This window comes from Diabrotica undecimpunctata, chromosome 1 (genome assembly GCF_040954645.1).
Source record: "Diabrotica undecimpunctata isolate CICGRU chromosome 1, icDiaUnde3, whole genome shotgun sequence".
NCBI classification, from domain to species: Eukaryota; Metazoa; Arthropoda; class Insecta; order Coleoptera; family Chrysomelidae; genus Diabrotica; species Diabrotica undecimpunctata.
The window spans coordinates 122,429,991-122,703,091 of NC_092803.1; the positions used below are offsets into that span (position 1 = coordinate 122,429,991).

General features: G+C 32.8%; 6 protein-coding genes and 2 long non-coding RNA genes across 9 annotated transcripts in view; 5 read left to right on the forward strand and 3 right to left on the reverse strand.

Annotated features, from left to right (window-relative positions):
* The window catches only part of Ssrp (structure specific recognition protein), a 3,344-nt gene extending 1,179 nt beyond the window's left edge, over nt 1–2,165 (reverse strand). Inside the window, exons 1-3 of the mRNA XM_072519311.1 lie at nt 2,117–2,165; nt 1,057–2,065; nt 1–64 (exon numbers count right to left, since the gene is read on the reverse strand). The exon at nt 1–64 is cut by the window's left edge and continues 1,179 nt beyond it. Of these exons, the coding sequence (XP_072375412.1) occupies nt 1–64; nt 1,057–2,050 (1,058 nt within the window). The 5' untranslated portion in view covers nt 2,051–2,065; nt 2,117–2,165. The remainder of the gene's footprint in view (nt 65–1,056; nt 2,066–2,116) is intronic.
* A 2,870-nt stretch (nt 2,166–5,035) lies between these two features.
* On the forward strand, nt 5,036–7,792 carry LOC140431367 (uncharacterized). Its single transcript, XR_011949661.1, has 3 exons — nt 5,036–5,386; nt 5,487–5,731; nt 5,791–7,792. It is a non-coding gene; the product is annotated as an uncharacterized lncRNA (long non-coding RNA).
* A 2,973-nt stretch (nt 7,793–10,765) lies between these two features.
* LOC140431382 (uncharacterized) lies at nt 10,766–38,707 on the forward strand. Its single transcript, XM_072519322.1, has 2 exons — nt 10,766–11,589; nt 34,768–38,707. Exons 1-2 carry the CDS (start codon nt 11,358–11,360, stop codon nt 35,658–35,660), a joined length of 1,125 nt encoding a protein of 374 aa, XP_072375423.1. The 5' UTR covers nt 10,766–11,357; the 3' UTR covers nt 35,661–38,707.
* An 18,068-nt stretch (nt 38,708–56,775) lies between these two features.
* On the reverse strand, nt 56,776–57,950 carry LOC140434838 (piwi-like protein 1). Its single transcript, XM_072523409.1, has 2 exons — nt 57,899–57,950; nt 56,776–57,107 (listed from the first exon to the last, which is right to left on the reverse strand). Exons 1-2 carry the CDS (start codon nt 57,948–57,950, stop codon nt 56,776–56,778), a joined length of 384 nt encoding a protein of 127 aa, XP_072379510.1.
* Nucleotides 57,951–58,103: 153 nt separating this feature from the next.
* LOC140431393 (uncharacterized) lies at nt 58,104–60,416 on the forward strand. The gene is made up of 2 exons (XR_011949662.1): nt 58,104–58,765; nt 60,258–60,416. It is a non-coding gene; the product is annotated as an uncharacterized lncRNA (long non-coding RNA).
* A 4,575-nt stretch (nt 60,417–64,991) lies between these two features.
* On the forward strand, nt 64,992–120,328 carry Sap130 (Sin3A-associated protein 130). Its single transcript, XM_072519339.1, has 13 exons — nt 64,992–65,505; nt 66,896–67,125; nt 73,490–73,723; nt 77,267–77,455; nt 83,962–84,328; nt 84,429–84,497; nt 84,563–84,733; nt 85,160–85,378; nt 98,063–98,416; nt 108,172–108,322; nt 114,186–114,528; nt 118,664–118,780; nt 119,791–120,328. The coding sequence occupies exons 1-13, from the start codon at nt 65,274–65,276 to the stop codon at nt 119,938–119,940; spliced, it is 2,826 nt and encodes a 941-aa protein (XP_072375440.1). The 5' UTR covers nt 64,992–65,273; the 3' UTR covers nt 119,941–120,328.
* An 11,396-nt stretch (nt 120,329–131,724) lies between these two features.
* Nucleotides 131,725–235,494, reverse strand: Wdr33 (WD repeat domain 33). Of its 2 annotated transcripts, XR_011949672.1 has the most exons (13): nt 235,125–235,494; nt 234,881–235,044; nt 202,921–203,190; nt 201,328–201,479; nt 170,345–170,442; nt 147,822–147,948; nt 146,422–146,655; nt 141,984–142,198; nt 140,915–141,112; nt 139,084–139,212; nt 136,928–137,398; nt 133,858–136,504; nt 131,725–133,676 (listed from the first exon to the last, which is right to left on the reverse strand). XR_011949672.1 is itself a non-coding variant. In XM_072519342.1 (12 exons), exons 1-12 carry the CDS (start codon nt 235,204–235,206, stop codon nt 136,062–136,064), a joined length of 2,583 nt encoding a protein of 860 aa, XP_072375443.1. In that variant the 5' UTR covers nt 235,207–235,494; the 3' UTR covers nt 131,725–136,061. The 2 variants fall into 2 exon arrangements, 1 of the variants encoding a protein (XP_072375443.1); XM_072519342.1 differs by having other exon boundaries at nt 131,725–136,504.
* An 8,721-nt stretch (nt 235,495–244,215) lies between these two features.
* CCT5 (chaperonin containing TCP1 subunit 5) lies at nt 244,216–265,323 on the forward strand. The gene is made up of 9 exons (XM_072519354.1): nt 244,216–244,443; nt 244,564–244,654; nt 244,712–244,822; nt 246,964–247,298; nt 248,083–248,304; nt 253,509–253,616; nt 261,817–262,086; nt 264,325–264,516; nt 265,010–265,323. Exons 1-9 carry the CDS (start codon nt 244,336–244,338, stop codon nt 265,193–265,195), a joined length of 1,623 nt encoding a protein of 540 aa, XP_072375455.1. The 5' UTR covers nt 244,216–244,335; the 3' UTR covers nt 265,196–265,323.
* The last annotated feature ends 7,778 nt before the right edge of the window (nt 265,324–273,101 follow it).

The following is a 273,101-nucleotide window of genomic DNA, read 5'->3' on the forward strand; positions in this document are numbered from 1 at the left end:
AATGGATATAACAAACCAGCTGCAGCTTTGTAGGAACAACTGATTGCTGGCGTACCAGAATGACCTACAAATATAAACAATAAATAAGAGTCAGACATATTAAAGATATACTAAAAAGTATATTGAACATTAACTTCATACAAAAAATATCAAAAATAAATAAAATAAAATACAAAAACTTAAGAGGATACACATAAATATTGTAGAAACAACATAATTACCAAGCATATATCAAATGTATATCAAACATTACAACATATAAAAATCATAACAAAATAATAATATGTACTAAAAATTTTAAAGCATTAAGATTAAAATAAAGAACTTAATGTTTTGTGATGAGTGAAGATCATCATTCAGGAACAATTACTGATTAAGTATTTGGCAGACTGGTTCAGCATGCCTAGATAATCAATACTTAAGATCGGTTTATGGTTTTTATTTGTGAATACTGTCTTTTTGTTACAAACAGTGGTGACTCACCAATAAAATAAGTGACATTATAAAGACTGGAGATAAAATTGATGAATATGAAAAGGTGTAAAGGTATATTTTTTTCTAGTTTAAATTAAAATCAGAAGATTCACCAGCAATAAAAATCAACTATCATGTAATGACATACATCACTCCAAAAAGTTTAAACTTTCATTTAAAATTTAAATATGTACACCCATAAATCAAAGATAATTTCCTACCATACATTCAGGCACTAAAGAGGCCAGACAACTGGTGATTTTAAAGCACTTTTATATTGGGTTACTACAAATTTATATTTACAAATATTATATTAGTTGTTTGCTTGATTAATTCAATTTTGATTTTAACTCTTGTTTTGTAGTAGGTATTTATTTTTTGGTTCATGTTGTTTTTAGATTTAGTTTTTGTTAAAACAAAGACCTATATACTGTGGCTTGATAATGAGGTATATATTGTAAGCCTCAAAACCGGTAGCTAAGAAATTCTACAACAATGAAAAACTTACTTAAGGTTGTGAGGATTGATTTATCTCCTATACAATAGTAATATATTACAGTACAATAAAAAATGAATGATTACCTATAAAATCAGCTGGTCCTGTAAGTTTTCTGTTGATAATATTTTTCATAATGTTACTCATAACTTCAAATGTGGGTCCACTAAGTTCCTTTTGTAACCTTCCTTCAAATTTTTCCTTTAGTTCTTCTTCAGTAAATGGAAGCTCAATAGATGTTTCATCTTGATTAAAGAGAAACACTAAAAAGTGATAACGAGTTTGGCCCTGTTTAATTGGAGGATCTAAACTAACTACAAAGAACATCTGTCTGCTATCTTTATGTGGTAACAGGAACAATCTGAGCACTGTAGTTATTGGAATTTTGTAATCAAATGTTTTACCATGAAGTTGGAAGAATGAATTAAATATTTTAATATCATAGCGCCCTCTTGGAGTAAGACAATGGATTTCTCTGAATATAGCAATAGCATCTCCAGATATATTGATAACACTGGCTTTATCCATTACCTGTTGTTGGAATGCTTCAACTGGATCTACATCACCAGCTAATTCATTCGCTGGAATGAAAAACCTCATTTCCATGAGACTCACTGGTGCATCATCATTTTGGTGAAATTCCATAGTAATCTCATTTTTTCCTCCTGTACATTGTGATACATGATTAAGAGGTATTTCAAATGAACTATTAGAACCTACATCAAAACTTAAAACTGATCCATTAAATTTAGCTGTACCCCAATTCCAACCTTTTGTACTTAGTTCTTTCTCCAACATTTCTATTTTGTAGGCATTACTAAAAAACTTTGCAATTTTATCTTTTTCGGAATCTTTGAAACCTACAAATCGATGTAAAGTACCATTTTTGAGAAATAAACGGATACCCCAAGTACCAGCAAAGTTTTGAAAATTTACTACATCAAAGTCTGAAGATGGTATTTGTTGTACTTTACCGCTTTTACTGTTTTTGAAGATAATATTTTGTTCTGTTAGTTTCAATTTTCCTGGCGTCAAAGATCCTTTGATCTCAGCGGAAACATCTGAATATTCCAGTTCCATTTTCCTTAAAAAAAACTAATTCACTTTGCACATAAATCTTTCTTATTAATTCAAAGCTTAACTCACGTTAACCTCTTTGCTCTTCTCTTACCGCCATTTGCATCACAAAATGTCTATATGTCATATGTCATATATCTATATACTGTGCTTAGGTTACCAGTGGTTACACTTACACCAGAGAATAACCGAACACAGAGAAGCGACAGTCCTTCCTTTCAAGTTACGTGGCCAAGCCGCCAATGACAGCTAACAACCATTAAATTAATAGTCAGTGGGCATATCACACAATATGTCACCATGTTACCAATCCAACGGTAACTTTAACATCTTAACTGTAAATTAGACATAATGTAAATCAAATCTTATTTAATGATTTTTAAAGGGTTTTTACCCACATATTTAGTGGCTACATCCATGTATTAACTTGTAAGTATTAACCACACTTTTACATTAACCTTAGTCAAAACTTAAATCTTTTCATGTTCTTTTTAATTAAGTGGTTAAATACTATTTTAGGACACTGATGATGGAATATTTATTCCGAAAACGTTTTGTCAATGCAACATAGCCCAACTGGGTTTTTCATATACGTTTTTATAAAGGATTTTATTCAAAATTTTTTACAATATAAATTCTTAAGAGCGTAGGCGCAAAATTTCGGCCCAATGTTTTTTAAATGCATTCATTTTTTTCGAATCCTGAAAAAACTAATAAGTATTTTTGAAAAATTTAAACGCAGAATGAAAGACTACATTATTACTGAGGGCCGAAAGTCCCTGAAAACTTCTATAATGTTTATTTTAATAAGTTACAGGGGTGAAAAAAAAAAAAAGAGAAAATTTAGTGTGATTTTTAATTTCAAAAATCTCATTCAAAAAAACTTTTTGTTTATTCTAAGGGACTTTCGATCCTCGGTAATAAGGTAATATTTCATTCTGTGTTTAAATTTTTCAAAAATATTTGTTAGTTTTCTCAGGATTCGAAAAAAATGATTGTATTTAAAAAGCATTGGCCCGAAATTTTGCGCCTACGCCCTTAAGCGAAACAAAGAAATTACTAAAAATCTTAAAATTACAACAGAACAAAACTTCAAAATTGCAAAAACATGGTTGCAAATAAACAAACTTACATTAAATTATAAAAAAACTAAATTGGTACTCATCTACTTTTTACTATATACAAAAGTTGTCTGCCAATTTTTAATTCGTTAAATATAAATAACAAAGATCATTGAAGGTACTGCGTCATGCGCCAATGTTTTTCTTCTATTTTCTTTTACAATAACATTATCTTCAAAATGCAGTTCACAAATCCTATAATTATTATAAAGTGAATCCATTTGAATAACAAATCTTCTCGTCAGCAAGCTTCTATCCACACTTTGGCACTACAAATTTTTAACAGAACAAATTTTAAACAAAGAACTTTTTCTGTATTTATAAATAATACTTTATTACTTACAACTATAAGAGTATTAGTATATTCTAAGTATATTGTAAGTAATGAACTATTTAACTTTTGTCAATATCTAATCTTAATAAATTTAGTTTTCTCCTGACTAAGTCACAAAAATGTCACTAAATATTGAGATATGTAACAAAAATAAAGTTTTAATATTTTTTATTTGTAATTCCCATTTAAAACTTCTAAATATTTTATGTACTTCGATCCATATATTTGATCTTTTTTATTTATAATATTTAACGAATTAAAAATTGGCAGACAACTTTTGTATTATATCAAAAAGTAGATGAGTACCTATTTAGTTTTTTCATAATTTAATGTAAGTTTGTTTATTTGCAACCATGTTTTTGCAATTTTGAAGTCTTGTTCTGTTGTAATTTTAAGATTTTCCCAATTATCGGTCTAATTATGTTTCCAACAATTTTTAGTTTGAGCATTTTAGTAATTTCTTTGTTTCGTTTAAGAGCGTAGGCGCAAAATTTCGGGCCAATGCTTTTTAACATTTTTTTGGAATTCCGAGAAAACTAACAAATATTTTTGAAAAATTTAAACACAGAATAAAAGATTACATTATTACCGAGGGCCTAAAAAACAAAAAGTTTTTTTGAATGAGATATTTGAAATTAAAAAGCACACTAAATTTTCTCTTTTTTTTTTCACCCCTGTAACTTATTAAAATAAACATTATAAAAGTTTTCGGGGACTTTTGGCCCTTAGTAATAATGTGGTCTTTCATTCTGCGTTTAAATTTTTCAAAAATACCTATTAGTTTTTTCAGGATTCGCCCGAAATTTTGCGCCTACGCTCTTAAATAAAATATTCTCGTGTATAAAACCCTCTATATATTTTTATTTCCTAAAAATACTATATCCGTATTGTTGTCTTCGAGCGCGCTGACACCCGGCCACCATCTGTTGATTTTTTGACCTGAGCCTTCGGAGACGTGCGTCTTTCAATAAAAGAAATAGCACTGACACCAAATTTAATGTTTTCATTTTGAACTATCCCTTGACAGACCAAAGTTTATTTTTTATAGCTCGAACAGACACGTCGACGTCGGCTTACTGTTCGAAAGTCAAACCAATACTATTATGTAATAACTAATAATAATTACAAAGCAATAGTAATTACCTGTTATTATTCTTAGGAAATCTAAATAAACTTATTCCTTTTCCTGTCACAGATGAACATCCGCGAATCGCACAAATATATCCAGACATTTTAAATATAAATTAAACTTTTAACTATAACTATAACCTTTTAACTATAAATAAATTATATAAATGGTTAAATGCACTTCTTGTGTCGAGTATTTACCATAGACGCCTACGGACTATCGAAAACAACCAGAAAAAAAGAATAAGCACGTGTTTTTGACAGTTAAACAACCAGAATCGGGCATGCGTATACAAAAATGGTACACGCTTTTGGACCGTTGTGTCGCTTCTATGTATGTTCAGTTATTCTATGCTTACACTCCTATCATAGATAAAATTACCGGTGGTGGTGGTAGCACAGTATAGACAACAACCAGTATTCCCACTCCGCTTTGGCGCGAAAGTTCGCGCATTTTACTCGCGCAGACAGCGACGCCATTTTCTCTGGACTCCGAAAAATTTGACGGCTCTCATTGGTCATTGGCCATTGTCATTTGTCATAGATAAATAATATAGAGGCCATTGTATTTGTTTACTTTTTGTGTATTTATAGATACAAATAAACTTTATACATTTTTTATTTCGCAATTACGTTGTATAAGTACGTCGATATGTACAAAAATAAAAACAAAAAGCCTTGCCACACTTGTGCAGCTACAAAGTGTTGTAATAATTCTAGGAAAAGTATTGTTTTCTTTCCAAAAGATGTTAATAGGTGAGTGTTAAATTAGGATTAAAATTGTGTATTACAGATGTTAAGATGTTATATTATTTATTAACGTTTCATCGTGTATTAAAAAAATGTTTGTATTTAGGCAAAAATTTGGTTAATGGCATGTGGACGAGAAGATTTATTGAATAAGGCAGAACGTTTACATAGAAGTCATCGTCTTTATGGTACTCATTTCGACAATAAGATGTTTCTGAATGATATGAGAAATCGATTACAACCTTCTGCAGTTCTCAAAAACTTTCCTTTAACAGAGGGCTCATCAACTTTTGATCATACTTATTCTGCAGTAGTCCAAAACATGTCTTCCAAGATGTCCTATTAATGAAGGTAAATAAAATAAATAATTAAGATGTAACACATATGTAAGCTTTCTCTTTTTCTTTTAGAAGTAGTGAAAAGTTCAGCTATGGATATAGAGAAAAATGTTAGTATTAAACATAAACCATCCACTATAACTGTACTTCAGGATATTACTATTACTCCTGGTAAAAACAACATATTCCATGGAGAACCTGAACATGTAACTACACTTCCAGTAACACCAAGTTCAACTCAAGTGTCACAACAATTATCAATAAATACTCCCCGAAAAAATGTATTATGAAGTACAGTTATACAATTAAGGAAGAAAAACCATTATTTAAAAAATAAACTTCAGAAGTTACAGTCTACAGAAAAGAAGTATATTGACAATTGAAAAATTGAAATTTTATAACCTATTTGTGTGGATATTTAATAAAAAAATGTTTAAGAATTCCATAGTTGTGAAATATGTGGCATATACTCAAAAAGTGTAACCAATTTGTGAGATACTATTGTATATTCATATTTAACGGATATGAAAATAGAACTGGTGAGACATATGGTAATCTAAAAATGCCTACTGGTGATTTTATTAACTTTATTAGTATACTTGACTGTCTCTTTCACAAGAATTTTGACATATTAGCTGTACAGCCGAATATTATTAAAACATATGTTTCTCTATTTAGTACAATAAATTTTAGCCACCCTTGTGAACAATTTCCACTAAAATATTGTAGAACTTTATTTAGCTGTGTACGTTTGTACTATTCATTAAAATTCATGAAGAGAAATTTGAAACTGAAAAACATGAAAATATAACCAAAAGAAAAAATAATAAATTGATTATTTGGAAACATCAATAAAGCATTATTTACTTATTTATAACAATATAAAAAGTCAAAATACTCTTTTTTTATTACAGTGATCAGATAATATCGATTAATAATTAATATACCTATTTAGGGGTTTTCTTCACATTATCTTATGTTTTTAGTGAGATGTAACTAAAATATCTGATCATATTCCATAAAAATGTATTGAGTATTACTTCTAATTAATTATATTGACATTAATCAAGATCAAGTAAACAACAATGTAAAATATCATTCAAAATCACATTTGAACAAAAGCAATTGTTTATAGAATAATCCATACTCCTAAATTCCTTTAGCTAATTTCTTTTCATATTCCTTTGGCATATTAATTGCAAAGCCGAATATTATTAAAATAAAATATTGTATAACTTTATTTAGCTGTGTATGTTTATAATATTCATTACAATTCATGAAGAGAAATTTCAAGACTGAAAAACATGAAAATATAACCAAAAGAAAAAATAATAAATTGATTATTTGGAAACATCAATAAAACATTATTTACTTGTTTATAACAATATAATAAGTCAAAATACTCTTTTTTATTACAATAAACAGATAATATCAATCAATAATTAATATACCCATTTAGGGGTTTTCTTCACATTATCTTATGTTTTTAGTGAGATATAACTAAAATATCTGATCATATTCCATAAAAATGTATTAGAGTGTTTCTTCTAATTAATTAATAATTAATTATATTGACATTAATCAAGATCAAGTAAACAAAAATGTAAAATATCATTCAAAATCACATTTGAACAAAAGCAATTAATTATAGAATAATCCATACTCCTAAATTGCTTTAGCTAATTTCTTTTCATATTCCTTCCCGTTCACTTCTTCAGAATTTACATTTCCATATATCTCATCGCAGAACTAATTATGGTTCAAATATAGGTATGATCTGACTTCTCATACATGCAAACCAGTGCTCATGAGATATAATTTGTTTAACTTCTGAAATTTTAAACTACAAAATGATACTTTGTAAACTTAATGTGTACTTGTTTTATACATGTATATTTGATTTTTATCTGTAATTGTATTTATCTACAATGTATTTTTGTCTAATTTTGACAGTGGGTCTGTCACCTTTGTTATTATTAAATAAACAAATAAATGTAATATCTAATGCAACATGTAATAATAAATGAAGTTCATTTAAAAATTTATTTTTTATTTCCACAAATACATTCTTACCATTAACAGGATGACGCTACTTTTAGCACTTTGTATGATTCCGTTAGACGTCTAATGTACATCAACAAGGATTGTAAGAAAAAATTCAAAGAAAAATTGTGCTATGAAGTACAGTTATAAAATTATGGAAGGAAAACCATTATTTAAATAAAAAATTCAGAAAACATTCTGTACATTCTACAGAAAAGAAATGTGTCGATAATGTGACAATTGAAGACTACATGGCACTTACATCTAAATTTTGTCCTTCGTTAAATTTAGCTAATTTCATAAATGTTCAAATTTTACAGTCTAGAAAAAAGGCAAGAGGTAGAAGATTCAGTAATCAGTTTAAACAGGATGTCTCTTAATGTACTTCAAGGGGCCAAAAGTTTTACAAAAATGTTTTGTGTAGCAAATTTTGTTTACTCAGCCCTAATATATTATTTAAAAATAATATACCAGACAGCTACTCAAAAAGTGTAACTAATTTGTCGGCTAAAACTGTATATCAATATGTTAATGTATATAAAAATAGAACCGGTGACACATTTGGTAATCTAAAAATCCCTACTGGTGATTCTGCTGACTTTATAAGTAGGTATACTTGACATTCTCTTTCAAAAGAATTTTGACATATTAGCTGTAAAGCCGAATATTATTAAAACATGTTTCTCGACTTAGTACCATAACTTTTAGTCACCTTTTAAACAAAGTCCACTCAAATATTGTACAACTTTATTTAGCCGTGTACGTTTGTACTATTTATTAAAATTCAATAACAGAAATTTCCCTACTCAAAAATATGAAAACAAAACTAAAAGAAAAAATAATAAAATGATTATTTGGAAACATCAATAACACATTATTTAATCGTTTATATCGAAATAACAAGTCAAAATAGTCTATTACAATGAACAGGTAAGATCAATCACTAATCAATATACATATTTAGGAGTTTTGTTCACATCCTCTTGTGTTTTTAGTGAGATATAATTAAAATATATTAACTGATTTCAAACTCTGTATTTGAATTTTGAAATGAAACTTTGCATTTTATTCTACTTTATAACCATACAGCTTTAAAACTAGCATATTTATTAAAAACTGTTGCATAACTCTCCTTTTGATTTTTTTTTGATAGTGTATAAGACAGTTCTGTAACAAATAGTTGTGAAACTTTAGAAAACAAAATCATAAATACAACGCAAAACAATTTTAGTTTTTTTTTTTTTTAATTTCTCGAAGAATGAAAGAGTAGCAAGAAGAGTTTTGAAATTGGTTGAAATTAAAATCAATTTTGTTAAATAAATCAAAGTCGGCTCTGTCGCGTCCATATGTGCAGGGCCAGTCCACGGTTTTCGTCCAGAAAATATGGCGTCAAGGTCACCGAATTTTGTCTAAAAAGATCAAAGGTACCGCGGTAGAGTGAGAATACTGGTTGTTATCTATACTGTGGTGGTAGTGTGCTATCAAAGAATATAGACGCTTATAGAAGAGCAGTTCAAATGGGCGATTTGGTTACGGTTTAAGAGGGTGGCTGCATAAACTCACAGCGTGGTGCCGTGGCCGTCGGCTTAAAACTATCATGAAAATTTCATAATGAAATATGTAGTTAGGGGGAAGTGGGAAAGGAGTACGAACGGGTAACTTTGCATCCACGCCTAAACAAATTTCGATGCCATTGATTTGCAAACTGTCTTTTTTTTTTGTTTTTTCACAATAAAATCTTTATTTTCAATATATTAAATTGTTAAATTTTTAATTTTAAAACTTAAAAAAAATGTATGATATTTACAATATTCAAAGTATTTATTTTTTTAATTGTATAACTTTGAATTAAAAATTGGTTTGTTCCAACACAACGAAAAACCGTCACATAACTTTTTATTAGGGAGTTTTTGTAACTACCTAACGTAACGTATTTCCCTATACGTAAAGAACTAACGTATCGAAGAAGATGAACATTAAATTAGGGAGTTTTTGTAACTACCTAACGTAACGTATCTCCCTATACGTAAAGAACTAACGTATCGAAGAAGATGAACGTTAAATTGAGAGTTTTTGTTCTGCACGTAACGTAACGATAGTGTCGCCCTCACCGAATTAGTGATTAACTAATAAATTGTCAGTGCCAGTCTTGTCCTTGTCATTTAACCCTATTTTTGTTATTCAAAATAAATAACAAATATTTTTTTGGAACAACTTTTAATTTTTGAGATAGACGCGATATTAAATGTAGGTGCCTTTATTGATGATGAAGAAGACGAAGACATAGAAGATGCCCTTCTTCTCCACATCTTGCACGACTATGTGGCCGCTTTAATTTGATACCATTAAAAATATTTTCGCTTTTGAATTAAATTCCACCTTTCTGGATGGTGTTAAGGGTTCTTGCATACGACTTCCTTCAACAAGAACAAATCATCTTCATTGCTGAAGTGAAGTCGTTTTCTACTGCTTTCCATTATTTATAAAAATCAAAACAAATATAAGTAACCACAAATGTAAAAATACACGTACCAAGTGGGCTTTTGAAATGTGGATGTTGAAATTTTGGTAATCGGGTAAGATTTCCTTGCGCATTCGGTTACCTTCGGCTCGATAGGGATGCGTATGAACGTAACGTACCAGCCCGTTACGTTAGGTAATACGTATCTAGATACGTTAGTTCAACCGTTAATGCGCATGCTTATATGTCAAAAAGATACGTTACGTATACGTATTTGCTTGCACAAAAACTCTGTATTATACTGTTTTTCTGCCCAGAAATTAACGAAACATTTTTAAAAAATTTCAATTTAAAAAAAAAGTATTCAATGAAACTTTTTACTAAATTATGAAATTTTCCATTTCGCCAAAACTTCCAAACTTTCATTTCATCCATAATTTTTCAATAACAACAAAAAGCATTCCTGATTTATTTTTGAAATAACAAAATAAACTTTAACAGTACATTTTAATGAATAGTACCTATATGTGAAAGTTTTTATGCTGTATGGGTACTATTTAATCTTGTTTTAAAATAACAACTAGTAGTATCTAAAACATAATTTTCGCAATGAATGAATATTGGTGAAATTATTACAATATAGTCTTAAACTGATTTATACTTAAGATTTGTACATATTTCAATTAAAAATTTGAATCATAATAATTTTTCTAAAAAGATTAATTTATTAAAAGTTAAAATAATATTATTTTCTTTAAAAAAAATTATAAAACGCAAAAATTTAATCCTCTTCTACGACCACGCGGCATCTACATATAAAAATATCTAAAGTTGCATTTATTGCCCCACTCTTTCATATTTTAGAAGCAAACCGCTCCTTAGTGGTACCACGTGCAACACGTGCGTTCCACTCGACCCATTTTTCTTTATCTATGGCCCACTTTTTGCTACCATTCAAAAATAACAGTGAACAATTCTTCTATAAGTGTCTATATTCTTTGGTGCTATACCTCCGCCTCCTCCTATTGTCATTGATTGATTTACATGTGTTTCATGAATTGTTCATTTCATTTTTTTGATGTAAAATTATTATTGAAAGTTATTGAAATACATAAAATCAAGTGTACATAATCAAATGGAAGTAAAACAAGAAGTTAGCGGGGAAACGTGTAAGGTAGAAATAGAATATAATGACCCGGATGGTGCTCTTTTGGAAGGCTTTAAATGTGAAATTAAGGAGGAATCCAACAGGCAAAGTGCAAATGACACATATGAGTGTTTAGACTTAAAGGAACATCCTATAAATGCTAAAATAGAACATGGGAATAAACTTAACCAATTTGAAGGAATCCAAAAAAACGAAAAAGGTTAGTAACAAGTCATCTCAAATTTAGAAGTAGTAAAAATAGGAATAACTTTTTTTATCGGTATTAGTATAGTAAGACGGTACGATGTCTACGGAGATGAAATTTAAATCAATGAATTCTGCTTCACGTACTGACGATTGTACAATGGATTTTATTCTCTGGAAAACGTTTTTTTATGTAATTTCCATTTAAAATATGTCTTAGCCATCGCCATTGTTTACCATGAAACAACAAGAAATGACAACTGAACCGAAAGGTCGTGGCATATTATATCGTGCACGTTCTTTTTTGCAGCACATAGCGTTTAGTTTCCGAAAAATATAATTTAAATGGTTTTAAATATGCTCACTGTCCGGGACATAGGTCGTAACCGGTTGGTAAGGATAATGTGCATTAGATGTCCGTCGTTCTCCCCTTGTTGTTTATTTAGGAACTTGTTTGATTTTGATATAGAGTATTTAAAAAAATAATTTTCGAGGCTATTTTGTCATTTATGCATGTGTTTTTATTGCTTTGTGACAATTATTCACGGAAGTGATAAACAAGTAGGACTTTTTAACCTATTAATTATTATTAAATTCCTATTAAAAACAGCCTCGAAAATTATTTTTTTTAAATACTCTGTATCAAAATCAAACAAAGACCTAAATAAACAACAAGGGGAAAACGACGGGTATCTAATTAACATTATCCTTACAAACCGGTTACGACTCGTAACGCAGCCGTCGGCATCAGTAAAATATTGTGTTCGAATATACTGAACAAGTGTCTGAAACGCAATGTTCCGGACAGTGTGCGTTGTTCATATTTAAAACCATTTAAATTATATTTTTCGGAAACGATATGTGCTGGAAACGCAACGTGCACGATAATAGGCCACGACCTTTACGGTCAAGAAGGGTAATCGTAACCAGTGTTGCCATAGTTATACAAAACATGTTTTCTTATGAAAAATAAAAATTTTAATTTTTAATTATATAACATTTTATTCATACTTACTTTTAACAGAAAATTTCTGTTTTTTTTATCAGGGTTAAGTTAGATTAAAATTTTGGTATTTGTTTACATTAGTGGGGGTCCCTAAAAATGCGAATTTTTGTTGGACTTAGCCTGAAAAATAGAAAAAAGGCAAAATTTTCATGTTTACGTCTACGGAAACATACAAAAAGTGAAAAAATGTAACAAAAATTGAAAAAAAAATCATAAAAAGTATAGGAAATCAAAAAATAACAAGAGAAAAATGTTATCAAAAGACGAAACAGCCTTAGTAGTTACATAAAATTTATAAATCAATTGTAAATACCAATTATTTTCCCCGTTAAATTATCCAAAAATATAAAATATTGTAAAATGGCCAAAATTCATTTATTTGGAAAAATAAGTCAAGCGCGTTTGCGCACAATATACAATATTCTGCGAAGGTTCAATGTTGCCACATATATATTTGTTTTTTCGGAGTAAATATATTGAATTTAAATTTTAGTAAGAGACTCCATATGACTTAATATTGTTTTTTTTTGCAGAGTAAATATATTGAATTTAAGTTTTAATAAGAGTATACTACATATGAGTTAATATTGTTTTTTTGCGGAGTAAATATATTAAATTTTTAAGTTCTAATAAAAGTGTACCACATATGACTTAATATTGCTTTTTGTGGAGTAAATATATTGAAATTAAGTTTTAAACACTGTTGTCAGGTTGCAGAATTAGTGTTTTTGTAAAAATCATTATTGACTATTAAATAACAAAATAAAACCTAATCTAAACTAATCCAATCACATCTAAAACTTTAAATTAAAAAAGAAGTTAATAACTAATGCATCCAACAAAATACAACATAAAATGAAATACTCATCAGTTTAATGGCAACGGCATGGGAAAACGGAAATTGGACTCATTAGTATTTTTGCAAACTCGTTATCAGTATAGTATATTAAGTAAGTATAAGATTAAAAGATTGGGACAATTAAGATTTCCAAATATTTGAATAAAGCTTTTGAAATATTTGTTACTAATATTTTATTCCTATATTATTTGTTTGACATTACAAGTTATGTACTCCTGTCAGGTCAGCTAAATATTTAAAACTGTTGATGTTGCCAGGGTAACTTTAAAACACGCGTTTTTGAAAGTTGAATTTAAACACGCTACGGCGTACTTTAAATAAGCAAAATGGGGTACCAATAAAAAAAAATTAAAACCTAATCTTAATTAATATAATCACATCTAACTATGTAAATTAATAAAGAAGTTAATAACTAATGCATCCAACTAAATACAACATAAAACGAAATAAACTATAATCTATATGTAATAACATAAGTGAATAACAAATGAAATACAGTTATACGAATCCCTTAGAAACAGAAAACGGAAATGATACTCATTATCATTATTCCTTTATTATTGTACTTGAGACGCTTGAGAAATAATATTTTCACAATAAACAAAATATTTAAAAAGTGTGGCAACATTGGATCAAGAAATATGTACTACGCACACGCACATCATTGACAGCAGCTGTAATGGCGGCGGCATCTTGAAATCTATGTCAAAATATCAGTTTTTTAAATGCGAAATACAGAAAAACTATAGCTCAGTGTAAAAAAATGTATAGATTGAAAAGTGAATAAAAAATAAAACATAATCCACTGTCCAAATTTCAGACTAATCCGACTATCCTCAATAATGTAAGTAATTACCAAAATTTTTCAAATAATAAAAATTGTGAGCTTCCCAGTCTGATTTTAAGTTAGGTTGGGTTAAATTGTTTTCCATTTTTTAAATATAATGTAACCTCGGAAACCTTTTTGGATGGTGCTAGAAAGGTCACCAATGGAGACACTGCGGACGACAGCCAGATGGTTGGTGGAGAGCGAGTCGTGGGTTCGAAACTAGCTTTTGGAACCGTGAATGGGTCAAACGGACGAAATAAGTAAAGATAGGACAGGATAAGATAATATATTAGAAAAGATACAGAAATAAACAAAAAGATAGATGGGTAAAATTACCAAAGATAAGATAGAAAAAGATGATAAAAAAGATTCTAACAGCGCAACCCGTGGGAATGAGAAGATGGGGTAGACCAAAGCTGAGGTGGATGGACGTGGTAACACAAGATGCCGAGAAGATCGGAGTCGTCAACTGGAAAATGCAAGCGAGGGACAGAATAGAATGGCGTAGAAAGCTTGAGAAGGTCGAGGCCCTCTAAGGGCTGTAGCACCAAGATGATGATGATGATGATGAAGATAGAAAAAGGGCGCCACTTAACTTTTTGGGGTTAAAGGGGAAAATTAAGAAACCTTAGGAACGAAAAAGAGATAAGGAAAGATATTTAGGGTCTGAGACCAAATCCAATGAAAGATATCAATAGTTAATTATTAAATAAATTTGGTCAACACACTACATAAACAAATAATAAATATATTAGGTGGACTCCGTTCACCTACTTACCTACGGAACTTAATCAGCCTGATCTTTCTTCTGGTCGAAGGTATAATAATTATTTAATATAATAAACAAACATTTAGAGGTATTGTTATATCAGGAAACTTATTAGGAGTCGAGAAATAAAATTCATTGATAAAACAACACCACTATGATATAGGCAGCTGAATGTATACACATGCACCAAAAAAAAAGCACCATCAATTATTAAATGGTGGAATACATATAACAATACACAGTATTATAATTAGGAAATACCTTTACAAATACAATAATATAATAAAATCATGCAAAGTTTAAATTATTAGCGAAGAGAGCCTGATAGTATTTAAAAGTATTCAACTAAAGCTGATATAAATCTCTCTTTGCTGTTTATGGGCTTATCTCGAGATAACTGGTTAAACATGTATAACATTTATAGCAAATAACAAAATGATTAAATTTAAATTCTTAAGAGTACAAAAAGGTTTCAAGAATTCTGTATTATAAAAATTAAACCAACCCGCACTTGTTTTCAAGATTATTATCTGTATCGCACTGTTGTTTAATGATTAACTGAGAATTGAATGTTCCTAATTTAGAAGTTCTTAATAGCTGATTGAACGTTCGTATTAAAATATGGTTGAGTTTACCGAAAGTACAAGCTGAATATAGCCGCAAATGTCAAAAATATTTCGGTTTGGCAGTGTTGGCATGTTTTTATAGTGCATATGTTGTATGTTTCAAATATAAAGAGATAAAGCTTTTAAAAAGTACATTTTGATTATACTCTTTTATGAATTCTGCTATTTTTAATTTATATGAAGCAATAACGAGTAAATATTTGTCTCTTTCGAGATTAGTTGTAAACATCTGTTGTAACCTGGCAACTGCTGATTTGACGATTGCCAAATCTATCCCATAATCTATCAAAGGGTAATTGCTAAAAAAATGTCTAATAATTAACTGCAATTAATCTACAAAGAAACAAATATTTACTCATTGTTGTTTTATATAAATCAAAAATTACAGAATTCATAACATAATATAAACAAAATGTACTTTTCGAAAGCTTTATCTTTTTATATTTGAAGCATACAGCATCTATATTATAAAAACATGCCAATACTGCTATACCAAAATTTGTTGTTCCATGTTTGACATTTGCGGCTATAATCAGCTTGTACTTTCGGTAAACTCAACCTAAAAAATTAATTGTTCCTTGATTGAATGCTAACTCAGTAGTTAACCTTAACTACAGGAGAAGAAATAGTAGACGGAGATTCGCCCAGATAGTTGAAGATAATATGATTATGGTAACTTCCGATAAACCTTGATGACTGCTGCACTCTTCACTGAAGCTAATTACTTTACTTGTATTAAACACTGAAGTTAATTAATTTAAAGGTAGTTTATACTAATCTTTAATCTAATATGGTATTAGATTAAGAAACTGAAACAGTTAAGTGTATACACACTTAAAGAAAATATTCACAGAGACGGTAAGATAACACAGAGCCGGTAATATAAGCAAGCGTCTTTACTCAAAGATCACCCTGCCAGAAGTAATCTTCTTCCTCTCCAAATTTACCAAACTACCCAAAAAAAGGTGGCATATCCCCCACTTAAAAATGACAGGCCAGCCTGTACCTATTTCTAAGAAGATAAAAGGTCAGAACGAATATCGAAAATAACGGTAACTTTCTAGTTAGGACGTGATGAAAGATAAATCCTTTTGGATTAAGTTCTCTCAGAAAAATACTATAACGTGCCTTCAACGATATTTACCAAATTTATCAAAAAGAACCCGCCTGACCGGAAAGAATTAACCGTGGATTAACCAACCCGGCGTCTTTTGATAAGTACGACCTATCGGTACGTGAGTATCGGTACGGTTAATATATATTGTGGGATTGTCAGAGTAATTTATGTATGTATTATACGTATAGTATTTCAATAAATCAATACTATGGGATTTCCAGACATACTTAACCGTTAGGTTAAGAATCTAGGTATTCTCTTGAAATCAATACAACATACTCGACATTAATCATTTCCTTAATGAAATTTCTTTATGGCTGCGTTTCCATGTACACGATAAAAGATAATTTCATATGAAAATATTTTGCATTAAAGTGTACTATAGATTTGCAATATTTTTGAAAAAATCTAAATTTGGTAATTGTGTTTGAGATATTGGTGGAAAATAGCGTTTAAGACCTACCTATTTCTTATTTGTTCGTCACCAACGGAAGCTATACTTAGAATGTGGTGGGTGTATACTAGTGTTGTGTCAATCGTTCATTTTACAAGGACAGAATCAATCAGTGACCGACTCTGAAAACGATCGAATCATTTCAATCGTTCGTTTATTTCAATACTTTTCCTTGCTGTTTAAAACAAATAACAAGTAACCGATTGATTGAGCTGAATCTACTGAAAACCGGTAGTATTGCTTAGCGTATTTCATGTTATGTGTATTCACCTTCATTGTCCTTCATATGTTTATGTTAGTGCGAGTAGGGCTTAGATTCTTAAGAAATATTCGAGAAACTAAATTTATTATGTTTTTGTTTTTAGGTTCTTAGTGTAACTCAGAAATAATTATAAATCTGTATGGAAATATGTGCTGAATCCAAATATAAATATTTATTATCATTGTGTAAATTTTAATTTTGCGATATTTTTTGATTTTATCTACCTAATATCTATTAACAACACAAGCGGAAGCAATCGCTTGGGCCCTATAGAATATTTTTCAACTCCAATACTCCCGGTCTGTAGCTAAGTCGCTGCCTTGCACGCAATTCTTAATTCAATAGGTAGTATTTTAATTTTTCAATCATTCAAACGAATGAAATCGTTCAGCCGCATGGCATATATCGTTCTTCGTCGCAAATGAGGAAAGACCGAAGACCGTAAGTAATGAGATTATTGGCTGTGCGATTTTGTTTTGGTTCGATCTCGATCGGCGGTCTATCAATAGATTTTTGTCACCGCACGATCGGATCGTTATGAACTAGCGGGATTCGGTCGTTCAATACTTTGAAGTGATTGAATCAAAACGAACGAATCAATCGCGATTGATACAATACAATGTATACTAAGATTTACTGAAAGTTTTGCGTTGTGCTTAAATAAAGGTAGTGCAGAAGAATTTATTATTAAACATGATGTGATAAAAAGACGAAATGGTGTGTCGATGCGCCAACGAGTTGCGAATTAACGCCGAAAGTAGGTTTAGGTGTAATAAACTTGGACTAAGAAGACACAAAAATATACCCAAAAGCTGTGGATTTACTCTATCGGCAAAGAAACGCTTACCTTTTTGAAAGCGTGTAAACTACCGGTAAAGAAAATATTTATGTTGGTGGCAACTTTATTATATTTAAAGTCACCTAGGCAAGAATTCGTAAATGATGAGTTCGGGATTTCTTCTAAGTCGATGGTTGACTGGTACTCGTTTGGCAGAGAAGTTTTTCAGGATTATATGAGACACTGTCAAAATTGGGGGCCCTGGTTATTAACATTGCATTCACCTGTTTATTAAGGTAAGTAATTTCAATTAAATTTTTAGATTTTTTAAAGGTTAAAAGTGGCAACAATGTCGAATGTACAATATATTTAATTTCTTGCGCATGTCCGCCATATTGTTTTGAAATTTTAAGAGTCTTGATTATTTTAAACAATATTACGTATTTTCCACAATTTAATAGTAAAATTCAGTGATATTTATTATGTTTTAATTACTTAGTTACTTTTTTTTATTAAGACATAAATATACTTTTCTTTGATTTTTACGTAATTTTTTTTTGGTTAGTAATAATTTTTTCTGTATTTTTTGGGCACTTTTACTAGTTTCCAGTAAAGAAACTATTATATGGAGCTGAGACTTGGACATTAAAAAAATGCAATTTAAAAAGAATCGAGGCTTTCGAACTCTGGTTATACCGCAGAGTATTAAAAATATCATGGACTGATAGAATTACAAATAAAGAAGTACTGGAGAGAGTTGGTAAAGAAACAGAACTAATCACCACTATACAAACCAGAAAACTGGAATACCTAGGCCACGTGAGGGGACCAAAATATGAAATTTTGAGACTCATCATACAGGGAAAGATTCAAGGAAGATCTGTTGGCAGAAGGCAGAACTCATGGTTGAAGAATCTACGTGATTGGTATCAATGCAGATTGATTGATTTGTTTAGAGCAGCAAGTTCAAAAACAAAAATAGCCATTATGATTGCCAACCACTCTAAGAAGAAGTAAAGAAAACATTAAAATTTGAGATTTTTTCACTTTTTCGCTTAAGTCCAAAAAATTGGGCATTTTTGAGGCGTACCGTCTTCTTCTTCTTCTTCTTGATGTGCCTATCCGTTACGAATGTTGGCGATCATCATGACAATCTTTATCTTATCTGCAGCAGTGCGGGAAAGCTGCACATATGTTGTATTGACCCAGATTCTGAGGTTCTTTAACCAAGATGTTCTTCTTCCTGGACCTCGTTTTCCAAATATTTTTCCTTGCAGGATGGCTTGAAGGAGAGCATATCTGGATTCATTTCGCATAATATGCCCGAAGAACTGTAAATTTCGAGATTTGATGGTGGTCAGTACCTCTCGGTTCTTATTCATTCTTCTGAGGACCTCCTCATTTGTGACTCAGTCAGTCTACGGGATCGTAATCATTCTCCGATATAGCCACATCTCAAATGCTTTCAGTTTTCTGCACATATCTTCGTTTAAAGTCCACGATTCAACACCATAAAAAAGAACAGAGAAGATGTAGCATCGCAGCATTCTTACTTTTGTATCAAGAGAGAGGTTGTGACTCTTGAAGAAGGCCCCCATCCGATTGAAGGTGGATCTAGCTTTTCCGATGCGTGCTCTAATCTCCTGGTTGTTGGTCCATTCTTCATTTATTATGGTGCCGAGGTAGTTGTAGTGTGTTACTCTTTCTACAGGGGATTGGTTGACGTTCTGTTATCCTTTTCTTGCTTATTATTATCAGCTTTGTCTTCTTAACGTTTATATTCAGTCCATATTGTTGACTGTAATATGTGATTTTTTTCATAAGAACTTGTAGGTCCTCTAAGTTTTCCGCAAATGTTATGGTGTCATCTGCATATCTGATGTTGTTTAGCCGGTAACCATTTAGTAGAATACCTTTTTCAGTTTCGTACCATCTTACTAAATAATTATCTTTTTATTTATTAGCTTATATATATATATATATATATATATATATATATATATATTATATATATATATATATATATATATATATATATATATATATATATATTGTGATGATTGGTGTTTAAAGAAAATAATTTATAAATTATATACTAGATAATATTAGATATAAAAAAGTATTTGGTTATTTTAAGAAGTTATATACTAGAGAATTTAATAAAAATTATTTATGTGAGGGCATTTTTAAGAAATTAGCAGATAATAATTGTAAAAAGTTGTATTTTAGTAATTATAATGTGGTAGATATATTTAAGTGAGCCATGTGACTAGGCAACCAACTATACATATGTGAGTGACAGACAGATATACTTACTCTCCAAGTGACATTTTAAATAATTAGGAATATAAAGTGGGGTTATAATAATAATGTTAGTTTAAAATGTTTAATTTATATATATTTACTGATTTAAGTGTTTATTCTGATCTGAAAAGCCTAAATGTCAACAAAATTATCAATAGAAAATTAACGAATTCTCCAGAATGCAGAATTTGACCTTTGTTTACGGTCGAACATTCTCGAAAGAATGGGTATGTCTGTGGATCGAACATATACTTTTTTCGAGAACATCCATATAGAAGAAATAGAACAAATCGAACATGATTTCTTACCAGATGGTTCTGGAACATCCAAAAAGATATAAATACCCGGTGATTTGGATTCAGGAGTCAGTCAGTCAGGCAGTTTAGTAAGAAATATGAAAGTTAGTTGGAGTCAGTCAATCAGTTACAAATAGTCCAATTGTTTAATATAGTGAGTTAAATGAAGATTAAAAATTATGCATATATTTTAATGCACATTTATAATTATACACAAATAATTATTGAAGATTAAAAAAGTATATTAGAAGAATATTGGATGGATATTGGAAGAAATTAAAATTATATTATGATTGGAGATTAGTATAAATCAACTTAATAATAATTGGATATTGGTATATTGAAAAGAAGAATAAATATAAATGCTGTTTGCTGGTTTGCTTGGTGGTTTATAAATGCTGGTGAAGAAAAATATATCTTAAATTGGTAGAAGCTGATAATTGGAAAAAGTAATTTCACAAAAACAAGGATAACCGAAGCACGAAGACATTCAGTGGTGATTAGAATCTATATAGTGGAAAACAGTTCATTTAGGCATTCAGTGAAAGAAAGGTACAAAATTTTGTTAATATAATTTAGTTAGTGTCATAACAATTTCAATTTTAAAGATAGTTTGTTTAAATTTTACATTGGCTAGGTTAGATATGTATGTGTGTTTCATAGTAGTTATAATAAAGATAATTTAAAAAAGTACTTACAAACTAATTCTTTGAGAACCGCGATAAAAACCCTATATATTATATTATTAAAAATACTTATTGCTCATCATTCACAAACAACACATCATAACAATATATATATATATATATATATATATATATATATATATATATATATATATATATATATATATATATATACTTCATCTAATTTACTTACCGTTGCACGTCATCCGCGTCATAGTCCGTGAGGTCACACGATACCAACACGAAATATTTAGACGGTAGGTGTGTTCCTTTTTCGAATCACTACGAATTCGTAGAATACGTACGAATACGTATAATTCAAAATAGGATTTATGAACATTCCATTTCTGTTCGCAATTCCGATTCAATTTCAGCTTTCGGTCAACACCATCTTCATACAGGTCAAAAAATTGATTTTGAAAACTCCAGAACCATAGCCCCCATCCGCTTTTATAAACCAAGAATTATCCGAGAAGCCATAGAAATAGAAAAAAGACCAAATTGCTTTAATAAAAGAGATGACGCCATACGGTTACCTTCTACATGGAGACCTCTCATAAACAAAATATCGCCCCCTCCATCCTCGAATCAAAATCCGACTGTCGGAAATGTTCGCGCCAACTCTCGCGCCAATCCCCACCCTAACCCCCACCTAGGCCACGTCACCATCGACGGTATAAATGAACCGTCCCCTGGCCCCAGTCGTAGTAGTGAACTAGTGAGTGAACTAGAAGTGACTAGTGAGTGTAGTAGTGTCTGAAGTCTCGGGAGACTGAGACCTCGGAAGGCCTGAAGAAGACATCAGAGAGGATGTCGAAAGCTCGGCAAAATGGATATCGACGCGGTTCAACCCGGAAGACCGGTGAGTTTAATATTAATTTTGATAATAGTATTAATCTTAGCTCTAAGATATATATATATATATATATATATATATATATATATATATATATATATATATATATATATATATATATATATATATATATATATATATATATATAATATATATATATATAATATATATATATATATATATATATATATATATATATATACAAGGGTAGCGGGTAGGAACTCCCTTGGACAGTCCTACCAGGGAAAGTAAATCAGTCCCTGCCCTCCGCAGATTCCATGAGTTTCCTGATCCGGGAAACTAGTACCTGCTTAGGGTCCCTTGTCCAGGGTCACGGATGAAGACCACAACGATATCCACGGCGGAGAAGAACATCTTGGGTACGGTGTGTTTGGCGGAAGTGGCACCCCCGATTTTAGGGTTAGTATAAAATTAAATGTAGCGTCTGATCCAGAGTGGACGGCTACAAACAGCGTCTGACCTAGAATGGCCGGCTGATAACTAACTCATCAACCCGCCTGGCAAGCGTGGTGTTTTAACTGTCATTGCCCCCCTCCCCCCACTTTTATCATGACGAATAATAAAACCAAAGAAAATGGTCCCCAGGTGGGTAAGAAAATTTCTGAATCCCACGTCTCAAAGGTCTGCTTCACGGTATCTGGGGGAGGCAATAATTCGCTTTTGATAGATAAAAACAAAAACCCACTAACACGAGCACAACATAAATCAAAAAAATCCGTCAACCTGTCAAGAGGGACATACAATATTAGATCAATGTCCACGGATGAAAAAGTACATGAACTGGAAGAAGAATTAACAAACATAAAATGGGATATCATAGGCCTATCAGAAACTCGACGAAAAGAAGAAAACCGAATACAGCTAAAATCCGGTAATCTACTGTATTATAAAGGAAATGAAAAGAATATTAAATTTGGAGTAGGATTTATAATAAATAAAGCTATAAGTAAGCATGTCCAAATTATCAAAGGTATATCAGATTGTGTCGCCTATGTCATACTTAAAATAAGAAGAACATCAATTAAAATTATCCAAGTATATGCCCCCACGACAGCTTATGATGACGAAGATATCGAACTATTTTATGAAGATATATCAAAGGCTATGGAAGAACATAAAAATCGTCTTACACTAGTAATTGGAGATTTCAATGCCAAACTGGAAACAAATGCCAACGAAAATGGATATGAATCAGCCCTAATGGATCCACAAAAAATGAGATTGACTACATACTGTCCACGGAACGATATATAATTAAAGATGTAACAGTTCCTAACAGATTCACAACAGGTAGCGATCACAGGATGGTCAGAGCAAAAATTAGTATTGACGGTAACTATGAAATGAAAAGAAAAATAATTAGAAACTGGGATCTAGTAGATAGAAACAAACTAGGACAATATTAAGAGATATGCAAAGACCTATTAAAAGAACAACTTACCCAAAAATTAGACAGTGATGATAAAGATATAGACGAAATAGACAACATATTTACAGCAACGATGATTACATCAGGAAAAGAAATAGCAAAAAAGGATCTAAAAAAGAACAACTATATATCAACAGAAACAAAGAAGCTTATAAATAGATAGATAGATATAAATAGATAAAAGAAGGAAGCTGAACGAAGAAGGCAAAAGGAAATCTATAGAATATGTAGAAATCAAGAAAACAATAACCAACTTAAGGCTAAAATAAAAAATGTCAACTCAGAGCTACAGCCAGAAATAAGCAAATCAGAAATAAAGAAGGCATTGAAAGAAATGAAGAACAACAAATCGCCTGGAAAAGATGGAATAACTGCAGAGATGCTGAAATATGGTGGAAAAGTGGTAATTAAATAAAGTAACGATGATTGAGGTAGTTTTAGTTGATAAGATATAATCGTGCTGTCAACTTATAAATAAATATATTTACATAAATTCGAACCGCTCGTTTTATTTAATCTCGTTACAATATTAAAAGAAAAAAGCATCCCAAACAACTGAAAGGAATCCGTATATATTAGAATTATCCGTATATAGAAATACCGTCCTATAACACTCCTCAATGTATATATAAACTAACAAAAATTTTCAAATTCGACAAAATTCGACGGATACCTACCAGTCGAAAGAACAAGCTGGTTTTAGAAAGAGATTCAGCACAAGTGACCATTTACTAAGTATGAAAATGCTTATAGAACGAGTAAATGAATACCACATTCCTCTATATATAGCGTTCATAGATTTCGAAACGGCTTTCGACTGTGTCGAACATTGGGCAGTGAATAGTTCTTTGATTAACAGCAGAATTGACCACAGATATACGGAACTAATAGCCAATATATATATATATATATATATATATATATATATATATATATATATATATATATATATATATATATATATATATATATATATATATAAGGAAGCCAAAACAACAATTAAAGTATATGAAAGAACAAAATCGGTACAAATAAATAGAGGCGTGAGACAGGGTGACACAATATCACCGAAACTTTTCAATCAGGCTCTGGAAGAAATTTTTAAAAGATTAGAATGGGAAGAAAAAGGTATAAAAATTTGCGGACACCGCTTGAACCATCTAAGGTACGCTGATGACATCGCATTGATAATCGATAAAAAAGAAGAATTATTTGAAATGATGAAAGAACTGGACGTAGAAGCTGGAAAGATAAGCCTTAATATGAACTACAGCAAGACCAAAATCTTAACAAATACAGATGAAGATATCTCAATGAGGATCGGACATGATGAAATAGAACAAATTCAGGATTATATATATCTGGGTCAAACTATAAAACTTAACAAAGAAAACCAAACAGCAGACATAAAAAGACGAGTTAGACTAGTGTTGCCAGGTGACATGAACCGTTTTGCGGTAGAGCGAACATGAAAAATACGGTAGAAAACGGTAGAAATACCATAAAGATCACAAGTTTGTTGTTTTTTTTTATATTATCTAATGCCAATGGTCTATTTAAATGCCTTTTTATAACAGTACGTTCATGTGTAAATAATTTTCACCAGAAAATACATACAAAATTTTTAAAAACATAATTTTTATTAAAAAATTAACCTTGTTGCGTTCTGCACATACGATGACCTCAATATAACAATTTTGGTCATCCTAAAGGGGGAGAGAAGATATTTTGTTCAATCTAGAACACGCTGGTTTCCCCCTTTTTAGATTGGGTATGTATATTAAAATAAAAGAAAAGAAATGAAACCAGTGGACTGTATAAAACTCTATTTTAAAAAGAGGTGAAATAAACCATAAATATACATAACCCAATATACCTACAATTATAAATAAAGAAGAATATAAACTTAAAAGAAGAAGAATATATGTAGTACAAACTTACACACAAAAAGAGAACCATAAACAAAACAAAACTGTCGATTGTATATATACCACGTTATAGATAGAAATAATATACAAAAAATAAAAAATATGAATATATATCGTCGGTCCAATGCCAAAGTCACGAATGTGCATATTTGATGTTTTGAGAAAAAGCCGTTTTAAACATTGGGGACATTGTTAAAAATAGAAATTTCAATTTACGAAACTAACGACTATTGAAAAATTACTTTTATACAGCATTAAATAATAACGGCTGAAAATTTTCTACATTTTTATTGTTTTTCCAAAAAATAATGCATATTCGTTGTTTTGGCCTTTCAAAATTTAAGACATACTGTGTTTCGTTAAAACAAATAAAACCATATTATTGATAAAATGAACTAGTTTTATTGAGAATATAAGTCAATATTATAAAAGTTTAGTTTTTGTTATCATCGGACTGAACAAAATAAAAAACAAACGTCAAAGTTTTCTAAGAAAAACAAAAATTCTTTCTCTATAGAAGAAAATTAAAATAAATGATAGTCGTATACTCTTTTTAAAAACTTAATAAAACAATAACATTTAATCTTCGTCACTATCGGATTCTTCACCAATATCGGGTTCCGGTAGATTGTCCCTCACCGTTTGATTTTTTTTAGAGAGCCGTAAAAATCATGGTAACCTCTTGGTATTGTCAAATCCTTTGAAAAACCCCAAAAACCCAAATTTTATCTGTCCTTCCATTTTGCCTCGCTGATGGGTAAGTAATTTTGATAGGCCTTTTGTAACTCTGCTCGTTTTGGGCGGCCTCGTGTTTTTTTGTAGTCCACTTCAATAAAATCATCGGCAAAGTTTACTTTGTAAAGAACTTTTATGACATTATTTTCTTTAATATATTGAAGACAGCAAAGCTTTCTCCAAGGAATTTCACCTAATTTGAAGAAATTATTATTTAAAAACCCTTTAAAATCTAAAAAGACATCAAACGTCAAAGACTTTACAACAGAGGGAGATGGTGTGATACGTGCATCTCTTATAAGTTGCGCCCAACCCTCGGGGGTATAAACGGGTACATATTTTGCTTTCTTCTCTATTTTTGAATGAATGGAATCACATTCCATTTCAGTGTGTCCCGTTTCAAGAAACTTATGATCGGAGAATATTAGGGAGAGAATTATTAAGTTATATTCGGAGAATATCTGGCGATATTTTTTAAATGATACAGTTTTGTCTTTGTTAGTGCTGCACAACTCCTTATACATCCTGTAAATTATTGATATATTAAGAGATGAGTCAAGGTATTTCTTGTACTCGATTTACGACAATAATGCGATTCTACCGCTGGAAAGGATAGAATGTGGTTTCGTATAAATTGTTCGACATCCTGGGGTAACTTGTTTGATGGTTGGTGTTTCCCGCGCTTATCTTTTTCTAAAACTCCATTGCGCTTGTTTATTGCACTTCGCATAAAGGCGTCTGTCACGTTTAATGTGGCCATGACAAATTCCCTACATACGGTAAGTTAATACCATCAACTGTAAGACTATAAACGTAGGTGTAATTTTTTCTTGAATTTTCGATTCCTCTTGTCGTGCGTTTCTTGTCTTTTTGTTCAATGTGATTAGACACAAATTGACGTTGATCGTTATTACAGGTGAAAATACGAAAATCATTATAAATTTTAATTCGGTTTTGCTCGGAAATTAAAGTTGCACATTTATGTTTTTGCTTATTTAGACAAGGTGCTGGCAAAAGAGGCCATGAAGGTACTTCGATTCCCCTTTAGCCAACGTTAGACTCTCCTTTAAGCCTTTTTATTTTCTTAACATTGTTCTTCCACAACTTCTCGTTTCTTTTTCTCTTCATAGATTCTTTTTTCGCCAGATTTTTAGGTGTTATGTCTGTTAGTATAGTTCTCTTATGGTCAGCAACACCTTCAATATCACTTTCCAATGAACTGTGTATGTCTGACGCAGGTGAAGGTTCATAGACATCTGAAGATGAATCAGACACAATCAAATCTTCTTGTAGTGTTTGTGGCGAAGCTGGGAGTAGATTGTTCGGATGGTTAACCAGAAGAGGTGTTGACATGTGCTGGTCAGATATATCGCCTGAAATAAAAATGAACTTTTGAATGCGTGTTTCTTCACATTCCCATTTTCATTTAAAAACGTTTTAATGTCCGTAAATTATGCAGACATGATTTTTAGACCAATTTATTCAGAATCAACATCGAAAATTGCTGACAAGTGCATACAGCTAAACAAAAGCCAGCCATAGCATAGCTTTTAGGTTTTTTATTTTTTTGCCGGCAATGACTGAAAAAACTTGTATAGGAGTAATAAGATTTTAATGTTTTCTTACCTGTGTATGTTTGTACATTTTGCATTACATGGTACTGAGGTACATCTGGATGCTCGATGGTGATTCTTAAAGGAACTTCGTTAAAATAGATTATCTGAAAACAGAAAAAAGAAAAATCATAACACAGGTATTTATATAAAAAATGTGTATGAACAAAGTTATGACAACTTAAAATATTAAAACTTACTAATCTACGAGCCACAAAAGAAGTTTGTATAAGTTGCATAGGTCCGGTCTTTTCACCTGCGTATAACTAGTTATCGGGGAGTTTTTTTGACAGATTACAGACACGCCGATCTGTCAGATAAACTTCCCAATATCTAGTTATCCGGAGGTAAAAGACTGGGCCTTATAAGAGTTACTATTACATATTTACTTACCTTGATCTTTTAATTCTCGGCACTTTTTCATTATTCTTGCTATCCTTGAGGTCATTTTTCAACAAGATCACTAAATTCACGAATACCTTGAAACTTAAATTATTCACACTGCCAATACAACGAATGTGGCACATTCGTTAATTTGGATCTTAAATAGTAAAATAACTTGCAACGTCAAAAGCACGAACGTGGTACATTCGTCTATTCGGTATGGCAGTAAATCTCCAACTGACGCTTTCGTGGAATGCGTTCCAGTTGAGGGGGGCAGAGGGGATAGATCAACTCTTTCGTGCTTCTGTCACCGTATACTATGAATATAATTACAGACGCTGATAACATAAAGCGGAAATGGGCAATTTGGCACATTCGCGGTTTTGGAATTGGACCGACGATATGTCATATAAAAACAAATTATTAAACTCAATGCAAAAGTATACTCATAATACACATTATGAGTTAATATTAGGTAATAAAATACACAACACTGTGATATATATACAAAAGAATAGTGAAATTATTATAATATGAAAAATATACAAATCTACATAAAGGTAATGAAATGTTCTCGATCAAGTTCAATCGCGATCGCGGCACAACTGATAAAAAGTTCGAAGCAAATATGACATCTATATATCAAGTAAACGTACTTGATATATGCAGCAACATAGATTAATGGTGTATTGTTCCTTACCCAATGAGAAGATGGCACTCCGGCCACCGCAAAAAAATATGTCTTCACCGACGAATAACAGGAACCACAAAATTTCTAATTTCAACTTTTCTGCATCAAACCGACTTCCTCGGTCAAAGGACCGCTGGCAAGTGTCGTAAGGTACTCTTAACCCAAACGCACACACATGTGTGTGGTTTGAGAGATAAAATTCGACTCTGATTGTGTAGATGCATCGCTTATCTCCAATACACATCTGTTTCATTTTGCAGATTGCCTGTCTCGTAGCATGTAGTTTTTAACCCAGATGCACCCTTATACATGAAATCTTGATATACGGGGAGAATCAAAACTACCATAAAGTCTTAATATTTAATAAATGTTTATTAACAGTTGCGAAACTGCAACAAACCTAAATAAACTTCAAAAACATTAACTAAAATCAAAACTAAACCTAAAAAATATGGTAAAACAAAACACAACACTGAATTATAAAAAAATCAACCATTACATCTCGTCAATATCCGAGTTCTGCTCGTAAATGTTTTTATTAAGAAGTTTTCGCATATCATTTTCTACCTTAAAATATAGCAACTTCCGTCGGAGTCAACTATTCTCTTGCTATTAATGCTATGTAGTAGTGCCTCAAAGTATTTGTGTTTAATTTATTTCTTTGCTTATTTTTTAATCTATTTACAACCGAAAATTTTTTTTCTACATTTGCACTCGAATGCGGTAACATTAAAAATAAGTAAGGATAAATTGCGGAACGTATTTAGTCCACTACCATAATTCATTTCACTTACTTGACTCCAAAATGCTAATATATCATTAGATTCAGGCAACTCAGTGTTTCGTAAAAGTCTCCACTCATTATCTAATGATTGAAGATCGCCCTGATTTATCAATTATCCCAATATTGCCCAATTTTGGTGAAATATGTGCAATTGAATTATTTTTTCTACTTTGCACCAAATTAGGATTTATGAACTGCAAATCTTCCAAGATGTTATTGAAGTTATACTTCTATACGCGCGCTCCACGTTGGAAATTTGTATGGGAGTGAATCTGTGAGATCATTACATATGTAAGATAATGAGTAAGAGAGAGACAGAAGAAGAATTTTCTCTCTCTTCCTCTCTCGAATATACAAATGTTCCTTTTGTATATATAATTTAATATTATATATACATATTATATAAAGATATATATATATATATATATATATATATATATATATATATATATACATATTATAATATACATATAATAAAATATTTATTAATATTATTATTTATGTGATATGTTTTGTATTATTTATTAAATGTTCATAATTATGTTAGTCTTTTGTATTTCAAAATAATAATCTCAATAAATCACTGTATGATCCAGAACTGTCAATTTTGAAATCCGTATCTGTCATGTCCTCGGTAGTATAGTAGTCAGTATCCCCGCCTGTCACGCGGGAGACCGGGGTTCGATTCCCAGTCGGGTAGGACTTTTTATTAATATTATTGCGTTATTGTCATTTTTAAATACTTATGGATATTGCATTTTAATTTGTATTGTATTATTATATGGAATTATGTTGCACTGTATTGTAGTGTATTTTTTTATGTATATTATTGTCATTTTTAAATACTTATGAATATTGAAGTTTAATTTGTATTGTATTAATAACAAAATAAACAATGAATTTTACTGCAAAGTATGTGTAAAAAAATTTTTGCATTCAACTCCTTTCATACATATATGAAAAGAAAAATATACATTTTCATCAAAATATTGATTTAATCCTTCATTGTTAGTAAGTTGTTATTAATTCTGTTTCTCTTTCTGCTATGTCTTACCCATAGAATTACATATGTAATGATTGTGCATATTGACTCCCAAATAAATTTGCAACGGCGAATGCGTATATAGAAGTGTAACTTCCACCGGCAGTCCCACTGGACTTGGACTGCCACACCCGTTTTTTTTTATGGGAAACCTTTTTAATACTTGGTCCAGACCCTGTATATAAAATTCTAAGCACTTTACCTTTACAAATTCTAAATCATTTTTATTTACACTAGACGTAGAAATGTCAGAACCAAAATACATCTTCTGAATGGGTAACATATTTCTGGGATTTTTATAATCTATATCCAATACTGCGGTTTTGTCAATGATGTCTCTTTTTATAAAACAGTCCAAAAGAGTTTTTATGAGAGATTTGACATTTGCATATAGGTAATTAATTTGAGGTGACTCAGGACTTTTACTTTTTCCAAGTCAGCTTTTAAATTTACTTTCATCTTCCCATGAGATTTTATATACCTGGGAATATTTTCTTTTTTTCACAACTTTGGCACTAGTATACTGCTATCACTGTCAGACATTATTAAGTATTAAATATATCTACACTTAATATAATTTACCCACGCCACAGAGCACTTGAATATGTGCAATAAGTAACTTTATAATATAATACTGAATTATCGTCGTCTCGTTACAAGTCAGGCACCACGTAGGATTCAGGGATTTAACGTTCCAACGTCTCATATTCTTTAAAAAAATATTAAAATTAGAAACAAAAAATCTCAAAAAGATAATCACCAATTAAATTATGTTTTGTCAAATGCTTTAAATTAAAAAATGCGGTAGAATAAGGTGTTAAAACGGTAGAGCGGTAGATCGAGGTGGAAAACGGTAGATCTACCGTAAAAACGGTAGACCTGGCAGCACTGGCCGCATGGGCGGCATTTGGCAAACTAAGCTACATTCTTAAAAACAAAAGATATCCACAGCATCTTAAAACCAAAGTATACAATCAATGCGTACTCCCTGTTCTAACTTATGGTTCCCAAACGTGGACATTTACAAAAGCAAACATGGACAAAATCATAAAAACCCAAAAAACAATGGAAAGACAAATGTTGTACATAAGACTAATGGATAAAAAGAGAAACGAGTGGATAAGAGAGAAAAAAAGTGAAGGATGTTATACAAGAAGTTGCAAAATTGAAATGCAGATTTTCCGGACACAATATAAGACAAAAAGAAGACCGATGGAACAAAATTCTTATAAGTTGGAGACCGTGGTAATATAAACGAAGCAGAAGAAGGCCCCACATGAGATGGGCAGATGATATCAAGAAGCACGTGGGCTCTAGGTGGATGACTGTAGCGACAGACAGAGAAGAATGGAAAATAATTGGGGAGGCCTATGTCCAAAGATGGACCGAAGAAGGCTAATTAGATATATATATATATATATATATATATATATATATATATATATATATATATATATATATATATATATATATATATATATATATATATATACAGTGATGAGTGCCTTAAGAACCGGCAAAATAACGCAAAAGATAGAAAACATAACACGTTGTGAAATAAAAAGAGATGAAAGTAGTAGAGGTGGGAAATTATCGATAGAAACCTCTAATTTACATTAAATTACATTAGGACCATCGATAGTTTCCCACCTTTAGATGTTAGCTTATGAGCTATTTAGTTGACTCAGTCATAATATTACAAGTATGACGTCGAATATTTACATTTTTTAAATTTCGCATAAAGTAAAAACTGATTGAAGGCAATAAAGTAAATGTAAGTAAACAGTTTAATTAGTAGTAATTTGATAATTAATTCTGTGTTGACGAATACAGAATAACAAGCTATGATAATTCTGTATTGAGAAGAGTGTATGCGACGTCTCAAATCATAGTTTATTATTGATCAATACTTTAATGTTGGATAAAAATACTCCTACTTAAACTGTTTTTACTTACATTACGTGGTACGTATAACCATAGTATAAAAAAGAAACTGTTTTGTAGTTAAACTGTGGTATAACTATGACTGAAGTCAACCAGCTCATAAGCTAACGTCTAAAGGTGGGAAATTTTCGATAATTCTAATGTAATGTAAAGTAAATTATAGGTTAATATCGATAATTTCTCACCTCTACTACTTTCATCTCTTTTTATTTCACAACGTATTATGTTTTCTATCTTTTGCGTTATTTTGAGGGTCTTAAGGCACTCATCCCTGTATATATTCGGAAACTTTCGTTTTTGCTTTAAGTTTAACTCACTTATTTTTTTATAATATCGTTAATTTGAGTTTCCCCAGTCCCGTATTTTTCTGACAACTTTTCGCGAACTTAAACGATACTTTTCAATTTCTGCGAATATATTTATTTTGCCCTTTAGCGACAAACGTTTCCTGTTTTAGGAAACAAATATCTTAAACAAAAAATATCTGATACAATGATTATCAAAATTTTGTTCTACGTACGTGAACCTTCAAAAATTAAAGTTATATACTATATAATTTAAAATTTCAAATCAAAATTGTTGTTCTATATCTCCTGATAAATATTTCTATCTTTTCTGAAGCAATTAAAAAAAAACTTTGTTGATAAAGGAAAAACTGACGAATGGTAAAAAAAACTCTCTGATGATGAGTTGTCCAAATCCTTGTTCCTTGTAGCCTACACTATCTATTCTTAGCAGTTCCCTAGGTAATCAGCAATCTTACAACAAATTATTGCGAGCCTCTCGTCTTCAATGATCTCCTTCAGATGCACGTATCGTTCAAAAGATGCTAGCCTCTTCTCCTCTCGATAAACTGAATCTCTCGTTTCGGCCTGAACAGTGACTCTTGGAGTATATAAGTAGAAAAGTATGACTTACAATATTTTACTGGATCAGCTTCCGTCAGGATACACTTAGTCCACGAAAACTCACAAACATTCACTTCTAATGCTTACCATCACTTGGGAACCGCCAAAGAACAACGACTGTTCGCTTTGCACCCTTGGAAAACAACTGATTCTATTTTCTCCCTCAAAAATCCAGCTAAACTCTAATTCCTACATAGCCATCTACCTCTTTTTCAATATCCTTCAATCAGAGTTCCTCATACTTCCCACCATCTCTCATTTAGATGACAAACAACAATTTTTCCTACAATTATAAATTTTCTACAAACTATTAACATGCTAATCGGTTTCTACAAATTCTTAAGAACTAACGGAGAAATATAATTTCTAAATTCTACCCTATTGTCTTTATTCACTGTACAAGTCCATTTGGAAAACCCGGTCGTATTGTTCAATTCACTACGTTCACTCAAATATATTTTACAAAGAAAATAATTTATGCATATCTTAAATTTTGTTTACTACAGGTAATCTAAAGATAATGGACTTTCGTTTCTTTGAAATATCTTTTTAATATTATTTTTAATTTTTACATAGCATAACAACTCTCCAGGATATCTTGAAAATCTATTTAGATGGTCTATTTAGTAATTTTAATTTTATCTTTGGCGGATAAAATGAATCATAACAATATATATATATATATATATATATATATATATATATATATATATATATATATATATATATATATATATATATATTCTATTCTTGAGTACACTTCATATGTCTCGCAATTTATTAATCTTTAATTTGATTATCACATTTCTGTTTTTATACACATTTTCCGTTGTACTCAATTATGTAGTATATTATAATCAGTTTTATTTTTAGATTATCTCCAAGAGAACAAAATGGAAATTATGGAGGTACTAACTGAACATTCATCTCACCCAGGAAATTACATGAATCCACAAGCTGAAGGACAAACATTAACTAAAAATATGAAAGTGGTAACTGGAAAAAGAACTTACAAGTGTGAAATTTGTTTTAAGCAGTTTTCTCGAATGAATATTTTGAAAGATCATTTAAGGGTGCACACTGGAGAAAAACCTTACAAGTGTGAAATTTGTTTTAAGCAGTTTTCTCGAATGAGTATTTTGAAAGATCATTTAAGGGTGCACACTGGAGAAAAACCTTACAAGTGTGAAATTTGTTTTAAGCAGTTTTCTCGAATGAATATGTTGAAAGTTCATTTTAGGGCGCACACTGGAGAAAAACCTTACGAGTGTGAAATTTGTTTGAAGCAGTTTTCTCGAATGAATATTTTGAAAAATCATTCAAAGGTGCACACTGGAGAAAAACCTTACAAGTGTGAAATTTGTTTTAAGCAGTATGCTCGGAAAAGTCATTTAAATGAACACATAAATGTCCATACTAACAAAAAAGCTTACAAGTGTGAAATTTGTTTTAAGCAATTTATTCAACCTAGTAATTTAAAAGCACATTTGAGAGTGCACACTGGAGAAAAACCTCACAAGTGTGAAATTTGTTTTAAGCGGTTTACTACAGCAAGCCACTTAAAATTACATTTGAGAGTGCACACTGGAGAACTGTACAAGTGTGAAATTTGTTCCAAACATTTTTCTCAAAAATCTTCTATAAAAATCCATTTAAGATCACACACTGGAGAAACACCTTACAAATGTGATATTTGTTTTAAACAGTTTGCTCGAACAGGTTTATTAAAAAAACATTTGAGAATGCACGCTGGAGAAAAACTTTAAGAATGTAGAATTTGTTTGAAACAGTTGGTATTTAATTGTCAAGTTTATTTTAAGCAGTTTACTACAGCCGACTACTTGAAAAACCATATGAAATTGCACACTGAAGCTTAAAAGTATGAAATTTCGCAAATCTTATTTGAAAACACATATTAGAATCGCATACTGTAAAAAATCTGAATGTAAGAAATTTGCTTTTATAGGGATTTTCCTTCAGTGAAATGTATCTAATTATCTCATGTGCGCCTAATAATTCTTTCCATTCGGGTTGCGCAGCGTATACCATAAGAGGTATAGAAAAAATACGGCGACTATTATGCAAGGTCTGGTGTAACGGTAAACTTTTACTCTATTAAATTTAAAAAAATGTTTTTTTGTATAAATTATGTAAAAATGTGTATAACCAAAGATTTGTTTATTTGGTTATCATAACCAAGAATTCCATCAAGCACCATTAATCATCCAAAATTATTTTTCTTTGAGGAGACGTAGAAAAGAACGAGCACAAACCAGATAAATTAGAAAAAATATCCTAGTCAGCTTATTGCTAGAACATTGTTTAAATAGGACTAGTTAGACAATCCTTATGGAACAAAAGTTTGACTTTCAATCTGCCGTCATCTGGCGGCCTCTAGTCAAAAATTTTAAAAACTATTAACAGAAATTTAATTTTCTGCAGTATTCTACTCGAGTATATTTTTAGCTGTCTGTTAACTTATGCAAACCTGTACATGGATGCCAGATCGTGAAGAAAATATAAGACTTAAATAAAATGCTTATTGTTATTATCGTTGTATGCGTCTTGTGAAAGATAATTTAACTATTTCGAGCGAATATTTCAAATTGTTTTTATACTTTGAGACTTGCTAAATCTAAATCGGTCAGTAACCTATTTAAACGAAGTAGGTAAATGCTGCCTTTTTTTAAATTTTTATTAGTTTACTGGAATTTAATTTGGTTATATGATTTGTTAGAAAAGGATTAAATATTTAATTGAAATAGACTCGATTGCTATCGTCTTAGAACACTCATGCGGAGTCTAGAAGTCTAGACTTAAGTTTTATCATTGTTTAAAAAAGAAAATCTTTTTAAACAATGATTTTATGTATGTTTTGAGGAAATTAAATTTTCAATCTTTTAATCTTTAAAATGACGTTTGAAAATATACTAAATTTATGGATATGATTTTTTGATAATGGTTTTGAAACAAATAAACAGATCGATATGCAACAAGAGGCAACACATATTTAGGGACAAATTAATCTATGTGTTAGGATAAAAGGAATAATAATTAAGAAAACTTTAATAAATAGTACCCTTTATTTTATTTATTTATTTATTTTTTAATATAAAGACTATTTTTGTATTTCTGTTTACATAAATGAGAATGTTTTTTTCAATTAACTCGCCCGATCTGAACTATTTATTAATAAAATAATTTAAAATTACAAAGTAATATATATATTGCAAAAATTAAATTCGCATTATTTTAATAGTTATATAATACTTATCAAAATTGTAATATCTACACATAGACAATATTAACAAAATAATAATTCAAGGTAAAAAAACAAAACAAAATTGTTTACATTAATAGTTATAGAAATTAATTGTAACATTGTTTTCATTAACTAAAATAAGCAATGTATGAGTTGGATATATGTATGAACCAACAATACTAGTTTAAAAATATTAGATCGATATTTAACTACAATGGTATCAAGTCCAATAAACGTTATGCTAGCAAAGTGTTCAAGAAAAACTGCAGCAGAAAACTGAGTTTGTGGCTTTGGTGCAGTTTGTACAGATTTTGTCCTAATCTTAACCAGTCTCTTTGTTAGTGCTGTTATGCGAGTTTTCAGAAGATTAATCCGTATTCGAGATGCATGTAATCTCCTTTGAAGTGTGTGACAATTATGAAATCTTTTTTTCTTGATCAATGGTAATAACGGCATATCTATAAGCTTATCAACAAAATCGTCAACTTCAGAATTATCACTGTGCGAAGCAGTATTGGCACTGAAATGAAATCGTAGGCTTCCACGGCCAGAGTCAGAATTATAGTTTATTCGTCTTCCGGGTTTGGACCGTGTCATTTGTGAGTGACCCAAAAGTGGGTTCATCTCGACGTTTCGCTACAATTGTATGTAGCTTCTTCAGGAGAACAAAAAAGAGAAAGAAAACAAAAGACAGGAAGATGGGTAGTTAGCAACGGTAACTCAGTTACTCAACGCAACCAGAGGCGAATACTAACTACCAAGATGGGCATTTGGTCACAGTAACTCAACTACTTAACGCAGCCAGAGGTGAAAACCAAATGCCAGGACAGGGATTCACGTCCAACAGCTCAGAACACTAACGCGTCGAGAGGCGGGGAGTGAATCCGACGATTACTCCGCTACCGCTCTATTTATAGTCGCGGTGACCTGTCGTATCGGCACACTCCGTGGCGCGAACGTCAAGAAGCGCGCGCTGGCCAATCATGTGGCTGCATCGTGGTAGCGGGACCGGACGGCGGCTCTAGACTGAGATCTTTGGAATCTCAGTTTAGATATATACATATATATATATATATATATATATATATATATATATATATATATATATATATATATAGATCAATAATAATGCAATAAATGATAAAAAAGATGTCAAAAATTTGAACAAAATATAATTTAACTTAATTTAAAAACACATAAAAAGACAATCTCAGAACGCCTATGATGTTAAAATAACTGATTGTTTAAACGATAAACTAACATCAATAAACAACACATTAGATTTAAAATACATTTTACATGCAGTGACTTAGTGGGTATGTCCTATATTTTTAATATTATTTTAATTGTGACGTCTACTTGTTAGTACCGAATTTTTACATGCTTGGCAAGTCAAAAGTTTAACTTTTAAACCGTATTATGTCTGTCATAAAATGTTTTTTTAGTCAATATTACTTCTTGAAAAAGTCATGTTCCTGCCGAAACGTCGAAAAAATATATGAAAATGTCTTAGTATCAAATCAAAATTTTTTTTATGAACCTAAGCCCAAGAAAATCCACTAAAAAAATATATATTAAGGTTCAAGAACTAAACTCAAACTATATATATATATATATATATATATATATATATATATATATATATATATATATATTATTGACAATAAAAGTAAACAACTTTTTTTCAAAAACGCCATTTAAACAATATTTACTAGCATCTTATTGTAACGAGTCCGTTACTTTAATAATCCGTAAACATTTTTAAATACAATTTTACAATCCCAACCCTCTTAATGCTTTTCTGAATTTTGAATTTCTAAGTTGGCTTAAACAGCGACACCTACAATGATGTAGGGCAACATGATCTTCCGGCTAGCAAGTAGCGCTCATTCTGGTTTTAACCTTTTGGTAGACAACATCGTTTAACAAAAAAAAGGGTAGGCGACAGAAGAAGGCTAAATTTGTTTTAAAGAATATTAATTTCGTTGGGAAGGAAGAATATATACAGTTTTTAGTTGTTTCGTAGTGTATACCCGTTGATTTATAAGCCACTTCTAGTCGCCTACCCCAAGAAGTTAAATCCAGGATCGAGGATTTTTTTTTTCATTAATTTTTTTTGGGGATTTTTTTTTTACAAGGAGGAAAAGAATTTACGTTTTTGAATTTGCCCATTTGCCCGTCTGTTCCATCAGAGGTCCAGAGCTCTCTCAGACTACTCTCGGACCACTTCAGGATACCAGCCCGAAAGACCTCCCTTATTTAGAGTGTGGAACATTGTTCATTTTTTATATATTTTTTTTATTTATTAATTGTTAATAATTTTGTTTATAATATTTTTTTTTCCAATCTTAAATCATACTATTTCATTTAATAAGTTTTTCTAAATAATTATAAAATACATAAGCATTAAAATTGTCACGTCGAGGTCGAGGTTTTAAATCCTCCCATTTAACTCAGTTTGTACGATTTTATGTGTACACATCTAATCAGAGAGTTATTTATTAAGATTTTATTATTATTATATTTTCCAACCTTTGGACATTTATCCCTTCAGGATATTGTCCTCATTACTTTATTACAACCTTCAATTGAAAGCCAAAGTACAGAGTTGCATCTCTGAGGCAAGTAAATTACCTTTTTAGGTGAATCATTACAATTTTTCCTATATCTTATTATTGGTAAATTTAGATCATCAAGGATCAGTTGCGTATAACCAGGGCATTTATTTTTTTTTGTATATAATTAACTAAGTTGACTGTACACAATTGGTGGTGGGTATTTTAGGGTTAATTTAGATTATATATATTGGATAGGGATTAAATTTTTGGTGAAAACTAAATATTTCAATTCATACCTGTATCCTTTTTTTTGTATTTCAGCAAATAGCTTTACAAGATACCTTGGAAAGTTTATGTTAATACTTTCCTGGCGCCCACTCACATTTTGGAGCAACTTCTATAATCACTTTTATTTACCTTAGTTATATACCTATAGATTGTTTATTACCTTGCCATTCATTTTCTTATTCTATGGTCTCTGTAGGGCATGCAAAGTGACTGAATCCTCCTTTGAGTGTCAAGTAGTCACTCTCCGGCACCTTCTGCTAGCCAGCTTTAAAGTATACGTTATTTTATACATTACCCCAAATACTTGTGTTTCATTACACACTTTTATTACATTGGCGACCTAAACCTGAAAGTCCAAATTTTTTTTTTGTTACATTATATTGCTCCGAATGGCTTCGCTATAGCAAGTTAATGTTTTAGAAAACTACATATTCATATATATTCACAGTACTATTGTTGTCTGATATAACTAGATCGGCTTATAACGAGGTAATTAGTTTGCCATTTCAGTTCTCGTTATAGAGGGAGTCTACTGTATATATCATGTCAAATATGTCTGAGAGCCCTATCGCACGATAGTTCATTTACTGACTCAATTTCTAAATCTGGAAATCCTGTCTCAGATTCTACGTCCATATAAAAATATTCCTTCAGATTTGCCTTCAGTCCTAGAAGGTGTTCGTTGAAAGCCACTGAAATCTAATCCGGCAATGAATTCACGTTATACTCTTTTTGTACTTCTGTTAGCTTTGTAATTGCCTGCTTCCGCTAGTTATTGTACAATGACCGCTAGTCATTGATCAATCTGAATTCAATAAGAAGTTACCACTTATCAGCACCGAACATTATGGAACCTTGCAACATCAATTTGTGACGTAATAGAACATCATATTCAGTAAGTGTATTTATTATAAATAAAGCATTGTAAAACCACGTTTTTTCAGTCTGATATATTTTTATTTGTAGTCTGAATATTTTATTTTAAATTGTAACTAAAATCTTTGCTGGTGTAAATAAAAGTTTAGTTTGAGTGTTTGTGCATTAAAAAAAGTGTTTTCCAAAAGAACATTCATAATTCGCGCGGCGTGTCCTCAAATTAAGTTTTTCGTTGCAGCTTTCACCTTCTCTTGTACTTTAAATACAGTTAAATTACTACCGTGTAATGTTATATATTTACATTGTTTAAGAAGTCAAAAATATCACAAGATTTGAGGCCATCTTGATTAACCAATTGACATCATGAAAACTGTCTTTAAATTGAAATATTGCATCCCCAGCCGTTGGTGGATGTTGTTCTAAGAATATTGAAATTTCTTCCTTCAATTTAATAAGTCTTTTTAAAACATTCAAAACAGTAAAATATGTTCATATTCACTTCCCATTTCTTTGCACAAAGCAGAGAATACTCTTCGAGTTCATTGGGCGAGATTTTATGAAGTATATAAATTTTACATACTCTTGCATAGATTCGGTTAAAAGCAGTAGCATTTTTTTGACAGCTAATGCCTCTCTGTGAATGCTACAATGCACCCCAAACACATTCTGGTGCTACTGCTTTGATCCTCGAAAAAGTCAAGTACGAACGCCTGCCATTGCCTGTGCTCCATCGCTACTTAGTCCTACACATTTATTCCATTCAATTCAATTGTCATTAATGTTGCTATTAATCAGATTAAATATTTCTTCAGCCGTTGTTCTCGTTGACAGAGATTTACAAAATAGAAATTCTTCATGAATAGTACATATTTTCAAAATCGTATCTTACAAAACATGTGATATGTCTGTACTTTCATCAACTTGTAAGGAAAAATAATTACATTCCTTTAAGTGACCTATAATAGTTTCTTTAATATAATCTGCATTCTCCACAATCCTACGCTTCACTGTGTTATTTGATAGAGCCAGCGAATTCACTTGCTATTCCTGCTTTTTATCACATATCCGAGACGCTATTTTCATTGCTGGGACTATTAATTTCTCGCCAACTGTGAGAGGATAACCGGTTTCAGTAATTAATTTTGATATTTCGTAAGAAGCCAGTACAACGTTTTTAGATTAAGCGTTTTGAGAAAAATTCAAAGACTTTTGGTAGCTATTAATTCTCTTTCTATTTATAAAAAAAACTATTGGCTTACCACTGTATTCCTGGTGCATCAATTTTGAAGGTTTCATGGACTCATTTGAAAGGGCAGCATAACTAATAACACATAATGGTTTGTCATTAGTACCCTTTATAAAACCGAACTGTAAGTAATCTTAAGAATATTGTCGGGTCCAGGACTCCTTTTTTGCGAACAGTTGTCTTAGAACTTCTACTTTGTTTTATAACAAATGTATCCATGGTCAAATACAACGTAATCAATATGCACGATAAATACGCGGTCTGTGGCTTGACACTAAGCTTAAACTGAGAGGAATAAAAGAAGCAGCGGACGGAAATTTGTTAACTGTGGATGTGGTAGTGGGAGATTAAAATAAAATCGGTGGAGTCTGTCAGATCGCAGCCTTAAAAAGCAAGATGTGAAACGGCGAGGCGAGGCAACCCGGCATTTTGCTTTCGTGACCCGGTACCGGGTCGTGACCCACCATTTGGGAAACTCTGCTCTAGACTATAGCGGAAGGCCATATAATTTGGACCAAAGCCAATTGCCAAGTACGCCATTTGCGTACTTGGCAAGTAGAGCAAAACGCTAGAATTAACCCGATCAAATCGACCGGTTGATCACTGCTTTGCAGTTGTCCCGAGCATCAATCCAACCATTTCAAGCAACTACACACTACACAACCATGCATTACTTGCGGTCAGTGCCACTTGTGAAAAACCCTAAAAATCCATGAGAAAAAGTAAATTCAGCTATAATACACTAAATTAATAAAATTAAATTAAATCGAATCGAATAAAATAAATAAACAGAACGCCACATCCCATTTTTTACATTATATATATATATATATATATATATATATATATATATATATATATATATATATATATATATATATATATATGTATATATATATATATATATATATATATATATATATATATATATATATATATATATATATATATATAATGATTAAGGTATTACCATCATATCGGAGGTTGTAGATTTCCCGTTCCCCTATTGTTACTCCACCTTGCCATTCTTCAAAAACTAGGCACATAATGTGTTGACTTACTCTATATGTTAAATAAAAAGGTAAAGATAAACACATCCTTGCCAAACTTTGGATTTTAAGTGGTTCGAATGTAGGTTGTTAACTTTTACAGTTACTGTTATAGTTCTTTTCACACAAAAATACGATGTTCTGGAGTTCCCGTTACTCTAAGTATAAGCCAAATTTTATTCCATTTTACATCATTAAAGCCCTTTGGCCCTTTCCATTAAATAGTTTTTGAGCTGTAGCGATTCTAATCTTTTACTCGACATATATAAATCTAAGGATATTATCAGGTAAATAATTTAAAAATTCCATATGCAAAACGTTTTTATTCAAAATAGAAAAAGATTTTTATACTTTCATTCATACAAAAATATTTTATTTCTATAACAATCAATGAAGACTGCACATCAATTATGGGTCAAGTGCCAAAAAGTTGATTTTTAATAATTAATCGGTATAATATTAATAGGCCCAAACTTTTCTCAACTCAGTTTATTCTCAACTCGTAGTATTACAAAGATATTCAAATATCTGGCGGGATGGTAAGTATCGTAGAACCAATTTCCTCTGAGGCAATAGGAGGCTACCAATGTTCGCCATTTATGCCTAGGAATTTTCATGTACTTGTTCGTTTTTAAAATCGTTGTAAAATAGACTATTTCCTAACAAGAAAAGATGATATACTTGAATGTAAGGACTGCAAGTTAATAGTTAGTGAAACTTACTTGTGATGATGCCATGAAATAACTACCGATACAAAAATGAGACTAGTAAGAAGTCTAGTTTTTCCAGTTTTTACTTATGCATCGGAATGCTGGATCCTTACTGAGAAAGACAAAAAGAACATAGATGTATTTGAGATGTACTGCTGGAGACGAATGCTGAGAATACCATGGGTGGCCCGAAGAACAAATGAATCCATACTGGACCAGCTAAACATAAAGAAAGAACTAAGAACACAAATATCAGAACAAATAATAAGCTATTTTGGACATGTGCTTCGAAGAAATGGCCTTGAAAAACTTACCATCCAGGGAAAAGTAGAAGGCGAAAGAAATAAAGGTAGATCTCCCACACGATACACGGACCATATTGTTGCTACCATTGGTGCTCCATTGTCAGAATGTGCTAGAATGGCAGAAGATAGAAAAACGTGGAGGAACATTGGGAAATTTAGCTAATAGCTTCATGATATCACGATACCTGCATCAGGTTAACGACTAAGAAGAAGAGACTTGTGATGGACATTGAAGTAGGAAGAGATATGAAACCAAATTATCAGAGAGGATAACACAATATCAAATGATGGATATTAAAAGATGAAAAAGAAGATCTATTCAGGGCAAATACAGCAGAAAAAAAATCAGCGGGAACGTAGAGGAAGCAGTAGCAAAGCTAAAGCAGAAGCATTAAAAGATGTATAGGATAAACTTGATTACAGGGAGGCTGGAACAGATTAGTTGCATAACGAAAATAATAAAGTACTAGTTGACGAAAAAAAATGTCAAACACGATGGAAAAAATACTTTCACAGTTGGCTAACAGGTTTGTTTAATAGAATTACTAATTATAAGCAGTCTTTTATAAACTGGTAGTAGTGCAGTCAACTGACTACCATCCATTTATTCTTAATGCTCATTCCAGAATTTTGGTACCCTGTACCAGCTTATACTGCTCTAGTGGATGGATATTTTTGGGTAGACGATGCCTACGATCAAGTGCCCTGCAGCTGTCCCTTCACTGGCATATGTCCAGTAAAGAAACCTAACATAATTCTCAGTTGATTCCTGCTCATACAACTAATCTTATTATGAAAATATGTGAGAAAGTAATTGATAGACGAATACGGAAAGAAACAGAAATATCCGGAAATTAATTAGTTCTCGGTAAGTATAATAAAATTCTGAGGGAAATGTATCAGGGAGTAACAACTTGTGTTATAGTGATAGGTGTGGGGGAGACTGATACATATTATGTGAAAGTAGGATAGGATTACATCAGGGCTCAGTGTTTAGTCATTATTTGACTTTGTTAGTTTTGGATCAGATAAACGAGAAACTACAGGAGTAACATTCCCTAGTGCTTAATGTCTGCTATACTGTTTGTAATGATTATGAAAAGTAATAATTGTAACTACCTAGGATCAGTATTTAAAGTACCTCGTATAGAGATAAAGGTATTTATGATCTTCCATCAACATTATATCTGTTTAAAAAGTTATAGTTTAGAAGTTGCATGAGTAAAGTTTACTATTACTTTAGTTTTAGCGCATTTGGTATTAAAGAAAGACATAGCGGTAGAGAATGGAACAGGAAGAAATCCCTAAATTTTCCTGAGTAGTTCGAAAGTGATGTTATGCGTTCTTTTCAAAGAATCTTACTTTTCTGTCTATGATGGAGCGAATAAATGCAGAAGTAAGATCCGATTAGACGGAGGATTTAGATGCCGATGGGTAATCTTTTGGTTGGTAAACTTAAAGAGTAATCTATATAAAAAACTTTTAAAAATATGGGATTTGAGTTTGTTGGTTTCAGTAATAGAAATAGATCAATGTATGAAATAATTATTGATAAATTTCTTTTGTTCTGGATGTCTTGTAATAAAGTGTGTAAGAAAATAGCGATGAAGATGTATATTTTTAAATTTTATTTAAATAGTTTAATAGTCATAGAACTGTGCCTGTGTTAGTTGTGGAGTGAACTGAGTAGCTCTACAGCTGATGCAGCCGTTCCCAAGCCCGGAAAAAACGAGGGATAGAGGCGTAACACCTCTATAAAAAAGAAGAGTTTATTTAGCTGGCCCGGCGCTTTGTAGGGGCCCTTGTGTAGGGTTACAAATGAATACCACAACGGCGATAAAAGCGTATAAGAACATTCAAAACGGCGAATTCGACGGGAGTGGCAGCCCAGCTTTTATATTTTAGCATCGTCAATAATTTCATCTCACTTAGAAAAATAGTCAATTACTTAATAAAGAGATTGAAAAGAGAAACCAGAGGATTTTCTACGTCTTCACCGCATCACTATGATCGTTTAATAGTAGCACCACTTTTTTAGAAATAAGTTTATCCAGCTAACACTGAGCCAACACATACTTCTAAAACTATCTTTTATTCTTGGTATTATTTTGACACTTCGCCGGCTTAAAGCTTGTTGCCAATAGATTTAGTTTACATTTTTTTGTACTTAGCTCGTAACTGATGTCCAGTCCTTACATATATATGAGCTATTCAACTAATACATTTTCAGTTCAAGAATACTAATAGATCGATAAAAGAATGTTTATGGCCTGAAAAATCAATTATTGACATCGACTTTTTACTGCTCTAATAAGTACCTATGCAATGTTACTACGAAAAAGAGATTCTTTGCTTAAAATAACTTATTTATATAATAACATTATATATAAATGAAATTAATAATATATGTTTGCAAAACTAAACGGGTGTATTATGAAATTTTAGGTTTATTAATTAACACAAACATTTTAAGTAATATAAGACATATTCATCTTTTCCAGATAGTACTGAATATTATACATATACCTATTATTTTTACCCGTATTTTGTAATAATCGATATCAAACTTAACAGTACCTTTCTCACAGTTTTTTATACAATTTTTTTAACTAATCCATGTTATTTAAGAATGTAAACAAAATATATAATTTAAAAAGAGCTGGTTTTTGTCCTAACTTCTAAATACATTCTACCGGGTTATTTGTATTATTCGACATTGAAGATTATGGCAAAACTCTGTGATTCCGATATAATGTCTAACTTATTCAGGGTAACCAAAAGCTGTCACCAAATTCTTGCAAGTTTTAAATTGTAATAGCGTGTTTAGTTTAAATTGAACATCATTTATTTTCTGAAGCGACTTTATAATGAAAAACTAGTTTTTGTTAAACTTTATAATGCAATATAAAGTATCACTGGAGTGATTCCCATAGACTGGCTCAAGTCTACCTTTATCGTAATATCTAAAAAAGACAATGCTGGGAAATGCCCAGAATATCGATTAATTAGCCTAATAAGCCACACTCTTAAAATTTTCGTAAGAATATTTCACAACAGAATTAGGCGCAAATGAGAAGATCTCGAAGAAACCCAATTTGGTCTTAGATATGCTATGGGAACTAGGAAGGCACTAAATATTCTATAAAAAATGCCGTAATTAAAGAAAATATGACTTACGTGCTTTGTGGATTTCGAAAAGGTATTTGATAAAATACAGCATGTAAAATTAATGAATATGCTAAAAAATACAGGAAGAGATAATAAAGATATTCTGTCACTAAGAATCTGTATTACAAATATTACAACTAATATTAGAACTCGATTTTCATAAAGCCTTTGACACAGGTGAGCTAAGCAAAATACTACAGGCGCTTAAAGAATGCAGGCTAGACTATAGGTATATAACATTATAATAAAATATATACCTAAAGGCAACAACCCCTGTGAGTTACATATTAATAGTAATCGCAAAAAAATAGAGCATGGCTTAGACAAGGACAAAGACAATGTCACCTAAATTTTTTAATATTGTGCTTTAACATGCTTTTAAGAATTTGGATTGGCTGAAAAAGAGAATAAAAATAGATGTAGAATATCTAAACAACTTACGGTTCGCCGATGTTATAGTCATAATAGCTGAAGATCTAGGAATGGTAAGAGAGGTGGTACAGGAACTGGTGGCTACAAAAAATCTAGGTTTAAATATAAACACCTCGAAAACAAAAATAATGACAACTGTGGTACCCAACCAGAACATCAGTATTGGTGGGCAAGTAGAAATCGTAGATAAATATAAATATCAAGGACATGAAATTATGATTGGCAGGGATAATCAGATCCACGAACTGAAGAGAAGAATTAGTCTTGGATGGGCAGCATATGGAAAGCTAAAAGAAACTTTTAAAAGTAAGCTGCCCACATGCCTAAAGAGAAAAGTATTTGATCAATAAGTCCTTAGTAGAAACACTACGAAGAGGCCAGGAGAAGAACCAAGGTGACTGACGTCATCGAAATACTAAAATGGAGATGAACAGGCACATAGCTAGAATGGCGGAAGGACGATGGACAAAGATTATTGAAATGGACACCAAGGAAAGACAAGAGAAGTGCCAGTTGACCACCTACACAATGGGCTGACGATGTAAGAAGACAAAATAAAAACTGGATGAGAGTTTCGTAAGATAGATGGAGTTGGAAACACGAGGAAAAGGCCTATGTTCAGCAGTGAACTTTTGAGGCTGGATGATGAAGAATCTGTACTGGAATTAAACTGCCTCCTAAAATTTGGAGATAGTTACATAGACGAAATTTTCATACGCATAGTGTTAGACAAGGTGGCATTCTGTACTTAACATTTGGAATAGCCATAGCAGGCAGCCATATGGAATAAAAATCAATAGGGAATTACTTAATAAAATTAGATATGCGGACGATACAGTAATTCTCTAAGAAAACATAGAAGGTCTACACATTCTGCTTGATTGTATTCACGAAGTAGAAGAGGAAATGGGCATTAAAATAAACTCAAACAAAACCAAATTTTTAGTCTTTAGCTGTACCACCCCACATCCAGATGCAGAGCTTCAATGAAATAGAATCCAAGTTGAAAAAGTTCCCATTCTTCTTGGCTAAAAAACATTCGTGAGTCGACTCAGATACCAAATCCAGGACAATTATTCCATCTGGCAAAAGACCTAGAAGCCAACGCAATGGTGATCGCCAACTTTGAAAAATTCTGATATGGAACGTGAAGAAGATTGAACGCTATTACGATCTTCTATAGCCTACTTAACAGGTTTAAATTCCAAATACACATCTTTATAGTTAAAACTGATAAAAACAAATAATATAATATAGGTATAAAATAGCGGCGCCGATTCGCATACCAGAATTGTCATTGTTGTCACATAGTTTTTTATGAACTATAACATAGAAAATAATGTAATTGAATGGGGGGTCATTTGTTCTGTTCCCACGTGGGATAACACAAAATTTACGAAAACAATACAAGCCAAGTAAGCTGAAGTCTGAGTCTATTTCGCATCAATTTAGAAACATTAATAATCATTATAGATAACCAGTAAATTTCTAGTGAAATAATTGGTCGGTATGTAATTGGTTTTTTTTTTGAAGAACATTTGCACGAAATTGTTTTTAGTCTTTTGCCTAGAATCAACAGCCCATTTTGCTTAAAAATATTTCCTTACACACAAGATCAACAATATAGCTGCAATTAGGTGAGACTTCTGCAAATTTCCATCGTGATACCTGGATGTATTTGCAAAATCAATGGATTGAATTAGTACATGCTGGAGCGGATATAACGGCAACAAAACGCCATGACGTTTAGCGATCAACTACTGTTACTGAGGAATACTTTGATGATGCCGAAAATATAGTCAGTGCATCTACGAGACATACGCAACAAAAACAAAAAGAAACCATAAATTTACCTAAATCAGTCCAACATATTCAGTTCACAATATTTATTCATAGTTAATCTCATTATTAAACAAAATGGGTAATTGCAACTAAAACTTTTTCTGTTATTGTTTTAACTATTAAGATTTGTAATTAAAGTACTTTCTTTGTACTTGTATTATTGATTATTATAGTCGCAGATAAAGTATAGTATTTAATGGGTGCAGTTCAATACAGTTGTTCAGAGCTGCAGCCAACAAAGTAAAGATTGCTGTGATGGTAGCCAACCTCCGATAGGAGACGGTACTGCAAGAAGAAGACACCCCAAATATTATTTAAAAATCACAATCTTCCGTTTTGAATAATGTAAATAACTCTATAAATAAATTATAATTATAAAAACAGAGCAATCGAGAAATAAAAAAACCGATTTAATTCTAAAAATTAATTACTTTTTCTTGGAACCTTAAAACTTTTCTAAAGAATGACATTTCAGTTAAGAGAAAAAAGTTGAAGTATAATATTTTACCGCAGAAATTATTAATGAATGTTCCTGTCAAATTTTTCAAAACTTTTACTAAGAAAAATAAAAATTCTTCCTTCTTCAGAACAGAATTCTTTCTTGTCATAGTAGGAGATACGGGTTCAAATCCCAATTTAGTTTGGACTTTGAAGCCAAAATATAAAAACCATTAAAAAATGTATTTAATAAAGCAAAAATAAAACTATTAACTGCTAATTGATACTTCCCCCTATGTCCGAAAATATGATATTTATTAATTTAAAAATTTGGGATTAAAGAAAATAACTATTAGTTAAATATTCTAGTTAATATTACCACTATATAGACGGCGCTGCAATAAAATAATACCCGTGTTTGACGGTATCTGGGTTCCTGGCATATTTTATGCAGTTCGAAATTGTATCGTTTCCTTTATATACCATTGTCACTAACCGATCACTTTCTTCTCAAAACATTTAAATATTTTCATTACTTTGTTATGAGTCGTATGTTAAACTGAAATTCTCCCAAATGTTATCATAAATTTGTAAATTTATATCATATTTTCGGAAAAGGAAAAAAAATTCAAATTTATACCATATTTTCGGTGAGGATTGAAAGAGTCGAAGAAAGTGTTTACACACGAATGGCGAAAGAGATCTTACGAACAAAATGCAAAAAGGCAAGGATCATCTGGAGGACCAAGGAGATAACCAAACGACCTGAAAAAATATTTAATCCTGCCTGGTGTCGGCAACTTGAGATGTATTAGAAAGCGAAACGAGTGGAAGGATATTATTGATTAGAACGAGGTTTTACAAGGACCATACACCAGTCGTTTTAATTCCATAACCTATGATCCATAATTTGTCGACTGCTCGGTGTCTTTTGGCAGTATGTTAGCATAAAGTTGTCTATGATTAGACAGTATAAACATAGTATTTCGATAACATAAAGTTTTCTTTTAATATTAATATAGTCTTTTGCATAAAATTTTTGAAAGAATTTCTTAAAAGTAAAAAAGGTTTTAATTAATAAACATGATACAGTTTTGTCAATGTGCTTGTGCTTTTAAAATAAACAAACTATTCTATTGTATTGAAAAAAAAACATTCTCATTTACCTAAACTATTTCCAATATATTGACAGGTGGGATATTGTTCTACACATTTTAAATAACACAGTAAAAGTAAAAGAACTAACTGACCCAATTGAACCTAGCAACGGGATAAAATAGGGAAATTTTCCGAGTCCTCTACTGTTCAAACCGATCATGCATGAAATAATAAAAAATTAAGAACTCTAAAAGGGATACCAAATGGGAGAAAAGGTGTAAATTGGAGTTAGAAGGTCAAATAATAAAGCAACTGATGGAGTTTAAATATTTAGGCATCACACTATCTAACTATGTAAAGCTCGAAATAAAAGTGGAAGATCAAGTGAATAACCACAGGTTACCATAATGAAACATATGGAAAAATTGATGGTAAGATACTATGGGACAGAGCTAGAAGTACTTACAGATATACTACAGAGATGCAAGTGGAGAACATCGAGGACTGGGTAAGAAATAGAAGAATAGAATGAAATGATCATACAAGTTAAATGACAACAAATAGAGTAGTAAAGACAGCGAGTGACAGTTGCCTAATAGGAAGAGCACGAAAACGATGGAACGACAAGTTACTGGAGGCACATTAAAAAACAGACAAAGTCATATCTACATAAGAAGAAGAAATTTTGAACGTGACTAAGTAATTTTAAGGTGAAAGACATTAAAAATGCTTTGTCGTCACCTTAAAATCGTTTGCGAAACCACTTTATTTAGTAATAATGCATTTGATTACATAAAATCAAATTTAATCCACGAGTATTGAACACGTAACGATGTGATTTACATGAAATTTTTTGTAAATTATTATTAACAATGTCAACAAAAAATTAAAGAGGAATAGTGGGTTTTTATTAATACTTCAATTTTTTTGTCGATTTTTTTTGTTAAAAAAATATTTTTAAACCAACTTGAAATTAATTTTAATATATATTAATATTCAATGAAATAAAAATGACAGATAATTTTATGGGTAATAAAATTTGGTCAAACGTTTTCAAAATAGCATTTTGTTAATCTCTAAAAAATATATTTGTGGTAGGTTGAGATTTGGATAGAAAAATTAAAAAAGACACACACATTTTCAAAACGATAGGTTATGTTAGTGGGACTTTATACCATAGACATATAATACAGGACAGACTGATCGTTGCAGTACTAGCCCGTTCTCCCAGTGCAACAATGAAAAATGACGCAAAGCAGTCCCTGCATCACTTTCTAGTTTGCCAGGTTTAACGACCACGTGACCTAACTGACCAATGAGAAAGTCACCTGGTCAATAAACCCGGCCCAATAGACAGAAATGCAGGGACTACTTTGCGTCAGTTCTCTCTGTCGCACTGGGGGAACGCGACTGTATTGCAGCAGTCAGTCTATCTTGTATTATATGTCTATGCTTTATACGTATCGTGTAGCAGGTACAATAACACTATAGTAGGTAGAAGTATGATAGGAATATCGCCGTCATCTTGAGTTAAAGCCTACTGCGATATTAATAGCTTTCGCAAAACCACGTGGCGTATGGCAAGAGTACAACTTGGAAACCTTCTCTTTCATTCACCATCGTTATGATAAGGTAATACAACTTAAAAATACAGTAACCTATGCTTTTGGCGAATCACTAACACCTCATGTCTCTTCTGTAATATTTTTTCAAAAAAATTTTATTCAAATAATTTTTTTATATTATTATATTAATCAATAATCCCAATTGCACTCATTTTCGCAACACGTTGTTAAATTTAATTATTTCCAATATAACGCAACATGTTTTTGCGGTCTTTTTTCCATTATTCCGCACAGGGATATTTCATTAATTTTATAAACCAAAATATTCTAATCATTTTAATGAAACTGAATCTAAATGACGTTAAAGTGACGTCATCATTAAAATAGACAAGCGATTGCAATTTTGTAAGAGTTTTAAAGTGTAGTAGAAGTCAAGATATAGTATTCTGATAACAGACTTTTAATTCTTCAATGCTAGTCGCAAGAATATAAGAACAATCAATAATCGTTAAATACCTAGGGATTTTACTTATAAGCTTCTGCTATAATACCCCACTTGAAAGTTCAATTTAACTACTTTTAAACAGCACCAACATAATTAAGTTTCGACCAAAAATCCTCGAAATATTAATTTCGAGTTTTATCAGTATTGCCGCAAGACATTTTTTGAATAATAAAACTTGAGTAATAAACTTTACGTAACTGAACTAAGGTAGCTGACTCATTTTTAAAACAACTTAAAATGGATCATATGACAAGTAATAAATAAGATCCCTTTACATTGGAATAATTTGATTACAGGGTACAAAGAAAGAGCCTCCACGAAGATTGCAGTATCAATGAGACCAAAGCAATCGGGCGTATCCTGGGTAACGATTAATTAATTAATCGGTTGATCCTTCAATCACCAGTTCAACATGGTTTTATCAAATCGACCCTTTTCAATACCAACTATTCTAACGAAGTCAATAAATATTGAGATTTGGAAATTTTACTATCAGACATATGTGCTAAACACAAATGTGACGTGCTTCTACTATAGGAAAGACATAGAGGGCTGAATTCCCCCAAACCTAGGATAAATATGGAAGTGCTATCTTTGCCCGACCTGGGTTGATAAAATCATCTGCTCTCAGTGAACTCAACAACATAGAAATTAATACTGAACACCAAGCTTCTTCGTGACTTTTGTATACAAGCCCCCTGGGGAAGATTTCATTTTCAGTGCATGAGGATGCAGAGAGACTGATGGCAATCGTAGACGATTGGAGCTGTGGGCGGATCATGGCCAACTACAACTGATGCACGATGCTAAACTTCTCTCCTCTTTAACAGTGCTAGGTGGGAGAGAGGATACAATCCGGATAAAAATTTTGTATCCGGAGAAATAACGGCTCAGTGTAAAAATAATATCGGAAATGCAATTCCTCGCACGTAACACAAACCACTCGTTTGTACAATGAGCGCTTTAATACTACAGAAAAAGATACGTTACGAAAATTCGCCCAAATGGTGCAATCCATGGAAAATATGAACATGTCATAGCGAGACAGGGTAATCAACGAAGAAATTTGCAAAGTTGTGCAGAATGCATTATAGAATACTTAGTTGGACCCAAACTGACGTTGACACGATATATAGTCAGAATGAAAGATAATAGGCGGACCAGAACAATTTTAGAATCCAAGGGCAATTAATAGAATTTATACCAATTAGATTACAACATACAGAATACATCGGAATTGAAGTTTCTTGAGGAAATCTATACTATAACATTTTGGATAACAGAACTTTATAGTTAGGTAAGTTATAGCAATCAAAATAGTCTGTCAACTTTGGGTTAAAACTGAAACAGTTTATTTATCAGAAAACTGAAACATTTTAATCATTAAAAAGGACTAAGAACTTTTTAAATTGTCATATAATCTCGTTTAAAATATTACAAAATCTTCCGCCATTTTTAACGCCTATCTCAAATGTCATCAAACCGATTAACAGTTCAATTCACCAAAAATTATTAATGTAAATTTTAATTGTATCGGTCAGAAACTGAATTGAATAGAATAAAAATTGTTGCGAAATGCATGTTTTGAAATTTTTCTGGCTGCATTTGATAATTGTATAGATAAAGTTGAAAACGACTTCAAATGGACTTTCAAACGTGGTAATGCTTGCCATATGATCCCCTTTAAAATTATGTTACAAAATGGCGCCCGCTCGCCATTTTAAAACACTGAAACTTCATAACAATCAGTTATGTCAAATCAGTATAAACTTATCCTTACAATTAACTTTTTGTAAGACTTATGAAACAAAGAAATATAGGCAAGTGACAATACTGAAATATATGCAACTCCAATAAAATTATATGTAATATGAGTAGCATTACAAAATTAAATCAAGTTACGGCTTTAAAAAAAAAATTAAGTTGTGAAATAATTTTACGCAACTGCATACATAAAAATTAATTTTAAATTTGTACTTACATAATACATAAAACGTCATAATAGTTTGTATAGGTTATCAAGTTGATTACACCGTTATCTATGCAACGACAGAAGCAATTTTCATTATAAGATTGTAAATGACAATCTAGGAATAAAAAAACAAATGTTTATTTGGTATCCAGTTGTCATTGGAAAGTATATGATAAAGTATCATAGAAATACTGTCCTAATGTAGACCTAAGACCAGTGCTAACATATGGAGCAGAAACGTGGTCACTTAAATAAAATGGCCTAGAACTGCTTAAACGTTTCAAGCGAAACACCTCAAGAATAATATATGGAGAAATAAAAGAGTAAGGTTTGTGGCGCAGTTAGAAAAGTTTTTTAAAATAGGGTCAATGGGACAACGAGCCAGAGGAAGACCGACACTTAGGTATGAAGATAACCTAGAGGATGATTTAAAATCTATTGTGAGTTGGAGCATGGAAAAGAGTTGAAAGAGACAGGAGCCAATGAGGATTGTTCTAAAGAATGCTTTAGCTCATAACGAGTTGTGATGCCACAGATGATAAATGTATTCAAAGATCTTGTAGACATCCGTTTTTTTCAATGGACAACAGATTCCTTATAAACAGAGTATCGGATGTGTATGTCGAAGATAGTAACCGGTGCATGTAAACAACTTCATTATAAGATAAGCTAAACAGTTTGTGATGTGAACGGAACATAAGTGATAATAGGTTTGGTTTTGGCATGGAGGTTGGGACCCTAGTGGCATTATTTGATCTTCAAGTAGCGCTACAAAAATGTCGTGACTAACGAAATAATGTATTTCTATGATATTCAGAATACAAAATACAAGAAAACAACATTCAGGCGAAGGATGGCCGACAGGTCTATCAGGTAGGAGATCAAATATCGCTTAAATTTTTTATCTATAGATAATTTTAAATGAAAATAAACTCATGCGTAGCTTGGGTAAATACTATAAATAAAAAATATTGTTGCTTTCTTTATATAGACCAGGATTTTGAGAATAAATTATTTTAATAATAATTGACAAACTATCACTACAGCTTATAATAATGCTTCCTAGATTATACGTTGCTACAAGAAGGTAACTAATCAAGTAATCACTCAATATCTCAAAACTTAGGAAATGTCTTTTAATTTCTTCCATTTATCTCTTTAGTTATATCCATATGTGGCTTTTTGTCATATTAATACGTGGCAATGTATCTTCTAAATATAATAAAAAAGCCATATTATATGAGCTAATAAAGTTTATGCAAGACTATAGATATTAGGATAGTTTGCAAGGCTCTATGTAATTTCGGAGGCGAAATTTTAGTTCACAACTCCACATATATTTCAGACGCACACAAAACCAATGTACATTTTTAGTATACAAACACAATTTACAACAACCGATAGCACAATTAATCATCCAACGCAGAACATAGCCATACAGAGAGCCAGTACTCTCATCGTACCAGTCAAGTTGTAAAATGGAAGAGTTTCTAACACAACATTTGAACGTAATTACTCTCTTGGTGGTAGGTACCATAGAGTACATAATTTATAACAAACGATATGTCTACAGATAGAACAATTTATCAGCCAACGCAGCGCTGGGTAGTTTTTTCAAGTGCTGTCCCACTAATGAAGCTAATTTATGGGCGTACATGTACGGAGCTGGTACTCGAATCGCACCAGGCCAGTTGTAATACAAATGGCAGAGTTTATAACACAGTCTTTGTATGTGATCAGGTTTTAGCTGACATGTATCGTGAAGAACAATATAATGCGTAGGATTTACGGTACCCTGTCTAACACTTTGTGGCACTAGGAAAAAGTCTGGTAATTGTCGCCTTGTTATTGAATGGTTCAGTATTGTACCACAGGGAGGATTCTCTGCACCGTCGTGGCCTAAAAATGAATGCGGTTAATAGTTATTATACACTCAAGGATAAAAATATGGAATATTTTGAAATTATCGTAAATATGTTCAATATGATGGGTTCATAGTACCAAAACACTTTAAAAAAAAAAAAAAACTTTATTTAACACGATTTAAGTAAATATAATATTTTAAAAAAACATTGAACTTTTGGAATGAACAAAAAGCTTGAAACAAGTATTACTGAAGACGTCATATTTGAATGTTTTGTTTAGATAAAAAATAAAATTAATAACGAGTAGTCTCTCCTCAAGCGTTGAGTACTTCTTGTAACCCTCTTGGAATGCCACGAATTAAATTTTGGACATATGCCTTCTTATTATGCAATCATTAGCTCTCTGAATGTCATAGTAACAGGATTCTACCGAGACGAGGACGTGCGTTATCGTGCATTAGCACGAACGAATCTGTAATATCCAATATGGCCGGCAAATGGCAAAACATAATTTTCTAAATTGTTTTTAATATTCATGTCAGCTGTCATTGGACATTGGACAGGACAGAATGAGTGTCGAAATGAATACAGGCAATACCAACGTGAAAATCATATGTGCTTGCGCCGCACAGGTAGGGTGAGAAGAACAGGAAAAGGAAGAATTTTGGAGGGCCCTTGATTGCGAGATGCTTGAGATTCCTGTAGACGAAAAGTGTTTTATTGGAGGTAATTTAAATGGACACATTGCTACAGCCAGAGCGGGAATAGAAAGAGTTCATGAAGACGGATGACCAGTATGTTACCTATTCGTTCTGTGCAGCTCACGGGAGGTGATATACGTCACATTTAAAGCGCTCATATTGACCAAATTTGTCATTATGCTAATTTTAGTAGTGATTTTAGTACTAAAAATATTAGTTATAAGTCGATTTAGTATGAAAAATGTGGGTTTGTGTTTCCAACTATCTTAATTTTAATTAGCATATAGGCATATGCTACTATCTCTCTATATAGATATCTCTCTATCGCAACGTCAAACGTTAATACCGTATTGAGACGTAAATAACGGATAACGGTCTGTTGAAACACAGGTATCAAGAGAGTTATCGCAAATTGTTCTGGGGGGTACGATAAGACTTAACGTTATTATGACAACCGACGTTTGGCATTAACTGTAACCTAGAAATTAATGTTAGTCATAGCCATACTCGAATATAACTACTTGTACTTAACTGTTTTTTTTTATTGAATAATGGATTTGGAAATTGATGCAGCAATAATAGCTGGTGCTGATGATAACGAAATTGAAGACTTAATTCTTGTTAATTTGCTACAAGGAGAAGATATTGAGCAGGTAGACGTGCACTTTAATTTTAATGATTTAACCAATAGTCAATGTCAATGTATAAAACTTGTCTAAACAAAATAAGAACACACGTGTTTCTCAAAACAAACCAAACAACATAGATAAGGTTAGATAGCCAAACAAGATCATCCACTTGATCCACAGTCACAGTTTTTAGTTTCTAAATTCATAGTACATAAAAAGAAATAGTAGTGCAAGAGAGATAGGGCAGCGGGAAAGTTTGTTTGGACGATTCCAGTCGTACGTAATGGCGGCGGCGCTACAGTCACTCTAGGTGGGGGTATGAGACGCATGTGCCGTGGAAGAATTGAAGTTGAAGAATGAAGGTTGGTTTGGTGATGTTGGTGACTTTGGTGTTGTGTTGGTCTGTTGGTATTGTATTATTTGTATTGTACGCCATTGAAATATTGCAAGTTGAATTTTGTTTTGTTTTGTCTTTGTTGTAATCATCTTATTGATTGTTGATGATTGTTGATCGTTAAAATGGAACAAAATAAAAGAAAAGAAAAAGCCAACCATGTTGTGTTCCTGGTTGTAAGGACCACACAAGCAGTAGATTTCGTTTTCCAAATCCGAAAAATGAAATGGACACGTTGGAATGGTTGAAAGTAATTAAGAGAGGAGTATTAAACAATTATACACCTCTTACTGTTTACAATAAATTTCGTGTTTGCTCTAGACATTTTACAGACGAAGATAAAGTGGATTTTTACCAGCAATAGGTAAGCACTGTACCTCATAGCAAATGTTTGTTAGCAAACTTAAATTAAATAATATTTTGTATGTTTAAACTGTTATTGTTTAAATTAATGTTAATCCTATCATATGAATCTTACTTATATATTTTAAAATCATCAAAACTTGTAAATCTAATTGTACTTAATTGTATTCCGCAAATATGACTTTGATTTTTAATATAAGTATTATGAATATTAATTGTAGTTAATTATTATAAATTTTGTATTCATCTGTATCTACCTTGTCTTATAGAACAAGGGTGAACAGTTTGGGAGAAATGCTATGTCCTTGTCTCGCTCCCCATTGTAGTACATAGTTACATATTTTACTTTAATTATACATAATCACATATTTTCCTTTTATTATACATAGTTACATATTTTACTTTAATTATACTTAGTTACAAATTCATGAAATTCAAAGAAATTGCATATAATTTGTGAACACTGTGTATTTAAAAATTCTCCTTTGATGTAAGTTCTGGAAAAAATGTTACTTACTCTTTGTTTAAAAAGGTTTTCAAAACATTTTAATTGTAAATGAATGAGATATTTCACTCGCCATTGTAGTACATAGGTACATATTTTACTTTAATTATACATGGGCACATATTTTACTCATAAACATAGTTTATTTTTTATTTATATATGTTTGTGTGTAAAATACATTAGATACATAATAAATCTCTAACATATACACACACACACACACACACATATATATATATATATATATATATATATATATATATATATATATATATATATATATATATATATATATACACAAACATACAAATAGCATAGCAAGACTAAAGAGCCTCATGCTGCTCTGCACTATTCAGTAAATATATAGATGAAACTAGCCTCCCATAGCACATCAGCGTGGTATGGGGGGGAGGGTGAGGAAAGCCTGGGGAGCATTGGGGCTCGAAGGAGTGGTCCCTAATTTACTAGGACCAATCTTTCTCACCTCAATGAATTGTATGCCTGAATGTCCATATGGATATGCAAGTCTCCGCAGGTAGGGCTTACTTATTTCGGTTGCTGCTTGTCTGTAATTCCATATATCATTTTGCAGGTTGCAGTGAATAGATGGTTAAGTTCAGAATGGAGCCTAGTTTCGTGGATACAGGTGAAGACCACCACAATGGCAGTGATGACGATCTTTATAATTTATTATATCTCTGTGATTCCTCAAATTTTATAAATTACAGAAATAAATAAATTTTTAAGAATATCTGTTTTTTATGTTGATGTTTTAATGTAATGGAAAACAGATATAGTCACAAAATAATAAATAAAAACTTTTCCTGTGCCAAAACATATGTCGCTATCTGATATGTTATACATTTATGGTATACAAAATTGCATAAGTGTATACTACATTTTTGGACAGAGAATATATTTTGGCATAGAATAAGTTTTTATTTATTATTTTATGACTATATTTGTTTTCTATATAATATTCGGAACATTTTGAATTTCCCGCCTAAAATTCAGAAATTTATTTTTTGAATTTCCCGCCTAAAATTCAGTATATCCTTTTTGAATTTCCCGCCTTAAATTCAGAACCTACATTTTGAATTTGCCGCTAAATTTTTAGTTCCCGATTCCGAATTTATTTGGCGCTAGAAACTCTCTCCCCACTTTTTCTCCGGCACTTACCTTACTAGGGGGGGTATATACTATGTTCTAAATTTGTATTCTATCAAATATTTTTATGTTTTATGCGAAATGTCAAATTATCGTTTAACGTAATTACCACCCCTTATTTCGATCCAAATAGCGGAAGCCCTTATTCGTTATTAACGTAACATTCACTATGCGCTTGCGTACATGTCAAAATAGCGTATTCCGCTATTAGCGTGCGATAAAAATGCACTTGCGATATCTCTCTATTAGCGTGCGATAAAAATGCACTTGCGATATCTCTCTGTTGTCTCTCGGTAAGGGAATGTCGCTGAATTGGCATAAGAAAGGCGCGATATTTAAATATGTTGGTGTTATCGGTATAATGGACCGTGGAAGTGATGACGTAGATTTTATTGACATCTGTCAGTTTCACCAAAGAATATAGACGCTTTATATTCTTTAGTTTCACTTTCCAAACAAACCTTGTTTAGTGTGGATAATTTGTATTTTTCGTTATTTTTTCATTTTTTTTACAGAATCTTTCCGCTTTTTGCAATATCTAACTATTCTAATTGGCTGTGAGTTTCGCCGGTAGCGCTCTCTCGCGGTTTGAAACTTGTACTTTTCTTGTAAAACCGGTGTAAGTGAAATATGACAAAACGAGAAAAATAGATATTTATCTCAAAATACACAGATTATGAACTGAAATATTATTGTAAACTGATTACTGAACGAATACACAGAATGAATAATAAAAGTAATTACGCTTTTTTATTTTATTCATTATAATTATAATATGTAAGATATAAGTTCCTGCGACTGGATGACTACTTACGCAAGAGGCCATTGAGAAAAAGACGAAGTTTATGTGAAAATATTTAAAGGTTAAAGGTTACCTTACCTTACTTACTTTTGTGGAGTGTTTATGTTTACTATTTGAAATATATTTAAAATGGAACAAAGACCTAATTATTATATAAATGCAATACATAAAGTGTTGCTTTTGGGTCTTCTACACTATGTGAGGCAAAAACGACGAGAACGTAGCTCAATATAATATATATTATATTATCAAACAAAACAGCTAACATTTATTGACAATTAATTGAAATAATAAATATTAATCCATCCAATAATCTGACACATGATACATATATTATGACATATATTATGTCAAAAAATGTCGGATACGACAACCAAATATATTCGTACAAAAAAATTTCGTATTTCGTGTCATCCGATATCGGATCTGTCAAAATCCAGTTTACACCTCTTGTTTTCATTTTTCATTCTGTTTACTGTTTTTGCTCAGCGTTATTTTTTGTGTGCGTAGGCCTTAGTACTTAGATATCAATTTGTTTGAATTTTATCAAAATGGATATTAAACATTACACTGGATTTAAGTCTATATCACATGATATCCCATATCAACCAGTTACACCAAAAAAGGGGAAAGATTTAGTTGATGCTGGGCATGTACGCAATGTTTCGAAATATAATAGCTGCATCCAGGCCTCAGGTACATAACTAGGGCTCATTTCTGCATCAGATTTTCTTCCTCCAAGAAAATGATCACTGCAAATTAAATGATGACTTTTTGGAGTCCATAATGATCCATCTTCGCTACAAAATCAATTATTTTTTTATTTTACACCATAGAAATATTATGTTGTTTGTATTATAGGTTATTTAGGTACTTACTTTTTCGTATTGATAGCAATTTTCCACTTTTCTCTTTGAACTGTTTTATGCTTGGCAACAGGAAATGAATAAAATTTACAATCACTGTTATACCCAGTATTTTTACATGTATCAATACAACAGCTGCTATATCTTTTTTTTTTTGAAAAATCCGTATTCGCCATTAATTGAAAATTTACAAGTTAAATGCAGAAAACTGCCACTAACAGCGCTGGTGAAAACTGTCATATCCCCTCTACTCATCGGCTCACAGCGAATAGTTACTACAATAATTTTACAAGGTTGTGTAAATAATAAAGCATGTTGTTTTATAAAAATAAGAATAAAATTCATGTATCAATAAAGTAAGGTTAGAATGTCTTTAATTTAAACTTTTAAACTATATTTCATATAAATAGAACATTAAATTATGATGGTATTATTGTAAAAAAACACTATACTTAAAAAAAAGCAGCAGAGGAAGCAAAATGTTAACTTTATAGAAATTAAAAAGTCTTGAGATTGGACATTTCAACTTTTGTTTGGAAAGTAATTGACAGTTGTGACGTCACACTTCCACGGTCCATTATCGAATATCATATGATTTTATCATGCAGACTAGGTACCGTCCTATTCTCCTGTGACAAGCTATGACGAGCCGCATGACAGTGCTTATGACAAAATCATATGAGAAATCACATGATAAATCATGTAGTGTAAAGTCGACTTTAGATCCAGAAGACAATAACTTCTGAACGCATTTGTCTCGACATTTCATGTTTGACGTTTCGATTCAATATTTTCATAAATACCACAGACCGAGGTATGTGATAAATACTTGTATAAATAAATTCTCGTTCAGTACCAAATTGTAGTTTTATTATTCCATTGTAAATCTATTTTTTAGATCAATAATTTTAATACTCTTAAAATTAAAACTTATTATTACCACGCTGCCCAAATAATAGCTGAGTTCATACAGCCGCTTAGTAAATTTAACAGCGGCTGACTTCCAGCGGCTTGCGCTGGTGGCGTCTGGACGCTACCGCTTAATTAGCTGTCCAGTCACTGAGGTCGGTTTTCCATTCAAAAATATGAGAAGTACGAAGGACTGTAAGGTGTTCAATTAAAATGAACTATAGCCGCCGTAACAATAAAGACGGCCATGAGTCAACTAATTAGATCATTCATTTGATAACAGGTATACTAAAAATACACTAAATAATAATTGATACAGAAGATGATATACATTAACGGAAATAACAGGCAAAGAACACCTGAAAACGACCTCGACGCCCTACAAGTTATAGCTGGGGTCATACTAATACACCTGCAAGTAAAGAGAGAGCTAAAACATATGACAAGAATAATCAAGAAAAGACAGAAGAAATAATAGAAACTATCCCAAAAAAAAAAACAGGAAGAGTGGGTAAACGAGCGAAGGGCTATGTGGGTGAAGTGCAAATATAAAACTACTTCTTCATGCAATTCCTTAGAGAATAACAGGAGTAAAGAGTAGTTTTAGACATTTTAGTTAGTAGGCAGGGTACTATGAATAAATCAAAGGGTAATTGCGTTTGGATGTACTCTGAATCCAATTCACGTAAGCTATGATTCACCTGGTACAGTCTTTAGAATATTTCCACTCACAAAAAAATTAACATAAAACAAATACGTAATTAAACAAAAATACATTTTTATACGCGTTCAATGGGCAACAGTTAAATTACAAAAAATTTTAATAAAACGTAAATATTTTAGATGATTATAAAAGATTAGGTACTTTTTTTGTTAAGGTATACTCCATTTGCTTAGCTCGGGCATATTTTGACAGATTCATTGTCGGAAACCTACAACACAACAATTCCTACTTCTCAGTATTTATAGCTCAAGTATCCTACTATTGCAGACTTTTTTCTTTAAAAAAAGAAGAATTATTCTAAATAGTGGAAGTGTATACTAAACCCATCAAATTTTGGGTAGTATATATTTAAAAAATATATTTTAGTTGTTATAATTTAACATAACTATTTATTATATGGTGCAGATAAATAAATATTAATTGTCGGTAATTCGCAAAGTTCTATTTTATTTAATATTTAGTTTGTTTACTATTAATATTGGCTACGAGTACGTGTGCTTGGTTGTATAGTAATTTCCAGCCACTTTTAGTCTGTCAAAAAGTAACTAACTTCGCAAAAAAATAATCACTAAATTCACTAGACAGTTAGGACTGGGAATAGCGAACTGAGTTTAAGTATAATTAATTATGTGGAATACTACAAATAATAAAATTTAAATGTATAAATGCCCTTTTCATAATTTTATTACATTTTTTTATTTATTCTTGAATTATTGTAACCGATACTGTTTTTTAAATATGGATTAATAAAAATAAGTTGTTGTTTACAGCCACATACGTTCTATGATACGTACACTAATGTGTGGAACATACCCTTCAGTGACAAAAGACCTTCTGCGCACAATGTTGTCAAATTGAAATAACCTTCAGATCCCATCCGCCATTACTAGTAATTTTAAAGTTCTATTGAATACAGTGAAAAAAAATCCGTAATTAATACAATATGGCATATTTATCGATGAATGGGAAAAGTAGCTCGGTTTTAAAAGACTATAAAGCGTCTAGGACAGTGTAAATAAACCTGTGCATAGACAATTTAAAGCCAAACTTAATTTTCGTAAAAAAACAGATGCTAATATCAAAATTACACATAAATATTAATTGTTATAAGTGTGGTTTAAATATAATTTGAACGTAAAAATGAGTACAAACCCTGAAGATGACAAGGATTCTCCAAAAGCAGTTCCTTTGGATTTAGCCCGAAATATTGCCAATGTTAGGACTTTAGAAGGAAAAACTCCTATTGTAATGACTAACCAGTCTCTGAGGGGCATGAGAGTTTTAACTCAAGGTGTTCCTAGCTGTAATCCTTCTCTTGGTGGTCCTACTATTATTACAACAAATTTAATGTCCCAGGCAGTTCTAAAGCAAGGTAAAAGTAAATTGCTGTATAAGGTGACCTAGCCCCTTTTATTATAATTAGCAATTATATATATAGCACTAAAGAGTTATAATTTTAAAACAATGTTGAAGTGTCTAAATTCCCAGTTAATTTCATGTATTAATAATCCTTAATTGGCTAATTTTGTTTACATGCTTAGAGCCTATAAGTAAACATTTTATAAATACTATACACTATTCCTTAAATATCCTTTTATGAGTACCTAGTACTTCAATTGGCAACTATAAGTTTTATTAATTATTTTCAATATTACTTTATTTTTTATTATCACTTTATTAATGTCAGCTTCTGTTGTTTAATTCCCTTTTTAATAATGTATATTATAATAAATTTAAATAATATGTATGTACTTATGTATTTATTTACAATAGTATAAACATTTGAAATTTGCTAGATTTTATCTTTAATATGTATATTATTATGCATTTTTATTAAAAAAAAATATAAAGGCAAAGCTATTACATTTTATTAGAAATTGTGGCTGTTCAAATACTATCACAAGTAATTAAATTTTACTTTATAATATGGATTATCTACTTATATAGATTATGTAGATTATTCCCTTTATTATGTTTCACACATATTGATACATTTTAGATGGTTATATTTGTCCATTAGTTTTGAATTTATTATACTATTATTGCTTTTAAAATAATAGTAAGATTTTGATAAACATTTTAAATTATTTATCATAAAGGACTCTCTTTGTATAACTACTTGCACATATAAGAATATGACCACATTAATTCAGTAGTAATGTTTCTAGAAAATCTAACCTCCCTCCCAATGATCACTTTTCACTTCATTAACTAGATGTTATATATTTTGGATTATTGAAGTGCCCTAAGAAGGTCATAATTAGCACTTCAATAGTGTAGTGCACCAAATAACTTTATTTATCACTATAATAAAAATGAGGCAATAAAAGATTGTAATGTCTAAAGGGGAAATCATCTTACTAATATTTTAAAATACCTTTAGTCAGTGAACTAGTTAGTAAATTTTTAATATATATATATATATATATATATATATATATATATATATATATATATATACATTAAAATACTGTGACCATGTAGTATATCAATGGGAATTGCCTGTATAAGTTTTTATCTAACCTAAACTAATATCTTGGGGTAAAGTAAGGGCAAGTCAATATTTTGTTTAATTTTCACTTTTACGCATTTTTTCTGATATCCATCCTATATCCTGGAATATTTGATAATCTGTCATGCTTTAGGTCTGAAATGTACCAGATTAAGTTTTTGGTATTGGTATTTTGTGTGTTATTGATCTAATATCACTGTCTACAGTTCTACAAATTTTTTATACTTATATTCTAAACAATTTTTTTTAGACCCTAGCAGACCACAAATTGCAAATCTAATATCAACAAATACTTCACAATCCCAAGTATCAAGCAATTTGGCAAGGCCAACACAGATTACACTTTCCACTGCTCCCCAAACAATAGGAACTTCTTACCATGTTCCCAGAGGACCTGCTGTTGTAGCAAATCTTGCTGCTCCTAGAAGTAATGTGACTACAGTTAGAACTCCAATGGTGGTTACTGCTCAAGGAAGTCAGGTAAGCTTATATAAAATTTTTATTTTTTTGTATATGATAGCACCCAAAAAAGAATGATAGCACATTAATAATAGTATGAGATCCTACTGCAAGATAACTATGTTCATAATGTAGTTATTCCATCTCACATTTTTACATACAGGGTTACGCAATTGAACTGTTACCAACTTCACATCGGTATATCTGGCAAATCGATAATGACAGCTACGTCAAAATTGGTCTGATAACACTTCAGTATGTTTATAAGCCATCAAAAGCATTTGCATTTAAGTTTTATACATACAACAAAAGTTATTCATAATGGAATTTAAACGTAATAGTGTGATTGCGTTATATTTGGCTGGAAAATCACAACCAGCTATTGTTCCTTAGCTCAAACACCTCAAAGTGAATAAAATGTTTGTGTATCGCACCATAACTCGTTATAATGATACTGGTAGCATTGCCAAACGCTATGGTGGTGGACGAAAAAAAAAACAGCAACATCACCTGAAATGGTTCAGAAAGTGAAGACTCGATTTGAGCGAAATCCACGTCGTAGTGGTAATCAAATAAGCAAAGAACTGAAAATATCCCAGTGAACCATGCAACGAATATTGAAAAAGAAGCTCAAGGTCAAGCCTTACAAGTTCCAAAAAGCACACAATCTTACATCAAAGCAAAAAAGATTTGGATTGAAAGAGCAAAGGAGTTGTTACGCCTGCGCGAACGTGGCGAATTTCCGAACATAGTGTTCGCTGATGAGAAAAATTTCCCTATTGAGCAGTTCATAAACTCTCAAAATAATAGTGTTTACTTGACCGAACGCACCTACGAAAGTTTGTGCTTACGAACGGCCAACCGAAGTAATTTCCCATCTCAAGTAATGGTATGGGCAGCTGTAACCGCCGATGGCTGCTTTCCAATCGTTTTTATTGAATCTGGTGTCAAAGTAAATGCAACTTTTTATCGGGAAAATGTTTTAGAAGCTGCTTTAGAGCAGTGGGCACGTCAACATTTCGGTTGTAGACCATGGATGTTCCAACAGAACTCACCACCGTCTCATAAAGCTAGTGTGAACCAAGAATGGTTAAAAAAACCATGTTCCACACTTCATTTCATCCACACGATGGCTTTCTAATTCGCTAGACGCAAATCCGATGGACTATTCCATCTGGTCCATTTTGGAGAGTAAGGTGAGGACTAAAAGATATGCCAGTATGGATGCGCTGAAGAAAGCGTGAATGGGCCAAAATACCGGAAGATCACATTCGTGCAGCATGCAACTCGTTTTTTGATCGTTTGAAGGCCATAGTCAAGGCTAAAGTGAGTGATTTCTGAAATTTTGATTATTTTCACACATTTTTGTCATTTGAATCAATAAAAAATAATTTCACACAAAGAAATTATGGTCATTTGAATAGGTAACAGTTCAATTGCGTAGCCCTGTACATTTAAGAATAGGAGAATACATTAATAACAGGTTGCCAGTCAAATAGTAGCTGCAAATAGTTTTAATTCAAGTAATGGTAAATAATTTTTGATAAAAAATTTGGTTAATTTATTTTCTAAATAAAATACGCTGCTCATGACATATATGCATGTTTTCATATCTTATTAAACCTATTTTTTAAATATGCTGATATAAGGTTGCCTGAGAAACAATGGTTTGGTCATGAACTAGGGTTGCAAGCTGTTAAAATGAGAGTTATCAAAGATAAAGTAAAAGAGAGCTAGCATGCAATGCCACTGGTTTGATATGGCTAGTGTCAGTTGTGTGAGTTTTTAAAGCATTCATCAATAGATAGTGTTAATATACATATTATCACTTGTCCAACCAGTCTCACATGTCCACTCTATTTTACTTTATCTTTGATACCTCTTGTTTTTAACAGCTGACAACCCTAATTTGTGACCATTTTTTCTCATCAATATGATACTAAAAAAAATTAGCTATAATTTGATATAAAAAAAAACATGCATATGCATCATGAGCAGTGTATTTCATTTAAAAAATAAAAACCTGTTATCAATGTTTTATCCTATTCTTAAATGTATGTAAAAATGTGAGTTTGATTAACTCTGTTATAAACGAAGGGATATTATAGTGGGATCTCAGACTATAAATGATAGCACCATGGACAGATTCGAATGTAGATATAAGGATCGAATCATTTGTAATGCCCCTTTGTCCATTTCTTCTCGATTGACAATGGTAAATACAATAAAACTTTGAAGTTGTGGAGTAAAAATTATGGTTTTATTGGCGGCTACTAATAATTACACTAAATATGATGGTTAGGTAACTTTCTACAATAGACTGCGCTCAAATCCCCAATTTATAATGTCACAAATAATGTATACCTCAGCACAGAGGTTATTGCTTCTATCATACTAACAAACTTTGAACTATGAGCTTACCATACAATTTTATCTAGGCCGTAATTGTAACACTTAGGAAGTTCAATTGGAAAAATATATTATTCAGCAATTTATTAAGTTGTAGGTAAACGTTACACGTTAATTTAAAACATTACACGATATGTTTTCACAATGTTTCAATTATACACTGTGAAACTAGAAAATATTCAGAAGTTAAGAATAATGTGAGATTACAAATTAAGGGATTAATTTGTGATTGAACAACCAAAAATAATGATCATAAGCAATCATCAAAATTTTTTACATTGATTGATCTGGTATTATAGAATCTCTTTGTTTTATAAGCTTCAATATATATCCAAACAGTTTTCCTGATTGAATCTAAATTTTTGGAGTTATTTGTGAAAAACCATTAAAGACATGCTTTTTTGACTTGTAATTTGTGGACTTTCAGTCCCAAATAATTCCAAAAATACTGACTTTTCAAAAAAACTAAAGAACATTTTAGTCTTAACTTGATCACATATAAAATGAGAAATGGTAACCATAATATATATTATATGGTTACCATATATAAAACCAGAAATGCAATGTCAAAAAAATGTCTTTAATGGTTTTTCACAAGTAACTCCAAAAATGATTTTTGGCAAAAATTTGAGATGCTATGTTTTCTCTGTGTTGTTGTATGGGGCGGAGGCGTGGATGCTTACAGACACCACTATTAAAAAACTTGAAGCATTTGAGATGTGGCTTTATAGAAGAATGCTGAGAATATCATGGACAGCAAGGATCACGAACAAGGAAGTTCTAGAAAAAATGAAGAAGGAACCAGAGATTGTGTTTACGATCAAACGCATAAAATTGCAATATCTGGGACACGTTATGAGAAATCAGCACCGTTACTCCCTGCTGCAGTCTATATTGCAAGGTAAAGTCAAAGGTAAGCGAGGACCCGGTAGGAGGAGAATATCATGGCTGCGGAATTTAAGAACATGGTTTAAGAAAACCTCAACGGAGCTGTTTCGAGCCGCAGCGAGCAAGGTCATGATTGCCAATATGATTTCCAACATCCGAAACGGATAGGAACCAGAAGAAGAAGAAGAACTCCAAAAATGTAGATTTAATCGGGAAAACTGTTTGGATATAAAATGAAGCTTATAAAACAAAGAGATTCTTTTTTTATTTATACCGTAAACTTAATATTAACAAAGTTATGGCTGTTTGAAATTTGACTTTTTTTCATCGAATACAAAAATCCAAACCTATGATGTTGAATAAGCAGAAAACATAAAAATGTAAAAAATAAGTTCACAAATTACCTGTCAAAAAAGCATGTTTTTGAACCATTTTTAGCGAATAATTCCAAAAATTTAGATTTTATCGGAAAAAACTGTTTGAATATAAAATGAAGCTTGTAAAACAAATATTCGTTTTTTATTATTACCGTAAAATTAATAGTAACAAAATTATGACTCTTTGAAAGTAGACTTTTATACATCTAATACAAAAATACAATACTTTGGTAAGTTTTTCATGGAAAACTTATAGAAACTTCTTTAAAGATCTTAAAAAAACCTTTAAAACAGTAAAACGACCACTGGTAAAAGTGATTTTCATGAAAAGTTAGATAAGTTTTAATTAAATTAAGTCCACTTATTTTCTTTGTGATGAAGGAAGTAACAATTCACCCCACCAAAACCAACCTGGTTGAAACTATTCGTTGTTCATTTACAATTTACCTCATTTATATCTAAACATTACATTATGACATTATGGAAGTTTAACTGGTTTAGAAGGTTTAATTTTGAAAATATTTGAGTTCGAAAAAAGTGAAGACACTATTTTCCTAATTTCTCAAAAGATCCCCTTTTTTTCAAAATAACTTAACAACCAAAAAAGATATAGAAAAAATATTTGAATACAAAACAACAGTTTTTTTACTGAAGATCCTGACTGTTTTTTTATTTCTATAAATTCAAAATTAAATGAGATATGATTATTTAAAGGTTGTATTTACATCTTCAAGCCCACCCTTTTCAAAATGAAGGATGAAGAAAATTTAATATACACCACGTTGTAGCTTTTAAAATAACTTATAAAGTGTTGTATATTATTTTTTTTCAAGCTCTTCATTTTAAAAAGGGGTGCACTGAAAGGGCTTGAAGATGGTACTAAATGCATGCAAATAAACTTTTAAACAATCATAATATGTCGTTTAATTTTTAGTTTATAGAAATAAAAAAAAGTGAGGATCTTCAGTAAAAAAGCTGTTCATTTGTATTCCAACACTTTTTCTATGACTGTTTTAGTTTTTGACTTATTTTGAAAGAAAGGGGATTTTTTGAGAAATTCCAATAATAGTGTCTTACTTTAAACTCAAATTTTTTTTCAAAATTAAACCTTCTAAACCAGTGTGGTTTTGGCAAGGATGAGTTTGTTACTTTCTGCATCATAAAAAACATAAGCAGACTTTATGTTACTTATAACTTACCTTAATTTTATCAGTGGTTATTTTAAAGGGTTTTTTAAGATCTATAAAAAGTTTCGACAAGTTTTCCATGAAAAACTTACCTTTTTATGGATATTCGTTTTCATATGTTTGGATTTTTGTATTCGATGAATAAAAGTCTACTTTCGAGCAACCATAACTTTGTTACTATTAAGTTTACGATAATAATAAAAAATGAATATCTTTGTTTTGTAAGCTTTATTTTATATCCAAACAGTTTTTTCCGATAAAATCTAAATTTTTGGAATTATTCGCTAAAAATCGTTTAAAAACATGTTTTTTTTGACAGGTAATTTATGAACTTTCAGTCACAAATAACTCCAAAAATATTGACTTTTCGAAAAAACTGTAAAGGTCATTTTTGTCTTAAAATTCATCATTTTAACGATTACCATGTTTTTTTGATAAACTTTTTCCACCCCCCTAGTTAGGATGGTAACCACACCCAGAGAAAAAGCACATATTGGCATAGGGTAGATTTTAATCTTCGAAGTATTTTCTACTTGCAGTCAAAATTTCAAGCAAATCCATGCATATAAAAAGAATTCTGACCAAAAAACTGTCATATCCTGGACTAATTATGTTTTAGCATGTCGTGACCAAGAAAACTGAAGTAGTGAAAATATTTTTCTTAGATTTTTCTAGATGTTTAGAGGAGGTCTCTAACCTCCCCCTCACTTTTTTGTAGTGTAATATTGGATTAAAAGCGGGACGTCAATAGAATGAAATACCTAATTTAGAACTGTTTTGTTGTTGATAAAATCATTAATTTAGAAGGTACAGCCATTTTTTTAAATGTCAAGCTAAAATAATACAGTATTAATTATCACAAATATCAAGTTTATTATTCGAGTAGGCAAATACTTGTTGTGTTATCTATTGACAGTGGTTTGACATTTATTGTGAACAAAAGTTTTTTTTTTTAATTAATTGGATTAATTTAATTAATTTGATTGAAAATTGACATTTACAATTTTTCTGAAATGTCATGTTTCCATGCCATTTGAGAAAGAAAAAAGTTTCCATGATTCTCCTTTACTTTAAAATGGGTTTCTTGGTATATGCTACCGTTCTTTTGTAATTTATATAATTCTGAGAATTTGATTGGTTTTTAAAAATTGTTAGTGTATTTTTTTTATATGTAACTGTTTCTTTACAAGTTTGATTCCACCATGTTAAATTTAGGATTAGCTTCTGCTTTTCTGATTAGTCTTATTAAGTGTGGATAGCTTCTATTAGACATTTATAGCTAGCCTTATGCATCATTAGGTTAGGTGGTTCATATGAGGTCAAACACACCTTAAAAGAGATAGAAAGTGTTTGAAAAGAAATCAAATAATTGTATACATTATTTACAAACGTTAGGTTATGGCAGGCATGTTCCAGGGCCTGTCTAAGTTACGATTTTTTCCATGGCTCTATGGTATTTGTATTTAAAACTACTAATGTATCATTTTGAATTATACGAGTTTTTAATAATCTGTTTTTGATTAGTCTCACAGTTTTGTAAGACCTCCCAGAACTCCTAGTCCTGCTTCCGGAACTGCATGGTTGACAAACAGTTCTACAGGATCACAAATCAAGGGTGCTCCTACAGTATTAAGTTCACCTGTTCGTGGTGCTACTGTTACAGGAAAACCGGCTGTTATTAGCAGAACCCAGCCACAGACTACAATACGTCCAGGAACTATTTTACAAAATGCTATTTCAATTGGACAAACTGGCCAGGTAATATATTTCATTTATATAATGTATTCATATTTCTCATTTGTTTATTAACTTGAATAACAGTGAACATCATCAAAATATCTAATACACTAAACAGTGTTTTACTAGATTTGTTAAAATTACTAGGAAAGTTAACATAAAAATACAGCGAATTTAATTACATTATTTCAAATGGAAAAAAAGATCAGATTTTGTCTGCAATACTTACACGGATGTCAAAAAGGAGCAGACACAATCAGAGGCTTCTTATCACTTCTGTCGAATTTTACTCACTTCTTCTTAGAGTGCCGTCTCTCTACGGAGGTTGGCAATCATAATGGCTATTTTTATTTTTGAACTTGCTGCTCTAAACAAATCAATCGATCTGCATTGATACCAATCACGTAGATTCTTCAAGCATGAGTTCTGCCTTCGGCCAACAGATCTTCTTCCTTGAATCTTTCCCTGTATTATGAGTCAAAATTTCATATTTTAGTCCCCTCATCACGTGGCCTAGGTATTCCAGTTTTCTGGTTTGTATAGTGGTGATTAGTTCTGCTTCTTTACCAACCCTCTCCAGTACTTCTTTATTTGTAATTCTATCAGTCCATGATATTTTTAATACTCTGCATTATAACCAGAGTTCGAAAGCCTTGATTCTTTTTAAATTGCATTTTTTTAATGTCCAAATCTCAGCTCCATATAATAATATTGAAAATATATAACAGCGAATGCTATGTAGTCTGATCTCCAAATTTAGATTTTTACATGTTAGGAGTGGCTTCATTCGTATAAATGCTGATCTGGCAATCTCTATTCGCCTGTTTATTACTGCAGTATGATCATTGGTTTCATTGATCAAAGTTCCCAAGTACTGATATTTTTCTACTTGTTCTATCACGTTACCATTGATTGTCAATAGGTAATGTATATTTTGTGGTCTTTTTGTAATTAGCATGTACTTCGTTTTTTTTAGCGTGTATAGTAATTCCCATCTCAGCACTATTCATACTTAAGCTTTCGATAAACTTAAGCTTTCGATGTTGTAGATCTTCTATACTCGTTGCTATGATCACAGTGTCGTCTGCATATCGTAAGTTGTTAATTAATTTTCCTTTAACGCCAATTCCCGCTTTGATATTATTGAGCATGTTTTGGAAAACTTCTTCAGAATATAAGTTAAACAAAAGTGGCGATAAAACACATCCCTGTCTAACTCCTCTACAGATCTTCATTTCTTCTGAGTGTTGCCCATCAATTTGAACTATGGCACTTTGGTTCCAATATAATGTTTGCACTATATTTATAATTTTACTGTCAATGCGCTTGTTCATAAGTATTGATTTTAGTTTTTCATGTCTTACTTTATCATCGAAAGCTTTTTCGTAGTCAACAAAGCACAAGTGTAGATCAACGTTTACATCCCGACATCGCTGAATCAATATGTTGATGTCAAATAGTCCTTCTCGAGTACCCATTCCATTTCGGAACCCGAACTGTGTCTCGCTAATATCTGCTTTTACCCACTAGTTGAAGTTAACATTCTCTAGTAAAAGTAGATTTATACATTGCGAAAATATTTTATTGCCAAAAAGACATTCCTCTTTCTATTGATAGGTAATTGAGGGTAATAAGTAATTTTATGTTTTTCTTTGAACATTGACTCATTCTCAGACTTAAAAAAATAGTCGAATACTATCACATTTTGAAAAATTTGTGGTAACACTTATTCCGTACATGTTGCTTAGGTAATAAAATTGACAAGGCTGTACTTAAGAACATTTAGAACTGATGCTGCTATTTATGGTACTTTTGAAACTACTCTCTATTAGTCAAATAATGGAGAAATCAGAAATTACTTAAAGAGAGGTTTCAAATGTCTTAAATATCACGAATATTTATCTTATTGGACACTATTGTCCATCATACCCAACATAATGAATAATGCAATTTTACCTAAATGTAATAAATCCATACTTCAGATATTGTTGGTTACATAGGGCCCGCATTTTACAATTGTCTACCAGAGAATTTAAAACAAATTAAAAATTATAAAAAACATAGATATAAATATGAAATTAAACAACGGATTGGAAATAAAACAACACAATTCTATGAAGAACTGATTAATGGACAATAGTAATAAATAGTAAATATCTAAATAGACTTTGATTACCAACTAGAGCAATTTTTGAATTTACTGCAGTTTATATCATGTACTCACATTTGTGTCACATACTAGAATAAAATTAAAATCAATGTATTTTTAAGTGAGTATATGTAACTATTTATATTTATACATTTGTTAAATATTTCTTTGTTTGAATATTCACGCACAAGGAGTACTACTTTTATGGTAGCTCTACTTCAGTGACTTTTTATGCTTTTTGTTTCTTGTAATCTATATTATAAGCTTTCTAAATAAACATTATTATTATAATCGACCAAATAACCAAGAATGATGTGTTTTGTTTTTTTTAACACATGAAGAGGATATTTGAAGAATTTGAATATTTAGAGATTCAAGAAAAATCTTTTTTGGTATTAATCCTTAACATAATGCAAATAACATGGGTTATTGGAGGGATGGGCTAGCTTGTGAGAGAGGTTCTATATTATCAAAATTAGATACTATAGGATTATAATTAGTTAGATACACTTATTATCGTTCCATTTTACAACGAGTATTTCTCCATTTACATCAATCCGAAAAACATATGAAACACGAGCTTCTTTACCAAGAGTTTTTGTATCTTCTATATAACACTTCGATAATCCCGGAAGGTTCCTGTTATAAATAAATCTCTGCTGGTAAATAATTTATCAAAAAATACCCAATGATTTGCAGGTTCAGAAATGCAATCTAACATATCAAGTACTACTCAATCATTTACTTCGGCTATTCCTAGTAAATCATCATTGACTTCACCTTCATCTGTTAAAGAATAAGGGATATGATTAAAAACAAAACTTTTTATGCAAGTCGCAATAAACAAATCTGAAATTTAAAAAATTCCAACTATTTCTGCACAGATTCACATAGAACCCAGTGACCTATTTATAGGACAGTAAAATAAATTTTATACTGACGATTCAACAATTTATCTTTCCTCGATTTATTTATGAAAAATACAACAATAATAATCCATTAAAAGATCAAAAAGGGCCGATATGAAACTTTTAATATTTAATGTGTAAATCTAGGCAAACTCACCAAAGTTGACCAATGTTTATAATTTTTTTTATTGAATGGATATTGTTAATTAAATCAAACAAACATTATAATTCGGTTTACTACAGCCTTAACTATATATGGTAAAATTTTCTTTAAATTTAAACAAATTTTAATGATTGAAAAAAAAAGTAAAATTTTCTGTGATCTATAAATACGACGCCGATCATTAAATGATACAAATAAATGTTTTTTTAATTTATTTAATGTTTTGTACGATTTTCTTCTATTTTTCAATAATATTGATTGCGATTTTGATAATTTTTTAAAAATTGTCAATTTTCTTAGTACCTCTATAAAAATAAATTACATTTCTTTTTTATATATTTCAGATTCATTCTTTCAAAGCTGGTGCTGCAGGTATCCAGACTTTGGGCAATGCTGTAACTATAGCACAAGTGATTCCTGCTCGTACTCAAGCTGTTGTTTACAGTGCTAGTTCGACTCCTCAATTTACCCCCGCAAGAATAACTGTTGCTACTACAGCTTCCACACCGAGACCCACTCAACCCAGATCTGTGGTAAGTAATAATATATATTAATTTTTACCAATACTTAACATATTTGTAACATGCAAACCACGTTATCTATTGCAGTAGCTCAACTCTCAGACGGAACTTGTGCCTTGTAATGTAAAAAACAAGTTTAAGTTAGATTATTAAAATACTGAACAAGGTAACGATTTGCATGTTACGTTGTTACATTTTTTTACAAAATAGAAGAAATTGTTGGTTACAATAAAAAAATCTGAAGACCCAAAGTTGCTTTAGGAAAGTAAAAAGATGTAAATATAATCTGTTTCATTATTTTAACTAAAAGTTGAAATTCCATCTATCTGGAAGGACATTTCGCTAGTGAAATTCCTGTTCTGCGTGAAAAAACTTAGAACTACCATTGGATTTGTTGCTAATTCACTTAGTATTTTTCTTGATTGGACTTAGGAGATAAGATTTAAGTCATTTTGGATTCTTTCATAGCAGTCAATATTTAATAATGTTATGCTCTTTTTCAGATATAATAATATTGTGCTTTAATTCAGTGACTATATATCAAATTAAAGGAAAAGTAGCAAATATACAAGTGACTGCATTTGAAATGATTTCCAGAATTAACCTGGCAAAGGCAAGGAGTACCCGTATAAAAAATAATGTTGCAGTCGTAGGACTGCCGATATAAAAGATAAATTTTATAGACCGATCTGGAAAACATATTATTGTATTGAGAAAAATATTGAATTTCATTGAATTTTTCAAAATGCACTTACGAGATTTCTTATTTTAATTTTTTTTTATTCAATTTCCATTTTTATTTATTTGTTTCAGTTTATTAAAAATAAGCATAACTTATAAATTTAATTATTTTTTTCAAATCATTAATAATTTAATCATTTAAAGTTTACGTTGCTAAATTGCTAATACCAAAGGTAAAAAAAGTCAAGTGGTGGATGTTAAAAGATGGGAAAAAAGGTCCATTCAGGGCAGAAATAGTAGCAAAAATGTGTTAGAACATGAAAGGATACAATATCCTTTCCTAATACAATTTGGAAGAAGATGGCCATTATCATTGGAGGTACTTCTATTGAAATACTTGGAATGAGGTTTGAGAATAAAGAGACCTGGTGCTGTTCAAGAAAAAATAACAGAGAAGAGAAAATTATATAAACAGTGGCAAGAAAATAGGTGGGACGCATATATTCAAAACTATACGGTTGCCTTTAATAACACGATACAAATAGACACAGAAAAGCTAAAAGTCGATAAAGAAAAATATGCTAGCAAATTAAAAACCGCCCAAGCACTGAATCTAGAACAACTCAGCGTTAATAAAATTAACTCAGTTATAACAAAAGAACTATTGAATGCTAGCTCAGAAGTAGCAACCCGCCATAACAACAAAAAATCCAAAATAAGTGCAGAATCGAAGAATATGCTGAAACAACAAAAAGAGCTCCTGTCACTAAACAAAAGAAATACCACAGAATACAAAGAACTTAATCGAGCCATACGAAAACAGATAAAAGACGATATTAAAAAACATCAACAAGAACATGTAGAAAGAGTGATAGAGAAAAATCAAAGTCTGAAATATACCAAACCGAAATAGGAAAGAAAAATATTATAACTATGAAAAATCAACAAGGCCAACTAGAAACAAGCAAAGCTCAGATATCAAACATAGTTGAAAACTTCTATACTGAGTTATACCGCTCAAGAAACGATCCCCCCGACTCTTCAAAGCAAAATCTGAAAAGACAAATAACAAACGTAAATTCTGAAGTAATGCCCGAAATAAGCGAAGTAGAAATAGAAAATGCAATTAAAGAATTGAAAAGAAATAAAGCACCGGGTAGTGATGGAATTCTGGCAGAAATGTTGAAAGAAGGAGGAGAAGAAGTCATCAGGTACCTAAAAATACTTTTTAATAAATGCCTATTTGAAGGAAACATACCAAGGGAATGGAATACTGCTAACACAATATTAATACACAAAAAAGGGGACAATACAGATCTGAAAAATTATCGTCCAATATCACTACTATCACAACTTTATAAAACATTCACAAAAATAATTACAAAATAGATTGACAACAAAGTTCGATGTATATCAACCAGTAGAGTAAGCCGGATTTAGAAAAGGGTTTAGTACATGTGACCATCTTCACACACTAAAGGTCCTAATAGAAAAAGTTAACGAATACAATTTACCAATCTGTTTAGCATTTATAGACTACGAGAAAGCTTTTGACAGCATAGAATTATGGGCTATTGAGGAAGCACTGGTCAACAGCAGAATAGATTCTAGATATAGGATATTAATACATAATATATACCAACACGCTGAAATGGTAGTCACGATGGATAACGGAATGAAAACGAGGCCAATAAAAATCAACCGAGGAGTAAGACAGGGAGACACCATATCTCCAAAACTATTTACTGCCGCACTTGAAGATATCTTTAAATCACTAAATTGGGAAACGAAGGGACTGTCGATAAACGGAAAGTATTTAAACCATCTAAGATATGCAGATAACGTAGTACTAATAGCCGACAACTGGAAAGAACTGAAGACGATGATCGATGAGCTTCATACGGAATCCATAAAAAAAGGACTGAAAATGAATCTGAGTAAAACTAAGCTAATGTCGAATAAAGATGATCAACCGACGATAACCATCCAAGGAACAAAAGTGGAACATGTAGAAGAATACATATATCTGGGTCAGAATATCAAGGCAAACAAAGAAAACCAAACTACCGAAATAAGCAGACGAGTAAGAATGGGATGGGCCGCATTTGGAAAACTCTCATACATACTGAAAGACAAAAAGATACCCCAAAACCTTCGAACCAAAGTGTTCGATTCTTGTATCCTTCCCGTTCTCACTTACGGAGCTCAAACCTGGACATTCACAAAAAAGAACATGGACAAGATTCGAAAAACTCAGCGAGCCATGGAACGACAGATGCTTGGTATCTCACTAATAGATCGGCAAACGAACGAAGCAATCCGGAACAAAACAAAAATAAAGGACGCCGCGAAACAAGCAGCTAAATTAAAATGGAAATGGGCTGGACACAACGAACGTCTCGAAGATGGTAGATGGAACAAAGAAGTCGGAAACTGGCGACCGTACGATGCGAAGAGACCAAGAGGAAGACCTCAAATGCTCTGGAGCGACGATATCAAAAGAGTCGCAGGACCAATGTGGAAACGCCTAGCACACAACAGGGATGAATGGCGAGAAATGGGAGAGGCCTTTATTCGACAATTCGGATAGAAAAAAGGGCTAAAAAAAAAAAAAAAAAAAAAAAAAATACGGTTGCCAAAGTAAACGAAAGTAGCAGTAGGAAAAGCTAAAGCAGAATCTTATTTAAATCTATATGATCAACTTGAGTTCCGTCTGATAAGCCTTATGAGTCATGCAGTAAAAGTCCTACTAAAAATCGTACATAATCGTATCTATAGAAAGTGCGAAACAATCATCGGAGACGATCAGTTTGGATTCAGAGCCGGCATGGGAACGAGAGAAGCCCTGTTCAGTTTACTAGTTCTCGCCCAAAAATGCTACGACCAACAGAAAGATATATTTATATGCTTTATAGACTTCGAAAAAGCATTTGATAGAGTAAGACACGACCTACTATTAGAACGTTTGCAAGAAGTCGGTTTAGATGGAAAAGACATCAAATTCTTAAAAAACTTGTACTGGAACCAAAACGCCAGAGTTAGGATCGAAGGTTCCACATCCGCAGAAGTAGAAATTAGGAGGGGAGTTAGACAGGGATGTGTTCTGTCGCCTCTGCTGTTTAATCTTTACTCCGAGTTTCTATTTAAAGAAGCATTGGAAGATTCCAAGGATGGAGTCAATGTGAATGGCGTAAATAGCAACAGTATCAGATACGCCGATGATACAGTGTTAATTGCGGATTCCGACTTAGGTCTACAACGACTCATCGACAAGACCAACTCGACCTGTGAGCAATTTGGTATGAAAATAAACATTAAAAAAACCAAAGTGATGTCAATCCGAAAAAACCAAAACGTACCTCAACCTTGCACAATAAATGGGCACATTTTAGAACAGGTCAATAGATTTAAGTACCTGGGATGTTGGATCGATAGCAGCCTAAATCCTGATCTAGAAATAAGATCGAGAATAGAACAGGCCAGAAAATCTTTCGAAAAAATAAAAAAACTGCTTTGTGATTCTCGAATAAAACTCGAAATTCGACTACGTTTATCAAAATGCTACGTCTGGTCGACTCTTCTATATGCAGTTGAAACGTGGACCCTTAAAACATCAACCGTAAATAAATTGGAGGCCTTTGAAATGTGGATCTACCGGAGAATACTCAAAATTTCATGGACATCGCATACCTCAAACGAAGAAGTGCTGCATAGAATAGGCAAGGAAAGAGAACTTTTTAACACAGTAAAAGTTAGAAAAACATCATACCTAGGCCACATACTGAGAAATAATAAGTACCAATATGCCCAACTTATAGTGAAAGGAAAAATCGAGGGAAAGAGAGGCCTAGGAAGGAAAAGACTATCGTGGCTCAGAAACATCCGACAATGGACAGGGCTAAATTTTGAATAGCTAATAAGAACAGCTAAAGATAGAGAAGAGTTTAAAATTGTAGTTGCCAACCTCCATTGAGGAGAGGGCACTTTAAGAAGAAGAAGAAAATCAACTTGATACCAGGGAAGGAGAAACAAAGATGTATAAAATAACCAAGCCTTGAGCGAAGAAAGTAAAATATTTTAATCAGATTATATGCATTTAAGATGAAAATAATAAAATACTAGTTCAACGAAAAGGATGTCAAAAAGAGATTTAAGAAGTACTTTGACAGTTTATTTAATAAAGAATTTGACAGAAAAACAGTTCAGCTAATGGAGACAGTAGTAGCAATTGTTTCCCTGGTATTAATGACTTAGGATACGACCAATTAGCCAGACTGTTGGATTTGAGAAATGAATATCCTCACTATAAAAAACTTACAATGAAGTAAAAACTTCTTTTGTAAAATGGTATAAATTTTTTATTAAAATTTTAAAACTATCCAAAAAAGGTTTATAAATTTTCAGAACGTTTTCGTTCCTATCAGATCATCATCAGTGAAAAACCTACAAATAAATATAACCACTTAACAATAGGGTAACATTTTGACTGTTAAATTGAAAATGTTGTTAATACTTACGTCTATAAAGTAATTGGAATTAGCCACATAATGAGGTCAAATGGCCCTTAAATTACATAATTAGAGTAACAAAAATTATAATTATTAAGACACTAGGTCGATGATAGAAAATTACATTTTTTATTGGAAATGTGTAGGAGGGAATGATAATTTGTGTATAGTTGTGTCGGTATGGGTAGGTTTATCGAATACGGAGAACTCATCAACGGGTAGGGGACCCGTCATTTAACATACTAAAATTACAGTGTTCGATTGCTTACAAAAGAGCTTTATCATATACATAGTCATGTTCTAAATTCCAAACTAAATTATGAGCATCAAAATCGAACCAAGGTTTGGGAATTTGTTCCAAAAAATTTATCCTCTTCCACTATTACTCTCACTCTTGCAATGATATTCGAGATCTTGGTTTAACATAATATATTATCTTAAAAAGGGATAATTTCCGGGCATTGGTTGTATACCATATAGTTAAAAAACTCGAACATCGAAGTAAAATACTTTTTTTGTAAGTGGTCTATTTAATTAAAATCAAATTTTAAAAATCCAAAAGGATTAAATTTAAAACGTTTTCGGACTAATCACTCCATCTCCAGTGAACTTTGTAGTACATACTTGCAAAATAACCTCAAAACCAAACAGTGGCTGGGTTTACATCGATTAAACCATACTTGAAAATATTAAATGATATGTCAGTATGCCGATGAAATTAGATTGCCAACCGGGAATATAAGTCCCTATTCGAACAATTTTTCTACATCCGAACTGTAGAAATGTTAAATGCCTACCATAATAGATTAAAACGAAGTATAGTTTTTTATTGATTTGTGAGATGTTAACTGAAATACAAACATAATGAAAATTTATTAGAGTGGAAATTGAAAATACTTGATAAATTATATGCGAGCTGAATGGCTGCACCGCCATATCCGTCATCACGGTCACAGCGTATATTGTAATTATAATATTTTTCTGGTTTAAACAGGTCTCCGATATCAATGCAATGGTGTATTTGCTTTAATCTAATAAGTGTTTTAAGTTAATTTTATTAGAAAGAGCCGGACGGCCAGTTTCATTGCAAAATTTTTATTTCATCATTTTGGTTTACGAATGTGACGATATATTTACATCTAAAGATGATTGAACTAAACTTTACAGCTCTTCTTTATTTACTTTAATATTTTTTGTTACCAAAACTTTTTAGAGAACCCTGTATATCCAAATGTTAAAATTAACATTTATGGGATTGTCTGTATGCGGATATGTCAGATAAGGAGATTTTAAGGATCAGATAACTGATTAGTATTAATAAAATTTCAGAATCAAGTAACGACAGCTCGCTTGACTGTACCCGTAAATGTATCCCAGTCTGGTACTCGATTAGTTAGTCCTCAAGCCACTGTACTCAGTTCTGGTGCCAGAATATCCGCCGTTAGCTCGTCTCAGCCAACATCGACGCTTGGAACCACAACTAGAATAGTGACAACTCAACCAAATTTATCAATCGGACGACTGTCATTAGCTACGGCAACTCCCAGTGCCGTTTCTACTGGTAACTTTTTGGGTCAGACGAAGATATCCACGTTGAATATACATTCTTTGGTAGCTGTGGCTAATGCTAACAGTACTCAAGGAAGAGCGAACATACCTAATCAAGGGCCTAAAGTTATTACCCAACCAGCTCAAGGTAATGATCGTCATATCCAATATTTATAGTACATTATAGTTTTCGTTTATATCTATAACTCCAGTTGCTTTTTATGGTATAACGTCTTTATATATTTCAGTTCAGTTGACACCATTATCAACACAAATAAAAACAACGCCCAGTATTGTTACAACTGGTACAAGAACAAGTGAGTAATTAGGATCCCTATTATATGTATAAACTGTACAAATTCATATTATAATTCGGTTTTAGTTAGCGTACCAGCAGCTATAGTCACCCAGCAGAGGCAAGCAACTCTGGTACCCTCTCAAGCCATATCGATAGCCAAAGTGTTTCCTCAGTCTGAGAATCCTGTGTCAGTGAGTGCGCCAACGAATGTGTTCATTCACACACCTGTACAGTCAACAAGACATTCTTCCCCAAGTAAGTTTAAAAAGCCTAGGATATGGTATTATATAAGCACAAATAAAGGGTTGCAATACTGTATTATGAATACTATATATTTTTAATATGTTTGTAATCTTTAGGAGAGACAATTGATTTAGTCTACTTACTATGAAATCTTATCTGTACTTCTAATTGTTGTTATTTGAATTTTTTTGGATGGCCAGCAACAAAAACAAAATTTGTTTAATTTATTAAATTTTTGTATTTTGAGAAGATTTCCGAAGTGGAAATCGAAACGTCACATAAACTTAATTTTTAAGTAAAATTGTGGCTTATTCGCAACACATATAGTAAATTTCATTAAGATGCCACAATGAAATAGCTTCAGAACAAAATTCTATGTTATTGTAGCTTTTAATTTAATACAGGTAGTACAATTTATTTGATTAAATTATCGTTTAGGTCCAAACCCAAGTTCTTGCATTACACAAACTAGCAGTGCCATACCGACCACGACGGTTGCTACCTATTCTTTGGCTAGTGGAGCATATTTCTATGACAATGGACCAAATGCTTATCCAGTGCAGAATAGAAGTTTTGGTCAACAGCAAGCTTCCTTTTCATCATTGAATCCAACTACTCAACCGCATATTAGACCAGCAGTGAATACACAAGTTCATGGTAAGTATAACAATCGAAAATGCTTAAACTATTTGAACTTTGACTCTATGAAGTACAGCATACGTTAATTATTGTTCACTTTTATATACATTTAAGATTACATACATTCAAGATTAGGAGACGTTGATATCAGGTTGCTAGTCAACAAGTGCCTGCAAATAGCTTTAATTAAAAAAAATCGTTGATTTATTTTTTAAATAAAATACGCCGCTCATGACATATGCATGTTTTTATATCAAATTGCAGCTAATTTTAATTAATATAATGATATAAGATGACCTGAGAAAAAAAGGTCGCAAATTAGGGTTGCCGACTGTTAAAAACGCGAAGTATTAAAGACAAAGTAAAAGAGAGCTAGCGCGCAACGTCATTGGTTTGACTTGGCGAGTGTCAGTTGTGTGAGTTTTTAAGTGGATAGATAGATACCTAGTGTTAATAATATACAAAATTATGTTGCCATAACCTCACTGTGTATGATGTAGTCACTAAAACACGCTATGTTTTTGGTTTAGCGAAGTTGACGCTTAAAAGCATTGATATTTGCTACAATATTAATTAGTTACCTGTAAAACGAAATTTTAATTTACTCTAATGGCTGCACGAATCAAAATAGACATTATATAATGGGAAATGTCGTGTTAGATTTTGCGATAAATAAAAAACATTATTCAGAAATATCTCGAAGTTGGGCACACACATATGGAGTAAGATTCTGTTCATGCGAATATTGAAAGGATAAGTTAAAAACAAGTGAATTTTTCTACCGAGCTTTTACTTGACAGCTACCGAAACTGCAAGATCTAATACGGGCTTTATATCAACAATAAATTCACGAAGAAATTCATGAAGTCGCTTTAAAGTCAAATTTGACGTCTGTAAAGCACAATTTGACATCCAATTTTGCCGTGAATAAATTCGTGAAGAAATTGACGAAATAGAACATGTTCTATTTTTCTCATTTATTTGACGTGAATTCAGTGTCACCAACCTGTGTAGATTTGGCGCGAAGTAGGGATAATAATTATTTTGTTTTTGATTATTGAAGCAAATTGAACTTTGCATTTTTAATTCGTGTGTCAAGTAATAGTTATGGAAAAGAGATAAGTTTATTATTGTAGTATTTTTTATTAAGCTAATTTATTGTCTTTATTTATTATAAAAGGTTCTACATTTATAACACTTACAAGTTTATTAAAGTCTTTATTACAATATTCACTAATTTATTTCACAATATTTATTTATATGTATTACAGTTTTACACTCATCACTAAGAACTAGAACACAACTACTTTAATTTATATCATTTATTTACAATATTTATTTCGGGCTAAAAACTCGACTTCATATTCAAAACTAACTGTAACTTAAATAAAAGTTTCCTCTATATTTATACTAAACAACCGTTAGACTAGAATTCCGGCGATTCCCTTCGAACAGACGAGAATGTCACCCGGACTGGTTTTTTCATTCGACCTTCTTCTGGAAACTTCGAATCGTAGGAGACCCGTCAGATATTACCTGGGGTTTCTGCCGGCTGGTGTATGATCTAGAAAAGACTCGAATGGATTAGAAATATAAAGTTTACAGTTAAATATGAATCATATATTTATCGTAACATTGCCCCCCTCTTAAAAGATGGTTCCTCCTGGAACCTTGTCGGGACTGGAACTGGAACGGTATGCTGGTATCGGCAACTTGACCCTCTTTTACAACTTCCAATTGTATAAAAATGGCAAGGGGCGGTTTTCTCTCCGCACCAGTAACTATGCGGATTGCAACAGACTAACACCTGGACTTCGGTGTCTTTAAAGATCTCCACCATACTTCGGATAACCCTCCAATCTAATTGGCGGCACTCTAACTTTGGCATGGCTAACTTTTGCACGTCGGACTCTAGTACGTGCTCTCTCAATTGAAGTAAGGCTTCCCATACATCTTGGTAGGTAGGTTGGTCACGGACAGTGTCTTTTGTTACCAGGTAGAAAAGGTAACGTGATGCATCTTGGAGTTTCAAGGCTTTCCCGGGAGCTGGCACTTGGCATTGAAGTTCTGCAACTCGACCGAACTTCCTTCGAAAGACGGGTGCCAACCCTGGTGCGTCTTTGATACTGGCCGGGATGGTAAGGGCCAGCGAGTAGTCATCGGGAAGCGCGAGTTGATCTTGCTTTTCTTCAGTGCTAACATCATGTCTTGCTTTACCGGTACCTCCATAGGCCCCCATGAATTCCTCAAACGTGAAGTCAGACACATCTTGGACTTGGTTTACTTCCACTTCTTCATCTACTTCGTGGTCACCTTCGAAAGACGCCAGCTGGTTATGGTGTACTATCATCGGCTTTTCCTCGAAATCTTGCTTATTCGTTAGATGACATCGTTGATCTTCTCCATAATGAGGTATGGACCTTCCCAAAACTGCTGCAATTTGGGAGAATAACCTTTTCGCTTTTTGGGATTATAGAGCCAGACTTTGTCGTTCTTCTTAAAGCACCCCTTTTCGGCTTGCTTATCGTACCGTTTCTTCATTCGGTCTCTAGCGATCTGAAGATGGGAACGGACCAACTCGTGTACATCGTCCATTCTTCTTCGTAATTCAATCACATAATCTTCACCTGCTACATCTTCTCCAGGTCGACACCCAAACTCTAAATCACAAGGTAGTCGCATCTCGCGTCCGAATAGGACCCTGGCTGGTGTCTGACCTGTTGATTCGTTAACAGCAGATCTGTAGGCCATTGTGAAGAACGGAAGATATTGGTCCCAGTCTCGCTGATGATCGGACACCATCTTTGTCAAATACTTGCCAACTGTCCTATTCATCCGTTCTACAATACCATCCGATTGCGGATGATACGCTGTAGTTCTTGTTTTCTTCATGCCTAGTCTATCACATATTCCTTGAAATAGATCGGTTTCGAAGTTCCTTCCTTGGTCACTATGGATCTCCAAAGGCACTCCAAATCGGCTGATATATTCTTGGATCAACTTATCTGCAACGGTGGCGGCCTTCTGGTCTGGAAGTGCGTAAATCTTGACCCACTTAGTGAAATAATCCATTACTACCAACATGTACTTGCCTCCATTTTCACTTTCTGGAAATGGCCCAGCGATGTCCAAACCTATTCTTTCAACGGGCTTCCAACATTATATTGTCTCATAGGAGCTCTCCTTTTTCGGTGAGGCTCGTTACTCGTAGCACAAATGGTACATTTCTTACACCAATCCTTCACGTCGTCGGAACTGTTCATCCAATAAAACCGTTCCCGAATTCGCTGAATGGTTTTCTTTACACCGAAATGCCCTCCTGATGGACTGTCGTGTAACTGACAAAGTACTTCGGCTATTCTGCTCTTTGGGATCACCAACTGTCCTCTGAACCGTCATCATTTTCCAGTACTCGTTTGAGCAAACTATCTTCCATGGTAAATGAGTCCCACTGAGCCCAATACGTCCTAACTACTGAGCATACGTTTGATATTTCTTGCCAAGGTGGTCGACGGTTTTCCTCTTTCCATTTTCGAATTTTTTGTATAACTTTATCTTTCTCTTGTTCTTCCCTTATCTTAGTAGCTGTGTTGCAGTGGGAACACTCTGCTGGGCATGGCCTTCTGGAAAGAGAATCGGCGTTTCTGTGGCTAACTTCGGCCCAGTGCTCAATTTTGAAATCCTATTCTTGGTGTCGTTCGATCCATCTGGCTATCTGACCCTCTGGGTTCTTAAACTGCATCAACCACTTAAGGGCGGCATGGTCGCTGCGGATTAAAAACTTCCTTCCATAGAAGTGCTCTACTGATTTCACTACTGCTAGAAGTTCTCTTCTCGTGACGCAATAATTCCGCTCAGGTTTTGAGAGAACTTCTCCAATTCCCACATTACTTGCATCTGTATCTAAGAAAAACTCTACTTCTGGCAGTGGATACCCTAAAATTGGTGCTGTGATTAAATGCTTTTTCAAGGTCTCAAAGGCATTTTGGCAGTCTGTACCCAGCGGTAGTCTCTTGCTTCCTCTGTAAGTCGCGTTAATGGCTTAGTGATATCTGCAAACTTCTTAATAAACTTCCGGTAGTAAGTACATAGTCCAAGAAAACTTCTCACTTGATGTTTGTCCGTTGGTACTGGCCATTCCTTAATGGAATCGATTTTTCCCTTATCCACGGCCACTCCTTCTTTACTGACTATATGACCCAGATAATTGACTTTACCTTGAAATAGCTGGCACTTCTTGGGGTTTAACATCAATTGGGCAGCTTTAAGTTGATTTTTCTAAATTCTTCAGATGATCTTCAAATGTCTCCCCCACGACGATTATGTCATCTAGATAAACCAGGCATGTTTTCCTAGATAACCCTCTCAAATGGCATAACGTTGAATTGCCACAATCCAGATCCTGTGGTGAAGGCTGTCTTCTCTTTATCTACTGCCAGTATTCAGACAAATCCAAAGTAGAAAACAATTTATTTCCAACCAATGTGTCCAATGTGTCGTCGATCCGAGGCAGAGAATAACTATCTTTCTTGGTAACGTTGTTCAGCAAACGGTAATCCAGAGAGAACCTCGTCGTTCCGTCTTTCTTCTTAACCAGGACCACCGGGGAGACCCATGGGCTCTTAGAAGGTTCTATCACCCTGTCTTTCTTCATTTCCAGAACAATCGTTTCAGCTTCCTCTCTTTTCGCCTGTGGTAATCGTTGAACTGTTTGACGAATTGGCTTAGCATTACCAGTATCAATTTTATGCTTAACAACGGTAGTTCTTCCCGTCTTTCCTCCTTTCGGTACGAAAATATCACGATACTGCCGAAGAAATTCCCTTAATTTCCTTTTCTCCATCCGGTTTAGAGACTGTCCCGCAACTGTAACCATTTGTCGTTGGAATTATCAGATGTTGTCGCCTGACGGATTATGGATGTCACAGGTACACAAGTTCCTACTTTTGTCTCTTTCTTGATGGTCACTGGGTAGTCATTGACATTGATAAGTCTCACAGGAATTTCTTTAGCCGAAGTCACCAATTCCTTTCCAATTATGATTCCACGGCCAACCTCGTCGCCATGGTTCCAAGGCTCCATCATAACAGGTGTCCCTTCGTCCACAATTCCCTGTAGCCGCGCTACTATGATCTTTTCGCTTTTCGCAGGTACGACTGTATCTTCTTTAATGGCTGCTTGCACAGTGTTGTCATCATGTGGATGAAGGAATTCCTCCTCGTTGCCAACTTTGATTACCTTATTCTTAAAATCCAATTGTCAGCAACTATAACAGTATGGACGAACTTTTCTGCTCCAATTCCCAATTGTACCTGGATTTCTCCATGAATATTGGCATTTTCACCTGTAGAGGTCCGAAGTCGCAACCTCGAAAATAATATGTATTTTTTTTTTAGGAAAAACATACAATTTCGAGACAGAAAACTCTAGTTTTATTAAAAAATTGTTGCTTTTCCCTTTCTTACATCTTTTTTTCAAATATTATTTGTTTAATGTTTTGAGAATATATAGTAAATATTTGTTAATAAAAGATTATATTGTAACCTCGGAAACCTTTTTTGGATGGTGCTAGAAAGGTCACCAATGGAGACACTGCGGACGGCAGCCAGATGGTTGGTGGAGAGCCAGTCGTGGGTTCGAAACTAGCTTTTGGAACCGGGAATGGGTCCAACGGACGAAATAAGTAAGGATAGGACAGTATAAGATATATTAGAAAATATACAGAAATAAAAAAAAAAGATAGATGGATAAAATTATCAAAGATAAGATAAGATAGAAAAAGGGCGCCACTCAATTTTTTGGGGTTTAAGCGGAAAATTAAGAAACCCTAGAAACGAAAAGTGATAAGGAAAGATATTTAGGTTCTGAGACCAAATCCAAGGAAAGATATCAACAGTAAATTATTAAATAAATTTGGTCAACACACTACATAAACAAATAATAAATATATTAGGTGGACTTCGTTTCTTCGTTTACTATTCTTTCTTTGACAGAATCAACAATGCAAATACTATCATTTAAAGATAATTTTTGACTCTCTAGTTTTGTAATAGCGTTTACAAGTATGTCAAAATTTGCTTTTATATAGGACGGTTCATTCTGAACAGAATTCTCACTAAAAATATTTTAACATTTCTGAACAGCAATACAACAAGAAGGGTCAAAATTTGATATAACATTTTTGATATCAATATAATTATTTGCAAGAAATATGCCACTATTCAACCACGTCCCCCATCTAGTCAACACTGGTTCCGGTGGCAAAGGGATATCGGGAAGCATCTCCCTATATACTTCTACTCGCAATGGTGCTTTTAAAAATACTTTCTTTACATTGTTGATTAAAGTGTTTACATTTGGAAACTCGAGTCTAACTTTTTCTGCCACCATGTTTAAACCATGCGCTAAGCATGTACAATGGATCAAATTTGGAAAAAAAATAAGACTAGTAACAGCTTTAACCATGTAGGAAGCGGCGTCGCTAACTAGTAGCAAACTTTTTTCAGAATGTACTTGATTCGGTAAAAAGAAATTTGTCAAAGATTCATTAACAAATCGAGCAATTGTTGCATAGTTACGACTTGTTACGACATAAATACGACTTGTTGGAGTCATCAGCTGAACTGTTTAAAACTCCAATAATTAAATTCGCGATTTGCCGACCCTTGGCGTCAGTAGTCTCGTCGACAGATATCCACAGATATTCATCTCTTACCCAGCTTTTAATACCTTCAATAACGTCTTTATACAGTCAATTTATACAGTGGGATATTGCAACTTACAAAAAAATTGCATACATCTTTTGCAAACATTTCTTGCCCCGTCGATGTGTGATGATTTTGAACAATGTTGTTCTGCAGAAGCTGCTGGCGTGGTTTGTTGAAGTCCTTAGATAGTTTATATTGGTGGAGAGCCGTTTTCAGGTGTTGGGAAATTTGGAATTTTTTTTCACATGGAATCTGTAATAAAACGGTTTAGTAAATAGGAGTCTAATGCAATAATATGGACTTCAAATTAAGATAACTTATATTTTTTTTCTCGAAACTAAAACTACCGCCTAAAAAACCGTACTAAAAAAACAAATATGAAGAAGAAATAAATAAAATTCTACAACAATGTGACCAAAATTAACAGATAGATCAAGCCTGGGAACAAATTAAATCTGCCGTAGGAGAAGCTAGCGAGAAAATAATTAAGTGCGACTCTAAAAGAAGTTGGTTTGAAGTGTATTATCACTTGTCAAACCGGTGTCGTTTCGCGTTAACGCTATTTTACTTTATCTTTGATACCTCGCGTTTTCAACAGCTGGCAACCCTATTTATGACCACTTTTCACAGATAACCTTATATCATCATATTAAGAAAAAAAATTAGCTTTAAATTTATATAAAAACAGGCATATACGTCATGAGCAGCGTATTTTATTTTTTAAATAAATGAATGAAATAAATTTTTTGTTCAAAAATGAATTATTATTAATTGAATTAAAAATATCTGCGGCCACTTTTTGACTGGCAACCTATTATCAACGTATTTTCCTAATTTTAAATGTATGTAAAAATGTAAGTTTGAATAACTACGTTAGAGTGATCCTGGAGTCTGATCTTTTGTACTATTAGATTATAGGCTTTTAAAATTTAAGGATTTACCCAATTTAAGTTTAATTTTAATGCAATAAGGATAATAGTCACTTTTATCGATTTACAACAAACAGAAAAACATGTAAAGTAGATACCGAAATCATACTATTACCTATAAGAAACAAATACATATTTGAAATGTCCATTTTATATACCCCGTTAATAATAATATAGGCACCCACACCTGAAACTGCCTGCTTCTACAATTTTATTACTCTGTGGCGATTACGAAAACACTATAACGTCAAACTACTGTCATATTAATATGTTTTGTAAATCGGAAGATGTTATAATGTTTATGGACAATAATTAAAATAGTTTTAATTAATGTGGAATTTTCGTAAAGGTAAAAAATGATTTAAGTAATTACTATTGAATTATTTCGCAGTATATTATCATGAATTTTTTATTTAATTTTTCACATTAATAGGTTTTATGATAAAATAATGCTGTGGTAATATTTGCCAATAGTTTTAGGTACTTAAAATATAAATCATTTTGTCATATTTATCTATTGAATTTTCTAATCGACTATGTAAATTTGATAAAATGAAATGTTTATTGAGTATAATCTAATAGAATTCTATTTTGAAAAAGCTCAAATTTGAATTTTTTCTTATGAAGCAAACTATAAAAGTTTTAAAAACGGTACTATTCTCTGTTTGGAAGATTCTCCAAAAATGAAAAATTAAATGTCAATACCTTTAGATCTCAGTTTTGTAGAAAAAATTATAAAAATAATATTAATACTCCGAAAAACTTGGGATACAATTTAACATAAAATGCAAATGCGATGTGCCATGACACTATTTGGAGATGCCGAATACCGCAGTTTTTTTTTTGGCAGAAGATTACAACGATCTTTATACTTCTTCACGTGCCATCTCCGTTTGGATGTTTGGATATCATCATTACTATTTTAATCTTAGATACAGCTGCACGGAACAGTTAATTGTAGTTACAACCAATCCTCTTTGTTAAATTTCGCAGCGAATACGTCATTCTCATCCATATACTTCTTGTTCCTACAATTTTCCCCTGAATTATGTTTCGTAGAAGTTCATATTTATCTCCCCGCATAACATTTCCAAAGTATTGGAAGTTTTCGTTTTTTGATGGTCAACAGTGATTCTTTTTTTCATTCTTCTAAGTACCTCTGCATTTGTTATTTTATTAGTCCATGGTATTTTCAATATTCTTCTATAAATCCATAGTTCTTCATAGGTCTCTTTTGTTGCAGCAGTACTTATTCATGGTCTACATCTCCACACCATATAGAATGATATGAATATAACATTTTATAGTATTATTTTTAGTTATACAGCATTGCTAAAACAAGGGACAAATCATCAAACGACTTGACCAACGAGCGACAGATTAAAGTGCGGATGAAAGAGTGTTAATGACCGATGTTGAAATAAAGTAAAGATAGTATGAGTACTTGGAAAGTTGCTAAATGAAGAGCACCAAAGGAGAGACAGGGGATGCGAAATTTTAATTGAAAATGTAATACCGGTTATAGCGAGAGATGAGGTTGTCGAGTCATTAAGTAGGATGAAGAATGGTAAGGCAGTAGAACCTGATGAAATACCTGTGGAAGTTTGGAAGGCTCTAGGATTGATATTTTGTGGCAAATGATGAGTAGGATATATGAGGAAGAAAGGATGCCCAATGCATGGAGAGAGAGAGAGAGTGTGATTGTATCATTGTATTAAGTTAATGGGACATTCAGGACTGTAAGGACTATATAGGGATACAGTTAATGTCGCACACAATGAAAATTTGGGAAAGAACCGCAGAGCGAAGGTTAAGGAAGTTATGCCAGGGAGGATGACAACGGATGCCTTGTCCAGTGACGGTTCGTTTGTATCAAGGCTCTTCACTGCAGTTGGAGGGTTGGGGAAGGACTTCTGAAGAGGGAGGACTTAAGATTAGTAGGTCGAAAATGGAGTATATGTGGTTAGGAGGTAGAGGAATGGTTGGGGACATCGAATTGCTTGGAGAAAAACTAGGAAGAGTAGGAGAATATAAATACTTTGGCTCCTACATAACGGAAAATGGAACACTATATCGAGAAATTGCCCACAGGATACAGGCTGCTGGGTTTAACTTAAAGCGAATGAGCGGGTTACTTTGATTGAAAATTGCAAGGTATTCCCCGGTGAGCTGAAACCATATCAGAGTGACACTGTTGTGTCTCGCTAGTCTGTTTGTGCATATATTGATTCGCTTTAGTTCGAAAGCTCTCATGGTAATGCCTCTTACGTATATTTTGATGATTGCTAACCTTCGAAACGAAGACAGTATTTAAAGAAGATCCCTGGAACTAAACATTTCCGGCGAAAAATAATTTACTAACTCCCTTTATTTGAAATCTCTTAAAAATAGTTGGGGGTTCAAGGGATTTTTTGTGATAAGATTCAGTAATAACGCCTTAGTGTAAATGTGTCAGATAATTTTGAATAGGACCAGAAATTTTTAATAGTGTAGGTGTCATTAAACCTTCAAAAACAAATAATTCTATCCCACGGTCTATAAACCCGGATATATCATTTTAATACTATTTAAGCAAAAAATGAAAGGTAGAAGCAACTATCGCAACTAATAATCGAATGTAAACGTGAAGGCGATAAAAGAAAAATATCTTTGATAAACATTTTACATCAAAGATATGGATTATGTATTAGTAGATAAACTTAAGATCCTACAATTAATTGTTAAAGCTTTACAAGGAAAGACACTTAAAGAAGCAGAATAAAGTTAGAAGGGAAATTGTCGATTAATATAGTAGTAAGATAAAATTCTCAATCAAATTACCAACGACCAACTATATTTTCTAAATTAAAAGTAACCAATCGTAATCCAATTATAAATATATATAAAAATTGTCGATGTTCCCCAGAAATAGTATCATAATAGAAGTCAAAAGTTTCTAAAACTGACTGATCTAACGACAATATTAGAGAACATATTATTAGAGAACATATAGAGAACACAATAAACAATAAACAAAGAAATCCGAAAAGACATACGGCAACATAACATGAGAGAGGTGGCAAGGGTGATAGAGAAAAATAGAAGTCTGAAAGTTCTAAGACACAACATGTCCACAGGAAAAAAGAACATACATAAGTTAAGAAATAAACAAGACGACATTGTGACTGATAAGGAAGAAATAGTGAAAACAGTGGAAGACTTCTACAGACAACTCTATGAAACAAGTGAATCCGATGAAAGACCAAAGATTACCATTACATTACCAAAGATAGATAATCAAGGCTCAGAATTAATGCCGAACATAACTGTTGACGAAATTAAAAATGCACTTCGGGTGATGAAGAACAATAAATCCCCAGGTGAAGACAGGGTAATGACCGAAAGCCTAAAACTAGGAGGAAATAAGCTCTTACTGACACTTGAGGAACTGTTCAATAAATGTCTGTGCGAAGCGATAACACCAACGCAGTGGAACAACGCAGAAATCATCTTACTTCATAAGAAGGGAGATATCAGCGACCTTAGAAACTACCGCCCCATTAGCTTGTTGTCACAAGTATATAAGCTATTTACAAGAGTTATTACCAACAGGCTAGGAAGTAAGTTGGATTTCTATCAGCCAAGAGAGCAAGCAGGTTTTAGAGCAGGATATGGCACGAATGATCATTTACAAGTAATTAAGAACTTAATAGAAAAGAGTGTTGAATATAACAAGCCATTAGTCATGATATTTGTTGACTACGAAAAAGCTTTCGACACAATAAGTCATCAAAAGATGTTAAAAGCCTTAACAGAGTGCCGTATAGATCATCGCTATATAAACATGATAAAATACATCTATCAAAATGGGACAGCAAGTGTGAAACTGGCAGATAAAAAGACCAACGTATTTAAAATAAAACGGGGAGTGCGACAGGGAGACACAATTTCGCCAAAATTGTTTACAACATTATTAGAGCATATGTTTAAGAACGCAAATCTGAGTGAAAAAGGAATTAATGTCAATGGAGAAATGCTTAGTCATTTGAGGTTTGCTGACGATATTGTCCTTTTTGCTGACAGAATCGATGATGCAGTATCGCAACTGGAGAAACTATACCTAGCCTCCCTACAAGTAGGATTAAAAATCAACCACACAAAAACACAAATCATGACAAATCTTGTGTTAAGTGAAAAGATTTCAGTAAATATATTGAAGAAACCACCTCATATAAGTACTTAGGACATGAGATACGCATAGGAAGAGATAATCAAACGTGCGAACTAAGCCGCCGCATAGGACTCACTTGGGTGGCATTCAGCAAGCTAAGCTATGTTCTTAAATCAGAACTGCCTATGTGTCTTAAAAGAAAAGTCTTTAATCAGTGCGTGTTGCCAGTACTTACATATGGTGCAGAGACATTAACACTAACCAAGAAAGTAAGAAATAAAATTTGTGTTACCCAAAGAGCCATGGAACGATCGATGTTAGGCATTTCTCGTAGGGATCGGATCACGAACAAGGAAATAAGACGGAGAACAGGAGTGACAGATGCCATAGAAAGAATTATGACCCTTAAGTGGAACTGGGTGGGGCACATAGCTAGAATGTCGGATAACAGATGGACACAGCGAATAATACAGTGGAGACCGAGACAAGAAGCACATCGAAGTAGAGGTCGTCCACCAACAAGATGGTCTGATGACATAAAACGGATCGACAAAAATTGGATGCAAATAGCACAAAACAGAAATACATGGAAAAGACTGAGGGAGACCTATATCCAGCAGTGGATAGATCCGGGTTAAATGATGATGATGAATACCGCTATTTAGTTTGAACTGAAATCCTTGAAAAACGAGCTCACATGACGGCTACTAGAAATGTGAATAAAGAAAAGACTTCCGTATTGACCGGTGAAATTAGGAGCAATTGTCATGAGTGCTAAATTAAATAACTTAGGTCTTCGTTTAAAATTCTAATTTGCGCGTATCTGACAGAGATTTAACTTTAAATGTGCATCGAGTATGATTTCACTCATCGGACAAAATCCGTGAAAGGAACTATATAATTATTTTTTTTTCAGGCATAGTATCGAATCAACACATGCGTTTAAATTCAGTCATGGTAGTGGATCAGAGTCGTGGCAGTTCACAAATCCATTCCCAAGTCACAGAGCAACAGCAGTCGCAACAGATCACCGAACAAATTCAGCAACAACTGCATCCAGTGGCAACTACGAAAATTTCGTCTTCGCCTAGACCCAGTATTTTGAGAAAACGAGACCATGAAGGATCGCCACTTAAAGCAGCTAAAAATCTGGTGCCCATTCTAGCCAGTTTACCTTCGCAACAACCTCAAGTCGGTTCTCAAGCGCATAATATGCCGCCCGCCTCGCCACCATCACGACCTGATTCTCGAGGCAATGGACATAGTTCAGGTAATGTTTTTTTATATTTTATAATAGTCAATTCAATGCACCAGTTTTTTGAGGAAGGTGTATTTTTATAGATACATAGTACTAAACTTATCAATGAAACTACTAAAATCTTAAGTCTTTATTTTGTCAAATTATTTTAAGTAGAATTGTATTACAAGTAATACCTCTGGATCCGGCAGCAATCATTATATGTATTATTTTCCACTTTGATGTATTCTTTATTGTTATCAACCTATAAGAAACAACCTATAAAAAAACACCAACAATGGAGTAGGATTTATAATAAATTAAAAAAGTAGTTAAACCCATACAATCTACCAAGGGCATATCAGATATAGTAGCATACACGACGCTTAAATTAAAAAGAACGTCCTTAAAATCATACAGGTGTACGCTCCAACAAGTACCTACAGCGATGAAGATATTGAACATTTCTACGAAGACATAACAACAGCTATGGAAGAAAAGAAATCAAAATTAACGCTAATAATCGGGGACTTCAATGCCAAAATAGGAGAACAACTATATAAAGAAGAAGACAGAGTATGACACCATGAATACGGCAAAAGAAATGATAGAGGACACACATTGACGAATTACTTGGAGGAGAAACAACTATATGCAATGAATACATTCTTTAAGAAAAAACCCCAAAGAAAATGGACATGGATTAGTCCCAATGGTGAAACTAAAAACGAAATTGATTATATTCTTTCAACGCAAAAATCCATGGTTAAAGACGTGACAGCCCTAAATCGCTTCCCAACTGGTAGCGACCATAGACTAGTCCGAACCAAGCTGATCATTGATAGTTAATTTGAAACAAGAAAGAAAATGGAAAATAATCAGAAATTAGACATGGAAAAACTAAGACAAGAAAAATAGACGCACGAAGAGAGAATAAAGGAAATATTTCCGACCAAGGAAGATATAGAACACAAACATATCGATGAAATAAACATGATATTTGCTGAAACTCTAATGAAAGTGGGTAAAGAAGTAGCACAGGCAACAACAAAAAAAGAAAGTTTCATATCCCAGGAAACAAAGATTCCTATGAACACAAGAAGAACATTACTAGAACAAGGGGACAGAAATAAAATGGAATACAAAGAAATAAACAAAACTATTAGAAAAAATATCAAGGAGTGTAAATGGAGAGTACAGGAAGAAAAGAGAGAGAAAACAATTGAAAAAAATAGAAACATGAAGTGCTTAAAGCAAAACCTGGGAAACATACAAATTAATAGCATAAAGACAAAGGAGTGGAGACCAACAATATAAAAGAAATTTTACAGATAACGCACGAATATTATACAAATCTCTATAAAACAGAACAAAAACCAACCTAAGAAATCCGTAATCAATTACAACTGAGAATAAAGAACGTTAACTCTGACCTACAACTAGAAATCAGTAAAAATGAAATAAAAAAGGCACTCAAAGAAATGAAGAATAACAAATCTCCTGGGACAACTAGTTAAATTAAATAAAGAAAATCAGACCAGAGAAATAAAGAGAAGCATACGGTTGGCTTGGGTATCCTTCGGAAAACTTTCTCCTATGTACTAAAAAAATAGAAAATACCCCCAATATTTAAAAACAAGAGTCTTCAACCAATGTATACTTCCTGTTCTCACCTACGGTTCTCAAACTTGGATGTTTACAAAGGAAAACATGGAAAAAATAGCAAAGACCCAAAGAGCCATGGAAAGGCAAATGCTGAACATCAGGCTATCAGACAAGCAAAGGAAAAACTTGAATCCGCAACAAAACAAAAGTGACTGATGTATCAACGCAGATAGCAAAACTTAAGTGGAAGTTCGCTGGACATACCATAAGACAGAATGACGACAGATGGAATAAGATGATTATACATTGGAGACCATATAGTTACAAACGAAAAAGAGGAAGGCCACAAATGAGATGGTCAAATGACTTGAAGAAACACGCAGGCCCAAAGTGGATACACACTGCCTACAATAGAGAGACGTGGAAGAAGGAAGAGGAGGCCTATGTCCAAAATTGGACAGCAAGGGCTGTATAGATAGATAGATATCAACCTCTATGTTTAATATTGTATCCCTCGTACTAGCAATCTGTCTATTAGTGTACCTTAATTCTTCAGTCGTGGTCTGATTTTTTTTCTTATGCTATTTCAGATTTCACAGAACTCTCTAATTTTTGTCTATCCGTAATAGTTGGACCATAATATGGTTTCCTTCGATATGCGTGTTTGTCCGCCCTCCTTATAGGCAAGCGGCGCACCCTCAAAAAGATGTGTAAAAAACCAAATAACCTAATAAAAGACTACTGATCCAAACCAAGTGTAATCTATTCTTTATATCATTTGAAACAAAAAACCTAAATATTTTTTTTGTACTAATTGCAGGTAATTTGTGATTATATAAGTTAAAATAGGTATTGAAAATACTTTTTTAGGTAAATTTGGCAAAAATAATCCTCTAACTATGCCTCTGAGTTAGGAGCGATTTAAGGGCGAAATCAGGCCAGAAGTTGGCAATTTCAAAAAATCATATTTTAGCTTCTACTAAAACAATCGTAACGTACAGCGTCACAAAATATTTGTTAAGGCATATACTTTCACCTTTTTTTTTATATAACCGACTTTTCATTTATCCCGTGAATTTTTACATAAGTTAAAAAACACCGTTTTCGCTGTTTCTCGCATAGGAGGTAAAAGGTGAGTATAAACTGATTTTTTTTTAATTTTTTTATTGATATACAATAACAATTCTTTTTAATACTGTTAATATGCACGAAAATAATAAATTAGTTTAGTTTAAGTCATCATCGATTACTTCATCAAGTATTTCAGTATCATCAGATATTATTTCTGGCTCAATTTCAGGGTTTTTCCATTTAGATATCCTATGCCATTCATCCGCATTTTACCCTCTAGGCGAGAAACAGCAAAAACGGTGTCTTTTCGATGTAAAAATTCACGGGCTAAATAAAAAGTTGGCTAAATAAAATTCTTATTAAAGTATATGTCTTTACAAACATTTTACGAGGCCTTACGTTACGATTGCTTTAGTAGAAGCTAAAATATGATTTGGTAGCAAAAAGTATTTCTTTTTGCCACACTTAAACAAATTATCTGTCATTCGTACCAAAAAAAAATTCGGGGGTTTCAAAAAGTTAAAAAAAAGCGTGGGTCCTAGCCTCCTCGATAATTTCTCTCCAGTCGTCTCTATCCATCGCCTTTCTCCGCCAAGCACGTATTCCCATATTTCTCTTCATCGATGTTATCAAGGAACCTTGTTCTGGGTCTTCCTCTTCTTCTCTGACCAAGTGATCTATCAAAGAGCGTTTTTCTAGCTGGGTCATTTTATTCCATCCGCAGTACATGTCCTATCCACCTCAGACGTCCTATCTTAATATGTTTTACGATATCAGGTTCCTGGTATATTCTATAAAGTTCGAAGTTGTATCTTCTTCTCCACACTCCATTGTTATTCACTGCTCCATAGATTCGCCTTAGTACTTTTCTTTCGAAATATCTTAACATGTTTTCATTATTTTTTGTTAGAGTCTAGGTCTCTGAACCATATGTTAGGACTGGGATTATTATTGTTTTGTAGAGTTTTATTTTTGTATTTCTCGATATAATTGTGTATTTAAGGAGGAGATTCAGCACAAAATAGCATATGTTGGCCGTGCAAATTCTGCGATATATCTCTGCGGTAGTATTATTTTTAGTGTTAAGGAGCGCTCCAAGGTGTACAAATTCGTTCACTGCTTCGATGACGTCGTTTTCTATAACAAGTGGTCGTAAAATTTGTGGTTGCGTGCTTGTTTTCATATACTTCGTTTTGTTGATGTTATTAATAAACCAATTTTTGTAGCTGATTCTTTTAATGCTACATACGCCTCTCGTACAGCGTTTTCTGTTCTCTTAACAATATTGATATCATCAGATATCATATTGATGCGTATCAATGCCATATTCCAGTGTTTTTTCCAAAATTTGTTTCAGGGTTGCAATCTGATGAATTGTAGATTTACCACCTCTGAAACCAGCCTGGTATTTTCCTACTACCCGTTCTGCATATGGTGCCATACGGTGACATAGTACTGTGGAAAATATTTTATACGCTGCATTTAGAAGCGTAATTCCTCTGTGGTTAGAGCATTCAAAGATATCTCCTTTTTTAGTGTGGTGCAAAGTATTCCAATATTCCAATCATTGGGAAGGGATTTCTGTGTCCATATTTCTTTTATAAGCTGCCGTAATGCCATAATGGTATCATGGTCACCTTCTTTATATAGTTCAGGTGGGAGATTATCTATTTCAAGTGATTTGTTTCTGGCTAGTTTTTTAACTGCATCTTAAACTTCAAGATCGTTGGTGGTTCCTCTTCCCTCTCGTCTGCTCCCCTTACCACAGCTATTTTGTTTTCCAGGTTTTCTTTTTCTTCCTCCATATTAAGTGCCTGGTTAAAGTATTCCACCCATCTATTCTATACATCTTTCCTTGTTCTGACTTCTGCATTGGCTTGTGGTTGCCTTGAATTCTTTACTGTTGATGTTAACTTTCTTATAGAATGTTCTGAATTCTTTCTCTCTGTTAAGGTTTTCTATATATTTAATTTCCTTATTTAAATAAAGCCTACAATCCATTTAAGACGACAAAAGGACTTCTACAAGGCTGTGCTACGTCCCCTACTCTGTTTAAAATATTCTTGGAAAAGACACTCAAACCATGGAGGAGAAAGTGCGAAGGAATGGGCATACCAGTAAGAGACGAATACCTATACACTTTAAGTTTTGCCGACGATCAAGTAGTCATCGCACCAGATGAAGAAGATCTCAGCTTTATGCTCAGAAAACTAGAAGAAGAATTTAAAAACAACGGAATGGAAATAAACTAAGAGAAAACCGAATACCTAACAACAGAAAACAAGGATATGAGAAACCTAGAGATAGACGAGGGAAGACAAATAAATGGAACAGATAAATTCAAGTATTTAGGAACCATAATATCGAACCAGGGAACAACAGAAGAAGATATAAACAACAGACTGAGACAAACAAGAAACTGTATAAGACAACTAAACTCAGTGTTGTGGGATAAGAACATTACGATAAAGACAAAAAAGAGAATATATAATACCCTGACAAGAAGTATCCTGACATATGGGTCCGAAAACTGGACAATAAACAAGAGAAATAGAGGTAGAATAAGAGCAGTAGAAATGGAGTTCCTGAGGAGAAGCTGTAGACTTACAAAAAGAGACAGAATTGAAAACGCAGAGATTAAGCGGAGAATGGGAGTGCAATCAGACATAATCGACTATATAGAGGAGAAGAGACTATCCTGGTACGGCCACGTCAGAAGAGCGGACAGAGGACGCTGGATAAATAAAATCACAGAATGGAGCCCGATTGGAAGAAGAAAGAGAGGAAGACCCCGAAGGTCATTCAGAGATGAAATCGACGAGGCTATGGAGAAAAGAACCCTGCGAGATGGAGACTGGAATGACAGGGAAAATTGGAGAAAACGGTTGAGTGAAGGAAGACAGTGAAAACTGTGGAAATCCTTAGTAGTAATAGTATTTAAGTGATTTCGTTTTTTTCTTGTGTGTATCTTCTTTTCTTCCCTTCTCTTTGTCTAGTAATTTTCTACAGTTGTTCTAGTTCTTCGGGTAAGCATCTTTCTGTAGGCTTCATTTTTTTCTTTTGTTGCATTCTTGCATTCATCGTCAAACCAATGATTTTTACGGGCACAAATTTCTGTTCCTATTTCATCTTTCGCTGCTGCTTCAATGTATTCCTTTATTCTGGCCCAGTAGGAGTCTATATCTGTCTGGCCTTCTTCATATACATTTTGATTCCTTAGCCTGTTGGTGATGTTTTCCGAGTACCGTTCTGCAATTGTCGCATCTCTCAGCTTTTGCACATTCCATTTTTTTGTATCCATGTTATTTTCTTTACTGGTGTTTGAAATTCTAGCCCTCAATGTTGAGATCACTAGGCACGAGACTTGGTTTGGATCAGTAGTCTTTTATTGGTAGGTTATTTGGTTTTTTTACACATAAGTGGCTGGAAATTACTATACAACCAAGCACACGTACTCATAGCCAATATGAATAGTAAACAAACTAAATAGTAAATAAAATAGAACTTTACGAATTACCGACAATCAATATTTATTTATTTGCACCGTATAATAAATAGTTATGTTAAATTGTAACAACTGAAATATATTTTTTAAATATATACTACCCAAAATTTTATGGGTTTAGTATACACTTCCACTATTTATAATAATTCTTCTTTTTTCAATGAAAGAAGTCTGTAATAATCTATTGTATTTTCAATCTCGAAATAACTGAATATTTCTAGATTATTCTAAAAGTTTTATATTTTAACGAGTACGTTTAGTGTCATTTTTTGCATTTGATTTTTTCAAAGAAGTACCCGAGTCTGTGGTAGCCCTGCGATTGTTACGAACATTGGATTAGAGATGTGTTTGGCTCCTATACAGACGTACATTCATTGGGTTAGAGATGTGTTTATCTCCTACACAGACTATTTGTAATCTATTTGTTTTGCCCTTCCCCGGTTGGCGAGATTCGTGCCACTTTATTACTTAGGAAAATATGTATTTCTCACTACCATATTTTTATAAGTTGGAGGTATATCGCTTTGTTTCCTTTGTCGTTAGTGATATCGTGTGCTGTATATTTTCCGATAAACCATCTACATAAATTCCATCCATCCTTCGTATGACTCTACAGCCCAAATCAAGCCCTGGCCTCTCTCAGCAAACATCTCCATTCGTTACGGTCTGTAAAATTCTCCTCCACGATCGACTGCCAAAGATATTTTTGGCGTCCTCATCCACATCATCCTCCCATCGCTTACTCGGTCTTCCAATAGGTCTCTTCCCCTGCATTATTGCATTCAACAGTTTTTTGGAAGCCTGTTTTCTTCCATCCTAAATACATGATCTGGCCGTTGAAGACGCTGTAAGCGTACATACTGAGATAAAGGTAGGTCTTTATCTTTAGATATATTTCATAATTATATCTGATTCGCCACCTGTTGTCATTTATAGGGTCTAGTATTCGTTTCAGTACCTTTCTTTCAAAGATGTCTATGCGGTTTAGAGATTTTTTATTTAACACCCAAGTTTCACATCCATAGCTCACTATTAGTCGAATTATGGCCTTGTAGATTCGTATCTTAGTTCTTTGAGGTGTTGACTCCTAAATAGAAAGCTATCTACTTTTTGAATGCAGTAATTCAGAACTATTGGGAGCGGCAGTCAACAGGGTCCGTATAGTCATGATGATTTCCAACCTTCAATAGAAGATGGAACTTAAAGAAGAAGATCTACTTTTTCTAAGTTGTCAACAGACAGGTAGGGTCGTTTTTGTTCGATCGAATTTGTTCTAGGATGTTAGTCTTTTTTGTGTTTATTGACAGACCCTATTTGTTTAGCGTGTATTTCTGCTCATGATATTTATGTCATCTGCATATGCTGCCAGTTGGACTGATTTATTGATAAGTTTGTTCTGTACGTAGTTCAGTGCTTAATTAAACAATGTTGATGCTAACCCATCACCCTGTTTTAATACTTGTGTTATTTGAAATGGGTTTGTCATCTCATGCCTTATCTATATCTGTGCCACTGTGTCCGTCATTGCCATTCGGATGAGCCTAACTAGTTTGGACGGTGTTTTACATTCACTTGATATTTTTATAAGCGTGCCCATATGATTGAGACGAAAATATTATAGACATCTATGTCAAATTTTAGTCATAGTTGTAGTAGAATAGTTGGTTAATGGTTGATTTTCGGCTAAATCCTGCCTGATATTCTCCTATGATCTTCTCTGCGAGGGGTTGTATTCTATGGTTAAGGATACTGGTAAATATTTTATATCCGCAACACAGCAAGGAGATTCCCCTATAGTTTCTACTGAGGAGTTTATCGCCTTTTTTATGGATTGGGCAGATGATACTCTTATTCCACTCATTTGACATTTTTTCTTGTCTCCATATTCTGTGTATAACCTCTCATATATCTTTTCGTTATTTCTTTTCCTCCCAACTTCAAAAATTCTGCGTTTATTCCATCACATCCAAGAGCCTTCTTAGTTCTCTGCAATTTGATTGCCCTTTCAACCTTATCTATCGGGGAAAAATACCCTCCCCCAACTGCGACTGCGGTGCTAAAAGACAAACTATTGAACACCTGATATGATCTACATAAGTTAGTCAGGATTACCTGGTTTCAAAATCTATTGACGCAAAAAACATTTACGAACGGAAATGGAGAGTTTCGATTTGCTACTTAACATTTCAGAGACCGACAATATGCCATTATTGTGTGGAATACATTAAGTTATATCTTTGAATACTCTAACCACAGAGGAATTACGCTTCTAAATGCAGAGTATAAAATATTCTCCACTATACTTTGCCATCGTATGGCACCATATGCAGAACAAATAATAAGAAAATACCAGGCTCGTTTCAGCGGTTGCAAATCGACAATTCATTAGATTGCAACCCAGAGACGAATTTCAGAAAAAAAATGGAATATGGGATAGATACTCATCACATTAATAGACTACAAGGCAGCCTACGATTTTGTAAATAGATGAGAAATATTCAGAGCAATGAAAGAGCTAAGAGTACTAAATCAGTGTTGGTAAATTTAACAAACTAACTCTTAAAAAAGTTTAATGTATAGTACGAATCCAGGGGGAACTGTCTGAACCTTTTAAATCAAATAACGAGCTGCCTTAGGGAAATCCTCTCTTCTGTATACTGTTCAATCTGGCCCTGGAAAAAGTACTACGTATGTCACAAATCACAACCAGCGGTTCAATATATAACAAATCAGTACAAATCCTTGCCTATGCTGATAATATAGGCGTAGGTAGCACTAACAGAATCGGCTACAAAAGTGGGTTTAATAATAAACACCAATAAAACGAAGTACATGAAAATAGGCACGCAACCACAAATCGTACGACCACTTGTTATAGAAAGCGACCTCATAGAAGCAGTTAACAAATTTGTATACCTGGGAGCGCTCGTCAATACTGAAAATAACAGTACCGCAGACATAAACTGCAGAATTTGCACGGCCAACAGATTCTATTTTGGGCTCAATCTCCGTAAATCCTCAATTATATCGAGAAATACAAAGGTAAAACTCTACAAAACAATAATACGCCCAATCCTAATATATGGTTCAGATACCTGGACTTTAACAAAAAATAATGAAAACGTGTTGGATGTTTCGAAGGCGGTGGGGCGGTGAATGACAATGTAGTGTGGAGAAGACGATATAACTTCAAACTTTATAGAATATACCAGGAACTAGATATCGTAAAATATATTATGAAAGCACGTCTGAGGTGGGTAGGGCATGTAATGGGATGGAACAAAATGGCCCAGCTAGAAAAACGCCCCTTGATAGACTCATTGGTCAGAGAAGAAGAAGAAAACCCAGAACAAGATTCCTTTTAACATCGATGAAGACATGGTAATATGGTAACACGTGCTTGGCGGAGGAAGGCGATGGATAGGGACGTCTCGAGAAAAATTCGTGAGGAAGCTAGGACTAACAACGGATTGTAAAGCCAATATAATTATGATGATACATTAAGTTAGATTGTTATCCAAAAAATTAACACTTAAGTTTTAGGAGAGATTATAAACAAAAGTGCAGCTTACTTTTTATGTTTTAATACATTTTTATTCATTCCCAGGTGGTAGTACTACAATATCTGCAACATCGAGTCCTGGTTTAGCAGAAGTTAACGAAGACAGTAATCATGCAATAATCAATAGTAAAGAGGAAGAAGAAACTAAACCTCCCATGGAAATGAGCCCTAGAAAAAAGCCAAGAAAACAACAACTGTAAGTGAACTGCTTGTATTTATTGTGTGTTATCATTACCTTTATTGCCATCACCATACTTACAAAATTTGTTTATATTATTCTTATATAATTTCTTATACCTATACTAAGCAACTGCGTAGCACTGTTCTGCAAACGACTACAATCAACTTCATTAGAAGTATTGGCATCATAGAGTTCAACTAGATTAAGGTATGCACAAAAGATCTCTATATGTCGAAGTACGATGAGGCTGCATGGCCTTAACGAAATCACATAATCTAATCTATATAATTTCTTTATGATATGGTTTGGAATCTATTTTCTTGTGTCATATTTTACATTGTCGATGCCTTTTTTTTTAATACACCACACATTTAAAACAAGCAATTTCACAGTATAAAAAATAAAAAGACACCATAAACAAGATGCTAAAACGTTTATTTATAAGAAATTATTCAAGAAAAATATTAATACCGTACGTAAAGGTTATCAACAATACTTAAAAGAATAGGAAATAAGTAAAACATTACAAGAACATTTAAAGCAACCCAGACATTGAGATATTTAAATGAAAGAAAACTGGGATAATTCCCAGTGAAGTAAACAAGTGCTTCTACTTTAAAAACTTAATCAGAAAACAAAAATATTAATATATATACCAAGCTCTTATTTTATCAGTGTTGATATACGTATCCAAAACACGGACCATCTCCAAATCAGATGAAAACTTGCTTGTGTTTGAACGACGGATTCTGAGGCGATACGAATGTTAGTGATCAGGCATCGTGTGGAAATTCAGCTACTATAATCAGATAATTAATTAATGTCGGTACATGAAACGTACAAGGACTAATGATAATCCCAGGTATGATGTCAATTATTGAAAGAGAGTTGGCAAGATATAACATTGAAATCTCTGGACTACCTAAAACGTATTGGTTAGGAGAGGACCATTCTAGAACAAATAATTACAATTACGTTTACTTCTCTGGCGGCGAGACCCAGAACTATACAGATGTTGCCATTCTGATCTCACCAAGATTATAAAAATCTGTCCTCGAATTCAAAGAAAGTAGGATGACCTTCTCCAAGAAGTGCAAAAAAATAAACCCTCTATTGGTAAAGGTACATCACAATAAATATGGAGATTATTAAACATTGTGTAACAACATCAACTAATCGGCCAAAACTAGATAATCCTGTGGAACAGAAACACTGGATGATAGATGAAACCCTTAAACTAATTGAGAATAGAAGAATTTTTTGTCAAAGTGGTGTACAAAGTGAAAGGGAAAAAACTAGTTTAAGAAACCTCGACAAAGAAATAAAACGAAGTTACAAAACTGATAAACAACAATACTATCACAATATATGTAAAAAATAGAGTCACTATCAAAACAATCAGCCAAGAGATCTGTTTAGAAAAATAAGCTACATAACAAGAGACTTTAAAGCCAGAACTTGGGCCGTTGAAGACCACATAGGAACCTTGAGAGCCAACAGAGTAGATACAGCAGAGACATGGATATTATATTGCCGGGATCTATATAAAGATGATCAACGTCAGGAACTTGTTCACCAAACCCCTGAAGAAATCAAAGAAGAAACTAATTTACTCGAGAATGAAATAAGACTGTAAGTAAATTTAATTATAGCAAAGCAGCAGGTCCAGCTGTCATAACAGCAGAAATGATCAAAGCCACAGAAGAAACCGGAATAAAATTGCTTCTCTTACTCTGTAACAAAATATGGCATTCCAAGCAAGGGCCTGACGACGATAATATCTAAAAAAAGGCAGCTTCCATAAATGCGTCAACTATAGAACCATCTTCCTTATCTCACGTGCCAGTAAAATAATGCTACACATAATCGATGAGACTGAAAACTTTTGTACAAAGAGAAATACCCTAAGAGCAAACTGGATTTACCAAAAGTGGAGGTACTCGAGAACACCTTCTGAACATAAGAAAAATAATAGAAAAATCTAGCAAATTCAATATCCCACTATACATTTGTTTTATAGATTATTGAAATGCGTTCGACAGATGCAGAGAAAATGGACGTGGCACATCCCAGAAGGCAAAGTAAAAAATTAAATAGACTTTATACTCTCTAACTTCAAAAACATTGCTAAAGATGTTACTGTATTAAATTCTGTCGACACTGGTAGTGATCATCGATTAGTTAGGGTGCGAATAGAAATAAATACGAAATTCGATAGAAGAAAATTATTAACGCAAGATAAATTACCAAACATAGAAGCACTCGAAATGAATCAAGAGGAATATCAAAGTTAACTAAAAGAGAAACTACGACCTCTACCAGTATTCAACACGAAAGATATAAATGAAATAACACAAAAATTAACGAATGACATAATATCAACTGCAAAAAAGATCTGTGGTAAAAATAAAAATCCGAGAAAACGAAAATAAAACAAACAACACTGGATTTAATGTAAGAAAGAAGAAGAACATCGAAAGAATCACCAGAGTATAAGGCTATCAACAATAAAGTTAAAAAGAGCATAAGGTCAGACTTGCGAGCCTATCAAACAAAACAAATATTGCAAATCATCGAAAACAAAAGAAACGTGAGAGTATTGAAATCAAATTTAACTAAAGGAAAATCAAAGATAACTAAAATCAAAAACCAACAGGGGAATACGGTGACGGAAAAAACTCAAATAATCAAGGAAATTACGAACGTTCTATGAGAATCTGTATACAACTACTATACAGAACCCGGAACAGACCATAGAACAATTCTAAACGTCGGCTCGGAAACTCTCCCCAAAATAACTTCTTCGAAAATTAGACATGCCTTACAGCAAATGAAAAATAAAAAAGCTCCCGGTGAGGGTCGTATAACGTCTGAAATGTTAAAAATGGGCGGCAACATCGTGGTAGAAGTTGTGGAAGTGTCTAACAGAATAAAGAATAGCCACTCTGTGGGAAAACACCGAAATAATACTTTGACACAAGAAAGGAGTCACTACTAATATTGCAAACTACAGACCTATAAGTTTGTTGTCACACTTATACAAATTGCTAACAAGAATAATAACCAACCGCATAACACAAAAACTTGATTTATATCAACCGGTTGAACAGGCGGGATTTAGAAAAAGGTCTGGTACTAACGATCATTTACAAACCATCAGAACGCTTGTAGAAAAAAACCACAGAATATAATATACCTCTACATATGGCATTTATTGACTTTCACAAGGCTTTCGATAGTATTGAAACTTGGTCCTTTTTGTCAGCCCTGAGGGATGCTCGAAAAGACTCACGGTACACTACACTTATTAAAAACATTTATGAACAGGCCACATTCCACATCAAAATCAATGAAGACGAAAAAACTAAAAAAATGCGTCTTGGTAAAGATATTAGACAAGGTGACACTATTTGACCAAACCTTAGCATTGGAAAATGTATTCAAACAGCTCGATTGGGAGCAAAAAGGTCTAAACATTGATGGTGTACGTTTGAGTAATTTGAGGTTTTCGGACGACATAGTATTATTTAGTACGGATATAAAGGAACTGGAGCAAATGCTCAAGGAATTAAATCAGCAGTCAAATAAACTAGGTCTTAAAATGAACTTTCAGAAAACAAAAATAATGAGTAATTTACAAACTACTATTGTTATCGGCAAAGAAAACCAAATAGCCGAAATAAAAAGACGCATACAATTGTGTTATTAGGTAGCTTTTGGCAAGTTAAGCTTTATCTTGAATAATAAAGATATACCAATGTCTGTAAAACGTAGACTTTATGACAAATGTATCTTGCCTGTAACTACATATGGATAATATATATATATATATATATATATATATATATATATATATATATATATATATATATATATATATATATATATAGGTGGAAAAGACGTGATAACTCTTATAAAAATACTAAGACTGAGATGGGAAAGACATCTTGTATCATCACAACAAAACAACCCTCACAAACAAGCCTTTATGTCGCATCCCAGAGGAAGCAGACCTATAGATAGGCCAAAATCTTGAATGGATTAAGTTGATGAGGATGCAAGAAAAATTGGTGTGACAAATTGGCAACGGATATTAACGGTGAACAAGACTTAAGAGGTCAATATTCTACTGTAGTGCTGTAACACCATAACACCAGTGGTGATGATTACGTTACCCAACAATCAACGGGAAAGAACAAAGGGTTGTGTTTATAAAATACTTAGAAAACTTTTATTTGGGTGACTCTTCAAGATTACTAAATGATAAATTAACATTATTATTACAATAAAAATTGAAAATTTAATTTGAGACAACAAATATATAATCCAATGAAAGGAGTCATCAATAGCCTTGTAAGAAACATATGGTAAAAAAGGAAAAACCAAAGAAGCCGCTCTTATCTTATTAAATGAAACAAGTGAATACCACTGACATTACAATTTAAATTTCATTGAATCATAGTAATAACATATTATCCTGCCAACGTTCGTCAATACTTTGGAGGTTATATTTCCTTTGATCTAAGAAAATAACAATATAAAACAAACGTTTAATGACATTATAAGTGGATAAATACTATATGTATGATTCACTGCAGTGAATTTACAACTTTCTTTGTAATCAAATATCGGATAAACAGAAAACAATTTTGGAGTTATATTAAAATCAATCTTTAAGAGCAATAGACAAATTGTTATATTGTTTGAAGAATTAATCTTTTAATATTAACAGAATATTTTAACGAACTTTAGACCTGGGTGTATAGTGAGGAAGATGAGGATACCCTGAAGTTGGGTATAACTTTGGGTACCATAAAAGTTTACCCAAGGGGACGTTTAGTCTTGGAATTAAAAGAGAAATGAAGAATTCCATGACGTTTGAAGGACACAACGGCGAGCTTTGAGACGTGGGTCCATGGCTCTAGCATAAGGGATATTTAGGTCAAAAAAGTTGAAAATTGAAACATACCAACTAAAATGGAAGTAAACAGAATTTGGTACTAAATAAAAGGGAAACATAAAGGGTGCTACCTTATTTTTTGAGGGACAAGAAAAACTCGACCCTTGACATATAAGAAGATTGGCTTAAGAAAGATACTAAAAAATGATGAAATATTCTAAACCTCTCTTTAAAATGCGTACATAGTTACAAAGAACTAGAAACAAGCACACTTATTATTACACGCTGTAACATAAATTTAACTGGACAATATAGGTTATATCTTACAAACAAATGTCCATTACAAATTGATACGTGTTTATATATTTAATATTACATATTAATTTCTCTCAATGACCTGGTAAAACTAGTAGAGTAAAACCTGTATTAAGGATAATTAGAATGACTATAATCTACATACAAGTTTTATATTGTAAATAAAAAACAAAGGTTATTCAGAAACAGTAAAAAAAATTGGGACATACCCCATAAAAAAAACGAAGCACTGCACTGTTCTGAATACATATGAAAAAAAAATAGAAATAAAACCAAGTATATATCCGCCATTCAACACTACTTTAGCCACTTACCAACGATCCAGTCGGCACTACTTTAAGCACTTAATTCCATTTTGATACTTTTTAGCTGCTAATTACATATCTTTAAATGAGACTATTAAACTGCATACTTAAATGACTGTTATGTTCGGAACTTTGATCATTTTGTTCGTATCTTGTACCGGCAAAGTACAAATTTATGCCAATATCTACGAACCTTTCCCTCGGTTTGGACTCCAGGCTAGAAGTGAAGCGATGTAAAAATTCATTCTCCAATGTCCGAGTCCAGTCCATTTCGTCTGAGAACTCAGCAGAAAATTTATTGTGATATGTTTTATCCAGGTGTAATATCCAGGTGTAAGTACGCATATTTATGTTTCAGAACGGGCAATGATTTAGACGAAAACAAAGACGATATGCAGTTTATTTCCGATCATCCTATCAAAAAAGAGGACGACTCTGATGTGAACCAATCAGACGAACCCAAAGATGGAGCTCCAGAAGCGGGTCAGGTGACGACTGTCAGGAAACCAGCTTCAGCAAGTCTTCTCAATAGTTATAAGCAAAATTGGAAGGCGACACACAATCACTATTTGAGGCATTCTGATGTAAAACCTAAAGATGAAAGAAGGCCCACCATCATGGATTTGGCGAATCAACATCGAGTACAGGATAAAGTGAATGGTTGGAAAATCCATCATCTTTCGACACAAATGGAAGATTTGGTAGGTATTTGATCTCAAACATTTGATCATTAGTTAAAGAAGATAAAGCTGTTTTTCACATACTTTTGATAATTTTATTGTAAACAAACTATACCAAACGCCAATGAAGGAGTATTATATTTTTTATGATTTTTTTTTAAATAAGCAGTGTTATGGTTTAAAATGTAATCAGTTCATTTTAATTCTAGCGAAATGAGACAGACAGTTAAATTAAAACAATCTCAAAAAAATTAGGTACAAGATGAACGCAATAAATCAAATTAAATAAATGAAACAAAGAATGTAAGAAAACTATGTATAATAATGAGTAAATGATATGATATAGTGTACAGAATCAGCTATAGTTTAACGTCCCTATTCCATTTAATAATATGAAACAATAACAATGTCTTATAACAGAAAACAATATACTGCGCGGCATAAGTTAGGGATATTGTCAATAAACTATAAACAACTTATAAATTTAACTATTATTATTTTTTAAATTAAACATATTTTACAGTTATTTACAAAACATATTATTCCCCAAAAAATATATATATATATAAAAAAGAATAATTATCCATAAAAAATAAAAATTAAACTTTGCAATAATAGACATTGTGCCGTAATAAGTCGTATATCCACCATTGGCATCAATTATTGCTTGACTTCTACGTGGCATACTATCTATTAAATTATCAAGAGATTTTTGAGCAATTTCTCCCAATAACCGTAGTAACAGTTTTCGAATTTGCTGAAGAGTCTGAGGGGGTATGTGATCTGCAAGCCTTCTTTGTTGTATGTCCCAAGCATGTCAATGGTATTGAGGTCTGGAGAGCGCGGGGGTAATGCCGAATGGGGAATTCCATGCAAATCTCTACTTCGAGTAAAAAACCTGATGCCAATAGTTTCACGAAAATTAACAATAATATGCTCAATAGTGTCGTGTCCCTACATCTCACTATTAATAGTGCCCTTGCAATGGTAGATATCTGTTTTTCCATCGAAATAGATTTCACACCAAACCATAACACCACCACCTCCAAATGGATGAATTATCTGACACTGTCTTTGATTATTGGTGCGCTTGGTCTTGTCCATACACGTACTCGATGGCTATCTGAAAATCTGCAAAACCTGGACTCGTCAATAGCCTAATCTAATCTTTGACACCGATATCGTAAGTTCCATGGTACACGTCTCAAAAGACGCCTAGATACCAAAGCCAATGTTTTTAAAGCTCTTCGAATAATTCGAGTAGAAACAAGAGTAACAGTGGCTGGCATCTTGACAGTGTGACAGTGTTCGTGCAGTAAATAAAGGCTCCATTCGCGAAGTTAGTGTAACATATCGGAAATTTCGAGCCGTGATAATTCTACGCTGACCTGTTCTTTGTCGTTCAGCAACATTTTCGGTGTTCCGAAATCTAGACGCAAGTCTAGAAATACTACTTTGCGAAATATTGAAAATATTGGCAACTTCGACTTGTAGTAGGGTACCATTTTGAAGCATCCTCACATTTCTGTAGGCTTCATCTTAATTTAATTGACGACGAGGCATATTGTTACTACTAACTAAATCAATTGGAGCTTCGTTTATTGCAATAAAATTAAAACATGGACTAGCCAATTCGTTGATATTTTATTTTAATTATTTATTTCTTTGAATAAAAAAACATAAAACAAAAAACTAGTGTTAATTGTTGATGTAGATAAGTGACATGATTTATACTGTAAGGCACAATTGTATTGTATTATATATTTAATTTTTAGCTATATCCCTAACTTATGTCTCACAGTTTATATACATATTTCGCCTTTCCTTCTACCCCGCCCATATAGCAACCCAGTGCAAGTATTTCGGTTATTTTACTTGGTATGTTTTTGTTTACAAATATTACAAATTCTTAACTATTATACCGACTGTTTATAAATTGTTCTTCTTTAGGTAGGTACTGTCTCCTTTAAGGAGGTTGGCAATCATCATGGCTACCGTCTTCTTTTAATACTTCTCTTTCTTTATATTTGCTTTGTATTATCGTCTCCAATAAACAGTACTTTTTTATTGTATTCTAAATTCCTTATCTTTTTTTCTTTTTTCATTCTTCTCAACACCTGAGCATCTGTTACTCTGTCCACCCAACTTATTTTTAATATTCTTTTGTGGGTCCACTTTTCAAATGATTCTAGACCTTCACTAATTTCCATGTTTAACTTCAATTCCACAGAGATAACACTGAAATTACATATGAGCGCAATATTCTTACTTTCAGTTGTATGTTAAGGTCATTACTGTATAGCAATTTTCTCATTTTATTAAATACTGCTCTAGATTTTCCAATTCTCATTCTTATTTCTTCTGTAAAATCCTTATTTTCATTAACAATCGTACCCAGATATTTGTATTTCTTTACTTTTTCTACCGGCACTAGTTTTGCATAAAATATTTCTTGTGACATTCATGGCTTCCATGAATACTTTGGAAAACTACTGACAGAGGAAAGGACAGAATATCTACAAACATCACAAACACATTCTTATGTACAAGTAAATACAATAGCATCCCCACTTAGGATTGACAATAGAGAAGTAAAACAAGTATGTAAAATGTTGAAACAATAACAATGACAAACTATACAGGCAGCTAACCAGCATGCATGAAAAATGTATAAATGGAGAGAATATACCGGAAGAGTGGAGAACTTAGATTATATCAACTAAACATAAAAAGGGAGCTAAAGACATATGTGACAACTACCCAGAAATAGCAGTGCTAGGCACTATCTCGAGTGTTTGCGGAAAACTAATAAAAAAGAGAATACAGTAATATGAAGGCCAAAGAGCAGGCTAGTTTCAGAGCAGATAGATCGACTAAAAAAACGGCACGAAACCAAGCAATACACCCCCTATACTTAGATCTTCGAAAATTATACATCAGAGAGCCACAACCAAAACTATGGGAAGCTTTAGAAAAAATAAACATCAATGTAACTTTAATCAAGACCATGCAAGAACTCTATAAAAATAACACGAGTAAAATAACGATAGGCCAAGGGTTTGTGATAGATAAAGGACTCAAACAAGGATGCAAGGATGGGTAAATGAAGGTTACACCAAAGATAAAGTGTGGGTAGATACTGACATAAAAAAAACATAATGAAGTACTTTTACTTTTTGGGGGAAGAAAGACAGAAGATTAACATAAAGAAAATTAGAAAAATTCGGACAGCATAAAAAAAGAAAGATATGCAAGAATGGTTACAAATAAAAAAAATTTTATTTGGAGATGGTTAGTTCAGAACTTTTACATCTGGTACGTTTAAATAAAGATAAGTGCATATATGTATGTAACTGATGAGATGGCTAAAACAAAACATTCAAAAACACAACATTTAAACTGCAAGAAATAAAAAAAACTTCTGTTACAAGCTCCCGAGAATGTAACTCCAACACATTGGCAAATTTGTTTTAATCACTTCCTCAAAGTAGAAGAAGAAATGTTTAAAACTAGCTAGCATCATGGATGTATGTACTACTCAATAGAGTAGTAATTTTACGATTATGATTTATTTGAATTTGATTTTATGAAAATTAAAAAAATAATTAAATGTCTTAATTAACGGATTCAATTCTGCATGGATTTGTACATGAAACAAATAAATGAAATTTTCACATAAGTCAATAAAGTGAAACAAAATGGAAAATGTAGTAAATACTGACTTTGTAAAAGATTTTACATTAAACTTTTTTCAAACACCTTTTTTTGTAAAGATACACTTCTGTATGTTTCAATTAAGTGCCATTAATTTTTTATCTGTAAAGTCCGAAACTGATTACTGGATTACCGTCGAAGGCCAAGACGGTCAACGAAGAAAGGAGATGAATCTGGTGATTTTTCTAGTGGCATTATTGGGTGTGAATCTGTCTTTTGAGTTTACTTCTTTGAGTTTAAAAACAGAGTATGGTGAAATAGAAATGTTTACATTTTTTTTTGTTCTTGGCTTCACTGCTGTAAATTCCTACATCCGACCCATTTATGACCAAGTGTAATCAGAATACCGAACAGAGCGTAATATGTTTATTTTTGTGTAAAATTAAACTTAATTAGAGTTAAGAGTTTAGTTAGTTAATAGTTTATATTTTATATTTTTAAGGCTGATCAAGAACAAACTGTTTACAATCAATTGACTGAACTACTGAAATGTACTGAATCTGAGGAAGGTTGTAAACAATTCGACAAGGAGATTAATCGAATAAATGAACTGATAAAGGTTTGTAGAAATTTGATACATAAAATATTTTTATATTGGTTGGATAAATTTTTCAAATCTCTATGTGATTTTACTTGTATAACTGTGTTTCCGCCCTTCAGTCTTTTTTTTTTTTTTTATTTTGATCGCAACAAAAATTAAAATAAGATTAACTTCTTTCGATAGATTATATCAGTTTATTTGATTTACAGTGTCAGATTAACTTTGTCTATTATGATGTCATATGTTGTTTTTTGAGAATTGTAAATTTATTCCTTTTTCCTGAATTTCTTTCTTTCTTTCTGAATATTTTCCCTTATTCCTTAATGTAATATTGTAAGTTACACTATGTATGTCATCTCCCTTACATAGATTTCATCCAAGTTTCTTTCTCCACGAATCTGTTATGTACTTTGCGTATACAGTGTTCTCCTGCTCAGTTCTGATATCATCAACCCATCTTTTAATTACCTCTTTATCATTTAACTTCAGATTGCCTTATCACATGCCCAGTCAGATGTCATGTCATTTTTGTCCCTTCTATTACATCTGCGATTTTGGTTCCTTTTCTTATCTTTTCATTCTGATTTTGCCCATGCTGGTCTGAACTGTGAGTCTGAGTTGCGTAGTCAACCCAGGATAGACTGTATTCGTTTCTGACTTATCTTAGTGAGTTTACTAAGTTATCCTAATTTCGTTACTAATATATTTTTTTATAAAATTTTACTCACATTTATCTGAAGGCACTTTGAATTCAGTATTTTTTTTTCATAAACAATTCTATAATAAAAAATTACCAGTTTCGACTACGAGAAAGTGTTATAGTGTGTCCTGAAAGTTGTTATAAATATAAATCATGTCTAGATTCACGGGACGAATTCACATGTCAGAGGACGAGTCAGTCATTTATTTGATTACAACAGAGACTGATATGTAAATCTTACATTAAGTCAACTATGATCCATGGTGGTCAATCCTGAACCTGAAATTTACTTAGTTGTTATTCATATTAATATCTTAACTGTTTTCAGGGTAATCTGCAAAGAATCAAAATTATAAACGACGGTATGACAGAAGCGAAAACGTCGATCATGAGAATATTTGAGCATAAGGTCCATGTAACGGACATCATCAACCGATGTGCCAGTAAACGTAATTTTAAGAAAAGAGAGAAATCTTGAAAGATGTGATTTTAGTTGATTTCAAAATGTGTAATATTTTTAGATCATAAGTTTCAATGTAACTTTTTATATTGTCGACAATTACTGTTTTTATAATGATTTATAAAATATGATGATTGAATTTATTTATTTATTAAGTGTAAAGAATCTGCAAAAGAAGTGTGTTTAATTAAACGTTTGAAAATTTTGCAGGATTGAGAGAGATTTTGGAAAATCAAAAGGGTGCTAGTAATATAATAAAATTGTAAAAATGTATTTCTACACTTTTTCAAAAATATTTGACTTTCAGAGATCTCGATAATAAATGTAATAACAAAACTTTTGGCAAAAGCTACATGACACTTATTATTTGATGGAAATTATTTTATAAATAAAACAATGAATACTACTGTTTTGTAATTTCAACGTGTGTCACTCTGTGAGTTCAATATGTAAGTACATTCTTTAAGAATTGTAAGTTTTAGCTAACTTGGTTTTGAAAGATATTAGTTACAGTTATTTCTTTCTCATTTTCACATTTCCATTCTAAAGTATACATTTTTGAAACCTCCCTTCGTAGATTTATAGCCTGTGTTGTACGACGCTTATATCTTTTGGTGTGATTAATTTTTTGCAAATCTTTTAAATATTCAAATTTTATTTACTATAGATATATTCCTTTAAATATTGATCTTAGAATTTTTTATTAAATAGTCACATTGGAAGGGAAATTTTAAATAATAATTTTGTGTAGTATGTGTCTTGGGTAAATACCTAAGTTCTATTTAAACTTTGCTTGTACAAAGAGTCTCATATTATACCAACGTCTGGCGCATTTCGGGCGGATACCGATCCAATAAACATTAAAATTTTAGAAGTTTTATTAATTTTTATATTTTATAAATTTTATAAAAAAAACACCCGGACGGATTTTATCTCGTTAAGTTACCGCTCTATCCACTGCGCTACGAGGTTGTTGAAAACTCAGCTCTACAACTATTTTTTGAACAATTAAAGTTATTAATAAGTGCATTATGTTTTTGTTTTAATGCCATAATCATTTAAAATAACGAATAGGCGCCATTTTGTAAAATTATTTTAAACGGGATCATATGCAAATAGTAAATTAATTAAAAACTCTTATGTCATTCAATGTGCTCCTAGATTTATATGCTATTCTGTTGGTTTCAAAATGGCGACCGTTCACTGTTCATTGACAGCATTATGAAAAAAATATAGACTATCCATAATAACTAGTTCTTAAAAAATCTGCAACTTTTAGTATTATAATTAGAAATATGCTATTGTCACTGAAAATTGTACAATTTTATGGACAAAGCTTACAAAAAGTCAGAAAATAACAATTACAATTTACTAAAATTACATAACTCTTCAATATCACAAAATAAAAGATAATAAACAATCCATTACAAAATTTAAGTAAATTGCATAATAAAACCTTACGAACTACTAAGTTGAAGTTGCTGCATATGATACCCAAATATAGATAAAAATACTTTAAAGTGATGTATGGTTGAATGCTCGAATAAATTAACTTTAATCAAATAAAAGGCAGATATCGATCGATCGCACAGTTTTTTTATTAAATCTTGCCCAAGTACTTTCGCTTCCTAGACCATCTTCAGAGACATTTCGTCAAAATTGTAGGCTATCAAAAAAAATAGTTTAGTTAATAATTGTACATAAAGGTACTGTAATTTCTTAGTTATTCATTAAAAAACTCTTCTACTGAATAATACGGTCTTTCATATAGATAGGCTTTTGTCATTTTACGGAACTTGGAAAGCTGTTGCAGATTTAAGTTGTAAAGGGAGATGGTTGTATAATTTTTTTTGCAGAATATAATATAGATGTCTTTACTAACTCAAATAAATAAACATCAAAGTTTGAATTTCTGGTGGAGTAGTTATGATTAATTATTGTTTTTGCTGGAAAAACATGTGTCGAATTAATCAAATGTTCGATGAGACTCGAACAAAGAAAAATATGCTATTTTGGAAGATGTTAAATTGATTTTCTTCGAAACAGATCTTATTTCATAGCAGGCTGAGGCTACTTTTTTACTTATCAAATAGATATGAAGGGACCATTTAAGGTTACTGTCTATAAAAATACCAAGAAATTTTATAGAATCAACGATACTGATATGGCTGTTATTAAGAAGCAAGGGTTGAAGAGCTTTATAGAATAATGCTACTGTCTTATCCACGTTAAAAGAGAGTAAATTGTAGTCGGACCACGTTTATATTGTAAGTAGATCAGAAGTTATAGTTGCATGAAGAGTTGCTCCAGGTGATACTGGTATCATCAGCAAAAAGAAAAAGTAGAGGACTGAATACTGAACCTTATGGTACTCCACATAAAATGCTTTTGTGACTAGAGTCAGTATCATTTGCTCTAGCCAGTTGTTTCCTATTCCCCAAGTAATATTGGAACCAATTTAAAGAAATACCTCGAATTCCGTAGAAATTTAGTTTTTTTATCAAAATGTGATTTACACAATCAAAAGCTTTGGCATAGCATAGTCACAAAAAGTACTTGTTAAACCTCATGTAGCACAGAAAACAGCATCACTGGTACATTTATTAGATAAAAAGCCCAACTAATTTTGTGATAAAATGTTGTTTTCAACGAGAACGGACATAAGTCGGGCATATATATGTCTCTCAATAATTTGGATAGTACCGGCAGTAAGGCAATAGGTCTATAGTTGCAGGCATTAGATTTTTCACCACCCTTATGAAGGGAAAAATGATGGCTGTCTTTAGATACTCTGGAAATGTACCTTTTTCAAAGGAATAATTAATTAGTTAGATCAGAACTTCCAACACATTTTTTGGGCGATTTGAGAAAACTTTTATGGATATTCCATCAGTACTACAGGAAGATTTCCTTTTGTTTGATACTATTGATTGTTTCGATCAGTTCAGATTTATCAACTGGTGTTATAAAGAATGAATTCGAACCTTTTTTTTTGAATTGGGGAGATAGGAAATGGGATCTGGCTGTGGCAAAATAGTTGATGTTATATTGTTACTCATATTAACGAAGTATTAATTTAGATTTTCAGGGTTTGGAAGGGAAAATGTTTGAACTGTGTTAGTTTTATTTATTATTATTTTCTAAGATCGATTATTATGGACCGAGTTTCTTTTGCAACACTTTTAGAGCTTCCCAGACGATTTTGGTAGTACCCTTTTTAGCTGTTCTGATAAGTTTTAGATAGGTTACCCTCTACTTGGTGATATATTCAGTGAGAAAGAAGTTGTACTAAATTTCTTGATGCATACAAGTGAACGCAATTCTTGGTTGATATGCGGATGCCTTTGGTAGTCTAGGGTGTGTGATGTTTTGCCTTAATTGTAATTAAGGAAATGCCTTACTGAAAATACAGACAAGCGTATCTAAAAAATCACCGAAATTATAGACCATGTTCACAGAAGGAAAGTGCCACCCAGAAGTCAAGTATAAATTTTGGAATTTACGAAAGTTCTGATCGGAAAAAATTCTACCTAAACGTTGGGTTTTCGAGGATTGTTTGTTAAGAGTGTTAAACTTGGTATATACTACTGTATGATCAGATATTTCCGCATTAATAATTATAGAGTGGACATCAAGGGCTGTGAAATCAAAGGGTAGGAGATTCAACGTGCATTGTATGCATAACGTACATTTTACGGGAAACACTCAAATATGTCAATTTTTAATTGACATTTGAAAGCGCATGTAATAAACATGTACAGTACATCCAAAACTGCAACATATGACGGAAACGGAATCATTATTAAAAGTAATTTGAGAGAGAATTATGAAACCGAAAGTTTTTTTTTTATGAATATTGTTCTGAAGCTATTTTCTTGTGGCATTTTAAAGTAGATACTATTTTATTGGGAATAAGCCACAATTGAGTGTTAAAATAAGTTTATTGACGTTTCAATTTCCACTTCGGAAATCGTTCTCAAAATACAAACATTAATAAATTGATGTTTAATAATAATTGAGTGACTCATATTATTAATATAGACCTTTGAGGGTTTGATAGGAAAGGAAATCGACAAGTCTTTTTTAACCAATCGACGAGTTTTTTTTCAGTAAGTCCATCCGTAATCTCAGTTTTTCTCTATTTACTGGTTGGTAACAGTTCTAGGCCGGCATTGATATGGAGTGTTATCCATAACAATAATAGATCTGGGTTCGATTTTTAACAGAATATCTGAAAACCATTTTTCATAATGATCTGCATGCATTTCGTCATGGTAATCTCTAGTGTTTTTAGAAACAAATACATTTAAACCTCCTTCAACAAATCCTGAGTCGCTACCAATATGGCTAATAATAACGCCTTTTCTCTTTCTAGGTGGGGCTTTTAAACCTGTCGAATAACCATCTAGGAAAGCTTGTCGTTTGTTTTTCGCATTTACTTAAATCCTGCCAAATTTTTGTCACAGTATATCCTTCATTTAACCATGTTTCATCTGTATAACATGTTTTTTATCTTCGAAATTCTGCTATTTGTTTCAGATACTTTCTGCGCCATAAAAGGATTTCTTGTTTGTCAATAAGGGTACTATTCCTCCTTCTCTTGGATACCTAAAGTTCATTTTACGTAAAGTACGTAAAAAAACACGTCTCTGGAATATTTTCATTAGATTGAAGAGAAGAAACAATTTTTTTTATAGTTGGTAATTTTTTTGGAATAAAATTTATGTACTGCACGACAAATGTCCTGTTTATTTGTATCATCCGATGTTATTTGTTTCCTTCCTCTTGCCTCAACCTTCAAAGTATTATTATCGTTTGTTTCATCTTCTGTTTTAATTACTCTGTACACACTAACTTTGTTCTCTGGCTCGAAATCCTCCAAACACATTTCCCATAATAGTTTTTTCTTCGGTTGTTAAATTGTGACGTTTGTTTTTAATATAGGGTTGGTGCACTATTTCTACTGTCAGTCATTTAACCTAAATTACTCGCAATTCACAAAAAGTAAACGTAAAAGCGTCTTCCACTAATAATACTACAAACAATTATGTTCTCTACTTTATGAAAACCTTGTCAGTGCGCTTATGAAACCGACTTAACAGATAACGGACAATAAAAGAGCTATCCGAACAATGGCGTTGTTGCAAATTATACAATTCATTAATTTACGACATCATTGATTTCAGACATTATCTACCGTTAGAGAAAGATATAAAGTACAGCACTGCAGATAACTTCAAGTTGAATCATACTACTTGTAACGTTACATTTCACCTATATATATATATATATATATATATATATATATATATATATATATATATATATATATATATATATACAAGGATTTCCACAGTTTTCACTGTATTCCTTCACTCAACCGTTTTCTCCAATTTTTCCTGTTTAGCCAGGCTAAACATTTCACCTACAAACCAAATATTTTCCAAAACATTTGAACAGTTTAAAAATAGACCAGTCAAATTATTGAAATGTATTTCATATAAAATGATATCTCTTTTATCTAAACGTATATTCTTTGAATAGTCAGAAAAGGGTTTTTTTTTTTTTAATTTTTAAGGGATTAAACAGATTCTGCAATAATCCACTAATTTGTTTATTAAATAATAATTAAATTTTTCCCTTTTGTCGGTATTCCAACAAAAATATTTTGTCTAACGGAAAAACGTCAAATTTTACTGCCCTATAAAACACCATTAAATCATTAGTCACTCGCTACAATTGTGGTATTTTAGTGTATATCGGGTGAGGATCTGTTGTTTGAAAATCCTATTTGTGTGTTCCATATATTAACCTACCTAGTGAATAAAATTAGCAATAATTTACATCTAATCTTTAAACAATTTGATAAATATTTTGACAATATGAACTGACACGTCGAAAGAAAATGAAATTTACTTTTTTCCTAGTCAGCTATATACAGTATACACATAAAGGTCCATAATTGACAGGTATACTTACTTGATATTCACATATTATTACTTCCTTTATTTTAGTTTTGAACGAGGTTTTATGTCCCACATCCTAGCAATAATATATACTGCCTTAACCGAATTTCTATTGAGACTCAGTAGTGGGGCTACATTGGCAGTCAATCGATTACTCATCTTTTATCATTAAGGGTAGAAAAATTCAGATACTTCAGAAAAGTTGTAAAGTGCGCAGTCGAAAGTCTCTCCCAAAACTATTTTGTGAATTATAAAAGTTCAATAATAAATTTTCGTTCAACCTGCTCTGAAATTTTATGTTGTAGTGGGGTAATCATTAAAAGTAGCGGATGTGCGCTGGCTTACAGCAAGTAATGTCATTTTTAATATCTTTCTGAAAAACATTTGGACTACCCCTTACAATTTGGTAAACTTCTGCTTTTTAAATTTCTTGTGTCAGTCAGTATGTTTCGAGTTTGTATGCGATTGTGTCGCGCCGTTTCCAAATGGCAATTGTTGAATTTGTGAAAATTATATTAAATTAACCGCTATTTAAGGGATAACTCTTGTTTCTACGAATGTACTGTGTAACACATGAAGTTTCAAATGTGGTATTACATGCAATATATTGTAATTTAAGAAAAATGTCTATGAGTTAATACATTTTATGTCACTAAACACACAAATCAATTCTATCAGTAGTATGTGAAAAACAGCAAAAATAATTTACCTGCTTGAATGTATTCCATAAAAGGTAAAGACCATCAAATTATTAGGGGTTATTCATACTGTTATTGAACGGTCGCCATTTTGAAACGGTGCTACAGAATCATATAAAGTGACAGAAGAGCTTTCAAATATGATTTATCATAAGATTCCGTTTAAAATTTCGTTAAAAAATGGCACCAGTGCGTCATTTTGAATCTGACTACTGAACCGTTATAAAAACTATGTACAAGTTCGTTAGTTGAGTTATTTAAAAACTTAATTAAGGTGTATGGTTAATTAATTTAAGTTGTATGGTTCAGAAAATATTGGAGAAGGTGGCCTACAAATGCGCTTTGTATAATATAGTTATATTATAGTAGAATGTCAAAGTGTTCCATCGCATTTATAATTTCTTTGCATTTTTAATTAATCTAATCGAAAACATTTTTGCCAACAGTTTTGATATATTGATCATGCAAAATTTAAAAAATATGTATTCTCAGAATATTTGTAAAAAATATTTTATTTTAAGCGTAGTTTAATAAACTGCTGAATTAAAAAAACCCGTATATTGATTTTTTGTGATTATTTGCAATTTTTAAGGTGTTGAACTTTTGTAGAAAATATTCCAAAAACACATATTCTCGTTTTAAGGTATTTTGAATATATTTTGGTTTTCATTCCGTTCCGTTTCATTCCAAGCCGCTCTGATCGATTTTTTCATTTTTTGCCTGTAAAACTGCAATAACTAAGTAGTTTTTATACTTCAGAGGATGTGATGTATGTCCCATTGTTGATAATTAAATGTAAATAGTTTAAATCTAACTCAGGAATATTATCATTTCATTTCAATCGGCTATATATAGATACATAAAAAATTTATGGTTAATATTACAAAATTAACGAAGGATATTAACAGATAATAGACAGAGAACAAAATCATATTTCTTCCTAGTCTCCAGATTGAAACCTGAATGTTTACGATCGAATGTAACACTGTTTAAAATATCATCGTGCGTTGCCAGGTGTACGATAATTATCGTTCTATAAGATAATTTTAACGTTGTCCGCAACGTGCGACAGTACGTATACCACAGACATAACAGTAAAATATGATAATTTCAGTTGATGCTATGACCATCCGTTTTAAGTTTTTATCTCGAGTATCTAATGTAACAAAAGCAAACGTTAAAATGAAAACAAGCATTTCTCAGGCGTTAAAGTTTAACATCTTACCGCAACGTAAGCAAAATAAAATTAAAATTAGTGTATGAATTAGAATGAGAACTTTTTTAGCTAGTTTTCGAAGGAGTTTTAACAAAATTTGTGGAATTAAATAAATTTTTCCAAAGCGATAAAGTAGTTATCACAAATTTGTACAGTGAACTCATCACAATGTATAACGATCTATTGCTTACTTACGTGGACCCACAATATGTGAAAAGTTGAAACAATTGATCATCAAGATATTACAAAATTTGTCAACATTAACAACATGTATCTAGGAATTGGGGTGACGCAAAATATTAATGATTTAGTGATGAATTGAAACAGGATTTTTACGAAAGATGTAGGCAGGTTGTATGGAAGTAAAAAAAGAAATGATTTTGCAGAGTCAGTCAAGGGTAAGATACACCTTCTAAATAAGTGTACTTCAACAGTTGCCAAAGTATTTTACCGCTTATATCAAAATTGCCCGAATTGTTAACGTTACCTCACTCTAATGCAAGGTGTGCAAGACAATTTTCAAAAGTAAATTTAATAAAGAAGTGCAGGAACCGCTTGGTAACAGACACTTTATATGGCATTATTCATTCGTTCCAATAAATTTATCTTCGAAACGGTTATGTCAATTTTACACCGTCAGAAGTATTGGTTACAACTATGAATACAACCAATTTATACAATTAAAAAGCTGACGATAAACTGCAAGAAGTTGAGTTCACATTAACTAAATAGCGAATTTTTTTTTTTCATTAATTTGTTTGTTTATTATATTCGTTTGTTTATTTGTCTTCATTTGTTTCTGTTACAAAAAATTAAATATATTATTTTTTCAATATAATAATAAGTTTAATGAAATATTAGTAAGTACGATAATTTGTACTATAAAATACGACAATTTGAACAACGGCATAGAATTTTCTGACTTCGATGACCTGGCAATGCTGCAAATGGCTTACAGAAACAGCTACGAAATGAATCTGTTTACTTTACCTCATTCAAATGCCAGTTGTGAAAGACAATTTTCAAAAGTAAAATTAATAAAGAAGTGCATGAACCGCTTAGTAACAGACACTTTATATGGCATTATCATTCGCCCCAATAAGTTTATTTCCAAAAGGGTTGTGTCGATTTTTCACCCTCAGAAATATTGGTTACAACTATGAATACAACCCATTTGTACAATTAAGAAGCTGACAATGAACTGCAAGAAGTTGAGTTCACATTAACTGAATAGTGACTATTTTTTTCTTTTAATTAATTTTTTTAGTATATTTCTTTGTTTATTTGTCTTCATTTGTTTCTTATATAAAAAATTAAATAATACAGAATTTTTCATATAGTATTTTTCATATAAAAATGCGTGCACGTCACAATTTATATAAATTGACGTCACTTATATTTAAAATTTTCAGAACGTCAACCTTAGAGTTCAAATTTTCCTAACACAGTTAATAATACGAAACCCATACGGAACTGCTCGATATTTCATAGGCGTCAACAAGGTATAATAATCAGAAAAATGTAATCATCATTATATTGGGAATTTTAGAATTACATTGATTAAATAACCAAAAACTTTTGTTATTATTAATAATATAAATTTTATGAAATAACTCTTTAAGTCTAATATTCCACAAAATAATAATTTTAATTAAATATATTAGACAATTGTACGCAACTGATACGGGAATACTTCAAATTTTTGACAGTTCAGCGTGTGGCAAAATTGTTTAAAGAGTTGCCGCTTTTTTAGAGTAAGAATTTTGTTTATGTTTTGATTTCTTACACAATTTGATCATAATATATTATATATTAATAAATTGTATTTATAAATACTAAATTTAGATTAATAGCTTTAAAAACTAATTATTGTTGTGTATTGTGAATGTGCTATGCCAAAACAACTAAATAGTCTGTAGAAAGCTAATAAGCTTTCATATAAGATAGATTATTTTGAACAAGAAGTAATGGCGGGACGTTTTTACTATTAATGCTCTAAAATAGGTAAGTTTAAAATTTAGAATATATAATTTTGTATTAAAATGTTTTCTTATGCATTTTAGTGTGTTGCAGTAGTGTTAAAACTAAGTTATTTACTGTTTTATAATAGTTTGACAAATAGTTGACATTTTAAAAATTCCTCACTTACTAACTATTCTAATGTTTTGGCAACTCTGTGGGGTTCTGACGTCGCAAATCTTGAATGACGTGCACGCATTTTTATAGTATTTTTCATATAAAAATACTATAATTATAAAGGATTTTTAATAAAATTTTTTGTTATATATGGTATACAGCCAACTACAGGAACTTAGATTCCTTGCGGATTACAATTAATATCATTCTAGAACTGTCAGGGTTTCAAAAACTTGCATGAAATCTGAAACGAAATTCAGGATCTACGTATTTTATGTATTACAGAAACTTGGTTCACTCATCCTCTTGAAGAGCAATTGGTGGACTTATGATACTTATTAGTAACAAATTTAACTCATATTTAATTGAAAAGTCGCCATGGTGGATTTTCTATCTTGTTAGTCTTTTAACACACAAATTTATAATCTGCAATGTCTATTTTAAGTCTAGTTTGGATTTAAGCACTTCTTCTTCTCATTGCGCCGTCTCCTTTCGAAGGTTGGCGATCCAAATGGCAATTGTAGTTTTGGAAACTGCTGCGCGAAAGATCTCTGCGGATGAGCGGTCGAACCATCTCCTCAGGTATTTCAGCCACGAGTTCTGGCGTCTTCCTACTGATATTTTGCCCTGTACTTTTCCTTCCAGTATAACTTGAAGTAATTCATATCTTTCGCCTCTCAGCACATGACCCAAGTATTGCATTTTACTCTCTTTGATTATTCTTAGTAATTCTTTTTGTTTACACATGCGACGAAGTACCTTAACATTAGTAACTCTTTGTACCCATGGAATCCTCAACATTCGTCTGTATATATACATCTCAAAGGCATCTATTCTTTTTTCTATTTCGGAGTCCATTGTCCAACTTTCACAGCCATACAGTAAGACAGAAAAAACGTAACATCTGATCATTCGGATTCTAAGCTGTAGACTAAGGTCTGATCTTGTAAAAAATGTTTTAATGCTCATGAATGTTTTCCTTGCTTGTTCGATTCTTGATAGGATTTCTTTTTTTGGATTACACTGACTATTGATATTTGTTCCCAAATATTTTATGGAATTTACCTGTTCTATTATTTGACCCTTGGCATACACCTGTACGTTTATTGGTGTCTTTGAAAATACTAAAATTTTAGTTTTGGAAATGTTTAGATGTAAACCGAACATTTCGCTGCGGTGAACTACCGCATTTATTATATTTTGTAGTTCTTGTGCGTTGCTTGCTATTAAGACGGTATCATCAGCATATCTGATGTTGTCTATGCTGATTCCGTTAATCTTAATTCCGCCTTGGACCTCGTCTAATGCAGGAACAACACAGGAAGATCAGGAGGCACATCTATCCTAGTAAGAAAACTATTATCGGTTAACCCAGGATGTTTATAGTCGTTACTAATTGAAGTCAACCATTTACTGCTAAACAAACTTTACTTCATTCTGTATTGTAAATCTTGTTATCGTATAGTTTTTTTTGTATCTGATTTTATAGGTGGATTTCTTAACAAAACCTTCAAATTATTATCTAACCTTCTGTGTATTGCTGAGCCATCCTCCCTTTCCCCATTAGCAAAAAAGACTCATGAAGCAACGGTACCAATTATTCAAGAAAAGAAAATTTTGCAATACGTCCATCAAGAACACGATTGGTTTTACAATGAGCTTGCCCAATGGGCTACTGTTGAAAGTAAAAAATGAGCAAAAATATACAAAATGGCAATTAATTTTCGCTAATTGTATTGTCTTAAATAATCGGGAAAAATGTAAGTGTAATAAAAAACTTTATTTATTTAAATTATATTTATGAAAACAAAATACAATCAGAACTAAAAAAATTTTTAGTTTATAAGTAATATTTCAGTTGATAATGACTAAAAAGAAAAATGAATTGAACTTATAAGTGGAAATGTTAATAAACTTTATCACAATATAGGCGAAATTTTAGTTTCTGATGTAACTGACTCAAACATTTAATGAGTTATATAAAGCAATTATATCTCCGTTGGACAAACTCTACCTGGCGTATTATGTAAAATATGTCTCCACGTATGTAAAATTATAAAATTTCAGAAACACTTGTACTGAATCCACAATAAAATCAAATTTACGCTAGAATTATGGTATCTCCCTTCCTATAAATTATGGTACACAAGTATGCAAGGTAGATCACTCCTAACAAATACAAGAAGTTACCAAAACTCTTACTATAAGATCCTTATACTAAGAAATACGGCATACAACAAAAACTGACAAAAATAAAGCTATTTTATGAAAAACAGTTACGAGAACAATGCTATAAAGAAGTCAGTCAAATGACAATAAATATTTTCGGATGTGTTTTTAAATTTTGATAAACATTCGTTGATAGTAGTGTAATAAACAACTGTAGTGTTGTCTTGTGTTACGGTGTATTCTGTAGAACACCAAATCGCACTAAATTTTATTAGAAGAACCACATGTACTTTGTACAACATTACACTACTATCTACGGGTGTTTAGAGAGTAAATAGAATTTTAAAAACATCCGATTAATTTTAATCTTAAAGAGGGGTCTTCACCTAAACAGGATGTGATTTTCAACACCGCGAAATACAGAACCTCTCCGTAAACGCGCAAAAAATTCTAATATAGATTGAACCAACCGACAAATTTCGAAGGTACCTGACCGACGGCTACAAATAGATACTCGAGAAAGCTCATTAACCAGGCGGCATAAGAACCAACCAAAATATTTTGGACAAACTGATAAATATTTACAGGAACAACACAGGAAGATCAGGAGGCACATCTATCCTAGTAAGAAAAGGGATAATCCATACTAGAATCCTAACCTCGCAACTAACTACTATGGAAATAACAACAATCACAGTGCAAATGAGGCAAGGAGAAATCAGGATTACCTCAGCTTATGTAAGACCACAAGATCCACTGATAGATGACGACCTCAACGCGTTCCTAAGTATAGCCGAACCATCAATGCAAGACTTAAATGCAAGATCCCCAACAAATTGGAATCATAGAGCTACGAACAGAAACAGAAGACTACTAAACAGTTACATTGATAACGACGACATCATGGCAATGGGACCCATCGAACCTCCCAGGAAATGTACTTCCCATCCATATCGATATAATAGTTGCTAGCAACCTAGGACTACAAAAAGAAATTCAAACATTAAATGAGGAACAGCAGACCACAACCCCATTCTACTGGAGTTAGGAACATGGGAGGAAAGTACCACTGAAAAAGGGACAAGAAAGAAAACAAAGTGGACCAACTACAAAAGACTTGTGAGCACTGGAATACACAATGTTCCGGTGATAAACAACCCACAAGAAATAGAGGAAAGAGACCTAGAGTTGGAAAACATCATACAGGAAGCACTCAGAAACAGCACTACAGGAAATACATATGGGAAGGTTTAAGGACATAAACCAGAACATAAAGGACAAGATAAGGGAAAAGAACAGAGCCAAACAAAGGGCCAGAAGGACAAGGAACCAGGTGGACAAAAACAGAGCAAGCCGACTAAATAGAGAAGTCAAAACGGTACTACAAGAACACCGTAGCCGAAACTGGGACAACCATGTCCAAGATATGGAGGAAGAAGGCCCAAATATGCAAAATATTTGGAAGCTACAAAAAATATTAAGAAATGACAGAAAACTAATCCCCCAATACACGGAGAGAATGGAATTATCTACTCCATTGAGGAAAAAGCCGAGGTGATGAGGATAACCCTCTAGAGAGAGTGCACATTAAATTATCACCCGGACAAAGACATAGACTTTATAGAAGAGTGGAAGAACAACAAAAAAGGCCCGAGGAACCAAACGAGATCATCCCTCAAACATCACCGGAGGAGATACAACTAATTAAAAACAGTTCGCCAAGGAAAGCACCTGGACCAGATCAAATAACAAATAGGTGAAATACCTGAAATACTTACCGGCGAGTAAGTAAGCGAGTATTTCTAACTAACATAGTAAATGCGATTATAAGATATAGGACTCTTCCCAAATCGATGGAAGGAAGCCCATGTCATCATGATTCCAAAACTAAGAAAGGACAGCAAATTCCCGCAGAACTACAGGCCGATAAGCTTACTTCCAGCAATCAGTAAGATTGTGGAAAGAGCCATCCTCCAAGCAGAAACAGACAGGCTAGGGATAATTCCAGAAGCACAGTTTGGATTCCGATCAGAACATTTCAGCTAGTTAGAAGAACTCAGACTAACGGAGTACATAGCAGCCTTATTCAATGACAAAGAACATACAGGGGCGGCCTTTCTAAACGTAAACAAAGCTTTCGATAGAGTCTGGCATAAAGGGCTAATTTACAAAATCTAGATAAAGCAGTAAAAACCTGCAAACAGTTTTAGAAAACATCGAAGAATAGAATGCTCTTCGAAAAGAGACATTAACAGCCAGAGGAACAATTGATAGTGCAATAGAATCCTTCAAACAACACGTAGACGCCACAATACAAAAAGCTAACATGACAAAAGCGCCAATAAGAGGATTCGCAGGTAGAAGAAGCAAATTAAGAACGAAAACAAAGATGAGATGAGACGTCTGTAAAACAACTAAGAAAAAGATCCAAGCGACTAACAACAGCAGCCTAAGGGAAGCAGTCAACGTACCGAGATACGTCGCTGAAAATTTTCTATTTACAGAACTGCAACAAGTCAAGGTGGCCGATATGATGACAGAAAAGGCAAGAATAAAATTTGCAGAGTAAAGGCAAGAATAAAATTTGCAGAGCTGGAGTTAAACCAGTCCCGTGGAAAGTCCCATACTACGAGAATGAGATATGATGCATTCCATCGATGGAAGTAAAAGCATCCGAAGCAACAAATACTTGATTAAAATAAATACATAACCCAGAGAGAAGGAAAAATCAGAGGATAGTACATAGCTCTATCAATGTAGACAATCACAACCACTGTGTAGGGCCAAGATTTTTTTTCAGGATGTACTACAAAAAAAAAAACATCAAAACGGCTTCAGCCACAAAAAATATATAAAAATAAAACAAAAACTGTCGCAAGTCAACAAAAAAAATAACAAAAACCGAAAAACCCGGGTATGTAAGACACAAACCCTCGAGCACCAAGTCTCCGAACTGGGCGTAGCCCAGAGCGGAGACTTGTGTCCCGAGAAAGCAATTTCAGATGTGCGGATAAGTTACAAGAGAATAGCAGGAATAAAGCGTCAAAGGCTAGCTTGAATTTAATTAGGTTAGGGAAATATGTTGGAGTTCTATTACCCCGGACTCCCACATGAAGAGCATTTGGTTGATAGTTGTGCCCCTATCGCGTATCAGAGTGCTATAGGGGAAAAAGGGAAGTCTGTAGCATTGGAGCGCGGTGGAGTGATTCCTGTTTAAACTCGAATTAAAACACCTCGCTCCAATGAATTGATACACACGAACGTCATTTCAAGGAGCGAACAAGTCCTTCAGGCTGGGTTTAATTAAACTGCTTGCTTGAAGTTCATTAATGAGTAACGGGAACGACAGGAGCTATGTCTACCGCTTCCACTTCGCCTTTGATAGTATACGCCGCAGTTGCAGATGAAATGACAAAAATAAACAAGATTCAAATCACGGCTTAAAAGCTCAAATACATACCTACTATTACAAAACACAGGTCGCAAAAACCTACATTTCTTAAAAATCAGAGTAGAGACCAAATTGGAAATAAATGGAAATACATGCAGTAAATGATGATCTTAATCGGGGGAGGAATGTAGAGATGTGCTACCGAAAAATATCTATGAAACTGAAAGGTCAATAATCGAGCTATAAATTATTTCCACAGTGCATTTTTAATATATCGAAATACATGCTCTACTTGTTTAATAAAATGCAGTTCCACTATGAAGATTATCAATTGCTACCTATGAAACTAAGTTTTATCCTTTTCATATGAATCTCATAAATGTTTAAGTACTCTACAGCAATGTTTTTAAAAGTAAATGAAATAAAAATCATTAAATAACCCTCAAACTTGACGTAATTATATCAAGTTTTTAAAAATTGTTCAAATTTCATTTAAAAACAAGAAAATTCAAGGCGAAAGGTAAGATATATACATTCAGTTGTACGAACACTAATCTAATTTACTAAGAATATCTTCCCCGGTTTCCACCTCTTCTTCCACCTCTGCTGCCTCTTCGTCCTCCGCGATCACCTCTTCCCCTGCTGAAACCACCTCTACTTCGCCCACCTCGTGCTCTTCCTCCTCTACCTCTTCCTCTGTCATCCCTACGACCTCTGCCTCTGCTAAATCTGGGACTATCCAACCAAGTATCTTCATCGTCAATTAAGTCTTCGATATCCAAATCATCGTCATCGAGATCCCAATCTTCGTTCCAGTCATCATCGCTGCGATTATCCCATTTTTCCTGGCTTCTGTCGTCGAAAGGGTCTGTATCGTTCCAATCTGGGTTATCTGTGGGCCCAAACTTTCGAAAATCTTTTCCACTAAAGCTAGAATTATAAGGAGGTTTGTCGGATCTATTACCTCTGAAACTGTTTCCAAATTTACCGTTTCGTGACCAGTTGCCTAAAATTTAAAAAGGTTAAGTTATTAAAGAAATAACAATTGAAAATAATTGATGTATATATTCGATGATTACAATAAATCTTTTCAGGCACAGATTTTAGAAATAGTGTTGATTACGGGTAAATGTGATTCAATAAAATCACTTAATCTGATTAACCTGTAATACCAGTTAAGCTTATTTTCATCTTTCCTACCGTCTCTTCGTGGTACTTTTCAGATTTTTGTATTTCTGTCAATTTTGCCGTCCTTGCTAGACTTATTTTATCGACACGTTCTGCTCAATTGTGACATCATTCTGGCATTCACCACGTTACATCTTTAACTTCATATTATGTTAACATGTCTACATTTCTTATTATGTCTCTAAATGACACTTGTTTGAGAAAGATCTGAAGTTATCAATATGCATAATTGTATACTAACCTGATTTTCCTGGACTATCTTCAAAGTAATCATCATCGCGCCTATAATCGTCTTTACGTCTATGGTCTTCCTCGCGCCTATAGTCATTCCGTCTGTAATTGTCGTCACGTCTGTAATCACCATCACGTCTATATTTGTCCTCATGCATGGACCCTTTTCGAAAATCATCATCCTCCTTTCGAAACCTAAAGTCTTCGTCGCGGTCTTTAAACCTTAAATCTTCATCGCCGAGTGACCGTCTCGTATCGAAATCGTTGGAATCAGAAGCTCGACTACCTTTGAAACTTTTATCGTTTCTGAAATCTATGTCTTTTTTATCGCGCATGTCGCTATCGGCTTTGTTTAGATCTTCCCCGTCTTCATCGTCGTTAATAGGCATTACATCATATAACTCCTCTACTTCTCCTGACGCTATAAGTTTATTGAGAGCATCTAGACCACTGGCTAGCGCTTTTTGTAATTTTGAACCAGCTGAAATAAGAAATAATATAGTAATTCAATAAAATGCATATACTCATATGCATATAATTTAATATACTGATTGAGACTAATATATTAAAAACTTCATTACAAAAGAAATATCGAAATAAGAAATTAGAGGACAAAATAGGTTTGTCAAGCTTTGTTTATAAATATAAAATCTTCACTGTAATGACAATTAAAATAAGCAAATTTTGACATTTGGTTTTTGTACATAAATTGGATACATTTTGTCGCTTTGGAAACTGAAATGGTATCGAAATATGTACAATGAAGGTTTTAACAATAAATAGGTCGGAAGATGACATAGATAAGAAAGTCTAATTTCCGGTATTCAAAGAAATTATGACTCCAGTGGATCATGGACAAATTTAATCATTGAATATCTTAATTAACTGACAATGTTAAACAAATTATCGTACTTAAAATAGGTGCTTCACTGTGATCAATAACCAATTACTTCAATCCATAATCATAGAAAATTCAAATATCGAGGAGTGCTTGAAAATAATAATTTTTGCCTGGAAGACATGTCTGGCCATCTACAAGGATCAGAGGTACAAACTAGTTGGAGAAGCAGCGATGGATTTTAATTAGTTACATTTACACATTTATAATGTGAACACATGGAGAAGAAAAACTCAACACGTTCCTGCAACATATCAACAACATCCATCCCAAAATACAGGTTACCATGGAACGGGAGAATCATCAACCACTTCCATTCTTAGATGTGTTGGCGATAAAGAAGGAATACTAAAGCATAGGATATACAGTATACCCAAAATCAATCCATATTGACATATTTATACGCAGATTCTCACCACCATCCTGCATAATTAAATTCGGTAATCAAAAAATTAATCACAAGATCTGAAAAACTGACAGATGAGGTAATGAGGATCCACGGAGGAAGCTACAGAGCTACCCGAGGAATGGATTGCCAAACGTTTAAAACGTTCTAAACAACAAGAAAAGGTTAATGCGAGTTATCTTGTATACATATCTAGTTTTCTTGTATATACTTTATATATATATATATATATATATATATATATATATATATATATATATATATATATAAAATATACTTTACACCAGTAATGCTTTGATTAGTGATCAGTATAGTAGTGTCTGGGGACTCGGGAGACTGAGATCTCGGAAACCTTGAAAAAGACATCGAAGAGGATGTCGAAAGCTCGGCGCAATGATAATCGACGCGGTTCAACTCGGAAGACTGGTGAGTTTAATGTTAATTCCTGTAATAGTATTACTTAGAGACGACTACAACTCGGGGTAAAAACTCGGTACATGTAAACGCAAAACAAATTCAACGAAACCAAAGAATGGTCGGTCTATGACGTATTCCTTCGATTCACGAAAATATTTTTCAGAAAAAGCACATAGTTTGGTTCCATGGAAGGATTGTTCCCTGTAATGATATTTTCTGAAAAAGATTTGAAACTTAGGGTTTTTTGAAATAGAAACATGGGGTCTGTTAGATGTTGTATCGATTTAATCTAATTAGGAAATAGTACTACTAAAATTGTGAATTTTGCTACGTGAAGTAATATTTAAACAAATTATTCGTATTTGAATTGTAATAATTTTATTTAAATCATTTTGCTACGTATTCTATACCATGCTTACTAGAAATTTTTCTACCAAGTACTTACGTTCTACTGGTATTACTTTATCATAAATATAAAGAGCATTTGGTGCAATATTGTTCAATGGAACCGCTCCTGGGGTATTTTCAACCACAAGTTGTGTGATTACTTCATTAAGAGCTCCAGTAGTGTCATCTAAAATAAAAGAAGCATTAAAAATAATATATTACAGTATCTTACTTATCAAAAGTTAATAAGTAAATAAATAATCTGATATTTAACACTGCACACACCCGAAATGCGATCAAATTGTATTCTCTCGTTATCATTGTAAATTGAAGATTACACAGCTATGAAATATGATCCAATGGTATCCTCTAGTTATCACTATAAATTGTAAATTTCAAAGGATCGTTTGGTATCCTAGAGTACCTACACAGTACGTTTGGTATCCTAGAGTAGGTATCTGAAATATCGTTTGTGTATATTCTACCTTACGATTAACACCATTAAATGAGAAAGATCCAATACTTTGGTCATATTATAAGGAGGCCTTAATATCGCTTCCTGCGGCCACTCATTCAGGGAAAAATAGAAGGAAAGCGCTGGGTCGGATGAAAACAATTGTCCTGGCTGCGTAACATTAGACCTTGAACAGATCGAACAGTCGAGGAATTATTTCATGTAGCTATCGACCGAGAAGCCTTTCAGCAACTTGTTGACACGATGCTAGCCAACGCTTGAAAACAAGAATAGTATGCAAAGAACATATTCTAGATGTAGACTTTAGTCGAAAATATTTAGACTTGAAAAGATTGTCACTGGCTTTGCTCCATTCGTGCAGACTACGTTATTCCTTTACATGTATCTATATGAAATTAGTATGGACTTGCTATCAGGGCTTCCAGTGCAGCCTGTTCAATCCTTCCTCGAAATAATGCATCGTACCTTGAGTTACTTAGGCAAGTGGTTGATCGTATTAGAAAAATAGTAGAAAATAATAATAACCTTTTCGAAGATTTGGTTGTATTTCAACATAATGAAGCTCTTCCACACTTTGCTCTACCTGTGCGAAAATTTTTAAACGAAACTTTTCCTGCTCGTTGGATAGGTAGAAGAGGACGGGTGATGGATTGGCCACCCAGGTCACCGGATTTAACAACCCTAGACTTCTTCTTATGGGGGTATTTAAAAACAAAAATTTATGCTAGTCAACTAGAATCTCTGGATGATTTACAACAAAGAATAGAGGATGAATGTCGACCATTAAATGCAGATGTGGTAAGCAATGTCAGAGAAGAATTTTAAAATAGATTGTACTATTGTATGAAAGTGAATGGCAGTCATTTTGAACAATTATTGTAAACCTTTTTGGTAGTGAAATGTTCAATCTAAATATTTATAATAAAATTGTTAAAAAAATAATTTTTTTTTAATCCAGTTTTCTTGATTTTGTATTTATTTTTTTCAAAAACTAATCACTTTAAGCATCGTGTGTTATACATTTTTGAAATCAGTCCAAAGAGGAGAATCCAAATATCAAATAAAAAAAGGTGGAAGTAATTAAAAAAAATTAAGTGATGATATGGGGGTGAAAGGGTGCCTTTCCCAGCAAGCTTAAATATGACATAATGTCTCCCCTTTCAAATAGTAATTGACGTGTTTTTGAGCTTTTTCTAAAAATTAGAAGTTCACAAGTTATTTAAGGTGGATAGTTTTATCTGAAAAGCACTGTATAACGCACCAATTCGTTACATATAAAAATGCTCACCATTATATTTTTTATTTTATAGTACCTACTTTGTTTAGGTATATGAATACTTGTGAATATCCCGATGGAATATGTAACGAATATTTGTTTTGTAGTAACATAATAATATAAATATATTTCTCTTACCACTTGTTTCATTCCATTGAGCTTGGAAATTACGAGGTATGGGCTTACTGAAAGGCACTTTTTTGGGTTTAGCTTTCTCTTCGTTGACTACTCCGTCCAAGTCCAAACCAGGAATGGCTTGATTTTCGTCCGTTAGAATTGATGTTATTTCAACTTTATCTTCCGGACCCATTCCAGGAATTATTGAAATTGGTTCTTCTAAAATAAAATTATGAAAAATGTATTAGATTTTGTTTTTTTTTTATATTTTTTAAGAAGTATAAAATCAATACCGTGAAATATTTTTCGTCTCTTTAATGAGAGGAATTCCATTTATGGAATAATTAAAAATTTGCATCACTCTTTCGTTTTAACACAGCAGTTGGGTACCTATAAACTTTGAGCCCACGTCCTTTTTTTATCCCTGTCCAATAGCGTACAATCAGTAATATCTTAATGGATCGTTTTCCCGAATATTAAATGCCTGCTTGATGTGGCATTTTAAAAAATGTTAACATCTGGAAACACAAAGCTTTGAATTAAATTTAGACCAAGAAATCCTAATCAAGCTTGAGATTCAGATTTTTTAAGGTATAAATAATTTTATCAGAATAGAAACCAAAATATAAAATTTAATTTAAAATTTCTTGAAGATGATATTTGCCATCAACTGCTATAACTATATAATAGCGTAGGACGTGAACAGTAAAAGAATACCCTAGAATCGAAAATTTAAACCTTTGAACTTTTTAATCTAGACCTATTTAAAAAATATTAACGAAAGCTTACTAAAGTGGAAGCCTTTAAAAACATCTGTGTATATTGCGTCACTAAAAATATGATCTACAAATCATCAAGAATCCTTATTAAAAAAAAAACAATGGGGATTGGAGGAATATAGATGGAAATATATCAAAAAATTATTTTCTAACTTTAGCTTCAAAAAAATGCATAAGAAAAAGCAAAAGGACATGTGTTGGTTCCTAAAATGGCATGAGCAAAACCTGGCCAAGTACCCCCTTTTGTAACTCATTAACTCGTTTAAGATATTATTTTAATTGTTATACACTTGATGTTAATGAATCCTTACCTCCCATATCAATGTCTTCTAAGCCTGCAATTCCAGCTGGTAGTGTATTCAAGTTATACTTATCTCTCATTTGATCTCCCGGTCGATTTCTTGTCCAAAATTTACTGGTATGATCGTTGGAGCCCGAGCATAAAATATGACCTAAAGGATGCCACGCTAAGGTCCACACGATACTGTCATGTGCCTGTTCTATAGCTCCCACTTCTTTATCAGCTCTGAAAAATATTTTGTATAAGTATTTTTGTAGATCTTTGCATTATAACAAGTACATTGTATGCAGTAGTCTTGTTAACTACAAAATAAGAGATTAGGAGAAATATAATTACAGTTATGAGTTTATAGGAGGAGCTAGCCCCAAATTCCTATAATGGCAATGATAGATTTTTTTTTATAGCCCTTTTTCTATCCGAATTGTCGAATAAAGGCCTCTCCCATTTCTCGCCATTCATCCCTGTTGTGTGCTAGGCGTTTCCACATTGGTCCTGCGACTCTTTTGATATCGTCGCTCCAGCGCATTTGAGGTCTTCCTCTTGGTCTCTTCGCATCGTACGGTCGCCAGTTTCCGACTTCTTTGTTCCATCTACCATCTTCGAGACGTTCGTTGTGTCCAGCCCATTTCCATTTTAATTTAGCTGCTTGTTTCGCGGCGTCCTTTATTTTTGTTCTGTTCCGGATTGCTTCGTTCGTTTGCCGATCTATTAGTCAGATACCAAGCATCTGTCGTTCCATGGCTCGCTGAGTTTTTCGAATCTTGTCCATGTTCTTTTTTGTGAATGTCCAGGTTTGAGCTCCGTAAGTGAGAACCGGAAGGATACAAGAATCGAACACTTTTGTTCTAAGGTTTTGGGGTATGTTTTTGTCTTTCAGTATGTATGAGAGTTTTCCAAATACGGCCCATCCCATTCTTACTCGTCTGCTTATTTCGGTAGTTTGGTTTTCTTTGTTTACCTTGATATTCTGACCCAGATATATGTATTCTTCTACATGTTCCACTTTTGTTCCTTGGATGGTTATCGTCGGTTGATCATCTTTATTCGACATTAGCTTAGTTTTACTCAGATTCATTTTCAGTCCTTTTTTTATGGATTCCGTATGAAGCTCATCGATCATCGTCTTCAGTTCTTTCCAGCTGTCGGCTATTAGTACTACGTCATCTGCATATCTTAGATGTTTTAAATACTTTCCGTTTATCGATAGTCCCTTCGTTTCCCAATTTAGTGATTTAAAGATGTCTTCAAGTGCGGCAGTAAATAGTTTTGGAGATATGGTGTCTCCCTGTCTTACTCCTCGGTTGATTTTTATTGGCCTCGTTTTCATTCCGTTATCCATCGTGACTACCATTTCAGCGTGTTGATATATATTATGTATTAATATCTTATATCTAGAATCTATTCTGCTGTTGACCAGTGCTTCCTCAATAGCCCATAATTCTATGCTGTCAAAAGCTTTCTCGTAGTCTATAAATGATAAACAGATTGGTAAATTGTATTCGTTAACTTTTTCTATTAGGACCTTTAGTGTGTGAAGATGGTCACATGTACTGAACCCTTTTCTAAATCCGGCTTGCTCTACTGGTTGATATACATCGAACTTTGTTGTCAATCTATTTGTAATTATTTTTGTGAATGTTTTATAAAGTTGTGATAGTAGTGATATTGGACGATAATTATTCAGATCTGTATTGTCCCCTTTTTTGTGTATTAATATTGTGTTAGCAGTATTCCATTCCTTTGGTATGTTTCCTTCAAATAGGCATTTATTAAAAAGTATTTTTAGGTACCTGATGACTACTTCTCCGCCTTCTTTCAGCATTTCTGCCAGAATTCCATCACTACCCGGTGCTTTATTTCTTTTCAATTCTTTAATTGCATTTTCTATTTTTACTTCGCTTATTTCGGGCATTACTTCAGAATTTACGTTTGTTATTTGTCTTTTCAGATTTTGCTTTGAAAAGTCGGGGGGATCGTTTCTTGAGCGGTATAACTCAGTATAGAAGTTTTCAACTATGTTTGATATCTGAGCTTTGCTTGTTTCTAGTTGGCCTTGTTGATTTTTCATAGTTATAATATTTTTCTTTCCTAATTTCGGTTTGGTATATTTCAGACTTCGATTTTTCTCTATCACTCTTTCTACATGTTCTTGTTGATGTTTTTTAATATCGTCTTTTATCTGTTTTCGTATGGCTCGATTAAGTTCTTTGTATTCTGTGGTATTTCTTTTGTTTACTGACAGGAGCTCTTTTCGTTGTTTCAGCATATTCTTCGATTCTGCACTTATTTTGGATTTTTTGTTGTTATGGCGGGTTGCTACTTCTGAGCTAGCATTCAATAGTTCTTTTGTTATAAGTGAGTTAATTTTATTAACGCTGAGTTGTTCTAGATTCAGTGCTTGGGCGGTTTTTAATTTGCTAGCATATTTTTCTTTATCGACTTTTAGCTTTTCTGTGTCTATTTGTATCGTGTTATTAAAGTTAATTCTACGTTTGCTATACTTAATCCTTAGTTTAGCTCTAACCATGATACTATGACTAACAAGATAGGATCTTCCCGTAGCACAAAATCGGTCGTGTTCGCGCATGCCGTCATTGGAGATCAGATTTGAATTCTTGTTAAAGTTAAATGGGATTTTTATGCATTCTGTGATGAAATTATTTAATTAGCAAAATAATAATATTAAATAAAGGTTTAATAATTACAATAATCGTACACTAAAAGATATCTCCAAACTATTTAATAAAGATTATTTATTGACACATACAAAAAACTGACATTACGAACGTGCAAGCCTCCAATTACGTCACGACTTATGCGCAATATCTTATCTTCTTAATCATAGTATCATGGCTCTAACCATTCTGTGATCACTACCCAGAGAGACATTATTTATTACTGTTATATCTTCTACGATATCTTTCTTGTTACACATGATGTAATCGATTTCGTTCCTTGTTTTTCCGTCTGGTGATAACCACGTCCACTTTCTTTGCGGTTTTTTCTTATAAAATGTGTTCATTACGAAATATTTGTTGCTATGTAGGAAGTTAACCAGGGTTTCTCCTCTCTCATTTCTAACACCATAGCCGAATTCACCAATATAGTTTTCGCTTTCTTCTAGTCGTTGTCCAATCTTAGCGTTGAAATCTCCTATTATAAGTGTGTAAGTGCTGTGATAGTTCGTGTTGGTTTCTATTATTTTCTCGTAGAACTCATCTATCTCTTCATCGGGGTGTGTTGAAGTTGGGGCGTACACTTGAATGATTTTTAGGGTGATTTTTTCGTTTATATTTATCACAATCATTGCAATTCTTTCTGAGATTCCCACATATTGTTCTATTTTATTAGCATGTTTCTTAGAAACCAGAAATCCTACGCCATTTAGACTTTGTTCTTTGTGCCCTTTAAGATGTTACCTGATTGCAATGTTATGCGCTCCTCACCTTTCCTTTTTACCTCTGCGAGACCAATTATGTCCCACTTTAGGTCCTTTATTTCTTCTTCTAGCTCATAGATTTTTTCATCTCTGTTTAAGGACCTTACATTGAGTGTTGCTATATTCAAGTTTGTTGGTTTTAGCGATTTCTTGCTTCCCCCAGATTCCATGAAGCTGTCCTTTTTTATAAAGGAGTGGGACTTGCCAATACTGTATGATCTACCCACCTGGGGACTTACTCCTATCGTTTTAGAATTCGCCATCATTTTGGGGAGGTTATTAGCCTTAAAACACCGCGCTGGCCAGACGTGTTGGTGAGTGTGTATTCAGCCGTCCATTCTGGATCAGACACTGTTCGTAGCCGTCCACTCTGGATCAGACGCTACAGTTTGTGATCTTATACTATCCCTAAAATCAAGGGTTGCCAGCTCCGCCATCTTCGCTGTATCGAAAGTATTCTTCGTCGCCTTGGATGCCGTTCTGGACTTCATCCGTGACCCTGGACAAGGGACCCTTAGCAGGTGCTAGCTTCCCGGGTCAAGAAGCTCCTGGAATCTGCGGAGGGCAGGGGTTGATTCACTTTCCCTGATTGGACTATCCAATAGAATCCAACCCGCTACCCCCTATGATGTAATAAAGATCTATCCGGTAAGTTGTATCATCCAGAGACTAATATAATACATCCCAGCTAAAGCTAAAAATCGTTGCGTGTTACGTTAATGAAAGAAATACGTCAGTAAGGTGGTCAAATACAATTAAACATGGTCGGAAACGGTTAGACTGTATATATATATATATATATATATATATATATATATATATATATATATATATATATATATATATATATATAATCGGTCGAGTATTTCGCAAAATAAACATCCGATCAAAAAACTAAAAAATAGGTGTTTATTTTTTAAAAATCTGGAGTTTCTGGATAATTGTTTTAGATTTACAACTTTTTGAAAAAAAAAAAATTGAACAAGTAGATTAAAAAAAAGTTACTCACCCCACATGCCAGAACATAATAGCACCATCAGAACCACCACTACAAAATAGACCCTCGTGGATCGGATGCCAAGCAACACTCGATGCTTCTTTCTTGTGTCCTCTGAACGTTTGTACTTCTTGGCTCAAATTTCGCAAGTCAAACAATTTAAGTAGATGATCTCTGGATGCGGTTATCAACCAGTTGCCGTTCTCGTTCCATTTCAGATCCATCACAGTTGATTTATGGGCATGCCTGAAAAAACTTTGGTTAATCGAAATATAAAACAACAATTTGAATAAAAACTGAATAGAAACATCCTTCTCCCGTTTCTATCCCCATATATCCTGTGCCGCTCTCATCCAGTTTTTATTTATTTTCTTTAATTGCCGTCGTCAGTCCATCGTGCTGGTGGTCGCCCGACAGTTCGTTTGTCCTCACGTTGTCTCCATTCCAACAGCCTTTTTGTCGATCGACCATCTAATTGTCCTCGTTATCTTTCCTGCTTATCTCAATTTTAGTCTGGCTATTCGTTCAATGATGTCAGTCACCTTAGTTCTTTTTCTTATATCCTCGTTTTTTAATTGTGTCTTGTAGAGTTATTTCCTACATGGACCCTTCCATTTTGAACTGTGTCAATCTCAGTTGAATAACAAGCTTTTCTTAGGATGGGTGTTTCTGCTTCGTTAGTTAGTGCTGGTAAAATGAAATGAAAATACACTTTTTTTTACAGACATACGGGTAGATCGCTTTTAAATGTTTCTCGTAATTTTCCATAATGCTGCCCATCCAAGACATATGTTTGGTTATCTCTGCAAACTCTTATTTCAAGTCCCAGATATTTATATGTATCCACCACTTCTATTTCTTTTCGGTTGATGTTAATATATTGGTTGGGTACTAATTTGGATGATAAATGTAGTATCCTTAATACAACCTTACTTAGATAGTGATCTATTTTAACCAAAAGTTTTATGAAGTCATACTGAAACCTTTGAGATCTATTTTACCTCATTCTTTTCCTACTTGTCTAACGACTCAAGTAATATTCACTGAATCTAGTAATTTTTCTTCTTTTCCTCAGATTAAGCATAGCTTTTTCTAACATATACTTAATATTGTTAAAAAAAATTCTTAAGACACATTGAGTTGATTTCGACACATAAATAGAATGAAACCTGGTTTGTTAATAAAAGCTAGAGCTCGGTAAAATGTGCAAAAAACAGAGTAGGAAATACAAGTAATTTTTTAGCTTAAATTGAGAAAAAAGCAAAAAGTAATAAAGGAATTCGCTACTAACGAAAGAAAGGAAACCATTGATAAAAGAAAGGTGAATTTCAATATGATACATGAAAAGGCTTACAGAATTGAAAAAAAAGAAGAATTTTTTAAACAATTACTTCAGATGCATTATTACTTACAAAGTAGCCAACGATTGTCCGCTTTTTGGGTCCCATAATTTTAATGGCTGCTGATTGTCTTTGCTTCCAGATATAATAAGACTTTTCTGAGGATGCCAATGAACGCATTTCACGTCAGCACCATGTCCTAAAAAGTAAATTTTACATTAATAAATAACCAATTTTAGTCATTCGTACGAACTATTTTACTTTTTAGTAACTACTATTAATATATCAAAAAACTATTAAAAGGAATTTTTTAAGATGTTCGAATGAACCCTACCTTCTACGTCCACGAAGACATAAGTAGGTTAATCCCTGGGAATATATGGCGTACTATGGGAGTACGTTATATAACAAGAAGGGAGTGACAGGCGGGCTTAACACCGGAACACACCAGCTAACCCTTACCAACCAGCACTGAGGCAGCGTGGTAAGGTACGTCTCACCACCCCTAACATGAAAGATAAAAGACACGCTCAAAATATGGCCCTCATTCTCCGTAGGCCCAAATGGCCCTGAACTGGATAGCTTTTGGGATCAAGCCAGAAGGTCAGAGGGTGCCAAGAATCTGCGGAGTCTAAACAGCTACCCAAATAAAACAACAACGCTTTATATAACGACATAACTTCCGGTCGCTATCAAACTAATCCAGTCTTGTAAAACTGGAAAAAGAATCTGAAAATATAAAATGGGACGTCATAGGAATCAGCGAAATAAGACTGAAAGATGAAGAGATATTGTAATTAGCGCCAAGGAACACATTTTACTATCATCGAAGAACATTAACGGGAAAAAAAGATACATTGGATTGCTAATCACCAAGAAATGGAAACGAAGAGTAGTCGAAACAACTAGTAGTATCTCATACAGAGGTACATACAGTCTCATACAGTTGTAACGTTGAGTGTATCTCAACGTTACAACTAAACTAAATAACAATAAAGTCATTTCAAGCATCTAATTGGTGACTTTATTGCCAAAGTGGGAAAGAGAAACGGCAGGGAACAAGTCATGGGAAAGTATAAAGTAGGTGGGAGAAATAAAAGGCGAGAAAGAAAGGTTCGGTTTGCACAATACCAAAACATATATATTAAAAAAAAAACGGGTGTGGCAGTCCAGTGGGACTGCCGGTAGAAGTTATACTTCTATACACGCGTTCGCCGTTAAAAATTTATATAGGAGTCAATCTGCACACTCATTACATATGTAATGCTGTAGGTAAGAGAGAGCAGAAAGAGAAAAATAATTAGTTATATAGGTATATGGTGGATCGTTTACTGTATATAAACATTTGACCTGTAATAGGAGTATAGTAAATGAAGGATTGTATCAATATTTTAATGAAAATATATATTTTTATTTTTATATATGTATAAAAGGAGTTGAATGCAAAAAAAAAATTACACATACTCTGCGGTAAAATTCATTGTTTATTTTGTTATTATTATAAAAATTACAATACAATAAATACACTGCAACATAATTCAATATAATAATACAATATAAATGAAAATATAATATTCATAAGTATTTAAAACTGCCAATATACATAACTTACTTTAGGAAGATAAAAATAAAAAACCAATGTTGTAAATTTTCATTTTATTTTAAAATTTATGTTTTTTGCGTATATTACATATATTTAATAAGATTAACGTGAGGTTTTTAAATATTTCAAAAATAAAAAAGGAAATTCATAATTGGGATTCGAACTCACAACCACCAGCGTATGAACCAAACACGTAAAGGATTTGCCAATTAGACATGACACTAACGGATTTCAAAATTGACAGTTCTAGGTAAAACATTATTTTTTTATACTTTATTTTGAAATACAAAAGCCTAAAATAATTATAAACGTTTAATTTTAAATAATACAAAACATATCACATAAATAATAATAATACATATTATATTATATATAATATTATATAATATATATACAATATTATATATATAATATTAAATATATATACAAAAGGAACATTTTTATTCTCGAGAGAGGAAGAGAGAGAAAATATATCTTCTGTCTCTCTCTTACTCATTATCTTACATATGTAATGGTTTCACAGATTCACTCTCATGCAAATTTCCAACGCCGACCGTGCGTATAAAAGTATAACTTCAATAAATTCTTGACTTCATTCCAACCAACAAGATTGCTACAATAAAATATGTCAGTGTAATCAATATATTCCAAACAAAGAGCAACCATAGACTAATCAGAGCAACCTGTATAAACATCAACACCCTAAAAGAAAACTCAGATCACTACCAAAGGACAATCGATGAAAGATTACATGACCAAATCGACAGTTATCAATTAATGAAAATCATCCTTGACATTGCTAAATAAATCGGAGGCCCGCAACAACAAAATGAACATAGGAAACTGTCTGATGAAACCAGAATAATGCTAAAACCAAGAAGGAAAATGAAAGAAAATAGCAACATAAAGAGTACTTAATAAGACAATAAGTAAAATATTAAGGCGGGCATAATAAAATACAATGAAAGACTGGTAGAAAATGCAATGGAAAATAGAAAAAGCTATACGAAAATAAGAAGGGCATTAATAATTGGTAAAAAGCAAATCGTTGCTCTAACAAACGAAAACACCAAAAATTCCCGACAGAAATTAAATAATACAGCTCGTGACTAAATTCCACAACGAACTATACAAAGTCCCTGAAACACTCTAAGAAGCAATCAGTAACCAAGAAGATGTACCAGAAGTCCTTCCGGAATAAGTAGAATTGACAATCACAAACATGAAAAGCGGTAAAGTAGCTGGAATAGATGGCATAACAGTGGAACTGCTTAAATATACTGGCAAAAAAACAACTGGAAAATCTTATGCAGATATAATCAAGGTGCATACCACTGGAACACAGAAAACATAATTCTCATTCCTAAGAAAGGTAGCGATGAGGATATCAAAAACTACAGACCCGTAAGTCCACTATCAATCATATACAAGATATTCACAAAGATCATCAACAACAGATTAACAAACGCATCAGATGCTGCACAGTCAAGACACCAAGCTGGCATCAGAAGTGGATTCAGTACCCTGGATCATATCCATACGCTTCTAGAACTAATGAGTAGAGTCAAAATATATGAAATATCGAAAGCGTTAACCTTCATGGATTCAAGAAGGCTTTAGATTCTATATAACCCAATGCAGAATTAGAAGTTTTGACCACCCAAGGCATTGACAAACCGTACGTAGAGACTCTAGTAAATAAATATAGAAAAGCAAACGCAAAAGTAAAAATTTATGAAATCACTCTAGAATTTCTCACTATCAGATTCGTCCGACAAGGAGACGCAATATCCCCAATGCTCTTCACCGCAACCCTAGAAAATATATTCAGCAAAATGAACTGGTAGAACGAAGACCTACATTGATGCAGAATACCTTAGTCATCTAAGATTTGCAGACGACATAGTTCTGATTGCTAATAATCCTGCACACCTACAAGAGCTTATAAGCGACCTAAATGCAGCCATCAATTAAGTTGGTCTAAAAATGAACTTGGCAAAAACAAAAACCATGTACTACATCCACTAGTGGATGTCCAAGATGTAATAATAAAACACTGCACTTAGACAGTACACGAATATTTATACCTAGGACCTAAATCGACAGAAGAATGGAACTGGTTGGGCATCTTTTGGTAAAAATGTAATACATTTATTATGGCATGCGGCTGCGAAACTTGGGCACTAAAGGAAGAAATAATAACGAAACTCAAAGTTACTCAACGGTCGATAGAGCGATGCATGTTAGGCATAACAAAGGGAGATCGTAAAAGAATAGAATGGATCAGACAGAAAACCCAGGTCACTGATGTAATCCACAGAATACAATCTTTAAAATGGCAGTGGGTGGGACATTTAGCGACATGAACTGACAATATTTGGTCCACTAGAATTACATTATAGTATCCAAAAAGCATCAAGAGACGAAGACGATGTCCAAACTTAATGGGGCTATGACATAAAGAAACAAGAGAAAAAATAATTAATTTAATTATTAAAGAAATTTAGAATTAGAAATTTTAAATAATATTGACTTAATTTGTGCCAAGAAGGTACAACAGAGAAACGAATACCAGACAATCGTAGGCAGAAATGAAGAACGATTATCCAAGTGAGGCTGCACCATAATCGGTAGAGTACGCTGAGAATTGTGATGATATTTGTATCCACTAAAAAGATTTTTATTAATATCATTGGATAACAAAAAAATTGTTCTGTTATAGTGGGTCTTGGCGTGTTCTAGGATCAGCTTCTATTTCTTCCTATCCTCCGCCTTGGTTTCCAATTTCGTACTCTTAATTTCGGTTTCGTTGAAATGAAATGTGATCATATTTGCTTTGTTGCTTTTAATACCAGTATCTCCAGACACCCAGAGTAAACTTACTTTGTTACTTTTTCCGATCCTAATCATATTCTGAAGACAGTTCCAAACTAACTTGGACTCAATTCGATTCGATTCCAGTGTCTTTAATAACGCTTGACTATGCGATATTATTTTTATAGATCTGTCCCTGCAATTTCTCTTTGATTAGTTTTTGCAGGAACTATAGCATAAATTTTCACTTGGAAGGTAGTAGAGTGATAACTTAGGCTTTCACTAAGGCTTAGCCTTGTTTTCCGTTCGTAAACTCCAGCTCCAACTCCTTGTTTGTGTTAGTATTATATTGGTATTGTTAGTATATTTTTGTTGATTTATTAGAAAATGTGTGATTGAAAAAGTGGAAAAGATTTTTTGACAAAACTTTTATAATACATCAAATCTGAAGATAAGTATTTTTCGTTTTTCAGAAGATGGAGATGCGTAATATTTCTGTGAGTTATTACTAAAAAATACAGACAAAAAAAACATGCGAAAGGAAGATTGGTGTAAAAATCGTGAAAATCAGACAATAAGCTGTTTTAAAATTTGAAGGTGTTCATATTTTTCCTTTTTAATTTTTTGTCTTTTTGGATATAGATTCGGTAAGCTATCCATCGTACGGGTGTAGATATTTTAGCTCTTTGGTTAATTAATTCCCAAGATCAGAGTGACTCAACTTAAAAAAGATTTTAACCTGTGTTCTCGTATTTAAGGGCTGGAATGATTGTAACTGCAGCTGTGTCAGGTCTAATTGATTTGAAATAATTAAGGTTATCAAATTTTAAAAAAATCGTGCATTGATATTTTACCTCATATTTTCCTCGTTTTTCGAGAATGTACATAATCTGCTGGGACATTTATTTTACGATTTCGAATTTTCTTTTCGATACAAGAATGAATGGCATCTACTCCCATCTGTGTATTCCCCTTTTCAAAGTACTTTTGAATAACTGTTATCTCATGAAGCATACACATATTGACAATAGCGTTGGCAAGAATAAGAGTTCCGATTCTGTGCTGTGCATCTGTCACTGTATAATATAATATCCTTATCGTTATTTGATAAATTTAAAATTACCTTATTTTCTTAAAAACTGCAAAATATAGATGAGAACTCATTCGCAGTCAAACCACCTTCAGCTTCGTGTCAGAGGAAGCAGAAGTCGTCTTGTGTTTTTAAATTAAATAAGGTGCAATTATGTACTACTAATTTCGTTCTATAGTACATTGACCTTATAGTTAATTTAGGACACAGCAATACGGTATGTAAGTCCATAGTAAAAACTGCAGCAACTGAAGTAGAATCCTTGTCTCTGTTTTTCTCTTTCCAAGCTTGTTTCTTTATTTCCTGGTGTAGGACTCTTCTTGTCCAATATTTTTTGTATCGTAAGCTACACCTTACAGTTTCTTAGGGGGGTTACACAAGTCTTTTTTTTTTAACATAAAGGGAAAGGTTTTCCTTATTAAACTCTTGAAAAAATACAGTCTTAGATACAGGTGCAATATTATTTTCAGGTCAATAATTACGTTTGTAAAATTTAAATAACTTTGTTGTTGAACTCCACATTGGTTCTAAGTAGACTTTACTGCTGGATGATCGGCAATAATGCGACTCAACTTTCGGCAGCGGGTTTAAAAATGATTTTAATCCTAAATTTTTGTTTTCATACATTTTATTCTGACTGCTTTTCTTTTGTCCTTAGATTTGTTGAATTTCTCCCAATTTAGAACTGTAGTCTCTACCGTAACCTACAATTTTGATATTTTAAAGAAAAATTTCTTCTGCTTTATTCTTTGGTTCCGCGTCTTCTCTGTAGGTTTTCTATTTTAACCAAACATCGAATATAGACTCTTCTTTCTGACCACATCATATTATTCTAAAACATAAAATACTTTCCCGGTTTTCTTGAGCGACTTTATTACATTCAATTTTCTTTGACCTAGTTTTAATTTTACAAGTACATGGATTTTCTTATATCTTTTTATTTCTAGGTATGCAATAGTTCCATTTGCCATCGGATTTTCTCTTACCTGTGTAGTCTAATGCTTGTTCTCGATTTAATTTATTTTTATTTCTCGACCATGTAAAATTATCAACTTCGTATTTTTTCGACCCCTTTGTTAAATTTAAAATATCAGCATACCTGTTATTTAAATGTCGCTGATTTTTCTCATCTTTCCCCATTTCCTCGTCTAATTTATTTTCATCTTCGTTTTCTGGACTGTCGTTTGGGTATAGTTTCTTGCACATTATTTTCCAACAGAAACTTATGTATATAGTCTGTGTTTTCTTGTTCCAAAGCCTATGTTTTCTGCGCCAAACATATTTTTTCCTCAGCCTTAAAACCCCCATAAATTCCTGATGGAGCTGGTACGTCAATAAATGATATGACGATGTCTTGTTAAATTGTCTTACATGGTATTTCCGCTAAATTAACAGCATGCGATGGATCAGTCACGTCTTTGTGAGACCATCAAGAATATTTTTTACAGCCAAATTTTTGTCTATGACATCCGATTTATTAATCACATTTATTAAGTTTTGTGCAGCATCAATTTCTGTATGCAAATTGTTTATTGCAAAAAAGGAATTAACTATGTTCAAAATAGCATCATCCTCAAGTTTTTCTAATTCATGTTGTTAACAGTTTCCAGGGCTATAATTTTTTTTTTCTAGATGTCATAATAATAGAGATGTTGTGTTGTGTTCATAAGAGGCTTGTACGCCTTGTACGCTCTCAAAATAAAACATAACTCTCAATTATTCAAGTCTTTTCTATAATAATAATCGCAATAACGAATGTATTGTTGATTATTAGATAAAGTCCGTATCTTCTTGATGTAACATTACCACCAAAAATCGTATAACAGAAAATCGCGTATCTCCAATTTGTACTTCAAATCGATAAAAGTCACCCATCATTTTTACATACGCTTTGCACACTTTGAATGCTCTATAGCCCCATGGATTTTTGTAGCTCCCACTCGAGAAGTAGGAAATAGTAGAACAATTCGCTGGCTTTCCATGTAGGAGTATTTATCTACTCGACTGCGACTGACTGAAGACAGAAATAACGTTATAACAGTCTATTGATATCAATTCTTACACAGAAGGTTTGATGAATTCTGCTCATTTCGACGTTTATTTATATATTCGGCGTTTCAATTTATATACATATATATATATATATATATATATATATATATATATATATATATATATATATATATATATATATATCTACGGCATAAAGTGGACTCCGCCCATGTTAAAATTCAGGTTCAATCGAGCTCCGTGGTCAAGTGGGTACCGATATACGGAGCTCACTTGACCATTCCATAATATTGGTTCTGTCGATTCATCAACATGTAGAGTTTAATAATTTTTTAAAAAATTTTTTAAGCCCGTAAATACCCCTGTATCATAAATGTATATCGGTTAGTTCACGTGTATATATTATAGGGGTCGTTGAGATCTTCTTCAATGTATAATTGAACCATAGGTTTATCGGTTTAAGTAAGCTCTGAGAGTTTGGCAACTGTGCGATTATACCTTATATTTTCAACATATATCCCGAGCGGTTTATATGGGCTCCTTATTTTTATCTACTGTTCGTAGACAGTGTAATGTCATACGCATTACACTGAGTAACAAAGGATATCTTATTACATGGTATAACTACGTACTAAGAGGTAACTGGTTCTTTAAAAACAGGTATATAGATACAAAAGGATTTGGGCTTATTATTTAATGGAATGTTCGCTTGCATAGGAAATTTTATTTTTTCTGCATTTTTAAAAATGTTGTTTTTTTATTTAATATAATTTTATTAGTTAAATGCCGAACTCAATGTTTTTTTTTAATTACAGAAATTTCGTAATATATTTTGTTTACGTGAGTATGTCTTTGTACGTTTTATGTAAGCATCCGATTAATAAAAACTACTTTTATTTCATCCAATCTTCTGCGATATCTTGTATAAAGCTTTTTTATTATTTTAGTTCTGGTCTTATTTGTGTACTATATATGATATCTCGATAAAAGGTTATCTCAAAATAAATATGGTTAAGAGCTACAATAGATATTTTTGTGGTAAAATGGGTAGTACTACACAAAACTGCACAAAAAGAAAGAATTTGTCTAACAAGGTATATTCGGCAGCAGATGCATATAGTGCAAGCGTCTTTGTTTTAAGGGCGGAAGGACGCGCACCTCATTTTTAGCTGACAAGCATGCGAAAAATATTATTTCTGGTCCTCAATTTACCTTTTTGTTTTAAACAATGATCTGTGACTGACCCCGTGCGATACAAATTATTTTCAAGGAATTTATATGAAGTCTACGTTCAACAATTTCATGACATTATTGGATGTTCAGTTTTGTGAAAGCGTCTATGTTAGGGAGATTAATGGAGCACACATGAGTTGTTCAGGGATTTTGGCTGAAAATTGATTCATTGTTTATTTTTATTGTGTAATAATAGGTGTATCGTCTATATAATAGAAGTTCTAGTATCTACCGGTATGGATCGTTCGTTTGTGTAAATGTTATACAGTGTAGGGGCCTTTATGCTACCCCAAGCGAGACCGTTCTTCATCTGCTATTCTTATCATTGAGTGATACAAAAAATATTCTATTGTGGAGGCATACGCAGACAATATAAGTGAGTTTGTTATCTAAGGGGATATCATATAGTTTTTGGAGAAATATTCTGTAATTTAAGGTGTCGTAAGCGGCATTTAGATTGAAAAATACCACCCCTGATACCCGATATTTTTCGTACCCGTCTTTGATTTAGTATTTGTGATGTACGTGATCTTCCCTGTCTACAGCCACTTTTGTCTTTTAATTTAAGTTTTTCTTCTAATATCGGTGATATCATATTAACGATATTGTGCAAAAGTATTTTGAATAGCTGACAAAATAAAGATATTAGCCGATAGTTTTTGTGGTCGTTGGAGTGTTTGCCAGGCTTAAGTAAGGTAACAACTTTGGCTTGTCTCTATTTTTTGGGTATCTCCTAATTTGAATACAGTTGTTCATCATCTGGATAAGTCATTGTAGTGTTTTTGGTCCAGATTGCGTAATAAGCTTTGTGCTCAGATCCTCAAGGTAGGTAGTTGTGTTATTTTTCATTAAATATGTAGATGGTGGATCCAAGCTCAAAATCGTTAAAAGGTTCTCTCAGCTGACTGGTTTTGTCCTTTCTTACTTTGAGTTATTCTTTGCTTTTTTCCGATAGAAATAATATGTCTATATCTATAATGTGGTTTTCAGCGATCAGCTATATACCAAATACCCTAGGTTAGGCCCTATATGTGTTTCCTGTACTAGAAATTAGTCAGATTCGTGTTTAGCTCATATGTCTGATAAGTTTAAGTAAAGTAAACTTTCTTGATTTTTAGATTTACCCCCTTAACAGTTATAGATATATGTTATTAGAATAGTTGGTTCTAAAAAGGACCAATTTGACAAAATCATATTAAGGGGGTGACTGAAGAATTAGCCGATTAATTAATTAATCATTACCCGGGGTATGCCCGATTGCGGTGGTCTTATTAGTACTTCAATCTACCTAAAGGCTCGTTTTTTAAACCCCATAAGTAATGCGTAATCTTTTACTTTTTATTAAAAATTTAAATTTTACATGCCGTGTATTACTTTTTGAAGATATGTCGAATCAGATTTGTATAGTAATAATTTTAGGTTCTAAAGAGCCTCTTTGTGGAAAATAAATAAGTTTGTGATATCTGTCACAACTCATATATAGATAATAAAAAAATAAACAGTTAAAATAATTGTAAACAATCTTAACTACATACATCGGCGCCACTGTTCAGGTGATGGGTTTATCACAAATATCAAGGGTTACATTTTAATTCAATGTTCTACTTACGTATCTTCAATATTAAAAAAGTAGAAAAAGACATGTTTATGCTTTTATTTTTTTAAATCTATTCTATTTTCTTTCTAGAGTTCCGTCTTTTTTGAACGATCTGTGTTCTTTTTTCAATTGGGCACTTGTCCAAAGCTATGACAAATACTCTGTCCTCTGCTATTCTACATTAATATGACATTCATTATTTTCTCTAAACACTCTGTCCTCTGATATTCTACATTAATATGACTGATTTATTTTATCTTTCTTGCAACTATTTTAATGTTTATCCTGTGTATCTTCTTCTTCTTCTACTTTTTCTTTTTATATAGACATAACTCTGTCTGTTTTTCAATGTGCCTCCAGTAAGTTGCCTTTCCATTGTTTTCGTGGTCGTCCTACTGATCGTCTTCTTATGGGTTAACCGTCTCTTGCCGTCTTTATTGTTTTATTTGTTGTCATTCGGCTTATACGATCGTTTCATTCTACTCTTCCATTTCTTGATGTTCTTCACCTTGCGTCTACGTCGTATATCTGTACTTCTAGCTCTGTCCCATAGTGTCTTACCATCAATTTTTCTAAGTGTTTTCATCTCTGCTGTTTCATATCTTTTTGGTCATCTCTGTGTCAGATCTTGTTTCTGCCGCGTATGTCATTATTGGTCTGATGACTGTTTTGTAAATTCTGCCTTTCGTTTCTTTTCCGATATTTTTATTTCTTCATAATGTTTCATCTAGGCAGCCTGTGGCTCTGTTTGCTCTATTCACTGGGTCTTCCACTTTAGTTTCGAGCTTTCCGTAGCTAGATAATGTGATGCCTAGATATTTAAGCTCTAACACTTGTTCTATTATATGACCTTCCAGCTCCAATTAACATCTTAGTAAATTTGCTCTTGTAACCATGCATTTTGTCTCTTTTGGGGAAATTAACATGTTAAATTTTCTGGCGGTTATATGAAATTGGTGCAGCATACGTTGTAAATCATTTTCACTGTGAAAGAGTAGTATTGCGTCGTCTGCACAGCAGATTATTTTAATTTGTTTTTCTTCCATTTGGTATCCCTTTTTAATTCTTATTTTTTATTATTTCATCCATAATCAGGTTGAATAATAGAGGACTCAGGTAATATCCCTGTCTTATCCCATTGTCACCTTTAATAGGGTCGGTTAGTTCTTCTTCTACTTTTACTTTTATTGTGTTGTTTTGGTATATATTTTCGATCGTTTTGATTTTTCCTAGAGGTATCTCTCTTGCGTACAATAAGGGGATAACGTTTTTTTAATTTGTGTATCTTCTGTTTATCATTATTTCTTTTGTGTACTAAAAATTAAATTTTGGTTATTATTTCTTAAGATTCTCTTAACGTGTTTATTAATGGTCTTGTTTCATGTGTATCAAGATATGTGTGTCAAGATGTGTGTATCAAGATATGTGTGTAATGCATATTTCATTTAATGTAATTAAAGTGCTCTTTGTGTTTGCCAATTACTTTCTCACTTCCTCAGCGATAGGTCTTTTTTTCCTCATCAATAACCTTATCCTCGCTCAATACAGCTATTTTAACCCTCTATAGCCCCGTGTGTACTCAAGGCAACAAAGGAGTTTTTGATGCAGAAAACTTTTTTAAAACAATTTACGACTCTAGTATGCCCTCTGTTAATTTCAGGCAACATTTAGTTATACATTTTAATACACTCGATGAACCTATGACAAAACCTATATGGAAATGTTTAACAGTATGTCAAATGGACATGACTGCCTTATTAGTTTGTATTTTCGATCGTGATTTATTGTTATAAATTGTGTACAATATATTTTAAAATACATACAGAGGCATTATATCAGCATTTAGATATTGATTACCGTTGACATTTGTTTATTTTATTGTGTTGTTTCAGTACTGTGATAAAAAACAGGTATGTTGCTTAGATAATAAGAAAGTGATAATGAATTTTCGAGGTACTCAGATATCAATCGATCCAGGATCAAATAAAATGGAAAATGAAGATGATTTGTACGAAGCAAATTTAGACCAGGATACCAATTTAGATTTGGACCAAGATGAAGATGAGGGCGATACCGATAAAACAGAAAAACACACTGAACAAAATGTGCTCAAAAGGTCAAAAATGATCGTAAAAAACATTCAGTGGAAGAGTGGTTTCCGAACAGTATTTCCAATTCCAGAATGGAAAGGTAATTCACCAACATGCAAATTATTAGAACCGGAATCCCCTCTACATTATTTTAAAAAGATGATATCTACCAATATGCTGGAAAACATAGTAGAACAAAGTAATTTGTATGCACTGCAAAAGAATATAAATAAACCATTGAATATGACACTAGCAGAATTAAACCAATTTATTGGATATGTTCTACTGATGTCAATATATGGCTTGCCAAGGACAAGATCATTTTGGCAGAAGGAAACACGTGTTGCTTAAATAGTCGATACTATATCTAGGAATCGCTGGGAAGAAATAAAAACTAAAATGCATTTCAATAATAACGAAAATATGGTCAACAATAATGATAAGTTATACAAAATTAGACCATTCATCAACGGTCTATTTTAAAATTTTCAAAGTATTCCAATGAGTGAAAAATTGTGTATTGATGAACAAATGATACCATTCAAAGAGGCACATTCTTTAAAACCATATATGAAGAACAAACCCAAAAAATGGGGATACAAGGCATTTGTTTTGTGTGATAGCAACGGTATTGTTTATAACTGGGAATTATATACAGGAACTGTTAAACATCCTCTTCATTTGCCTAATGTAGACACCAGCGGTAATGTAGTAATAAGATTGTGTGAGATAGTCAAACCAAACAAATACTATAAAGTATATTTTAACAACTGGTTCAATAGCATTCAGTTGCAGATTGAAATGGAAAAACGTGAACTGCAATGTTTGGGAACTGTTCTTCCAAACAGATTGCCTTATTGCCATTTTTCTGATGACAAGAATATAAAGAAACAGAGCAGAGGTACTGTAGAAGAAAAGCACGCTACAGTAGATGGCATAAGACAAACAGTGTTAAAGTGGTACGATAATAAACCGGTTCATTTGCTTAGTACATTTGTTGGTTCTGAGCCTACTTCGTTAGTCAAGATGTGGAATAAGAAACAAAAATCAAGAATTATTGTATGCTGTCCAAATTCAGTGCAATTTTATAATAAATTTATTGGAGGTGTCGATCTTATGGATTCACTAATTGCTTTTTACCGAACAGACATAAGATCTAAAAAGTGTTATCTAAAAATATTTTTTCACCTTCTGGATTTAGCTGTTGTTAACAGCTGGTTGTTGCATCCTCGTGATTGTGATTACCCTTGCTGTCGTGATTGTAATTACTTTGAAATTAAAAAGAAGTTGCCTTTGTTACAGTTTAAGTACCACTTATGTAGCGTACTGTTAGCAAGCAATGACCAGATCAAAAACAAAGGACGTCCCAGGCTCAGTGAAATTGAGAACGAAATTGTAAAAAAACAGAGGAGAGGATCTACTGCTATTGTCCTACCAAAGGAAGTTAGGCTTGACCAAACCCTTCACTGGCCAGTAATTTCTGAAAAAAAGGGAAGATGCGAAAAACCAGGATGCTGTAATACTTCTAAAGTAATGTGCGATAAATGTAAAGTTGCTTTATGTTTTACAACTACAAATATTTGTTTTTTGAATTGCATAATAAATAAGTATAAAACTTAATTCGTTAGTTTTTGGTAAACACTCTCAAAACTCTCCCCAAACGAAATTTAAAAAATCTAAAAAAATTAATAGTTGTTGTAAATGGATATTTGAGCACATATACAAATTAAAACATTTTATAAACAAAAAAGTTTACAAAAAAGTCGGGCAATAGAGGGCTAAGATATTTATATTTCACTATATGCTCTATCATTTGGTTTTCATTTCAAATTTGCACCTATGACGAAATTTATAATATCTAATATCTGGTGCTTTCATATGAAACTGGAATAAAACACTTGTTAGATAATATTTATTTGTTTTGAGTACACTTTTTTTAGAACCTAGTATATAAAAAAATAAATATTTGTCTGTCAACAAATTTCTATATAAAAGTACGAGGCACTATTCTCATGCTGCTAATTTACATTAATTTGATAGTTTCCATTTTATTAGTGCTGGTGGTATATGACTAGCATCTGTTGGTACTATATATCAATTTCAACATGTGGAAGTGAGAGCACTCTCTTGTTAGTAATTTCAGTGTAAATTTTGACCAAACCAGAAATAACCCATAATATTCTCCCCGTGTGATCTTAGTATTTCCGTTGAATAAATAGTATAGGGTATCCAATATTTCAATCAACGGTATGTCAGAGTGGTTTTTATTAATTTTTATATATATTTACAAAATGAAAAAGAAAGTTCAGTACAGGCAGTTAAACAGCTGATCTGTCAATTTAGAAGTAAGAGCAAGTACCAACTTGCTGAAAAGTATACCCATACACAAAAGTGATGATAAAATGTACTGCACAAACTGTAGCGGTAAAAGCTATATATAAGCTATATATTAATAATTAGGATATACAGTATTTTTTCTAATACACCTGGAACGATTGAGTGAATAGGTGAACTATCAAATAGGAGACCATTAGTGTGGAATTAGAACAACTTAATAAATCGTTGATCAATTATTCACTATTAGGCAGTTAAAACATTAAACATTAAACTAGTTATTTATAGATTTTAAACAAACACATGATATAATCATAAGAATGAAACCATAGAATACTAATGCCGAACAAGGCTTACCTAAGAAATTAATTTTAACAAGGAGTAATCTACAAGTAAAATAAATATGCTTTTACAGAAAACTGGACAAAGTGCTTTAAAAAGGTGAATGAATTAGCGTAGGTAACAGCTGTTTTGAAACCTAAATATTATGAGAACAATTGGGGATATTGTATTACATAAACTAAACCGCTTGTCTACAAAAATTATCAGGAAAATTTGATACGACAGGACAGACTAATGACTTTACAACTAATTGCCACATAAATATCACTTTACACAAATAGGATGATTTTGTATAATATAAGACAATTCATATATTATAAATTATACCTATATAGATACAAATAGTAAAATAAAATTACAACTATTATACACTATAGTAAATACTTATTTAGATAAACGTAAAATATTCCACAGAACGTTAAAAATAAATGTTATAAATAAATGTGCTTTTCAATTCGCGGTAAAAGATTTGATAGAGTTCAGCACACAAGATAAATTCGTAACAAAATTCATATACCAGTAAACGGTACTCGATACAGCAGCAAAGTAATTTTGGCAATAAATATGTAGGTTGTACTTTATCCCATTGGAATCATAGCACCCGCTATGGAAAATGGTGTCTTCTTTGACATACAGCAACCACAAATGTGAAATCAGGAAAGATTAATGTGAAGTTAGGAACATTATATACTTAATGAAAAATGTTATGGGAAATGAAATGGGAATAAAAAAACATTAAGCTAGTTATTTATAGATTTTAAACAAACATATGATATAATTATAAGATTGTAACTAAAATGCTATGGAAGAACTAGGCATACCTAAGGAAATAACTGTCAACTTACTTTCAAATGTACAGTTACCTCAAACAGGAAGATGCCGTATCTCCAATCGTGTTTACGATCGTTTTGGAAAGCATCGCCCTGAAAGCTAATACAGAAAATCTCACAGTTTAATAGTCAAGGTCTTCAGATTATACGGACTTTCGAGGATGAGTTTAATATAGTAGCGAGTATAATTATTAGTAACAAAAAAACATTAATACATTCAATAGAAAAAGCGCAGAAAAGGGTCCTCCAAATCAACGATAATAAAAAAAATATATGGCTATCATAAGAAGAGCACTACGAAACAGAATAGGACATAATATTTTAATAGACCAGTACAACTTTAAAATGGTTCATCAGCCTAAATAGTTGGGATTTAAGAGCACTTTTAACAAAAACACTACAAAAGAGAATAACAGAATACAAGCTGGCAATGCTAAGTTTTAAGCAAAAAAATTAAATCCAATCTTTATTTTCCTGTTTGACCTTAGCATTAGTTCCCGGTCGTAAAACATTTCTGGGGCTTTTCTTGTGAGTTTTACTTACATTGTTTTTTTATATCCTGATTTTAGTAGTTTGTATTACACTTCCGGATTTAAATTTTCAAACCTTTCAAAATTATATGGGTCTATTGTTACGTTATATGCCCTATTCTACATCGTCTCTTTTGTCTTTTAATGAACATTTATCTGGTTTTCTCGTTACTGACTATTATACCGTTTTTTTTTTTGCTGGTATGTAATAGCATTACTCAATAGTATTCTAATATTTAATCGATGGATTAAATCTGGATAGCGGATAGATAATCTTTACTTTTTTGGAGAAATTATATTCTAACACACAAAAAACCTATTAAATTGCCAAAACCTTCCTTGGCTATTATATATAATCGTCTGGCTGGTCGTTGGATAATAGAAAGCATGAATGTAGCAGTTTTAATGGCTTGCTAAAATCGGGAAGCAGAGATATCAGTACCAAGTTAATAACTCTTGGAATTGTTGCTTGACCGGCAAAATATTAAATACCAGAAGGTATAACGATAGCAGTCTCACTGCGACCTCGATGGAGACGGCAAAGCGAAACAACTTCATTATTATTAAACAACATTATATTTTCTAGTAAAATCATCACGATTTTACAGTAAGACAAATTTTCTAATGTTGGTAATCAAAAGATCATGTACGTACCACTGGATTCCCTATTTCGGTATCCAGCAAACTCCTTGTAATAACGATACAGGAAACAAATAAATAAACCAGAGATCTAATAAAATACAGATTCTCGATTCAAATAAATCAAAAATGAACGAACAGCTTACCAAAATAGAAATAACGTCCTTTTAACACGTAATCCATTAACGGTCAATTAACAAAGCAGCTCCTAGAATGATGCTTATGATATAGATTTCATAGGAAACTCTCTCCCGTTCCTAAACGACATCTTCAACAAAGTCCAGAGAGCATGAAAAAAGTTTTACTTAAAATCAACGAGGTGAAAACCAAATACAAGCAAATACACAGAAGATACCAATTCAATGAATTTAGATAAAACATTAAAGTCAACAACTACGTTTTTTAAAGTATGGAAGACTTTAAATATATTGGATCAATAATCACAGTTAATAATAAAGCCACTGAAGAAATAAAGAACAACTTCAGACCTATTTTAATATAGTGATGCGAATTATGAAGAATGACTAAAACAAATAAGGTTTTATTACTATACTGCTACAAATCCGTATAGATTAGGAACAGATACTGAATGAAGAAAGCTCTTATAAGTCCAGGAGAATTAATTTTATTGACTAAGTTAGATCGGACACAAAATCGGATATCTCAAAAAATTAATATTTCATTTGATTGCAGATTCATAGAAGACCGATCAACGTGGAGAAAAGTTGTAGTTAGCGAAGACTCACCCAGTGTTGTAGCGCTATGTAATGATGACGATAAAAAGAAAGGGCAAATAAAAAAGCAACAAAAATGAACCAATGGTGCAGAGCTGCTTAAAAATCTTGATTGGAAATAATTAATAATGTATATGTATAGGTCATTTCCAGAGCCAATGTGCTAATTGTGCGTAAAATAAAACTTTTTAGACTAAATCTGCTACAGGATTGTGTGACCCAAATACATCCATAGCTAAAAACTATCGATGTTTGTATGAAAGATGAAAATTTCATTTTTAAATGCTAATTACAATAAAATGGTAAATTTATCGCTACGGGACATACCGATGTCGCGGTGTCTACCCGCGAATTTTATTAATCTCTTTTAAAAGAATATTAGCACGTACACATAATCACATAATTGTAGACGGTATCTTGTACATAAATACTAAGAAGGTTGTCGTTGTTATCTAAGACTAAGTTTGACAATTTACAGGAGAACCATGTTGGAGTACTATTACTCAGGACTCCCACATGAAGAACATTTAGCTGATAGTTGTGCTCCTAAAGCGCATAAGAGTGTTATAGCTCACAAAAAGGGTTTAATTACATTGCAATTTTTTAAAGTTTTTGTGATAAAATGAAGTGATTGATTGTTGTTTTGAAAAAGCAAGTTGTTTTTTTATTTTTGTATTCCTATCATTATATAAATGTACCTGATATTGTAAAACCAACAACATTTTTCATAATCTAGTCTGAAATGGGCTTTCTCTTACTGATAACTATCAAAAGTTTTATTAACTTCTCGTTAATATAATTATGTAGGTATTTAGATTTTTATCTTGTTCTTACTATAGTGCTAAAACACAAATGTAGTCATAGTCTACTGTATTTTTTTCGTAGGTTTCATAGTTTTTAACTGTGTGATAGCCTATGTGTCTATAATAACTTACGCATAGAAAATAATAGAATTTTGTACCTCATAATTTATGTTTATTATCCTTTGTTTTTTTTGGAACATCTAAAAGTATAGCAATACATTTTAATTATTAAACAAAAGAGAAAATAAAAACACTTTTTGTGGTGTGCCACTTAACCTTACACAAATCGTACACAAATAGTCAAATGGTAGTAAAAGTTTCCGATATAGGCAGACGGCAGAGGCATCGCCGCGCACGATGTCCATACTATGACATGTTTTTCATACGGTTTTCGGATCGATTTTTTCAAAACATCAAATATAATCTATTTTTGCCTTTCTTTATTTAGGCTAACCGCTACTGTTTTTTTCTTCAGCGTTTCTTCTTAATCTAGATTAATGTTATATTTACAATTCTTTCTGAAACGAGCTATAATTTTTCTCAAATATCCATATTGTTTGGTTAAGGCGCCTTACGGTTTAGCATGCTGTGTCAGATGCTCTTTAAAGTCTCTTTCAATATTAATATCGTTTGAGAAATTTTTCCCAGATACTTATATTTCGTTAGCTAATCTACCATTTGAAGTTCAATTTTCTTTTAATATTAGTTTAAATGGTCCAGTAGTGTATTCGAACAGTTCAGTTATAAGCAAAATTAGGTGTTGTTGTACACCTAATTCTTTTAGTATCAGTCATAAGTGTATCCATTTGGCTCTGTCGAACGCTTTACGATAATCTATAAAACAAATCTATAGTGGGATATTAAATTCCCTAGACTTTTATACTTTTTTTGGACTTTTATAATAATATCTTTAAAATTAAATGTTTAGTGAAAATCTCTACGCGACTTTAATGCATTAAATATTTTAATTAAAAATCGACATACCTATTGAAATTAGACAGTAAAAAATTATGTCATTAAAGATTGATTTATAAATTATTGTAGTTTAAATTCAACTACGATATGAAACAAATATTGTATGTCATAATCTACAGTAATCGAAAAATTACAAAGACCTTCCTGTTGTACAGTTTTCTTGAATTAATAGGGTAACAAACATTATAATCCTACCGAAGGGGCTTCTACTTTCATAAACTGTTACACGATTACTCTATCCGATGTACGTACATTTATGGACTAAATGTTTCAGTGCCAATGCATTTTAACAAAAAATACTAATTAATAAAAATGGAAACTTAACTTTTCCAAGTTTATAATAGACACTTTATTTTTGAAAATATATAAAGCAAGTAATATAAATTACCGTCTTGTTTATTAAAACTAAAAAGTAAACTAAAGTTATGTGTCGGTTAACATTTTATATTTAACTTCATTAGCCAAATAATCCTGAAATTCCTCCATGACTAAATTGATGGATATTTAAATAAATTTCAAGTTCCAAAGTGTACCTGCTGTAAAATTTGAAAATCTACTACTAATACAATTATTGGCAACATCGCAAAAGTTTAGAAATGTACACAGAATGGTAAATACGGATCCCATAAATGGTTTATCCTTTTGTGGAGTCCACTTAATCCTACATGTTGGTCGGAGTCTACATAAAGCGCTACTCAGATAATAGTATACACGGTGTATATTTTACTGGAGTTAGTATAATACCGTTTTAGAACGGAGCTTACATTAACCGCTAGATGTATATATATATATATATATATATATATATATATATATATATATATATATATATATATATATATATATTGCCTAGGAGGACAAATTCGTTAAACTTCCCGTGATCGAATCGGTATCAATAAAGTGTTATGATCATTTCGGCGTATCCCAGCCTCATCAGACACTTGGGCTGATACAAATTCAAACTCGGAAAGTCCAACGAATGTCTCCCAAAACTTCACTACAACAGTAGTTAGCTTACAAAGGCGCCACCTACTTTGGCGGCCGTGGACGAAAACGATATGATAATATCGTTTTCTGTATCCTTTGCGCTATATATAAATAAAGCGATAGCGGCTTTCGCTAAAAGATTTTATCTTTTACATATATATATATATATATATATATATATATATATATATATATATATATAGTATACTCCCTTTATAACGAACACGGTTATTACGAGGTACATTAGATGTCCCGTGAAATTTCTATTGAACTATATAGCGAGGCAAATTTGGTTATAACGAGAGAAAATAAGATCGAAAAACGTGTTTTTTTTACGTTTTTGGCCCGCCCGTGGCTATAAATAAATACCCTTTTAGGGTATTTATAGGTTGACCATTCGCACCTAATAGTAAGAAGGTGCTAATAGACAAGATGTGGAAAGTGCTTTAAACGTTGTAAAAAACTTTATTCAAACACAAAACGCAAATGAAGAAACATACAACTGTTTCACATGTTTAGAAAATATGATAGATATACTGGACAATTTAAAGCAGTCAAAAATGACAGACTTCTTCCAATTGTAAAAGCAATAAATTATGTTATCCTTGAAAATATGCTTTATACAGATTTTTTTGTTTTAATGTATATCGTTGACAATAAAAGTAAACAACTTTTTTTCAAAAACGCCATTCAAATAATATTTAGCATCTTATATTGCTAAGTTAATGTTTTAGAAAACTACATATTCATGTGTATGCACAGTATTATTGTTGTTTGATATAACGAGATCCGCTTATAACGAGGTAATTAGTCTGCCATTTCAGTTCTCGTTATAGAGGTTAGTCTACTATATATATATATATATATATATATATATATATATATATATATATATATATATATATATATATATATATATATATATATATAATACTATTACAAGAATTAATATTAAACTCAACATTCTTGGAAGGTTTTTCGGGGCTTCCCAGGTCTCAGTCTCCCGAGTCCCCAGACACTACTACACTGACCACTAAACAAAGCAGTACTGCTACTGAGAAGAGCGAACGGTTCATTTATACCATCGATGGTGACGTGGTTTGGGTGGATCACCTTCAATGAAACATTTACATCTTATGAACGTTGGAATCCAATTTTTCATGGTGACATACAAAGGACATTGATCGCCAATCGTATTAAATTCAATATTTTCTTTATGCATGGAACCCGTATAAGTCAATTAGATATTATTATATCCTCGTATAGTAGCATAAAATGATAATCAGAAAGTAAGTAAAGCAAGATACATTCTGGAATTGTTTTTCAATAAAATATTGAATAAGAAGAAAAATACGGCTAAATTAAATAGAGAAAATATGAATGAACAAAATCTTTTTAGAGAAAGAAAAATATTTAATAAAGAAATATAATCTTAATCCGTCGACTGCAAGAATATAAGCATAAGAGAAGAAAATAGTTCGTAATACTTAAATCTAGTTTAAATCAAGATATTGTGGTTTCCTCCCCAAAGTATTTTATATCATCCTTATATTACATCTTCAGTTAAGATATTCTTGAATGATCTTAAATACGATCAAATGTTTATATTAGGATCATAAATACAGAAAAATAAAAAAAAAAACGTCCAATACCAGAAAACAAAAAAAAAGTCTCACTAATACTTCTTAGTAGTTAACTTAGAATACACAATCATAAGAATAAAAAGTGTATTAACAATGAATACCCAATCCTTTTGACCTTCTCAAACTAATCAATATTTGTATAAAAATAAGAGTACAAAACAATCACATTTCAGAAAATAGGACAAAGGTGTATTTTAGACTAACTACAGAAAACAAAAGTGGGCTAGAATGAATACATGTGACAGCAGTGAATAGTTTGCAAAAATTATGACAAAAGAAAAAAAGACAGTAATACTTAATATTTTTCAAGTGTAAAATGTAAACAACAATATTGTACTTACCTCGAAGTACTCTCTCCTCTTGATACCGGAAAAAGTCCCATATCCGCAAAGTACCATCGTCTGAACACGTAACGAATTTGTTGTCCGAAGGGCTGAAGCTAAATACAATATTCACGTAATAATCGTATTTCAAGTATATCCGAATATGCAAATTAATAAAAACATGGTATATTGATTTGTACTGTGATGTTATAATATATGAGCATAAGTTACTTCGATAATGAAGAAGCAAAGTGATATAAACAACGATTCAACAAAATATTGAACAAATAAAGCATACATCTAAAAAAATTTATTGTACTAAAAATATCAAGAAATATCTTCATTTGTTTGAAAAGTCTAAAATGTTTAGTTCCTAGTTGGGTGTTCTCGATATATGACTTAAGGTGACTATGAGTTAAGGTGAATTCAAAGTACCTACCAACTACATCGAAAGTATCCTATTATATCAAACGGATACAAGGCATTATAAGAATATTAAGAACAGATTATTATTTAATTGTTAATTGCATGAGAATAAGCATATATTCCGTAGTGTGTATTTTAACATTAAATTAAAGATGATTACAACTAAAAAGAGATGAGTAGACGACATAAGAGCAGTGGATGAGATTGGCACAGGACAGAGAAACATAGAAGCAGTTGGGAGACACCTAATAAGACCTCTGCATTGTAACAAAAAACGAGAATGACAAGAAATAGAAGAAATCAACATTAAAAATATCCAAGAAGAAATAATGGGTGCAGATGATATAAATCCAAAGGTGATAAATTGTTTGAGAGAAATAAGTAAAGAATAGCTACTAGAAATAGTGAAGTGAGAACAACTCACTACATGAAAAAAGGTAACGAAAAAGAAGAAAGGAAAGATCGAGGAAAATATAAATACGCTAGATCATAGATATAGAAGAAAAAAAAAAAGAAAAATCATGAAAACATGTTGAAAACCAGAAGAACTGGAAGAAATAGATAGGCGGGAAATAAAAATAAGTAGTAGACGGTAAGGTCCACGGAATCTCTGATCGAAGCATTTCGATCACTAAGGGCGTCGGCACTGAGAGTGGGATTATAAATAAACGCACAGAAAACCAAGTATATGTATTGTACTAGATCGGGCAACCAGATACCTAGACTATTAATTGATGATCTGGAACTGGAAGGTGTGGACACCTTCGTCTACCTGGGCTCGCTGCTGACCAAAGACAACAATATCAGCGAAGACATTAAAAGAAGAATAGTGCTTGCCAATAAGTGCTATTATGGCTTGAGGAAACAGATAACATACGGGTCAGAAACGTGGTCACTTACACAGAACGACCAAGAATTGCTTAAACGTTTCGAGAGAAAAATTCTAAGGAAAATATATGGAGGAATCCAAGAACAGGGTTTGTGGCGTAGGCGCTACAACTTTGAGTTATATAGAAGCTTTGGGGAATCTGACGTTGTAAAATGTATTAAATTAGCACGCCTTCGATGGATAGGACATGTAATTAAGCGAGATGAAGATGTAACGATCAGAAAATTTTTCGACCGAAGATGACCAGTGGGAAGACGAGCCAGAGGAAGACCAAAACTTCAAGGTATCAAGATAACATAGAGGGTGATCTAAAATCCATCGGAGTTAAAGCATGGAGAAGAGTTGCCAGAGACAGGGGCGAATGGAAGATTGTTCTGAAGAAGGCTTTGGCTCATAACAAGCTGTAATGCCACTGATAATGATGTAGACGGTAAGCCACTTAAGCGCACTTTGAAATTTAACCTCCGCGGCTTAAATCGTACACGCATCCGCTTCGCACACATAATTATTTTATTATTTTTTATGGGCTTACCTAAACAAATTGTTTTTTTAATTTTTATTTCATCTAAAAAAATATCTCCAGTATTATTGATTAATATTATTCAGAAAAATTGTTCAATCAGCGATTTTAAGATAAACCAAAACTGAAGTATCTGAAACTGTTTTTCTGTAGCATATCAAGTTAAATATTATATTTACATGGGATTAAGCGACAATTGATTGTAATAAAAATTACATTTTATATTTGTTTTTGGTGCTTTGATATCAACTGCAGAAATCTATTTAAAAAAAGGACGATAAGTTTAAAATAAAAAGGAAAAAAATACTTTTTAAAACGATTTATTTTGACAGTTACCGGTAAATCTTTATTTAAAGTAAACGTTGTATCATGATTAGTGTTTTTGAAGTGTTTGGTATATATTAAATTTAAATATATCTACTATTCAAAAAAGTGCTTGGATAAAGTGTTTTTCTGAATTAAAGCTAGGTGGAGAAAGTATTTTGCAAGGCCTGTTCCAAAATCGTAAATTTCACATTTCATTTCGCGTTTCACATTTCATTTCTTAAATAAGGAACTAACAAACAAAAGCATCTTGTCCACAAAATAATTTTTTCAGGAGAGTATATTTATTGGACAAATTTGCTTTTACTTAGAGGACATAGAGAGAAACATCAAAATACAAAAATTTATCAAATTATAGACAATTCCGCTTTTTTCTTTAGCTCCTCATATGAAAATTGATTACTTTTTGGTGCTTGAACATTTTTTTTCCACAAATTTTCTGTGAGAAGTTTCAAGTCGAGCAACATTTAAAAACGGTGACTCATAAGTTGAAGCTAAAAAAGATTGCGTTAGGACCCATTCAGCAGTAGATTCCATACATCTCTTCAAAATGTGCAAGATCAAGATGAATAAAAAAAAGAAACATGTTTGTTTAATCAAGAAATGTGTAAATTGCAAAATATACATTTTTTAGTCAATTTTTGCACAAATATTGTACTGTAAAAATTTGCATTCAATCTTACTAACGAGGCAACACTAAGAAAGGGCAATGTGAATGCATTGTATGACGGAGTAATTGAGGAAATTAAAGTTTCTTTATGCGATAATAACTTTTACATAATTGTCGATGAAGGTACATATGCATGTGGTCAATATATGGTGCATCTTATAATCGGCGCTTTAAAAGAGGATGAACCAGGAAAACCTTATTTAATAGCTGCAAAACAACTGAAGAAAACCAATAATATGACTGTAAGCTGTTTCATTCAGCAAACACTCTCTGCTTTCTTTTTGTCAAAAGAAATAAAAAGCGAAAATGTTTTAATATTTTTATCAGATGCCGCTCCGTATATGGTAAAGGTAGGACAAAATTTGAAAATTTACACACCGGCAAATTTAAAGGAACAGGTCATTAATGCAAAGTATTTCATTATATTTCTATTTTATAGACTATATCTAGATAGCTTTGAATATTTGATAGGGCATCAAACCAATTCATTTCATAGCTATGTGTCTGTAACGGGGCGATGCCAGAACATCGAAGTCAGAAAATCGTGTGCTGTTGTTTAAATTATCGTATTTCATAGTACGGATTATCGTACTTACTTATATTCTATTGAACAACAAATTAACAAGGTAGAAAAATCATATATTTAATTTTTTGCAAAAGAAACAAACGAAGACAAATAAACAAACAAATTATTTAAAAGTAAAAAATATTCACTATGTAGTTAATGTATTGTGTAATGTATCACTATTTAGTTAATATGAACTCAACTTCTTGTAGTTCATCATCATCTTCTTTATTGTATAAATTGGTTGCATTCACAGTTTTAACCATTATTTGTGACAGTGAAAAATTGACACAACCCTTTTGAAGATAAACTAATTGGGATGAATGTTTAATGCCATATAAAGTGTCTGTTACCAAGCGGTTCCTGCACTTCGCCCATGTTAAATTTACTTTTAAAAATTGCCTTTCACAACTTGCATTTGAATGAGTTAACGTAAACACATACAATGCAAGTCACTCAAATTAGCAACTATAGCAACGGTCGGCAACAGGCGGACCGCGGTCCGAATCCGGGCCGCGAAAGGTTGAACTGTGGACCGAACTGCGGAATATCGATTGCTGAGTCAATCAAGTTAAAAAAACTGCTGTTAATTTTTAAATAGGAAGTGAAATGATAAATAAACATAATAACAATTATATATAAGTGATGAAATATTGTTTTATAATAATATTGTATGTTTACAATAATGAAATATATCTGGGGAATTCTGTTCAAAATCTGGCAACTTTTAAAACACAATTTGGGAAAATAAAATTTATGGGCCTGGCAACGCTGCTGGCCACTGACTGACAGTGGCCATAGTATAAAAAAGAAAGTTTGTGGTTAAACTGTGACTGTGCAGTGGCTCACTAATTGGTCAGTGACATGCACGTAGTGCACTACCGTTAATTTGTTTTGTGATTACTCGCGTTTTCGTTGGTTTTATACATCTTTTTGTACCTTCGTTAATATGGATCCGAAAAGTAGAAAAGTAAACAGTGAAAATAGAAAGTTTCTGGCAGAATGGACTGAACAATATTGTTTTACACTACCTGATAGGCCGCAAGCGGTTCCGGTGGGCCTTATATACAATAAAACTGTCGCCTTAGTTAAAAGTGGAAATTTGAAGCGACACTACGAAACAACTCATCAGCAGCTCCACAAAAACTCTCCTCTTGGCAGTCAGGCGCGTAAAGAAAAACTTCGGGTATATCTTAATTCTTACGAAAAAAGCACAAAAATCCTAGTTCGCTGCATGGGCGACCAAGAAAATCGATAGAGGCACCGTTACGTGTGTACTGGATACTTAATAAACACCAAAGACCATTTTCTGATTCTGAGATAGTGAAGGAATGTATGCTGGCAGTAGCTAACTCACTTCTTGAAGAAAAAAAAGATGTTGTCTCAGCAATTCCTAGCATCTCATTATCAGAGCGAAGTAATACACGAAGAACGGAAATTTTAGCTGCGGATATTAAAAACTCTCTTCTTAATCTTTTGCAAAAGGCACCTTGCTACGCCATAGCACTTGACGAATCATGTGACATTGTTGATGATGAACAAATGTCTGTTTTTATAAGATTTCTTGATATTGAGTTGCAGATTTTTACGGAAGAGTTGCTAGCAATATTGCCGCTGAAAGGTAACGCTCGAGGAGAAGATTTATTCAAGGTTATTGATGAATTAATTTCTAAATCTAACATCAGTTATAATAAAATCATTTTGATTTCTACTGATGGGACCCCAGCAATGATTGGCAAAGAAAAAGGTGTAGTAAAGAGGATCAGGGATAAAAATTCAAATTTAATAACATATCAGTGCGAAAGGGCGATGGAGCGTGCTATGTTGGGCGTTTCACTACGAGACAAGATCCCAAATCGCCAGCTACGACAAAGAACAGGAGTGGCTGATGCAGTAGAGAGAGTAGCAACACTGAAATGGAACTGGGCAAGTCACGTGGCTCGAATGACAGATAATAGATGGACAAAGCGGATACTGGAATGGAGACCAAGAGATGATGCCTACCGAAGCAGAGGTCGTCCACCAACACGTTGGACTGACGATCTAAAACGTTGTCATAGGAATTGGATGCAAGAGGCACAAGATCGAAATAGATGGAAAATTATGAGGGAGATCTATGTCCAGCAGTGGATAAGCGAAGATTGAATGATGAACATATCAGTGCATAATACACCAGGCAGCCCTTTGTGGAAAACTTAGTGCTAGACTTAAAGAAGTCATGGACAGTTTAGTGAAGTTAATTAATTTTATGATATCTCATTCTGCTCTTCAGCACCGACATTTCAACGAGTTTCTTTCTGAATGTGATTCAGCATATTATGACTTACTACAACACAATAATGCTCGTTGGTTAAGTAAAGGTCAAGTTATTGAACGTTTCTGGCTAATAAAAGAACATGTGATCTTCTTACAAAATATAGCTACACAGGGAGCCAGGGCACATTTTGAGTATATAACAAACAGGCGCAACATGCTAGTTGTGGCTTTTCTATAATATATTTGAATGCGCTTAACACAGACTTACAAGGAAATGGAAAATTAGTATGTGATCTGATACAAAGCGTGTCTGCTTTTCGTCGTAAGCTGGATATCTTTGAAAAAGATATTGCACAACAAGAATTCATTCATTTTCCAACTATTCTTGAATATAATAAAAATAAGGAGTACTCCGAAGAAGACATTGCAGTGCTCGTAATATTTATGGGCGATCTTAGGAACGAATTTGCTTCAAGATTCCAACAGCACAGGTAAGCAAACTATCTTCATTTCTAAAATCACCATTTAAAGTTGATGCAGCGGCAGAATGGACAGATGTGGCTGCTAAGTTATTTAATCTGTGAAAAGCATTACTTCAAATGGAGATTATTGAATTTCAAGAAGATTTGTCCTTGTACGTTTATAAATCGGTATCCGCCGAAGAATTTTGATCCAAACATCTACCAGCAAAATATGAAAATTGCAGACAACTTGCAATCAATTTGGCCACTATGTTTGGCTCAACGTATATGCGCGAAACGTCTTTCTCACAAATGAATTTTTTGAAAAACAAATATCGCTCCCGACTAACGGACGCCCACCTCGAAGATACACTTCGAATTTGTTGTTCGACTCAAGAACCAGACCACAAACAACTACAGTGCACAGATTCTAAACATGCCGGTGGGAGATGGCTTTTATGCGTTGTATTATAGTTGGTGTATGAGAGAAAAAGTTCTCGAAATAATGAAATAACAAATTTTATATTATTATTTGTTATTTCATTATTTTGAAAAGTTTCTCTCATACATCGACTATAATACAGCGCATAGAAGCCATCTCCCACCGGCACATTTAGAATCTGTGCACTGTAGCTCAAGACCGTCGGTGCAATTTTTCGCATTAATTTAAGGTCTTTTGTTTTATCATTAAGAATTTACCAAAATATTAAACATCTTGTCATTAAATAGTATCATTTGTTTTTTTTTTCTGGACCTTGTTCAAATTTTCTTCTAGTATTCAGACCCCACATAAAATTACTTGTCACATAAAATTACAAGAATTAATATTAAACTCAACAACCTTCCGGGTTGAACCGCGTCGATTATCATTGCGGCGAGCTTTTAACTTCCTCTTTTATGTCTTCTTCAGAGCTTCCGAGTTCTCAGTCTCTCGAGCCCCACACACTACTACACTGATCACTAACCAATGCATTACTGCTACTGGGAAGAGAGGACAATTCGTTTATACCGTCGATGGTGACGTGGTTTGTGTGGAGGTTAGCGTGAGGATTGGAGCGAACATTTCTGACAGTAGAATTTTGATTGGCGGGTGGACCGGACGATATTTTCTTTACGAGAGGTCTCCATGTCGAAGATAACCATATGCAATCATCTCTTTTATTGACGGCATTTTAATAAAAGAGATGACGGGATACGCTTACCTCCGGCATGGAGACCCCTCATAAAGAAAATATCGTCCGCTCCACCCGCCAATCAAAATCCTACTGTCAGAAACGGTCGCGGGGATACCCGCGCCAACCTCCACCCAAACCACGTCACCATCGACGGTATAAATAAACCGTCCTCTGTTCCCAGTAGCAGTAATGCATTGGGTTCAAACCAAAAATGTTATTTTTTTTTGTTTTCTATTATTTTCTATAAAATCATACGATTGTTTTGGAGGAATAAATTAGCAATGGCAACGATGTATGCAATACACTAATTTCAAGCACAATCGCATATAAATTACAACAAATAGAATATCACAAATATCAAAAACTTCTTGATTTTTCTTCGTAGCTCCCTCCCAACTGAACAAGCGTAATGTCGTAACTGTTTTTTATATGGAGCTAGTATTTATATGTTTTTAAACAATATGATATTTCTCCATTGAAAATAAATTTTATATAATTATATATTTATTACAACTGCATGTTCTTCTTTAGGTAGGCTTCTTTTAGAGGATTGGCAATCACGTTGGAGTATGTCATAGTGAGGCTAGTTTCACTTTAGATACTACAGCTCTGAATAGATCAACGGAATTACATTTATACCGTTTTCACACATTATTAAACCAGGAAATGCTCCTTCTTCAAAAATTGTGTTGTTGTAAATGTGTATTATCATCTGTAGCAACAATCACGTATCTCCTCTTATCACATAAGAGTAGTGATCATCTACCTTCCATTTTTCGACATTCTCAGTACGTTAACATTTGGTACTCTGTCAATGCATTGTTTTTCTTCAGTAGGTCCACATCTCAAATCCTTATAGTCGATAACCAATTTGCCCCTTTAAAATACAGCGCTAAGCGTAACATTATTACTTTCAGTGGTAAACAAAGGTCACTATTATATAGCACTTTTTCATTTTATTAAATATTGCTCTAGTTAAGCCAACAATCATCCGTATTTATTATCTATAATCGCTATTCTCATTAACAATGGTACCAAGATATCCCTATTTTTTAACTTTTTCTACTGGCACTTCTCTTATATTTAAAATGTATCGTGGTATTTTTTTATTTCATCTTTTTAACGTTAAGTTTTTAACCTACCACCCTATACAGAGATGTTTTTGAGTCTTGTATAGGCTATAAATTATTGATAACAGGTCTGCAGTTAATTTTTATTCCGATTTTTTTTTAAGTAACTTTTAAATTATTTTTTCTAAATATAAAATAAATAATAATGAGGAAAGTACGCAACATTGATTTACTCTTCTCTGTATATATATTTCACCATCATTTTTTTTCAGTCTGACAGCCAGTTTGATTGAGATAAATTATAATTTGGGAACAATTTAAAGAAAAAATCTGGTGACTTTGATTTTTGAACTGTTTTATAGGTATTCAGCCGTGCTGGTTTCAAAAATGTAATTAGTCCTTCTATAGCTGGGATTTTATCAGTAACAGGTAAATGGTTTAGTACGAGATTTAGGACTATCCAAAAAAGCAGAGATATTAGCATCAAGACTGCGTGAGGGATATTTATTTGAAAAGGAAGCTAAGGTAACCTGTTTTCGATCAAGAGCAAGTTCGTTTCTACAATATTTTCAAAGTGATGATGGATTTTTGTAATGCTATAATGTACGTGGCTTAATGGAAGAATAAATAATTTCAGCCTATAATGCAACAGAATGGCGACTCTTTATCGATACCTTAAAGCGGAGCTTAAAGTGTAATGTGTTGAAATATCACATGCTCCAATGGATCATTTGTGTCGACCTTAAAATGATCTGCTTCCTCCTTGGACGGCAACGTGGATATACAAAGTATGCCTGCTTTTTGTGTATGTGGAACAGCAGACATCGTGAGAAACATAGGATACGATCAAATTGGCTGCAAACATCTGACCTGAAACCGGGTGATTCAAACATTGTACATCAACGACTTGTTAACAAAAAGATTATATTTCCACCTTTACGTATAAAATTGGGTCTTATGAAACAATTCTTAAAACTTTGCCAATTGAAGGGACTGTTTCAAGTATCTCATTTCGGCATTCCCTAGCCTGTCATTTGAAAAAATAAAAACCGGGACAAAGGTAAAAAAATGCTTGGTCGGCTTTCAAAAACAATGTTATACGACTTTCTTGGAAATATACGAACACAGAATTACGCTGAAATTGTCCAGCAACTCTCGGAGTGTTTCAAATTGCTTGGTTGCAACATCAGCATCAAACTACATTTTTTACATAACCACAAGTTGTTATAAGACAAAAAAACAGTTTTCGCTTTCTAAATATTTTAATCATTCACCCTTAAAATAACTATAATCAATATTCACCCATAAAATAATTCACATATAATTAACTTATAAATAATAAAATTTGAAAAAAATTAGAAAAGTGTAAAAGCTTTCATTGTTTTTTGGTAAAGATTTGTTAACGCTTTTGTAAAAAAAGCTTCTATAAATTTCGATATTTGATTATATTCTAAATTGTTAAATCTAAATTCTGGACTAATGGCCTTGACGAACAAATTTCAATAATAACCCGAGAAGTCCTCGATAAAGACAACGAATGAACACAATTTAAAAGAGACAAGAATATATAGAAACAAAAATACATATAAAGAACTAAGAAAAGTGTTAAGAAATAGGGCGTTGTCTCAAGATAATTTTCTGCATTTACGTTGCCCTAAAAAAAGTACGGACCAACTAGACCACCGGCGTGAATCCCAGCCCACACTGTTACTCTATGCCTTATCACTCCAAAGTATTTGCTTATAAAATTCCAGTCTAAGGTCAAGATCGTCTTCCGTTAGTGCATGCATCAAACGTGAACGGTAACAGTGATAATTTAATTTCTTTAAAATGCGACGTTAACATTGGGCGCCTCAAAAAATGTTTGAGCAACTAATTCCATGTTTTCCTCTGTTACTACCACAGCAGGGCGACTACTCTATTGCAACTTATGCAATTTGTAAACCATCTGCCTTGTAGGAATAGACCTATTTTGATACTTCGTGGAGAATTCATTGAATATAGTCTGATAATCTGCATGATAACGCAAGTACGAAGTCAACAGACAGATTTGTTCTTCTATAGGGTACTTTACACGGGCTTGGGCCGCCATGGCGACGTGAACACGGTGACCGACAATCGTAAACTAACAACATGTGCCACACTCCCCATCTCTCATCGCATCAATTCGGTAAGTCAAGCACCGTTGTCCCACTATTTTTAAACTGCGTCAGACAGCGTTAACTGACTTATGCCCATTTCTGTATTGCATAACTTTCACATCCCCCAAAAATACATCCGATTAGTAAAATCAACAACGGACTCGTCAACAACTGTCAGAATACAACATGAGCTCACTGAGAACTTTTCAATAGTTAAAGGATTAAAGCAAGGAGACAGGCTGGCACCGACATTATTCAACCAGACTCTTGTTCAAAGCCGATGTCATCAGCATTATGTCTTGCAGAACGGAAGAGGCGGCTGAAATTTATTCACAATTAAAAACAGGGACAAAAGAGATACAGGGTCACCGGATTAGAAATAAATATTCAAAAGACAAAAAAGCTAATACAGGCAAGAGCTAGGAGAAGCAGGCGTACAGATGAATTATAGGACGATATTGAAACTGTAGAAAGTTTCACATATTTGGGAGTTGCATTAAGCACGAATGGAAAAGAAGAACCAGAATTTCAAAAACACACACTGGAGATCGAAAATCAGGGTCTACAAAAATATTATCAGGCCAATAGTATATTATGGATGCGAGATATGGGTGATCACAGAAAACACAAAAAGGAAGCTGGAAGTCTCTGGAAAACGGAGTATTGAGATCCAGATACAACCATGAACTCTACCAACCGTTCAGAGATAACGATCTCAGAATTTGTTAAACTTCAGAGACCTGGATGAGCTGGTCATGTAGTGAAATTGGAGACCGAAAGATTGCCGAAGAGTCCTAGATAGTATAACGCAGGGTGCAAGACTAAAAGGAAGGCCACAGGAAAAAGTGGGAGGAAGAAATGGCAGCGAACGAGCAAAGCTAAACGTGAGAGCCTGGAGAAAATTGGCGCGGGACTAGCAAGGTTACGGACATAGTTTGGAGGAGGCCGAGGCTCGATTTGGGCTATAATGCCATTAGAGAGAGAGACTGGTTACATATATATTTCTCATTTTGTTAAATGATGATCTTGCTTGGTCTATTCGAGATCTAATCTTAAGAAAGAAACCTTCTCCTTCCTAAATTACCTGCTTTAAAAGTTGTTTAAGAGCTTCCGGATTGCTCCAATAATGGCAGGATCATTCGCATACCGTAGGTTGTAAATTAACACCACATATAATGTGGTAATACCACACAAATATAGGGAAAAGGCATTATTAGAAGTACGTTCTAAAATACTAGGAGAGTACACAAGAAAAAAACTAACGCCCAGAAAAAACAATAGGAGAATACCAAGTATTTACGAATAATAAGCCTGTTATTAATTAGATTTCGGTACTAAAAGGGATACAGACAAATAGTCTGTTATGTACATACTGTATGGAATTTTACAAAAATTTTACCATAGGACTAGTCTAGAGTTACCGACGAATTTGAAATAAAACAAAAGACTAAGACAAGGGGATCCACTATCTATGGTACTCATTAATCGCTTGAAATAATTAAAAGATGCAGAATAAAAGCAAACGGTAACAATTTTTAAAAATCATCACCAGTAATCAGTTTTGCGAATGACCAAGCCATAATAGCAACAAAAAAAAAAGGAAAATAAACCGAAACAAAATATAATCATAGTTATGCAAAACACATCAAATAGTAGTATGTTACTTAGAAGTATATGTAAAGGAATTTACTGAATACAAATTTGAAAAGGGAAAGGTGTTACCTATTTAAGAGTGAAGATAGACAAGAATGAACATAAAAAACATGAAATAAAGTTCATTATTAAAGAAAACTAAAAATAACCTCTAAGAATGTTAATGAACTCCAAGCATGTTCAACAAAAGCTAGATCAGAAAATGGAGTCGCGACAAACATGAAGTAATAATGTTAAAGAAGATTTAAGAAGTATAAAGGTGGAAGAATGGAAAAACGATGCACAGAACTTATAGAAGAATTTAAGATATGTAAAGAATCTCTCGGAATAGAATAAGGTGTAGACTTGTAGTACGTATTGTATTATTTTGTATTTTTAAGTCCAAGCATATTAAGCTAAGCAAATGAATAATTTCTTGTCAAAAAATTTCCAGTTCCTGTATATTACAGACGATTTTTATATGGCAGTACATAATGAAACTTCCCAGAGTATGACAAATAGTATTGATTTTGACTACTGCTTTCTAATCTCGATAAACAGTATTGTTACGATAGATAATGACGCCTCATATGACTCAAAACTGTAAACATATTTATTACTAATATCTTTTCTATTGTAGTTATTTCGGCGCTCAGTTGAAAGACCTGTCTACCTGAATACTGATGAGTCACCCGCGACTTGAAATTTCCAGAAGCAGGCCGAATAAAACCAGTCTGAGCGACCTTCTGGGGTCTTCGATGGGAAACCGCGGCAATTCTCGAATAGCGGGATTTTATATTTAAAGAGGAATTTTGTTGTAAAGAGAACAGTTAGTTTTTTTGAACATCGCGTCGGGTTTTAAAATGTAACGCACGTATTATAAGAAATGTAGATAAATTATATAATTATTAATGTAAATAAATTAGTTATATTGTGCAAATAAAGACTTTAAATAAACGTATAAGTGTTAAAAGTGTAGAACCTTTAATAATAAATAAAAACAATAAATTAGATTAATAAAAACATTATAGTATCATACTATACCTAGAATTATAGTCGTTGTATCCATATTTTTTTGCTATTAAATAAAATATAGAAAAACATTAAATAAACTATAACAGAAATATGTAAGTCCACCAGGTAATGTAATTGTAATATTAGAGCGATGGACTTCTTTACTAAAGACCTGGAAAAAGGTGAGTAAGCTGCAAGATGACTTCACTGCTAGGAAGAATTTGTCAACACCATGAACACAGTGTCAAGGAGGAGAATACCTCCACTGTCGCATGGAGTTCGTTTCAGGACTAACTGGCTTAACTACGAACCTGCTCAAGGAGCATCAGACTAATTACGAGGTAGATCAATCCTATGATGACACTATTTAGGCTGGTGACGACTTTTTGAGATGCCGAGCTGACGACAGAAAAAAAATGGACCAAACTATTCAACGACTTTGACATAAAACAGAACAGTAAGCGGACATGGAAACTGACTAAAACCTGAGTAACGATCTTGCTGTGGGCGAAAAGGTTATTTCGGATTAAGTTGGTTTTAAACCTTTAATACCGTGCTGCATCGAGATTTTGAACCTTACGCAGTACATCGAGGATGGCTTTGAGAAACGAATGGTTACTAGAGCTGTCTTCATAGACCTATCTGCAGTTTATGATACGGTCAACTATCGCAAACTAATTGCCAAAATATACCACCTCACTAACGATTTCGGCCGTATACGCATAATTAAGGATGTATTACGAAACAGATAAGTCTAAATAGGACTGCAAGGAAAGAATAGTCGGTGGAGGAACCAAAAGAACGGTTAAAGATAATATTTCGTCTCCATTACTACATAATATTGACACCAATGCTGGTTGTATATAACATATACAACCAGCAGATTATATATGTATGCGGATGACACGGCTGTTTGCATCCAAGCGATAACATATCATCAGGTACATACTAGAAATTATCTGAGCCCCTAGAACATTTGTGTAGGTATTATGACACTAATCATCTTGATGGGCGGCTCTGCGAATCCTGACACAACACAGGATTGTGTGTTTCAGCTGCGTAACTATCAAGCTCGGAGACAGCTGAATGTAGTGTGAAATGATATTGGACACTGCAACTATTCCAGATATTTGAGTGTTAAATTAGACAGGACTTTCATTCAAACAACATTGTCGTGAGCTGATGCGAGAAATAGCATCACTCGTAAGTCGACGTGCTCAATATGGGGAACGCAGCATTGAGAACATAAGTATTGGCACTTCGTTTTACGGTAGACCAGTAAGCTGCTTCGGTACTGGAGACCTCGGTCCAAGCCAAGCACGTTGACGTCGCTTTCAATGACACAATGATTTTTTTTTACTTTGGTTTGGAACCTTTAGCCACGTAAGGAATGAAAATTATTATTATCAGTTTGCAACCTACTCCGATCCAGTCTGTACACATTAGCTTCCATATCATTACCACATGATGTAAGAAGAATAGTAGCAGTTGAAACATAAAGGAAGAAGCGGACAACAGAGTTGTCCCAATGGGCACCCGATGTATTACTACTACTGTGCCTTAAGATACATTATACCAAACCACATTCACCTACAGTTTAATGAGTTACTTACATACAGACATGAGTTACATTACACCAACTGGCGAACTTTTAACAGGCTGAGAGTGGGAATGTCAAACTAAAGAAGTAACAGCATCAAGTGGGGCTGTGGGTGGATGTTGTGACAGTTGACAAATGCTGACTCCAGATCGTCTGTCTGTACAAATATGAGCACTGTGGTATTTAAAATTTTTTTTAGTTGCCAACGATCGGGCCAAGCAAGTTGCACAGTTCTGATGTAATAAAATATAAATTTTATGATTGATGAGATGTGTGTTTTAAATACGGACAGCTCTAGTTGAGTTTCCGTATGGAGTACGGTACTAAAAGATTTCCGAAATAGTTGTCTACTGAAAAAATTTATTTAGAAAATTGTGTAAATATTCCTGAAACAATCAGTTATGTCACCATAGCTCATTTACTATATTATAACACCATTAGTGCAAGACACCAAAACTACCTAATTCCCAAATTGTGAATGCAACTGGAATTTGTACCATGTTCTGTGTATCGAAATGATTGATATTAATATATTTTTATTACTTACATTAAAAATGTATTTGTTTTGTGAAATGTAAGTCTTAGAAATATGTATTTCCTACCTAAATATAATGTATAAAATGATATTTTTATCATATATCATACATATTCTCTTAAACGATGAAAAGAATTGTGTCGCGGATAGTACTTGCCTCTCTTTAGTATGCACATGACGATTTCTTCAGTAAAACTTTTCTTTTAAATGCATAATTAACGGATCTGCTATTTGTGCTAGATGGTAACTGCAGCTTCCTACGCCATGTGCAATAAATATGTTACCAAGCAGAAGATGGTTATTTTAGCTTATCAGAAACAACAAATAAGGGTCAATGGAACAAGAAATTATATCCACTTTTGGTGAGGTTGATAAACATGAACATGGAAGGGCAGGAGTCTCTCTCGATCTATCTTAAAAATAAAAGAGCTGGAAAAATATATCAACCGGGTATATTTTTTTTTTCTTAAAAGATCGGTCTATCACTATTAACTTGTTTTAGAACTAAGACTATCATAAGAACAATTGATGACGCGACTCAACAAACAGATTAGTTTTACTGCTGCCTTTCACAGGAGATCAATAAGGTAAAAGGATATTATAATAAATAACACCTGATTTCAACGCTAAAATAGGCTCATAGGAAAATGACAAAGATGTAGTAAAATACGGAGAAGAAATAATCAATGGCTCGCGAGAATAATTGACAGAATTATGTAATTAGTCCAACTTATAATCCTAAACTACCATTTACATAATAAATATATTCTCAGATACACCGAAAAACACTTTATACCAAAAATCAATCATCGACTACATAATTGCAAGGCAAAAATCAAAACCTAGGACAAGGCTGTAAAATAAATCGGTGGAGTCAACTGTTAATCTGATCTTGATCTATACATTTCGGAATAAGACCACAAAAACTGAAGAACAGAATATTGCTTCTGTAGATACTGAAAGAAATATGACAAACTATTTCTCCTAAAACAAGACTGCATCAAATACCTATTCCAAAGAAAATTACAATTCGAACCGTACAACATAATTGGAAGCACAACATAATAACATAAGGAAGAATATCAAAATCTAACAAGAATGAATGAGGTTGCACAGGAAGTACTAAGAACATAAAATGGAAGAAAGCAATCTTATTTGCTATCTGGAATTAACCACAGTTTCAGTATAAAATGCGTTTATTTTGACGTTTAGATTTCCACTTCAGAAATTCTGAAAAATTAAAGATATAAGGAGAGCAAATAATATTAGAATACCACAAGGTAAGAGTTGACAACCAGTAGACCCAAAATATCAAAATACAGAGAGGAGTCCGCCAGGGTTGCGTGCTGTCCCCACTACTTTTCAATGTCTACAGTGAATCGGTATTTCAAAAAGCGCTCTCAGACTCAATAGAAGGTATATCTATCAATGGAGAAGTTTTGAATAACTTACGTTTTGCAGACGATACAGTAATAATGACGGATAACAACAACGATTTACAGAACTTAATGCAACGCCTTAATGAACGCTGTCATGAGTACGGACTGAAGATAAATTTAAAGAAAACTAAATGCATGATCATGACTAAATCTGAACATGCAAATATCCAACTGACTATTGAAGATACTGCAATTGAGAGTGTTAATAACTATAAATACTTAGGAACATGGATAACATCAGATGTAGACCAAACCAAAGAAATTATTACACGCACTGAAATAGCACGTGCATCATTCATTAAACTTAAAAGTTTCTTTGTTGTCGGGATATAAGGGTAGAACTACGCCTGAGAATGCTTCGATGTTACGTGTTCTCTACTCTTATTTATGGCTTGGATGTGTGGACACTAAAACAAGTTCATCTGAATAAGTTGGCCGCCTTTGAATTTTGGTGTTACAGAAGAATCCTACGAATATCATGGATTCAAAGAATGTCAAACGTGGAAGTAACTAGAAGGATAGGAAATGAGGCGGAAATAATATTAACTATCAAAAGACGAAAACTTGAGTACTTAGGACATGTGATGAGAGGGAAAAATACGCATTATTACAACTTATTATGCAAGGAAAAATCCGAGGAAAGCGAAATGTGGGAAGACGAAGAATATCCTGGCTTAAGAACTTAAGGGAATGGTTTGAATGCAGTAGTGCATTCAAGCGCATAGCCATGATGATTTCCATTCTTCGATAGAAGATGGAACTTAAAGAAGAAGCCACAAGAAAATAGCTTCTAAACAATATAAAGAACCTCTTGGGCTGCCTGACACGATAAAAGAATTTTAAGAGGTGACTGAAAACTAAGCTAGCCAACAAGTTTTGGGATCAAAAATGTATTCAGAATGGAAAGATATTGTAAACATCTGCTAATCGAAAAGAAGATTCGCAACTTAATAACGAAGTAGTATATATAAATATATGTTTAAGAACAGAAGTTAGAATCGTACTATCCAGAATGAAGGATGGTCGATAACTAGGTGGTGGAAATATTCCTGTAGATTTACGAAAAGGAAGAGGTCCATATTTACGGAACAGAATAACACAGCTGATACAAAACCTGTTAAAAGATCCCATCAGAGTGGAAGAGACCTCATGTAATATCTGTTTTTCAGATAAGGCAACAGAAGGGATACTAATTGAGGCCTGAGTGGAAATAGTACAACAAGTTTGGTGTTCAGTAAAGTCATTAATGATAAAATAAGACTAGGAAAGTCAGGGATAATTAGTCATAAAACCAGGGAAGATCAAACTGAATTTACAGAAATAGATCCTGTATAGACAAATTATTAACAAAGATTTATGGCCGTGGGAGAGGAATTACATTTGACATTTTTGTCAAATAGTACAATAAGTCTACTGTTCAATAGTCATTAATGATAAAATACGACGCGGCTTAGTCCAAGAATCAGAGAAGATCAAAATGGATTTACACCACATAGATCCAGTATTGACAAATGGAATTAGAGAAAAATTACGTTTACGTCTCAAATCATGGTTGCTGCATGTCTTCTCATCTATATAATCTGTATATGAAAATTTTAGCATAGAATGTGGAAAATGCGATGTGATTAAATGGAGTCCTCTATATACAACAATAATACGATATAAAGCCAGTAAAAATAAAACGGATTAGAACATGGAATATCAAAAGAGCGACAAATAACCGAAATCTGCAAGATGTCTTGGACAGAGTGAAGTTGACGAAGGATGATGTAAATGCGGCAAGATGCTGTTAATGGTTAAATGCATGTTGTACTGTGACTATACCGTTAATATAAGTAAAGTAGACAAGCTTAAAACTATTTAAAAATACTCTTATAACGTGCGGTATTTACCATTCCAATTACCTAACCGTCACGCCCTCACCGTAACACGCAGACCAATTATCTGACGTTGGTCTTATGTCAGTTATTTTTTTTACATAAAGCAGCCTAGGCTGTTTGTAAGTTCTTTATTTTAATGCATGGAGATGCAAAGTTGATATAGATTAAATAAATATATTCTTTTCTTCGTCGTTTTATTGCTATTCGCATCAAATGTATAATCAATATTAACATCTTGTAAACGGAATATTTCTTAGATATTGTGTTATAGGTTAGATACAAAAACGTAACCTCACCTAACCGATTGTCTACAAAATAATATTAATGTGTAATAGTTTCTATAACATATTAATTATAATATACACTTGAGTGCAAAAAAATCGACTCAAAATTATTTTGCGAAAGTTCGTCTCCTGTTTCAATCAAAAAAGGTGTAAATTTAAAATATTTAGTATACAATTATTAACCTCATTATTGAGTTTGAAAAAAGTTTTGATTTTTGGTAAATCGGGTGACGTATTACAAATAAATAATGCAATACGTAGAGAGGGGGTCAGAATTTGACTCATTGAAATCGACAAGCACCGACTTAACGCGTTCGGTGAACATCGTAAGCATCAATTTCCATAGCAACCCACTAATACATCAGTCAATTAAGTTCGCAACTTCATAACAAATGGATACCACATCCGTCAAGGCAGCTCAAGCAGTAGCATTATTGAGAGAAGACCTGAGCCAGAGAGCCGTGGCAAATCGACTAAATTTAAGCCAATCTGCTGTGTCCCGAGTGTATCGTCGGTACCAAGATACTGGTGATTATGTCCGCCGACAAGGAGGAGGTCGTAAACGAATAACAACAGAGAGAGATGATCGATTTCTTGTATCTAAATCTCTGAGAAATCGACATTTGACTGGTGCTAATCTCAAAGAAGAGCTTAGAGAGGTTCGAGGTGTGGTTACCAGCGTTTGGACAGTCAGAAGGAGACTGAAAGCAGCCAACCTGACACCAAAAAGGGCAGCTACGGGTCCCAAGCTAACTGCAGCCCAGAAGCAAAGGCGACTAGAATTTGCTCGCGAACATCTGGATTGGGACGACTATCAATGGAGTCAGGTATTATTCTCCGACGAAAGTAGGATCTGCCTACATGGCAACGACAAGAGGCGTCGAGTCTATAGAAGGCCAGGGGAACGATTTGCTCAATGTTGTATACGAGAAATTGTATCATATGGAGGCGGTTCTTGTATGTTTTGGGCAGGCATTTCTATGGATGGGAAAACCGAGTTGGTTTTCGTGCCTGGTGGAGGACGTGGAGGAGGTTTAACGGCGGACCGTTACATCAGAGATATTTTGGAGGAACATGTGGTTCCATACGCAGGATTTATTGGTAATGCCTTTATTTTATTGCATGATAATGCACGATGTCATACCGCACGACTCACCACCACCTATCTGACTGAGATCGGTATACCTACAATAAATTGGCCTGCGTTGAGCCCGGACATAAATCCAATAGAGCATGTTTGGGATGAGCTTAAACGAAGGGTCCGGAACAGAAATCATGCACCAAGGAGCATAATGGAATTGAGAGCTGCACTTAATGATGAATGGGAAGCAATGCCTCAAGAATTTATTAGAAAAGTCATCCGATCCATGCGAAATCGATTGGAAAGCGTAATTAGGAGTAGGGGTGGTAATATTAAATACTGAATAATTAGGAAATTCATGTTGTAACTGATGATTTCTCTGTTCATAACGTCTTTCTTGCGTTAGTTCCAATGATAAATATTTAGGAAACTCTGTTTGTATTGCATATTATTTTTAAAATGCGTCTTTCAAATAATGCAATAGAAGTTTTTGTAAGTTCAATAATAAAGTTATTGTTTGCACATTATATTTTTTTATTTTCATAATTCTTACATTGAAACAGAAGGTGTAATCTCAAATATCGCTTTTGAGTCGATTATTTTGCACTCAAGTGTAGTAATAATAGTTGACTAACACTTGTTTCAAGCAACGCCTCTTAATTTTTCAACACGATATATCCTTGAAAAGGTACTAAAACCATATTAACAATAATAACAATAACTCATAATTACCATTAATATAGATTGAACTGAATTGAAACGCTAAACGGCTAATGATAATATATTATACTTAAGAAACCAATTTTCAGTTGTTAAGAATATAGGCTTTGCTACAGTAGAAAAAGCGCATCTTGTCATTAACGAAGTTATATCTATCTAAGTTTATATAATTAACAGCACCATTAGTCAGATTAAGAGAATAGGAAACTTTTGAGGTACATGTTTATGAAGGAAACTCTTTAGAATTAGAAAAAGTAGAATTCACTTATCTGGGAACTGCTATAAATGAAAGCGAGAATCTATAAGTTAGGTGGAAGAGTACAAGGAAATAGAAACGCATACAGAAAATTTTTCCATCAAAAATGTGTCAAAAATTCTTCTAGGAACAGTCATATATGCAAGCGAAACATAAGTGATAAATCAACTACAAGAAATAATAAATAATACATGGAAAAGGAGCAATTTGAGAACAATTTTTGGGGGTTTTAAAGGAGAGATATACAGAAGAACCAATGCCAAGATGATAAGCACGATATAATGACATAAGAGCCAAAGTAGCATGATAAAGATCGTTAGGACATTGAGAAACAGTTAAGAAAAGGGTACCTAAAATATTGATAAAAACAGACATGTATAAAAAGAGTAGGTCGACCAAGAAAAAGATGGTTAGATAAAGCGAAATTTTATTTAGCGTATGGCGTACATGGACAATATAATTATAAATGATTATAACGCATTACAACCACAAATATACATCAAAACATATATGTTGAATATTTAAAATTATGACGCAGAGAAAAGAACGAATGTTATATAATTATAGTTTTATGTGGAGATCATTAATCTACTCCAGTGCAGCATTTGTGGTATGAAAGTCGATTATGCTAAAAGTGTTCCGTCAGGGGACATTCCATCTCAATGTGTTCAATGGTTTGGCGAGGTTCTCCGCAGTAAAACCATTGAACACATTGTGATGGAATGGAATGTACCCTGACGGCATACTCTGGCAGCATGATAGACTTCTTACACGCCACAAATGGTGCACTGGAGTGGATTATTGATCTCCTAAATATAAGCAGAAGAAGGCATTAGAAGGAAAGGAATTCAAAATTGAAGAGCAAAAACTAAGGAAAAGAATGGGAAGAAATTATCAATATATAGACCTAAATGCAATTATATTGTTTATTTTTCAAGTACCCCCGATAAAGAAACAAATATACACGAAAAGGATTAATTAATTGAAAAGAGATGGTAAAATGTATGGTTGTGCGCTGGTACTTTGTGGCTTGATCATAAATAATCAGATAGGTAAAAATATAAGCTCTACAATAATCAAAATTAAACTCAAAATTTTAGTAAGGCACCTTTTTATATGGTTGATCTGATAGGGCACTCACTTATAGTGATATAATGAATAGTAAGAAAATACTAAGCTGGTTTCAGAGGTAAATCGACAATTCATCAGATTACAACCCCGAGACAAATTTTAGAAAAAACACTGGAATATGGCATAGATATTCATCACATATTTATATACTACAAAGCAGCCTAAGACTCTGTAAACAGAAGAGAAATGTTCAAAGCAATGAAAGAGCTAGGAGTACCAAATAAATTGGTAAATTTAATAAAACTAATTCTTGAAAAATTTTAATGTAGAAAACTAATCCAGGTGGAACTGTCTGAACCTTTTAAAACAAATAACAGACTGCCAGGGAGACCCTCTCTCGTGTTCGATCTGGTTCTAGAAAAAGTAATATGGATGTTACAAATCAAAACCACCAGGTGAATATATAACAAATCAGTGCAAATCCTTGCCTATGCTGATGATATCAATATGGTTGGGAGAACAGAAAACGCCGTACGAGAGGCGTACGTAGCACTAAAAGAATCGGTCACAAAAATGGGTTTAAAAATAAACACCAACAAAACGAATTACAGCTCCTTGATAGATCCATTGGCCAGAGAAGAAGACCCAGAACAAGGTTCCTTGATAACATCGATGAAGACATGAGAAATACGTGCTTGGCGGAGAAAAGCGATGGATAGGATGACTGGAGAGAAATTCTTGACGAGGCTAGGACCCACGCAGGGTTATAAAGCCATAATGATGATTATTAAGAATTTTCGCCATACTTAAAGCATGGTTAACTTTTTTTAGCATTTAAAATTTTCCTTTCTTCATTCAGACGTTATGTTCTACATGATCGATGAACCTTTTTCTTCAACGTTTTTGACAAAGTAAAAAAAAAAAAATTGTTGCGAATGAAATGAAGCCTAAGTGTCGTGTTTTTGGATATTTCGTTTTTCTTTACTCTGGTTTCCCCTCTTTATTTCTCTTCCATTTTCTTTCAGTTCTGAGGCTTTCGTCATCCGCTTCAACTTAGGAAAATTATTTTTCTGTTTATGTATTTATTGTACAATTAGTAACTTTTGCATGATAAACATAAGTAGTTGAGTGTGGAATTAACGGTACTCATGACGGACAATAAAAAAAAACACCCGTAACCGTTTTTAATAAACAAATTTCTAATTTATTTAAGAGTTTCTCTATTCATTTGCAATATAATCTACTGTCAATCCAAAGAAAAGGATAAAAACAACACTTAATGAAAAAATAATAAAATAAGATTTAGATTACAGTAGGATTGACATCCCGATTTCGTTGATTTGAAGTGAGTTGTGATAAGACAATTTTGGTATTAGTTGATGTTGTTTCTGAATTATAAATAAAAATTCAAAATACATATTTTCTGTTGATATCCAGTTATTCTTTGATTAAATTCTTCATAAATTTGATGATCAAGAACATGTAGATATGATATATACATATGAATTGTATGAAGGGAATTTGAACGTCGATTTCTTCTCCGGCGGTTACCAAATGACAAAACTTTTTGTATGTTTAGTTATCTTATGAAACAGCGTAAATTCCCAACACTAAAAGTAATCGATATCTATGATGAAAGTCTACACATATGTTTGGAAAAAAATGTTCTAGACAGTGCAAAACCAGAAAATGTATTTGACATATATGAAAAACATAATATAATCTATACCCATATTATTTCAGAGCTTATTTGTAGGAGACAAAATTATTTGATTGGCTTTTATTAAATGGATAGTACAAAATAATAGGATTATTACAAAAAAGCTTGTTTAGTGATTAGGCTCAATTCACCAAGGACGTTTGTTAATAACGTCAGGTCGCAAAGAAACAGAAAGATATGCGAAACAAAAATCCTGGGAAGAATTTGGAAACAGCTTAAAGGAATATTATAAAAATAACAGTATAACCCTTTGGAATAAAGGCAAGTGTATACATGCATGGATTTGCTGGAGTTAATAGCTACGCCAGTGGAGGTTACTATATTTAAACAAACAGAAAATTTCGGCGCGCTAGTTTCTATTTTAAGTTTGTACAGGGGAATATTCTTTTTAATTCCGATTTGTGGTCAAGAGATTGTTGAAGTGATGATTAGTTGTGAGGAAAAGAGAAAAAATAATAAGCGAAGAGGACGAATTTGGATTAGAAACTGGATTGCAAGTAGGTAGAAATCAGCACCTGCTCCGGACTTTTTGCTTTTTGAACTTTTGACTAGTTCCAAGGTGTAATCATTCCTCAGTGAACATATTTGACCTTTAACATTGTCTGACCGCAATCCATCAATTTTCATTGTGGTTGCAATATTTTGATATTCACCTATTCGTGAATTTCTGTTTTTGTAACGATCAGAATGAACATCCCACAAACATGTACCTATGTTGTTCATACACACGAAAATTTTTATAATATCCTGAGAACTCCATTTTTAATTCGTGAAAAAATCATTTTAATTGGTATTCTTTAAAATCGCAAAGGTTTAACCACAAAACCCCGAAGGTTTACACGTGCAAGTTCAATTTAAAATGACGACAAATGAGACTGGGAAGGAACTAGTATACTCGGTTCGCTATTCCCAGTCCGAACTGTCTATAATCTATTTCTAATGAGTGTAGAGTAATAAAATCTCATGAAGTATTCAAAAGCGCTACAGGGTAATCCGTCAATAAATTCCGTCCGCATTGCAAAATTCTGTCGTTTCATAAAGAGCAGGTAGGTATCACCCTGTTTTAAGGGATTAGTCCATTGTTATCGACAGATAAACACTGAGCCAGAGGCGCGCTAGTGGGTTAATTGACAAAAGAATATGCATTCTTAAAAATCATATTTAAGGAAATAAAAATGTAATACAGCAGAACAGTGTTATTAAAAAAATATAAAATGTAACAATAAAATATATACGAACCGAAATCGGGAAATACTCACAAACACACACGAATGAACTTTACATATTGAAACACTTGTGGGGAGTTTAAATCAATTTATTCACAAAAACTACAAAAACTTTACTGGATACGTTATTACAATTCTACATCACTATAGTCTTCATCCGAAGAACTGTCATCATCCCCTGGTGTTATAATTATAGGGTCAACCACCTGATCGACCAAGTTGTCCAGTTCCCACATTTTATCTTCCTCTTTTAAAACATGCTGGATTGCTTTTTGCCAGTTTTCTGATGTGATTTCCATAATGGCTTGATCAAACAATACCTTGACATCTTTCATTTTAAATGTGGTATTGTGCCTTGCAACATATCCTTTAACTTGTGCCCATATAAGTTCTATGGGATTTAATTCGCAATGATATGGCGGTAGGCGTAGCACAGTTACTTTATACTTTTCTGCTACATCTTCTACGGCATATTTTATGAAGCGAGATTTATGTTGTTTTACTACGGCTAGTAGTTCTTTCTTTATTGAATTCGTCTCAAACTGAATACCTTTATTTGACAGCCAGTTAATAATTTCTTGCTTTCTCCAAGCTGAAGTTGGTACCTTCTCTATGCGCCTTGAATGGTAGCTTGCATTATCCATAACCACGACCGAATCAGCTGGAAGAAATTTTAACATTTCCCCGAAGTAGTCTTCGAAGACATCCGAATTCATGTCCTCATGATAATCTCCCGTCCGACACGACTCAAAGCTTAACAAACCTTCTTTTAAAAATCCTTCTTCGCTTCCAATGTGAGCAATTATAAGCCTCTTCCCTTTTTCCGAAGGCACTTTAATACCCGTCGAAAGGCCTTCTATGAAAGCTTGGCGAGCACTTGTTACATTTTTATCTTGCCACATTTTTTGGACTATATAACCTTCGTTTATCCACGTCTCATCAAGATAAAAAATTTTCTTGTGCTCTCTGCGGTACTGTTTTATAGTTCTCAAATATTTTCGTCTCCAGCAAATGATTTCATCACTTTCCAGTAATAGTGCCTTTCGATTGTGCTTTTCCCAGGAAAAATTCATACTTTTTAAAGTTTTCCATAAAAGTTTTCTGGATATCAAAGGAATATCGTTATCTTGGCTTATCTCCATTAGTATTTTGTCAAGGGTGGGTATTTCCTTTTTAAAATAAAACGAATGAACTTTTCTTCGAATGTCACGTTTGGTGTCTTCACCTAAGATTTTTATTGGTCTTCCTGATTTTCTCTTGCATGGACTTAACTGGCCTGATATCTTTCTTTCTCGCAATAATTTAAAAATCGTGGACTGTCCAATTCCAGTCATTCGGGCACATCGCTCAACACTTTCTTGCACAGACAAACTAGGGTGATCGTGTTTTATGCAATCATATACATTTAAAATTATAACTTTTTCACTAACAGATAGCGGAGAATTTTTTACACCTCTTTTCTTTGGAGTAAATGTCGCCATTTTATAACTTTTTCACTATTTCTATATCACAATATTAAAAGGTGAAAGAAATAATAAGTTAGACTTACTCACAATCAATTTAATTTAACTAATCGGACGACCGGTTTCGCTTTCTACAATATGCAAAGCATCTTCAGGTCACGATACAAAGTTAAAATGCTGAAAACAATAATCCCATATTAGGGTGTTGTCTAATAAAGATAAAAACATAGGTAGGTGATACAAATTATATAAATTACAGTAATTATGCCAATATTACATGTCTGTGGTTTTATAAATGAATAAAAATAATAATAATAAAATGTTTAAGCAGACAAGGTAAGACCCACAAATTGGTAACATCGTCTATTAAACTGTAATGAATCAATAAATAAATGAACAACTAAATAAACATTACTTACATGCCGGTACTCTATTAATTGATGGTTGAAAGAACATGGTTCAAACTATCTTGGATTGTTGATTGGAGAACTCAGGTTAACTATTGTAATTGTTTAACAGTAAACTGGGAAGTTCTTGAGGAGACAGATTTTATCCAATGAAGTAGAGATAAGTGGAATGTATTGTTTGTTTTATGAAAGTAATGTTCTATACCATTAATTTCTTTAAAGTTATTTAAGTTTATTCTGGAGATATATTTATGAAATATGTGTTATTTATTGAGATTTTATGTTTTGTTCTGGAAGGTGACAGTTGTAAGACATAATATTACTGTACGTTTAATTGGTGTAGTAACAATTACTAACTCGAATGTCGAATGATAATAATAAAATAAAAGAGGGATTATAATGAAAGTGTAAGTAAAACCTCATTACGCGTTATTAGTCTTCATGTTGATTTATTTTAGTTCTTAGTAATATTAGGAGGTGCGTCATACCCTTATCAGTTTCTTCTAATGCTTTTATTCGTTCAGTAAGGAAGTGAATTTGTTTTTATAAATAAAAATGTAATTAGCTTTAATGACCATATAATGGAATACGAGTTTGAAGAATAAGTTAATCGAAAAATTAAATAAAATTGGTTATCACAAAATATCCAAAATATGATATTTTGAGGTACATCAATTTTTGACGACGAAGTTGACATCCGTCCATTTGCCTACGCCCATGACGACACCGAAATTCAGGCAAATTTTATGACACTTCATGATTTATTACTCTACACTCATTTGAAACCAATTATAGTGAATTTTTTAATTATTTTTTTTGCGAAGTTGGTTACTTTTTGACAGACTAAAAGTGGCTGGAAATTACTATACAACCAAGCACACGTACTCATAGCCAATATTAATAGTAAATAAACTAAATAGTAAATAAAATAGAACTTTGCAAATTACCGACAATCAATATTTATTTATCTGCACCATATAATAAATAGTTATGTTAAATTATAACAACTAAAATATATTTTTTAAATATATACTATCCAAAATTTGATGGGTTTAGTATACACTTTCACTATTTAGAATAATTCTTCTTTTTTTAAAGAAAGAAGTCTGCAATAGTAGGATACTTGAGCTATTAATACTGAGAAGTAGGAATTGTTGTGTTGTAGGTTTCCGACAATGAATCTGTCAAAATATGCCCGAGCTAAGCGAATGGAGTATACTAGTACTATTAGTAGACTTGAAATCTGCATTTGACACAATAGATGAAAAATACTTAAATGTTTAAAACAGCTAAAATTTCTGAGAAAGCTAATAGAGGTATTAAAATCAATATATGAAAATACTAGAGCTAAAATACAAATCAGGGGAGAAAGATAAGATTTCTCCTAGAAAGAGGAGTAGAACAATTAGATAACTTGAACCTTCCATAATAATTATGGACACATTAATAAAAAAATATAAGATCTAGAACGAGGAACTAACAATCGACAATCTCTACAGGTCAGTTATTGCTGGGAAAGTTGGGTTTTACAAACTAAACATGAAAAAAAAAATGCAATTGAAATGAAAGTATTGGGGAAAAAACACCAGGAAATACATAATCAGAAATGATCAAATAAGAAACTAACTAGAACAAGAATACATAATAAGAAAAATAATCAACCAGAAAACAATTGGAATGGTTTGGGCACATACGGAAGATGTGAGACGAAAAATGACCAAAGAGAATATTAGAAACTAAAAGAGTAAAGAAACGAAGAAGAGGGCGACTAAGAAAAAGTTGAACATATGAAATTATAAAAACAGGTAAAGCCAGAGGGATGAACTACACAGAAATGAAAATGATATTGAAAAAAAAAAAGAATAGACACCAATACAACAAAAAATCCGACACACTAGGGAATTGTAAGAATTAACATAAGAAGAACCAAAAAATCATTTTGTCATTAAAAAGACATCTACAATTCCAATTATCGGTTAACATTTGGTGTGGTGCGTTACCACTTGATTATTTGAAGCATATATTACCAAATAAACTAACGTAAGTTTATAATAAACCAAAGAATTCCAAATAAACTAACGTAAGTTTATTTGGAATTCTTGAAACTATTTTACTCATTTTGGTAGATGACGCACGTGTTGACGTTCGATTAAGTTTTTTTTTTAATTTCTGGTTCCTAGTGAATTTTTCGTTTCTGGTCCATTTTTTTCAATACATATTTTTTTGGACTTAATATGCAGTTCAAATTAAATTTGGTTTATCGAGATGTAAATTATTGTTTTTATTCTTTTAATAAACTTAGATCACCAAATATTTTTATAATTTACATATATTTACAGTGATTAACGAGTTAATCATTAAAATTAGTATTTTGTCCAAATATGGACTCCCCTCTTCATTTTGCATTAGTATTAAGAAAATTAAAAAGAATATAAAATGGTTAATGATTTTATTGGCTAAAAAAAGGTATTAATTAGGCGAATAAAAAATGATTTTTTATTTTTGTACCATCTATCGAAATATTTAAATTTGAGTCAATTAATAGGTAACAAAATGTATGCTGAAATTCGAAAGACTCTTTATAAAATCTAGTTTTCTTCGCTACTTTTAAATATGAAAAAAGATTTTTTTAAATTCTGATAGAGCGTTCTTTTGTGAATTCACTGATACAACAAAATACTATCGATAATAATCAGTGACTACAAAAAATATATAGTTTCATATAACGCATTTTTAAAATTCCTAGACGAAGTATAGGACAAAACTTCCCTCCACGCCAATTTGATATTAAAATTAAATTTTTAATCACCCTTGAGACACCTTGAACATGATACAAAATCCAGCTACAGGAATACATTGCTAAAAATAAAAATTCACAAATTCATTAGTTTATTAATATTTTAAAAATATTACCGCCTTCTTTCTTGTTGATGAAATAAAACAAGGAAACTTTTCTAAACTTTTTTATTTACTATAATCCCCAATGACCGAATGATTGAAGAGGTTAAAAATAAAAACGCAATTCCAAAAATCTCCTCAAATCGAGCCACAAGGACTCAGTTTGAAGAAATTCCTGGAACCGACTCATTTTATTCTTTTTAAACTAATTTATTCAATGTAAAAATAATTACATTACGATTAATTATCACAACAGAGTTTTTTATCACAGACTTTTAAACGATACCCAATGTAAAATACAATGCACTGCAAAACACACAGTTGGAAAACAATGCAACTTTTATTGTACTTCAATTTGAAGCAACTCTTAAAATTAAAAATGTGTTCTTAATAAACCAAACAATTGGACTAAATTGATGGTATTTTCTTAATCGTGTGGATGTTTCGATATATTCATATAGTTTTTTTATTAGTTTTTTCTAATTGACATCCTGTTCATTATCAATTGTTTTGAGAAATATAAAAGCTATTCTGTCAACATCCTCATATTTTAATGTGGACATGATTTTTTGTACAATTTTCATTGGATGGCAGTGATAAAGTGTACAGTATATCACATTTTTGTTTAAATGTATACTTGTCCATATACTTCTCCATATAATGCATTAATTCCAATATTAAAATAATCACAATGTACTATTCGTTATCATTTGCTTACTTCGGTAATATGTTTGGGAACTACTAGTTATTGTCCATTCACCATCTTACTTTTATGGGATTAGTTTTGTATGGTTTATGTAGAATCTCTAAAGGAAAACTAATTGGTTACATCATCGTGTCTTTTAGACATGCATATAATCATGTTCCTTTTCCTAATTTTACAAAAATAAATAAGTAGTAACAAATTTCTTTAAATATTCACATAATTAGGACTAATTGGTTTAAAGAAACTGTGAATTCATGATTTGTGAAGAATAAATATTGCCTCAGTTTATCCCCATATACAATTGAATCTAATAAAAACGAATATCATATTATGTGTAAGAACCTTCTTTTAAAAAGCATCCAAACTCTATCTCCTTTAGAGCCAGTTAAGTACAATGTTTCCAACTAGAGAATTTGAAATGCAATGTATTCTTTGGAAAATATTGATGGCATTATTTAAATTTGATTTCTTTATTTTGCACTAATGTAGGGAGAAGGAGGGATCTTTTATTGATAAAGCAAAATATAAGTAAGTGTACAAGTTTTATAATTACGGAGAGAAGTTGTAGATACCTTATGCCTCGAAGTGCTTCTTTGTGCGCTTGGAACATCTTTACATTATTCATGTTGGACTGCCAATATTTAACATAACCAGAATGGTCACCTGTTATCATCCAGCTGTCATTGTGACTCCACACCATCGTCCTGACTGGGCTGTCATGTGCCTGGAAAGAAAATAAATTTAGAAATTATGATTTAAAAAAACATTTAAATTTTCAATGTATATCAATATGTTATTAACGGATGTGTAACGTGATTCTTGGACTGAAATATATATATGAACCCCATTCCATCCAAAAAAAGAAACTGTTGCCGGATCAACCCAAAATCTTTCTAACTTTTATTAAAGGTGTCACTGACAATATCAGTAGAACTCTTATCCCTCTAAATATCAAAACCATCTTCACTACTCACTCCAAGTTGTCCAATCTCGTCAAATCCGTAAAAGACCAAATCCCCAATAAAGACCATGGTGTCTACGAGATACATTGTTCCAGTTGCCCACATACATACATAGGACAGACAAACCGACGAATCCATAACCGTATTTACGAACGTTCTCTATCAGTCAAACATTCCGATACTACTTCAGCCCTAGAGCAACACCATATTCAGACAGGCCACAAAATAGATTTCGAAAAGGCAAAAACCATCGCTCCCGTCCGCTCCTTAAAATCGAGAATCATTCGTAAAGCCATCGAAATTGAAAAGCCGCCTAACAGCTTAAACACGCGTGATGACGCCAAAAGACTCCCGGCAACATGGCGACCACTGCTTCAGCGACCCCTCGCCCCAACCCACACCGCTCAGACTACGTAAGAGCACACCGTTCCCGCGCATACTGATAGTAGTATAAAAGCAGCCACACATGGTAAGACCGGTCGTTCGACACTGAGGAGTAGGCAGATGCTTTTTCCAAAATTACTTTACATCCACAACACTTAATTATTCTAAACACATTCCTTGAACACATAGAATGTGAAGTGAAGTGTGGCCTGTAAAGAAGATTCATGAAAAGAAGATAGAGATATCTGAAATGAAAATGTTATGGTGGATGTTGGGTAAGACTAGAAGGGACAGGATCAGAAACGACTTGATTAGCAAAAGAAGCGGGGTGACTACAGTTTCAAAAAAGATTCAAGAACAGAGACTGCAATGGTTTGGTCATGTCAGACATAGAGATGAAAACTATGTGGGATAAAGGATAGAGCTGTTAGAAGTTGATGGAAAGAGAGGTAAAGGAAAACCGAGAAGATGGAGGAACTGTGTGGCAGAGGACTTAAAAGAGAAAGGTTTAGATGAAGAAGACCCGATGTACAGAAATGAGTGGCGATGAAGAGTAAAGAACAGCGACCTCTGAAAAGGGAAAAACTGAGGAAGATCATCCTTATATTTAGATATAAAATTACCGTTGCGATTTATTAAATCATAAATATCCTAAATTTGATGCATATCATGCATGCCATATTTTTTCAAATATTGCAAAATAATGATGCATGCCATATTATTTCACAATTTCTGTAGATTTTGTCTTTTTTTTTAATGGGAACAAAATTTTATCAACAAAGTTTAAAAATTAATGAAACAAAATATTAATAAGCTTACCTGTAAGATAGTTTCGAAATTAAATGTTAATCCATTCCATAATGTGAATTCTCCTGAACTAGCTCCAGTTACCAGTCTTCTACCCTCGGGAGTCCAGGCCATACAGAAAATTGGACACCTCATTTTATTTGTAGCAGTTTTTACAAACCTAGTGGTAACACAATTAATAGGATTATCAGGATAACTAGGAGGGGGCATTAAGTCTGGATAATACATAGCATCTGGCTGAAGGGCTCTTCTATCTCTATAATCTCTTTGCCATACTCTATTCTGGAATAAAAGATTGGTATTAGAATGACATAAATTGGATTTTAATTTTAATTACAAATCTTCATAAGTGGAATTCTTACACACACACACACACATATATATATATATATATATATATATATATATATATATATATATATATATATATATATATATATATATATATATAAATTAGGATCACTCGGAAGAGTGGTGGTTTTTTTTTCGGTCAAAAGGTGGAGAAAAAAGACAAAGATGATGGCTACTTCATCTATTTATTGGAGACGTTTCGCTTTCTTAATCAGAAAGCATCATCAGTTCATCTAAAAAGAACAATATGAAAAAAAAAACACACAAGCATGGAAAAGTTGTTACATGTGTTACCTTAAAAAGATATGTAGCAGTCAGTGATATTAAAATTGTAAAGACGCTTAAGTAAATGGACATTATACGATTACGATGTATAAACAATAAATTGAACTAAATACAGTGAGTGAACTAGAAGTGATTAGTGAGTGTAGTAGTGTGTGGGGGCTCGGGAGACTGAGACCTCGGAAGCCCCGAAGAAGACATCAGAGAGGATGTCGAAAGCTCGGCAAAATGGATATCGACGCGGTTCAACCCGGAAGACTGGTGAGTGTAATTTTTATAATAGTATTAATCTTAGCTCTAAGTTTAATTGTACCAACCGCGGAAATCTTTCCAAACATATATATATATATATATATATATATATATATATATATATATATATATATATATATATATATATATATATATATGGCTTAAAGAAGGCCTCTGGCTGAGTCAAAAATAAACAAATGATCAAATCTTAACATGCGACATAGGAAATGACAGGAGAGGATATAACGAATATGTTAAGATAGCAAAAACAAACAAAGCGACTACCAAAAGGGCCCTACAGAGCACTTTCGTCATTAATGAACGTATAGCGAGATACAAGACATCATAGAGCACTATGGATAAAAATAGATTTACTTTAGGCCAAATTTTGATTTATTGACTTAAAGAAGATCTGGCTGAAAATAAAATAAACAACTTCTCGAATCATACATAGCGACATAGCAAATAAAAGAGGAAAATATAACGAATATATTAAGAAAGAAAAAACAAACAAGGCGGCTACCAAAAGGGCACTACGCAGCTCCTTCGTTATTAATAAACGTATAGCGATATACGACATCAAACGACGTGAGACGTATAGATAGTACATATAATGTTCTAGCGTGCCATCAATATATATATATATATATATATATATATATATATATATATATATATATATATATATATATATATATATATATATATACACAGTATACTCCCTCTATAACGAACACGGTTATTACGAGGTTTCGCTTATAACGAGATACATTAGATATCCCGTGAAATTTCTATTGAACTATAACCCTCTATAACGAGGTAAATGTGCTTATAACGAGATAAAATAAGATTGAAAAACGTGTTTTTTACGTTTTGGCCCGGCCGTAGCTATAAATAAATACCCTTTTTAACTGCGGGTCTCCCGCAATAAACTTCTTACAATTTATGATTCTTAGTCGGAAATGTAAAATTTATAATTAATTCATTCAAGTGTCATTGTAGGGGATTGACCGTTCACATCTAATAATATGGGTCCTAATAGACAAGATGTGAAAGTGTTTTAAAGGTTGTCAGAAACTTTATCCAAGGACAAAACGCAAATGAAGAAGCATAAAACTGTTTCACATCTTTAGAAAATATGACAGATAGAATACTGGACAATTTAAAGCTTGAAAATACGCTTTATACATATTTACAGAATACAGATTTTTTGTTTTAACGTATATCATTGACAATAAAAGTAAACAACTCTTTTTTGTTTTAATACATTTCATTGACAGTAAAAGTAAACAACTTTGTTTTAAAAACGCCATTCAAACAATATTTATTAGCATCTTATATTGCTCCGAATGGCTTCACTATAGAAAGTTAATGTTTTAGAAAACTACATATTCATATGTATGCACAGTATTATTGTTGTTGGATATAACGAGATCCGCTTATAACGAGGTAATTAGTCTGCCATTTCAGTTCTCGTTATAGAGGGAGTCTACTGTATATATATAGTAAAAACATGATGTTAGGTCAGAAGTGCACCAGATCATACATTATATTTACTTGGCTTACATACAAGAAGTTTATTATTTAAAAAGGCAATTAGTTGGCAATTTTGTAATTTTTTTAATGAATTTAAATATTCAAAAATAAAAAAATACACAATCCAGGCGATTAGCGAGGGATTTTAACTCTAGAAAGTGCTTGCAAAACTATTTTGAAAATAAATGCAAAAGAAAGTAGTTGGGGTAAGCTGCTATTTTGACAGGGTATTTTTTAATATTAAAAATAAATATTCTAAAAAAGACATTTTGGAGAGATATAAAGGACATTTTGGTGAGATTTTCTATCTGCCAGGTGATCAAAAAATTACGCGTGCGTGTTAGTGACAACCGCTATAGGTAAGCTGAAGTGTGAGCAGTGTGTGTGTAAATCAAATGACCTGACGATATCCATGCTGTTGTGCCTCAAAATTTTGTAGTGATCTAAGTTGTAAAATTCTACTAATAATTGTCCCACGTCTTATGAAAAAAATAAAATAAATAAATAATGTCTGTTAATAAAGGAGTGTGTATTATTTGTGCAAAAGGAGATGGAAAAATTATTTATTTTGTTGAAAAAACTTTGATAAAAAGCCGCGAAGTGTTGGAAATACAAAAAAAAACACATGGGTTAAAATATAATAATGTTATTTTACAGTGAATCGTAATCTTGAAGACGGCTATCACAGTATGTAATTGTTATACAATTTTTTTGCCAATTACGAAAAAATATTATGATGAAGGTATTATACTAAAATCACAATCAAGATGCACTAGAAATCAACAAACCAACACACTTGAATGTTACGAGGAGCACTACTGAATTATGATTTACAATGTATAAATAAATCATGATTTTGGAGTTCCCCTAGTAACATTCAATGTGTTTTAGTTTATTTATTTCTACTGCCTCTTGACTATGATTTTAGAATAGGTATCATATTAATTACGTTTTGTTTTTTTTTGTAATAAATTAAACCCACGAACTCTAATATTACGAATACAAGATACTCACTATATTGTTATTATTATACATTTTAAGGCTGTTTTATCGGTGCACCAAAACCTAGGGACAGTGTTTTCTGTTATTTACTGACAAAATGTCTTGAAATTTGGACACGTTATTCGAAATTATGTTGCCTTTAAACTGATGGTTTTACTTTTTTTATTTTTTTGAAACTTCTGTTGAAAAATTGGAATATACTGTTTAACGTTCTATTATAACCAAACTTTTTACGCCCATCACTCGAAAGAGTTTTTTTTTCTGTAATCGTTGATTTTTGTTTCACCTTTCTGTGTCCAGTAATAATCGAGAAAAGCGTGTTCCAACTTTAAAGAAAATTGCTAAAAAATACTGAAATCTAATAGTGAAACGTGTTACTCATCATCGGCGCTTAGTTTCATCGTTATCGCCTTCGTGACGTCAAATCTCATGAACGTACGGTCAATTAGTTCGTGTTAAAACTAATTTGAATGGAGAATAATGTATTTGTTGTCATTAAACTACCCGTCGGCCGGCGGCACTGAGTAAAGATGGTCTCGCGTAAGCAGTGTAGAAAAGTAAGTGATACGCCCATTTCAAATCGCAGTGTACTTGAACTGCTAAAACAGCCTTAACTAAATATAATAGTTCTAACATCTGTAGTCACACAACAATTACCTGCTCGAATACCGAAGGTCATTTTAGAACCGTTAAAAATAATTTTAACACAGAAATTGAATAATTATTTTTATTTTGCAAGTATATCTCCATAAATGCCAAATTAATTAATAACATTTGATTATTTTAAGACTGTTCGCCTGGAACATCAAGACGAAGCAGAACTAATCTGACTTGACAATGGCAAGTGTGACCTCGCCGAAACGTCGACAAAACAATGGTTTTTCTAAAAACCAAAAATATTTAACGTGTAGTCAAACCCGGAAAACAACTGAAACCATATATATATATATATATATATATATATATATATATATATATATATATATATATATATATATATATATATATATATATATATATATATATTTCTAAAGTATTCAACTAGTGAATTCAGAGGTTTAATCGGTCATTCAGGTTGGCAAATAAAAAAAAGAAGTCAACTACTTCATAAGTTTATTGAAGACGTTTCGCTCTATATTTCTAAAGCTTCATCAGTTCTAACTCAATATGTAGTATGTTATCGATGTTATCATATCTACTGTACACTTTACTCCTTATTTAAAACTAACTTAACCAAAAAAGAAAAAACAAAAAACAAAAACAAAAAACACACAAACTTTGCAGAAAATAATGTTCATATCCGTAGATATGAATATTTAAAAAAATTTTAACCGAACATTTGGCTTCATTTAGATGGTTCTCCACTGAAGACCAACAAAGTTCTGGCAAATAAAAAAAGAAGTCAACTACTTCATAAGTTTATTGAAGACGTTTCGCTCTATATTTCTAAAGCTTCATCAGTTCTAACTCAATATGTAGTATGTTATCGATGTTATCATATCTACTGTACACTTTACTCCTTATTTAAAACTAACTTAACCAAAAAAGAAAAAACAAAAAACAAAAACAAAAAACACACAAACTTTGCAGAAAATAATGTTCATATCCGTAGATATGAATATTTAAAAAAATTTTAACCGAACATTTGGCTTCATTTAGATGGTTCTCCACTGAAGACCAACAAAGTTCTAACTTTGTTGGTCTTCAGTGGAGAACCATCTAAATGAAGCCAAATGTTCGGTTAAAATTTTTTTAAATATTCATATCTACGGATATGAACATTATTTTCTGCAAAGTTTGTGTGTTTTTTGTTTTTGTTTTTTGTTTTTTCTTTTTTGGTTAAGTTAGTTTTAAATAAGGAGTAAAGTGTACAGTAGATATGATAACATCGATAACATACTACATATTGAGTTAGAACTGATGAAGCTTTAGAAATATAGAGCGAAACGTCTTCAATAAACTTATGAAGTAGTTGACTTCTTTTTTTATATATATATATATATATATATATATATATATATATATATATATATATATATATATATATATATATATATATATATATATATATATATATATATATATAACTGTTTTGGATGGATTTTTTTTTTCTTATTCTTATATATATATGTAAATATGTTTTGGATGGGTTGGAGTCAAGTATATATAGAATATATATAGAAGAATATATATATATATATATATATATATATATATATATATATATATATATATATATATATATATTCTTCTTCTTTGGCCTTCATCATGTTTACAATTTCCTGAAACCTTTCTCTGTCGGCTGCTGCGCGAAATAATTCTTCTACTGTGGAACCACACCATTGTCTAACATTACGCAGCCATGAAAGTTTCTTTCGACCAATTTTCCAATCCAATGGACCAATCCATCTCTTTCCTTCCACTTTTCCTTATATTATAAGGCGAAGTAGATGGTATTTAGGTCCTCTAATTATATGGGCGAAGTATTCTGTTTTTCTCCTCTTTATGGTGTTTATGAGCAAACGTTCTGAATTGATCATTTGAAGAACATATTCGTTGGAAGTGTGCGAAACCCACGATATCTTTAGGATTCGTCTATAGCACCACAATTCGAATGCTTCTAACTTGTTTAGCGTTGTGGTTTTTAACGTCCATGTCTCACAACCATACAATAGGATGGACCACACATAACATTTCAGGACCTTCTTACGAATATTCATCGACAGGTTTCTATTGCATAAAACTGGTTTCCAGGTCATAAAAGCCTTACGTGATATTTCGATCCTGGTTATTATCTCTTCATCAGAGTCACAATTTACATTTAACCAGCTGCCAAGGTATTTGAAATGATTTACACTTTCGATCTCCTCTCCATTAAAAGAAATCAGACCTTGATCTATATTGATCTTTCCAACTGCCATCCACTTTGTCTTTGAAATGTTGATTTTTAGGCCTCTCCGATAACTTGCTTCACTGACTAGATTTAGTAATGTTTGGAGATCTTGTAAATTTTCTGCAAGAATGGCTGTATCGTCAGCGTATCTAATATTGTTGATTACTTCTCCACCTAGTCTTACTCCCTCTTGTCTGTCATCCAAAGCCTTCCTAAAGATTTCTTCAGAGTACAGATTAAAAAGAGTGGGTGACAAAACACAACCCTGCCGTACTCCACGTTTGATGGATATTTTTTCAGTCGGACTGTCTTCAATTTGGATAGAGGCTACTTGATTGTAATATAAGTATTTCAGCAGTCTTATATCATAGTGGTCAAGTCCTGCTGCCCGTAGGCAATCGAAAAGTGTATCGTGTTGTACTCTGTCGAACGCCTTCTCGAAGTCGATGAAACAAACATAAAAATTCTTTCGGAATTCACAACTTTTTTGTAATAGAACGCGCATACAGAATAGTGCCTCTCTAGTTCCTAGACCGTTTCTAAATCCAAATTGCTTATTACCCATCCTACTTTCGCATAGAAGGAATACTCGGTTTTGTATAATTCGTAAGAGTATCTTCAGTGTGTGACTCATCAAACTGATTAGTCTAAAATCGCTGCATTTGGTGGGCCTGCTTTTCTTTGGTAATGTTATAAACAGTGACTCTAACCAATCATCTGGTATTTTTCCTTCGTTGTAAATTTTGTTGAAGAAAGTGGTTAAGCAGGCAATGCTTTCCTCATCCAAAAGTTTAAGTAGCTCAGCAGGGATTTGATCTGGTCCAGGTGCTTTATTGTTTTTGGCTTGCTGTATTGCCTTTTTGACTTCCGAATTCAGTATACTGGGACCTCTGTCTAACTGGTTGTCACAGGCAGTATTTGGAACATTTTCTCTAAAAGCATCGTCAAAAAGGTCAGTGATGTATCCCTCCCATTCTTTGCACTGTTGTTCGCGATCACAAATTTTTCCGTCCGCGCTTTTAAGTATGTGAGCATTTTTCTGTTTTCTAATTCCGGCAGTATATTTAAGTTTCTTGTGGAGGTTGAAACTGTCATGCTTTTTTTGGAGGTCTTCTATTTCTTTACATAAATTCTCAAGCCAGGATTCTTTGGCTTGCTTAATTTTTCTTTTTATGCGTTTATTGATTTCACGGTATTCGATAATATTTCTATTTTTGTGTTGCCGTCGAACTTCCATCAGGTCTAGAATTTCTTGTGTCATCCATTCATTTTTTGCCAACATGGTAGGTGATTTCAAAGACTCTTGTACGTTCTCTAAAATCGAGTTTTGAATATCATACCAGCATTCTTTAATGGTTCTGTTTTCGTTTGGTATATTTGATATTCTGTGTATTTTACTATTTATCTGCTGTGATATGTGTTCGCGCGTTTGAGGGTTTTTCAGGGGGTCGAGATATATCTTACAAGGCTTAGTTGGCTTTGTTAATTTCTTGAATTTAATTTGTATTTTGGAGCAAAGTAAATTGTGATTTGAGTTTATGTCAGCGCCGGGGTAAGTTTTTACATCTTTTAATATTGTTTCGAAATCGGTGGTTTATTAGGATGTAGTCTATTTGGTTCCGTACTATTCTGCCTTGATGTCCATCTTGAGGGGAATTCCACGTGTAGATACGCCTTTCTAGAAGTTGAAACCAGGTATATGTAATGGCGAAGTCAGTTTCTTGGCAGAATTCTATTAGACGTTCACCTCTTTGATTTCTCTCTCCCAAGCCAAACTTTCCGGTGATGCCCTGCGTCATCTTCTGTCCAACTTTAGCGTTAAAGTCACCCATAATTATTATTGCTTCGTGTTTCTTTGTTATTTTTAGCACTTCTTCTATTTGATGGTAGAATTCTTCAATATTCTGCTCATCTGCGTCAGCAGTGGGAGCATAAACTTGGATGATATTTCTATTTACAGGTTTAGCATTCAGCTGTATTAAAATTACTCTGTCTGATATTGGGATGAAGTTAGTGACATACTTATTAATATGCTGTTTGATAATTATTGCTACTCCATTTCGATGCATATGGTCTTGATTTCCATAAAAATAAACGGCGTAACCATTTGCAATGAAATTCCCTTTGTTTGTTTCACTCGCCCCCATGATAGTAATGTTTAATCTGTCCATTTCAGAGAGTAGATTTCTCAACTTACCAGCCCAACTTCATATAAAGTTGTTACATTCCATGTGGCCACTTTATATGGCTTCTTCATTTTCATCGTATGTCTAGTGATGTTTTGCTCACAGGGATTTCGCTGGCTAGCGACCTGCGAGGCCCTGTGGTTTGATTGTGTATTCCTTCCCCCGCCGGATCTTGAGTTCCGCAGCCCATGATCAGTAATATTCGTTAATTACTTATTAATTCGGATTATTACCTGACGCAAATGCTAACAGGTCATGGCTGCTTCTGTAGCTACCTTTTCAGGTTTAGGAGGGAACAGTTCGATCAGAGCTTTTAAGCTTTTTTTGTGGTCTTTCGGATAATGTGACACACACGATGTTGGGGTGCGAACGTTGGGCGGATGGAAGAAAGAAGTTTAAAAAAATGTAACTGCAGAATGTTTGATTCTGTGAAAGAAATCGTAGAGAAAATGATCAGGGAAGAATGGTGGTACACACGGATCCACAAACTTATCAGGGAGCTGTTCTCTTTAAAAGAACGAGAGGAGAGGGAACTCACAACTGGATTTTAAAACAAGCGAGTAGCACCTCGTTAGGGTTCGGACTGTCGTAGACCAGAAGCGGAGAGATGACGCGAGAGATGGCAGCCTCGCTTAGGCAGGGGATTGAAAGTCTTTGTTTGTTCATGAGGGTGTGTTTTTTCCCGATGAATGTGTGGTAGAAAGAATGGGAATCGGCTGATTTCAGGAAATCAGGAGAGATATTTTGCCTTAACCGGCCCTTGCCTGAATCCTGATGTGTGAAGTGACATAGAGGTTTTTAGTTGGACGCCGACCGTCTCGGAGTGGTGACGGGACGAAGTGTCAAAGGTCTAATCCCCTCGGGCATCTCGTCCTGGCACAACTTGTTAGGGTATTAGGAACCCAACAACACCTGGATGAGTCACAGGTGTCTGTATGCAGATTTTCCTTCTTCTCTAAAGATAAGTAAAAGTCTCTTTAAGTAATAAAGAGTCATCTGCGAAAAACAGATGTCTTACTTCAAGTAAATATTTGGTCTCACCTCACAATAAAAAAGAAATTAACAAAATGAATACCAAAAGTTTCAAATAACAATGTTGCGAATTACCAGATCATTTACCCGATTATTTAATTTTCAACCATCAACAAAAACGTTATATAAAGAAAGGAATTCGATTTTAATGATATTCGCAGACGTCGCCACAGCACATATTTCCTTGTCGATAGTAGAGATTACCTTATTATTGTGTATATTAGATGCTAAAGACGTAAAATGACAACTTTTTTTAGATAAAATTAATATTTATCAATGTGTCGATTTAAGAAAACGGCTATCTTCCTTCGGACGATCCAGCAACGACACCGACCAATGAACTGGAAAAGCTGGCAAGACACTGCAGGAAACATGGATACCTGCGAAGCCAATGCACACCACAGGACCTGGGGGGAGCACAAACACCAACAAAAGGGGTGAGTCATTAATGCAATTGATGACAAATAATTTGGACATATTAAATGTAAACAAAAACTGACTTTCATAACCAAAAATAGAAAGGAAGTAATAGACACTACAATAGCCTCAAATGTCCTGAGCAATTTTATATCAGAATGACATGTGTCTGACAAAGAGAGCTGCTCAGACCATAGACACATTAGATACACCTTAGAGCAGAAAGCAACAAAAGTGACTTATCAGAACCCACATTAAACCTACTAGGAGGCTTATAAAGAAGTTCTAGACCAGCATCTATCAAGGTTGAGGAGAACGATAAATAACGCCACACAAATGGCAGTGAATGATTTAAATGATGTCCTTTCAGCATTCCAAGAAACCTGTCTTCTAATGGAAAGGAGTTCCACCAGGGATATGCCTTGGTGGAATAAAGTACTACCTGCGTTAAGGAAATGGACGAGGAAGCTATTCAACAGAGCCAAAGTAACAAGGGAGTGGGGCGAACACAGAACCATATGGACAGAATACTATACAGCTATAAGAGAAGCCGAGAGAGACACATGGAGGAAGCACTGTGAGGATATTGAAAGCACTCATGCTTGTGCTAGACTTTAAAAGGTGCTCTCAAAGGAGAAAACACAACCAATCAAACAAGTCACTCCTAAATGACAAGGGCAAGAAGTATACCAATACAGGAAGACACAGCTGAAGAATCAGTAGGCAACAAGGCTCGCCAGAGGTTTTAAAGAACTAACTGGCAGACAGTCAAAAAGATTATAAACTATGAAAAAGTAGCATGGACAATAAACTCATGTGAGCCCTATAAATCACCAGGAATGGATAGTATATATCCAATGTTGTTACAAAAGAGATTGGAACTTTTGTACAGCAGAATATGCAATGTACTCAGAAGTAGTGTAGCCTTTGGATACATACCTAAAGCATGGAGAGAGATTAGAGTAACTTTCATCCCTAACCAGGGACAAGAGGACAGTAAAAGGCAAGTCTCTAGGTCCAATAAGTCTAATGTCATTCCTACAGAAGACATTAGAGAAACTGCTTGACAGGCATATTAAAAAGGTGAGACAACACTTCTGTAACATCCATAACCAATGCCCTGAGACGCAAAGGAGCCGAGAACATATGTTTGAACTGGATATACTCTATGCTCAGGAATAAAGTGGTAAATACCACTATCTTTGTAGAGTCCACGTTGGCTCAGGCCGACAGAGGATGTCCACAGGGGGAGGGAGTACTGTCCCCACTACTATGAAATCTGGTGGTGGATGGACTAATAGGAACTTTAAAGGCAAATGTTCATACAAGAATTGGATATGTGGATGATTTGGTAATCATCTCGCAAGAAAAGTATAATACTGGGTGTACAATAAAATTATTCAGAAAAAGAAAGTTCCCAATGAATATCTTTCTGCAATGAACTCTCTTTAATGAGTTTTCTGCATTAAGGGCTCAATGTAAACACTTACAACAACAATGTTATCAAGATTATATTGAATTAACTGAATTATCTCTCAGGAACAATATTAAAAATTTTTGGAAATTTGTTGGCAATAAAAATAGCAAACCTGTTATACCAGCAGTTCAACACTATAATAATATCACTGGTTCTACTGGTACAGACATTGTTAATTTGTTTGCTGAATACTTTTTAAAAATGCATAGTGATAAAGACTGTGGACAGACCTGTTTTGCAGGATAATATTTAAGCTTTTGGTGGCATCAATTTATCACAATTTAGTATATCTATTTCAGTGATTTATGAAAAACTGTCTACCCTAGATATCCAGAAGGGACCAGGTCTTGATGAGCTCCACCATCCCTTATTAAACACTGCAGCTTTTTATTTTCCAGACCCCCTTTTCAAGTTTTTAATCTTTGAATAAAAGGTGGGATATTTCCAGCCTTTTGAAAAAACTTTATTACTCCCATACTTAAGTCTGGAGATAACTCATAAGGTTAACAATTATATACCCACCAGTACACTGTCTTAGTTGTATTTCAAAAGTATTTGAGAGCCTTGTTTATGACTATTATTTGGATTTATTTGTCACTGGTCAACTACTGAGCTTGATCTATTAACTTTCACTGATTTTATTTTGGAATCTTTGGAGGAAGATACTGAAGTTCATGCTGCATATGGACTTTACAAAGGCATTTGATCATGTAAGTAAACCATTTGGTTTTAATTAATAAGTTACATAGTCTGGGTATTCAGGGGCAACTTTTAAAGTGGTTATCTTCTTAGCTTACAGCAAGAATACAAATAGTGTGTAATCAAGGTGGTACTTCCATCTCTTCCAATCAAATGAGATAGAGGTACTATCTGTACCTCAAGGTTCGCACCTAGGTCCTCTTCTCTTTAATATCTATGTGAATGATACTGTCTACTGTTTTATCCATTTTCGATTTAGAAAAGGTCTTTGACAGAGTGAGAATATCAGATGCAATACACATAATGTACAACAAAAATACCATTGTATATCATAAAAATAATAGAGAACATATATGTAAGAAACAGAACCGAAGTAAAAGTTCAAATAGAAACAACAGAATCTATAAAAAATACAACTGGAATCAGATAGGGGAGTCCAGTTGTAATATTTAATCTCTTATATTTAATATAATATTAGATGAGGTTTTAAGCAAGTAACAATAAAAAAAAGATAAGAAATGGCAAACAAAGGGATAAAGATAATATTCGTTGCTGATGAAGTATTTTTAATAACAGAAAACAAAATGATCCCAAAGAATACTATAATCATAGTCATAGTCATCTTTATTGATCCTTTAAGACATTCAAAATAAATGTAAAGGATACGTCACTACAGAATTTGGTATAAAAAAATATTAATGTGTATAATACAATATTCACAGTGTAAAAAAAAACAAAACATAAAATATATAAAATAACATTTTTACAAGTAAAATATGAAGCTATTGCAGTTTGTCTTCAAGATATTCATTTATAGAATAATATGCTTTTCTTAAGAGTAAATCTTTATAACATTTTTTTTAAATTTAGAGATAAGTGGTATTTCTTTCACAGTTTTTGGCAAATGATTGTATAAGGTCAGTCCCATATATCTGAAGCAATTTTGAAATTTGGATGTTCTGTGTTTAGGAACTCGTAAAGATTCAGCACTTCTTGTATTGTAGTAGTGATTGTCTGAATTTACTGGAAATGTATTGATTTCCTCTTTGACATAAAGTACTTTCTTAACTTCTTAATTCTAAACTTATAGATATATAGGCAGTAGAAAGTTAAAATTTGATGTTTAATAAAAACTGGTTTACAAGACTGTTGATAATCCAAATTAAAAATTTTACGGATAATTTTTTTTTTGGTTAATGAACACTTTGTTACTATCTACTGAGTTCCCCACAAAATTACATTATAGCACATGTGGCTGTAAGCAAGGCTATATAATAAACGTTCATTAATGCCGAGATGGGTAGTGTGTTTTTAATTCTAGATATAGCATAAAAAGCTTTATTCAATTTCATGTTCACTGAATTCACTTGCTCTGACCATTTGAGATTACAATCAATGAATACACCCAAAAACTTTGTAGAGTGAGTGGAAGATAACATATTGTTTCTATCGTGGATGGTTAAGATATAGTCATATTTAGATGAGTTGTATGAATGAAAATAAATAATTTGCGTCTTGTCAATGTTTAATATTAGTCTGTTGGTATTACACCAGCATATAAAGCAGTCAACAACAGTCTTCATTGTCATTTTTAATTCCTCTAGTGTATGTGCAGAGACTATTAACGAGGTATCATCAGCAAACATTGATATTATAAGTGCCCTTATGTGATCTGGTAGGTCATTAATAAAAATTAGGAATAATAATGGTCCCAGCACGGATCCCTGTGGTACTCCTTTATTTGTCGTGTATGGTTCTGAGCTTGATTCTTTCATCTTAACAACACTCTTCCTGTCACTTAAGAAATTTATTATCCATTCTAGAAATATCCCTCTAAAACCAACGTTATATAATTTATTGCGAATAAATGTTATGTCTAAGCAGTCAAAAGCAGGTGATAGATCAGAAAATAGTCCTGCCACGTGGTTTCTACTATCTAATTTATCATAAATACGCTCAAACAAGCTGCATGCAGCCGTGAGTGTTGACTTTTTTGATCTAAAGCTGTGTTGGGTTGGAGTTAATAAATTGTATTCTTCTATAAAATTTAACATTCTGTTGTATACAACCTTCTCTATTACTTTTGAAATTATGCTAAGGACAGATACTGGTCTATAATTTGAAATATCATGAGGGTCATTCTTTTTGAAGATTGGAATAACTTTTGCCATTTTAAATATGGATGGAAATTGGCTGGTTGTTATTTAGAGATTAACTAAATGGGTTAAAGGAATCGATATATGATCACTTATCAGTTTTATTATTTTTACAGATATGTTATCAATACCAGTACTAGGCTTATTTTTTAGTTGATCGATTGTATTTTTTATTTCAATTGGAGTTACGGGTAAAAAGAAAAATGTTTTATTACACATTTTTGAGGTAGTACAAGAAGAAGGTAACGATGTGCCAAAATGAGTTTGAAGATTGTATTCTGTAATTGTAGCAAAATATGAGGCAAACGAATTAGCAATATCACAAGACTTGGTAATAATTTTATTATCATAATGTAGAATAATATCAGACCTGTTCTTTTGCCTACCAGTTTCACTGTTTACTAAATTCCAAATTGTTTTTGGTATATTGTAAGATTGATTAATTAAGTCACTATGAAAGTTTTTTTTTAGTATTTATTAATAGAGAATTATATTCTTTTTTTGCCTGTTTATAGGTATCTTGAGACTCGAGACTCCCTATATTTTTCGCTATCCAGTGTAGATTTTTTAGTTTTCCACTAGCGTGTCTTACCTCATTTGTTACCCATGTAGCCTTATTTGTTTTGTGTGCTTTATACCGTGTTTTTATTGGACAATATAAATTTAGATTGTGATCTAAAATGCTAACAAATGAATTTGTGGCATATTCAGCATTCAATTGTGAATAAACTACATCAAAAACTGTAGAAGAAATCCCTGCTTTAAACATCAGCATATTTTCATCTGACATATCCCTGTAACTGATGGGTTTTTTATCTTTTTTCGATACTTTATTGGCTTGCAAATTTACACTAAGTGAAAATACTTTATGGTCACTGAAGTGACCCTCGAACACATTTGATTTATACCAATTTAAGATTGAAAACCAACTAGTAAAACAAGTATTAAAATTTAAATATCTGGGAATAAACTTCAAGCAATAATAATATTGCAGTTTCCAGAACTACAATTGCCATTTGGATCGCCAACCTTCGAAAGGAGACAGTGTCATGAGAAGAAGAATAATAATATTGAAGTAAAAGAAAGGGGATAAGTGACACAGGCAAGCAAAGTAGCAGGGTGCCTTAATGACATAATATGGTGAAACAAACACTTAATAAAACTAGACACAAAAACGTGAATCAAATGACGAGACACAAAAATCTGTAACCAGACCTGTCATGACATATTATTATACAGCACAAACAAGCATAGATATTTGGAGACAAATGAGATGAGAATATTAAGAAAAATAACCAGAAGGAGACTATTAGACAGAAGAAGTACTGATATGAAAAACCTATGCAGAATGAACAATATTAATGAATTGGTACAAGAAAGAAATAGATAATGGAACTGCCACATAACAGTTAGAATAGCCCTCGATAAGTCTCCAATTAAAAGAAACATAGATCCACCAAGAAAGAGATGAAATGATAATATCCCACCTGAATAGCGTGGCATGTTAATTTCTCTTGAATTTAAAACTTTTGATTATATACATATATATATATATATATATATATATATATATATATATATATATATATATATATATATATAGTTCAGTTACGATGGAAAAACACATACTTTGTGAGTTCCACTAGCAATTCATGCAATTTCAAGGCCAACCGCCTTTATCAATATTTTTGCTGAAAGGGACAAGATACTTTTTTTCTTTTATCGCCTACATCTGGAGAGCACACCTGTTTTCAGGGCTGTGGAAGCCAATGACAGGATCCTGTCTCTAGGTTTAGCTCATGTTCCCTTCAGAGGTCAGTGACTTTGTCATAATGTAAGTGTTGACTAAATTATTGACGATTTTTTGTTTTTTTGAAGTTATACTTCTATACGCGCGCTCCACGTTGGAAATTTGTATGGGAGTGAATCTGTGAAATCATTACATATGTAAGATAATGAGTAAGAGAGAGACAGAAGATATATTTTCTCTCTCTTGCTCTCTCGAATATAAAAATGTTCCTTTGGTATATATAATTTAATATTATGTATAATATATATATATATATATATATATATATATATATATATATATATATATATATAATATATATATATATATATATATATATATATATAATATATATATATATATATATATATATATTGTTGTACTTTTGAATGTCCATAAGCAATAAAAAACCGATATACAAATTTTATTACTTAAATAAAAATTAAAATTATTGATATTTCATAAAGACACGGGCATATGAATTTTCAAACATCCTGTATAAGACAAAATATGTATTTTAAGCTGTTCGAAGAATTGTTCATTAGGCCTCAGAGACAAGACTTTCAAATATTATCGATAAGAAATTTAAATAAGTCGGGTATTGTGGAATGGTTTTACCCGGAATAAAAGTGTATATATAAAGTGTTGAACAATAGACCGGGATTTGCGGTGGTTTTCTCCCCGAAAGATTATATCGGTAAAAGTTTATTAACAAAAGACATTGAATTGAGAAACAGGTATCGTTTGTAGCTATTAGTAAGAAATATTTGTAAAGCAGATAGATTTAGTTAGAATAATTAAAGAAGGTTTGTTTTCTGGAATAACCCGAATGACGTTTTATAGAGAGAGTTGGGTGGCAACGATATACGTCACAAGAGGTGGATGATTTTTATTGGTCAATTTTTGAATGCAAGGAGGTTGATTTTGGCTATGAGATAGGAGAGAAGAAAAAAAGGTTAGTTAGTCAGTTTTCGTCGTCCAAGAAGGAAGGAGCTTTGTGATTTGTGTTTGTTTGAAGTCCCGAAGACGTAATTTACCGGGTGTGTTGATTTGCGGTGTAAAAGCTGACCAGTGTGAGGAACGGGGTACAGAGAGATAGAAAACCAAAGGGCCTAAGAATATTAATAGCAGACGAAGCCGGAAACATTTGGAGATACAAGGACAGATAGGAGAAAGGTGTACGTCATCTGGACCACAATAGGAGCAGAAGCAGAGAAAGGTTTTTTTTGTTGTGGCGTGGCCATAGAATTGCAACGGCAGAGAAGGAAAGGTCAGTCAAATTTCATTAGAGCCGGAGTGTGATTTTCATTTATTAATTAAATAAATTGAATAAATAATAGAGACAGTTAATTTTGCGATCACTTAAAAAAAAAGGAATTATAAAAAGAGCTTAGTTATAACACATATTAAAAATCAATGTAAAATAACATTTGGGTCCATGATAGAAAACAACTTCTCATATATTTAAAGTTAGTATATTGCAAATATTACAGGATTGATTGTTATATAAAATTTCATTAAAATAAAGGACATCTCACATATAGTTCAGTTGAAATTCTATGTATTTTATTCAGGTCATATTACCTATCCCGATTAGGACGCCAATTGGAAAATATTTTGAATCCACGATCAAAGGTAAATCGTACAATTTAAATAGCCTGAGATTGTAATTAATTAATGCTGATTTATTGTGATTAATTGGAGATTAGTTCATTTAATAAATATAGACAGGATTTTTCCTAATTAAGCAAGATAATACAATTTAAATAGCATAACAAAATGGCCCCCAACGTGTAAAGCTTTGAAAAATATTTCTAGTTGGCAAATTTGAAAGGATAGGAGTAGACGAGCAGATATTTGAAAGTTTATATGCCGGGGATAAAGTGAAATATTATGTAAAAATTGAGGACATAAAGATTATATATTTTTTTTAAGATACAATTTACCATAATTGATTTATCCGTGATATTGACAATTTATAGGTTACCATAATTGATTTATTTGTGTGATATTTAAATTTGATAATTTTACCATACTTGAATGATTTGATTGATTTTGACATTTGATATTTTACCATTTGATTTATTTGTGGGATATTGAAATTTGATACTCGTACTCAAGAGTTATTACATTTGAACAGGAAAAGTCCCGTTTGTTGCAACAGACCAGTAGAATTTTATATTTGGCGGGGATATTATTGCACAAATTTCAAAGTTTCATATTTGGCGGGGATAAATAATCTAACGAACATGTCGACCACAAGGAGTCAAAGCAAAACGCAAGAAAGGAAAGAGGATAAGATAGAAGAGGAAACAATTATTGATGAAGGATCGGATAATGAAGGAAATGCTACAATAATGGAGGAAAGAAAAGAAACAGGGATGTTAGAAAAATTATTAGCTATGATGCAAATACAGACACAACAAATACAAGAATCGTCACAAAAAATGGATAAAAATCAACTGGAAACAAAACACATAATGGATGAATCACAACAAAGAACGGAACAAAAATTGGACAATTTGGAAGAAAACCAAAGAAAAATGGAACAAAAAATGGAAACGCGTATGGACAAATATGAAAACGAAATAAAAGTCTATTTAGAAAGAAGTAGGGAAGAAACAGAGAGGAAAATAGAATTGCAGAGAGAAGAAATCGAAACTAAAATGAAGGATATTCAGAGTATGCAAAAAAGGGAATTAGAACAGATAGAAATAAAATTTGAAAATGCGCTACAAGAAGACCGGAAAGAAACGGAAAGGAGATTTAAACAAATTGCAGAGATGGAGATAAGAGGAGTAGAAAGAAAGGAAGTCATCGTACATAGCACAGAAGACGTAAAAGTACGATTTGGCGGGGATATAAGGAAAATACACCCAGTGCCTTTTATAAATAACCTAAAGGAAAAAGTCAAATACATAGGACCGTTTGCAACAGCAAAGGAAACCATCAGAAACCATCTCAAAGAAGAGGCAAATCTTTGGTTTGTCAGCAAGGAAGAAGAATTGGACAACTGGCAAGATTTTGAGAGAAGATTCTTAAATTATTTCTGGGGAAAAATCCAGCAACTACAAGTAAATAAAGAGTTACAAAATGGAAAATACCATGAGAGGATGGGCGTATCAGAAAAGATGTACGCATTACAACTCTATAATAATGCAAAACATTTGCAATATAATTATTCATCAGAACAATTGGTAGAGTTGATATCGCGACATTTTGAAGATACCTTGGAAGACCACATAAATCTCCAAAATTACAAGGACATTGACAGCTTATGTCAATTTTTGCAAATGAGAGAATCACGTAGGCATGAGAGAAGAGAAAGAAGACCGCAAGAAAATTATAGACAAAGAGAAAACCAAGAATATAGAGATAGAGGTCAAAATTTTAGAAGAGATTATACAAGACGAGAATTCATACCTAGACGGGGATATGAAAATAGACCGAACGGAAGAGAGAATTATGAACCCAGAACCCAGAGATGGAATGAAAACAGAGATCGGGAAAATCAGAGTAGAAATAACCGCCCATACCAAGAAAATAGATACAATAACCCACGGAATGAACAGGAATCTCGCGGTAATCGATACGGGAATGATAGACCAAAAGAGAACAGAAGAGAAATAAATAATATGCAAAGAGAAGAAAATGAATATGAGAGAGAAGATGACGGGAGAGAAAACACAGAAGAACAACAGGCGTGTTTTCAAGAAGGCGCTCACTAAAAACGAAGAAACAAACAGGAATTTTTTGTCACCCCAAGGAATTTATTAAACTGGCAGGAAACAATGAAAAGAGAAATGGAGTTAATTTAAAATTTGTGGATGGATTTATAAATGAGAAACCAATTAAAATTATGATAGACACAGGCTCTGAAATAACACTGGTCAACAGAAAATTAATCGAAGAAGTAAATTTAACAAGTCTAATTTATAAAATACCTAGGGTGAATTTAGTGGGCGCAAATAAACGGACATTGGCAACAATAAATGAAGGTATACGAGTAATGGTACGATTGAAAAAAAATATGTATGCACTTCAATGTGTAATAATGCCGAATATGTCACATGACATGATTGTAGGCGTTGACGAATTAACGGAAAAACATGTAGTGATCGACTTCAAAACCAATACGATGAAAATAACCAAGGAAAAAGAAGAAGAACAGGATAAGGAACAAGAGAAACAAATTACGGACGAATCAGAGAAAGAACAAACGGTGGAAATGAACCTGGCGACGAAGAAAGGAAAAGGAAGAAAGAGGGGAAAAGGTCTGAAAAAGATCAAAGAAAAAAAAACCTGGGATTCCTCAAAAGATGAGACGAGCTCAGGAGAAGAAGATGGAAAAATTTTGACAAGAAATGAAAGCAAAACTTGGGATTCCTCAAAAGAAGAGACGAGCCCAACAAAAAAAACAAAGGAAAATGAAGAGGACACAATGGAGACAGTGGTGTTTGAAGAAGACACGGAGTACACGGTGAATATGTGCGAAAAATTTGATGGGAGAGACAAAAAATTGATATGTGGAGAAGGCAAAGAAAATGATTTGCGTATAATTTTAAGAGACTATGAAACGCTGATAAATGAGGAAAACCGAGTGGCCACAAAATACGAGCACTCATTTGAGGTGAAAAACTTGGGAAATTTTCGATCAAAGACTTATCCAATTCCTTATAAGTATCGGCAAGAAGTAAAGCAAGAAATCAAAAAAATGTTGGAAGATCAAATCATTGAGAGATGTGACTCACCCTATATTAACCCAATTGTGATAGTGAAGAAGAGCAGTGGAGAGTTAAGACTCTGTTTAGATGCCCGAAATATCAACCAACACACAGTATCACAATATGAATCACCGTTAAATATCGAGGCCATTTTTGGAAGGATCACGGGATCACATATTTTCTCAAAAATTGATCTAAAGCATAGTTTTTGGTTAATACCTTTGGCTGAAAAGTGTAGAAACTACACTGCCTTTTCAATTGATGGTATAGTATACCGATTTAAGGTAGTTCCGTTTGGATTACAAAGCGCCTGTGCAGCACTTGTACGAGCTTTGCATACCATTTTGAATCACCATGAAGAGTTCATCGTCCATTACATCGACGATTTATTAATTTTTTCACAAGATATGCAGAGTCATGTGGAACATATCAAAATAATTTTGAAAGAATTGGACACAGCGGGATTAAAACTAAACATTGAAAAATGTCAATTTTTTCAAAAGGAAGTGATTTATTTGGGTTTCAAACTTGACACCGAAACTGTAAGTCTAGCCGAGGACAGAGTAAAGCTCATCGACGAATACCCAAGACCAACAAATCTAAAAACATTGCGAGGGTTTCTCGGTACGATAAATTATTTCAAGAAATTAATTCCCGATTTAAGCCAAAAAGAAATTCCTTTAATAAAATTGTTAAAGAAAGGGACAAAATGGAATTGGAAAGAAGAACAGGAGGAAGCTTTCAAAATATTGAAACAAGAATTTGTTAAAGGAACAAAAATATATCACCCTATTTACAATTTGCCGTTTATACTCCGTACGGATGCGTCGATACAGAAATTTGCAGGAGTGTTGTCGCAAATACAAAACGGCCAAGAGGTTCCGATATGTTTTATATCTCGAGTGACTAAAACACATGAGAGAAAATACAGTGTCACCGAGTTGGAATTCGCCAGTGTACTATTTTGCGTAAACAAATTAAGGTTTTACTTATTGGGAGCTAAATTCACCATCGAAACGGATCATGCAGCATTGATACACATCATGAAGAATCGATTGGTAAATAACAGAATACACAGAGGCATTCTGCTCTTACAAGAGTATGATTTCCAATTTCGATACATCAAAGGGAAAGACAACATAATAGCTGACGCTTTAACACGGGACGAAGATACAGGAAAAAAGGAGACAATTACATTACATGTGGGATTGAATATACTGACACAAGACGAAGGGATATTTTCGTTAAATGAGATAAGGACCGACCAGGAAGGCCTAGAAGAAAGAGAAAAGAGAAGAGCAGAGCTAGAAAACGAGATATTTTTTAAGAGAATAGACGGAAAGGAATTATATTTAGTGACACCGACATTGGCAGAAAGAATCATCAAGAAACTACACGAGGAAAATGGACATATTGGCAGTAGAAAGGTATGGCTTGTATTTAGGGAAAACTACATCAGTCGACAAGATTACCGCATTGCAAAAGAGATCACACAGAAATGCGAAGTATGCCAGAAATACAAGAGCAGGAATTTTAAAAACGAAAATATTGCAAAGAGCATTGTATCCCGGAACAACCTGGACATTATAGCCATCGACATGTTAAGCGATCTAATTGTGACCACGCAAAGGAACAAGCATATTCTGGTGATGGTGGATGTGTTCTCAAAATACGTAAAATTATATAGTTGCCGCACCACAAAAGGGGAAGAAATATTGAGAAAAATAGACAATTTCATCGCTACGGTAGGAACCCCAAGAAAAATTTTACTAGACAATGCAACGTACTTCCGAAATGATCGTTTCAAGGGACAGCTTAGAGAACGGGGAATCGAGACGAACTTTGTAAGCATCAGGCATCCCCAAAGTAATCCTTCTGAGCGATTTATACAAGAGGTAACGAAATTTCTTCGTATTGCAACGGATGGTCAACATCGGCGATGGGACAGAAAATTGGGAGAAATAGAGATGTACCTAAATTCCATGCCAAGTACAGTAACGAAAGAAACACCAGAATACATCATGAAAGGCGTCATGCCGATAAGACCGTGGGAAGATCCAGAACAAAGAGAGTATCGACAGGTTATAGAAACCGTTCAGAGGAGATTAAGAAGAAGCAATGAGAAATACATCCAGAGACAGGGTCATAATAGGAAACGAAGACCAGTAACTTTCCAAAAGGGTGACAAAGTAATGGTAAGAGCATTAAGAGTGTCAAATCTTCAGACCGGTATTTGCGCAAAATTGATGCCTGTTTTCGAAGGGCCATACATAGTAAACAACGAAGATGGAGTAAACAGCTATGAGTTGAAACATATGGATTCTGAAAAGATCAGAGGTATTTATAATATCCATGATGTATATAAATATCACGAATGAAGATTTAAATTTGTATAAAGTAGATAGTAGGATAGGATAATACGTAGCATAAGTACAGATAGCATACAGGAAGTGCGTTTATTTTGCCTCGAGAAAATTTAGTTGCATAAATTGATAAATTTTATCGATTACAAAGGCGGGGATTTGTTGTACTTTTGAATGTCCATAAGCAATAAAAAACCGATATACAAATTTTATTACTTAAATAAAAATTAAAATTATTGATATTTCATAAAGACACGGGCATATGAATTTTCAAACATCCTGTATAAGACAAAATATGTATTTTAAGCTGTTCGAAGAATTGTTCATTAGGCCTCAGAGACAAGACTTTCAAATATTATCGATAAGAAATTTAAATAAGTCGGGTATTGTGGAATGGTTTTACCCGGAATAAAAGTGTATATATAAAGTGTTGAACAATAGACCGGGATTTGCGGTGGTTTTCTCCCCGAAAGATTATATCGGTAAAAGTTTATTAACAAAAGACATTGAATTGAGAAACAGGTATCGTTTGTAGCTATTAGTAAGAAATATTTGTAAAGCAGATAGATTTAGTTAGAATAATTAAAGAAGGTTTGTTTTCTGGAATAACCCGAATGACGTTTTATAGAGAGAGTTGGGTGGCAACGATATACGTCACAAGAGGTGGATGATTTTTATTGGTCAATTTTTGAATGCAAGGAGGTTGATTTTGGCTATGAGATAGGAGAGAAGAAAAAAAGGTTAGTTAGTCAGTTTTCGTCGTCCAAGAAGGAAGGAGCTTTGTGATTTGTGTTTGTTTGAAGTCCCGAAGACGTAATTTACCGGGTGTGTTGATTTGCGGTGTAAAAGCTGACCAGTGTGAGGAACGGGGTACAGAGAGATAGAAAACCAAAGGGCCTAAGAATATTAATAGCAGACGAAGCCGGAAACATTTGGAGATACAAGGACAGATAGGAGAAAGGTGTACGTCATCTGGACCACAATAGGAGCAGAAGCAGAGAAAGGTTTTTTTTGTTGTGGCGTGGCCATAGAATTGCAACGGCAGAGAAGGAAAGGTCAGTCAAATTTCATTAGAGCCGGAGTGTGATTTTCATTTATTAATTAAATAAATTGAATAAATAATAGAGACAGTTAATTTTGCGATCACTTAAAAAAAAAAGGAATTATAAAAAGAGCTTAGTTATAACACATATTAAAAATCAATGTAAAATAACATTTGGGTCCATGATAGAAAACAACTTCTCATATATTTAAAGTTAGTATATTGCAAATATTACAGGATTGATTGTTATATAAAATTTCATTAAAATAAAGGACATCTCACATATAGTTCAGTTGAAATTCTATGTATTTTATTCAGGTCATATTACCTATCCCGATTAGGACGCCAATTGGAAAATATTTTGAATCCACGATCAAAGGTAAATCGTACAATTTAAATAGCCTGAGATTGTAATTAATTAATGCTGATTTATTGTGATTAATTGGAGATTAGTTCATTTAATAAATATAGACAGGATTTTTCCTAATTAAGCAAGATAATACAATTTAAATAGCATAACAATATATATATATATATATATATATATATATATATATATATATATATATATATATAAATATATAATATTATATATACAATAAAATATTTATTAATATTATTATTTATGTGATATGTTTTGTATTATTTATTAAATGTTCATAATTATATTAGTCTTTTGTATTTCAAAATAATAATCTCAATAAATCACTGTATGATCCAGAACTGTCAATTTTAAAATACGTTTGTGTCATGTCCTCGGTAGTATAGTAGTCAGTATCCCCGCCTGTCACGCGGGAGACCGGGGTTCGATTCCCAGTCGGGGAGGACTTTTTTATTTATATTATTACATGGTAAATTAAACATATATGCGTAAGTAGAAAAGTTATGTATATTATTGTCATTTTTAAATACTTATGAATATTGCATTTTAATTTGTATTGTATTATTATATTGAATTATGTTGCACTGTATTGTAGTGTATTTTTTTATGTATATTATTGTCATTTTTATAACACTTATAAATATTGCATTTTAATTTGTATTGTATTATTATATTAATAACAAAATAAACAATGAATTTTACTGCAGGGTATGTGTAAAAAAATTTTTGCATTCAACTCCTTTCATACATATATGAAAATAAAAAGATACATTTTCATCAAAATATTGATTCAATCCTTCATTTACTATACTCCTATTACAGGTCAAAAGTTGTTTATTAATTGTTAGTAAGTGGTTATTGTGGTTATTAATTATGTTTCTCTTTCTGCTATGTCTTACCTATAGCATTACATATGTAATGATTGTGCATATTGACTCCCAAATAAATTTGTAACGGCGAATGCGTGTATAGAAGTGTAACTTCCACCAGCAGTCCCACCGGACTGCCACACCCGTTTTTTTTTCAATGAATTGCAAACATATTTATATAGTATTCGCTCCGTGCGTGACTGACGTGACACCTACCGCCTTCATCTGACAGTTTTGGACCTACCAATTTTAAGGTTAAACATATGACATATGTTTGACATTGTTAAATACATGCGAAATTGACAATTATTAATAATTAACTTTTTAATTATATTTTTCCAGTTTATGTACAAAATAAATGTAGTATTAAAAACTGGGTTTCTCAAAATTCATCATAAACGGAAAAGAAAGGGAAAAATCTAGTACTGGCAAATCAAGTTTTTCACGTGAAAGAGCATATATTTAAAAACAGTAATAGTAAAAGTTATGATATAAAAGCTAAAGTCATCAGGCACTCTGCAGTTAGCTTGAAGCCTTATAAAATATCATTTAAGGTAAATTATTTAAATTTTTCCTATTTCAATTGCATAAAAATGAAGTTATGTGATATTTACTTTTTCATATTAATAGCACGGATCCATTTTTTCTTTTCTCTAATTTCTATGTAATCTTTGGGAACCTATAAAAACTACACTTACTATTTTTGCTATTATTAGCACAATTAAATACGCAATATGTATTTGCACACATTTTTGATAAAATTTATGCTTAAAAAGGTAGGTCCAATTTTGTCATATTTCGCCGCTACGCACGCTGGCATCGTTTCAAAGTACCCCTACCATGGTCACGCACGCAGCGAATATGTAACTTAAATAATTAAGTATAGGATTAGATAGATATAGAAATTCCTGTTTTTTTCTTGTAACATAATTTTAAAATAAAGGAAAAAATGACTATTGAATTTGAATTAGATTGCTGTCCAATATTCATTTAATTATTATTTTTGACTTAAATGCTGCAATCTGCTTCAATTATAAGATTATTGAAAACAATGTTTATTGTTTATTTTTAGAGCACTTAATAAATTCATGTTTGTTTAAATTTGAAACTTTAATAAACATAATTTTTTTATTGGGATATATTTTATTTTTGTAGACGATATAATTTTTTTGAAATATCTTATTGAAAATGTAACCTTTTTTACAGCTTATGGGTAAATATGTCAATTTTTATGATTTTTGTTGATAATTCTTTGATATATTTTCTGATATATTAGGTTTCTTTGATGTCTTTGAGAGAAATGTTAATATAATGTTTAGTTTATTTAATCTTGAGTTCCTTCATGAGTATCAGGTTAAAACTCACTGGCACCCATTTTATTTTGTAGTTTTGTATTCCATGTTTCTTGTTTTTCTTTGTCAAACTGTTATATTTTGTTATCTATCATTTATTTATCTGTCTTTGATATGCACTTTTCTATTCCTCATCCCCATCCCGCATCCCCAATAAAGATCCCAAACTAAGCAATGTGGTCTTCGTTAAATATTGGTGAAGCTTTTTATTATCTACTTTTGTCAGCTTTTTCGCCACAAAGTATGTATGTTCCTACACCTGTGTCAAATGAAGAACTTTTACTCTAATATGGAAACAATTGCTACTCATCAAGTTCACAACTATAACGTAAGAAATAGATTCCACTTTATACAGCAATGAACATAACTGCAGGACAACAAAGCATTGTGGTAGAAGGAATAAAGTACTACAACCTTATTCCGAACTTAGAGAAGGCAATAAACATCAATGTCTTCAAACAAAAATAAAAAAATCTAATTTATGAGATTATAACTATATTATAACCCCCTCAGACATTTTTTGTGTTTTTTTTTGTATAAGTTTTGAGTCTTCTTTCTGTTAAATAAATATTAATAATGCTAATATCTGTACACCATATAAAAATTGTTTGCACAGCTGAATCTCATCTTATTTAAAATTTTCAATATTATGACAAATTAATTATATTAGTGTTTGTATTATATATTTTTTTTCTAATTTGACCCACATACCCTTTGATCAGAGTCACTAATTGTATATTTGGCATTTTTATAAGTGACTTATACTTTCAAGGAATATACAGTAGACTCCAACTATAACGAGAACTGAAATGACTGACTAATTTCCTCGTTATAAGCCGATCTCGTTATATCAGACAATCATACTACTGTGCATACATATGAATCTGTAGTTTTCTAAACCATTAACTTCATATAGTGAAGCCATTCGGAGCAATATAAGATGCTAATAAATATTGTTTGAATGGCGTTTTTGAAGAAAAGCTATTTACTTTTATTATCAATGATATACGTTAAAACAAAAAAGCTGTACTTATATTTTTTTCCAACTACATAATGTATAAATCGTATTTTCAAGGATAAAATAAACTATTGCTTCTGCAATTTTAAGAACTCTGTTATTTTTAACTGCTTTAAATGGACCAGTATCATTCTATCATATATTTTCTAAAGATGTGAAACAGTTGTATTTATTCATTGTAAAGAAGTTTATTGCGGGCTGTAGTTAAGTTTATTGAGGGGCTGTTTGAAAAGGTATTTATTTATAGCCACGACCGGACTAAAAACGTAAAAAACACGTTTTTGGATCTTATTTTCTCTCGTTATAACCAAATTTGCCTCGCTATAGACGGTTATAGTTCAATAGAAATTTCACGAGACATCTAATGTATCTCGTTATAAGCGAAACCTCGTAATAACCGTGTTTGTTATAGAGGGAGTATACTATATATATATATATATATATATATATATATATATATATATATATATATATATATATATATATATATATATATATATATATATATATATACTGAAAAAGCGATAAACGCTTGTCATCAACGCTGATCAAATAGAATACAAAACTCAAATATTTGGGTGTGCAGCGGAAGATAGGACAAAGAAGTACTCTTTTTAGTAAACCAAGCTTTCGCAAATCTTTATTTGCATCATCAGGGTGCTACAATAAACAAAATTAGTACAAAATACAGAAAAGGAATTATTTTGCATCTTACACTAATTGAGGTTGGTTGTCGTGATGTTTATCAAATGAAATGAGCAACTCATTTGACTCCTACAAATGATGGTGAAAACTATCCAAAATTTTTTTTTAAAAAACGTTCTTTAACAAATACATATTTAAAACACTTTAAAACACATATACATGAACACTTAAATAAAATTATGTTAAAATAATTACAGAACATGTCATAAAATAAAATTTAGGTTATAAACATTCTTATCAGAAACAAAGAATTGGTTGTGAATTCGTTACTGCCAACTCTATCGTTTTAAGTTGGCAGTAACGAATTCACAACCAATTCTTTGTTTCTGATAAGAATGTTTATAACCTAAATTTTATTTTATGACATGTTCTGTAATTATTTTAACATAATTTTATTTAAGTGTTCATGTATATGTGTTTTAAAGTGTTTTAAATATGTATTTGTTAAAGAACGTTTTTTAAAAAACAATTTTGGATAGTTTTCACCATCATTTGTAGGGGTCAAATGAGTTGCTCATTTCATTTGATAAACATCACGACAACCAACCTCAATTAGTGTAAGATGCAAAATAATTCCTTTTCTGTATTTTGTACTAATTTTGTTTATTGTAGCACCCTGATGATGCAAATAAAGATTTGCGAAAGCTTGGTTTACTAAAAAGAGTACTTCTTTGTCCTATCTTCCGCTGCACACCCAAATATTTGAGTTTTGTATATATATATATATATATATATATATATATATATACTTCATCTAATTTACATACCGTTGCACGTCATCCATGTCATAGCAAGTGAGGTCACGTGATACCAACACGAAATATTTAGGCGGTAGGTGTGTTCTTTTTTTGAATCACGTTGCCGAGTACACAGGCATTACAGCCACTAAGATTTCTATTAATATTAACTTAAAGAAATATACAATAATATGTTTCATTTAATTTGTATAAATGCATTATAAAGCATTTTTATGAAGAACATTTGTTCGAAACACACTGTAACTGTAATTGAACGAAGGTGATATTTTGGCATAAATTGCAACTATGTCAACTTTGATCTCTGTCAATGATATTTATTTATTTATTTATTTATTAACGGGATACCACCCAATTTAATATATACACAAAGTATTACAAGTATTATCTAGTGATACAATAATTATAAAGATATAGTAAATATGTATGAAAAGAATTGGCGATGCAGCTATATAGAAAAAAAAACAAATATTAAAATTATATAAAGCACATAGCAAATATAAATCACATAAAATTACAATTTTTTTTTAAACACATTCTACAGACATTTTCTGAAGCGCACAGCAACAAATCAAAGTCTATTCTATTACCATTTAGAATGATTCTACTCAGTGGAGAATGCCTACCAAAGTTAGAGCGATGAAATTTAATTGCAAAATTATGAGATGTTCTAGTAACTCTAGAGGGAACATTAAAGTCAATTAGAGACAGTAGATCATTGTAATTAATTTTTGAATTCAGTAGTTTATGAAGAAACAAAACATCAGCATACATCCGTCTGGAAGATAGCCTAGGAAGGTTTAATGTATTTCTAATTTCTGAGTAGGAATGGTAGCTTAAAGGTTTATGTAATTTAAAACTTAAGTACCTAATGAATTTATTTTGGACTTTTTCAAGCTTGGCTATATGGACTTCATAAGTGGATGACCAAACGACTGAGCAATACTCAAGAACAGATCTAACTAGGGAAATGTAAATCAGTCTGATGGAATTAATGTTACGCAAACATCTAGAGGTTCTAATAATGAAGCCTAACATTTTAAATGCCTGGTTATTCACATAATCAAAATGAGCGCAAAAATTTAGTTTGGAATCTAATTGAACACCTAGATCTCTTACAGTTGAGACAGCCTTCAGTGGTTCTTCAGCTAATTTGTAATTATAAGAGAGGTTGTTAATTCTTCTACAGAAACTAATAAAGTGACATTTTCCAACATTAATGCTCATTTGTTTCCAATTGCACCATGCCATAATTTTGTTAATATCAATTTGGAGTTTTTCACAATCTGAGATGTCTTCGATAATTCTATAGATTTTTAAATCATCAGCAAATAGCAAAAATTTAGAGTTAATTTGAGATTTAATGTCATTAACATGTATATTAAAAAAGAAAGGCCCTATGTCCAGAATGTTGTGATGAAGATAGCTACAAATGATGTATGACAGAACCAAAAATTGGCGTTTGGCAGTGTTGAAATTTACAATAAAAATGAACCATATACAATCAAAAGTAATAAAATATATAAAAATTAATGGGCAATACGCATTTTAGTGCACTCTAACCTAACCAAGCTCTTATATGACATTTAACATACTCTTAAATGGTGTCAGAGTTGCCAAGTCTCCAGTTTTTTCATACTCTCACGTAATATTATAGAAATGCATATAAAATTAATAGATTTTAGTTAAATTAAAGATAATAATCAAATGCATGTACAATAAAATTCATTAAAATGATATAAAAAATTAATAGTATTAATTAAATTACCGTATATAATAGAAATGCATTGAAATTATATAAAAATTCATAGATTTTAGTTAAATTAAAGATAATAATCAAAGGCATAAACAATAAAATTGGAGATTTACAAAGATTTGGAAAGTGCTAATTTACAATATTTAACTGCATTTAAACAGAAAATATTTGTTTTATACTTATTTAAAACTTGTAGCTTCTCATAACACAAATTATAATTTCGTAAAAGTAACTTTATATTTGTAACATTCATATACATATTTTACTAAAATAAATACGGCAACACTGTGACGCGGTGCCTTGAGGAAAATATATTTGGTTAGGCTAGAGTGCACTAAAATGCGTATTGCCCAAATTAATAGTTTAGAATTAACAAAAAAGAAAAAGTAAATAGTGTTAAAACAGTTTTTAAAAAGTAAATAAAATTTCAGTATAAATAATAACGTTAAAATGAAATTTGTTGTAATCTGGCAACTGGTGGTTTGAGAATTGCCAAATCTATCTGCTAATATGTAGTCAAAGGACAATTGCAAAAAAATTATAATAATTAACTGTAATTAATATCAAAAGAATCAAATATTTATTCATTTGTGTTTTATATAAATTAAAAAATTGCAGAATCCATATAATAATAAAAATGTACTTTTTCTAAATTTCCTCTCTGTACATTTGAAGCATACATATAAATATACATTATAAGGGAGTGCCAATACTGCCAAATGTATTGTGGACAATGACATTGTCCAAAAGAAGTCTACAATAGTAAGTTTATTTGAGCTGTTAATAGTGTGAGTAGTAAGTTTATTTGAGCTGTTAATAGCATGAGGTAGGAATTTTTGTGTTGTTGGTTTCAGACTATGAATCTGTCAAAATATTCCTGAGCTGAGGGAATGATTATAAAAGTATTTAATCATTATTTATTATATTCACTTACTTCTAACTCTTTTATTATAGATGAATTATAATCTACAGTTTTTCTCATGACTGACTTTCGTAATCTTTTTCCATCAAAATCTTCCAATGTCATGTTGCTTAAGGGACCTGGTAGAGGCTTGTGTATATTCACAAAGGGCCTAAAAGCCGGTCTATTACCGTAACCTACAAAATAAGAATTTACTTAATTGGAACTGTTTTACATTCTCTAATCTAAACTATATTTTATTACATAAAAAAATTACCTTGCTGCATAGGAGCCATAGGTGGAACTGCTAAATTAGGGGGAGGCATCGCTATATTTGGGGGTGGTTGGGCAAAATCCATTTTGAAGGATATTTTATTATAAACCGATTAAAATAAGTTCAGTAACAGCGCAAAACACTTTCAAAAAATAGCACATTAAACACAATATTGTTCCCGAATTCAATTAATGAGTACCACAATTTCATAACGTTTTAATTATACATTTTCACTACAGCAATAATTGAACACATTTTTATTGTCTAAAAAATTACACTATATATAATATAAATGATATATTTTGAAAATTTATTTCACGTTTGCATCAATACTACAAAATGGACGTCACAAGCCACACCATAGATTGTGAAAGGAGGGAGGGAGAATGAGAATAATGAATAATGTCACAAGTCAATTTGAATGACAATTACTGTTATGTGGTATGTGGTAAATATCAAACTTGACTCTTGTCTGATTATTAAAATTTTCTAAAAAGTCGACTTACACACTTTAAGTAGACTTTACACTACATCGACTGGTCCAACGAAGACTGTAGTAACTCATTTTTTATGTAATTGAGATAATTATAAAAATGTATTTACACTGTTACCAAAATTCATTAATCTATTAAATGGATGTTTTTATAGCATTAAGTGATACTTTTAATAATGATCTTACAAGGGTAAAACAGATTTAAGACAGAAATGGTCATAAGTGACTTTTGAATGAGTTACTATAGTTTTCGATGGAGATATTTTTAAAGTAATAAATACCAGAATTATTTGTTTCTTAACTTTATTTATATAAAATGCTACATTTTGAAGAAGCTACTGATATAATTTGCAGTTTTATATTTTAATTCAATTTTCCTCATCCGACTCTTCTTCGCTCTCAACTGAATCAACTTCGAGCTCGACTTTAGGAGGTACATAACTCTTTGAATTAAGATTTTTATAAAATCCATGGTACATTGTGGGTATTTTACCGGTATTACACAGCCACAGTAATCCTTTTAGCTTTTTTTCTTCAATTGGTAATGGTGCATCATACAGTTTCGGTGGAAATTTGATAGTAGTGGAAGGCCGTCCTCTGCATTTTCGATTTAATTTTATGTCACAACCTCTAAAACCATCATCGAATTCGTATTTAAACATTATAGAATTTTGGTGTTCATGCGAAAATTTTATTTCTCGTATTTTGCTAACTTTTATTGATTTCTTTTCGTTGTCAAGTTTCCAATTCTCGGTATCAGTCAGTTTTTTAAAATTAAAAAAATTATCTTGGGACATTTCCGTAACATCATAAACTCTTCCTGTAGTTTTAGCCATTCTAATTAATGTAACCCACTGTTCTGGCACATATACAACCGATTGCCTTTTCTTTGCATTTTCGATAACAGCATGCATACTGTCACCCTCGTTCTGAGTGTGGCCTTTTTCCAGAAATCTGTGAACGATATCAATATGAAAATGAGCAGCAGCAAAAGCAAACATCGAAAACACAAAACGATTCCTATTTTGTCCCCCACAGTTGTCTGAGTAGAATATTATCGTTTTAACACTTTGTTGTGCCTTGAGATCTAAAAATTTCCAGAGGCAACTGGAAATTTCATTAGGACCTCTTTTAGCCACCTGCTCGTGCCATACATAGCAGTAACCCTGATTATTTCCAACATCATAAACTGTAAAGTTATATGTAGAGTATTTGCTTTTGTAGTAAAAATCACTTACGTTAGACAAAGGGGTAGCTAAAACCTTTTGAAGGTCAAAGCAAGCCACACACAAGCTCTTGTCATCTAGTGCAAGCTGTTTGTCTATGTCTTTTAAGTTTCTGATAACTTCTTTGTTTTTCATATGGGACTCATATTGTTCGAGCAATTTTGCTTTTTTAGCATCACTAGCCATATTAAAAACAGAACAAACAGTACACTGGTCCTTTTTTGGTTTAAAGAACCCAATATTGAACTGTTCATTGAAAATATCTCTATACTGGCGTGACGTGGCAGCTGTAGTGATGTTATTTTTTTTCGCAATGCTCGTTGTACAATCGGTACATTTTCTGGATAGTTAGCCCTTCTTCAAGGTACATCTTCATCTTATTCTTAAGGGTATAATGGGAAGGTACTACAGAAAACTGATTTATGTGATTTTTACGTTGTCTATAAGTTCTGGTGATAGTTTATGTGGTCTGTTAGTGTGCTTTCCACGTTTATCTTCCTCTAATGGTCCACCATCTTTCAGTTTCCTTAATGCTGCAGTGATCCAAGTTTCTGAAACGTTAAGGGTTTCCAAAAACATAGTTTTGCAAACACGTTGTTTTTCATTGCGAATGTAGAAGTAATATTCTCGAGAGAAATTTCTTCGAGACCGTTGTTCTGCAGTAATAGTTACTTGTTTTTTGGCAACCTGTCTCACATGACGAGTAATAAAATCCCACTTTCTCGTATGATCTTTTAACTTCCAAAATTCATTGAAAAAAAGGTCTCTATCTTTTTTAGCTATTTTGGTAGCACATTTTAGTCTACATGTGTTTGCGCATGGTGCACCCATCTGTCTTCCTTTAATTTGAATACCTTTTCGATTTTCATGTTCAAGAAGGAATGTCATGTACGATATTGTAGATTTTTGTCAGGAGGAAAAAAGTGCATACTTATTCCTTCCGATCGATAATTACTGCATTGCGTTGCAGAACAATACTGTTTACATTTACTTTTTAACATTTTGTTACCTTATTGTGCTATATTTAATAATATTTAAAATGTTTATAACTATGTTGTGTGTATAAATAAATACAAACGGTTTTGTTATCCTACGTGCACTAGTTCAAATTTTTACCGCACCGTGCCGTCTCTTTCGTTTGACATCGCCAATACTTTCAGCAATATGTTTACCTTAAAAAATAAGTAGGTTTTTACTTTGCTGTTATTATTTTAAATAAAGTTTATTATAAATTTACCTTCAAAAAAACGATAAGAAATATCCGTTTCAGTGTTTTTATACGCTTTCTCAGCTAATTCCAATATTAACTCACTTCTGGAACACATTATGGCAATTATAACAAAACTAAACCACAGTATAGATAACAACTAGATAGTTGTTATCTATACTGTGACTAAACTTTTGAACATAACCTTAAACTAACGCAGAATACCGTAGTAACTCATGTTACGATACCTATGCCACAGTATAGACAACAAGTTGTTATCTATACTGTGCCTATGCTATCGCCTCAGATAACAACGAAGACTATTGTAACTCAAGATACGATGATTTTCTACGGTTGTTTTTCATAAATCGGAGATACTATAAAACTCTTACACGTAATATTGGTTGCATAACTACGCTTACTGAGATACGATTCTTTCCTGGGGAAGATATCATTATGTTTTATTGTTTTGCGCTCGTAACTCAAAAAGTGGAAAATTTTTACTAGTCTTCGTTGGACCAGTCGACATGATTTTATCATATGAGATTTGTTATGATTCCTCGTTTCTGTGATGTTTTAAAAAATCGTGTTTACACTGCATGATAAGTTATGACTTATGATATGAGTGACAATGAGTGAGGTTTTATTGATTTTTCTTTTTGTTTATGGTCATAGAGATATTAGACACAGTATAGGTATCAACTATTAGATTTTAAAACCATTATAATGGAAAATAAATCTTTGATTGCATTGGCTTCCCGACTTTTAATAATAATACGCCGGTAACAACTGCGTACAGCAGTAAGAAGAAAAAGATCAGACGCCTTTGGCCTTGCAGGTGGCTCTTACGAAGAAATCGTGGACAGGGTATATCAAATTTAGTGTTGATATTATACCAAATTAAAAATAATTAATAGAGAAACTAAACTAAAATTATGACTAAGAAGACTATAAAACACTAAACTAAGAATAAAATAAATAAAAAGAAAAATACGATACAATAGCACAATAGGTTTAATATCAATGCAACAAACAAAAAATAAATAAATAAATAAAGAATGTTGTCTCTTGGTAAGGGAATGTCGCTGAATTGACATAAGAATAAGGCGCGATATTTAAATATGTTGGTGTTAACCGTATTATTACCGAAAATCATATGATTTTATCCGTACCGTACCGTCCAATTCTCCTGTGACAAGCTATGACGAGCCGCATGACAGTGCTTATGACAAAATCATATGACAAATCACAGTGTAAATACATGGTACAATCAATACACAAGGTATTATATTGCGCATGACATTTGACAGCTGGCCCACGAGTGTGACGTAGTCAAGACCGCTCGAACCACCTCGAACCCATTATTACAGCTTAACGTACACATTAAATTTGAAATTATGGTCAAAAAATGATCTAATTTTTTTTTAAATGTTTTGTTTTGGTTATAATTGAATAAAAAATATATTTTCAGTAGCGTAAAACCTTTACTTTTCCTAGGGATTCAGGTGAAATATTTATTTTTGTTTTCGTACATATACTAATAATATAAGCACTCTTTTTGTATGCAAACCCGTTGACATTTAAAAATTTTCTGCAGAGGAAATACTGTGAATAGGTAAATAGTAGTAGATTTGCTTATTCTGATTCACTGTCACTCACTTCCTAGCAGTTTTACTGAAATAAAAACAAAATAAATTACAATAAAGAAAAATATGTTTTACAATTCAATATGGTATTTTAGATGAGTTATAATGAAATTTAGTAAAATAAAAAATATACACATTACTTTAACCTACCGATTATTATATGCAAAATTTACTTATCAAACAATATAATAATATGAAAATAAGACACAAATTAGTTCAAACGCAAAACACAATAAATATCGACTTCAGACGACTTTACACCGGCAAGACAGAAGGCTTGTATAAACACAAAAGTTCAACAATAATATCGGTTATCAATGGTGACTATTGAAAATTGCAAGTTATGAGATAATAAATATATTTTAAAGTAACTCAATACTGACTGAGTCATCTATTTTATAATAGAAAAATAATTTAGATATATGCTTACATATATGTCTTTATACAAATATCCACTTCGCAAGGGCTTAAAAAATTTAATGGGTAAAATTAAACCGGCGGCCGTATCCCAGACGAGCGCGTAAAAAATTATCAGTAAGGCGCACCTGTGTCTGAGACTTGTGTGTACTTAACTTGTGGTGTTTAGTTACTCTTTATTTATACTGTATAGTATTTTTTTTGTAAAACTGAAAGATTTTATTTGCCATTGTATATCTGGTTTTGTACCTTTTTCAAAGTGCGCTGTGCAATTGCTTGTTGCAATAGTGACAATGAAGATAAAATCTTTAGGTTTCATACATTTCCTAAAGATAGTGTGACCAGAAAACTGTGGATTATATCTTGTTGTAGATAGGATAATTTTAATTGTAATACTGCAAGAATTTGTTCTAAACATTTTAAAACTGAAGATTACCAAAGAAATCTACAACAGGAACTTTTAAATTACGTTTCTAAAAAGAGTCTAAAACTCAAACCTGAGGCAGTACCTAGTCTTTATTTGCCTAAATCAAAATCGGCTACCCTTTTAACCAACCAAAAGAAACGCGTACAAAGAGCCGAACACAAAGAGTCAAAAAAGTATGTTGAGCAGCTTCTTACTACTTCTAGGTCAACGACGTAAGTCTAAATCATTACTTTTATTAATTATTAGTCATGAAACCTTAAATGGTTCTTTCATATCGATTTGTTAAGTAAGAAACTAGCCTCAGCCTGCTATGCAATTTGCAATAAGAACTGTTTCGGAGGAAATTAATTTAGCATCTTCCAAAATAACATATTTTTCTTTGTTAAATCATGTTATCATTATTAAAATATATAATGTTATCATTATTATAAACAATACCAAGATAATTTTATGTGTGAATATTACAAAAGATGTCATTTAAAATATGCAATATTGTGTGACCTCACTACACTCATATGCGATGGCCAGCTAGCTCCACAGATCACGTCTGTGGCTAGCTCATTCGATATAAATAAAGTTGACTTTATTTATTTTGATTGATTGATTATTTATTTTGATTTTGTGTTGAACATCTGAAATATCGAACTCTGGAGTATAAGTTAATTAACCTGTACCTAAGTGTAATAAAAGATAATTAAAACTTGTTTTTTAAAGGATATCTATGTTAACAAAATAACTGTACCAAAAATCAATAAACTTAAATTAACTTCAAAATTTTATTTATGATTAAATATTATAATAACATAATTTTATCATCTCTTTATAATTACTATAATTAATCTAGCCAAATTATATAAAAAAAACTTAAAATTAAAAGTCTTTCCTATACAACTACATTCAAATGTTGCGGGAATAAGCGTTCTTGGCTACGTCATGCGCGAAAGCGAACCGATTTTGGAACATTATGTATCATACCTTGTGTATTCATTGTACCATGGTGTAAATATACTTCATCTCATGATACTATGACCCTAGAATAACAGAGACACACTACAAACTTTGAGCTGTCTTTAAGCCTCATACGAAGCTGTTGAAATTGATCATTGCTAATGTCTGAAATTCTTTTGGACACAGTGTCATTTGATAATGGAATTTTACTAATTTCAGCAGCATACTGTTTTCAATGAACAATTTCAGACATTCTTATAGCTGCAGATAGTAAAAGTTGCTCTCCAATAGTAAAAGGCTTTTTCGTTTTTGCTATCAAATACGAAACTTCATACGATGCCAATAGATATCTATCATTCAAAGTAACATACTTCTCCAAAGTGTTCTTTTCTTTATTTGATGTTTGCAAAAGACGCTCAAAATATTCTGTTGGCTTTTTTGATAACGTTGCATGTTTAGTATTCAAATGTCGTTGCAGTTTTGACGGTTTCATGTTTTCTGTAGCCAAAACTTCTTTGCAAATTAAGCACACTGATTGTTCTTCATTGTTGTGAGAAGAGCATGTGAAGCCATACTGCAAATATGATTCGTCATATTTTCTTTTTTTTTTGTTTTGCTAGAAGTCGGATTTGAAGCACTGCAACTTGGTTGTGACGGCGTGGCAGACTTATTAGTTGGAATTTTAATTAGCCATTTATCCATGATGGTTAAATAATAATAAATAATTAAACAAAATGTAGTTGAACTTTAACGTAATAATTAAAAACACCAACTGAAAATTACACAGTAAATACACACATGTCACTACGAAGACAAAGCTGAGTCCAAACTGAAGTACAAACAGAAAAATAACTACACTCGAATCTTTACCAGTGCAATGACAACAAATTACGATCAGATCAACCCCGGCGATTATTTTATAAAAATAATATGCCGATTCGCCTAGCCTAGCTTGATTATGCTTCTGTATTGTATGTGTAAGCTGTAAGGCGACGCGGCGTCTGGGTACTTATAATCACTAAGTTATCTTGCAAACACTGGCGCCGGCGGCCAGACATCAATGTCGAACGTTCAGTTGAAAATCGAGGAGCGCGTTGTATTTATTATTTTAAATGTTACTTACATATTTTCATTTATAGGCCCTACATAACAGTTTTGCATTGCCACTTTTTTCAAAAAATAGTTATAATAAAACTACAATAGTATTTTGTATGACTTTTATTTGTATTTATATTTGTACACTTCCCGTCATATAAAACTGGTACACTTTTTTTTCCCAATGTAAACCTGTGTTCAGACTGGACACAATGGTTCGTGAATTAATTCGTTGTTGCCATCACAGATAACGAAATTTCAGTAAATTTAAATAAAACTTAAAACGTAAAAAATAACGTTCAAAAATGTATAAAGTATTTAGATAGGTATTATTTTTATTATTAACAACAAAAAACCGTATCTAATAAATTTAAAAACCGGAGAGAGGATTAAGTTAATGTCCAAAATGTTGAACGATATTTAAACGTAGGGTATTGGCACAGGAAACATTGGAATGCATCTACTGTAATTTTATACTTTACTTAATTACTTACCGAACACAAACTGTTGACTGTATGTTATGTCAATAAGTTTAGTAACAGGCAAACTACTTAAATTAATTTATTATTTATTACATAAACGATAAATGTGAAAAACTAACATTATACTTTATCCTACATAGAAAAATGCTTTTCAAAACGTGACAGTATTATATTACAATCCAATATCTCACTGTAATGTTCCTTATGGAGGTTGAATCTACACCCTAATTGTAATCCGTTTTTATCTATAAAGAGACTATTACTTTTTTACATTATTATGTATAAAATGTAAACAAAAAACATTTACCTACCCATTGACATGCATATTTTTTTCAAAATTAAATGATTTACGGTGTATAAATGATAATGAGAATAAAATTAAGCGGAGTAAGATATCATCGTCTGTCTTAAAAAATCCTCTTATAACAGAACTGAAAACTTCTCGAACATATCCGAACGATTAAACATAAAAAATATTGCTTGCCATCAGTCACATTTGACAAGTTTGTCAAAATGAAATATTTTCACAAATTATAATTAAACACGAATCAATGTATGGGTACTGAGATAATGGAAAATTTCAAAATTAATAGAATTTTTTGAGATGTATGTTTAAATAAATGTTTAAATATAAATGTGACTGACTAATCGAGAACGCTCGATATTGTTTTAGATTTTAATATACTAAAAACTTGCGACCTGTCGCACAGCCCTGCTTTTAGCTGGTTTGATATAATATTTTCATTGAACTGGCAACGTTGCCTTCGAAATTAGAATGACACATGTGAAAAGCTCAATTTACACAACTTAAAAAATACGATTTTCGATTATAAGAGTTGTACCAGTTTTTTATGACGCGAACGGTACGTAGTGTGTATACTAATTTTAAAATTTTAAAATTTTATTTATAATGATTGAAAAGTATCAGATCTTTGCGACCCCCTTTCAGTAGTCTCGCGACCCCCCTGGGGGTCGCGACCCACAGTTTAAGAAGCCCTGGTGTAGACAACAACTCATGTGCTCATATCCTTCGCATATCATGACTCATACCACAGAATAACCATACCACAGAATAATAAAACATTTGATATTTTTCTGTGATCATACCATCTCATACAGATGATTTAAAACGTTTGGTTCTGTGGTTTTCTTGCGTGAAATGTCAAATGCCAGTTTTCTGTCACTTTCATGGGAGTAGCCAATTCGAAACAAAAATAAAATTTTAATTAATCTGCAACATCTCCCAAGTCTTTAGAAAACTTACATTTTCAAAATGAGTGCTATACCAGGAAGTATTGCCTTTGATGAATATGGACGACCCTTTATAATTCTTAGAGATCAAGAGAACCAAAAGAGATTGACCGGGATAGATGCACTTAAGGTAGGTTATGTTTTGATTTTGCAAACTGTTTTATATTTTCTAGTTTTTTTCTTAATTTATTATATATTTTAAAAGACACACATTTATTATAAGTACAATGATTATAAATATTTGTTTTAGTCACATATTTTGGCAGCGAGACAAATCGCTCAAACAATAAGCACTTCTTTGGGTCCCAAAGGTTTAGACAAGATGATGGTATCACCTGATGGTAGGAAATGTTCATAATACTCGTGATACAATTCGTGTAACAATATTTACTTTCCAGGTGAAGTAACAGTCACTAATGATGGTGCCACTATTTTGAAAATGATGGATGTGGAACATGAAGTAGCTAAATTGCTAGTACAGTTATCACAATCCCAAGATGATGAAATTGGTAATATATTTATTATTTTTTATTGACACATTTTAAAAGTTATTTATTTACCTATTTAGAAAATAATTAAAAGAAAAAGTTTCAAAACAATTCTTTCTAATTTAGCTACCAATTCTAGGTCAACAGTAATTTGTTAATAAAACTGTCAGTAGGAATTGTATTTATAAATTTAATTTGTTTTTCAATTGTGGTTGCAGAATATATGCTCTTATTTTTCAGCAGTGTAAATTCATGTTATGATAGTCATCTAATTAAATAACCCGTTCTTAAAAAAATCTTAAAAATAAGTTCTATAGTGTATTCAAAATAAAGATGATTTGGGAATAAACAGAATCTCGCTTATATACATAAGAAGCCATAGGTGTTGTTTTGCTTTCCTATTAAATTATTAAAACAAGTAGAGTTGCTACTTGTTTTAACAAGATTTGGTTTCAGTTTGTTGCAAATGCAATTAGTGAATGTTGCTTGTTAATCATTGTATTTATTTTTTACTTTTATTTCCTAAATGGACTACTGAAGTTTGATGTCACAATGGGCAGGGATTAAAAACCTCTCCAAACATTTCTAATTTGTGTATACTTGTCCCATAAGAAGTTGGAAATATTGTTCTTTTTTTAATTGTTTGAAGAATAAATAAGGACTTTTCGTTATGAACATTCATTCAGCATTTGGTATTATTTGTTGTTGTTCCTTCAAGGCAAGCCTTTCTGGATGGTTTTTCGACTGAATTAAAGAATCTGTCACATCTAAATGTCAGTTAAAACATGTTCATTTTAAATTTGCAGTACAGTTATAAATTTTCACATATAGTAACTGCAAAATAATTATTGTTGCACATCATCTCCTTAGAATGTATGATACTGCCTTATATCTGTAAATAATGGTGAACAGTCAGTTTCACTTTAAAGGTACCACATTAATGAACTTAAAAATTATTCTTTTTTAATGTTTATAGATAATATAAGACAGTATCATATGTTTTAAGGTAATCCCGTGCAATGATAATTGTTTTGCATTTACTATAGTAGTTAATTTCCACTTCAAGAGTAAATTAAAAATCAGTTTATTTTTTGGTAAAGGAAAGAGGTTGATCGTTTGTAATCTTGTTAGTGACGACAAATTTGCTCCTGATACCTTATGGGCTTTTGAATAAAAAAAGTGTGGTGACTATCATGAAGAGATGATTGGCGAGTCATTTGAAAAGTAGTTCTTTTCGATATTAGATAAACTAGACAAAAATTCGGTGAAAAAATCAAATAGTATTGAGTCTTCTACCATACCACTGTGAGCTCAATCCAATTGAGTTAATTTGGGCAGACTTAAAAAATTATATTGCAGAGAAGAATATGATTTTTAAATTTTCAGATATGAAAGATCTTTTTAATGAAGAATCGTGAGTATTACATCTACAAAATGGCAAAAATGTATATAGCATGTTTAGCAGAAAGTTAAACAAAAGATGTGGAATCTTGTCAATATCATTGAGACAAGTTGAACCACTGATAATTAACATAGTTAATGGTAACAGCACGCCAGACTCTGATTCTGAGTAAAATATTAATTTACAGTTTGAGTTTTTTTGTTTTATTTATTAGTCAGATACATAGAATGTCTTTATTTTCGACAAATGATTTTTCTGACCTTTGTATAGGTTTTTGCTACTTTGAAACTTCGTTTTCCTTAATATGTTGTAATTATACATATATGTTCTACTTGTTTAATATTATTGATGTTGTTTTCTTTGGAACCCTTCTTTTTATTTGTTTATATACACTATAAAAAATATTTAGTAAATCTGCCAATTTAAATATTTTAAGAAATTGTAACCCTCATTAAACAAGGTAGAATTACTAAACTTGTAAGTGTAGTGAAATGTACTACTCAAAATTTTAGTAGTACATTTAATGTAGTACATTTGAGTTGCAAGTGAGTACATAAAATTACCAGTGCTAAAATTCCAACAGAATTACAGTAGTGTCAGTTAAATGGCTCATGCAAATTTACTACTATTGTAAGCAGTCACGATGTCAATATTGTTATTTTCTTTTTACCATCTTTACCATTAAAAATATTACTTAAATTATATATAATATTACTGTACTGTACATACAGTGATGTATAATTATTCAACATCATTTTAGGTGATGGTACCACAGGTGTTGTTGTTCTGGCTGGTGCCCTTTTAGAGCAAGCAGGATCTTTAATAGACAAAGGTATTCATCCCATAAGGATTGCTGATGGCTTTGAGCTAGCTTGTCAAACAGCTGTAGCTCATTTGGAAAAAATTGCTGAACTATTTCCAGTATCAGCAGAAAACACTGAACCTTTAATAAAAGTTGCAATGACCACACTGGGATCTAAAATCATTAACAAATGTCATAAACAGATGGCAGAAATAGCTGTTAATGCTGTTTTAGCTGTTGCAGATTTAGAACAGAAAGATGTTAATTTTGAACTTATTAAAGTTGAAGGAAAGGTAGGTTTTATTTTTTGGTACATGAATTGTGTTTTAGTTAGTGATTAATATACAATGCCTTTTAATGGGTTAGCTTAACATTAATTTTTATAGAGTTTCTATTTAAATTACATTTTATTTTTCATTTCAACTACTATCAATTATTTGTAGAGTTTTTTATTCGCAAATATTTGCCTCATGCTTCAGAACGGAAAAGGAAGAATCTGACATAAGTTACATTCAATTTGACAAATTGATGTTTCACTGAGAATATGAAATAATTATATTCTCTAATTATAATTAGATTTTTTTTACCACAGGCAATATGGCATTGTAGTAACAATACAACAATCATAATTCCGCTATAAATCAAATGCATAAAAATAATAGAAATCAAAAGTTATGTTGGCACACATGGATGTAAAAAAATTACAGATAACATGCTTCTTTTCTAACTTGGCTGAACTGTACAACCAATATTCAGAAATAATTATATTTTTTTTCTTTGTTGTGAGCTATGCTGATACCTTCTACCTTTATTTTACTATTAACTCGCATTAACCATGTTCTTGATATATATATATATATATATATATATATATATATATATATATATATATATATATATATATATTATATATATATAACCATTTTCTTGTTATATTATATCATATTATATACTCATATTCAGACCATATTATATAGACTTTATAATGAAAATAGTTAATTTCTCTTTGTTTTGTGTTACTATGATTGTTTGCTTTTTTAATATGTGAGTTAAATAAGAATGTATTTATTGTTTTAGGTTGGTGGAAAATTGGAAGACACAACATTAGTTAAAGGTGTAGTTATTGACAAAACAATGTCCCATCCACAAATGCCCAAAGAACTAAAAGATGTAAAATTGGCTATTCTCACCTGTCCATTTGAACCACCAAAACCAAAGACCAAACATAAGTTGGATGTAAGCAGTGTGGAAGATTATAAGGAACTAAGACAGTATGAACATGATAAGTTCAAGGAAATAGTAAGTTAATCAAATACATAGGATATGTTTCGACTTGAGCATTATTACAGTATTCCCTTTTTATTAAAGATCTCCAATTCTTCCCCTTTTGATGTTTTTCGGTTAATAGAGTCTTTGAGCCCAGCCTGATCAGCATCATTTATTATAGCCTTTTTTCTTTTTTATGATTTCAACAGTTCTCTTAAAAATTGTTATCTGGTGATTTTGAAAAACATCTGCTGACATGGCTGTCAAAACTATTTGATTGTAACATGCACATTTGAAATGCTTTGATCCTATTTATATTACAAACTTAGCATTCAAGCTTTAGTTAAAAATCAAAAATACAGTTGGATGCAGCAGAGAACCTGATGCCCTGATGAAGGTTTAAATCTTACTGTAACCTATCTATCAGTTCCTAAATTAGGCATTAAAGTCTGTCAAAAACTACCAACACATGAAAAGTACATAATGATATTACCAGCTGACAAGGATAATGCAAGCTGACAAGGGTAATGCAACTGTAATCATGGACAAAGTTCAATACTAGGAGAAAATCCAAGAATTAGTCACACCTGGGCCATACACAAAACTACAAAAGAATCCAATCAAATCATTGGATAATAAAATATACAAAGCACTACATAAATTTAATAATATAATACCTACAGATTACTGAAGAACACTAACGCCCCACTATAGCAGGACACTGCACCTGTACATAGTCCCAAAAATACATAAAGAAAATGTACCCCTCATAATACAAATTTGCAGCAGGATTGTTTCTCCTTATAGCAAACTGTCAAAATTCCTCCTAGATTTAAATACAACTATTAGCACATAATGCAATTTTTTATTTACAACATTTATAAAGAATTCACAGTATTTTGTGCAAAAACTAGCAGACCTAGATTACAATATGCTAGTCAGTTTTGATATTACCAGCCCTTCACAAACGTGTCTTTAGAAAAAAAAAATTAAAAATAATAAAAACCAAACTAGAGAGGGATGATACATTGACAACAAAAAAAAACTGAATGTAGGACAGACAACAGCTATTAATTAGGCAATGATTTTTATAAACAAGATTTTGAATGATTGGGCTATTCATTATCTCCTTTATTAATAGATATTTTCATGGAGGAATTTGAGAAAAACATTGTGTGTAAACATAAAAAAAAACCCACAGATTGGTGGATATATGTAGATATTGTGTTCTACATTTGATCTCATGGACCAGAAGTACTGGACTAAAAAAGTATCAAATTCATCATGGAAAAAGAAAAGAACTTCCTACCCTTATTGGATGTGTTAATCACAAAGGATATAGGATATGCCACCAAAGTCTAAAAATATTTACACCTGTTCTAACCAAAATGGCATTCCAGGGAGAAAAACCTGCTAACAAAGGTTTTAACAAAAAATGATTATGCATTGACATTTATAAACAAGGATTATCACAAGTTTTAAGAAAGAAAACAACATAACACCATAGAATTTGAAGATGACAACAATACCATATGTAAAGGGCTTATCAGAAAAATTGAAAATAATAGGAAGTAAGTAGGTACATTACAACATTCAGAACAACTAATAAACTGAGATCTATTTTGTCCAAAACCAAACTAAACAACACACGTGGTAGATCAAAGAATTGCATCTATAGGATACCTTGTTTATGTTACAACAATGTTTATGTGGGGGAAACTTTAAGACCACTAACTGTTAAGATAAACGAGCATTAATCATACATCAAAAACAGAGACTTTGACAGATCCCAGATATGCAGATATGCCTGGGACAATGAGCACATAGTACAATGAAAAGATGCATCAATAGTCATGAAAGAAATAGACTTCAAAAACAGAAAAATCAAAGAAGCAGTTCTCATCTTAATGAAGAAAAATGTGTAGCAAACCCATCAACACACTGTAGCAGACTCTGGTTACCAATACTAAAAGAAGTCAGCAACAAGAATATACCAATATTAATGGATTAATAGGTCAGAGGCATATTCTACAAGTAATTACCTAAACACACAAAAATCAGAATTTAATATAAATCCGAGGGTACATCACACTCAGAATTTCAACTCAACCCATGGCTTTTTACCTACAAGATCAAGTCCAAGTAAGTCACCTGTCAAGTTGGCTGAAACAAAGCGTCAATTAATTAACAAGTAAAACATTTTCTGGATTAGAGATTAAAATTTCAATACAATGTGGTTTAACCCCATAAAAATACAATATTTAATATAAAGGACTTGGCTACACAAAAAAGAATAGGTGCTGGTCCCAAATTATGTGTTTTATTTTGTAATATATTAACAACACGTTACGAAACTTCATCATCATCAGCCGTTTTTAGTCTACTGCTGGACAGAGGCCTCCCGTAAATAATTCCAATCCATTCTATCTTGAGCATCCTGAATCCAGTTGTGCTGAATGCACTTTATGTCATCTGACCACCTTGTTGGAGGACATCCTTGATTACGATAAGCATCATGTCTAGGTCTCCATTCCAGAATTTTCTTCATCCACCTTCCATCTTTTAATCTTGCAACATGCCCCTCCCAGTTCCATTTCAATGTTGTAATCCTTTGAACTGCGTCAGTAACACCAGTTTTTCTCCTAATTATTGTATTTGATACTCTGTCTCTGAGGGATATATTCAGCATTGACCTCTCCATTGCTCTCTGTGCCACTTGTATTTTATTGATTACTTTTCTGGTAAGGGTCAATGTTTCTGCTCCATACGTTAGAACTGGGAGTACACATTGATCAAAGACCTTCCTTTTCAAGCACATGGGAATATCTGATCTAAAGACTTCTCCTGTTTAGCTCTGTTGTTTGATTATCTCTTCCTAATTTAATCTCGTGGCCCAGATATTTATAGCTATAAACCTGTTCAATTTGCGTGCTGTTAGTTGAGATGTTTTTTGCCATTACTAGGTTGGTCATATATTGTGTTTTGGAGAAATTAATTTTAAGTCCAATTCATGTACACAAGCTCTGAAGGTCTTGAAGAAGCTGGCAGGCATGATCTACCCGGTCTGCAATAAGGACTATGTTGTCTGCAAATCTCAAGTTGTTCAGAAATTCTCCTTTTATGTTGACTCCAATATTCTCCCAATTATTGTTTCTCATAGCACTCTGCAACAAAGTGGTGAATGGGTTAGGAGAGATGGTATCTCCTTGCCTAATACCCCTCTCGAAGGGAAATGTATTTGTGTTGCCATAATACATTCTAACTGCAGCTGTTGCGCTATTATATATGTTCTGAAGAAGAGTTGTGTACCTATGATCAATACTGCACTCTGTAAGAGCTCTTAACATGGAGCTATGCTGGACTGAGTCAAACGCTTTCTCAAAGTCTACAAATATTAATATCAATGGCTTGTTGTATTCTGTAACTTTCTCTATTAATGATTTTATTACTTGTAGGTAGTCATTCGTTCCAAAGCCACTCCTAAATCCTGCCTGCTCTAATGGTTGGTGAAAATCCAGCTTAGGTTCCAGTCTGTTAGTAATTATTCTCATAAAGAGCTTATATATAAATGAGATAACAAGCTGATAGCTCTGTAGTTTCCAATTTCTGTTACATCTCCTTTTTTGTGCAATATCATAATGGCACTATTCCATTTTTCTGGTGTAACTCCTTCAAAGAGGCAGGCATTATAAACGGTTTTTAAAGCTTTTATGACACATTTGCCTCCTAATTTTAGCATTTCACTTACAATGCCATCTTCTCCAGGTGATTTGCTGTTCTTCATACCTTTCAACGCTGATTCAATTTCCTCTTCGGTTATATCTGGAAGTTCCTCTGATCCTTGATTTTGTATGGCTGGGATTTCCACCTCTGGAATGTGAGCATCTCGATGATATAATGTTCTATAGTACTCTTCGATAATTTTCATAATTTCTTGTTGTTCATATACAGCATGTCCTTGTCTATTTTTTAGCTTATAAATGTTCCTGGTTCCTGTCTTCAATTTTCGTTTTAGAACTTTAAGGCTTTTATTTTGTTTCTTTAGTGTTAAAATCCCTTATGTCTTTCCTAACAGCTTTTGAAATGGTTTTATTTAAATTCCTCAGCTCTGCGATGTTCATTGTGTACTTATCTTTCATTTCCCTTCTTTTTTGCATTAGGTTTCTTGTGCCTTCTGTAAGTTTTTCATTTTTCCTTATTTGCTTAACTTGACAGTTCTTCTGTGCCTTCCTTAGAGCGTCCACCAACCTTTCGTTAAGTTGTTCAATATCGGTTTTATCTTGCACGTCATTCTGAAGGTTTCTATCTATTTCTTCCTGATATGCCCTTGTGTTAGTAATCGCAGTGAACATAACATTTTTAGTCCTTGTTAGTATATTTCTTCGTTCCTTCTTTATGTTCAAGACTACCTTCGCTTTAACCATTCTATGGTCACTTCCGGTTGAAACTTGATTTAATGCAGTTACGTCTTGAACAGCGTCAGTTTTGTTAGTAAAGATAAAGTCAATTTCGTTCTTGTTCAAGCCATTTAGTGATTGCCAAGTCCACTTTCTTTGGGGGCTTTTTTTAAAATGGGTGTTCATGACATTTCTGTCGCCATATCCGTGAGGTCCAAGTACAAACTCTGAGTACAAATTACGAAACTTAGGTGGTTACAAATAGAAGAGTATTATATATCTGGCATTTCACAAAGTTGTATCATACTTGGATATCAAGTATCTTATCATTATCAAATTTGTTCTGATCGCTATAAATTCATTTTACTAATGGAGATTAATATCTTTACAATCTCACACTGAGTGTATGTTAAAAAGTGTAGAGATTAATAGATAACCTCATCTGCACATTTTTTGGTACATCCATTTAAGTGTCATGCTTTACTGTCACCACTTAATGTTCAAAGAGTTACCAAATATTCTTGTGTTCTGAGAGTCTAAGCCTATGCTTTTAAACATATTGAATACTATATGTTTGACACAGTCAAATAGTTAACATTTGAGTAGAATTTCATTATTGGGAACTAGTATAATAGTTAGTAGGATAAATAATTTCTCAGCTTATGCTGTTTTCAAAACAGTTAGAAGTTTGGCACATTAACTTCTCTCTCTATTAGCTCCCGCCTATATACATATTACAGCATATTTCATTTTTAATTATTTTTGTCGTACTGTATATATTACTTTACATACTGCCTATTTTAACTACGCTTTAAATAAAAATATGTTATATTTGTTTAGGTTGGATTAGTAAAGAAAGCTGGAGCTACATTAGCAATTTGCCAATGGGGCTTCGATGATGAAGCCAATCATTTATTGTTACAACAAGAGTTACCAGCTGTAAGATGGGTAAGTTTTCCAAATTATAAACTATTTAAAATATATAATCAACTGATACTGAAAGGATTATTGAAAACTCAAGTATATAAAAAATAGCGATCCTGATGCAGTCTGGGGAAATTTTATTTTGGTGAAGGCGCTGCTATCAATTATTATTTTAATTTATTTGATAATGCATGACCTGGCCTTCTACTGCTGCGATGATCATCCAAGAAGCAACTTAGCCATTATTGATAGATTCCTATGATAAGAAAAAATGTAAGTATACAGGATATAGTCAAAAAATTTGACTTCAAAAAATTTAACATACAGGGGCATGCAGCATACCTAAGGGTAGGATTTAACGAATAGAATATGATGACAGAAAAATCCAACATGGCTGTGTGAAATAAAGGCCATAAACGTGTAGCGTCTAAACGGCTTCACATACAGGGTCATGCGGTATAGCTCAAGATAGGATTTAACGAATAGTATAGGATGATATAGAAAAATGAAATATGTCACCATGTTAAAGGGGCCTTAAACCTATAGTGCCGAAACAGCTGAACATTTAGGGACGTGCGAGAACTCACGTGATAGAATTTAACGAATAAACTACGATTACATCAACAAATTTACTATTCTAGTGGATCGTGACATGTGACATGATAAACGGAAACGGAATATTACACGAAACATGTGTGATATTTTATGTGAAATTTGACATATTATGTGATATTTAACGTAAAACGTGACATGTGGCAATTTAATGTAATAGAGAGTTGACAGTTCTAGACAGGTGTAAACAAATACAGCATAGAGCAGTAGTGAATACGCTTACGTTTTGACATTCAAAAAATTTCCCAGGCTACTACTACAACTATTAACAAGTTTTAAGACTCTATCCTCTCTATCCTGTGATAGTATATAATTTCTATGTATTTTCGGTGACTCAGCTATTGACTCCTATTTAATAGGGTCCTTCCTTGGACCAGAAGGAACCTAGGTACAAGTTTCATGGTTCAAAGGTTTTTCGTTGAAAAATTATCACAGTAAAGAGACAGAAAAAACACAAATTTAAGAAGGATCATTAGGAGGATTATTAATAAATAATTTTATTATATAGCAGCTTATGGAGAAAACTTAAAATCGAAAGTCTAAAGTCGAATCAAAGTCCACTGCACATAAAACATTTATTTTTGTGCTTTTGAGTGAATCGCCTTAAAGAACAATAAAAACATCTAACTATTTGAAATAATTTGTGATTTTTCAGCTGTTATATTTGTTTTTTCCTGTACAAATATAACCAGGCTTTTCTCCAGGCACCAAATTGTTTATATTCTTCCCCTGTTTATAATTTTTGTCTTCTAATTGAGTCGTAGGCCTGTTTAAAATCTATGAATATGTTGTGGGCGTCAATGTCGTATTCCCACGATTTATTTAGAATTTGTTTCACTGTGAATAGCTGGTCAGTTGTAGATCTCCCTTGTCGGAAACCGGTTTGGTATTCCCGCCAATATTTTCAGTTAGTTGTTGAGTCGTTTATTTAGTATATAAGTAAAAACTTTGTACGCTGTGCACAAGAGGGTTATGACGCGATAATTTTCGCATTTCAGTTTATCCCCTTTTTTATAGATTGGGCATATAATTCCGGTTTTCCAGTCGCTAGGGATCTTTTCCTCATTCCATATCTTGTTCATAAGCATATGTATTTGTCTAACTAGATTTTCGCCACCTAATTTATATAGCTCAGAAGGGACGTTGTCAATACCTGGAGCCTTGTTATTCTTCTGTGCTCATATTGCTTGTTTTACCGCTTCCATCGTCGGGGGTTCTATATTTTCTGTCTCTCCCTCAATGTGATGCATGTCAATATGCTCTTCATTTTTTTGCGTCCGTAGGAGGTTGGAAATAGGTTTTCCAGACTGATTTTATTTCTTTTGGATCACTGGTTACATGCCCTTCTTGATTTCTGCATAGATTTGTTCGGGGTTTGCATCCTTCTCTTAAATTGACTAGACATCTATAGGCTTCCCTTACATCGTTGCTTTGAAAATTTTCTTCCATTTTCTGTATATTACCGTTCTCGTATTTTCTTTTCTCTGTTCGGCATATTTTATCGGCCCTCCCTTTTGTATATTCGTAGCTTGCTCTTCTTTCTCTGGTTCTTCTTCCCATATTTTTCTCGTGTTCTTCATTTCTTTTCTGTATGGCCTTTTTACACTCGTCATTGAACCATTCTCTTTTTGCTTGTTTTTTTTGCCTATGATTTTTCTTGCTGCTTCAATTACTTTTGTTTTAATTTCTTCCCAATGTTCTTCAGTGCCTAGATTGTCATTGTTTGTGTTATTTCTGTCTCATAGTTCTGTTTGATATCTTGTCTCAATTTTTGTATATCTACTTGTTCTGTTGTTTGTTCCTGTCTGTCCCTCCTGTTTCTTTGAATTCTGCATCTGTATTTTATCAGTACCAGGAGATGGTCAGATCCGCAGCATGCTCCTCTTCGGCTCTTTACATCCTGTATGCTTGTTGTTGCCCTTTTGTCTATCAAGACATTATCAATTTGGTTGGCGATTTTTCCACTAGGCATAATCCATGTCGCCTTAAAGTCGAGCTGATGATCATGTTTTTTCTACTGCCAAAGTTGATAAGTAATTCTCCATTTTCATTGGTATTTTGATGGAATGAATGTTTACCAATGGTTCCTAAGACAAGTATTTCTTTGCCTATTTGAGCATTCATATCTCCAATTACGATCTTAATATCATATCTCGCTGAGCTGTCATATACTTCCTCTGTTGTCGGAAAAATTTTCTTTTATTTCCATGCTATGTTTTTCTGTTGGGCAATGTATGTTAATGATTGAGAGGTTAAAGAATTTTGTTTTTAAATCATGAATGTGTTGCTTGTGTGAGTCCATTTCAAAAGGTAAAAGAAATAATAAATTAGACTTACAATCAATTTAATTTAACTATCCAGACGAAAATTTTGTTTTTGTTCTTAGTTTACAAATTCTCTCATGCAATGCTTTAAAATCTAATATGGCATGTTTCATCTTATTGTCAACTATAAAGGCTACTCCAAACTCTTTTTTCCGCCATCTTTTCCGATATATAGTAATGCATGCGTTTTTGTGTCTTTTATTCCGTGCCTTAGCCATTTAGTTTCTTGTATTGCTGCTAGTTCTATTTTATATTTTCGGAGCTCGTTAAGTAGTGATGCCTGTGTTCATGGTTTATTCAATGTCAGGAAGTTCCAGGTACCGAGTATGTAGTCCATATTTCTTTGCTTAAGTCGTCGTCGATATTCTTTGCTTAAGTTGTCGTCGATAAGACCGATCTATCCGAGGCTTATTTGAAGGTTTCGTGGTTTTTTACTTTTTACGGTAACGGGTCATCGGCCCATTACCCAACCCCCAACCTGGAGGACCAGAATTTTCTGTCAGGGTTTATTCCCTTGGCTGATATGTTAAAGTTTTTAGGCGCCAGAAACTCACCTTTCACCCCCTCTCCTTTGCTACATAAAGCACAATCATTGTACGCCATGCACCTAGTGGCTACGCGGTAAAAGCCTTCGGGGACGTGGGAGTAGGATTTGTTGGCAGAAGCTGAGTTCTATTTCTAGGAGACTATTACTTGGAGTTTTGTTACAGTATAGGCAAACCATACTGCTTCCAAGATCCTTTACCAACTTTAAACCACCTATTGTTGCCTTATTTTTTTTTTGAAATATTGGTTATTTTCATAATGATTTTTATCATATCTGGTCTGCTTTAAATGGTTCATTAAATATGCAATCCAATCAGTCCTCCTGAGATTTCTCCTAAATTACTAGTTGTATTGAGGCCTGTAATTGTATATCTCATTAAATGGCTCAGATATTTCAATTTTTTTAATTGAAATTATCTTTGATTATCTTATAAATATCTTATGAAAATAAGGAAACTGGATTATTTGGATTACATAAGTAGGTCAAAAAAATAAGAGACTGCTTAGGGTCATTATGCAAGGTAGAATTAGGGTAGAAGAAACATAGGAAAAGTATACACTTACTAGCTGAGTAACCTTCGGGAATGGTTTAACTGCAGCTCGTGACAGCTATTCATAGCAGCAGCTAGCAAAGTAATCATCATCATCATCATCCAGCCCCATTTTCACATCCATTGTTGGATATAGGCCTCCTCCAGACGTCTCCAGTTCTCTCTATCTCTAGCTGCTGCAATCCAGTTTGTTTCTATTCTCCTTAGGTCGTCGGTCCATCGGGTGGGTGGTCTGCCTCGACTTCGCTTGTCGGCTCTTGGTCTCCACTCCAATAATCTCTTCGTCCATCTTCCGTCTTCCATTCTAGCAACATGTCCAGCCCACCTCCACTTTTCTTTATTGATTCGCAGTATAATATCGTCTACGCCAGTTCGTCGGCGTATCTCCTCATTTCTCACGCGATCTTTCAAGGTCAAGCCCAGCATTGATCTCTCCATTCGCCTTTGTGTTACCCTCAGTTTTTCGGCAGTAGCTTTCGTTAAAGTTAGGGTCTCTGCTCCGTAGGTCAAGACTGGTAAGATGCATTGGTTAAATGCCTTCCTTTTCAGGTGAATTGGGGTATTTGTTTTAAAAATGTCTCTCATCCTTTCATATGCCGCCCATCCCAACGTGATTCGTCTATTTAACTCGCAGGTTTGGTTGTCTCTGGTTATTCTAATTTCATGACCCAAGTATGTGTATTTATCGATTAATTCTACCTTGTTGTTATTGATCTGTATCTCTTCGCTGGGAACCATATTGGTCATCATTTTGGTTTTCTCGAAATTTATCTCCAGCCCAGTTTCTTGTAGTATGTCATTCAGTTCTTGGAGCATGTCTTTGATCTCTCCCAGATTATCTGACAGAAGCACGATATCGTCCGCAAAACGTAGATGGTTTAATCTTTCTCCATCGATGGATATTCCTTTCTGTTGCCATGTTAGTTTTTTAAATGCATACTCAAGAACGGTAATGAACAGCTTTGGTGACGTGGTATCACCTTGCCTGACTCCCCTTTTTATCTTTATTTTATTAGTTGCTGAATGGTTGTTGTGGCATTTTCATATATATTTTTAACTATATTACAATATCTGTGGTCGACCCTGCAATCTTGTAGTGCTCTTAAGATGGACGGTAGTTCCACTGTATCAAACGCCTTTTTAAAGTCTACAAATATCAATGCCAAGGGACGGTTATATTCGTTAGTTTTTTCTATCAGGGTTTCTAGGCACTGCAGGTGATCGTTTGTGCCGTAATTAGGGCGGAAACCGGCTTGTTCCCGAGGTTGGTAAAAATTCAGCTTTGTCTCTAATCTGTTCGTTATTATTCGGGTGTATAATTTATAAAGATGGTTAAGGAGACTGATTGGTCTGTATCTTTCCAGGTCTGCTATATCTCCCTTCTTGTGTAAGAGTACAGTTATTGAATTATTCCACTTTGTTGGGATATTTTGATTCCATAGACATAGATTAAAGAGCTTTTGAATTTTGGTTATCAGTACTGAGCCTCCTATCTTTATCGCTTCCGTGACGACACCGTCCTCCCCCGGAGCTTTGTTATTCTTCATCTTTTTTAGAGCCTTGTAAATTTCGTCCAAGGAGATTTCTGGGATATCTTCGGAACCCTGATTTTGAACCTTCCTCTGCTGATATTCAACTATATCTAGGGTCGATTGGTTGCTATATAATGTCTTATAGAATGATTCCACAATTTGTAACAAATGTTCTCTGTTTGATGTGATGTTGCCATTTCTATCCTTGAGTTTGACTATTTGTTTATTTCCATTTGTGAGTTTGCGTCTCATTATTTTCATACTCTTATTTTCCTCAATGGTTTTGATGATTTTCTCATCTTTGTATTTTCTTAGGTCTTTTCTGATTTCTGTTGATACTTCCTTGTTCATTTTATTTATATCGTCGTTACTAGAGTTTTCGTCGCTTCTCAGTATTCTTCTTTGTTCCATTTTTTTCTGGGTTTCCAGACAAATTTTTTCTTCCTTCACGCTTTTTGGGCAGCATTTCTTTTGAGCTTCTGTTATTGCTTCTACTATTATGTCATTTAGGATGTTAATATCATTTGTTGATGATTTTTCTTGAAGGAATTTACCGATATGATCTTCAAAATTTTGTTCGTTGTTTGGATGTGTCCATATGTTTATTTGCTTCTTCTTTATCATATTGTGTCGTTCATAGTTGGTATTTAACACAATGGTGGCTCTCACCATACGATGGTCGCTTGATTTCGCAAATTTATTTAGCACTGTCACATCTGTAAATATGTATCTTTTATCAGTGATAAAGTAATCGATCTCATTTGTCGTCTTCCCATCTGGGCTTTTCCACGTCCATCTGCGGTGAGGTTTCTTGTAGTAGTAACTGTTCATTAAGAATAGGTTTTTCTCTAGTAAGAAGTTTAAAAGAGTGTCGCCACGGTCGTTCCGTCCCTGACTTCCAAAATTTCCAAGAGCAGTTTCTGCTGGATCCAGTTTTGTTCCTATTTTGGCGTTAAAGTCTCCACATAACTGTGAAATGTGTACGGTTGTTTGTGTTGGCTGTGCTTAAATCATCATAAAAGACTTCGATCTCCTCGTCTGTATATTCTGTTGTTGGAGCATAGACTTGGATAACTTTTAGATTATATCTAGTATTTATTTTGAACGTGGCATATGTAACTCTAGTGGATACTGATTGGACAGTTTTTAGATTTCCTGCTAGCTGTTTGTTTATGAAGAATCCGACGCCTCCTACTGACTCATGTTGTTCTCCGTGATAGTAAAACAAGTGACCAGATTTTAGGGTCTCGAGGCCTTCACCTCGCCTTCTCACTTCACTAACTCCGACGATGTCCCATTTGATCTTTTCTAATTCTTTTTCCATTTCTTTAAAGCTTTCATCAGAAAGTAGAGTTCTAGTATTCATGGTTGCAATTTTGAAAACTGTTTGTTTTTTAAAGCATACTCTTGTCAAATTTGTGTCCCCCCCTCCAGAATCCTTGGGACAGACTGATAAATCAGTGTGAGAGTGTCTACTCACCTGGGGTAGTTTCCGTTTTGTTTTAAAATCTGACATTTGTAAGGGTTTTTGGCTAAGTTCAATGCCACGCGAGCCACTGCGTGTTTTCAAGGTTTCAGTTTCAGCCGCGCACTCTGGGAACAGACGCTGTTTGCAGCCGCCCACTTTGGGTCAGACGCTGCTGCTGTCGCAGTATCACAGCCGCTTAACTCATAATGTGAGTGACGCCTGTGAGTATCTGGAATTAAGCCTATAGGATTTTTACTTCCCATAGCCTTAATCCAGTAATGACATTACTGCTGCCTAATGTCATATCCTCAGTTGATCCGCGGGTACTTATTTGGCAATGCCTTATTCGTACCTGTCCTGCATATCTGCAGGAACTTTCCCTATCATCCATATGGGACGTGCCGTGTCGAGGTTGAGGACATCCCCCGTCCAATCTGTCTTCCGTAGAGTACAGAAGAGCCCCTACTTAGTTCAGAGCTCCTCCTCCACGAAAGCTAAGACCGACACAGAAAGTGATCATAGCTATGGTCATATGTAAGATAGAATAAGAGAAGGAACTTTAAGCAGAAGAAGCTCATTTTTCTGTTGCTATTTTCTCCAGTTTACACTTCTATTATGTCGATAATTTTATAACTTATTAACTAATAACTAAATTAACTAACTATGTTAACTAATTAACATGAACATTTTTTGTCTACAAATTTCTATAACCAAAAAATTGTTAGCTTGTTTAAATTATAAAGTTATTTTTTTCTTTACATGCAATCCAACAATATAAATCATTATTTAGTATTATATATAATCAGTATTTGGAGAACAAGTTCCGATAATTTTATTTGGAGACCAAAAAGGTTTTTACAATTTTTAGATTGTGGTTAGTTAACATTAATTAAAGTTAACAAAATATTCAATGTTCTTATAATGGTTCTATTTATTAGAATATGTTCTGTTTGCTTAATCAGTATTTCCTATATATAGCATTTGAATAGATATCCTGTTTGTATAACTTCATAAACTCTTTAGGTAATATCCCACGTTTATACAAGACATGTCTGTCAAAGGAATCAATATTGGTATGGCCCAAGAAACATGAAGAAATTTGGTTTAGCCATCATATTATTGACCAATTATATTATACAACAATTATCTTCTTGTATGATGAAATCAAATAAATGATTTTTTTTATTATAGGTTGGAGGTCCAGAAATTGAACTTATAGCCATAGCTACTGGCGGTAGGATAGTACCCCGTTTTGAAGAGCTTACTCCAGAAAAACTTGGTTATGCTGGTTTGGTACGGGAAATTGCATTTGGCACCACTAAAGATAGAATGTTGGTTATTGAAGAATGTTCAAATTCACGGGCAGTTACAATTCTTGTTAGAGGAGGTAACCAAATGTTAGTAGCTGAAGCCAAGAGAAGTCTCCATGATGCATTATGTGTTGTCAGGAGTTTAGTTCAGGTAAGAAATTGATATTATACAATAATAGTCTAGCGCAGCTTTGGAATTATAGCAGGGTAGTCTGCTTTCTCCTGGGCCTACAGTGTACAAGAGAGGAAACAAGGTCAGTGCTACGCTTCAATCTATAATATAATATGTACATTTCATCATATTTTAATATTCTAGTAAATTACTTCATCCACAAAAAGTGATTTTTAACACAGGTCTGATGGATCAATACCTCTAGGGAACTCCATATTATTGATTTGGTTCTGCAGATTGCAAGGTTAAATAGAGGTTGATAGTGCTATCCTATCCAACCATTGGCAGTTGCACAGAAAGTGTTCCAAGGATGCATCTTCAGCCTGACAAAATCTACAATCTGCACTTTCTGCCAGTCAGATTTTATTCATGTGTCCCTAGGCGACAGTGTCCTGTTAGGAGACATACGATAATTCGTAGATCATTCCTATTCATATCTAGTAGTTCATTGGACCCCCTTTTTCGAAGATTTCCAGGAGTTACATTTCATCTGTTCCACCCAGTCTGATATCAATCTTTTGGCTGTGCTTCTTGCTATTCTGCAGGTTCTGGGTCTATGAATGTTTCTTTTTCCCTCTCCCAGCAAGTAGGTTAAGTTTCTGGTTCCCTTTAATATCAGTATGTTCAGGCACCCAGAGTAAAACTTACTTTATTACTTTTTAGAATGCGAATCATATTCGGAAGACAGTTCCAAGCAGTTCCTCCTTATTTATTATTTCCTGCAGGCACATCTCTATAGAATAAATTTCTGCTTGAAATATAGTGGAGTGATTACCTAGATTTTCACTAAGGCTCAGCCTTGGTTTCCATTGTATACTCCAGCCCCAATACATTCATCGGTTTTAGAGCCGTCTGTATACCAGTATTGATCTGCCATTATGAGATTCTTTTTATTCAACTCCAATTCGGGGCTTCATGGAAAGGTGCCGCTAAACGGCTTTACGAAATAAGATTTAGGTTGCATTGCATCTGGTATCATTTCCTGCTCTTGGTGATTTTTTTATTATCTTTCCAGATTTGATCCCGTTATCATTTCGCCCTGCTTCTTGACGTCTTATCCACCTTCTGTATGCTTCTGTATGTAATGGAAGGTCAAGTATGACCTCCATGGTGGTGGTTGGGGTAGTCGACATTGATCCTGTTACGATTAAGCATGCTTGTTGTTGAAGCTTATTCAGCTTCTCTCTGGTGGTCTTTTGTTGGCATTTAAACCACCATACTAATGATCCATAGGTCACACTTCACAAATTCTTTAACATGTCCATGGCTTTGTTGGATATTCTTTGCAGATGAGCATTCCATGTAAGCTGCTTATCTAGTATTACTCCTGGATATTTGACCTTGTTCGCCTCTTTGTTTCTCCATACAGAGCAAGCATCCAGATGTTATCTAGACTCCGTCTTCTTATGAAACTGACTATTATTGTTTTGCTAGGATTGACAGAGTTTTTCCCTGTCTTACCCCCTAGTAAGGATATTTAATGTTATTCGAAATGCGATAGATAGCGGACTTTATACACACATTACTGTATTTTTCTCTTACCATAATTACTAGATCATTCCACATAGACCTGTACTTCTACCCCTGTGCGCCAAGGAACGAGATCAGGTCACTCACCAGGAGTGACCACAGTAGAGACGAAAGCACTTCCCTCTATGGGCATCCTTTAGCTGTTTTGGCCATAAGCTACTCTCCTTGTAGGTCTGTTAGAATCAGTTGATTTTCCAGCATCGCTTTGATCTAGTTGCATGTGGTGGTGAATATCCCTTTTGATACTACTGCATCATAACGATAATTTGGTAGTGCATTATTAAATGCACCTTCTATATCTAGAAGGGCTGTTAACACAATCTCTCCAATATTAATGGAGTGAATGATATTCAGAACTATCTTGTCCAGTGTTTGTTTTGTTGATTTTTTCTGTATGTTTCCCAGTCCCCAATTCTTTGCCTTTATTCATACACAAATACATACTCAATTTTAACCTTCAACTCTTACAGGTCTCGATATTTTAGACAAAAATTAAATCACAGATGAGGATGATTCATAATTAGTCCGGCTCATTAAGCCAGATCATATTGGCTTTTCATGTTTAATCTTCATTATAGTAAATGCGTGCAACAATGCAGTTCTTTGTTGAAACAAATGCTTTGCCTTATTTTGTAAAATAATTAGACATAATCTGATACTTTTATTATTACTGTTGTTGTTTTTTAGGAACCAAGAGTAGTGTATGGTGGTGGAGCAGCAGAAATTGCCTGCAGTTTGGCAGTCGCGGCTCAAGCAGATCAACTAGCTTCCTTGGAACAGTACGCCTATCGTGCATTTGCTGAGGCTTTAGAAAGTATACCACTTGCTTTGGCTGATAACAGTGGACTGTCTGCCATCCATACATTAGGAGAAGTGAAGGTAAATGATTACAGTCTAATAATAAAATAAGTACAAGCTATAATGATCATATTGTGACGTGAGGTGGATGGAGATCATATGTGCTTATTTTAATATGTGTATTAAATATATTTACAATTATTAGATAAATTTTTAAACACTACATTATAAACGATTTCAGTTCCAAATATGTTAGTCGTATTTGTCGTCGTAAAAAAATAAACATGCTTGAGAGTCGCGACTTCACTGACAAAATTTCAATATTCAAAATGACGGACCAAGAATATTAAAAATACTCTGAATTTTGTTTAAAATAAAATATTTTGTTTTATTTGCTTATCATCTCTATATTCAGAATTTACAAAAATCAATATTTTGTATGTATATTACAATAAGGTAGTTTTGCACTATCAATACCTTAAATTCACTATTTAAATTTTTAATTTTCCTATTATATTTATTATTAATATTAATGTTATCATTGCAATTTCAACTCTACATTTTATGATTTTAGGCTAAACAAGCAGCTACAGGAGATCCAGCTCTCGGTATCGATTGTATGAATACTGGAAACCTCAACATGAGAGAACAACATGTTATCGAATCACTCAGATCAAAGAGGCAACAATTTTTGTTGGCTACCCAGTTGGTTAAAATGATATTGAAAATTGATGATGTACGCCAACCTGCATCGGGATAAAATAGCACTTATTTTTATACTACCGGCGTTAATTTCTAATTCTCACTAATAATGACTTTTATAAGTTGATCTGCGTAATGCTTCTTTGTTCTTATAATCACTGAAAGTATTAATATAATTTATAGAAATACCTTGTTTTATTTAACGCATTACCTGCCATTGTTGCTTACATGCTCCACCATACTTTTTATTTTTTTTTGTACAAGTAAAAAATCTTACTAAGATATATTTATGTTTTTGTGAATCGCAATGCTAAATATAACTACAAAACAATTACATATTTTGTATAAATAACTAAAATTTTGTTTACTTGAAAATTGCCAACTTTTCTTTCTTTTCGAGCGAGATGTTTTTATTATTACATTCTTAAAAGACTTTTATCGTACGATCGAGGATCGTACGATATAAGTTTTTTGACGAGGATACTTATATTTCTTTGATTATAATTGTTCTTTGTAGATGATGCGATAATTCTGAGGGTACCTTGATAAGTAGACATTATTATGTAGAACAGCGAAAAGGTACAACAGTGCTGAAAAACGGCTAATGAAAGTAAAACAACCTTTTGTAATATCTCGATACAATTCCTACATGAGAGGTGTCGTTATACACGATAATGGTGTAGCTAATTACAGGATTGGTATAAAAGGGAAAAGTGGTGGCCTTTATTTACAAATACTGTTCTTAGTAAACTCGTGGAAATTATATAACATCGTAAACAACACAAAGATATTTGTTATAATTCAATCCAAATAGATTTAAAAAAAATGTGGCATTAAGCTTGCTGAAGATGAATTTCACCAGTGCTTCAGCTTCATTTTCTAGTAACATACCAACAGATACTGGTTGGAACCAATCAAGTCATTTAATATTTGAGCAGCCTACAATAAGATGCATATTGGTCAGAGAGTATATATCAGGCGTATAAATGCAAAACCCGTCACATGTTTTTCGATTTTGAGATGTATATGTCATTCTAGCCGTAATATATAGGTCTACCAGTTGCTGTATCATTTTAATATAAAAGTCGACATCTTCCATGAAATATTCTGAATAAGAATAGAGTTGGATGTACCACGTGGCTAAGGCGCATGTCTGACCAAAAGAAGGGATGGTTTAATAGTTAATGTATGTAGACAAGATTTTATGGACATTTTATGTGAAAAAAGACAGAATTTTAAATATTACCAAGAGGTTCAAAGAATGTAATGACATGCTCCAATAACGTCGTGGAGGAGAACTAGAGGAACAAATAATAAACAAGCAGCTTATAAAAATTTAGAGGAGTTTCTAAAGTTTTGTGTCAAAGATTTTATTTACTAGCAGAGCTAATCATACGAAAGCTCTGGAGAATGTTTAATAACTGTAGAGAAGAGAATAAATCTCTTTGTACCACTTCTTATTTTAGTTTAGAAATGACAAAATTGTAGATAACAATTTGTAGAACTTTTATTTAAGATACAAACTGACTACAATACAAAACATAAGACTACTTGAGACGAAGGTCATAGAGGGAATGAATAATAACCGGCTAATTTGCTGGCTAAATATTAATCGTGTCTCGTCAAAGTCCAGGACCGTCGCAGCGGTCTGCAAATACCTTACAACTAAATAAAAATAACATAATTACATATAGTTTACTTACTAAGCTAAGCTAACTAAGTTTATTACTAAGCAACCTGAAGGTTAGGGAAACGTTTTCAGATACATTTTTACGCGATATAATGTTGGTTTAAGTACCCCAAAAACTGACTCATGTTCAACGTGTCTTCAATTTAAAGACAAACTAAAAATCGCCTAGATGCTGGCACAAAATATCAGATAATGGTTCATCAGCGTTTTCACAAAAGTTAAGCTAAATGTTTTTAGGAGCTGAGAAAAAACAAGAATATGCTGACGTAGTGACATTGAGCTTTGATTGCCAAGAAAAAGCTTAGTATGTACTCCTAAAAATGACAGACCAATCAGCCTTCTTTGATATGCAACTAAATTTCTACCATTTTGCGATAGATGAAAGTTCGAAGGGAATATTGAATCCATCTACAGTTATGTCGTATGTATGTGCAGAACTGGATCATCAAAGGAGGCCTAACGAAATAGCGTCAGCACTATACCATAGCCTCACATTTGAATTTAGTAACAATGCAAAAACCGTTCGCCTCTCCTGTGATGGCTGTGGCGCTCAAAATAAGAACTCCATAGTCCACAGTAAATTTAAAATCAGGCATAAAGTTGAAATCTCTATTCCAGTTGTGGGATATTCGTACATTTTACCAGACAGACTTTTTGACCAAATTGAAAAAACTATTAAAATAACGCCTGAAGTTACGTGTCCTTAACGATATTTTAAAATAATAAATAATTTTTTTATATGTTCCTGTATTATGACAAAAATCTGAATTATTTACTTTTATTTCACGTACTAATAGATCATTGTAAACAAATGTTTTATTACTTAACTTATTTATTCATTCCTTAGTCACTAATGAGTTAAAAGTGTAATTTAAGCTTTTATCCTACAGGAAAAGGTCCCACCCAACACAAAACGTTTTTTTGTGAGAACAGAACAACTATGAAACGTATTCGTATGCGTATTTCATTTATTATTTTTTTAACTCCTTTGTTATAAACAAAGTTTTGGTATCATGAATATTTATCGTAACATTGCCCCCCTCTTAAAAGATGGTTCCTCCTGGAACCTTGTCGGGACTGAAACTGGAACGGTATGCTGGTATCGGCAACTGGACCCTCTTTTACAACTTCCAGTTGTATAAAAATGACAAGGGACGGTTTTCTCTCCGCACCAGTAACTATGCGGATTGCAATAAACTAACACCTGGACTTCGGTGTTAGTCCTCCACCATACTTCGGATAACCCTCCAATCTAATTGGCGTCACTCTAACTTTGGCATGGCTAACTTTTGCACGTCGGACTCTGGTACGTGCTCTCTCAATTGAAGTAAGGCTTCCCATACATCTCGGTAGGTAGGTTGGTCACGGGCAGTGTCTTTTGTTACCAGGTAGAAAAGGTAACGTGATGCATCTTGGAGTTTCAAGGCTTTCCCGGGAGCTGGCACTTGGCATTGAAGTTCTGCAACTCGACCGAACTTTCTTCGAAATACGGATGCCAACCCTGTTGCGTCTTTGATACTGGCCGGGATGGTAAGGGCCAGCGAGTAGTCATCGGGAAGCGCGAGTAGATCTTGCTCGTCTTCAGTGGTAATACCATGTCTTGCTTTACCGGTACCTCCATAGGCACCCATGAATTCCTCAAACGTAAAGTCAGACACATCTTGGACTTGGTTTACTTCCACTTTTTCATCTACGTCGTTCCCGTTCCCGAATTCACTGAAGGGTTTTCTTTACACCAAAAGCCCTCCTGATGGACCGTCGTGTAACTGACGAAGTACTTCGGCTATTCTGCTCTTTGGGATCACCAACTGTCTTCTCTTCTCTGAACCGTCATTATCCGTCATAGCCGTCATCTGGCTATCTGACCTTCTGGATTCTTAAACTGCATCAACCACTTAAGGGCGGCATGGTCGGTTCGGATTAAAACTTCCTTCCATAGGGTATTGATAGAAATGCTCTACTGATTTCACTACTGCTAGAAGTTCTCTTCTCGTGACGCAATAATTCCGCTCAGGTTTTGAAAGAACTTTACTAAAATATCCAAGGATTCGTTCTTGTCCTCCTTGAATCTGAGACAGCACTCCTCCAATTCCCACATTACTTGCATCTGTATCTAAGATGAACTCTCCTTCTGGCAGCGGATACCCTAAAATTGGTGCTGTGATTAAATGCTTTTTTAAGGTCTCAAAGGCATTTTGGCAGTCTGTATCCTGCGGTAATCTCTTGCTTTCTCTGTAAGTCGCGTTAATGGCTTAGCGATATCTGCAAACTTCTTAATAAACCTCGGGTAGTAAGTACATAGTCCAAGAAAACTTCTCACTTGATGTTTGGCCGTTGGTACTGGCCATTCCTTAATGGAATCGATTTTTCCCTTATCCACGACCACTCCTTTACTGACTATATGACCCAGATAATTGACTTTACCTTGAAATAGCTGGCACCTCTTGGGGTTTAACATCAATTGGGCAGCTTTAAGTCGATTAAGAACGTTTTCTAAATTCTTCAGATGATCTTCAAATGTCTCCCCCAATACGATTATGCCATCTAGGTAAACCAGGCATGTTTTCCAAGATAATCCTCTCAAAACATTTTCCATAAACCTCTCAAATGTCGCAGGAGCATTACAGAGTCCAAATGGCATAACGTTGAATTGCCACAATCCAGATCCTGTGGTAAAGGCTGCCTTCTCTTTATCTACTGGGTCCATTTCTACCTGTCAGTATCCAGACTTCAAATCCAAAGTAGAAAACAAGTTACTTCCAGCCAATGTGTCCAATGTATCGTCGATCCGAGGCAGAGGATAACTATCTTTCTTGGTAACGTTGTTCAGCAAACGATAAACCACACAGAACCTCGTCGTTCCGTCTTTCTTCTTAACCAGGACCACCGGAGAGATCCATGGGCTCGTAGAAGGTTCTATCACCCCGTCTTTCTTCATTTCCTGAACAATCGTTTCAGCTTCCTCTCTTTTCGCCTGTGGTAATCGTCGAGCTGTTTGTCGAATTGGCTTAGCATTACCAGTATCAATTTTATGCTTAACAACGGTTGTTCTTCCCGACTTTCCTCCTTTCGGTACGAAAATATCACGATACTGCCGAAGAAATTCCCTTAATTTCCTTTTTTCCATCTGATTTAGAGACTGTCCAGCAACTGCAACCATTTGGTCGAATTTGTCGTTGGAATTATCAGATGTTGTCGCCTGACGGATTATAGATGTCACAGGTACACAAGTTCCTACTTTTGTCTCTTTCTTGATGGTCACTGGGTAGTCATTGACATTGATAAGTCTCACAGGAATTTCTTTATTCTTTCTCACACAATTCCCTGTAGCCGCGCTACTATGATCGTTTCGCTTCTCGCAAGCACGACTGTATCTTCTTTAATGGCTGCTTGCACAGTGTTGTCATCATGTGGATGAAGAAATACCTCCTCGTTGCCAACTTTGATTACCTTATTCTGAAAATCCAATTGGAATCCATGCATATTCATTACGTCCATTCCTAATATAACATCCTCTTTGATGTCAGCAACTATAACAGTATGGACGAATTTTTCTACTCCAATTCCCAATTGTACCTGGATTTCTCCATGAATGTTGGCATTTTCACCTGTAGCGGTCCGAAGTCGCAACCTCGTTGGTAACAGTTTCTTACGGCTGTTTATAACTGTCGGGCGTATAATGGTTCTGGTCGCTCCGGTATCCACCAACAACGTATGTCTTTTACCATTTATTTCTCCATCTACATATACACTATCTTCACGACATTTCAAAGAAACTGTTAGTATGAGAGGGTCTTTGGAAAAGTTCCGGGTCGAAGCTGCCCCCCTAAGGCCGACCCGTTCTAGTTTTCCTGGTGGTGAGTTTCTTGATTTGCGTCGTACCTAGGGTGCTTACATGAACTTCGTACGTGTCCTATTTCGCTACAATTCCAGCATCTTATGGTCTTCGTTTTCTTGTATGTCATACTTTTCATCATATTAACAAGCTGGTCAAGTTTATCTTCATCTCCTTCCTCTTTTATAGTCCTAACTTTACTGTACCCGCCAGAGGCCTGCGTAGCTGACTCGTATTCGAGGACGGCGAATAAGACATCAACCAGCGTCTTGTGACGAGCTAATCGCAGTGTTCTCTGCATTTCATGATCACGAAGACCATCAATAAACATTTGAACGGCCAATTTTTCCATAATGTCTTCGGGAGCTGTTGGATAAGCATATCGTACTAATCTGGCAATATCTACCTCATATTCTTGAAGGGCCTCATCTTTCTTCTGTCTTCGATTTTTAAGCTGCGACTGATATACATGCTCCAAATGTTCGTGGTCATATCGCATAATTAACCTCTTCTTCAGTTGTTCGAAATCATCTGTCTCCTCTACGGCTATGGTCTGAAGCACATCTAAGGCATCTCCTCGAAGAGCGATAGTCAGGTTTGCGGCGTTTTTTTTCAGACCATCCATTCGCTCTTGCGGCTGATTCGAACTGTTTCATGTAGTTGTTTCATGATGATTTTCCGGCGAAAGTTGGCACTTTATCATGAACAGAACCTCCACTTCCTTCAAATTTCGGCCGTGTTTCCAACTTACATTTCGTCTCGTCTTCTTTTGTCTCTACTGTAATTGGCTTATATCCTCTCTCTGCTGTCCCTGTTTCCTCCATCTTCCTTTCCATCTCTTTCATCTTTTCTTCGAATGCCAACTTATCGGCAGCAATTTGGTTTTTTAACGAAGATATTCTATCGTCCAGGTCAGACATCTCAGAAGTGACTTTAGAGATTTCCGAAGAGATATTAGCAGAAACTTTGCTTTCTAGAGAAGAAATCTCGTTAGAAACTTTGTTTTCTAAAGAAGCGATGCCACCAGAAACTTTGTTCTCTAATGATGCGATATCACCAGAAACTTTGTTCTCCAGTTTCGAAATCGACGAGATAACAGTAGCATGTTTGTCTTCAGATATATAAGTTTCTGGATCTAAATCATCTTGCTCCAAAGCGTTCTTTAGTCGTTGGACTAACTCAGCCTTTTTTCCGGTAGAAGCTAATTCTCTATCCTCGAGATGTCTTCTTAAATTCGTCACTGTGAGTTCATAAATCATAGTCATTTTCACAATTTATTTTATATATTCCACTTCTTAACACCAATGTTATATTTTTATTATTAATCTAATTTATTGTTTTTTTTTTATTTATTATTAAAGGTTTTATTTATAACGCTTAAAAATTTATTAAAGTCTTTATTACTAATTTATCTTACACTAATAATTATATAATTTATTATAATACGTGCGTTACATTTTAAAACCCAACGCGATGTTCAAAAACTGTCTGTTTACAACAAAATTCCTCTAAATATAAAATTCCGTTATTCGAGAATTGCCGCGATTTCCCATCGGAGAGCCCAGAAGGTCGCTCAGACTGGTTTTATTCGGCCTGCTTTTGGAAATTTCAAGTCGCGGTGACTCATCAGAAGCGGTGACTCATCATAATTCAGGTAGACAGGTCTTTCAACTGAGAGCCGAAATAACTAGAATAGAAAAGATATTAGTAATAAATATGTTTACAGTTTTGAGTCATATCACACGTCATTATCCATCGTAACAACTATATAAGGTCACTGCATGAACACACTCATCACTCAATTCTTTGTAGCGCGTTCCGTTTCCACCAAACAACAAAAAAAATTACGGACTTCATTGAAACTCTAAATAATAAATCTACTAATTTTCATAACAAACTAGACACTTTTTGATTGTTAACAATTTGAAATCTATCAAATTGTTAAATTCTCATAGCCCACCATAGGTTTTTTTTATTAAACTGAACAGAAAATGAGGATTTATTGATGAAAAACATGGCTAAGTAGTTTTTCAAGTACCTAACTTTTTTATTATCCAACATAAGCGAATGAATAAAAAAATGTTAAGAAAACCTAATGCTAGAAAATTCCACAGGGTGTTGGGAACTTAAGAAAAAACACAGGCTCATTGGTACACTCGGAATACAATGACAATTTGCCTATCTAGTAACAATATTATTACAGCAATATTGTTAAAGAAAAAGGGCTATAACATATTAAAAAATGGACAGGTTTAGGAAATTTCCAAAGAAACTAAATTTTATAATAAAAATTAAAATTAGTATATACATTTTGCTTCTGTCTCCCCTACTAATATATTTATTTGTTAATTACTTAGTAATGAAATGAAATCCTGTTTTAGTTTTTATCCCTATATACTTTTGAGAACACGACAGAACCTAACTGTACGAGAATCATGA

Coding starts and splice junctions, on each gene's coding strand:
- LOC140434838 (XM_072523409.1), bottom strand. CDS start 57,950: ATGACAAATTTGGTCAATATGAGCGCTTTAAATGTGACGTATATCACC. Junction 57,108..57,898: donor TGTGACGTATATCACCTCCC/GTGAGCTGCACA, acceptor ATTCATTTTTAG/GCCACGACGGTGCAGAGAAT.
- Sap130 (XM_072519339.1), top strand. CDS start 65,274: ATGAGTACAAACCCTGAAGATGACAAGGATTCTCCAAAAGCAGTTCCT. Junction 67,126..73,489: donor TTACTGCTCAAGGAAGTCAG/GTAAGCTTATAT, acceptor GTTTTTGATTAG/TCTCACAGTTTTGTAAGACC. Junction 98,417..108,171: donor AGGCAATGGACATAGTTCAG/GTAATGTTTTTT, acceptor ATTCATTCCCAG/GTGGTAGTACTACAATATCT.
- CCT5 (XM_072519354.1), top strand. CDS start 244,336: ATGAGTGCTATACCAGGAAGTATTGCCTTTGATGAATATGGACGACCC. Junction 244,655..244,711: donor GATGATGGTATCACCTGATG/GTAGGAAATGTT, acceptor TTTACTTTCCAG/GTGAAGTAACAGTCACTAAT. Junction 244,823..246,963: donor ATCCCAAGATGATGAAATTG/GTAATATATTTA, acceptor ACATCATTTTAG/GTGATGGTACCACAGGTGTT.
- Wdr33 (XM_072519342.1), bottom strand. CDS start 235,206: ATGGATTTTGCCCAACCACCCCCAAATATAGCGATGCCTCCCCCTAAT. Junction 137,399..139,083: donor TAAAGTAATACCAGTAGAAC/GTAAGTACTTGG, acceptor TTCTTATTTCAG/CTGGTTCAAAATTACAAAAA. Junction 136,505..136,927: donor AGATAGTCCAGGAAAATCAG/GTTAGTATACAA, acceptor TTTAAATTTTAG/GCAACTGGTCACGAAACGGT.
- LOC140431382 (XM_072519322.1), top strand. CDS start 11,358: ATGGAAGTAAAACAAGAAGTTAGCGGGGAAACGTGTAAGGTAGAAATA. Junction 11,590..34,767: donor AATCCAAAAAAACGAAAAAG/GTTAGTAACAAG, acceptor TTTTATTTTTAG/ATTATCTCCAAGAGAACAAA.